Here is a 288,358-nt window from a genome sequence, read left to right as displayed (position 1 = left end):
TCATGGTTTGGGTGTTAAATCACTATGTTGTAAGTGTGTTGGTGTTTTTGATGTTCTTAAGAACGTGTTTGCTAGTCAAAATGGGTGTTGACTTTGATTTAGTGTCAAACTAAGAATTGAGTCAAGTTTTGGTGAATCAAGCATGTAAATACTTGGTTTAGGTGTTAATTGGTGTTTTGGAAATATAATCACTAGCCGTTAGTGATTATGGGCGTTTTTGTGACTTGGGTCAAAATGGGTAAATTTAATTGGTCAAAGTTGATGATGACACTAGTTTTGGTCAAATGGATGTTTAAACACTTGTGTTAAGCGTTAAATGACGATTTTGGATGTAATTACTCATGAGAAGTAATTTTGGGCTAAAATGATACTTTAACATAAGTCAAATGTAGTCAAACGCAAGATGGGTCAATATTGCACATGTTGTGGTTTTTGTGTAAATGGCGGTTTGAAATGATCACTATCTAAGTAGTAATCTAGTGTCGGGACCTAGGTTGGTCAATTTGAGGTCGAGTACAATTTGGGTTAACTTGTACTTATTAGTGTGGGTTTGAATTACCACCCGAAGTGGTAATTGGGTTGAGCTCATTAAGAGATAAATGGGCAGGTTTGACGAGCAAGGTGAGATCCCTCGGTTAAGGGATGTGGGTGTCAGATTCTCTTTTAGAGAACTTTTATTTATGTGTATATTGTGCCTATGTGTGATATATGTGGTTTCTTGCCCGATCGAGATGGCGGTGATTGCGCATACTTGTGGTTTGTGTGCGGGCAATTCCAAAGTGAGTGGATTAATTATACGTGTATGTATATAGTGTATTTATTTGTGTGTTATGGTATGACCAAAGAGCCGGTAGTACTATAGCATGTGCAAAGGGTGCTATGATTTGAACCAAAGAGCAGGTAGCATCATGGAATGTGTGTTGTAGTGTGAACCAAAGAGTCGGTAGCACTATAACATGAGTTGTTAGGGTGTGAACCAAAGATCTGGTAGCACTTTAGCATGAGTATGACTCAATATTATGATGTGAACCAAAGAGCCGGTAGCATCATCACCAATGGGTAGTGACGTGAACCAAAGAGCCGGTAGCGCCATAGCATGTGATGTATGGAGTGAACCAAAAGCCGGTAGCACCATAGCATGGGTATGATTAACCATATTGTGTGTGTGTGTGTTGTTTATTTAGCATTTTATATTGTGATGAATATATGCTATTGGTGATGCTAGCTTGTTGTAAATTGTGAGTATTTAGCATTATACATTGTGATTGTATGCTAATTGGATTGCTAGCTCGTATGCGGTATTTGTGTAAGTGTTTGCAAGTAAGTAGATTATATATGTATATGTATAATTATTGCATTCACTAAGCTTTATGCTTACCCGTCTTGTTGTTTACCTTATTACAGGTATTATGATTGTGAAGCTAGCTAGTTGTTAGACTAGATGCGTAGGAGTGCTTGTGCTTGATGGGGGTAGCTTTTGGATATTTGAACGCGGATTGGGGATTTGGTAGTCCCCGGGATTATGGTCTTGGTATCGGGTTGGGTTATTGAGTATTAACCCGTATTTTTTGTGATTGAGTCATTATTACAAATGCTTTTGTAATGTGTCATTTGTGTACCAAGGGACATTATAAATTGTTAAACGTATCGTTATGATATTATGTTTTTGGTTAAAACAGAGTTGGAAATATTATGTATTTAGAACGCTTTAATGGACCTAGCTTATATATAAAAAAATATAGTGCTTCGTTTTTGGTAAAAGGATTCGGGTTATTTCAAGTGGTATCAGAGCATGGTCTAAAGGATCTAGGTAACTTTGTGATAGATGCCTAGACTTAGAATTGACGGTGTGGAATTGTATGCGGACTTGTAGAAATACGGGTCGGGATGGTAATAATTAGTGTCTTAGCGTAGGTACATTAACTAGGACATGTGGATATGTGGGGCCTTAATTGGTGTTTGCGCTTGTACCTTAGATAGATAGTCGCCTAAAGTAGTATGTTGACTAGGAGGTTGTTTTGACGGTAAATTCTTAAGTAGTGGGATGACTTTGCGGTGTCTAGAGACGAATCTATTGGAGAGATTCGGATGTTTGGTGGTTTTGAGTGATCAAGTTCACCGTAAGGACTTTGGTCATTCGGGTACTAGGATTTATCGTGTGTTATTTTGTGTGAATGTTGCGCTAGTCCGGGTAAAGTACTTTAAGTGACCATGTGGAAATGGTACGGTACGTAATTGTAATAGTGACTGATCACCATTATTACGAAAGTGTATCTTGACACCAAGCATGACATGACGAGTACCGAACGGAGGAAACGTGGCATGCTTGGGGTAGATTCGGGATGAATTAGGAATCTTTTATTGGTTCTTAGGATATAGTTGTCTCGGGTGATGTGATTGTTGTCACATCGGGTTCATTGTGAGTCGGGAAGTGTTACGGTTAATTTCAGTTAGCTAAGGTGAGTGAGTAAACTCACGAGTTTGGTACGTGCTTAGTCACCCTAAGTAGTGGGTGCAGTATGAAAATTGTTGTTGGTTGTAGTGCTTAACTTATCTTTCTACTTTTAAATTTATAAAACCTTTATTAACACCCTGACGAGCAACAAAACCCGATCAAATGTAGTATTTTAGGTTATCGTCCCAAGAGAGCGTAGATACGGATAATAGTTATTTTATTTAAATAGTTTAATTCTTATTAAAGAATTAAAGATATATTTTTAAGTTTTTTATAGGATAGATTCTTATCTCTTAGGAAAGAGATGCTTTAAAGATAATCAAGCAATAAAATAAAACAAGAAATTGAAGATTTAAAATAAACAGATAAAAATAAAAGCAATTACATGAACGAATAACTCATATGGAAATCATATTAGGCAAGTTTCATAACTTATATTAACACAAAGCAGAATAATAATCATAGACCAACTATTATCCCTAGGCAGGTTAAGCTAAGTGTTGCATATCATTCAACAAGTAGGACTTAAAGCATATGCTAGATATGTGATGTGCATAACTAACATCTTAATTCTTCATATTTAATTCAATTACATGATACATATCAATCTTATGTTGAGGTTTAACATGCAAATAGACTGACAAATTATATAAGCTATTAAACACCAAGTAGATCAACTCAAGTTACTAGTTGAAACTCAATCACTACTAAGTTCTCATGCAATCATTAATTAAACAAATCCAAACGAAGGTTCTTTGATTAAGCGTAACAATATCAAACTCTATTATATAAGCGTAATTCCAATTAAACAGGTTTATCACTATTAAGCTTTATAACCTAGTTGCATGCAATTCAATTTGACAAGTTTGATGGACTAGATCTAAACAAGTAGCATGAATCGAATAATAGATCTTTGGATCAAGTATTAATGAATCCTAGAATCATGTTATGCAATCATTAAGCATGGTAAACAAGTATATTTAAACAAAACATATTCAAAATAGTTCAAATATCATTACAGAAACTCGACCATATAGATCTGGAAAAGAACCAGAACTGTACGGATAAAGCACATGAAGCCGGCGTCTTTGTTCCAGTCAAGCCAGCTTCATCTAATTCCCAGATGAAGTTCAGTTTTCGTTCATGCAACCACTATGAACGTTTAGTTCATAGCAGAAGACGAACTGAAACGATTAAAGTAAATAAAATAGACTAAACGATAAAGTAAAGATAGAATCATACCTTAAAAAGGTAGACGAAAAGAACTTGAATAATTAACTTGAATGATTCTTGATTACAATGAAAAGTAAATCTAATCTAAGGGTTTTAGAGAAAACCCTAAAAGAAAAATGAAACCAAACTAAATTGTATTGAGTTGTACTGAATTGCACACCTAAAACTGAGACTGGAGCCCTCTATTTATAATATTCAGAAACGGTGGCCAAGCCGGCGGCTTCATTGGGAAGCCGGTGGCTTACCTTGGGTCGGTGACCCCTTCTGCAAGTTTAACTTGATCCGTAAGAAAAAAATGCGTAATCTTCATAATTAAGCCGGCGGCTTGGTAGCAGGCCGACAGCTTCAGTGATTTGGCAAATCTTTCTGACTTTGTTTCCATTTTTACTTGAACTTGGTCGACAAGTCGAGAAGCCATGTAAACTAGGCAGCGGCTTTAGGATGAAGCCGGTGGCTTCATCTGCTTTTTGCTTGGTCAACAAGTTCATCCAATTCTACAGTAATTCTAGAACATTCTGACGTATTCAACCCAAGCCGGCGGCTTCCTTGAACCCTTGCCGGCGGCTTCATAGCCTTTTCTATAGTTTTTCCCGTTTTTGATCCTGTTTGATACATAACTTTGATAAAATAATTAGAAATACCTTTTTTCCATTTTACCCATTTTAGTATTTTTTTAGGATTAAAATGTCTTAAAAATACTAAGATAACTCCTCAAAATGTTATCAAAAAACTGTATAATTTAGGAGTTATCAAATTCTCCACACTTAAACCTTTACTTATCCTCAAGTAAACCTTATAAATCATATTACTTTAAATGGGTATACAGTTAAAGTAAATTTGCAAAGTCAAAAATATGTCTTAATAAGAAGTTAGTTTTTTTATTATTCATAAGAACTATTCTGAACCAGACCAAGGATTACAAGTAGTTCTAATATTTATTAAGTCAAATATATACAAGTTGGTCATCATTGGACTCTTTTGTTTTCCAATTAGAGCTTTTAAAAATGTATGGTTCTCATTGGAACTCTTTTCTTTAATTGGCCTTCATTTGACTCTTTTAAATTTTCATTTCTTTTGCTTCCATGTTCAGCATTTAGCTTTACGCTTGGCAATTTTTCTAAATTGGCCCTTATTTGGACTCTTTTACTGCCTAAATGGTCCATGCTTATTATACCATATAGTAGTGGCTATAAGTTTGCAATCGTTTCACAGTTTTTAGCCTTTAAATTCTTATCTTAAACAAGTAATCCGATCTTGAAATTAAGAGTAGTTCTATTATTACTTTTAAGATTAAGTTAGTAAAAAGACATAAGTTTGACTAAGAATTTATACTTTCTAAAAAAAATTATTTGTACCCATTTTTCAACTTTTTCGGGAAAATTACAGCATCTTTTAATCTTTTTAAGTGAGTAATCACTTCCCTCCCCACACTTAGATTATGCAATGTCCTCATTGCATTTATAATAATAAAATATAGAAATAAATGAAAGACATAATTGTAATATAAGGGAAAGAGTGATGTTACTTTATTTTAGGATCATAGAATAATTGTGGATCACTTTTGCGGACTTCTTTTGAATTGAATATAAATAACTTGACAAGATATTAAATAATGTAAAGTATAACATAAACATAATATTTTATTAATAACTTTCATCACTTAAACAATTTAACTTTTAGGAGCTATATTGCTCTTACATTCGTAAGTAACCAAATAATAAAACACTTGGAAAAAAAGCATAATCTTAATAAACATATATAGGGATAGGTAGTTTTGATTATAGAGTCGGTTGTGCGACTCATTCTTTCGACTGGATCACTCCATAGGCTTATTTTCCCCACACTTATTCTTCTCATACTCATTATGTTTCCTTTTCAAACTCGATCTTGAAACTATAGGTAAGGTTTCACTATGGTTTCCCTGATGAATAATAATGGTATTATTGAAATAATTGATGATGGCTTTGGACGTAGACAAAAATGGTGTTCCTAAAAGAATAGGTGTAATCTTATTTTCCACCATGTCCATGACAAGAAAATGAACGAGGAATTTAGTTATCCCTACTTTGATTTTAACATTTTTCACAATACCCATCGGACGACTCATATTGTTATTAGCATAACAAACAATTCCATCTATAGGTTCTAGCATGGTTAATTTCAATCGATCAAACATACTAAAAGGCATGCTATTCACATTAGACCCACTATCAGCTAACGCACGAATAAACATGGAATCATTGATCTCACAAGGGATATGAAATTTGAAATGACCCGTTCATATACATTATAAACGATTCACAATAGTTGATTTTATTGCGAGGTACTTGACCTCTATATGATACATTTTACAAACATTGCATCCGTTTTTAAAAGATAAACTTTCATTTACATCGAAAGTTGACGGCATGCATACCCTTTCATAATATATCCATCTATAATTGACTTAATAATAATCTTAATGAACTCGATGACTCGAATGCAACGTCTTTTGAAATATATCATGAATGACTCCAAGTAATGTCTCTAATATGAGCTAATGTACAGCGGAAGATTTCTTTCATACCTGAGAATAAACATGCTTTCAAGTGTCAACCAAAAGGTTGGTGAGTTCATAAGTTTACTATAAAACAATAAAATTCAACATTTTGATAGACCACAAGATTTAAATGCTGCATGGTACAAATGAGCCCGAATCCTATACCCATCTGTAATGTACATGTGATATCTTTTAAATACAGTACACTTTTCTCGTGTACGAAATCATCTTTCATAAATCTTAGTAACCGTACACATATCTCGTGCACAAAAATAACATACACATAACCTGTGTATAAAATCATTCTCTCGATACATAACATTCACTTTTCATTGCTTTCATAACTTGGCTTGGTAACCGACCTTAACATATAATGCGCATAAATAATATCCCCAAAACAGAACATCTCGTCTGTATAATAATCATATAAACTTCAAAGTACTAAACACCACGCCCACTAGCCCTTCCGTCTAGTGAACATTCTGGGTGGGGGTGTTAAACCCGGTAGCTACCTTTAGGATTCGCGTCAATTAGGCGTGCACTAATTCTCAAAATTAGCGATGTTCCCTAATTCTTAGGTTACCAAGCAATAATAATCAGGGGAAAAATATTCATATCAATTGTGGTAATTATCACGTCCACATAATTCAATGGTGGCAATTATCACGTCTACATAATTCATTCGAGGAATGTTTTGCTTGTGTCTATCTCGTCAAACATTTATAAGAGCATTTCATGTATTCGCAGTTCAAAATGTATTTCAAAAGCATTTGATAAAACAGTTGTAAAAGTAGCGCATGTATTCTCAGTCCCAAAAATGTAAAGAGTAAAAGGGAATCAAATGAACTCACCTAATGTATTTTGTAGTAAAAATACATATGACTATATTGAACAATGCAGGGTTGGCCTCGGATTCACGAACCTATATCATTCATATGTATATTAATACATATAATCATAATCGAATAAATTTATATGTTATATCCTAAATTATATATCTTATATATTAAATTTGTATATATTTAACATAGTTAATGTTTATATAGTTTTATATATACATATGATTAATAGCATATCAAAAATCAATAATTTGTTATATGTAACTATTATATAAATAATCTTAATATATATAATTAGATGTATTGAGGTAGTTGTACATAATATACTCTTATATAGAAAATATTTATTTGTTATAATAATATTGTTAATATGAAAGTAATAATGATAACAATAATAATAATATAGTTGTACAAATAATAATTTTTTAATAATAACAATACTAATAATGATAATAATAATGTTATTAATAATAATAATACTTATATTAATAATAATAATAATAATAGTGATAATAAAGATAATAATACTTATGTTAATATTAACAGTTCTATTATTTACCAAAAAGATACTAATATTAATATTTACGAAGATGATAAAAATTTGTATTATTTTTATAATGATAATAATAATAACTCTTTTCATCATAATGTTAGTATTATTAAAGTTATAAGAATTAATCGTAATATCATGAGTAATACTAATAATAATAATAATAATAATAGATATAATACTTGTAATTATGATAATAATAATAATAATAACAATTTTGATACTTATAATAATATTTAAGATGGTAATTTGTATTGTGTTCACAATAATGATAATAATAATAATAATAATGATCATAATTATAATAACAATAATACATATGTTAATATCAATAATATTGAGTAATGATATTAGTATTAGTAAAAATAACAAATTTAACAACAATAATTAACACTAGCAATAATAATAATAATAATAATAATAATAATAATAATAATAATAATAATAATAATAATAATAATAATAATAATAATAATAATAATAATAATAATAATAATATTAATAATAATAATAATAATAATAATGATGATGATGATGATGATGATAATAATAATAATAATAATAATAATAATAATAATAATAATAATAATAATAATAATAATAATAATAATAATAATAATAATAATAATAATAATAATAATAATAATAATAATAATAATAATAATAATAATAATAATAATAATAATAATAATAATAATAATAATAATAGAAAACTACTTCAAGTGAAATGGGTTCCAAAAATATTAACATGACAGCCCCTGGACTTGAACCCGTGACCATACGCTAACCCAACACCTTCCTAAACCGTTCGGCTACGCTTGCTTTTCTGTTTTAATACACTGAACATAAATATATGTATCTATCTGTTTCAGTCTTATTTGATCATCTTCTTCTTCGTGAATTAATTTGACAAAAATCGATTTCATGTATCAATGATTTTTTAATTAAGTTTTATAATTCCAAGTGTAAACAAAATCATTTAGTGATCGACTGGAATTAATCACAACGAAAGAAATAAAAAAATTCTGGAACTGATTCTTTATGAACACGATTAACTAAAAATCCAAATTCAAATTCCAGGTCATTTTAGAACAAAATCATAACATGAACAAGGTAGTAAAACATTATTAGAAACTTTCTAAATACTCAATTTGACTGGAAACGTAAAAACAAGTTCGAATTTTTACTATGAACATAAGATTTGACTTTTTGAAAACTTACTTTGACTCTTAAATTTGCAATGACAAAGAGAAATTGAAGGCTAATAATTTACAGACAGTTTAAACAAAATAATCCTATCAAGACCTCATTAATACATTTTGTAATTTATTACGAAATTGTTATGGTTGAATTATGAAGTTAAAACAGAGATGATACCTGTGTTCTTCATTAATTCTGTTTTCAATTCGATTGATTAAAGGCTGCTAAGGTCAATTGAAATTGGTATGTGGTTGTGTAAGGTCGTAATACATTATTTACCAACTGAGTTTGATCAATTATATGGAGTATGTGGTTCGATAATTATCAATCATGAATAGAATCAAGAACAGAAGAATACAAGGAAGTAGAGTCGACTGCTAACAGATTTTTAGATTGTGTTTGAGATTTCATTTGATTTGTAACCAGATAGCAGACCAAAAACAAATTGATTACAGTTTGATTATGACATGAACTGAATACGTAATTTCTTGTATTTATGTATATATATACGATATTTATACTTTTATATAAGTCTGTATTTTGTAGATATATATAGTCTGCATATATTCCGTATTTATATCTATATACAGTTTATCTAGAAGTTTTATATATCAATCTATCTTTATTTTACATATTAGGAAACATAATATTATAACTAATACAAACATTAATACTTTACATTAATATTTATATTAATAATAATAATAACAAAACTAGTAATGATAATAATTAATTAGAGAAAAATAATGATATTAATGATATTAAAAATAATAATACTGTTGGTGAATATATTAATAATAATAAATAATCATCATAATAATCAAAATTGTAATAATAATGATATTAATAATCATAATAATAATTATTATTATTAGTGATGCTAATAATAATACTAATAATACTGATATTATTATAATGATAACAATAATAACAATATAACAACTTATACATCTTGAATTTCATATCTATATATTATACATTAATAATACAAATAATAATATTAATTTCAATATTAACAATAAGTGTAAAAATAATAATAATAATAATGTTGATATAATTCTATATTTAAAATTGGATTTATACTTAATATATTACTTTTACAAATGTCATTTTTAATATGTATATATATATAATAACTTTTTCTAAATATTTAATATTTATTCATTTTGTATATATTTTCACATAATTATGTACACACAATAGTTCGTGAATCGTCGGGAGGAGTCAAAGGGTATTTGAATATATGAACACAGTTCTAAAATTTTCGAGACTCATCATTACAGACTTTGCTTATCGTATCAAAATCATATAAAGATTAAGTTTAAATTTGGCCAGAAATTCCCGGGTTGTCACAAAATTCCCCTGGATCAGCACGAATTATGGGAAAGTCAGAAATTGGAATTTTTATTGCATCTAATGGTATTTTACTAACATCTTTCTCCCCAATAAACACCTTATCATCTTGAGTTCTATCATTGCGAGGAGGAATATACTCCCAATGCTTATCTCCTTTTAGTGACTCAACAAACTTTACAACTTCCTCAGTTTCATCATTATATTTTTTAACTTTACGAGTTATTTCTTCAACTATATCTTCTCAATACTCATCTAGTTCAGTATCCTCCTTCTTAATGAAGTTAGAATCAGTATCAATATCCGTTTTATCTGAATCAGGGTATCCACCATTCATCTCTTCTATCTCTTTGCACAATTCTTCCTCAGTTAGTTCATACTGCCACATTATATCAGCTCCTCTAGACGCTACATATTCACGAATTGCTTCTTTTCCTAGATGTTCTCTTTTAGCTATACCCTTAATAGTTTCTCTAAACTCATTATATTATGGGTCATTCTCTCTAGGTCCTTTATCAAAATCATATTCAGACTCATCAGAACCATCACTGTCATCTTCAGGATCATAACTAAGAGATCTTATCGAATGAGAAATGTCTAAGTCTTGATGCCATTCATGGGAATGAGCATCTAACTTATTGATTAATGTTTCAGCTTCTTCGACAGTTTTACTCATGATGTTTCCTTCATCAGATGTATCAATCTCTCTTCTTGTAGCAATATCGCAACCTTTATAGAAAGTAGTTACCCTTTAAACTTATCTAAACCTTGTTGTGGACAACCTCTAAGCATTTGACCAAATCGTACCCAAGCAAAGTATTGTGTCTCATTAGTTTTCTGACGAAAATTTGCAATTTCATTTTGAAGGGTGACAGTTTTTGATGCGGAAAAGAATTGAGTTAGAAATTTTTCAACCATAGTATCCCAACTAGTAATATTTTCCTTCAGGTAACGAATTTAACCATCCTTTAGCTTCATTTCTTAGTGACCATTGGAAGAGACGAAGATAGATGACATTACTTTCCACATTATTAATGTTAAACAGATTACAAATATCTTTAAAATTTTGAATGTGAGCATTAGCATCTTCCTTTTCAGTTCCCCTAAATTGGTTATCCTTAAGCAAATGAAATATAGGACCTTTAATATCAAAGATTTCTTTTATAACAGGCTGAGTAATAGCGTGACCTAATCCTTCCCGACCCTCTTTCAATAACGCTTCCATTGAATCATTAATCATTTCAATTTCTGAACCAAAAAGAGTTCCCAAATTAGAATCAGGACTATACGGTGGACTAGATAATGAATCATCATTAGAAGTAGTTCCTTCATTGAAATTTAATTTCTTAAGAATATTCGAATCCATAGAAGGTTTATATAATATATCAGGATTTGGTAACATGTCTTGTAAGACGGGTTTCTTGGATCGAGTATTCATGTGATCTAAAATCATAAAAAGAAATATTTTAGGAGAAAATGTTTTAGACTTAAAAGGATATATATAATTCAATTTTAAATTTATTCTAATATTTAGGAAGTATGTTAGTATATTAATAAATTTTAAATTGATAAATATAATAATAATGATTAATGACATAATTAATAATATAAATATTAAATAACAAATTTTATCGCATAACAACGAATAATCAAACATACACGGCCTATTGAATCTTTCAATACTTAAGTGACCCGTCAGCGTCTAGGTTCGAGCAGAAGCCTTTAAATCGGAACCCCAGCAACCCTCCCCTAAAGGAAGACAGTCATCACCTGTTTTCAAGAAATATCAATAACCAAAGTATATCCAATTTCTGTATCTACTGCGCTCCCCGGCAGCGGCGCCAAAAAGTTGATGTGTCAAAAATGTGTGCAGTAGTTCTTAACTTATCTTTCAACTTTTAAATTTATAAAACCTTTATTATTACACATTAAAACGAGCAACAAAACCGGATCAGATGTAGTATTTTAGGTTATCGTCTCAAGAGAGCGTAGATGGGGATAAGAGTTGTTTTATTTAAATAGTTTAATTCTTATTAAAGAAGTAAAGATATATTTTTAAGTTTTTTATAGGATAGATTCTTATCTCTTAGGAAAAAGATACTTTAAAGATAAACAAGCAATAAAATAAAATAAGGAATTGAAGATTTAAAATAAACAGATAAAAATAAAAGCAATTACATGAATGAATAACTCATACGGGAATCATATTAGGAAAGTTTCATAACTTATATTAACACAAAGCAGAATAATAATCATAGACCAACTATTATCCCTAAGCAGGTTAAGCTAAGTGTTGCATATCATTCAACAAGTAAGACTTAAAGCATATGCTAGATATGTGATGTGCATAACTAATATCTTAATTCTTTATATTTAATTCAATTACATGATACATATCAATCTTGTGATGAGGATTAACATGCAAATTGACTAAAAAATTATATAAGCTATTAAACACCATGATCAAGCATATTTTCAAGGGGTCAAGGTGAACCAATGCTTGAGTGCATAAAGGGGTTTAAGGACTAACAACATTCGGACCTCCGACGCGTAGTCGTGGATAACCCATATCAGTATCGTTTCGATTCCGACAGGGTGGCCGATTTGAGAGTTCACCAACAACCTAGCATACGAGGTTGAGTAGCCCTACGAAAAGAAGGTTTTATAGTTCAAGACATACCTGAAAGTCTTTAAGATCGTAAGAAGCTTTATTCGTACGATGGAGATTTGTATGCTGTGATTTACGTATAAGTAAACGAATGAATGTCCCTGTATTAGGGTTTATGAGCTATGTATTTATAGGCTCACGAATTAGGGTTTCGGTAGAATCTCTTCCCTAATTAAATGTGATCTTGTCCCAACTAACTTTCGTTATTTAAGGAAAAGAATCCGAATTAATTATACCGTACATTCTTCTAGAATGTACTGGACCCTTATGCAAGTATACAAAACTCGCATCAGATGGTATAGGCGCACAAGATGCGACTATACCCGTGACATATGCCTTTGTGTGCGGTTTTAGGGTTTTGGATGCGCATCCGCACAATCTTGCGGATATGCGTATCATTAAGTCCCCCCAGTTCGATGTTATATACAATGAAATATAGTGTATGATGTCGAACTAGTAAGAAAAAATGTATACACAATGAACCTTAACGACCACTTTAAATCAAATTAGCATGCTCAATAGTGCTAATATAAATCCTAGTTGGATATAAAATATAGCCGGACAGATTGTGAGGTTATTTAAATATATATGCGTAACCGGATACTGTGTTTGCATTAAATGCAATGTATGCGTGCAGTCACCAAACTGCCTTTTCGGCTGCAGTTCCTGCACCCGAGGTGACAACTGTCACTGTTTACCGAAAAGGTAATGATTGTAATTATGCAACCGCCTGTTAATGCTAACGTGCACCGGACCTCTTAACAAGGTACTTAACTTGAGATTGATACACGTGTACGGCTATCATTATACCCGCGTTAATTTTTGACTCCCGTATTTTCTTTATAAATAGCCTTTTGGCTTTTTCATATCTCACAATCTTTTTCCTTTTTAAATCACTCTACCCTTTTCATCTTCTCTAAAAAAAGTTTAAAAAAGGTATATCTCATACTCTTACGCTCTGGATGATGTAACCCTAGTTACAAATTTTATTTTTCACTAATTTGTTGTTTTGATTATTATCTTTGCAGATGAAGTTGGAATCTTACACACCGAATTCGACCATCGATTCTGGTAACCAGACAAGTTCACCAACTAGTCGTTCAGATTCACTACCTTCATTATACCAGACTCCCAGTTTAATAAGGTTAGGTAACCAAAAAAGGTTACCCGGCGAAGGTATGAATTTCATCCGACAACCTTTCAGTTGAATTTTGATGTTAAGATATTTATACACCATGCTTATTGCCTTTGCAGGTCCAAGCGGTGCAGCTCATCCTTCAAAGCGCGTGTGTCCAAACCCATAAGATTTGTCTCTACTAATTCCAAATATAGATGAACTCCTGAAGGTTTCTCTACCAGCATTTTTCCAACAGTTTTCTTTCCTACAATCATGCGCCCCCCAGCAATTGATACAGAAGCTTTCTACACTTTCTCCTACCGAGGAACTGTAACATCCCATCTTTTTCCATTTACTTTCCATTATACTATTTTAAAGTCCGTTATATGATTATAACATCTCTCGTTAATACGCGTTTTAAAATATTTTGTTTAGGTAATTCACGCACCCTAATCAAACTTGAGGGACTAAAGTTGCCAAGAGGGCAAAGAGATGACTAGGTCAACTAGTCAACTCCATCCTCCTCCATTCATTCATCTTTCACTTTCTCTCTTACTTTCAACTTCTCTCTCAAACAACCAACTCAAGGATTCATCATCTATTTTCGATCGAGCAAGCATCAACTAAAACAAATTACATATTCGAAATCCTTGAATATTCTTCTTCAAATCCATACCAACTTTATTGCATTTGGGTAACTTTCTAAAAACACTAGATTTTGTGTTCTTGATGTTTTTTAACTTATAGAAGTGTTAATTAGTGTCTATGGCTCAAGTCTAACATGATTATGTGATTTATATGCTCGATCTCGTTAGTTTTGTGTAACTAGCATGAACTTGAAAAGTGTGTGTTTGATCTTGAGTTTTGGATGATTAAATGTTGTTGATATACTAAAGTGAAAGTATTAATTGTGTTACTAGCATCACTAGCTTCATTTTGATGTGTAGGTTGATTAAGAAAGCTTCACTAACATGATTATTGATTTTGAGTTTTGGTTAGGGTTTGATAGACTTGAATATGAACTTTTGGTGCATTAAATGCTTGACAATGTTGTTTGTAGGTGTTTAGATGCGATGTATGTTTAATTACCTTCGAAACGGCATATCATACATGTAAATTGGTTGCCCGAATCATGAAACGGATTTAATGGACTTGAATGTAATAAATGGTGAGCATTTAATGCGATTTTGGTTGTTGTAAATTTTAGATTGATTAATGAAATGTGCTTAGTTGCGTTCCTCGTCAAATTTCCTTTCCAACGGTATAAGATACACGTTTTGATTGTTTGCGGATCATAAATTGTGTTTGTTTAAGTTTTGGTTCGTGCACTTGTGTAATTTCAGCAATCAGATCTGTGCACTAATCTGGACGCCTTCCAGATTCTTGGACACCGTCCAGGCCTTCACATCTGGATGCCGTCCAGCAAATCTGGACGCCATCCAGATGAACTGCCAGGTTCTGATTTGGTTGGTCATTTTTCGTTTAATTCTAACTATGCTACGCACCTCCGATTCACATGTAACTTGTACTAACATGATTATATATGATTAAAAACCTCAAAAAAATAGTTCGGGACCCGACCCGAATGTGTTGACTTTTTTGTTGACTTTGACCCGACCAAAGTTGACTTTTGATCAAACTTAACCAATTACTTATGCAACCATTCTAACTTGCTCTTATACTTGTATCTTGCATGAAACTTGGCAAATTTGATTCACATGCTAATTAATCCAGTCATAACGAGCCATAGGACTAATTGAACACTTTGACCGACCGTGTTTACCGATATTGATACAACCTACTTGTTTAGGTCAAGACTAGAATTTTTTCTTGCACACGTTACTTTGTGAAGTACCTTAGTTACTCGTGTACTCAAGGTGAGATCATAGTCCTACCTTTTCAACAACTTTTACTCTTTAAACTGTGGGATGAGAAACATATACGTATAATATACTTTTATGCTTTGAACACAAGTACGGAAACAAACATTCCACGTGGAGTTAGAACAAAAAGGCCTCAATTCAATTATCATTAGTTACACTTGTAGGGTGTAAACGTGAACTTATGTTGTGTGATCACATGGGCTTGACAAGCCCTCATTCGGACGGCTCACTACCGTTAGCGGATGAAATATATTTTCGAGTATATAGTGTAGGTTCTAACACTATGATAACGGGGTTCGTGAACAGTTAAATCTTGATAATTGGGTGCTCCACAAACATATAACAACTTTGGAATGAAAACGATTTTGATAATCAACGTTATGGCAATACAAAATCTTGTAGTTCAAAAAAAACGTTTACTACTACACCTATGATTTCACCAACGTTTTTCGTGGACAGTTTTCTATATGTTTTCTTAGGTCCTTGAACGCTAGATGATACATGCTTCTGCACTCTACTTTTTGATACTTGCTTGGATGTCGAGTATACATGCATACGGAGCGTCTTTTGACTTTACTTAAATTTGTGTCGCATAGGTTTCATTCGTACTTAAAACGTTGTAATGTAACTAGCCTTTGAACTACTTTGTAACACTTGAAACATCTTTACTTATGAAATGAATTCGACATACTTTTGGGCAAACGTTGTTTAAAGACTTATGACCATGTAACGGGACCTAAGTAGACGGCGCCGTCAATGACGATTTTTGTCGGGTCGCTACAGATGGTATCAGAGCATTGGTTGTAGGGATTTAGAGTTCATTGGTGTCAACCCCGAGTCATAGGGTATATTGTTGAGTCTAGACTACAACCGGCATATAGACTTGAAGTAGGAATTACTTGACTACTTGTGCATTTATACTTAAACTCTTCTACTCGTATCTAACTCTTATTACATCTTAATCTCACGTTGTTTAATTTGATTGACACGCCATCTTGACCTTATGTGGTAATGTCGAATGCACATATGAATTAGGGTAATATAATTGCCGGGATTATATTACAGTGACTCATATGGACGTTCCGACGTTATGACATAAAGAATTTAGGGCGAGTCAAGGAAAATTTTCTCTCTATCTTTATTCCATATCACGATTAGTATTATTGAGAATACTAATCAACGATATTCTTGTGTCTTGAAGGAACAATGCCTCATTGCCGTGCTCCACGCAATGAGACTCTCGAATAAGCTCTTGAACGAATGATCGCCACCGCCGTAGATGCAGCCATGGCCGGTCACTCATCCAACACCAACAACCCCAACAACAACAATGGAGCCGGAAATTCAAACGAGGGATGCTCTTACAAAGCTTTTATGGGGTGCAAACCTCATACTTTCGATGGAACCGGGGGACCGGTTACTCTCACCCGATGGTTCGAACAAACGGAAGCCCTTTTTAGCATAAGCGGTTGCCGAGACCAAGACAAGGTCAAATATTCCACCCACACTTTTGCCGGTATCGCTCTCACGTGGTGGAACACGTATGTACAATCGGTGGGTACCGATGAAGCCCATGCTCTCTCTTGGTACGACTTAAAGGGGAATATGATCACCGAATACTTCCTACGTGAAGAGACTCGCAAGCTCGAGCAAGAGCTAAGAACTCTAAAAGCGGTCGGAAACGACCTCAAAGCTTATAATCAACGATTTTCCAAACTAGCCTTAATGTGTCTGGCTCTCGTGACTCCAGAATCCCTCCGAGTCAAACTTTACATGGATGGCCTCCCTAAGAGCATCAAACACGGGGTAATGTCATCCAAACCCACTAATCACCAAGAAGCTTTGAATATGGCCCGCAAATTAATAGAAACGGTGGACGAAATCGTAGTACTGGCACCTAAGGTCGAGGATAAATCGGGTGGCAACAAGAGAAAATGGGAAGCCACCCCATCAAACAACTATAGCAACAACACCTTCACCGAAAAGCCTTTCACTTCCAACGGCAATAAAAGTTATGCCGGAACTCAACATTTTTGCAACAAATGCCACAAGCATCATTATGGAGAATGTGACAATCCGTTTTGCCACAGGTGTCAAAGGAGTGGCCATGTGGCCAATGATTGTAGAAGTGACGCCCCCTTCGCTCAAAAGGGGCCCAATGCACCAAAGACGGGTGTTTGTTTTGAATGTGGTCTACCGGGTTATTTTCAGAATGCATGCCCAAAGAAGAAATCCAACCCCAACGCACGTGGCCGAGCTTTCAACATTAACGCTGCGGAGGCTCTAGATGACAATGAACTAGTCACGGGTACGTTTCTTCTCAACAACACTTATGTTACTTGTTTATTCGATTCGGGTGCCGATAAGAGTTTTGTATCCAAGACTTTGACTGATGCTTTTCGCGCTCCACCACTCCCCCTAGATACTACTCATACTATTGAAGTGGCCAATGGGAAACTATTGAGTGCCGACAAATATTATCAGGGGTGTACGTTAAAATTATTGGGTAAGGAATTTGAAATTGACTTGATACCTATGAAACTAGGGAGCTTCGATGTAATAATTGGTATGAATTGGTTAGCAAAAACAAAATCTAACATCCTTTGTGATCTTAACGCAATCCGAATTTCTATCGAGAATGGAGAACCGTTGATCGTTTATAGCGATAAGAGTTGCACCGGACTCAACCTCTTCTCGTGCCTTAAAGTTAGAAAACTACTCCGTAAGGGTTGTTTTGCGATCCTTGTCCACGTTAAGAAAGTCGAGTTCGATGAGAAGCATATCAATGATGTGCCAATTGTTAGTGACTTTTCTGATGTATTTCTCGATGAATTGCCGGGTCTTCCACCTCATCGACCAGTAGAATACCAAATCGATCTTATTCCGGGAGCTGCACCCGTAGCACGTGCACCGTATAGACTTGCTCCATCCGAAATTCAAGAATTGCAAAGTCAAATCCAAGAACTATTTGACCGTGGTTTTATCCAACCTAGCCATTCACCATGGGGCGCTCCGATTTTATTCGTTAAGAAGAAAGATGGATCCCTACGAATGTGTATCGACTATCGTGAACTAAACAAATTGACGGTTAAAAACCGATATCCTCTTCCACGCATCGATGACCTCTTTGATCAATTACAAGGATCTCGTGTATATTCGAAAATCGATTTCCGCTCGGGTTATCATCAATTAAGGGTTAAGGGGGAAGATGTTTCCAAAACCGCTTTCCGGACTCGTTATGTTAGTTATGAATTTCTTGTTATGCCATTTGGTCTCACTAACGCACTGGCAGTGTTCATGAACCTTATGAACCACGTGTGCAAACCGTATCTCGATAAATTCGTTATTGTGTTCATCAATGACATCTTGGTCTATTCTAAAAGCGAAGAAGAACACGAACAACACCTTCGACTAGTGCTCGAACTCTTGAGACAAGAACGACTCTATGCCAAATTCTCCAAGTGTGAATTTTGGTTGAAGGAAGTTCAATTCCTCGGTCATATCATGAGCGACCAAGGTATGAAGGTCGATCCCGCAAAGATCGAAGCCATTAGCAAATGGGAGACTCCTACTACTCCTACTCATATTCGTCAATTCTTGGGTCTCGCCGGGTACTATCGTAGATTCATCAAAAACTTCTCTTTGGTTACACGTCCTCTAACCGCGTTAACTCACAAGGGAAAGAAATTCATTTGGGCAACTGAACATGAATCCGGGTTTCAAGTCTTGAAGACGAAGCTAACCACCACACCTATCTTGTCACTTCCCGAAGGTAATGATGATTTTGTTGTATATTGCGATGCCTCTAAACGTGGTTTTGGGTGTGTATTGATGCAACGAAAGAAAGTCATTGCTTATGCCTTTCGACAACTAAAAATTCATGAACGGAACTACACGACACATGATCTCAAACTCGGAGCCGTTGTCTTTGCACTTAAAATGTGGAGACACTACCTTTATGGGACCAAAAGTACCATCTTCACCGATCACAAAAGCCTCCAACACATCTTCGATCAAAAGCAACTAAACATGAGACAACAACGGTGGATTGAAACCTTAAACGACTACGATTGCGAGCTTCGTTACCATCCCAGGAAGGCAAATGTAGTAGCCGATGCCTTAAGTCGAAAAGAAAGATCGGTGCCTCTTCGTGTCTGAGCTTTAAACATCATTATTCACACCAATCTCAATAACCAAATTAGTGTAGCCCAAGATGAGGCTCTCAAGGATGAGAACATCTCCCTCGAATGCTTAAACATCCTCGCCTCTCGATTAGAAGTTAAGGAGACCGCACTCCGATTTTTCACCGGAAGAATTTGGGTACCTAGTTATGGGGACTTATGAAGCCTTACTTTAGATGAAGCCCATAAGTCAAGATATTCGATTCACCCCAGTGCCAATAAGATGTACCACGACCTCAAGGAACAATATTGGTGGCCGAACATTAAGAGGGACGTTGTTACTTATGTTGGAAAGTGCCTAACTTGCTCCAAAGTCAAAGCCGAACATCAAAGACCATCCGGACTACTTCAACAACCCGAGATCCCGCAATTGAAGTGAGAAAGGATAACGATGGATTTTATCACCGAACTACCAAAGACGGTGGGTGGTTATGATACTATTTTGGTTATTGTTGACCGTCTTACCAAATCCGCGCATTTCATCGCCATGAAGGAGACCGACAACATGGAAAAACTTGCACAACTTTACATTAAAGAGATCATGGCCCGTCAAGGTGTACCTTTATCGATAATTTCTGACCGAGATGGCCATTTTGTTTCTAGATTTTAGCGTACTTTAAAAGAAGTGTTCGGAACGAGTTTAGACATGAGCACCGCATATCATCCACAACCCGATGGACAAAGCGAATGCACAATTCAAACTTTGGAAGATATGCTACGAGCTTGCGTTATCGATTTCGGAAAAGCTTGGGACAAGCACTTGCCTCTTGCCGAATTCTCCTACAACAATAGTTACCACGCGAGTATCAACGCCGCACCTTTCGAAGCGTTATATGGCAGAAAATGTCGTTCACCTCTTTGTTGGGCCGAAGTAGGCGACATACAAATCACCAGACCCGAACTCATTCAAGAAACAACCGAAAAGATCGTTCAAATCCGAGATAGGCTTAGGACGGCCCGTAGTCGTCAAAAGAGCTATACCGACACTAGATGCAACGACCTCGAATTCGAAGTCGGTGATCGCGTAATGTTAAAAGTCGCACCTACAGGAAACGCGGGAAACTAAATCCACGATATATTGGTCCTTTCGAAATCTTGGAGCATGTTGGAACCGTTGCTTATCGTTTAGATCTTCTGCCTCAATTGAGCTCCGTGCATCCTACTTTCTATGTCTCTAATTTGAAGAAGTGTCTTGCCGAACCCGAACTCGTCATCCCTCATGAGGAGCTTACTATTGATGACAAACTTCATTTTGTGGAGGAACCGGTTGAAATTGTGGACCACTCCGTCAAAACGCTAAAACAAAGCCGAATTCCAATTATCAAGGTCAGTTGGAACGCCAAAAGGGGACCCGAGTTTACTTGGGAGAGACTAGATCAAATGCAAAGGAAATACCCTCATCTATTCGTGAATTCAGAAATGCAAGATCCCGAGGAAGAAACAACGACTACTACGCCTACTTAAATTTCGGGATGAAATTTCTTTTAAGGAGTAGGTAATGTAACATCCCGTATTTTTCCGTTTACTTTCCGTTATACTATTTTAAAGTCCGTTATATAATTATAACATCTCCCGTTAATACGCGTTTTAAAATATTTCGTTTACGTAATTCACGCACCCGAATTAAACTTGAGGGACTAAACTTGCCAAGAGGGCAAAGAGATGACTAGGTCAACTAGTCAACTCCATCATCCTCCATTCATTCATCTTTCACTTTCTCTCTTACTTTCAACTTCTCTCTCAAATAACCAACTCAAGGATTCATCATCTATTTTCGATCTAAAAAGCATCAACTAAAACAAATTACATATTCGGAATCCTTGCATCTTCCTCTTTGAATCCATACCAACTTTATTGCATTTGGGTAACTTTCTAAAAACACTAGATTTTGTGTTCTGGATGTTTTTAACTTATAGAAGTGTTAATTAGTGTCTATGGCTCAAGTCTAACATGATTATGTGATTTATATGCTCGATCTCGTTATTTTAGTGTAACTAGCATGAACTTGAAAAGTGTGTGTTTGATCTTGAGTTTTGGATGATTAAATGTTGTTGTTATGCTAAAGTGCAAGTATTAATTGTGTTACTAGCATCACTAGTTTCATTTTGATGTGTAGGTTGATTAAGAAAGCTTCACTAACATGATTATTGATTTTGAGATTTTGGTTAGGGGTTGATAGACTTGAATATGAACTTTTGGTGCATTAAATGCTTTACAATGTTGTTTGTAGGTGTTTAGATGCGATGTATGTTTAATTACCTTCGAAACAGCATATCATACAAGTAAATTGGTTGCCCGAATCATGAAACGCATTTAATGGACTTGAATGTAATAAATGGTGAGCATTTAATGCGATTTTGGTTGTTGTAAATGTTAGATTGATTGATTAAATGTTCTTAGTTGTGTTCCTCGTCAAATTTCCTTTCCAACGGTATAAGATACCTATTTTGATTATTTGCGGATCATAAATTGTGTTTGTTTAAGTTTTGGTTCGTGCAATTGTGTAATTTCAGCAATCAGATCTGTGCACTAATCTGGACGCTGTCTAGATTCTAGGATGCCGTCCAGGCCTTCACATCTGGATGTCGTCCAGCAAATCTGGACGCTGTCCAGATGAACTGCCAGGTTCTGATTTGGTTGGTCATTTTTCGTTTAATTCTAACTATTCTACGCACCTCCGATTCACATGTAACTTGTTCTAACATGCTTATATATGATTAAAAACCTCAAAAAAATAGTTCGGGACCCGACCCGAACGTGTTGACTCTTTCGTTGACTTTGACCCGACCAAAGTTGACAAGTTGACTTTTGATCAAACTTAACCAATTACTTATGCAACCATTCTAACTTGCTTTTATACTTGTATCTTGAATGAAACTTGGCAAATTTGATTCACATGCTAATTAATCGAGTCGTAACGAGCCATATGACTAATTGAACACTTTGACCGATCGTGTTTACCGATATTGATACAACCTACTTGTTTAGGTCAATACTAGCATTCGTTCTTGCACACGTTACTTTGTAAAGTACCTTATTTACTCGTGCACTCAAGGTGAGATCATAGTCCCACCTTTTCAACAACTTTTACTCTTTAAACTATGGGATGAGAAACATATACGTATAATATACTTTTATGCTTTGAACACAAGTACGGAAACAAACATTCCACGTGGAGTTAGAAAAAAAAGGCCTCAATTCAATTATCATTAGTTACACTTGCAGGGTGTAAATGTAAACTTATGTTGTGTGATCACATGGTCTTGACAAGCCTTCATTCAGATGGTTCGCTACCGTTAGCGGATGAAATATATTTTCGAGTATATAGTGTAGGCTCTAACACTATGATAATGGGGTTCGTGAATAGTTAAGTCTTGATAATTGGGTGCTCCACAAACGTATAACAACTTTGGAATGAAAACAATTTTGATAATCAACGTTATGGCAATACAATATCTTGTGGTTCAAAAACAACATTTACTACTACACCTATGATTTCACCAACCTTTTTCGTTGACAGTTTTCTATATGTTTTCTCAGGTCCATGAACGCTAAATGATACATGCTTCCGCACTCTACTTTTTGATACTTGCTTGGATGTCGAGTATACATGCATACGGAGCGTCTTTTGACTTTACTTAAATTTGTGTCGTATAGGTTTCATTCGTACATAAAACATTGTAACGTAACTAGCCTTTGAACTACTTTGTAACACTTGAAACATCTTTACTTATGAAATGATTGCGACATACTTTTGGTCAAACGTTGTTTAAAGACTTATGACCACGTAACGGGACCTAAGTAGACGGCGCCGTCAATGATAATTTTTGTCGGGTCGCTACAGGAACTGTATATGGACACATAATCTACATTGTTCAACTTTGCTAAGGACCTCAACCGTTTGCAGCTTAAATCTAATGTGCTTGCTCATCCACCACCGCCGTCATCCACAAAGACTTCCTTGCAGCAAGAAAACGCAAAACTAACTGCTCAGCTTGCGGTTACAGTAACCGCGCACAAGCATTCAGAAGAGCGAATTAATGTTATGATGTATAAAAGGCAACAGGTGGAGGATTGGCATATTGCTGAGAAGTGGTTTATGGAGTCGGAGATTACAGCGCTGTCTGCAAAGTTCAAAGAGTCAGAGAACCACGTCCTCTTTTTAAACGAATGCTTTAGTGACTGGATTGCATCACAGGAGTCATGGGTCGCGAAACATGACACTTTAAAGGCGGAGTATGACATTCTCCGCAAGGGTTTACGTAACCTTGTCCAGCATGCTCTCGACTGCAAAGCCATCGAGCAGCAATTTGGTGCAGCCATGGTTACTGCATGTGCGTATGAGCGAACCCTGTTCTGGAATGTTATTCGCCAAGAACTGTATGTTCCCCCCGTGATTCCCCCCAATATTGCTGAGTTGCTCGTTGATGAAGCCAAGGAAAAATGTGAGGAAGCTTGTTCCCAACTTCAACAAATCTCGATCCCCCGTCTTCAATTTCTCATTAACGATCCTACTATCTCAGCGCAGGAGATAATTACTGACAAACTCAATTGAGTTTGTTAATCTACCTTGGGTGGATAATTTCAACCATCCTTGGTGGCTTTTTTTTGCCAGCGAGGGATGGGCCTTGCAGCCTCGGAGGTTTCGCATCCCTATATTATATTTTTCTTTTTTCGTTTACGGTGGAGTATGCGTCTGATCGCTGCGGGCAAGGATGGCATACTCTCCTTAGTGTAGGGCAAATGTTCCAGCCAATGCCACCCCCTTTTTTATTTTTAGCTTATATTGGCATATATTAGGTCAAATTTTTGTATATGCCCCGCTTTTATGCTAAACGCTTGACTTTATATTCTCCAACCGCAATATGTTAGCTTTTGATTGAATATAATTTCGACAACTTTTTTGGTTAAGTCGCATTTATTGTGTTTTTACGAAATCACTATGGCGGTCATAATGATTTGTTACAATATTATGCATTCAATAACTCTTATGTAGAATAAATTCCATGACTTCATGACGGGAGCGACCCTTCAATCGTTTCATGATCTTTTTATTCTTGCGCCAACAATCCAATGTTGTATGCAAAAGTAAGCAAACCAATGCTCATAAGTTTATACTCAAGACTTTTATAAAATTTTTTATAAGTATGTACGCGTATACAATCCAATGCAAATTACCCGTACTATAGACAAACCAATGTCTATACTCAAGAGTCTTCCGGCCACGCCAATGTCGGGGTTATTTAAACAAGTAAACCAAACTTGTATTTTATACTGTGCAAGTCTCCGTCTTGCGCAGTGTACAAGCGTTTGAAACAAACCAATGTTTTACTACTGTCACCATTAAAAATAGTATTAGTAAAAAAACTAAACTATGACACTTGAGACTCGAAGTGTGTCCCTGTGCAGCTTAAGGGGCATGCAATCAACAAATGTAAAAATGCACAAGTTATTGGCTTAAATTGAATAATTCAATTTATTTCAAACATATCTTTTGACCATCACTTAGCTGTCATGTTTACAATGGAAGATAAAAATTAACATGATAAAAACTTTAAACAGTTGTTTGGGGTGATCAGTCCCTCTGCAGTTTTTCATATGTAGCACCGTTTCAGTGTTTGCGCATGCCAGGTGCGCTTTATTGCTCTTCCATCCAAACTTGCCAGATGATACGCCCCTGTATTGCTTACGCCAATTACCTTGTAAGGTCCTTCCTATTTAGGTCCAAGTTTACCCGTGTCCTCTGCTCTGCTTGCTTCATTTTTTCGCCATACCAAGTCCTCCAATTGGAAAGATAATGGTTGTACATGCTTATTATAGTAGCTTGCGATTCTTTGTTTGTTGATTGCTTCTTTTATAGCCGCCATTTATCTGCGTTCTTCAACTAAGTTTAGGTTTTCACGCAGTTCTTCGCTATTGCTACTTTCATCGAAGGAAGCTATGCGCATGGTTGGCACATTTATTTCGGTAGGTATTACAGCCTCGGACCCGTACACCAAACTAAAAGGTGTTTCATTAGTTGCGCCCTTTGAAGTTGTGTGGTGTGCCCACAAAACGTTAGGCAGATCGTCTATCCAACCCCTTCGACACAATCCCAATCTTGCTTTGATTCCTAAAATGATATCCCTATTCGTAACCTAACACTGACCATTCACCTGAGGGTGTGTGACTGATGTAAATATTTGTTTTATATTAAATTCTTGGCACCAGTCACTAAATGGATTACCTTCGAACTGTGTACCATTGTCGCTTACTATTTCATTTGGTATTCCAAACCGACAGACGATGTTTTCCCACCCAAAATTTCGAATTTGTTTACCGGAAATTGTTTTTAGTGGTTTTGCCTCTACCCATTTCGTGAAATAATCAATGGCCAGTACCAGAAATTTTACACCCCCTGGTCCTGCGGGGAATGGCCCCACTATGTCAATTGCCCATTTGCAGAACGACCATGGAGACGCGACTGGTATCATAGGATGTCACGGAGCCTTGCTAACTGGTGCATGAAGTTGACACGATTGACACTTGCGTATTACCTCTGCTGCATCTCTGTACAGTGACGGCCAATAATATCCGAGCCGCATTATTTTGGACGCAACTATTTTATGTCCCGAATGCAGAGCGCACATTCCCTCGTGTACTTCCCGTATGATTGACTCCGCTTGAGTTGGATTAAGGCACCGCAAATGAGGTCCTAGAAAAGACTTTCTATATAGAATTCCATTGTCTAACAGATATATTGGTGCTTTCATCTTAATATTTCTTGCTTCATTTGAATCTATCGGCAATGTACCTTTAGTTAGAAATTCTATTATTAGTGTCATCCAACTCTGCTCCTCTTCTTCAACTGCAGCCGAAACATTGTCTTCTTCAATAGATTTTATTTTAACTTCCTCAACCCAAATTTCTTTCTTAAAATGACTGAATGTTAATGCGGCTAACTTACTTAGCGCATCTGCCTTTTTATTCAGCGTCCTCGAAACTTGAGTTATCTGGAATAAATCGAAGTCAACTTCTAGCTCTTGCACAAGCTTTAAGTATTTTTGCATTGATTCATCGTGTGCTTCGAATATTCCGTTAAATTGGTTTGCAACTAACTGTGAATCAACATATACTGACAGTTCTTTAACCTCCAGATATTTTGCTACCCGCATCCCAGATAACAATGCTTCATATTCAGCTTCATTATTTGTAACAGGGAAGCTGAATCGCAGTGCGAAGGTATATTTGTGACAACTCGGAAATTTCCAACCAAATTTAAACTTTAATCTTTATATGTTTCCGACACGATAAGCAATATTTGTTAAGTTAAATTGCAAGAATTTTAAACTATGTTCATACATTCATTCAACCTCGACCATGTTCCAACGATTCACGAACCATTAAACGAATATGATTATATATGTATATGTGTATATATATTATAACTTGAAACGTAAACAAAATATTAGATTAAATACTTTATATGATTGTATCTGTTTCAAAATATTTATCAATGGAATTAGAAGATAAGATCAAATGATTGAATTATCAGATATATTGAATTATGATTACAAGTCTCTGTTGAAAGGCCCACGTTGATTTGAGAAATCTTTCCGTTTTAACAATATTCGGAAAATGGTAAAGTGATTTATAAATAAGAACAAATTGTCAATTATTGAGAACTAGACAAAGGATAGTGGAAGATTGAATCTCATAAAGACTCGATTGATCTATTTAGTTTCAAATGTACAAAAACATTTTCAGTTTAAAAAGAACTTTATTATTAAAACGTATATAACTTTTATAAATATCTTGAACCACTTTTAACAACTCATTACTTAACTAGTATGATAAAGATAACGATATTTATATTTTATTTTATTAAATATATATAACGATTTAAATTAATATTATATATATTTATACGCGTATTATACGTACATAGTTTTATACTTTTACTATACTTAAACTTTACCTTTACTTTATTTTTACTTTACTTTAACTTTAATAATTCACTTTAATAATTCATACTTTAATAATTCACTTTAATAATTCATACTTTAATAATTCACTTTAATAATTCATACTTTAATAATTCATTTTAATAATTCATACTTTAATAATTCACTTTAATAATTCATACTTTAATAATTCACTTTAATAATTCAAAAATCTATTATAAATAGAATTCAATATGTTTCATTATTTCATAAAAACTTGAAAATATTTTTCTCTAAACTCTCTCAATCGATTTACATATATATATTTACTCCGTATTATTTCAAGATATTATTAGTGTACATAAAATATTACGACGGAGTGCTGTCCGAGTGATTTCGAAATTGTTTTTTGAGTAGGATAGGATTAAGGAAATTATGGGTTATAGCTATGGAGGTGATTGAGTATGGTTCATGGGTATGCTCGTGAGGTCAATATAGTGTTTATCATTTCCGTTGCTTCTACGTACCTTTCCTGCAATATTGAATCTCAATATTGATACGTGAGTACTCATAATTTAACTTTTACATACTAATAGTGTATCCCTGACTAGTGCTCGAGTATTTAGGATTATGCATGCTTGTACTTTTGATATTGCCCTTAGACAGGTTAGGTTGAATATTGAATTAGTTACACTTGCGGTTGAGATAAGGTATAAGATATACATGTCCTTGGAAAGCTAGCGAAAAATTAAGGACTTTTCCTTTAGATATCGAATGGTTTCGATGAACGGATTAGAAGTTATAATCAATTGAATTTTCTATATTTTTATTAACAATGATTATTATTATCGTCGTTTTTATCGTCGTTCTAGTTTTATCTTATTATTATCATTATTATTATCTTTATCAATAAAAGGGATTTATCATTAAAAATTGTTATTTTTTTTTATTATTACTATCGTTATTATCGTTAAAGTTATAATTAGTATTATTATTATTATTATCCAATTATTATTATTATTATTATTAGTATTATTATTATTATTATCATTATTAATATATATATCATTATTTAAAAATGGATATTGTCATTGTTATTATTATTATTACTATTACTATTACTATATTATCATTAAGATAATTATTAGTATTATCGTTAAAAATGTTATAGTAACTATCATTATTAATATTAGTGTAATTAAAACAAATATTTGTAACACCTAATTATTTTGATTACTATTATTATCATTATTATGAACACGATATAAAAGACGATTAAAAGCTATTAAACGAAACGATTAGGAAATAATGAGTAAGAGTATCATGATGAAATTAAAATATTATAAGATATTGATTTAGATAAAATTATCGTTCTTATTATTTTTATCATTACTATTATTATTAAAAATATCGTTAGTATTAAAACTATCATTTTAACAAAAATTATCATTTTAATAGAAATGTCATTGTTACTATAAAATATCATTATTATTATTATTTTAAATAGAATTATTATTTTAAAGATAATATAAAAAATTATCGTAAATATTAAAGTTATCATAATTAGAATTATCGTTTTATCATAATGTCATCTTAGTAATTATAAATATTGATATTTTTATAATAATAATAATTATTACAAAATAATACAACTTTTACTTACTATCATTATAGATATTATTTTATCAAATAAATATGTGATACAAACATATTTTACTACGTGTAATAACTTACTTTAATAATACCTATCATATTATCTTTATTATATTAAATGAACTCTATAAATTTTATTACTTAATATATATAAAAGTATATTATATTATATAAATTTAATATAAAATTTTATTTATTAATAAATAAATTATATTATTTACTCTAATAAATCTTTTAAAAATATTTAAAAATATAAAACGACGATATTTAAACTATATATTAATCATGTATAGATTTTTGGAAATTATTTTGAGTCAAATTTACTTTTGTTGACTTTTGCATATTAGTCTCGAGCATTAGGATTGTGGTACACTATGACTTGGCCTAATTTGTTAGACAAATATTGACCAACACATAATTATATATAATTAATTTAGGTTCGTGAATCCGAGGCCAACCTTGCACTTGTTCAATGACGTTATATGTATTTTTACTACGAAATACAGTATGGTGAGTTTCATTTGCCTTTTTACCCTTTATATTTTTGGGCTGAGAATACATGCGCAATTTTTATAAATGTTTTACGAAATAGACACAAGTAATCGAAACTACATTATATGGTTGAATTATCGAAATCGAATATGCCCCTTTTTATTAAGTCTGGTAATCTAAGAATTAGGGAACAGACACCCTAATTGACGCGAATCCTAAAGATAGATCTATTGGGCCTAACAAACCCCATCCAAAGTACCGGATGCTTTAGTACTTCGAAATTTATATCATGTCCGAAGGAGGATCCCGGAATGATAGGGGATATTCTTATATGTATCTTGTTAATGTCGGTTACCAGGTGTTCACCATATGAATGATTATTTTTGTCTCTATGCATGGGACGTATATTTGTGAGAACTGGAAATGAAATTCTTGTGGTCTATTAAAATGATGGAAATAAATGATTATGATAAACTAATGAACTCACCAACCTTTTGGTTGACACTTTAAAGCATGTTTATTCTCAGGTGTTAAAGAAATCTTCCGCTGTACATTAGCTCATTTTAAAGATATTACTTGGAGTCTTTCATAGCATATTTCGAAGAACGTTGCATTCGAGTCATTGAGTTCATCAAAGATTATTATTAAATCAATTTATAGTTGAATAGTGGATATTATGAAATGGTATGCATGCCTGTCAATTTTCAATGTAAAGAAAGTTTATCTTTTAAAAATGAATGCAATGTTTGTAAAATGTATCATATAGAGGTCAAATACCTCACAATGTAATCAACTATTGTGAATCATTTATAATGTATATGAACGAGTCCTTTCAGTTGGTATCAGAGCGGTAGTCTTAGCGAACCATGTCTGCATTAGTGTGTCTAACTGATAAGTCATTAGGATGCATTAGTGAGTCTGGACTTCGACCGTGTCTGCATGTCAAAAGTTTTGCTTATCAGTTTTAGTCTGAAATTATCTGCTTATCATTCTTAGGAAATTACCTGCTTATCATTACTAGTCTAGAAACGTCTTGCTATATTAATTGCATGAGTAGTGTATAGACAAAATTCATATCTTAGCGTATCTGGTAAATCATATCTTATCGTATCTGTTACTTTAAACTTTACCTGACATATCCCGCAAATTCCTCCGTAATCTACGAAATCTTTTGTTCTATATCTATGGATATTCTATGTAATTAGAATTCCACCCGATAACCGAAAATCATTTCATATCGAAAAATCCTTATTCAATCGTACGAAATTAAATTCATCATTAATTCAAGTTCCTCGGATTCTGAAATGGAATCCCACTCCTGCTCTGAAAGCAGTGTGACCGGAATGGATCAACCAATCAGCCATCATCTATTCTGGATTAATTGGGGATGGGTTCGTAGCCTGCTCAATCATTGGAGACAAGAAGAAGGTGATCCCTTCCATCCACCACATTGCCCTCTTGACGAAGAACCTGAAGCACTTACCGGCGAACCTGTCCGAAACACCATTTTCTCGCTCATTTCCAGAGTATCTCATCACGATTATATATTACATCAAATTTAAGATTTTATTTATCCGCTCGTCCGAACCGACAATCACCCCGGTGTAATAGAAGAAGTCAACGAGCTTCGCGCTCGGGTAGTGGCTTTGGAGAATATGGTGCAGAGATTACAAACACCAGCAGCAGCATCAGCAGCATAACCAGTACCACCATCATAAACGCCAACAGTACCATTACCACCTCCAACCACAACCGCGTCGTAAACCTCAACTTCATAATCTGTCCCACGAGCATCAACATCATACGCACCATAGATACCAAGGAGTACCAACAACAATAACTGACGAAGTATTAAATCATAACTTCATTGGAGAAACATTCCGCGGCGATTATGTAATCTCTAAAGTCTTAGAGATTATCTAATCTTGCCCTAACCATAAATCAGTTAAGCAAACCAAAATGATAGAAGAAAGAGTAGAAACCCTGACAAAAATGGTGTGCGATTAACAAGCTAAACTTTCTTTACCAACAGCATCAACTGTACCGTCAGCGTTACCAGCATCGTCAGTACAGTCAACATCCGAATCAACAACACCGATAACATCACAAACTCCGTCAGTTCAAGAATCACTGTGGACATCATTACGAATCAATAACGTGTATATTGTATCAACGAGTTATGAAGAATTAACTCATTCCCTCTGAAGAAATTATATGTATATTATATATATATATATATATATATATATATATATATATATATTTTGAAATAAATCTTTCCGTGCTAAGCTATTGTGTGTGAATCTTAACTACTCGGTTAATTCATATTACAAATATGCAATAATGTACGTCCTTCGGCCGCAACTTAACCAGCGTTAACTACAATCTCTGTCGCAATTCAACAAATTCCAATTCATAATAAATCAAGTATATATTTGATTTTACACTTTCATCATCGATGTACCCGAAACTTTTCAGATAACATCATTCGTACTTTGCGAAATTCACAAGAATTCCATGAACCGAACATCATACATCAACAAATAACGAAGTATTGATTCATAATTTCAATGTCATTAAAGGAATACTGCGTAAAAGTTATGTACTTTTTAAAGCCTTTAGGGATTATTCAATTCTAGTTTCAACCGTAAATTAAATGAGTTTAATTTAACATTAACTCATTAAATCTATGTTACATCTGAAGAAAATATACATATATATATTTTCATAAAGACTGTAATAAAATTCTTTTGTACAAAATATTAATTGTGAATTTTTTTTTTAACGGGTAGGTAATACCCGAGAGATATATAAATTCACAATTAATATGTTACATTCTTCGAATCTGATTCAGCAAATCATCCATTATACTCCCTACTTTCACAACAATATACATTTTTTTTATAGAAATCAAAACAACCATACTCATTCAAAATTTAATTACATATTCTGATTTTGAAATCTCAAAATTCAACTTGAGATATGACCAAAATCATCACTCTTAGATCCTTACATCTTTCACAAGCTATATTTTGACTTTAAAACTGTGTTAGAATATCAAATGTATGTTAACGATTACAATCTGTGTTCAAACCCTTCGAAAATTTCTGAAGACACTTCGAATGATGAGCAATCGAGATGATGATCCAACCACATGTTACCCACAGTTATGTACCCGAAAAACTCTTGAAACCAAAGTAAAAGTTTAAACAACGTATCCGCGTCAGATTCTTTGGCATTTATTAGCAAAAATAACTTTGCGACTCCTATTCAAAGTAGCCAGTTTTGTCACAGCTCCAGCAAGTCAACTTCAACTTTTCAGTCAGACTAACCTTATTATAACCTTGAGATATACACCTTCATTACCAGGGAACCTTTTACATTCCACCACATTATTAGCAGATGTACCAACAACTTCATTACCCTTTGACTTTAGCCTCTCCAAAAAGTCATTATAATTATTCATTGAAACCCCATCATTTACTCATTCGCATCTTGTAATGAGAATTCCCATATGAATCATTGGGAATTAGCAATCAGTATTTTGAAATCTCGCAGGATGTCTACGCCAACAGTTATATGTGTATATATAACGTCTATCTTCTGGACTTAATTTGAATGTGAAGTTTCTGAAAAACACTCCGAACTACGAATTGGTTCTCCAAAAATGGAAGAAAAAAAAAATGCTGATGAAGCAGCAAAAACTATAAACGACTTTAAACGGTAAAAGCTGGATGATAATGATGAAGTGTGTTGGCAAAGCGCAGAAAAAGAGAAGTTTTGGAACTGGAAAATGGATTGAGCAAAGTAGAAAGGAGGCTGTGGACAAATTACAAAGACTGAACCTGACTTCAAAGGATCCAAATGATTCAGTACCTGCTGAAGTCATTAACGAATACCTTGCTCCTGACTCTAAACCCCTGCGGACAATATTCTTCATCATCCTCTGATATTAGAAATTCTAAAATATCATCATATCTTTCATTATAAATATCCTCCATATTTCTGAAGATATTTTCTTAATTTTTCTTATTTGAAATCATTTACCTCTTCGCGCTATTTGTATTACATCATAAAAGAAACTATTTTAGTTTCAAAATTCTGAAACATTCAAGTTTAAAATAGAAATATTTTGAAGTAATGTTGGAAACTGAAGCATGAATTAGTATAAAATAATGACACTTGATCAATGTGATTATATTACAGTAAGTCATGCTGAGTTTCTAAATGGAACGTGATGATTCACAGATCATAACATCATCATGTGCCATGTTATACGACTCTTGTATTCTATTTAACCTCTAAAATATCAAGAAAATATTTCTTGATGATTCGGCCTTTTCCAAGGTATTCTAGTAATTTGACAAGTCAAGATCGTGCCATCACAATTTCCTTCCTAGAACATTAACAATGTTCATTCCGAAATTCATATCTGTGAATTCTGGACCATTACAAGCGGTGCTTAATCGCAAGAAGAAGAAACGAAAGGACAAAACTCCGAAATAGAAATTGGGGTATAAATTGCAGCAAATAAAAGAGAGCATTAACTGTGAATGATAATGATTATAGAAGATAGAAGCAGATACTTTGAAATATAAGGGAACATATAAATCCCAACGACAAACCAGAATTTATAAACCATATATATCGATGCATATAGCAATATTAAGACACGGGAGAACTAGAAACACTATAAACCCAAGAGTATAGTAGAAGTAAATAGATTCTTCCGGCGGTAGATGAAAAAGAAGAATGACCGATATGAAAGTTAGAAGTATATCGAGAATCAGAACTGGATGGAGCATATTGATGAATACTTTAAAATATGAGTTGAGGGGGAAAGAATAGAAGGTGATGAAACATGACTAGGAACTTAGAAATCAATAGATTTAACTCACACAATGGCGGAATAAGTGAATCAAACCCTCTAGTGAATAGGTTAAGTTTTTTTTGATTACTTTAGTCAAACCACAACTAAATCAAGTGTGATTAGATCAACACCTAGAGCTATTATTCACCACCTGGGTGATTTGGACTGAGAGAGAATCAGAGGAGCTCACTAGATCTGAGTGTGTGTAACAAATGAGAGACTTAACCTAAAATGAAGAACATAAGACTTTATATACCCCTGCTGTTGACTCACCTATACGATTCATTCATCACACGTACGAGTTGGCTCCATCAGTCGTACGGGTGATCACTCACTCGTGTCTTCTCATTTAGGTTGTAATTGTGACTTAGCTCAGCATCAACCGTGCGTATGAGCCTGTCAGCTGTACTAGTGAGGCTTCACTCGTACGTCTGACTAAGTCTAACATAGTTAAACATCTAAATCTCGTTCCTGCAGTTCCTGTAACCACATACAAACACGGATAGGATAATAACGAGCAATCATGGTGGCCTGTAAACTGTTGTACCTGCAATGGACGCGGGTAGATATCTAGGAACTTGCATAAAATGCATCAACAGAAGGTGTGAGTTGTAAGGAAACGAAGGAGGTGAATTTATAAGAAAATCTCCGACAGAACAATTAAAATGGACGATCGCATTTAAAGCGGATCCTAATTCCCTTGATTACCGGAGAGTCAAATCTTATTAAGAAGATTTTCTTCAAATCCCTTGAAATCTGGGAATCAATCATATCTACGTCAAATGATAAGATGAATCTACACTTACTCATTTCACTCTTCTATGTTAGCTTCATTCGTACTCTTCATATAAATGGATTGTTTATCCAAATTATTCGCTGAAGATAAAACTCTAATTTTCAGCCCGTATGCATCATGAAAACATACTTATTATCATTCACGACCTTTCCACTCAAATTTCGGGACGAAATTTCTTTAACGGGTATGTACTGTGACAACCCGGAAACTTTAATCTTTATATGTTTCCGACACGATAAGCAATATTTGTTAAGTTAAATTGCAAGAATTTTAAACTATGTTCATACATTCATTCAACCTCGACCATGTTCCAACGATTCACGAACCATTAAACGAATATGATTATATATGTATATGTGTATATATATTATAACTTGAAACGTAAACAAAATATTAGATTAAATACTTTATATGATTGTATCTGTTTCAAAATATTTATCAATGGAATTAGAAGATAAGATCAAATGATTGAATTATCAGATATATTGAATTATGATTACAAGTCTCTGTTGAAAGGCCCACGTTGATTTGAGAAATCTTTCCGTTTTAACAATATTCGGAAAATGGTAAAGTGATTTATAAATAAGAACAATTTGTCAATCATTGAGAACTAGACAAAGGATAGTGGAAGATTGAATCTCATAAAGACTCGACTAATCTATTTAGTTTCAAACGTACAAAAATGTTTTCAGTTTAAAAAGTACTTTATTATTAAAACGTATATAACTTTTATAAATATCTAGAACCACTTTTGACAACTCATTACTTAACTAGTATGATAAAGATAACGATATTTATATTTTATTTTATTAAATATATATAACGATTTAAATTAATATTATATATATTTATACGCGTATTATACGTACATAGTTTTATACTTTTACTATACTTAAACTTTACCTTTACTTTATTTTTACTTTACTTTAACTTTAATAATTCTCTTTAATAATTCATACTTTAATAATTCACTTTAATAATTCATACTTTAATAATTCACTTTAATAATTCATACTTTAATAATTCACTTTAATAATTCATACTTTAATAATTCACTTTAATAATTCATACTTTAATAATTCACTTTAATAATTCAAAAATCTATTATAAATAGAATTCAATAGGTTTCATTATTTCATAGAAACTTGAAAATATTTTTCTCTAAACTCTCTCAATCGATTTACATATATATATTTACTCCGTATTATTTCAAGATATTATTAGTATACATAAAATATTACAACGGAGTGCTGTCCGAGTGATTTCGAAATTGTTTTTCGAGTAGGATAGGATTAAGGAAATTATGGGTTATAGCTATGGAGGTGATTGAGTATGGTTCATGGGTATGCTCGTGAGGTCAATATAGTGTTTATCATTTCCGTTGCGTCTACGTACCTTTCCTGCAATATTGAATCTCAATATTGATACGTGAGTACTCATAATTTAACTTTTACATACTAATAGTGTATCCCTGACTAGTGCTCGAGTATTTAGGATTATGCATGCTTGTACTTTTGATATTGCCCTTAGACAGGTTAGGTTAAATATTGAATTAGTTACACTTGCGGTTGAGATAAGGTATAAGATACGCATGTCCTTGGAAAGCTAGCGAAAAATTAAGGACTTTTCCTTTAGATATCGAATGGTTTCGATGAACGGATTAGAAGTTATAATCAATTGAATTTTCTATATTTTTATTAAAAATGATTATTATTATCGTCGTTTTTATCGTCGTTCTAGTTTTATCTTATTATTATCATTATTATTATCTTTATCAATAAAAGGGATTTATCATTAAAAATTGTTATTTTTTTTTTATTATTACTATCGTTATTATCGTTAAAGTTATAATTAGTATTATTATTATTATTATCCAATTATTATTATTAGTATTATTAGTATTATTATTATTATTATCATTATTAATATATATATATCATTATTTAAAAATGGATATTGTCATTGTTATTATTATTATTACTATATTATCATTAAGATAATTATTAGTATTATCGTTAAAAATGTTATAGTAACTATCATTATTAATATTAGTGTAATTAAAACAAATATTTGTAACACCTAATTATTTTGATTACTATTATTATCATTATTATGAACACGATATAAAAGACGATTAAAAGCTTTTAAAAGAAACGATTAGGAAATAATGAGTAAGAGTATCATGATGAAATTAAAATATTATAAGATATTGATTTAGATAAAATTATCGTTCTTATTATTTTTATCATTACTATTATTATTAAAAATATCGTTAGTATTAAAACTATCATTTTAACAAAAATTATCATTTTAATAGAAATGTCATTGTTACTATAAAATATCATTATTATTATTATTTTAAATAGAATTATTATTTTAAAGATAATATTAAAAATTATCGTAAATATTAAAGTTATCATAATTAGAATTATCGTTTTATCATAATGTCATCTTAGTAATTATAAATATTGATATTTTTATAATAATAATTATTATTACAAAATAATACAACTTTTACTTACTATCATTATAGATATTATTTTATCAAATAAATATGTGATACAAACATATTTTACTACGTGTAATAACTTACTTTAATAATACCTATCATATTATTTTTATGATATTAAATGAACCCTATAAATTTTATTACTTAATATATATAAAAGTATATTATATTATATAAATTTAATATAAAATTTTATTTATTAATAAATAAATTATATTATTTACTCTAATAAATCTTTTAAAAATATTTAAAAATATAAAACGACGATATTTAAACTATATATTAATCATGTATAGATTTTTGGAATTTATTTTGAGTCAAATTTACTTTTGTTGACTTTTGCATATTAGTCTCGAGCATTAGGATTGTGGTACACTATGACTTGGCCTAATTTGTTAGACAAATATTGACCAACACATAATTATATATAATTAATTTAGGTTCGTGAATCCGAGGCCAACCTTGCACTTGTTCAATGACGTTATATGTATTTTTACTACGAAATACAGTATGGTGAGTTTCATTTGCCTTTTTACCCTTTATATATTTGGGCTGAGAATACATGCGCAATTTTTATAAATGTTTTACGAAATAGACACAAGTAATCGAAACTACATTATATGGTTGAATTATCGAAATCGAATATGCCCCTTTTTATTAAGTCTGGTAATCTAAGAATTGGGGAACAGACACCATAATTGACGCGAATCCTAAAGATAGATCTATTGGGCCTAACAAACCCCATCCAAAGTACCGGATTCTTTAGTACTTCGAAATTTATATCATGTCTGAAGGAGGATCCCGGAATGATAGGGGATATTCTTATATGTATCTAGTTAATGTTGGTTACCAGGTGTTCACCATATGAATGATTATTTTTGTCTCTATGCATGGGACGTATATTTGTGAGAACTGGAAATGAAATTCTTGTGGTCTATTAAAATGATGGAAATAAATGATTATGATAAACTAATGAACTCACCAACCTTTTGGTGGACACTTTAAAGCATGTTTATTCTCAGGTGTTAAAGAAATCTTCCGCTGTGCATTTGCTCATTTTAAAGATATTACTTGGAGTCTTTCATAGCATATTTCGAAGAACGTTGCATTCGATTCATTGAGTTCATCAAAGATTATTATTAAATCAATTTATAGTTGGATAGTGGATATTATGAAATGGTATGCATGCCTGTCAATTTTCAATGTAAAGAAAGTTTGTCTTTTAAAAACGAATGCAATGTTTGTAAAATGTATCATATAGAGGTCAAATACCTCGCAATGTAATCAACTATTGTGAATCGTTTATAATGTATATGAACGGGTCCTTTCAATATTCCTCTCCTTCTAGACTTTATAGGACTATTCCTGCCCCTGCGCCTTCTGGGCCACAAGCCCCGTCTGTGTGCATTTCCCACAGCTGTTCGGGCGGAGGTGGTATTTATTTTGATTCATACGAGACTTCGATATATCCGGCTATTTCAGCCAGATAATCTGCTAGGACTTGCCCTTTTACCGCACTTCGTGGTGAAAAGCTTATTTCATGCTCTCCCAATTCAATAGCCCATTTGGCCATGCGACCAGAATTTTCTGGTTTGTATAGCACCTGCTCAACAAGTGTCAGCGAATGTAAATTTGCTAGGATTTATCAAGCAATTTTATATTTGTTTGACGACAAATTGTTGTTTGTCATACCTGCTTTATCGGCTGATCTGTTAGGACCCTTATTGGGTGCGAATGGAAATACCTTCGTAAGCGTCTAGCCGTATGCACGAGTGCATAAACCAGTTTTTCGATTGCAGGATAGTTTAATTCGCTTCCTGGCAAAGCTTTGCTAGCAAAATATACAGGCATTTGTACCTGTTCGCACAACATAATTACATAACTTTGAATGCCTATTGATTGAAAATTAGTTTTTTTTTATTTTATAGTGCGTACCTGTCCTCTGTCTGCTATTAATACCGAACTTATTGCTTCATTCGATGCTGCTAAGTATAGTATCAACGTTTCTCCCGCAATCGGCGCAGTCATTATCGGCAGCTCTTTCAGCAACTTTTTCATTTCTTGAAACGCCACTTCTGCTTCCTCCGTCCACTTGAAATCCGTTTTCTTTAAGCAATTCTTCAATGTCCCGAAAAAGGGGAGTGATCGCTCTGCGAATTTTGATAAGAACCTCGTTAATGCTGCCAACTTACCCGTTAAACTTTGTACTTCTTTTTTAATTCTTGGTTATGGCATATTCTCGATTGCCTCTATTTTCTTTGGGTTTGCACGTATCCCGCGCTCAGTTATTATATGACCGAGAAACTTTCCTTCTTCCTCTCCAAAACTGCACTTCGACGGGTTGAGCTTCATATTAATCTTTCTTAACGACGCGAACATTTCTAATATGTCTTCCAACAGACCTTGTTCTGTTGTGCTTTTTATAACTAGGTCGTCAACATACGCTTCCAAATTTCTCCCAATCTGACCTTTGAAAGCCTCGTCGATTACCCGTTGGTATGTTGCTCCAGCATTTTTTAAACCAAATGGCATTTTGGTATAGCAGTGTATGCCCTGGCTTGTGTGAAAAGCAGTCTTATCCTCGTTTGTACGCATCCAAAAAACATTTGTATCGGAAGCCAGCCAACGATTCAACTTTCCAGTCTATTTCTGTTAGAGGATAATTGTCCTTGGGGCAAGCTTTATTGATATCCGTAAAGTCAACACACATGCGCCAAGACCCATCGGGCTTTTTTACCAGCACTGGGTTTGCTACCCACGTTTGGTACCTTACTTCTCGCAAGATGTTTGCTTTGACCAACTTATCGACTTCTGCCTTCAACCATTCGCTTCTTTCAGGAGCCATGCCACGTTTCTTTTGTCGCACTGGCGTCAGACTAGGATTTGCGTTAAGCTTGTGCTCAGCAATTTCCCTTGGTACGCCCGTCATGTCCGCTTCTTTCCATGCAAAAACGTCCGTATTAGAAGCTAATATATTACGAAGCTTAAACTTTGTCTCATCAGACAATCCTCCCCCAATTTTAATTTTCTGTTCTGGATGTCGCGGGTTTGCGATTATTATGCAGCTTCGAATTTTCTCTGACTCACTCGGCTGTTGTTCTGCTTGTTCCACGGCCGCAATGCTTGCATCTTTCTTTTCTGACCTTATTGTTGCAATTCCTAACGGTGTTGGGAACTTGATAAGGCTGTATACCATGGAAGGGACGGCTGCCAATTTTTGCAAAGTCGTGCACCCTAAAAGCGCATTGTATTTTGAGTAAGACCTTACGACGGCAAATTCTACTATCGTGCTTCTCACTAACTCCTTATTATCATCGTCCACCAGCTCCAGCTCTAATTCGATGATCCCGATTGGCCATGCGGACTCCCCAGAAAATCCTGATAACGCTGTGCTAGGAGCCACTAGCTTGGCTCGCACAGCCCCTGGCAGCAAGCCATTTTTGTGAGGTCTTTTATTAACGCAACATTTTTAGTGTGGCTGCTTTTGAACCTCTAACTTCCTCCCCCTTTATTGTTTTTGAATTTGCGATACTTATCATTATGATAGTTACCACTCCTAGGTTGGCCATTACCACCATAACGTTTGCCAGACTCTGACCCTCTTCCCTGCACTTGATAATAATCATCGTCGATGTCCATATTTGAAGAGGTACTTCTGTGATTCTGCTTTATATCTTCTTGTGCCCGCATGTAATCATGCGTTTCTTTTACGGCTTCCGCGAAAGTTTCTGGCACTCTTCTCCGTAACCGTTGCCATAAAGACAGGTGTCTGTCGGTATCTATACAATGTATAAAGCCGGATATCTTCTGAGTTTCTGGAAAGTCTTGTATTTTAGCCACCTCCTTGGTATATCTGTTTATTATTTCTCCCAAGCTCTCTTTGGATTTCTGCTTAATGTCGTGACATTCGACATGTGTTCTTTTGCGTGCGCGCAAATTGTGAAATTTTAATAAAAATCTTGAACGCAAATCCGCAAAACCTGTAATGCTTTAGGCTGGAAAATTATTGAACCATTCCCTTGCTGCTCCTTACAGCACTATTAGTAGCATATGGCATGCTACTGCATCACCCCCGCTGTGTGTTCTTGCAGTTCCTTCAAATTTTTGTAAAAAGTCATCCTGATCTGATAACCCATCATAACTTCCGAGTGTTAGAGGCAACACTGGTGCGACTGTGAAGGGATGATTAGCGATGTGTGGCACAAACTTTTCCGTTATGGGAGCTAACTCAAGGCGTTGCTTAGCTTTTTGCCCTTGCATCACCGCGAATCAATTGCTCATAAATTCTTGTACCCGCGCTGGCTCATTGAAAGCGGGTGCCAAGTGTGATGGCGTGACTTGCTGTAATTGAGATATGAAGCTATTTGACTGGGCTGCGGCATAGTGCACCCCGCTATATTGATTTCTTGCAACAGTACTGACTGGTTGCGAAGAGGCATACGCCGTTTACCCTTGTTGTGGTGTTAGCATGATGTATGAACCATCTGCATTTCTCAGACACATCTGCCTGATTCTTTCCTGAGCTTTCTCGGTAGTGACCCTTTCAATTGGTGTTTCGGGTTCAACCGAGGTAATAATTGGTATTGTACCCACAAAGGTAGTTTTAACTTTAAAGCCTGGTGGAACCGTTTCACTTGAAGAACCGAAGTTAATAATTTTTGGTGACAGATCCTCGAATGGTTTAAAGCTAGTTCCTGTTTCCAGTAAACTTCCTTCGGGAGTATGCCACCATCCTTTAGATGATTCATTCAGGACAGTTCCTAATGTAACCAGCCCTGTTTCAATACTTGGTGTCGATGGAGGCTTTGATGTCCCCTTGGTTGGTGCTGGTGGCGTCGACGGTGTGTTCGTAACAATCGTCGTAGGTGTTTGAAACCCTGGACTTACTGGAGAGTCCGATCGCCCTTGGTTCTTTGCACTCTTACTTCCTCCACCCATTCTTGCTAACAATTAAAAACCTGAAAGTGACCGATTAGTTAAACAAAAAAGTTTTATGGAAAAAAGATACGTACAATAAATCATATACAACATGAATTCCAATATTCTTTGTTTCATATAACCGGTCCCACGGATGGCGCCAAATGATCAAGCATATTTTCACGGGGTCAAGGTGAACCTACGCTTGAGTGCATAAAGGGGTTTAAGGACTAACAACATTTGGACCTCCGACGCGTAGTCATGGATAACCCATATAGGTATCGTTTCGATTCCGACAGGGTGGCCGATTTGAGAGTCCACCAACAACCTAGCATACGAGGTTGAGTGGCCCTAAGACATGAAGGTTTTATAGTTCAAGACATACCTGAAAGTCTTTAAGATCGTAAGAAGCTTTAGTCGTACGATGGAGATTTGTATGTTGTGGTTTACGTATAAGTAAATGAATGAATGTCCATGTATTAGGGTTTATGAGCTATGTATTTATAGGCTCACGAATTAGGGTTTCAGTAGAATCTCTTCCCTAATTAAATGTGATCTTGTCCCAACTAACTTTCGTTATTTAAGGAAAAGAATCCGAATTAATTATAACGTACATTCTTCTAGAATGTACTGGACCCTTATGCAAGTATACAAAACTCATATCAGATGGTATAGGCGCACAAGGTGCGGCTATACCTGTGACATATGCCTTTGTGTGAGGTTTTAGGGTTTTGGATGCGCATCCGCACAATCTTGCAGATATGCGTATCATTACACCAAGTATATCAACTCAAGTTACTAGCTGAAAGTCAATTACTACTAAGTTCTCATGCAATCATTAATTAAAAAAATTTCAAATGAAGGTTCTTCGATTAAGCCTAACAATATCGAACTCTATTATATAAGCATAATTCGAATTAAACAAGTTTATCACTATTAAGCTTTTTAACCTAGTTGCATGCAATTCAATTTGACAAGTTTGATGGACTAGATCTAAACAAGTAGCATGAATCGAATAATAGATCTTCAGATCAAGTACTAATCAATCCTAGAATCATGTTATTTAATCATTAAGCATGGCAAACAAGTATATTTAAACAAAACAGATTCAAAACAGTTCAAGTATCATTACAGAAAATCGACCATACAAATCTGGAAAAGTACCAGAAACTGTACGGATAAAGCACACGAAGCCGGCGACTTTGTTCAAGTCAAGCCGGCGGCTTGGATTGGTGAAGTCGGAGGCTTCATCTAATTCCCAGATGAAGTTCAGTTTTCGTCCATGTAACAACTATGAACGTTTAGTTCATAGCAGAAGACGAACAAAAACGATTAAAGTAAATAAAATAGACTAAACAATAAAGTAAAGATAGAATCTGAAGCATCCCGTTCATATCGAATATAAACGTCACGTACTCATTGGTGTCATTGCGAGGTATTGACCTCTATATGTGACATTTTTAAAAATCTGCATACGTTTTTATGATACAAACCATAATCTTTATTATAACCAAAGGCTTAAACAACATAATAATAATTATCGTTTAGCGATAAACTTAGTCTTACAAACTTTACATTTGATAATAACAATACGATTTCCAACATATTTCACATTACAAATCTTCCGATATGCAGTTTTATTTTTGACACAAATATGCACACTTCAAATCCTGCTTAAATTTGGCATAATGCAGCGGAAGCTTTTATTTATCACCTGAGAATAAACATGTTTAAAACGTCAACATAAAGTTGGTGAGATATAGGTTTAATGCTAGCAGCGTTATAAATATAGACTACAAGATTTCATATACATAAACGTTTTAATAAAAATATTCTAAGTGGTTGAGCACTTGATAGACATACTTAACATTTAATCAACGTCGCATATTCCCTTTATTATGAAATCTCACTACACCGTACCAAGTGTAGTCACCGAAACGAAGTACTATGCAACCGTTGAATACTGGTCGTCCAGTTCGGTTGGGGTTGTCAGGCCCAATAGATCTATCAATAGGATTCGCGTTTACAATACCGCATGTAAATAGTAGTTACCAAGTTGCAGGGAAGTATGCCAGTGGTACAACTCAACGTAGAATATATATTTTTAATCACTTGTGTCCATAACGTAAATCAAAAAATGCTTGTATTCTCATCCCGAAATATTTAGAGTTTAAAAATGGGACTATATGCTCACTTTTGCCTTGAAGATACTTAACACGACTTGGTCTCTGATAGATATCACGAACCTAACCATATATATAATATATCAACATATTTTCTTTTCAAATAATCGTTACATATATACTTATAATACTTTTAATATCTATTAGTCCGTAGTTAGCAGTCCGATGTTAGTGGTCCACAATTGGTTGCTCAATAAAATAAATAAAGACCCCATCGTATTCGTATTGATCGGAATTAATCTCGACCCATGGTACCGTATTGTCAAATGACGTGTTGAGTACATAGAGTACCGTGTTGTCAAATGACGTGTTGCGTACAATCATGAGGTCTTATAATTAATCTTCTCGTGTTCTTTACGGGTGGTCCTGAAATATGTATATAATGTTAATTAGCCAAGATAAGATTAGTTTGGTTTTAGTCAAAATATTTTCGTAGCTAAACTAGCTTCGGATACCCGATTTTGTTTTAGTCGTAGTTTCTTCAATACAACTCCGTTTTTGTTGATTCAACTTGCCACTTTCATGGATCGAGTCATTATTTATGAATATGAACTGTAAATACCTTGGTTTACATTCAAAATCACAGGTTATAGGTCAAACTTGGGTGAATCTTATGAAAGTGATCATTTCCATCATAAAAACAACATCTAAATGATCATTTTTTAAAAATACTTACACTTTGAGTTAAACCATGAGATTTTTATATGTTAACATATTCATAAGAAATATCATTTTCCAGAATATAAACTTCCAATTCAAAGTTTAAGATGGTTTTTAATTATCCAACCCAAAACAGCCCCCGGTTGCACTCCGACGACGTAGATTCAGTTTTAAGGTGTTCTTTGTAAAATCAAGTTGTATCTTGTTAAGTTAGCATATCATTATGATATATTACAGGTCTTGAAGTGTTTTAAAAGTCAAGTTAGAAGGATATATTTAGTTTGCGAACAAGTTTGAAATCATTCAAACTATGTTCTTGTTGTTATAATTTATAACTCAAAATAAGGTAGCTATATAAATATGAATCGAATAAGATTAGGAATAAGGTTACTACCTCAAATTACTTGGATAAAGCTATTGGAAAGGGAGTATAACTCTTGATCCTAAAGAGTGGTGAAGTTGGATTGAAAGATTGGAAGTAAACTTAGAATATAGACTTGAAATGAAAGTAGTATCTTGTAGTGTTCTTGTTTGATCTTAATATGATGGTTATTAAGGTGATTCATGAGAGAGTTTTTTCTGGATTTTTTAGAGGTGAATGAAGCTTATAAGTAGGTGTTTTTAGCTAGAGAAAATGTGTAGTAAAAATGAAAATGGAATGGAGTATAAATGGTGGTGAAATGATGTATAAGTTTGTAATATTGTGTAAAAGTCTTGTAATATGCCAAATTGATTAATCATGCATGCTAAGATCCAAAATTTGCTGACTCATGGCTGCTAATAAAGTGATTGTGATGTGTATATACTAATAGTAAATACGTATAGAAGCTGGGTATGATACGGGTACATATACCCTAGATATACTTGTAGAAATCTTGAGGAAACGGAACGAGGATTCAAATATAGCTATCTTTTGTAAATATACTTATATTTATTTATGTATATAAGCCCTTTAAGAGTGATTAAATACATATTTATACGATACTTGTATAAGCATTATAAGTTATAGGTATATATGTCAAAGAACGTTAAATATAGTTATCGTTTTGAAAACTTAAGTTAGTAGTCTCAAAGTATACTTATAACTTATTGTTATTAGTACACAATGATATGTTAAACCATCCTTAGATCATGTTAAATATGTATAAATAAGTATATGTACACAATTGTATAATTATCGTATGTTATATAGTTCATGATATCATCGTTCAAATTGGACGGTCAAACGTTGTGTAAAACTCTTTTCAAAAACACAAGACTCGACAATTTGGATTGCTTATCATGTTGGTAATGTTTAATTTATGTAAATATTAATCTCATATGTATAAAACGATTGGAAAAATCCGGGTCGTTACAGTACCTACCCGTTAAATAAATTTCGTCCCGAAATTTTAAAGTTGTACCTATTTTGTGTTCTCGGGAAACAAATGTGGGTACTTTTGTTTCATCTGATCCTCTCATTCCCAAGTAAACTCGGGAACCCTTCAAGCATTCCAACGAACCTTAACGATTGATATGTTGCTCTGCTTGAGCTGTTTAACTTCACGGTCCATGATTTCGACTGGTTCTTCTATGAATTGTAGTTTCTCGTCGACTTGGATTTCTTCAAGAGGAATGCTGAGGTCTTCCTTTACAAGACACTTCTTAAGATTTGAAACGTGAAATGTATTATGTACTCTGGCGAGTTGTTGTGGTAACTCAAGTCGATAAGCTACCGGTCCAATGCGTTCGATGATCTTGAACGGGCCTACATACCTTGGGTTCAGTTTACCCCTTTTGCCGAAACGTATTACACCTTTCCAAGGTGACACCTTTAGCATAACCATGTCACCGATCTGAAACTCTAATGGTTTCCTTCGGACATCGGCGTAGCTCTTTTGGCAACTACGGGCTGTTTTCAATCTCTCCTTGATTTGTACTATCTTCTCAGTAGTTTCATGTATGATCTCGGGACCAGTTAATCGTCGATCTCCTACTTCATTCCAACAGATAGGGGATCTACACTTCCTTCCATACAGTGCTTTGAATGGTGCAGCTTTAATGCTCGTATGATAACTACTATGATACGAGAATTCTGCTAATGGTAGATATTTATCCCATCCATTTCCAAAATCGATCACACATGCCCTGAGCATGTCTTCAAGAGTCTGAATTGTTCTTTCACTCTGCCCGTCAGTTTACGGATGATATGCGGTGCTCATATCCAAACGATTTCCCAAGTCCTCCTGTAGTGATTGCCAGAACTTTGATGTAAATCTACTATCACGATCGGATATAATGGAAATAGGTATTCCATGCCTTGAAACAATTTCCTTTATGTATAATCGTAATAGTTTCTCCATTCTATCCGTTTCTTTTATAGGCAAGAAATGTGCAGATTTGGTGAGACGATCAACTATTACCCAAATGGTGTCATAACCCCATGCAGTCTTGGGTAACTTCGTGATAAAATCCATGGTAATACCGTCCCACTTCCATTCTGGGATTTCTGGTTGTTAAAGTAACCCTGACGGCTTCTGGTGTTCTGCTTTGACTTTGGAACAAGTTAAACATTCCCCGACATATGTTGCAATGTCTGTCTTTAAATTAGGCCACCAATAATGCGTCTTAAGAACTTGATACATCTTTCCAACTCCAGGATGTATCGAGTATCTTGTCTTATGTGTCTCTTTCAATATCAACTTCCTTAATCCACCCAACTTTGGTACCCAAATACGTTTTGCAAAATATCGAATTCCGTCTTCCCGTATAACGAGTTTCTTCTCATACTTCTTCATTATTTCATTTCCTATGTTTTCCTTAGTAAGAGCTTCTCGTTGAGCCTCTTTGATTTGTGAGTTAAGATTCATGCGAATTTTTATGTTCATCGCTCGTACTTGAATTGGCTCTCGTTCCTTTCTGCATAGAGCGTCGGCCACTACATTCGCTTTCCCGGGATGATAGCGAATCTCACAATCATAGTCGTTTATCAGCTTGACCCACCTACGTTGCCTCATGTTCAACTGTTTTTGATCGAAAATATGTTGAAGGCTTTTATGATCGGTAAACACAGTGCATTTAACCCCATATAAGTAGTGTCTCCATATCTTCAATGCAAACACTACTGCTTCTAGTTCTAGATCATTCGTCGTGTAATTTTGCTCGTGAATCTTCAATTGTTGAGATGCATACGCAATAACTTTCTTTCGTTGCATAAGGACGCAACCAAAACCTTGTCGCGAAGCGTCAAAATATACCTCAAAATCATCGTTCCCTTCAGGTAACGATAAAATAGGCGCCGTAGTCAACTTCTTCTTCACTAATTGAAATGCACTCTCCTACTCAGAAGTCCATTCGTACTTCTTCCCTTTTTTGCGTTAACACTGTCAATGGTTAGCTATTCGAGAAAAATCTTGAATAAACCTTCTATAATAACTGGCTAAGCCTAAAAATTGACGTATTTGTGTTGGTGTCTTAGGAGTCTCCCATTTTTCAATGGCCTCAATTTTAGCTGGATCAACCTGAATTCCTTTGCTACTAACAACGTGACCAAGAAATTGCACTTCTTTCAACCAAAACGCACACTTAGAAAATTTGGCGTATAACTGTTCTTTTCTTAACAATTCTAATACCAACCTTAAATGCTGCTCATGCTCTTGCTCATTTTGGAATAGATGAGAATATCGTCAATGAAAACGATAACAAACTTATCTAAATACGGACTACAAACTCGATTCATGAGGTCCATGAATACAGCTGGCGCATTCGTCAATCCAAACGGCATGACCAAAAATTCGTAATGACCGTAGCATGTCCGGAAAGCAGTTTTCGGAATATCTTCTTCTTTGACGCGTAGTTGATGATAGCCCGATCTTAGGTTGATTTTCGAATAAACACATAATCCTTGCAGTTGATCAAATAAGTCGTCAATTCTCGGTAGTGGATACCGATTTTTGATAGTTAACTTATTTAATTCACGATAATCTATACACATTCGGAAGGATCCATCTTTCTTCTTGACGAATAAAATCGGAGCTCCCCACGGTGAAGTGCTCGGTCGAATGAAACCACGGTCCAGTAAGTAACTGGCTTTGTAACTCTTTCATCTCAGATAGTGAAAGTCTGTATAGAGCACGAGCCACTGGTGCAGCTCCTGGTACTAGCTCTATTTGAAATTCTACAGATCTAAATGGAGGTAATCCCGGCAACTCTTCTGGAAAGACTTCAGGAAAATCTCTTGCCACAGGCACGTCGTTGATGTACTTCTCTTTTTCTTTCGTTTCGACTTTATTAACATGTGCTAAGATAGTATAGCACCCTTTCTTCAAGCAATTTTGGGCTTTCAAATAGCTAATGAGTTTTAGCTTTGAGTTACCCTTCTCTCCATAAATCATTACTGGCATTTTATTCTTACGAGGAATGCGAATTGCCTTCTTGGCACACACAACTTCAGCTCCTATTTTGGACATCCAGTCCATGCCGACTATTACATCAAAACTTCCTAATTCTACAGGTATCAAATCAATTTTAAACGTTTCTCCGGCTAAATTTATTTTACAATCACGGCAAACTTTATCGGCTTTAATTAGTTTACCATTAGCTAACTCAATCATGTACTTAGCATCTAAGGGTAATGATGAACAATTCAATTTAGCGTAAAAATCTCTACACACGTAACTTCTATCGGCACCAGTATCAAATATAATAGATACTGATAAGTTATTAATGGTAAACGTACCCGTAACAAGCTCCGGGTCTTCACACGCCTCTCTAGCATTAATAATAAATGCTCTTCCACGTGCAGGTCCGTTATTCTTCTCTGGATTCGGGCACTGGCTCTTAAAATGACCCTGTTTCCCAAACCCATAACAAGTAACAGTGGCCAAGGCAGTTCTATTTGCATTGGTGGCAGGAGTCTTGGTGCCATTTGTATTTGTAACGGGAATCTTACAATCTTCTACAAGATGACCCCTTCGATTACAATTGTTGCACACCACATTACAATAACCAGAGTGATGTTTGTGGCATCTGTTACATAAAGGATTTTTTCCTTTGTAACCTGAGCTTGAACCACTACCCGCACCTTGCGTGGTTTCTTGTTTCTTGTTGGATTGTTGATGATTACCTTCCCACTTTCTTTTGTTTTCCGATGTCTTGACATCGGTGTTCTTATCCAGAATAATCTGGTCCATCAACTCGTTTGCCATGGTGATGGCTTCATTAATAGTCTTGGGTTTCGATGCTGTAACATTTGCCTTGACATTTTTAGGCAAACCATCTTTGTACAGTTCTATCTTCTGTTCTTCGGTTGGTACCAATTCGGGACATAGCAAAGCTAATTCCATGAATCGCTGATTGTAGTTGGTGAGTTCAGTACCAAAAACTTTCAGGCTTCGTAATTCAACTTCCAACTTCCTAACCTCATTTCTTGGACAATACTCATTGATTAGCATTGTTTTGAATTATTCCCATGGAGTATCATAAGCTACATCTCCTCCTACGGCCTTCACATACTTTTTCCACCACGTGAGTGCACTATCTTGTAAGGTGCACGATGCATACTTGTTCATGTCCTTCTCAATACAACCACTAATTTTAAACATAGACTCAATCTTTTCGATCCACCGGGTTAAACCGACCGGTCCTTCTGTTCCACTGAATGTGTAACAACCCAAACCAACCCGCGATTAAACCATGTAAAATTACAAACAAACAAAAAAAAAATTTTTGCTGAACTGCCACCTGGCGCGGCGCGCCATATAGGCCGCGCGGCGCGCCAAACCTGACTGTCCGGAAAGTCTTTAAATGCGAAAATGTTTGACTAGTTCCCGACGTATTTAGACAAAACGCTTTTAACCGCATGTTCAATATATAAAAACTAGCGCGTTCCATTAATAATATTTAGTTTACGAAGCGGGGCCCACATTGACCCAAATTACCCCTTAAGTACCAAAATACAATTTTCGACCATACGACTTTTAATACAAAGCAAAGCCGAGCATGGCGATTGGGGATAAGATACCCAATCCTAATAAATCTAAAAGCAAGCCTTCTACGCAAACTATGCAAGTCCTCTAATCCTCGCGCTTACCCGAGCCACCATCCGCATGCAATCTATAAAAAGAGTCAACAACGAGAGGGTAAGCTAACGCTTAGTGAATGATAATATACTACATACATATATATGTATAAAATGGACACGCCACAAAATAACAAATACCGCATACCGAGGCATCCATATAAGGCACTACACTAAGCATACCGTACGATCTCTAAGCAACGAGCTAAAGATACAATAACAATATAAGTTCACCAACGACGATGTGAACAACGCCAAATAGCTACACCCGGAGGGTTAGCTACAACACAACAATACATTAATAGATAACAATATAAACGAACAAGGTTAACACCTTAACCCAATACCGAGAACCAAATACCACAATGAAGATTGGCCGAACTACACGAGCCTTAGTAATCCGAAACCACACGAGATTACTATCTTCACAACATCGAGGTTGGCCGAACTACACGAGCCTTAGTAATCCGAAACCACACGAGATTACTACCTCAATAAGATGACCGAACTACACGAGTCACCATGAATCCGAACTACACGAGATTCATTTCCACAATACAATAAGATGACCGAAACCACACGCGTCATCGTGAATCCGAATACACACGCGATTCACTTCTCAATATTATACCCTTCGCCATTGGGGTTATATCAACCACATCACAACCACGTGTGATAATGTACACGCGAACGCGTACTTCGCCAAAGATGGTCAACCAAAATGCACAACCGTGCCAATTGGACTCATACAAAAGTCCATCAAATCCATCTATATGTGAAGTGAGCTCTATAGCCGAGAATCACTTCACCCGACCCGCACCCATCCTACACATACATATGCACATAGGATATTATCACTCACCTTGAAGTCTTGAAGAAAGCTTCCAAGTAAACCGCAACTCGCCAATGGAAAATACCTATTCCATTATCACAATTACAACAATACACTTAGAGTGGATTTACAAATCAACCCAATTCGTCACTTAGTGCAATTGCGACCCAAATGCACTTCCAAGCACAAACCGTGCCCAAAACTAACCAATAATCACTAACATAAGTGAGAATGGTCCTAATACGCCAATTAAACCCGAACTCAAGTGTTAAACACGTATCATACCCATTTTGACACTTAAACCCTAATTTTGACCCATAAGGTCAAAATCTCACCATTTACAAGTTTTGACACCAAAACACATTTAACTTGGTTTTATACTTCAACTTAATCCATTTCAAGTTTATAAACCTCATTAAATTGCCAAATGGGTCATAATCACCACCAAACCCTAATTTGACCCAAAGTCACAATTAGTCAACCAAATAACCTCAAATGGGTTTCAATACTTCCATAATCACTAACTTAAGTGATTAAACTCAATTTCAAGTCCTAAACATGGCTAATTAGTTCACCAACCCAAAATCCACCAACAATTAACAATAAACCCAATTACTAGCATCACTAAACCCATTTCATCATCTAAAAGGGTTTTTCATCAAACTAACTCAAACCCTAACTTGAATATCAAATCAAATAGATGAAATTCGGAGTTTGAGCTTACCAATACTATCACCACGTAACCAAGAACGAGAGGAACAACTTTAGAACTCGAGCTTTGATGAGAATCCGCCTCCTTCTTCTCTAAATCCACCTCTCTCTCTCTCTAAAACTCTTACTCTCTCACTAGATAAGGTTGGGAGTGTTTGATGAGTAAAAATGTGGTCCAAACTGATCAAAGGATCAGTTTTGATGACCCCAAACCGACCCCAAGTGAAAAGACCAAAGTACCCTTCATTTAGACCTTTTAAAAAGGCTGAAAATTGCATCAGACGGGTTCGGCGCGCTGCGCCGAAAGGTGGAGCGCCGCTCCAACCTTCAGGTCAGTTTTCAGTTTCTTGTTTTGGCCATAACTTTTTGACCGTAGCTCCGTTTTCGATGAATCAAATATCGTTGGAAACGTGATAAGATTTCCTTTCCAATGGTAAGGCTTTGGAACATCAACACAAATTTTATTTGGGGTTGAAAGGATACGTACACACCTTGTCACTTCAGACAACGTCCAGTTTCCTTCGGCCTTCGAGCAAGCAACACGTACACTTCATACACGCCTCATACACCATAAATACATTATGTACAATCAATATTTGGGTCTTACAACTCTCCCCCACTTAAACTCGATCACGTCCTCGTGATCTTCTCCACTTAACCAATTCGGAACTACTCAACGGTCCTCAATTATAAGTCCCAATCCGACTTTTCTAAGCAATTCTTCCCAATGAATCGCCTTTAACAACTAAAATCGTCACCCGCAATTTTATCGAAACTAAAATCCGAGCACTAAAACCTGCTCAATCCCCCATTCATCAGGAAAACTCAACCGATCTCGTACCGAGTTATCAACCCTATAGTGTACCCTTTCCAAGTACAATGCTAAAAACAACCAAATATCGACCTAAGGTCAACAACCCGAAACGATGAAGACCGAACCAAACAAACCCTTACGGATTACACCAATCACTAAACATCCCTTGTAGTGCGCCATACGACCAATACACAACTACTGTAACATCATAATCCAACGGCTAGAACCGATAGCGCCCAAAACGACTATGGAAACGCAAAACCCAAGGTGTACGAAATCAACCATCGTCACACCCGTAACAAACATGTGAGCGAAACACGGCTATCGCCTCACTAATCCCACAACATGGCCCTCACGACCCCACCATCGACGTATAAAATGACCATTAGTTCCCGCAACATGGTCCTTACGACCCTACCATTGGTGTATCAAACAACCAATAGATCACACGACATGAAGGCTGGCCGAAAACACACGCGCCCTAGTGAATCCGAACTACACGCGACTCACTACCTTCACCACAACAACAATCGGGAATGGCCGAACTACACGCGCCATAGTGAATCCGAACTACACGAGAGTCACTATCCCGGAGGAATGACCGAACTACACGAGTCATTTGTGAATCCGAACTACACGAGACTCGCTCCTCAATACAATGACCGAAACCACACGAGTCATTTGTGAATCCGAACTACACGAGATTCACTTCCACAACATCGAGGTTGGCTGAACTACACGAGCCTTAGTAATCCGAAACCACACGAGATTACTACCTCAATAAGATGACCGAACTACACGAGTCACCATGAATCCGAACTACACGAGATTCATTTAGTTAAGATGACCGAAACCACACGAGTCATTTGTGAATCCGAACTACACGAGATTCACTTCCACAACATCGAGGTTGGCTGAACTACACGAGCCTTAGTAATCCGAAACCACACGAGATTACTACCTCAATAAGATGACCGAACTACACGAGTCACCATGAATTCGAACTACACGAGATTCATTTAGTTAAGATGACCGAAACCACACATGTCATCGTGAATCCGAAACTACACGCGATTCACAATCTCAACATAGGAATGGTACTCGCATTTCCCACCGGTACTCGCATTTCCCGATAGTGTTACACCATACTGACATAACACTACTCCCTTGATGAAGTCAGTGGACCCCGAAGGTCATGCTCCACCAATCACAACACCGGATGAAGTCAGCGGACCCGAAGATCATGCTTCACCGATATAACACCACGCTCATGATGAAGTCAGCGGACCCCGAAGGTCATGCTCCACTAATCACGTATTCCCATGATGAAGTCAGCGGACCCTAAAGATCATGCTTCATCAAACAACCATACCATAATCGAGCAAGAACCACCTATACCAAACATAGGTACCATACAATAATTCTCCACAAGAGAACCCGACACACACCTCCCTTAACCGGAGGATTTCACCTTGCTCGCCAAACACGTCCATTATCTCTCAACGAGATTTACCACGTTACCACCTCGGTGATGATTCAAATCCAAACCATAAGTACAATTTATCCGAGATTGTACTCTACCACAAATCGACCCAACTAGGTCTCGACAACATTTTTCGGATCTACCAATAGCATCATCCGAAATCTCACACTAAAACTTCCTCGTGCGGGAGTGTAACTCCCCCACTTAGAACCACGTTCCATATCCACAACTCGTACAACCGCACAATGCTACCACAGGTAGACTTTACCAACAATTGGGCTCACACGACCCATTACCACATCTTGCTCCAACCTTGAGCACACGAAGGATTTTAACCAGCCCTTAAACACTTTGTACGAAAAGTGTATCGCAACACAATCGGAGTCGAACACCACGCTAGTAGGTATAAAAGAGGCACCTAATGTTGCGTCATAAAGACTCCATTACCAACACACATCGAGATTTAAAACACTCGATCTCAAGGGTTCCAACCAACCGACTAACCTCATGATTCGTCACTTCGACATAAAAGCGAACACGCGCTTAACAACCAAACACCAAAACCATTTCCGTGGCTTGGTAGAAACGTTTCCCAAATACTAAGGAATGCTTGGTTGCACCAAGTCTTACGCCCTTCGCCCGTCAATCAAACATCAACATAGGGTACTTCCATTAGGAACGTCACACATCAAACGGCATTTAATAAATAATCAAAAGACATATTTATTAAAATGAAACGTACCTTAACGTCTCCTTGCCGCACCCGTCCCCGCTAACTTGGGACATTCCGACTTACGATGTCCTTCTTTTTGGCAATTGAAGCACACCATACCATCACCCTTTGGTACCGAACATTCCCAAGACTTGTGACCCCTCACGCCACAATTGTAACATCTAGCCGCACTAGAATCCGACATACCCGTTTGCGTACCACCCGTGCTCACACTCGGACCCTTAGCCCTCTTACTCGGAGCACCATAAGAAACGTCCCTTCGCTCACTTGAAGGTTCACCCTTTTTCGATCGTGAATACGACTCGAAACCTCTAGCCAAGTCGAATAATTCCAAAAACGATTTCGCTTGACCCCGGCTAATTTTACTTTTCAAGTCATCATTCAAGGTCCGATAGAAATCTCCCATCAACAAACGATCATTCCCCAAATACTCCGGACAAAAACGAGCCTTCGCCATAAAGGTCGTCTTGAGAGTACTCAAATCCATAGGTCCATGTCGCAAATTTCGCAACTCATTACGCAATTCCCACAAATCGGCCGAAGTCCGGAACTCCTCGAAGAATTCCTCCTTAAAGTCGTCCCACGATAAAGCCATAAACGTCTCGCCACCGACAAGATCAATCTTACCATCCAACCAATCCCTTGCCCTACCCCGCAACAAACTCGTAGCGAGTCTCGTCTTTCTCTCGGGAGGGCAATCAATAGTACGGAAACACCCTTCGACGTCCGAAATCCAAGTTGTGCTTACCAAAGGATCCGGCTTTCTGTCATACATCTGGGGTTTAGTCCTCATGAAGCTCTTAAGATAACGCTCCATTTCACCACTACTTTGAAGTTCGGAATACCTCCTTTCCATTCTTTCTTCTAACGCACCCATTTGCTCCGCAACGGCGGCCGCAACCCTAGTATTAAACTTCGCGTCATTCGCCTCGGTCTCGTTTCGCGTCGTCATTCTAAAGAATGCAAAACGATTAGTCCACGAACGTGTAAAACCGTACGCACGACACAGCCCCATCTTGCTAAACACTCATCGTACATCACTTGTTAGACACGATTTGCACCCGTAATAAGGTTTGCAAGTTCTTATTACGCACACATGCCGCATCGACTCGTTAGTACAACGACCGTCTCGCTCGATGATATACACAAACACAACCAAAATTCTACGCGGTACAAACACACGCGAGAATTATTATCACAACACAACAACATATTAATAATATCCGCATTACTAATATAAACGTTAGTCAACCTATAGCCAAGGCACTAACCAAACCCATTCCGACCCGTAATCCTACAAGTCCCGCAACAATTTAAGCACACAAAAGTCTAAGTCTAGGCACCAATCTCAAGTCACCTAAATCCCTTAGACCATGCTCTGATACCACTTGTAACAACCCAAACCAACCCGCGATTAAACCGTGTAAAATTACAAACAAAAAAAAAAATTGCTGAACTGCCACCTGGCGCGGCGCGCCATATAGGCCGCGCGGCGCGCCAAACCTGACTGTCCGGAAAGTCTTTAAATGCGAAAATGTTTGACTAGTTCCCGACGTATTTAGACAAAACGCTTTTAACCGCATGTTCAATATATAAAAACTAGCGCGTTCCATTAATAATATTTAGTTTACGAAGCGGGGCCCACATTGACCCAAATTACCCCTTAAGTACCAAAATACAATTTTCGACCATACGACTTTTAATACAAAGCAAAGCCGAGCATGGCGATTGGGGATACGCTACCCAATCCTAATAAATCTAAAAGCAAGCCTTCTACGCAAACTATGCAAGTCCTCTAATCCTCGCGCTTACCCGAGCCACCATCCGCATGCAATCTATAAAAAGAGTCAACAACGAGAGGGTAAGCTAACGCTTAGTGAATGATAATATACTACATACATATATTTGTATAAAATGGACACGCCACAAAATAACAAATACCGCATACCGAGGCATCCATATAAGGCACTACACTAAGCATATCGTACGATCTCTAAGCAACGAGCTAAAGATACAATAACAATATAAGTTCACCAACGACGATGTGAACAACGCCAAATAGCTACACCCGGAGGGTTAGCTACAACACAACAATACATTAATATATAACAATATAAACGAACAAGGTTAACACCTTAACCCAATACCGAGAACCAAATACCACAATGAAGATTGGCCGAACTACACGAGCCTTAGTAATCCGAAACCACACGAGATTACTATCTTCACAACATCGAGGTTGGCCGAACTACACGAGCCTTAGTAATTCGAAACCACGCGAGATTACTACCTCAATAAGATGACCGAACTACACGAGTCACCATGAATCCGAACTACACGAGATTCATTTCCACAATACAATAAGATGACCGAAACCACACGCGTCATCGTGAATCCGAATACACACGCGATTCACTTCTCAATATTATACCCTTCGCCATTGGGGTTATATCAACCACATCACAACCACGTGTGATAATGTACACGCGAACGCGTACTTCGCCAAAGATGGTCAACCAAAACGCACAACCGTGCCAATTGGACTCATACAAAAGTCCATCAAATCCATCTATATGTGAAGTGAGCTCTATAGCCGAGAATCACTTCACCCGACCCGCACCCATCCTACACATACATATGCACATAGGATATTATCACTCACCTTGAAGTCTTGAAGAAAGCTTCCAAGTAAACCGCAACTCGCCAATGGAAAATACCTATTCCATTATCACAATTACAACAATACACTTAGAGTGGATTTACAAATCAACCCAATTCGTCACTTAGTGCAATTGCGACCCAAATGCACTTCCAAGCACAAAACGTGCCCAAAACTAACCAATAATCACTAACACAAGTGAGAATGGTCCTAATACGCCAATTAAACCCGAACTCAAGTGTTAAACACGTGTCATACCCATTTTGACACTTAAACCCTAATTTTGACCCATAAGGTCAAAATCTCACCATTTACAAGTTTTGACACCAAAACACATTTAACTTGGTTTTATACTTCAACTTAATCCATTTCAAGTTTATAAACCTCATTAAATCACCAAATGGGTCATAATCACCACCAAACCCTAATTTGACCCAAAGTCACAATTAGTCAACCAAATAACCTCAAATGGGTTTCAATACTTCCATAATCACTAACTTAAGTGATTAAACTCAATTTCAAGTCCTAAACATGGCCAATTAGTTCACCAACCCAAAATCCACCAACAATTAACAATAAACCCAATTACTAGCATCACTAAACCCATTTCATCATCTAAAAGGGTTTTTCATCAAACTAACTCAAACCCTAACTTGAATATCAAATCAAATAGATGAAATTCGGAGTTTGAGCTTACCAATACTATCACCGCGTAGCCAAGAACTAGAGGAACAACTTTAGAACTCGAGCTTTGATGAGAATCCGCCTCCTTCTTCTCTAAATCCACCTCTCTCTCTCTAAAACTCTTACTCTCTCACTAGATAAGGTTGGGAGTGTTTGATGAGTGAAAATGTGGTCCAAACTGATCAAAGGATCAGTTTTGATGACCCCAAACCGACCCCAAGTGAAAAGGCCAAAGTACCCTTCATTTAGACCTTTTAAAAAGGCTAAAAATTGCATCAGACGGGTTCGGCGCGCCGCTCCGAAAGGTGGAGCGCCGCTCCAACCTTCAGGTCAGTTTTCAGTTTCTTGTTTTGGCCATAACTTTTTGACCGTAGCTCCGTTTTCGATGAATCAAATATCGTTGGAAACGTGATAAGATTTCCTTTCCAATGGTAAGGCTTTGGAACATCAACACAAACTTTATTTGGGGTTGAAAGGATACGTACACACCTTGTCACTTCAGACAACGTCCAGTTTCCTTCGACCTTCGAGCAAGCAACACGTACACTTCATACACGCCTCATACACCATAAATACATTATGTACAATCAATATTTGGGTCTTACAGAATGATGAGGGCTTGCAACCTTGAAAAGTTTTGTAGGTGCATCTCACGAGAGGATTTGGTTTAACTGCAGCACCTCTTACAGCCTCGACCCATAACATTCTGTCGTTCACTCGCTGATTGATGAGTTCCTCGATTTCTTGTTCCGTCATTCGGTTCAATCGTGCCATATTCTTCAATAAGAATGAAAAAAAAATAATTATTCACATGGAATATTATAGATGTAGTGTGTATTTACAGTACATCGTAGCTTATTAATAATATGAACCAGTTATTATTATAAAAGCCTTTTCTTCTTATTAGCGTTTTATAATTATATCTAGGGTAGTACCTACCCGTTAAAGTTCATACTTAATAGCTTAGTACGGAAATGAATTACTACCACCCAAATAATACTCAACCATGGAAAATTATTGCATTTCACACTTCACTCTTTTACATATGCTTATCTTACATCAAACATCAAGCAAACCACACTATTAATATTATATAAAACGTTATATGATCCCATGGTTTAAAACAACAGCGCATCATTTAGCCTATATCCCAAAATGTTTGTGTTCAGGGAATCGCTTAACGCTAATCCTAGCTGTCTCCCTACATTTTGGCTGAGGGGCCGAAGAACTGGATGCCGGGATATAACTAATAGGAATAGCGGGAATAGGGGTGGAAGTGTCTGGTGGAGTTGGTGCCACAACATCCTCACTAAACTCGGGATTTGGATTTTCCAATTCAATAGACTTTCGTTTCTTTCCTTGTTCAAACTTGTCTTTCTTAATTTCCTGTATTTCTTCCTCCTTAGGATCACTTTCCAGTTCCTCTTCAATTGATTCATCCAGAAATTGCGAGTCTTCCCCAAAGGTGTTGTTTTCATCATCGGATAAGTTAATGACTGGAACACTATCTGAGGATTCTGGTTCGGAGTCGCTGAAAGTGATAACAAGTTCTAAGCCAGACATCTATCACACAATAACTAGCACGTTAGTACCACATAATATTTACATATTAATTTGTAACCAACAAGGATAAGCAATAGTTTTCGAAATCAAACACGGTCAAAGTCCAGACTCACTAATGCATCCTAACAAACTCGATAAGACACACTAATGCAAATTTTCTAGTTCTCTAAGACCAACGCTCTGATACCACTTGAAGCATCCCGTTCATATCGAATATAAACGTCACGTACTCATTGGTGTCATTGTGAGGTATTGACCTCTATATGTGACATTTTTAAAAATTTGCATACGTTTTTATGATACAAACCATAATCTTTATTATAACCAAAGGCTTAAACAACATAATAATGATTATCGTTTAGCGATAATCTTAGTCTTACAAACTTTACATTTGATAATAACAATACGATTTCCAACATATTTCACATTACAAATCTTCCGATATGCAATTTTATTTTTGACACAAATATGCATGCTCCAAATCCTGCTTAAATTTGGCATAATGCAGCGGAAGCTTTTGTTTATCACCTGAGAATAAACATGCTTAAAACGTCAACATAAAGTTGGTGAGATATAGGTTTAATGCTAGCAGCGTTATAAATATAGACCACAAGATTTCCTATACATAAACGTTTTAATAAAAATATTCTAAGTGGTTGAACACTTGATAACCATACTTAACATTTAATCAACGTCGTATATTCCCTTTATTATGAAATCTCACTACACAGTACCAAGTGTAGTCACCGAAACAAAGTACTGTGTAACCGTTGAATACTGGTCGTCCAGTCCGGTTGGGGTTGTCAGGCCCGATAGATCTATCAACAGGATTCGCGTTTACAATACCGCATGTAAATAGTAGTTACCAAGTTACAGGGAAGTATGCCAGTGGTACAACTCAACGTAGAATATATATTTTTAATCACTTGTGTCCATAACGTAAATCATAAAATGCATGTATTCTCATCCCGAAATATTTAAAGTTTAAAAATGGGACTATATACTCACTTTTGCCTTGAAGAAATTTAACACGACTTGGTCTCCGATAGATATCATGAACCTAACCATATATATAATATATCAACATATATTCTTTTCAAATAATCATTACATATAATATATACTTATAATACTTTTAATATCTATTAGTCCGTAGTTAGCAGTCCGATGTTAGTGGTCCACAATTAGCTGCTCAATAAAATAAATAAAGACCCCATCGTATTCGTATTGATCGGAATTAATCTCGACCCATGGTACCGTGTTGTCAAATGACGTGTTGCGTACATAAAGTACCGTGTTGTCAAATGACGTGTTGCGTACAATCATGAGGTTTTATAATTAATCTTCTCGTGTTGTTTACGGGTGGTCCTGAAATATGTAAAATCAAATCATGAGTAAATATATATAAAATATCATGTTAATTAGCCAAGATATGATTAGTTTTGTTTTAGTCAAAATATTTTCGTAGCTAAACTAGCTTCGGATACCCGATTTTGTTTTAGTCGTAGTTTCTTCAATACAACTCCGTTTTTGTTGATTCAACTTGCCACTTTCTTGGATCGAGTCATTATTTATGAATATGAACTGTAAATACCTTGGTTTACATTTGAAATCACAGGTTATAGGTCAAACTTGGGTGAATCTTATGAAAGTGATCATTTCCATCATAAAAACAACATCTAAATGATCATTTTTAAAAAATACTTACACTTTGAGTTAAACCATGAGATTTTTATATGTTAACATATTCATAAGAAATATCATTTTTCTAGAATATAAACTTCCAATTCAAAGTTTAAGATAGTTTTTAATTATCCAACCCAAAACAGCCCCCGGTTGCACTCCGACAACGTAGATTCGGTTTTAAGGTGTTCTTTGTAAAATCAAGTTGTATCTTGTTAAGTTAGCATATCATTATGATATATTATAGGTCTTGAAGTGTTTTAAAAGTCAAGTTAGAAGGATCTATTTAGTTTGCGAACAAGTTTGAAATCATTCAAACTATGTTCTTGTTGTTATAATTTATAACTCAAAATAAGGTAGCTATATAAATATGAATCGAATAAGATTATGAATAAGGTTACTACCTCAAATTACTTGGATAAAGCTACTGGAAAGGAAGTATAACTCTTGATCCTAAAGAGTGGTGAAGTTGGATTGAAAGATTGGAAGTAAACTTAGAATATAGACTTGAAATGAAAGTAGTATCTTGTAATGTTCTTGTTTGATCTTAATATGATGGTTATTAAGGTGATTCTTGAGAGAGTTTTTTCTGGATTTCTTAGAGGTGAATGAAGCTTACAAGTAGGTGTTTTTAGCTAGAGAAAATGTGTAGTAAAAATGAAAATGGAATGGAGTATAAATGGTGGTGAAATGATGTATAAGTTTGTAATATTGTGTAAAAGTCTTGTAATATGCCAAATTGATTAATCATGCATGCTAAGATCCAAAATTTACTGACTCATGGTTGCTAATAAAGTGATTGTGATGTGTATATATCAATAGTAAATACGTATAGAAGCTGGGTATGATACGGGTACATATACCCTAGATATACTTGTAGAAATCTTGAGAAAATGGAACGAGGATTCAAATATAGCTATCTTTTGTAAATATACTTATATTGTTTTATGTATATAAGCCTTTTAAAAGTGATTAAATACATATTTATACGATACTTGTATAAGCATTATAAGTTATAGGTATATATGTCAAAGAACGTTACATATAGTTATCGTTTTGAAAACTTAAGTTAGTAGTCTCAAAGTATACTTATAACTCATTGTTATTAGTACACAATGATATGTTAAACCATCCTTAGATCATGTTAAATATGTATAAATACATATATATACACAATTGTATAATTATCGTATGTTATATAGTTCGTGATATCATCGGTTAAATTGGACGGTCAAACATTGTGTAAAACTCTTTTCAAAAACACAAGACTCAACAATTTGGATTGCTTATCATGTTGGTAATATTTAATTTATGTAAATATTAATCTCATATATATAAAACGATCGGAAAAATCCGAGTCGTTACAGAATCATAACTTAAAAAGGTAGATGAAAAGAACTTGAATAATTAACTTGAATGATTCTTGATTACAATGAAAAGTAAATCTAATCTAAGGGTTTTAGAGAAAACCCTAAAAGAAAAACGAAATCAAACTAAATTTTATTTAGTTGTACTGAATTGCACACCTAAAACTGAGACTGGATCCCTCTATTTATAATATTCAGAAACGGAGGCCAAGCCGGCTGCTTCATATAACAACCCTCATTTATCCTTCATGAAATGACAGAAATGCCCTTAGGGTTCAACGTTTGTTTGTACATTATAACTAGGGTTGTTATCCGGTGATAGTAAATGGTGTAATAAATACTAAAACCCTAAACCTAACCCTATACATTAAATACTAAACCCTAATACCATTTAATATTAAACATTAAACCCTAACCCTAAAATATAAACTATATGTATTAATATAATTGTGACAATATTTATATATATAAACTAATTAGAACCAAATCAACAACTAATAAAAGTTAGGGTCTAATATTTAAATAAAATGTAACCCTAATATTAAGTAATATTAATAATAATAAAAAAAAATATAAAATACTTAATAAATAATAAATGCCATAAAAAAATATAATGCACATGTACATGTATATCGGCTGTGGAAAAAAAAAGAGAAATATTAACTTGATCCCTAATTTACTAATCCTAGTCTAACACTAATTATCATCCTTGATCACCAAGGAAATCTCTTGAGTCATAGTGTAATTAGGAAACCTACAACCCTATAAAATCCCTCAGTCCTTCCATAAACTCACCACAAATAAACTGCAAAATAGTCGACTAGTTTCTCCTGCCTTCCCTCTATTTTCTGTGTCGACTAAAAAGGCCATTCTGCAGCCACTTTTGTCGATCAACAAACCCATAAAAACCCTCCTGCAAATCGACAAGAACCATCACCATTCAACCTACTGTTAGTCGACTTTAAACCCTCCATCTACAGCCTGTTTCAGTCAACAAAACCACCACTTCAGCCCCTCCATTCGACCATTGTTGCAGCTAGTTTTTCTGCTGTTGTGTTGTTGTTTCTACGATCCAAAACAAGATCCAAGAAGCTCCTTGATTGATCGAATTTTTGCTGCTGCTGTGTGCTATTTATGTCGAGCTATCCATACCCAAAAAGACCTCAGTTGGATCGTCCTTACTGCTGCTACTGTTTTCTGTTTCTGCGTTGCATCATCATCATCAAATCTTAGTCTCCAATCTTGATAAGGTAGTCACAAAACCCTAGTTCAATCATGCTAATTTATTTACTTTAAGTCATTGATATAAGTAGTAGGGTTAAGTAATGATAAAGATTATGATCAAGTGTTATGATTAATTATTAATAAGAAGATGATGAAGTATTATGTGTTAGTAATAAGGTTAAAGATAAAAGATGTATGATTATGAATAATAAGATACTAGGTTATGAATGATATTAGTTAATGATAAATAAAAGATTATGAATTAATGAATAAGATTAAAAGTATGTCTATGATTTAAGGATTAATAAGTTAGTGTTTATTATGGTTTAGTAATTAATTTGATCATGTAAGAACAATAATAAGACTAGTTAATAATAATAGTAGAAGATGAAGATTTGGATCGTGATTATTGATTAATAAGCTAGGCTACTTGATTAAGTATCTTGGAAATTATAATGATAAAAAGTTATGAATAAGATTAAAGGATATAATGAAGGATTATGATTAATGATTAATAAGTGAGTTAAATAAATGAAGTATTATAATTATAAGATAAAAGTTGTTAGGTATTGATCATGAACTAGTTATGAAAGTTAATAAGTTAATAGGTCATGATTATGATTAATGGGATTCGTTGTAAAATATGAAAGTGTATTAGTAAATAATAATGAAGATGATATACATGCATGCATGAGTATGTATGTGCAAGTCTACCTTGTGAGTATATGTGTGTGTATATGTAAATATATACATACGTGTATATGTATGTGTATATATGTATATGTACGTGTGTATGTATGTATGAATAGGTATTATGAAAGTATTATATAAGGTTAGTAAATATTATATATGGTTAGTAAATAATAAGAAAAGTAATAAAGTATATATATATATGTACCATTCTTACATTAATGTATATATAACACTTACATATATTACACATATATATCACCTAGTTATAAATATATATGTATGTATCATATAGGCATATTTATATATATATATATATATATATATATATATATATACATATATATATATATATATATATGTAACATATAATGATAAGTATACATAATAGTTGATTAATTAAATAATAATACTATTATTAGTATAACTTATACACTTAACTATATGGTAACACTTAATAACACTAACTATACTATCACTTATATATATATATATATATATATATATATATATATATATATATATATATATATATATATATATATATATATATATATATATATATATATAATTAATAAGTATCTTAATAACTTGTTATGTGTACACACTTATAACGTGAAGGTTATAATTAAAGATAGCGTACAAAGACTACAAACATCACCGCTACTTGTGGCCTAAGGTGATCCTTGGTACCGTTATGGGACGCTTATGGATCTCGAATGCCATGACTTAGATTCTGGTTGAGAGATCCTGGGCCGCTCGGTAACAATAGATCATTCGAGTGACTTGCATGTTTGCAACGAAGTTTGGGCGAGATTGTACAACATTTTTGTTAAGAATTATAGCCCGAACATTCTTAAACTAGAAGCTTACTATAAGTGGAAGCTTTCCATAAATAGTAGGTTTCCAAATATAGAAACTTTTGAAAAACAGTAACTTTTCTCGAAAACTGTCATTGTTAATATAGGTTACTATATTAACAAACAAACTTTATGTCTATTAGACATTAACTAATTAAACATTATATCTCTAGGTTGTGATCTCCGATTACATACCCCGTTCATACAACTTGCGTGGAAATTCTTACTTTTTATTAAGGTGAACTTCGTAGCCCCTCTTTCTACTATTTCTTAACTGTTTTATAAACTTTGGGGTGAGACACATGCTTGCTTTTAAATGATTTACAATTTAAAACCCTAAACCTAACCCTATACATTAAATACTAAACCCTAATACCATTTAATATTAAACATTAAACCCTAACCCTAAAATATAAACTATATGTATTAATATAATTGTGACAATATTTATATATATAAACTAATTAGAACCAAATCAACAACTAATAAAAGTTAGGGTCTAATATTTAAATAAAATGTAACCTTAATATTAAGTAATAAAAAAATATATAAAATGCTTAATAAATAATAAATGCCGTAAAAAATATAATGCACATGTACATGTATATCGGCTGTGGAAAAAAAAGAGAAATATTAACTTGATCCCTAATTTACTAATCCTAGTCTAACACTAATTATCATCCTTGATCCCCAAGGAAATCTCTTGAGTCATAGTGTAATTAGGAAACCTACAACCCTATAAAAATACCTCAAGTCCTTCCATAAACTCACCACAAATAAACTGCAAAATAGTCGACTAGTTTCTCCTGCCTTCCCTCTATTTATCTGTGTCGACTAAAAAGGCCATTCTGCAGCCACTTTTGTCAATCAACAAACCCATAAAAACCCTCCTGCAAATCGACAAGAACCATCACCATTCAACCTACTGTTAGTCGACTTTAAACCCTCCATCTACAGCCTGTTTCAGTCGACAAAACCACCACTTCAGCCCCTCCATTTGACCATTGTTGCAACTAGTTTTTCTGCTGTTGTGTTGTTGTTTCTACGATCCAAAACAAGATCCAAGAAGCTCCTTGATTGATCAAATTTTTGCTGCTGTTTTGTGCTATTTCTATCGAGCTATCCATACCCAAAAAGACCTCAGTTGGGTCGTCCTTGCTGCTGCTGCTGTTTTCTGTTTCTGCGTTGCATCATCATCATCAAATCTTAGTCTCCAATCTTGATAAGGTAGTCACAAAACCCTAGTTCAATCATGCTAATTTATTTACTTTAAGTCATTGATATAAGTAGTAGGGTTAAGTAATGATAAAGATTATGATCAAGTGTTATGATTAATTATTAATAAGAAGATGATGAAGTATTATGTGTTAGTAATAAGGTTAAAGATAAAAGATGTATGATTATGAATAATAAGATACTAGGTTATGAATGATATTAGTTAATGATAAATAAAAGATTATGAATTAATGAATAAGATTAAAAGTATGTCTATGATTTAAGGATTAATAAGTTAGTGTTGATTATGGTTTAGTAATTAATTTGGTCATGTAAGAACAATAATAAGACTAGTTAATAATAATAGTAGAAGATGAAGATTTGGATCGTGATTATTGATTAATAAGCTAGGCTACTTGATTAAGTATCTTGGAAATTATAATGATAAAAAGTTATGAATAAGATTAAAGGATATAATGAAGGATTATGATTAATGATTAATAAGTGAGTTAAATAAATGAAGTATTATAATTATAAGATTAAAGTTGTTAGGTATTGATCATGAACTAGTTATGAAAGTTAATAAGTTAATAGGTCATGATTATGATTAATGGGATTAGTTGTAAAATATGAAAGTGTATTAGTAAATAATAATGAAGATGATATACATGCATGCATGCATGCGTATGTATGTGCATGTCTACCTTGTAGGTATATGTGTGTGTATATGTAAATATACACATGGGTGTATATGTATGTGTATATATGTATATGTACGTGTGTATGTATGTATGAATAGGTATTATGAAAGTATTATATAAGGTTAGTAAATAATAAGAAAAGTAATAAAGTATATATATATATATATATATATATATATATATATATATATATATATATATATATATATATATATATGTACCATTCTTACATTAATGTATATATAACACTTACATATATTACACATATATATCACCTAGTTATAAATATATATGTATGTATCATACAGGCGTATTTATTTATATATATATATATATATATATATATATATATATATATATATATATATATATATATATATATATATATATATATATATATATATATATATATATATATATAACATATAATGATAAGTATACATAATAGTTGATTAATTAAATAATAATACTATTATTAGTATAACTTATACACTTAACTATATGGTAACACTTAATAAGACTAACTATCTTAATAACTTGTTATGTGTACACACTTATAACGTGAAGGTTATAATTAAAGATAGTGTACAAAGACTACAAACATCACCGCTACTTGTGGCCTAGGGTGATCCTTGGTACCATTATGGGACGCTTGTGGATCTCGAATGCCATGACTTAGATTCTGGTCGAGAGATCCTGGGCCGCTCAGTAACAATAGATCATTCGAGTGACTTGCATGTTAGCAATGAAGTTTGGGTGAGATTGTACAACATTTTTGTTAAGAATTATAGCCCGAACATTCTTAAACTAGAAGCTTACTATAAGTGGAAGCTTTCCATAAATAGTAGGTTTCCAAATATAGAAACTTTTGAGAAATAGTAACTTTTCTCAAAAACTGTCATTGTTAATATAGGTTACTATATTAATAAACAAACTTTATGTCTATTAGACATTAACTAATTAAACATTATATCTCTATGTTGTGATCTCCGATTACATACTCCGTTCATACAACTTGCGTGGAAATTCTTACTTGCTATTAAGGTGAACTTCATAGCCCTACTTTCTACTATTTCTTAACTATTTTATAAACTTTGGGGTGAGACACATGCTTGCTTTTAAATGATTTACAATTTAAGACACAAGTACCTAAACTATTTGATATGCAATTTCGTGAGACTTTTGTTAAACATGTATTTATTGTTACATGCGAATCCCCGCCATAATATCGTTAATTGCTGGAATTGAAATTTGCAAGCTTAATTATTATAAGTAGGCCTATTGAGAGTGACGTCTCTACCCATTGGCGTGATCGTCAAGGGGGTACATAATAATGATTGCCGACACCCGTACAGTGTCAGGGGTTAATGTTTAGTTAGATATTATAACTCATGGCATATTGAATATTTTGATGTTTTGAATTAAATCTTGTGGTCTAAAACTTATTATAATTGTTAAACCTATGATGTTCACTCAACCTTTGTGTTGACATTTTAAGCATGCTTGTCTTAGCTGAAGATTAGCTTGTATACTGCCCTATGATGCTTACTTAGCTGTTGCATTGGAGTCCACATATTAGACTTATCATTTGAATTTCATTATGTAAAACATTTTTATGTTTCCGCTGCAAATCAAATTTTGTTTTATTAAAAACGTCTCATTTAGAGTCGTTCTCGTTTATACATAATTGTGTTGTGATATTGTGAAGTCATATTTTCCCTGCCCTATTTGGGGGTATGACACTTCATTGGGAAGCCGGCGGCTTGCCTTGGGTCGGTGACTCCTTCTGCAAGTTTAACTTGATTCGCAAGCACAAAACGCGTAATCGTCATAATTAAGCCGGCGGCTTGGTAGCAGGCTGGCGGCTTCAGTGATTGGGCAAATCTTTCTGATTTTGTTTTCATTTTTACTTGAACTTGGTCGAAAAGTCGAGAAATGGTGTAAACTAGGCCGGTGGCTTTAGGATGAAGCCGGCAGCTTCATCTGCTTTTTGCTTGGTCAACAAGTTCATCCAATTCTACAGCAATTCTAGAACATTCTGGCGTATTCAACCCCAAGTCGGCGGCTTCCTTGAACCCTTGCCAGCGGCTTCATAGCATTTTCTGCAGTTTTTCCTGTTTTTGATCCTGTTTGATACATAACTTTAATAAAATCATTAGAAATACCTTTTTTCCATTTTACCCATTTTAGTGTGTTTTAAGATTAAAATGTCTTAAAAATACTAAGATAACTCCTCAAAATGTTATCAAAAAACTGTATAATTGAGGAGTTATCAATGACCGATTTATGTGTGCGTGTGTGTGCGGCGAGGGCTTGAATTCCGTAATGGAATGCACAAGTCTAATGATTGTAGTATTGGGTTACACTCGGTAGAGTGTGTGGCTAGAGAATCGTGTAAGGATTCTAGTTATGAGTCGCCTTGGAATTGGTGTGTCGAGGAGTTTTCGAGTTGTTAAACGCATGGAAGTGGGACTCGTATGCCGTTGATTGCATTAGTGTGTTAGTGTGTTGTGGATTATAGGGTAATATTCTTGACGAAATATCCCTTGTAATAGCGGTTGGATTGATGTGTGGAAGGGAGTAAGACTTGGTGTTCCCAAGCATCTCCTTAGTGTTAAATGAAGGGCTTTGTTAGGCTATATAGTTTGGCCTTGTGAAAATTGCGAGTAGCGTGTGATCGCTAGAAACTTACGATAAGACAATAGAACGTGAGGTTTGTCGGGTAGGTATGACTTCGGGTCATTATTGTGGAGAGATGGGTGACATCGGGTGTATGGAACCCAAAGATGGAGTTTCTAAATCTCGGTAGATTATGTTGGGAGTCTACATGACATTACGTCAGGTGCCCCCTTATACCTGCTAGTGTGATGTTCAACTCTGGTAATGGTGTGATCACTTTGTGCTTAGGGTGCCCGTGAGATACCCTTGGACGCAGCGAAGATTACAATAGTGATTGACGGGTGATAGTAATTCGACGGTTGTGAAAGTCAAAGTTTAAGAGCATTGCAGTAAATACTTCTTATGAAGTGACGGATGAGCAAATCTTGTTGCTCTTAAGTGATAGACGGATAAAGATGATCGGTGAGCCGGTGATGGACTTAGTGGTCGGTTAGGCACGGGGGTATGATGAAGTATTGATATTGCGGTCGACGCAATTATTATGACAGATTGGTCACTTTTCTCCATGAGAGTGAACAATTGTTGATAAAGGTTGTTGAGTGGAAGGTCGGACTGAGAAGCACGACTAATTAAGCAGAGTGGCATATGTCTAGGCTTAGAGGCGTATGTAGGACTTTGGTGGAGTTCTTTTATGAACGTTGAAGGGCGGTTAATTGTGATTATGGTATGAAGGTGCGATGTTGTTGCGTGTATGACATCTCAAGTGATTGCGTATGTTGGCTCTGAGGGACTGAACTGAATTCACGGTGATTTGATGTATATGAACAACGATGAGAATGGTCATGTGTTTCGTGGAATGACAATTCCGCGGGATGTTATCATCTCGACAGTGAGAATGTGGAGCTGGTTCCTAAGTGGGGGAGTTTTTACTGCCGCCTGAGGAAGCTCCGGTGGTTTTATGTATAGCGAAGTTTCGGAGTGTACCGTGCTAGGTCTCAATAGGGATTCGGGATTCCTAACGAGGAAGAGTGATGGGTTATTGATGTCGACTCGAGATCGTGCGTTACGATTGTGAGTTACGATTCTGGAATGTTATGTGTAGAGTTTGTGATGATGGGATCGAATGAAGTGTAAGTCTTCTTATGTAAGGTGGTCATGTAGTACCAAATTGTGGTATGAGACCAAATGTGAAACTTGAGATCCCGGAGTGAGAGAATGAAACTGTCATTGTAGGTGCTCTCATAATGTAATTCCGGGTTGCTGTGAAACTCGTATAGTACTATTGAGTGGGTACGAGTTTGAAATTGTGGTGAATACTGTATTTTTCCCTGTCAGGAAACGTAATCGTGGAGATCGCCAGTGAATTATTCCACTTTATGGGTGAATGTGAGGCGTGGAGTGTCGGTTCCGATTGTCTCACATAGAGATACGCGGATGTTGTTTGATTGCGAGGGCGTGTTCCCTAGTGTTATGATCCGTTGATTGCGTTGAAATGTCGAGGCCATCCTTAACAGACGGTTGAGGCAAAAGGATTCACCCGGAGTTGGTGGATATTATTGTGGGTCGTGTGGTGAATTACGGATTGTTGTGATGATAATTCGCTGTTAACGGGATTCTAGTACACGAATAGTTTCCACGCTAGTATTAGGAAGTCGTCTTGTGTGGTTGTGTTGTAGGGTTTAGAGGAGAAACCTTGTGTCAAGTGCTGATGTATTGACTAGAACGTGGTGTATTATTGTCGTCCTGGATTAATCCAGAGACAGATGGTCGTTTGTAGACCGATTTATGGGAATGTTAGCATTCCTAGAGTGATATTGAAATTTCTTCGTTGAAGGAATAACCCGGTTGTGCTGACGGGTAAAGTTGGTTCTTGAATCAAAGAACCTTCATGATTGATTGGTTGAGTGGTGCGTTTATGAATCGATGAAGTATGGAGTTTTAACGCGGTATGAATCCTTCTCGATTTGGATTAATACAAGACTTGGTTCACGGCGTAATGGACCTAGTAGTTATGGGCGTAGCAGGTTGTAGCCCGAGAGAACTTGTAGGGATACACGGTGTCTTTCGTAATTCCTAAGTGGGCATTTTGGGCGTTGAGTATATGAGATACCGCTTGTTACAGTGATGCACGCTAGTGATTATTAGCGTGTGGTGAGATCTTCGAATTAACAGAAGATATTATGGATGTCGGGCTTGGTTGTGTTTCGTAGGATCGTAGGATGTGGTTCCTATTGTATGTAAGGGTGAAGGCATGGAAGCACTTACCTCTTGGTAAATGATGAGGATCACGGGGATGGGATCCAGACTAAGTGGGGGAGAGTTGTAACACCCCATTTTCAGTTACAAGTTATTTTGTGTAGTGACCCGAACTTTTCCTTGTTTATATATATTAAATGAAATTGTTATTTACATGATTAAGTGTTTCCAACATGTTAAGCAATCAAACTTGTTAAGACTTGATTAATTGAAATAGGTTTCATATAGACAATTGACCACCCAAGTTGACCGGCGTTTCACGAACGTTAAAACTTGTAAAAACTATATGATGACATATATATGGATATATATATAGTTAACATGATATTATGATAAGTAAGTATCTCATTAGGTATTTTAACAATGAGTTATATACATAAAAATGAGTCTATTGAATTAAGAAACTCGAAAACGATATATGTATATAACGATTATCGTTATAACAACGTCTTACTAAGTACATATGAATCATATTAAGATATTGATACACTTGGTTAAATATGGTAAATGATAGGTAAATATATCATTAAGTGTATTAATAATGAACTACATATGTAAAAACAAGACTACTAACTTAAGGATTTCGAAACGAAACATATATGTAATGATTATCGTTGTAACGACATTTAACTGTATATATATCATACTAAGATATATTAATATATCATAATATCATGATAATATAATAATTTAACATCTCTTTAGATATAATAAACAATGAATTAACAACATTTAATAATATCGTTAACCTAAAGGTTTCAAAACAACATTTACATGTAACGACTAACGATGACTTAACGACTCAGTTAAAATGTATTTACATGTAGTGTTTTAATATGTATCCATACACTTTTGAAAGACTTCAAGACACTTATCAAAATGCTTCTACTTAACAAAAATGTTTACAATTACATCCTCTTTCAGTTTCATCAACAATTCTACTCGTATGCACCTGTATTCGTACTCGTACAATACATAGCTTTTAGATGTATGTAGTATTGGTATATACACTCTAATGATCAGCTCTTAACAGCCCATGTGAGTCACCTAACACATGTGGGAACCATCATTTGGCAACTAGCATGAAATATCTCATAAAATTACAAAAATATTAGTAATCATTCATGACTTATTTACATGTAAACAAAATTACACATCCTTTATATCTAATCCATATACCAATGACCAAAAATACCTACAAACACTTTCATTCTTCAACTTTCTTCATCTAATTGATCTCTCTCAATTTCTATCTTCAAGTTCTAAGTGTTCTTCATAAATTCTATAAGTTCTAGTTTCATAAAATCAAGAATACTTCCAAGTTTGCTAGCTTACTTCCAATCTTGTAAAGTGATCATCCAACCTCAAGAAATCTTTATTATTTACAGTAAGATATCTTTCTAATACAAGGTAATACTCATATTCAAACTTTGATTCAATTTCTATAACTTTAACAATCTTATTTCGAGTGGAAATCTTACTTGAACTTGTTTTCGTGTCATGATTTTGCTTCAAGAACTTTCAAGCCATCCAAGGATCCTTTGAAGCTAGATCTATTTTTCTCATTTCCAGTAGTTTTATCCACAAAACCTGAGGTAGTAATGATGTTCATAACATCATTCTATTCATATATATAAAACTACCTTATTCGAAGGTTTAAACTTGTAATCACTAGAACATAGTTTAGTTAATTCTAAACTTGTTCGCAAATAAAAGTTAATCCTTCTAACTTTACTTTTAAAATCAACTAGACACATTTTCTATATCTATATGATATGCTAACTTAATGATTTAAAACCTGAAAACACGAAAAACACCGTAAATCGGATATACGCCGTCGTAGTAACACCGCGGGCTGTTTTGGGTTAGTTAATTAAAAACTATGTTAAACTTTGATTTAAAAGTTGTTCTTCTAGGAAAATGATTTTTCTTATGAACATGAAACTATATCCAAAAATCATGGTTAAACTCAAAGTGGAAGTATGTTTTTCAAAATGGTCATCTAGACGTCGTTCTTTCGACTAAAATGACTACCTTTACAAAAACAACTTCTAACCTGTATTTCCGACTATAAACTTATACTTTTTCTGTTTATATTCATAAACTTAATTTCAATATGAAACCATAGCAACTTGAAACACTCAAAACGGATTTAAAACGAAGAAGTTATGGGTAAAACAAGATTGGATAAATTTTCTTGTTGTAGCTACGTGAAAATTGGTAACAAATCTATATTAATCATATCCTAGCTAACTCATATTGTATTATACATGTATTCTAATATATTATGTAATCTTGGGATACCAAAGACACGTATGCAAATGTTTTGACATATCATATTGACCCATCTATATATATTATTTGGAACAACCATAGACACTCTATATGCAGTAATGTTGGAGTTACCTATACAAGGTTGAGGTTGATTCCAAAAATATATATACTTTGAGTTGTGATCTAGCCTGAGACGTGTATACAATGGTTCGTGGATTGGGTCAAGATAATATATATCAATTTATTTCTGTACATCTAACTATGGACAACTAGTTGTATGTTAATAACTAGGACAGCTGACTTAATAAACTTAAAAACATTAAAACGTATTAAAAATGTTGTAAAAATATTTTGAACATACTTTGATATATATGTACATATTTGTTATAGGTTCGTGAATCGACCAGTGGCCAAGTCTTACTTCCTGACGATGTAAAAATATCTGAAAGTGAGTTATAGTCCCACTTTTAAAATCTAATATTTTTGGGATGAGAATACATGCAGCTTTATAAATGTTTTACAAAATAGACATAAGTACATGAAACTACTTTCTATGGTTGAACGATCGAAGCCGAATATGCCCCTTTTACTTGGTAACCTAAGAATTAGTAAACCAGTCTACTAATTGACACGAATCCTAAAGATAGATCTATTGGGCCCAACATGAAATGTCCCGTTCTTATTTATTAAAAACGTTCCATATTAATTGATTTTGTTGCGAGGTTTTGACCTCTATATGAGACGTTTTTCAAAGACTGCATTCATTTTAAAACAAACCATAACCTTTATTTCATCAATAAAGGTTTAAAAAGCTTTATGTAGATTATCAAATAATGATAATCTAAAATATCCTGTTTACACACGACCATTACATAATGGTTTACAATACAAATATGTTACAACAAAATAAGTTTCTTGAATGCAGTTTTTACACAATATCATACAAGCATGGACTCCAAATCTCGTCCTTATTTAAGTATGCGACAGCGGAAGCTCTTAATAATCACCTGAGAATAAACATGCTTAAAACGTCAACAAAAATGTTGGTGAGTTATAGGTTTAACCTATATATATCAAATCATAATAATAGACCACAAGATTTCATATTTCAATACACATCCCATACATAGAGATAAAAAGCATTCATATGGTGAACAACTGGTAACCGACATTAACAAGATGCATATATAAGAATATCCCCATCATTCCGGGACACCCTTCGGATATGATATAAATTTCGAAGTACTAAAGCATCCGGTACTTTGGATGGGGTTTGTTAGGCCCAATAGATCTATCTTTAGGATTCGCGTCAATTAGGGTGTCTGTTCCCTAATTCTTAGATTACCAGACTTAATAAAAAGGGGCATATTCGATTTCGATAATTCAACCATAGAATGTAGTTTCACGTACTTGTGTCTATTTTGTAAATCATTTATAAAACCTGCATGTATTCTCATCCCAAAAATATTAGATTTTAAAAGTGGGACTATAACTCACTTTCACAGATTTTTACTTCGTCGGGAAGTAAGACTTGGCCACTGGTTGATTCACGAAGCTATAACAATATATACATATATATCAAAGTATGTTCAAAATATATTTACAACACTTTTAATATATTTTGATATTTTAAGTTTATTAAGTCAGCTGTCCTCGTTAGTAACCTACAACTAGTTGTCCACAGTTAGATATACAGAAATAAATCGATAAATATTATCTTGAATCAATCCACGACCCAGTGTATACGTATCTCAGTATTGATCACAACTCAAACTATATATATTTTGGAATCAACCTCAACCCTGTATAGCTAACTCCAACATTCACATATAGAGTGTCTATGGTTGTTCCGAAATATATATAGATGTGTCGACATGATAGGTTGAAACATTTTATACGTGTCTATGATATCTCAAGATTACATAATATACAATACAAGTTGATTAAGTTATGGTTGGAATAGATTTGTTACCAATTTTCACGTAGCTAAAATGAGAAAAATTATCCAATCTTGTTTTACCCATAACTTCTTCATTTTAAATCCGTTTTGAGTGAATCAAATTGCTATGGTTTCATATTGAACTCTATTTTATGAATCTAAACAGAAAAGTATTGGTTTATAGTCGGAAAAATAAGTTACAAGTCGTTTTTGTAAAGGTAGTCATTTCAGTCGAAAGAATGACGTCTAGATGACCATTTTAGAAAACATACTTCCACTTTGAGTTCAACCATAATTTTTGGATATAGTTTCATGTTCATAATAAAAATTATTTTCTCAGAATAAAAACTTTTAAATCAAAGTTTATCATAGTTTTTAATTAACTAACCCAAAACAGCCCGCGGTGTTACTACGACGGCGTAAATCCGGTTTTACGGTGTTTTTCGTGTTTCCAGGTTTTAAATCATTAAGTTAGCATATCATATAGATATAGAACATGTGTTTAGTTAATTTTAAAAGTCAAGTTAGAAGGATTAACTTTTGTTTGCGAACAAGTTTAGAATTAACTAAACTATGTTCTAGTGATTACGAGTTTAAACCTTCGAATAAGATAGTTTTATATGTATGAATCGAATGATGTTATGAAAACCATTACTACCTTAAGTTCCTTGGATAAACCTACTGGAAAAGAGAAAAATGGATCTAGCTTCAACGGATCCTTGGATGGCTCGAAGTTCTTGAAGCAGAATCATGACACGAAAACAAGTTCAAGTAAGATCATCACTTGAAATAAGATTGTTATAGTTATAGAAATTGAACCAAAGTTTGAATATGATTATTACGTTGTATTAGAATGATAACCTACTGTAAGAAACAAAGATTTCTTGAGGTTGAATGATCACCTTACAAGATTGGAAGTGAGCTAGCAAACTTGAAAGTATTCTTGATTTTATGTAACTAGAACTTGTAGAATATATGAAGAACACTTAGAACTTGAAGATAGAACTTGAGAGAGATCAATTAGATGAAGAAAATTGAAGAATGGAAGTGTTTGTAGGTGTTTTTGGTCGTTGGTGTATGGATTAGATATAAAGGATATGTAATTTTGTTTTCATGTAAATAAGTCATGAATGATTACTCATATTTTTGTAATTTTATGAGATATTTCATGCTAGTTGCCAAATGAAGGTTCCCACATGTGTTAGGTGACTCACATGGGCTACTAAGAGCGGATCATTGGAGTGTATATACCAATAGTACCTACATCTAAAAGCTGTGTATTGTACGAGTACAAATACGGGTGCATACGAGTAGAATTGTTGATGAAACTGAAAGAGGATCTAATTGTAAGCATTTTTGTTAAGTAGAAGTATTTTGATAAGTGTATTGAAGTCTTTCAAAAGTGTATAAATACATATTAAAACACTACATGTATATACATTTTAACTGAGTCGTTAAGTCATCGTTAGTCGTTACATGTAAGTGTTGTTTTGAAACCTTTAGGTTAACGATCTTGTTAAATGTTGTTAACCCAATGTTTATAATATCAAATTAGATTTTAAATTATTATATTATCATGATATTATCATGTATGAATATCTCTTAATATGATATATATATACCTTAAATGTCTTTACAACGATAATCGTTACATATATGTCTCGTTTAAAAATCATTAAGTTAGTAGTCTTGTTTTTACATATGTAGTTCATTGTTAATATACTTAATGATATGTTTACTTATCATAGTATCATGTTAACTATATATATATATATATATATATATATATATATATATATATATATATATATATATATATCCATATATATGTCATCATATAGTTTTTACAAGTTTTAACGTTCGTGAATTACCGGTCAACTTGGGTGGTCAATTGTCTATATGAAACATATTTCAATTAATCAAGTCTTAACAAGTTTGATTGCTTAACATGTTGGAAACATTTAATCATGTAAATATCAATCTCAATTAATATATATAAACATGGAAAAGTTCGGGTCACTACAGTACCTACCCGTTAAATAAATTTCGTCCCGAAATTTTAAGCTGTTGAAGGTGTTGACGAATCTTCTGGAAATAGATGCGGGTATTTCTTCTTCATCTGATCTTCATGCTCCCAGGTGAACTCGGGTCCTCTACGAGCATTCCATCGAACCTTAACAATTGGTATCTTGTTTTGCTTAAGTCTTTTAACCTCACGATCCATTATTTTGACGGGTTCTTCGATGAATTGAAGTTTTTCGTTGATTTGGATTTCATCTAACGGAATAATGAGATCTTCTTTAGCAAAACATTTCTTCAAATTCGAGACGTGGAAAGTGTTATGTACAGCCACGAGTTGTTGAGGTAACTCAAGTCGGTAAGCTACTGGTCCGACACGATCAATAATCTTGAATGGTCCAATATACCTTGGATTTAATTTCCCTCGTTTACCAAATCGAACAACGCCTTTCCAAGGTGCAACTTTAAGCATGACCATCTCTCCATCTCTCCAAGGTGCAACTTTGGGCGGTTTTCAACCGTTGTTGAATTTGGATGATCTTCTCGGTAGTTTCTTGTATAATCTCCGGACCCGTAATCTGTCTATCCCCCACTTCACTCCAACAAATTGGAGACCTGCACTTTCTACCATAAAGTGCTTCAAACGGCGCCATCTCAATGCTTGAATGGTAGCTGTTGTTGTAGGAGAATTCTGCTAACGGTAGATGTCGATCCCAACTGTTTCCGAAATCAATAACACATGCTCGTAGCATGTCTTCAAGCGTTTGTATCGTCCTTTCGCTCTGCCCATCAGTTTGTGGATGATAGGCAGTACTCATGTCTAGACGAGTTCCTAATGCTTGCTGTAATGTCTGCCAGAATCTTGAAATAAATCTGCCATCCCTATCAGAGATAATAGAGATTGGTATTCCATGTCTGAAGACGACTTCCTTCAAATACAGTCGTGCTAACTTCTCCATCTTGTCATCTTCTCTTATTGGCAGGAAGTGTGTAGATTTGGCGAGACGATCAACTATTACCCAAATAGTATCAAAACCACTTGCAGTCCTTGGCAATTTAGTGATGAAATCCATGGTAATGTTTTCCCATTTCCATTCCGGGATTTCGGGTTGTTGAAGTAGACCTGATGGTTTCTGATGCTCAGCTTTGACCTTGGAACACGTCAAACATTCTCCTACGTATTTAGCAACATCGTCTTTCATACCCGGCCACCAAAAATGTTTCTTGAGATCCTTGTACATCTTTCCCGTTCCAGGATGTATTGAGTATCTGGTTTTATGAGCTTCTCTAAGTACCATTTCTCTCATATCTCCAAATTTTGGTACCCAAATCCTTTCAGCCCTATACCGGGTTCCGTCTTCCCGAATATTAAGATGCTTCTCCGATCCTTTGGGTATTTCATCCTTTAAATTTCCCTCTTTTAAAACTCCTTGTTGCGCCTCCTTTATTTGAGTAGTAAGGTTATTATGAATCATTATATTCATAGATTTTACTCGAATGGGTTCTCTGTCCTTCCTGCTCAAGGCATCGGCTACCACATTTGCCTTCCCCGGGTGGTAACGAATCTCAAAGTCGTAATCATTCAATAATTCAATCCACCTACGCTGCCTCATATTCAGTTGTTTCTGATTAAATATGTGTTGAAGACTTTTGTGGTCGGTATATATAATACTTTTGACCCCATATAAGTAGTGCCTCCAAGTCTTTAATGCAAAAACAACCGCGCCTAATTCCAAATCATGCGTCGTATAATATTGTACATGAATCTTCAATTGTCTAGACGCATAAGCAATCACCTTCGTTCATTGCATTACAATAAGTCACAAAATCATCATTCCCTTCAGGCAATGACAATATAGGTGTCGTAGTTAGCTTTTTCTTCAATAACTGAAACGCTTTCTCTTGTTCATCATTCCATTCAAATTTCTTCCCTTTATGCGTTAATGCAGTCAAGGGTTTTGCTATTCTGGAAAAGTCTTGGATGAACCTTCTGTAGTAACCAGCTAGTCCTAAAAACTGGCGTATGTGTTTCGGAGTTTTCGGGGTTTCCCACTTTTCAATAGTTTTTATCTTTGCCGGATCCACCTTAATACCTTCTTTGTTCACTATGTGACCGAGGAATTGAACTTCTTCCAACCAAAATGCACACTTTGAAAACTTAGCGTACAATTCTTCCTTCCTCAATACTTCTAACACCTTTCTCAAATGTTCACCGTGTTCTTGGTCATTCTTTGAGTAAATAAGTATGTCATCAATGAAAACAATGACAAACTTGTCAAGGTATGGTCCACACACTCGGTTCATAAGGTCCATGAACACAGCTGGTGCATTAGTTAAACCAAATGGCATGACCATAAACTCGTAATGACCGTAACGTGTTCTGAAAGCAGTCTTTGGAATATCATCTTCTTTCACCCGCATTTGATGATACCCGGAACGTAAGTCAATCTTTGAATAAACAGACGAGCCTTGTAGTTGATCAAATAAGTTGTCGATTCTCGGTAGTGGGTAGCGGTTCTTGATGGTAAGTTTGTTCAACTCTCGATAGTCGATACACAACCTGAATGTACCATCTTTCTTCTTGACAAACAAAACAGGAGCTCCCCACGGTGATGTGCTTGGTTGAATGAAACCACGCTCTAAACGTTCATGTAATTGGCTTTGCAGTTCTTTCATCTCGCTTGGTGCGAGTCTGTAAGGAGCACGAGCTATTGGTGCAGCTCCTGGTACAAGATCTATTTGAAATTCAACGGATCGATGTGGGGGTAATCCCGGTAATTCTTTCGGAAATACATCGGGAAATTCTTTTGCAATGGGAACATCATTGATGCTCTTTTCTTCAGTTTGTACTTTCTCGACGTGTGCTAGAACAGCATAGCAACCTTTTCTTATTAGTTTTTGTGCCTTCAAATTACTAATAAGATGTAGCTTCGTGTTGCCCTTTTCTCCGTACACCATTAAGGGTTTTCCTTTTTCTCGTATAATGCGAATTGCATTTTTGTAACAAACGATCTCTGCTTTCACTTCTTTCATCCAGTCCATACCGATTATCACATCAAAACTCCCTAACTCTACTGGTATCAAATCAATCTTAAATGTTTCGCTAACCAGTTTAATTTCTCGATTCCGACATATATTATCTGCTGAAATTAATTTACCATTTGCTAATTCGAGTAAAAATTTACTATCCAAAGGCGTCAATGGACAACTTAATTTAGCACAAAAATCTCTACTCATATAGCTTCTATCCGCACCCTAATCAAATAAAACGTAAGCAGATTTATTGTCAATAAGAAACGTACCCGTAACAAGCTCCGGGTCTTCCTGTGCCTCTGCCGCATTAATATTGAAAACTCTTCTGCGGCCTTGTCCATTCGTGTTCTCCTGGTTCGCGCAATTTCTAATAATGTGGCCCGGTTTTCCACATTTATAACAAACTACATTGGCATAACTTGCTCCGACACTACTTGCTACGCCATTACTCGTTCTGACACCATTTGTTCCTTTCGTTCTATTAACCCCTGGTCCGTAGACCTCACACTTCGCCGCGCTATGACCATTTCTTTTACACTTGTTGCAAAATTTGGTGCAGAACCCCGAGTGATACTTTTCACACCTTTGGCATAGCTGCTTCTGATTGTTGTTGTTGTTACGGTTATTATTGTTGTTGGGATGATTGTTGTAGTTGCTGTTGTTGTTGTTGTTGTTGTTGTTGTTGTTGTTGTTGTTGTTGTTGTTGTTGGGCTGTTTGTTGTAGTTGCGATTGATGTTGCAATTGTTGGGATAATTGTTGCGATTATTGTTGTAATTGCTGTTGTTGTTATATTGGTGATTCTTATCACCGTTTTCCTCCCACTTTCTTTTGACTTGCTTCACATTGGCCTCTTCAGCAGTATGTTCTTTAATTCTTTCTTCAATCTGGTTCACTAGTTTGTGAGCCATTCTACATGCCTGTTGTATGGAGGCGGGCTCATGTGAACTTATATCTTCTTGGATTCTTTCCGGTAATCCTTCTACAAACGCGTCGATCTTCTCTTCCTCATCTTCGAATGCTCCCGGACACAATAGGCACAATTCTGTGAATCGTCTTTCGTACGTGGTAATATCAAATCCTTGGGTTCGTAACCCTCTAAGTTCTGTCTTGAGCTTATTCACCTCGGTTCTGGGATGGTACTTCTCGTTCATCAAGTGCTTGAATGCTGACCACGGTAGTGCGTACGCATCGTCTTGTCCCACTTGCTCTAGATAGGTATTCCACCATGTTAACGCAGAACCTGTGAAGGTATGCGTAGCGTACTTCACTTTGTCCTCTTCAGTACACTTACTTATGGCAAACACCGATTCAACCTTCTCGGTCCACCGTTTCAATCCGATCGGTCCTTCGGTTCCATCAAATTCCAAAGGTTTGCAGGCAGTGAATTCTTTGTAGGTGCATCCTACACGATTTCTTGTACTGCTAGATCCAAGGTTATTGTTGGTATGTAGCGCAGCCTGTACTGCGGCTATGTTTGAAGCTAGAAAAGTACGGAATTCCTCTTCATTCATATTCACGGTGTGTCGAGTAGTCGGGGCCATTTCCTTCAAAATAGTCAAATGGAACAAGTTAATCATACAGAATATTAAGAGTAGTTAATAGTATTTCGTAGCATAATATGAACTCATTTATAAAAGCTTTTTCTTCATATTAGCGTTTTATAAGTTTAAATTCGGGTAGTACCTACCCGTTAAGTTCATACTTAGTAGCTAATATACAATTCAACTACTACAATTCTATATTAAAAACTGATTATAATAATATTTCGCGTTCAAACTTTTACACAATATTTTACAAACTTACAATACCGCTTATTTTACATATAGCATGAAATATAGCACACAATAAATTTGATACAAGATGGTTGTGAAGATAATTCTAGCTAGTACACAAGTCGTTCAGCAAAGGCAATAAAGACACGTAATTCATACGTCCAGAAACAAGTCATGCATTTTGGTGTTACTAGGATTACTTCCCATCCTTGGTCTTGTGGAACATAAACGTTATGGCCGTTGATAAGATAGCGTGTTGTAACATCGTCAAAGGGACGAGGGTTACGTAATGTCCAACAGTCCCGTAACAATCTAAAAATCTCATTTCTTACCCCAATTACCGACTCCGTCACTTGTGGGAATGTTTTGTTTAATAGTTGTAGCCCGATGTTCTTGTTCTCACTTTGTTGAGAAGCAAACATTACTAATCCGTAAGCATAACATGCTTCTTTATGTTGCATGTTAGTCGCTTTTTCTAAATCACGAAGTCCAATATTCGGATATATTGAGTCAAAATAATTTCTTAACCCATTGCGTAAAATAGCATTTGGGTTCCCCGCAATATATGCGTCAAAGTAAACACATCGTAACTTATGGATTTCCCAATGTGATATCCCCCATCTTTCGAACGAAAGCCTTTTATAAACCAAGGCATTCTTGGAACGTTCTTCGAATGTCTTACAAACTGATCTCGCCTTAAATAGTTGTGCCGAGGAATTCTGACCGACTCTAGACAAGATTTCATCAATCATGTCTCCGGGTAGGTCTCTTAAAATATTGGGTTGTCTATCCATTTTGTGTTTTTATACTGTAAAATAGACAAGAGTTAGATTCATAAAAAAAAATACTTATTAATACAAGCAATTTTTACATATATCATAAAGCATAAGCACACTATATTACATATATTACACCACACGAATCCAACTATCTTATTCCGACTCGCTTGTTTCTTCTTCTTCGGTTTTGGTTCGTTTTGCCAAGTTTCTAAGAATATATGATGTTCCCCTAATACGATCCGTCGTTTTCCACATTGGTTTAGAAAAACCTGGTGGTTTAGAGGTTCCCGGGTCATTGTTACAACTTAAGGACTTCGGGGGTTGACGATACATATAAAGTTCATCGGGGTTGGAATTAGATTTCTCTAATTTTATGCCCTTTCCCTTATTATTTTCTTTTGCCTTTTTAAATTCAGTTGGGGTAATTTCTATAACATCATCGGAATTCTCGTCGGAATCCGATTCATCGGTGAATTGGTAATCCTCCCAATATTTTGCTTCCTTGGCGGAAACACCATTGACCATAATTAACCTTAGTCGGTTGGTTGAGGATTTTCTTTTACTTAACCGTTTTATTATTTCCCCCACCGGTTCTATTTCTTCATCCGATTCCGATTCTTCTTCCGGTTCCGACTCTTCTTCCGGTTCCTCTTCGGGAACTTGTGAATCAGTCCACGAATCATTCCAATTTACATTTGACTCTTCATTATTATTAGGTGAGTCAATGGGACTTGTTCTAGAGGTAGACATCTATCACATAATATCAAACGCGTTAAGAGATTAATATATCACATAATATTCACATGTTAAAAATATATAGTTTCCAACAAAATTTGTTAAGCAATCATTTTTCAAGTAAACACGGTCGAAGTCCAGACTCACTAATGCATCCTAACAAACTCGATAAGACACACTAATGCAAAATTCTGGTTCTCTAAGACCAACGCTCGGATACCAACTGAAATGTCCCGTTCTTATTGATTAAAAACGTTCCATATTAATTGATTTCGTTGCGAGGTTTTGACCTCTATATGAGACGTTTTTCAAAGACTGCATTCATTTTAAAACAAACCATAACCTTTATTTCATCAATAAAGGTTTAAAAAGCTTTATGTAGATTATCAAATAATGATAATCTAAAATATCCTGTTTACACACGACCATTACATAATGGTTTACAATACAAATATGTTACAACAAAATAAGTTTCTTGAATGCAGTTTTTACACAATATCATACAAGCATGGACTCCAAATCTCGTCCTTATTTAAGTATGCGACAGTGGAAGCTCTTAATAATCACCTGAGAATAAACATGCTTAAAACGTCAACAAAAATGTTTGTGAGTTATAGGTTTAACCTATATATATCAAATCATAATAATAGACCACAAGATTTCATATTTCAATACACATCCCATACATAGAGATAAAAATCATTCATATGGTGAACACCTGGTAACCGACATTAACAAGATGCATATATAAGAATATCCCCATCATTCCGGGACACCCTTCGGATATGATATAAATTTCGAAGTACTAAAGCATCCGGTACTTTGGATGGGGTTTGTTAGGCCCAATAGATCTATCTTTAGGATTCGCGTCAATTAGGGTGTCTGTTCCCTAATTCTTAGATTACCAGACTTAATAAAAAGGGGCATATTCGATTTCGATAATTCAACCATAGAATGTAGTTTCACGTACTTGTGTCTATTTTGTAAATCATTTATAAAACCTGCATGTATTCTCATCCCAAAAATATTAGATTTTAAAAGTGGGACTATAACTCACTTTCACAGATTTTTACTTCGTCGGGAAGTAAGACTTGGCCACTGGTTGATTCACGAACCTATAACAATATATACATATATATCAAAGTATGTTCAAAATATATTTACAACACTTTTAATATATTTTGATATTTTAAGTTTATTAAGTCAGCTGTCCTCGTTAGTAACCTACAACTAGTTGTCCACAGTTAGATATACAAAAATAAATCGATAAATATTATCTTGAATCAATCCACGACCCAGTGTATACGTATCTCAGTATTGATCACAACCCAAACTATATATATTTTGGAATCAACCTCAACCCTGTATAGCTAACTCCAACATTCACATATAGAGTGTCTATGGTTGTTCCAAAATATATATAGATGTGTCGACATGATAGGTCGAAACATTGTATACGTGTCTATGGTATCTCAAGATTACATAATATACAATACAAGTTGATTAAGTTATGGTTGGAATAGATTTGTTACCAATTTTCACGTAGCTAAAATGAGAAAAATTATCCAATCTTGTTTTACCCATAACTTCTTCATTTTAAATCCGTTTTGAGTGAATCAAATTGCTATGGTTTCATATTGAACTCTATTTTATGAATCTAAACAGAAAAAGTATAGGTTTATAGTCGGAAAAATAAGTTACAAGTCGTTTTTGTAAAGGTAGTCATTTCAGTCGAAAGAATGACGTCTAGATGACCATTTTAGAAAACATACTTCCACTTTGAGTTCAACCATAATTTTTGGATATAGTTTCATGTTCATAATAAAAATTATTTTCTCAGAATAACAACTTTTAAATCAAAGTTTATCATAGTTTTTAATTAACTAACCCAAAACAGCCCGCGGTGTTACTACGACGGCGTAAATCCGGTTTTACGGTGTTTTTCGTGTTTCCGGGTTTTAAATCATTAAGTTAGCATATCATATAGATATAGAAAATGTGTTTAGTTAATTTTAAAAGTCAAGTTAGAAGGATTAACTTTTGTTTGCGAACAAGTTTAGAATTAACTAAACTATGTTCTAGTGATTACGAGTTTAAACCTTCGAATAAGATAGTTTTATATGTATGAATCGAATGATGTTATGAACACCATTACTACCTTAAGTTCCTTGGATAAACCTAATGGAAAAGAGAAAAATAGATCTAGCTTCAACGGATCCTTGGATGGCTCGAAGTTCTTGAAGCAGAATCATGACACGAAAACAAGTTCAAGTAAGATCATCACTTGAAATAAGATTGTTATAGTTATAGAAATTGAACCAAAGTTTTAATATGATTATTACCTTGTATTAGAATGATAACCTACTGTAAGAAACAAATATTTCTTGAGGTTGGATGATCACCTTACAAGATTGGAAGTGAGCTAGCAAACTTGAAAGTATTCTTGATTTTATGTAACTAGAACTTGTAGAATATATGAAGAACACTTAGAACTTGAAGATAGAACTTGAGAGAGATCAATTAGATGAAGAAAATTGAAGAATGAAAGTGTTTGTAGGTGTTTTTGGTCGTTGGTGTATGGATTAGATATAAAGGATATGTAATTTTGTTTTCATGTAAATAAGTCATGAATGATTACTCATATTTTTGTAATTTTATGAGATATTTCATGCTAGTTGCCAAATGATGGTTCCCACATGTGTTAGGTGACTCACATGGGCTGCTAAGAGCTGATCATTGGAGTGTATATACCAATAGTACCTACATCTAAAAGCTGTGTATTGTACGAGTACGAATACGGGTGCATACGAGTAGAATTGTTGATGAAACTGAACGAGGATGTAATTGTAACCATTTTTGTTAAGTAGAAGTATTTTGATAAGTGTATTGAAGTCTTTCAAAAGTGTATAAATACATATTAAAACACTACATGTATATACATTTTAACTGAGTCGTTAAGTCATCGTTAGTCGTTACATGTAAGTGTTGTTTTGAAACCTTTAGGTTAACGATCTTGTTAAATGTTGTTAACCCAATATTTATAATATCAAATTAGATTTTAAATTATTATATTATCATGATATTATCATGTATGAATATCTCTTAATATGATATATATACCTTAAATGTCTTTACAACGATAATCGTTACATATATGTCTCGTTTAAAAATCATTAAGTTAGTAGTCTTGTTTTTACATATGTAGTTCATTGTTAATATACTTAATGATATGTTTACTTATCATAGTATCATGTTAACTATATATATATATATATATATATATATATATATATATATATATATATATATATATATATATATATATATATATATATATATATATATATATATATATATATATATATATATATCCATATATATGTCATCATATAGTTTTTACAAGTTTTAACGTTCGTGAATTACCGGTCAACTTGGGTGGTCAATTGTCTATATGAAACATATTTCAATTAATCAACTCTTAACAAGTTTGATTGCTTAACATGTTGGAAACATTTAATCATGTAAATATCAATCTCAATTAATATATATAAACATGGAAAAGTTCGGGTCACTACACAACAAACCCCATCCGTTGTAGCGGATGCTTTAGTACTTCGATGTTGTTTTTTCATGTCCGATGGATGTCTCGGAATGATAGGGGATATTCTTATATGCATCTTGTTAATGTCGGTTACCAGGTGTTCACCATATGAATGATTTTTATCTCTATGTATGGGATGTATATTGAAATATGAAATCTCGTGGTCTATTATCATGATTTGATAAATATATAGGTTAAACCTATAACTCACCAACATTTTTGTTGACGTTTAAAGCATGTTTATTCTCAGGTGATTATTAAGAGCTTCCGCTGTTGCATGCTAATATATGGACAAGATTTGGAGTCAGCATGCTTGTATAATATTGTTTAAAAATGCATTCGAAATTTACTTTGTTGTAACATATTAATATTGTAAACCAATATGTATTGGTAGTGTGTAAGTGTGATATTTTTAGATTATCATTTCTGATAATCTAGGTGGTGTCCTTTTAACCTTGTCGATAAAATAAAGGTTATGGTTTATTATAAAAACGAATGCAGTCTTTGAAAAATGTCTCATATAGAGGTCAAAACCTCGCAACGAAATCAATTAATATGGAACGTTTATAATCAATATGAACGGGACATTTCATTTTGGACGTCATGTGGGTTACAAGGCATGTAATCATATATTTTGACTCCAAATAAAGTTTGAGTTAATGTTTTAGAACCTTACCATTGGAAAATAAACCTTATTACGTTTCCAACGATATTTGATTCATGAAAAATGGAGTTACGGTCTGAAAGTTACGACCAAAACAAGTTTCACTAAAAATGCTGAATTAAGGACATTGCGGGCGCGAGATTTACATCGCGTTCGTGAAATACAAGTCTGGTGCAGCATTTTAAGTCGTTTTTGGGGTTTCAAATGGGTAAAGTAGTCTTTTCACTTATGAACGTCTATATAGGTTAGGATCAGATCCAAAACTCAATCTTATCTTCATTCTCACCCAACAAACATCTTAGAGAGAGAGAGGAGAGTTCTAGTGAGATAAAGCTCCAAATAGTGAAAAAGATGGTGATTTTTGTCCAAATTGAAGTTCATCTTGGTGTGTCTAGCCTCTAGGCTTCGTATTGATGCTTGAGGTAAACCCTAATCCGAATTTCATTGGTTAATATGAAGTATGTTTGGCTTTGTGCTAGTTTGGGTTTGTGCTAATTTGGGTTATAAACCCCATTTCTTGTGAAATTTGGGGGTTTTGAGTATTGTTAGTGTATGTAAACCCGATTATTGTGGGTTTAGGGTTTGATGATGAATTTGGAAGTATTTGTCATGGTTTGGGTGTTAAATCAGTAGGTTGTAAGTGTGTTGTGTTTTTGATGTTCTTTAAGAACATGTTTGCTAGTCAAAATGGGTGTTGAGTTTGATTTAGTGTCAACTAAGATTTGAGTCAAGTTTTGGTGAATCAAGTATGTAAATACTTAGTTTAGGTGTTAATTGGTGTTTTGGAAATATAATCACTAACCGTTAGTGATTATGGGTGTTTTTGTGACTTGGGTCAAAATGGGTAAATTGAATTGGGTCAAAGTTGATGATGACACTAGTTTTGGTCAAATAGATTTTTAAACACTTGTGCTAAGCATTAAATGACGATTTTGGATGTAATTACTTGTGAGAAGTAATTTTGGGCTAAATGATACTTTAACATAAGTCAAACGTGGTCAAACGCAATATGGGTCAATATTGCACGTGTTGTGGTTTTTATGTAAATGGCAGTTTGAAATGATAACTATCTAAGTAGTAACATAATGTCGGGACCTAGGTTGGTCAATTTGAGGTCGGGTACAAATTGGGTTAACTTGTACTTATTAGTGTGGGTTTGAATTACTACCCGAAGTGGTAATTGGGTTGAGCTCATTAAGAGATAAATGGGCGGGTTTGACGAGCAAGGTGAGATCCCTCGGTAAGGGATGTGGGTGTCGGATTCTCTTTTAGAGAACTGTTATTTATGTGTATATTGTGCCTACATGTGATATAGATGGTTTCTTGCTCGATCGAGATGGCGGTGATTGCGCATACTTGTGTTTCGAGTGCGGGAAATTTCAAGTTGAGTGGAATAATTATACGTGTATGTATATAGTGTATTTATTTGTGTGTTATGGTATGAACCAAAGAGCCGGTAGTACCATAGCATGTGCGAAGGGTGCTATGATGTGAACCAAAGAGCCAGTAGCATCATGGCATGTGTGTTGTAGTGTGAACCAAAGAGCCGGTAGCACTATAGCATGAGTTGTTAGGGTGTGAACCAAAGAGCCGGTAGCACCTTAGCGTGAGTATGACTCAGTTTTATGATGTGAACCAAAGGGCCGGTAGCATCATGACCAATGCATAGTGGCATAAACCAAAGAGATGGTAGCACCATAGCATGTGACGTATGGTGTGAACCAAAGAGCCGGTTGCACCATAGAGTGGGTATGGTTAACCATATTGTGTGTGTGTTGTTTATTTAGCATTGCATATTGTGATGAATATATGCTATTGGTGATGCTAGCTTGTTGTAAATTGTGAGTATTCAGCATTATACATTGTGATTGTATGCTAATTGGATTACTAGCTCGTATGCAGTATTTGTGTAAGTGTTTGCAAGTAAGTAGATTATATATGTATATGTATAATTATTGCATTCACTAAACTTTATGCTTACCCCTCTCGTTGTTTACTTTTTTTTACAGGTATTGTGATTGTGAAGCTAGCTAGTTGTTAGACTAGATGCGTAGGAGCGCTTGGGCTCGATGTGGTAGCTTTTGAATATTTGGACGCAGATTGGGGATTTGGTAGTCCCCGGGATTATGGTCTTGGTATCGGGTTGGGTTATTGAGTATTAAGCCGTATTTTGTGTGATTGGGTCATTATTACAAATTTTTTTGTAATGTGTCATTTGCGTACTAAGGGTCATTATAAATTGTTAAACATATCGTTATGATATTATATTTTTGGTTAAAACAGAGTTGGAAATGTTTTGTATTATGAACGCTTTAATGTGACCTAACTTTTATATATATATATATATATATATATATATATATATATATATATATATATATATATATATATATATATATATATATATATATATGTTTCGTTTTTGGTAAACGGATTCGAGTTGTTTCAATATATATATATTGTTGTGATGTAGCTAATCTTACGGATTGACATTGTGGTACGTTATGTATAGCTTTGCTTATACAAGGATGCGGTACGTGTTTATTACTTGTATTGGTGATACGTATTCATTTTATGCATATATATGTATATAATATGTTTATCCTCACTAAGCTTTATAGCATACCCTCTCGTTGTTTACATTTTTATAGATACGTAAGGAAGAGGTGGCAAGGGTAAGCGCGGGGATCAGTGGATTTATTGCGGGTTGTTTAGAAGACTTCGCTTTTGGATTCGATTTAGGATTGGGTAGTGTTTTCCCAATCACCATGCTCGGTCTTATGTTTGAGTTAAACGCTTAGGGTCGAAAGTTTCTTTTGATTGTGTTAAACGGGTCGTGGGTTATTATGCTAATTTTGACACCTAAACTTGTGTAATGTATAATTTAACGTTGTTTAACTTGTTGAGTATTAGAAATGTTTGGTAATCAAAATTATGGTGTCGTTGTTATCGATATTAATGCGTTCAATAAAAGAATTTTTTTTTCCGGATCGGTATAATAACGGGTTGGGGTTGTTTCACCCGAGAATAACGAACATATGCAAGCATGATAATTGGCAGTTACATGTGCCGTTAATATTCTACGATCATATTATGAACATAATGAAAATTAAGTAAATATCCAATTCGTAAAAATCATCATTCACGAATTCTTCCGTATTCTCAGGCAAGTGCTAATGATCAGACTTGAATATGATTTACTTAAAAAATGGAGTTTCGTTAATTTTTTGACGAAGTTCCAACTTAAAAATAAGGGTTAAAGCCACAAATTGGCTATATACTTTCCCAAATATCCCGATGTCGCCCATATACTCATTTGTATCCCACTGTCGTCTACAAACTTTCAAAAAATGTACCAATGTCAACATTTCGTTACCGGTTACCTGCTGAACTGGTAAAGTTAATTATTCAATTTTTTTTCATTTTATATGTCCCGATGTCGCCCATATACTTTCAGTTGTGTTCCGATGTCGCCCATATACTTTCAGCTTCTGTTCCGATATATCACCGACATGTCATGACTACTTAGAAGCTACGTCATCAATTGTTTTCGTTACAGGTAAAAAAAGTATAGTGGACGACATCGGTACATTTTTTGAAAGTTTGTAGACGATAGTGGGACGTAAATGGGTATATGAGTGATATCGGGACATTTGAGAAAGTATATAGTCAATTTGTAGCTTTAACCCTAAAAATAACGATATTTCTTTTTTTGATTAATATTTGATAAAATAATCTTTTAAACGTCAAAATAAATATAGATTACTTAAAATAGAAAATTGAGGTAAAAAAGTTACATTTTAATTTAAAAAAATTTGCCATAAATTAATGCATAGGTAAGATATTGCTATGGTTTTATGTTGGTCATAGTTTTAGAATGATTTTTCAATCTTTCCACATATTGAAAAATAAAAACTTAATACAATTATCTTTACACTTGATGATTAGGGTTGAAATCATTCCATTTCTATAACTTTCGGTACTTCATCCTCCTGTATTCCACCAAATAACTAGAGATTGTTACGGCTTTATTTGGTTCATAATGGGCTTCTTTAGGATTAAAATTAGTTGATTTTGGGCCACACATACATGTCCAAAATGCACTTACCATCGGAAGTTAATCATAATACTCAGTTATACTAAAAACTCTCGTAATCTTGTTAGAATCGAACACGGACCAACTGATATTGAACCAGGCTAAGCCCGAATAGAAATTCTCATTAGTGACACCTCTAGAATCTACATTAGTATGTAGCTTAGTTGCTAGTTTTCTACTACTACTTTAATACTTGGTATTTTTATATCATTAGCTTGTTTATTACACGTCTTATTAGAGGTGTTCATTAAATGGTTTTAACCAAATAACCGACAAAACCGAATGTTTTTAGGTGAAACGGATTTGGCTAATTCGGATATGGTTCGGTTTTTTGGTGAAACCCGAATTACAAAATTGTTTGTGGAATTAGAAATAAAAACATGGATATTAACCGAATACCCGATTAAATTTGAAAACATACGTTTTATATTTTTTGTAACTAGTATATTTATTTAAAGTATGAACAATATACAGAAACCATCTTGTTTAGAACTTGGTGTGTTTATTGGTTACGATATTATTTTAATATTTGTCTCTAAGTTTTCTAGTAACAGCTTATACAATGAATATATTTTTTGCTTTATAACTAATAGCTTAATTGTTGGTCCAAATTCACATTGTTAGCTGAGTGTGTTTTTAGATTCTTGATTTGTGTATCAACTATTATCCCTAAATATTTTTAAATTGGTTTAATTGGATAACCGATCCAAATAACCGATTTTGAACTTGGTTGGATTGGTTTGGTTTTGATAGATTTGGTTTGGTTATTGGTTTTCATAAATTATTTTGAAAAACCGATTAAACCAAAACGTTTAAACCATCTAAACCCAAAACCGACCGAACGAACACCCCTACGTCTTATACATTTTATGACAGTCATCGAGCAGCTGGGTGCTCTTTTCTTGACAACAGCCGCAACAGCAGCTCCCGTGGATTGCATGGTTCAAAGCTTCGTTTTTTTTTTTTTTTTTGTTAAAAAACAAATTTATACATATATTCAAATGTAAAAACTGAAAATCAGTGTTAAGTTATATTAAAATGATCCGAGTATCAATTGAGTTAAATGTGAAACAGACCCGACTTAGTCTGTGCTGAGTAATTGAACTTGAAACCAAAGGAGCTAATTAAAAAAAGTCTATTGAACTGATCCTGTTAACATTGCAACCAAACAAGACCAACAAAACACAAACCAAACGAACAACAACGCTTTCGTCTTCTAGCAATACGAACCGAAAGTTTCAACGAACAATCGCCGCAAATCAAATGAAGGCGAGCACAAGTGAAACTGATGAACTTTCGAAAACACCCTCGACATGTAATTTGTGTCATGGGATAGGGAGATGTCATGAGTTCGATCCTTAGGGATGACATGATTTTCTTTAAACCAATTGAACACCAATATCCAACTTTATAATGACCCTTAGTACGCAAATGACACATTTCAATAAGACGTGTCTTTTCAACCGGATATGGTCCAGCACATAGATGAACGGCTATAATTTCAAAAATCAAAAGGCAACGGTTGAAAAGACCAGCGTCTTGGTGGCTACCCTGAAAATCGACGGTGAGGACGACGGCGGGCCGGTGTCGACCGACGGTCGCTACCAGCGTCAATTTTGGACGACGGCGATGAAGGACGGCGGACACCACATGCTCTTATAGTTCTCGAATCTATTGCACATTACTTTATAGTTCTTACTTTACTTTTCTCTGCTTTTTATTCCTTATGTATAAAAATCATACAGCACTAATTTTCAAAAAGAGTGATGACACATCACTCTTTGACAAGAACTAGTTTTCAGGTGCAACAGTAGTAGTAGTACAAATTCATTATCAAAAAATCATTACAAATTGCAGTACATTTTAGGTCAGATTTTGTAGTTTGAAGAGGTAGTTTGATTCCTAATAGAGGGGGGGATTTGACAATTGGTTCAATGTGCTTTTGGAGCACATATTGGACTTGTTTTGTTGCAAAATACGTAGTACTATCTCCGTCTCATTCCAATAGTGTACAGACAAAAAACACGCAGTTTTAGAAAATCCTACTAACTTCATTTCCCCACCAATGAAATATCTTCTCTCTCCAAATCCACCAATGAAATATCATCTTTCCTTTCTATTTATAGAAGTGGACTATCAGAATGGGACAACCCAAAATAGAATATTAGCCTATTGGAATGAGACGGAGGTAGTAACTTTTTTTCCTATGATCCACAATAGAAAATTATACAATTTGCTAATGGGTAAAGTACGTGCAACATAACCTTTATTAAAGCCTTTTGATTTGGGTGTAACTTTTTGAGGCATAATGGTCTGTGTTTTATCTCCACTAGTGTATTACCAATATCTAGGCTTTGTTGTACATCTTTTATTCAACCTTTGTTTTTTATTTTCTTGTTTTTCTAGAGGGAAAATTCACACGAATGCTAAGGCTAACAAATTAAATTTACGTTAAATTAATATTTCCAGTAAACTAACACATTTTTTGAAACGATTTGACGAAAAATATAAAAAAAAATCTTACATTTGCTCGATGTTTGTAAGAAAGAGCTAATTGTATTTTTCAGTTAACGAATTAGAATAATTTTCGATTTATATATGATCGAGCCTAAATTCCACTATACTAATTGAATTTAGTCCGAGTGCAATAAGATTGGAGATTGAAGCTTTTTTAAAGTTTAAGAGACCTTATGCGGATTTTGTGCTATCTTTAATTATTTACGCACTGACCAAATAGTGCGATTTACATTAGGTTATTATTTTAATTTTAATATAAAATATAACGCGATGAACTCTAAAAAATAAAAGAAATAATGTATAGGAATTGACGCGTAACGGCAACCTGTTCAAATGGCTGATTGACTAGGCACGTCCCATCGCTTGTCAGCGTAACGATATATGGATAGGTTTTTACGCGTTTTTCGAGGAAAAATTATAACCGACTCCCCAATTACTCGCTATAAATATCCCATGAGACTTCTCCTTTTAATTTACGCGCTCAACTTTACTCAATCACTATCTCAATCTTAACATACAATCATCATCCTTTTCATCGCCTCGTATATTTTAAAAGAGTCAAAATCAAACTAGGAATAGTTTGCTTTTTTACTTCCGCTACTCTTATTACATAATTATAATCAATATGCGTGCCTCTGCCTCTCCTTCTTCTTCAATTATTAGTGATAATCTTGTTGATCATGTAAGATCACATATTACCGATGCAAAAATTGCAAAACTTCCTGAGTTTTATCCAACACTATCAGATTTTGCCCCTTCGGCACCAACACCATCTCAACGAGCCAATAAACCACCTCCTTGTAAAATTGATGTTTACGAGGCAGCAATGTTTTTTAGTAATTTAAGATTTCCCGTTAGCGAATTTTTTCTTAGCGTCCTCCAAGCATATTCGATAGGCTTTGGGCAACTACATCGATACGCAGTTGCCAGAATTATTGTCTTAGAAATGTTTTGTCACACAAACAATCAACAACCTTTACTTAGCGTTTCCCAATTCTTCAATGTTATCCAACACAGCAATATTGGCTGGTTTACTTTTAAATCACGTCTAGGTGTTATCAAAACACCCAAAGCGTCCATTGGTCCGTGGAAAAAATCCTTCTTTTTGATTGATGAGTCTGGCGTGAAGGGCATGAATGAAACGCTTATCTGGAAATCTGAGTTGGCAATAGATGTCAATACTCTCCCTTCTCTTGATAATGACGCCAAAAGTTTATTAAATGTTGGTAAAAATGTCAATTTAGTCATCCACCCTTATGGCAACATTCCGCTATACCTTGGCGAATTTTCATCATACTGGCCATGGTCCAATTCTCGTGCAGTTATCCTGGATCATTAAAAACAGGGTACACCCCGTATCTGCTATTTTCTATGCTTGTTCTGCATTATGTACCATCTGTTTACATTAATTAATTAATTTTTATTTTCGCAGAGATGTTGCTCAAGGACATTGGGAAGATGGAAGACGTGAGTCATATTCTTGCGGCACACGTATCTGCAACGAACCCTAAGGGTATAGCGTACGAGCCAATTGTAAATCGTGACGTTTTATCAGTAGTCAAAGAAAAACACAAAGCTACTGATGCTAACCCTAGCGCGCGCAAGAGAAAGAAAATCGTCTTGACAGATGAAGAATCTGAGGCCTCTCACCACGAATCTAACCCGCAATCTCATCATGACGAAACTGATGAGCAAGAAATCAGTTTAAAAAACCTTCAAGATAGTACGTTTTTATTAGCCCTTTTTCTTTACGCGCAATTATTTCTATTTTTATATTATGTTTATGTGCGTAATATTTACTTGCGCAACCCATGTTGTTGATCTCACAGAAGAAGAAGATGATGAGATGGAGTTCAACCAGGACAAACTTGGTTCCCAATACTTGCATCCCAGCTTGGACACCAATTTATCTGCATTGTTCGACACTCCACCCAATCCCATCAAGTCAATCAGCATTGATCATTTTGCTGAGCACCTTGATGTTACCGTACCTGTAGCCTCTAAACAATTCGAGAAGCTTTCTGCTGTCATGCCTGATGATGTGCGCCATGAGTTTGGAAAACTCACTATGGGTAGCTCACGCAGTGTGCTTACCCAACATGGTTATATGTTCATGTGCTCTATGCTCAACAACTTGTCATTTGAGCAGAGTTACGAGAAAATGTTTCAATCTTAACGCGTGAAACTTGAGGTTGAAAGATCATTGGTGGCTGATTTGAAAAAGGCCAATTTCGACATTTCTGCTGAATCCCAGGCTGCCAAAGAAGCAGCGAAAGAATTGAAGAAAAAACTTGCTGCAGAAACTGCTGAAAAAGTAACTTCCGCACTTGAGATTGCAGAAAGCAAACTTGTGAAAATTGGTGAATAGCACGCCAACGCGTTAGAAGAGAAAACAGCCGTAGAGGCTAAGTTTGTGAAGTTACAAGATCATTTCCCAGAACTCAACAACAAAATTCTTGACTCGAAAATTGTCACTGAAAAATTTGAAACGTATGTGACCTGCACCAAAATCCTTATTACTTGTCAATGTTTCGAAAAATTGAAGGCCGCAGTTCCAATTCCAGACGTGCTACCACAGGACATTGCAAAGTTGGTGTGCCCCTGGAACAAGCTCAAGCCACATATGAGATTGTGAGTGATGATATTGCAAAAATTGATATCCCAGAGCTTGTGGAGATCAGCAAAAAGTAGCATGTGACAGTTGAAGAAATCATTTCGTTGAAACTATGATAGTGTTTTGTTTATGGCGAATTTATGTAACTTTCTTTGTTTATGTTTGGATTATATAAAGTCTTTTGCAACTTATCTTTATGTATTTCTATTTTTGCATTATCATAACTGCGTTTAACCAAATTGTTATTGTGCACATAACAAAAATGTATACGCACTAATTATTCCTTGCGCAATCCACTACGCTTAAAAGTTAAATCATCTAACCAGGCTTTAAATCTATACTTAGGAAAAAATGATCATTGAAAATTTATTCCACAATGATTCTTTAGTGATGTAAAAAGGCGAAAATATTGAAACACACATCTGCGTTCAACCTCTTAACTTTTACATTGCACCATAATCTTTTATTTCCATATTTTGACAGAATTATAAGTAAAAAATGAAACTTTTTCCCAAAGCTTGTAAAACTTTGATGAAAATTACAATGCATTCTATGCTTAGAATATTTTCATAATAGACCATACTTGTCTTATCATGCGTAATAGCGTTTTACCAATGTTGCGAGTCATGCATTTGGAAGATGCCTTCCATTGACATCCGCTAACTTGTATGATCCTACGCCATTGACAGCGACAACTTGATATGATCCTTCCCAATTAGGGCCTAATTTCCATGTGTTTTCTGCGCGACTTGCCTCCTTATGTAACATCCCGCGTTTTTCCGTTAAATTTATTTTTAACACCGTCTTTTTTTTTTAAATAATATCTTTCGCTATTTAAATTCTCAATTTCCGTTGACTAACGTTTATAATATTCTCGTTATTTAATTATAACATCACTCGTCTACTCGAGCGTTTTTAAAATATTTCGTTTGTTAATTCCCGCACCCGCTTTGAAACTCGAGGGACCGGAGTTGCCAAATGGGCAAACTAGTTGACTAGGTCAACTAGTCAACCCATTTTCTCCACCATTCAATCCCTCCATCTCTCTCTCTTTCTTTCTTTTTTTCTCTCAAGAACACAAACATAATTCATCATCTAAATTCGGATCGGGAAGCAAACTTCAAAACAAATTACATATTCGTGATCCTCTCATCATCCTCTTCGATTTGGTACCAATTTCATCCATTTTGGGTAACATTTCTAAAACTCTAGATTTCTCTAAATTCGTGTTCTTGATTTGAAATGGTGTTAGTTAGTGTCAATGGCTCGTGTCTAGCATGAATATATGTTTGGTTTGCTCGATTTGTTGTTTTTGGAGTAACTAGCATGAACTTGAAATGGGTGTGCTTAATCCTTGATTTTGGATGAGTTAATGTTGTTAGATTGTTAAAGTGCATGTTTTAATTGTGTTACTAGTATCACTAGCTTCGTTTTGATGCGTAGGTTGATTAAGAAAACTTCAAAAACATGAATATTGATTTTGTGATGTTTGACTAGGGTTTGATAGTTCTTGACATGAACTTTTGATGCTTGAATGCCATGGAATGTTAATTGTTAGTGATTAGTTGTAATGTATGCTTAATTACCTTCGAAACGGCATATCGTATGTGTAAATTGGATTCCCGAAACTTAAAATGCAATTGATGAACTTGAAACTTTGAAAATGGACTTTTAAACGATCACTTGACGAGAAATCGGTTATGGAAAATGTTGTTTTTGTTTGATGATAAGTTCTTAGTTGTGTTCCTTGTCAAAAGAGCTTTCCAACGGTATAAGATACGTCTTCTAGTTGTTTACGGTTTGCGTTTTATGGTTGTTTGAAGTTTTGACCAAGACTTGAACATTTGAAACTGACCTGGTACCAGGCCACGACCATTGTCGCGCCGCGGAGCAATTTGTCGCGCCGTGGCCCAAAGGGTGATTTTAGAACATGTTTTTCAGGCTTTCTGACCTTCAAAATAGGCATTTGTCGCGCCGCGGAGCAATTTGTCGCGCCGCGACAATTGCCTGTTTCATCCGAACTTCAGCAAACTTGTTTTGGCCATAACTTTTTGACCGTAACTCCGTTTTCGATGAATCAAATATCGTTGGAAACGTAATAAGATTTCCTTTCTAATGGTAAGGTTTTGAAATGTCAACTCAAACTTTATTACAATCGTTCTAACATGTTTTTATACTTGATTCTTGCATGAAACTTGACAACGTGATTCACATGCTATACTATTCGAGTCGTAACGAGCCATAGGACTAATTGAACACATTTCACCCAACCATGTGTCGTAACCGGTTAATTGATACAACTTACTTGTTTAGGTCAAGGCTAAGCAACTTTCATGCACACGTTTACTTGTTGAAGTACCTTTATACTCGTGCACTCGAGGTGAGATCATAGTCCCACCTTTGCAAATACTTTTATACTTTTAAATCGTGGGCTGAGAAACATATACTTTATATACATTTATACGGATTATACTTTCATACTTTGGATACAAATGCGAATACAAGAGCAAAGATACAGACGAGTTAGAACAAAAGTCCTCAATCCAATTATCATTAGTTCCACTTGCAGGGTGTAAGTGTAAGCGAGTGATTATGTTGTGTGGCCATACGGGTTTAACGAACCCTCATTCAGACGGTTCGCTACCGTTAGTGGATGAAATATAATTTCAACGTGCATAGTGTATGTTCTAACACTATATTCAAAATTCAGAGGGAAGATTCAGTTAAGCTTTGGTAATTGGGTGCTCGTAATACAAACTACATTCTTCGGAATAAATACGATTTGGATAATCATCTATACAAACTATTGTGGTTCAAAGTATACTTTTACAAATACATTTATGATCTCACCAACGTTTTTCGTTGACAGTTTTCTATATGTTTTCTCAGGTTCATACTTGGCTATTTGATACATGCTTCCGCGTACACTCATACTTGCTTGGGGTCAAGCATACATGCATACACTCTGATTTCTTGCTTGGAGTCAACCATGCATGCATACGCTAGGGATAGCACTTTTGGATTCAAACTTTTGTTTACATACTTACGCTATTTATAGCAACTGTGTTTTTAAACTAATTATGTCGCAAGTTATTTCATTCATACTTTATAACTTTATACCTTTCAAATGAACGCGACATAATTTTGGTCAAACGAGTCTCATATAGGGACTACGACCACGCAACGGGACCTAAGTTAACGACGCCGTCAATAACGGTTTTGGTCGGGTCGCTACAGATGGTATCAGAGCGTTGGTTGTAGGGAACTAGGACGTGCATTAGTGTGTCTAACAGAGTCGTTAGGACGCATTAGTGAGTCTAGACTACAACCGGATAGTTAGCATTTGCATTCTGACATACATTTGCTATAGATAGCACTTACTTGACTACTTGTGCATTATACTTGAATCATTCTTAGGCAAACTTTTTAATGGTACCCAACCTTCATCCTACGAACTCGTATTCCGCCACTTTTTGGTAACACACGTGAATTCAAGATTCATACGCGTACGGATGACCGCGACTTCGTTAGCTACTCTAGCTCGGGAACTCAAATTCTTTGGTTGTTATCCACCCCGTCTTAGCTTACTATCCATGAGTATTGTAAAGTCACTGTCACTACTCTAGGTGAGTATCGTCATCACTATTTATCGCTACGGTTGCGTACTACTCGCTATCATGACTCGTTACTCTTTTCATACCTAACTACTTTATTGTCTGATTCGAACCGCATTGACGTGAACAATCACTTATACACTTCCCTCGGGGAACGCATCTTTAGAGTTGCACTAATTCTTTCGATTCAATACGAATCATGTTTGAGACGTCGTTACATTTTGTTCATTTTAGATTTTCACGATGACACGAACTTGAACTCATGGAGTGATGTGGGAATGGAAGTATGATTTGGCGTAATATAACGACACTCGATCAACGTGGTTATATTACGGTAAGACATACCAAAGTTCTAGTGACGCGTGATGGTGGTTAGACTCGATCAACCTAAACACCACTATGTGCCATGTACATGACTTCATCCTTTCATGTTTGGACATCTGAAAACTCCGAGAATATTGATAACAACCATACCGGGGACACACCTTCGACTTTTGTCAAAATGTATTTATGCTTCCGAATGAATTACTGATTCCTATCGGCTTCAACCGTATGTTACACGTGTATACTAGCTCGTCCTCGCACAGTCTTATTGACTAATTACAATTTACTCGTTATGCTCGCACTGAGGCAGAAACTTCTCTCTCACCACACTCGTAATTCCGGTTCAGGAAATCTTTATTTTAAACTTTCAATGGAGGGAGGGACTCTCCACGTAATACTAGTATTCACCTCGAGGGTGAATAGTTCCGACGAACGTTTTTGGAAACTGATAAATCTTTCGCGACGCGAATTTTCTTGAGAAACTTGTCCTAACAAACTTGTTCAAATATACCTTACGGAATGTACTCCGTTTCGGACCGGGATCCTCGTTTCACTTCTAGATTTTGGAGTGCCTCACAAAAAGCCTCGGGACCGCGTTTAGACATGAGTACCGCGTACCATCCACAACCCGACGGACCGAACAAACATACGATTTAAGTCTTGAAAACCATAATACGAATTTGTATTACCAACTTCAAATTTACTTGAGAAAAGTATTTTCCTTAACCGAATCCTCATACTACAATGATTTTCATTCGAGTTTTAACATCACACCTTTTGAAACCACATGTGACCGGAAACGTCATTCTCCTTTGTCGAACCAAGTCAACGATGATCCATTCACCGGGGCCGAGCTTATTCATGAACAACCGAGAAAATTTATTCATATTCAGGTAAAACCCTACGCGACTCGTACTCACCAAGAGCTACGCCGATGTTAGACGTAAACATTTCAAATTCCGCGTGGGAAACCGCGTCACGTTAAGAGTCGCACCTTGGAAAGGTACAATCCGTTTCGGGAAACGTAGGAAGCTAAATCCGCGATATTTTGATCCTTAAATTCTTGGGGTGTTTTGGACCCGTCGCTAGCCGTTTAGACTTTTCCGACCCATTTTGAGTCTCCGTTTATCCTACATTCGATGTATCAACTCAAAGACGTGTTTTGCGAAACGAGAACTTGTTATCTTCTTTGATGAACTCACTATCGACGATAAACTTCATTCCTAGGAGGGCCAGTCGAAACCATGAATCGTGAACCCAAACTCTAAGACGACGTGAAATGCTCAAGGACGTACCTTCACTTATTCGTAGAATTTACAACGCAAGATCTCGAGTAAGATTCAACAACTACTACTTCCAACTAAATTTCGGGACGAAATTTCTTTTGAGGTGTGGATAATGTAACATCCCGCGTTTTTCCGTTAAATTTATTTTTAACACCGTCTTTTTTTTTAAATAATATCTTTCGCTATTTAAATTCTCAATTTCCGTTGACTAACGTTTATAATATTCTCGTTATTTAATTATAACATCACTCGTCTACTCGAGCGTTTTTAAAATATTTCGTTTGTTAATTCCCGCACCCGCTTTGAAACTCGAGGGACCGGAGTTGCCAAATGGGCAAACTAGTTGACTAGGTCAACTAGTCAACCCATTTTCTCCACCATTCAATCCCTCCATCTCTCTCTCTTTCTTTCTTTTTTTCTCTCAAGAACACAAACATAATTCATCATCTAAATTCGGATCGGGAAGCAAACTTCAAAACAAATTACATATTCGTGATCCTCTCATCATCCTCTTCGATTTGGTACCAATTTCATCCATTTTGGGTAACATTTCTAAAACTCTAGATTTCTCTAAATTCGTGTTCTTGATTTGAAATGGTGTTAGTTAGTGTCAATGGCTCGTGTCTAGCATGAATATATGTTTGGTTTGCTCGATTTGTTGTTTTTGGAGTAACTAGCATGAACTTGAAATGGGTGTGCTTAATCCTTGATTTTGGATGAGTTAATGTTGTTAGATTGTTAAAGTGCATGTTTTAATTGTGTTACTAGTATCACTAGCTTCGTTTTGATGCGTAGGTTGATTAAGAAAACTTCAAAAACATGAATATTGATTTTGTGATGTTTGACTAGGGTTTGATAGTTCTTGACATGAACTTTTGATGCTTGAATGCCATGGAATGTTAATTGTTAGTGATTAGTTGTAATGTATGCTTAATTACCTTCGAAACGGCATATCGTATGTGTAAATTGGATTCCCGAAACTTAAAATGCAATTGATGAACTTGAAACTTTGAAAATGGACTTTTAAACGATCACTTGACGAGAAATCGGTTATGGAAAATGTTGTTTTTGTTTGATGATAAGTTCTTAGTTGTGTTCCTTGTCAAAAGAGCTTTCCAACGGTATAAGATACGTCTTCTAGTTGTTTACGGTTTGCGTTTTATGGTTGTTTGAAGTTTTGACCAAGACTTGAACATTTGAAACTGACCTGGTACCAGGCCACGACCATTGTCGCGCCGCGGAGCAATTTGTCGCGCCGTGGCCCAAAGGGTGATTTTAGAACATGTTTTTCAGGCTTTCTGACCTTCAAAATAGGCATTTGTCGCGCCGCGGAGCAATTTGTCGCGCCGCGACAATTGCCTGTTTCATCCGAACTTCAGCAAACTTGTTTTGGCCATAACTTTTTGACCGTAACTCCGTTTTCGATGAATCAAATATCGTTGGAAACGTAATAAGATTTCCTTTCTAATGGTAAGGTTTTGAAATGTCAACTCAAACTTTATTACAATCGTTCTAACATGTTTTTATACTTGATTCTTGCATGAAACTTGACAACGTGATTCACATGCTATACTATTCGAGTCGTAACGAGCCATAGGACTAATTGAACACATTTCACCCAACCATGTGTCATAACCGGTTAATTGATACAACTTACTTGTTTAGGTCAAGGCTAAGCAACTTTCATGCACACGTTTACTTGTTGAAGTACCTTTATACTCGTGCACTCGAGGTGAGATCATAGTCCCACCTTTGCAAATACTTTTATACTTTCAAATCGTGGGCTGAGAAACATATACTTTATATACATTTATACGGATTATACTTTCATACTTTGGATACAAATGCGAATACAAGAGCAAAGATACAGACGAGTTAGAACAAAAGTCCTCAATCCAATTATCATTAGTTCCACTTGCAGGGTGTAAGTGTAAGCGAGTGATTATGTTGTGTGGCCATACGGGTTTAACGAACCCTCATTCAGACGGTTCGCTACCGTTAGTGGATGAAATATAATTTCAACGTGCATAGTGTATGTTCTAACACTATATTCAAAATTCAGAGGGAAGATTCAGTTAAGCTTTGGTAATTGGGTGCTCGTAATACAAACTACATTCTTCGGAATAAATACGATTTGGATAATCATCTATACAAACTATTGTGGTTCAAAGTATACTTTTACAAATACATTTATGATCTCACCAACGTTTTTCGTTGACAGTTTTCTATATGTTTTCTCAGGTTCATACTTGGCTATTTGATACATGCTTCCGCGTACACTCATACTTGCTTGGGGTCAAGCATACATGCATACACTCTGATTTCTTGCTTGGAGTCAACCATGCATGCATACGCTAGGGATAGCACTTTTGGATTCAAACTTTTGTTTACATACTTACGCTATTTATAGCAACTGTGTTTTTAAACTAATTATGTCGCAAGTTATTTCATTCATACTTTATAACTTTATACCTTTCAAATGAACGCGACATAATTTTGGTCAAACGAGTCTCATATAGGGACTACGACCACGCAACGGGACCTAAGTTAACGACGCCGTCAATAACGGTTTTGGTCGGGTCGCTACACCTTATTGCACAATACCCATTCTCCCATGCTGAAAGTTAAAGAATGCACACGCCTAGTGTAATCTTTGCAATTTGCTGCTTATTATTTGCTTCACAGATTGCTGCAATTAGCCTTCGTTCTTCAATTAAATTGAGATTTTCACGCAATTGATCCTCATTAGTTTCTTCACGAAAACTTTCAATTCGATGCATTAGTATGCTGATTTTAGCAGGTATTATTGCCTCTGAGCCATAAACGAGGCTAAACGGAGTTTTGCCAGTGCTTTTCTTAAAAGTCGTGCGATGCGCCCAAAGGACATTAGATAGCTCATTGACCCATCCTGCATTATCAGTCCCCAAACTCTTTTTTATTCCATTAACAATATCTCTATTCGAAACCTCGCATAAACCATTAGCTTGCGTGAGCAACAGAAGTGAACCGCTATATTATTCTTAATTCTTCGCACCAACTTTCAAACGGATCATTTGAAAACTGTGCACCATTGTCAATAACGATTTCGGGCGGAATGCCAAATCTATAAACAATGTACTCCCATAAAAAATTACGCACATGTACGCTAGTAATTTCCCTTAGGGCTTTTGCTTCTACCCACTTCGTGAAATAATCAACAGCGACCATCAAAAATTTAACATTGCCCACACTAGCTTTAAATGGTCCAACGATATCAATTACCCATTTGTAAAATGGCCAAGGAGAATTAATAGGAATCATATCATTCCTTGGCAGCCTGTTATTTGGCGCATGAACCTGACAATTTTTGCAACTATTTACCACTTTAGCAACATCTCGATACATTGATGGCCAAAAATAACCAAGACACATTATTTTTGTCACTACTGTTTTGTATCTAGAATGTAACGCACAAGAACCATCATGTACCTCATGTATCACATTATCTTCTTGCGCAGGGCCACCACATCGCATTAATGGTCCAAGATAGGATTTGCAATATAAGATTACATTCTTAACCCTGTACAATGGCGACCTGATACGCATCAATCTTGCTTCTTTATTTTCTGTGGGTAAGACTTCATGCTGCAGATATTTTATAATTTGAGTCATCCAGATTGGTTCAACCTCTTCAACCATAGCCATAAGCTGCCCATCTGTAATGGCCTTTGCATGCAATTCTTCAACCCACACTTGCTTTTGGAGATGTGAAAATGTTAGCGCGTCTAACTTACTCAAAACGTCAACTTTTTTATTTTGACTTCGCGGTATTTGTGTTAGCTCAAAATGTTCGAACTATTTCACACCCTTTTAAAGCAACGCTAAGTACTTTTTCATTAAAGAATCATGTGCATTAAATGAACCATTAAACTGATTCGCAACTAATTGCGAGTCAACATAAGCGTTTAACTTTTTAATGTTCAATTTTTGAGCTATGTTCATTCCCGCGATTAACGCCTCATATTTGGCTTCATTGTTTGTTACTTCAAAGTTAAAACATCGTAAGTTTGTTCTTCACCATTGGGGCTTTGGAAAACAATAACAGCATGATATCGGCTAAAAAGTCACGTTTTTACCCCGGTATTAAGGCCCAAAAACAAGAAAGATTCGAACTTTATCGGCAAAATACCCACTTCATCGGTTAGAAATGAAGAACAAGTAATTACGAAGACAGTGCAAAAAGAATCAAGAGAATCAGAGCTAAAACGAAGATTCTAGAGCGAAAACGGTAAAAGACAAGAAATCAAGTTACGATCCAGAGAATCAGCAAGCCAAACGTCTTGTCAAACGGGCTGCCAAACGGCCTGCCAGTGTGGTAAACGGCCTGCCAAATGGCCAAAACAAACGGCCTCGTTAAACGGCTTGCCTCAGCAAACGGGCCCTGCAAACGGCTTGCCAAACGGCCTGGCAAACGGCCTGCCAGGTGTTTGCAGGCAAATTTTGTGCTTATTTAAAGGGTCTTTGTCATTCATTCCAACACACACTTCAATTCACTTCTTTCTCTCTCTTGTACAATATTAGTCATACTCTCAAGGCGTTCGACTCCGTACGGGAAACCCAGTACCCGGAGAAGAACACTGAAGATTGTATTAGGAGCGGTTTGGAGTCTTGAAGTTGTCACTTTTGTATTCGGAACTCGTTTAATCTACTAGTACTTCTATCCCTTATCTTTATATAATGTCTTCTATCATTATGTTCTGTGATATTGTTGCCATGATTAGCGAGTAGTTATCTTTAGTGTATGCTATGTTGTAAGCAGTTATAATGCCGAAATAATGTTATGGTTTGTGTATGCTGTTGAAATGCTTTCCGATTATGCTTTAAACTCAATCGATATTCCAACTAATAGAACGTAGTTATTAGCTCTGTTATTGGGAAGTCGCGAACCCCGATTCAGAGTACACTATCTGTGTCACCCCTTGGTAAGAGAAGTCTATCGGATACAACGTAAGATCGATTGAGGCACACCGGTTGTAGTAAGTCTATCGAGCTTTGGATTCCGACTGAGGACTCTTTCGTAGTGAAACATCTGACTATACCCTTAGTACATTGTCGGTACTAGACCATGCTAGTGTAGTCACCAAGCATATAAACTTCGTACGTGCACGCTGAAGCACAACAGTTGTTGTAAGCTGTACCTCTGCTAAGTAAGGCCATGGAACCCGGTCAGTGTTGATTAGTACACTACACCATAACGCGGTCTCAAGCATTGCACCTCGCTTGAGGGATTCTTAGTTAATTAAGGAATTGTTTGTTTAGACACATAAAGGATTGGACCGTTAGAATAACTGAACGTGTTCATGGAAGTCAGCTTGACTTGGCCATGGTGTTCTTTATGGTTGAACTCTTTTTAAAGGGCCTAACTATCTTTTAAACCATGTATTCTATTATGCTTAAGAAAGTTTAGACCATTGTGGAATGTTAATACGTCACCCAACCGAGTCACTCAATTGGATGAGCCATCTAAACGTGTATGCCTGTAGTCAGACTGCACGGGCGTCGGGGGTAAGGGACGTTGCTGTCTATTCAGAATCTTCAAGCCTAACGCAGTACCCAGTGACATGTCTTATGACAGGGGCGTTTAGGACCAGTGTAATGAATACAAGGCCTCTACCTATTCATGAGCCAGCATTCCATAATCTCGGCAGAATAACTGATGAAGTCATAATATGCACTCACTTTAACCTTATCCGAATTACGAATTTTATCGCATTTACTTTATCTGTCTTATAAATTAGACAATCCTAAAATTAAGTAACCACTACTCCTTCCTAACTATCTTAGGCTTAAATATAGGTTCAATTCTACTGATATCTCAAAAATACGACTCTATGTCATACTTCCCTTACTCATACTAAGGAGTAGTACGATTTAGGCCCCGCTAAATATAAATTTAAAACAATACCCACCCCCTTGGTGGTTGATTCTGACGTGCTGCGGCCCGACGACACCGCACAAACAAAACCGTCCGTTTCAGCTATATCAAGGGGGAGTATAGTTTTTGGCGCCGCTGCTGTAGTGACCCGAACTTTTCCATGTTTATATATATTAATTGAGATTGATATTTACATGATTAAATGTTTCCAACATGTTAAGCAATCAAACTTGTTAAGACTTGATTAATTGAAATATGTTTCATATAGACAATTGACCACCCAAGTTGATCGGTGATTCACGAACGTTAAAACTTGTAAAAACTATATGATGACATATATATGGATATATATATATAGTTAACATGATACTATGATAAGAAAACATATCATAAAGTATATTAACAATGAACTACATATGTAAAAACAAGACTACTAACTTAATGATTTTTAAACGAGACATATATGTAACGATTATCGTTGTAAAGACATTTAATGTATATATATCATATTAAGAGATATTCATACATGATAATATCATGATAATATAATAATTTAAAATCTCATTTGATATTATAAACATTGGGTTAACAACATTTAACAAGATCGTTAACCTAAAGGTTTCAAAACAACACTTACATGTAACGACTAACGATGACTTAACGACTCAGTTAAAATGTATATACATGTAGTGTTTTAATATGTATTTATACACTTTTGAAAGACTTCAATACACTTATCAAAATACTTCTACTTAACAAAAATGCTTACAATTACATCCTCGTTCAGTTTCATCAACAATTCTACTCGTATGCACCCGTATTCGTACTCGTACAATACACAGCTTTTAGATGTATGTACTATTGGTATATACACTCCAATGATCAGCTCTTAGCAGCCCATGTGAGTCACCTAACACATGTGGGAACCATCATTTGGCAACTAGCATGAAATATCTCATAAAATTACAAAAATATGAGTAATCATTCATGACTTATTTACATGAAAACAAAATTACATATCCTTTATATCTAATCCATACACCAACGACCAAAAACACCTACAAACACTTTCATTCTTCAATTTTCTTCATCTAATTGATCTCTCTCAAGTTCTATCTTCAAGTTCTAAGTGTTCTTCATTAATTCCAAAAGTTCGAGTTTCATAAAATCAAGAATACTTTCAAGTTTGCTAGCTCACTTCCAATCTTGTAAGGTGATCATCCAACCTCAAGAAATCTTTGTTTCTTACAGTAGGTTATCATTCTAATACAAGGTAATAATCATATTCAAACTTTGGTTCAATTTCTATAACTATAACAATCTTATTTCAAGTGATGATCTTACTTGAACTTGTTTTCGTGTCATGATTCTGCTTCAAGAACTTCGAGCCATCCAAGGATCCATTGAAGCTAGATCCATTTTTCTCTTTTCCAGTAGGTTTATCCAAGGAAATTAAGGTAGTAATGATGTTCATAACATCATTCGATTCATACATATAAAGCTATCTTATTCGAAGGTTTAAACTTGTAATCACTAGAACATAGTTTAGTTAATTCTAAACTTGTTCGCAAACAAAAGTTAATCCTTCTAACTTGACTTTTAAAATCAACTAAACACATGTTCTATATCTATATGATATGCTAACTTAATGATTTAAAACCTGGAAACACGAAAAACACCGTAAAACCGGATTTACGCCGTCGTAGTAACACCGCGGGCTGTTTTGGGTTAGTTAATTAAAAACAATGATAAACTTTGATTTAAAAGTTGTTATTCTGAGAAAATGATTTTTATTATGAACATGAAACTATATCCAAAAATTATGGTTAAACTCAAAGTGGAAGTATGTTTTCTAAAATGGTCATCTAGACGTCGTTCTTTCGACTGAAATGACTACCTTTACAAAAACGACTTGTAACTTATTTTTCTGACTATAAACCTATACTTTTTCTATTTAGATTCATAAAATAGAGTTCAATATGAAATCATAGCAATTTGATTCACTCAAAACGGATTTAAAATGAAGAAGTTATGGGTAAAACAAGATTGGATAATTTTTCTCATTTTAGCTACGTGAAAATTGGTAACAAATCTATTCCAACCATAACTTAATCAACTTGTATTGTATATTATGTAATCTTGAGATACCATAAACACGTATACAATGTTTCGACCTATCATGTCGACACATCTATATATATTTCGGAACAACCATAGACAATCTATATGTGAATGTTGGAGTTAGCTATACAGGGTTGAGGTTGATTCCAAAATATATATAGTTTGAGTTGTGATCAATACTGAGATACGTATACACTGGGTCGTGGATTGATTCAAGATAATATTTATCGATTTATTTCTGTACATCTAACTGTGGACAACTAGTTATAGGTTACTAACGAGGACAGCTGACTTAATAAACTTAAAACATCAAAATATATTAAAAGTGTTGTAAATATATTTTGAACATACTTTAATATATATGTATATATTGTTATAGGTTCGTGAATCAACAGTGGCCAAGTCTTACTTCCCGACGAAGTAAAAATCTGTGAAAGTGAGTTATAGTCCCACTTTTAAAATCTAATATTTTTGGGATGAGAATACATGCAGGTTTTATAAATGATTTACAAAATAGACACAAGTACGTGAAACTACATTCTATGGTTGAATTATCGAAATCGAATATGCCCCTTTTTATTAAGTCTGGTAATCTAAGAATTAGGGAACAGACACCCTAATTAACGCGAATCCTAAAGATAGATCTATTGGGCCTAACAAACCCCATCCAAAGTACCGGATGCTTTAGTACTTCGAAATTTATATCATATCCGAAGGGTGTCCCGGAATGATGGGGATATTCTTATATATGCATCTTGTTATTGTCGGTTACCAGGTGTTCACCATATGAATGATTTTTATCTCTATGTATGGGATGTGTATTGAAATATGAAATCTTGTGGTCTATTGTTACGATTTGATATATATAGGTTAAACCTATAACTCACCAACATTTTTGTTGACGTTTAAAGCATGTTTATTCTCAGGTGAATATTAAGAGCTTCCGCTGTTGCATACTAAAATAAGGACAAGATTTGGAGTCCATGTTTGTATGATATTGTGTAAAAACTGCATTCAAGAAACTGATTTCAATGTAACATATTTGTATTGTAAACCATTATGTAATGGTCGTGTGTAAACAGAATATTTTAGATTATCATTATTTGATAATCTACGTAAAGCTTTTTAAACCTTTATTTATGAAATAAAGGTTATGGTTTGTTTTAAAAATGAATGCAGTCTTTGAAAAACGTCTCATATAGAGGTCAAAACCTCGCAACGAAATCAATTAATATGGAACGTTTTTAATCAATAAGAACGGGACATTTCAGTTGGTATCCGAGCGTTGGTCTTAGAGAACCAGAAAATTTGCATTAGTGTGTCTTATCGAGTTTGTTAGGATGCATTAGTGAGTCTGGACTTCGACCGTGTTTTCTTTAAAAATGATTGCTTAACATTTTTGTTGGAAACTATATATTTTTAACATATGAATATTATGTGATATATTAATCTCTTAACGTGTTTGATATTATGTGATAGATGTCTACCTCTAGAACAAGTCCCATTGACTCACCTAATAATAATGAAGAGTCAAATGTAAATTGGAATGATTTGTGGACTGATTCACAAGTTCCCGAAGAGGAACCGGAAGAAGAGTCGGAACCGGAAGAAGAATCGGAACCAGAAGAAGAATCGGAACCGGATGAAGAAATAGAACCGGTGGGGGAAATAATAAAACGGTTAAGTAAAAGAAAATCCTCAACCAACCGACCAAAGTTAATTATGGTCAATGGTGTTTCCGCCAAGGAAGCAAAATATTGGGAGGATTACCAATTCTCCGATGAATCGGATTCCGACGAGAATTTCGATGATGTTATAGAAATTACCCCAACTGAATTTAAAAAGGCAAAAGAAAATAATAAGGGAAAGGGCATAAAAATAGAGAAATCTAATTCCAACCCCGATGAACTTTATATGTATCGTCAACCCCCGAAGTCCTTAAGTTGTAACAATGACCCGGGAACCTCTAAACCACCAGGTTTTTCTAAACCAATGTGGAAAATTACGGCTCGTATTAGGGGAACATCATATATCCCTAGAAACTTGGCAAAACGAACCAAAACCGAAGAAGAAGAAACGAGCGAGTCGGAATAAGATAGTTGTATTCGTGTGGTGTAATATATGTAATATAGTGTGCTTATGCTTTATGATATATGTAAAAATTGCTTGTATTAATAAGTATTTTTTTATGAATCTAACTCTTGTCTATTTTACAGTTTAAAAACACAAAATGGATAGGCAACCCAATATTTTAAGAGACCTACCCGGAGACATGATTGATGAAATCTTGTCTAGAGTCGGCCAGAATTCTTCGGCACAACTATTTAAGGCGAGATCAGTTTGTAAGACATTCGAAGAACGTTCCAAGAATGTCTTGGTTTATAAGAGACTTTTGTTTGAAAGATGGGGGATATCACATTGGGAAACCCATAAGTTACGATGTGTTTACTTTGACGCATATATTGCGGGGAACCCAAATGCTATTTTACGCAACGGGTTAAGAAATTATTTTGACTCAATATATCCGAATATTGGACTTCGTGATTTAGAAAAAGCGGCTAACATGCAACATAAAGAAGCATGTTATGCTTACGGATTAGTAATGTTCGCTTCTCACCAAAGTGAGAACAAGAACATCGGGCTACAACTATTAAACAAAACGTTTCCACAAGTGGCGGAGTCGGTAATTGGGGTAAGAAATGAGGTTTTTAGATTATTACGGGACTGTTGGACATTACGTAACCCTCGTCCCTTTGATGACGTTACAACACGCTGTCTTATCAACGGCCATAACGGTTATGTTGCACAAGACCAAGGATGGGAAGTGGTCCTAGTAAAACCAGAATGCATGACTTGTTTCTGGACGTATGAATTACGTGTCTTTATTGCCTTTGCCGAACGACTTGTGTACTAGCTAGAATTGTCTTCACAACTATCTTGTATCAAAGTTATTGTGTGCTATATTTCATGCTTTATGTAAAATAAGTGGTATTGTAAGTTTGTAAAATATTGTATAAAAGTTTGAACGCGAAATATTATTACAATCAGTTTTTCATATAGAATTGTAGTAGTTGAATTGTATATTAGCTACTAAGTATGAACTTAACGGGTAGGTACTACCCGAATTTAAACTTATAAAACGCTAATATGAAGAAAAAGCTTTTATAAATGAGTTCATATTATGCTACGAAATACTATTAACTACTCTTAATATTCTGTATGATTAACTTGTTCCATTTAACTATTTTGAAGGAAATGGCACCGACTACTCGACACACCGTGAATATGAATGAAGAGGAATTCCGTACTTTTCTAGCTTCAAACATAGCCGCAGTACAGGCTGCGCTACATACCAACAATAACCTTGGATCTAGCAGTACAGGAAATCGTGTAGGATGCACCTACAAAGAATTCACTGCCTGCAAACCTTTGGAATTTGATGGAACCGAAGGACCGATCGGATTGAAACGGTGGACCGAGAAGGTTGAATCGGTGTTTGCCATAAGTAAGTGTACTGAAGAGGACAAAGTGAAGTACGCTACGCATACCTTCACAGGTTCTGCGTTAACATGGTGGAATACCTATCTAGAGCAAGTGGGACAAGATGATGCGTACGCACTACCGTGGTCAGCATTCAAGCACTTGATGAACGAGAAGTACCGTCCCAGAACCGAGGTCAATAAGCTCAAGACAGAACTTAGAGGGTTACGAACCCAAGGATTTGATATTACCACGTACGAAAGACGATTCACAGAATTGTGCCTATTGTGTCCGGGAGCATTCGAAGATGAGGAAGAGAAGATCGACGCGTTTGTGAAAGGATTACCGGAAAGAATCCAAGAAGATATAAGTTCACACGAGCCCGCCTCCATACAACATGCATGTAGAATGGCTCACAAACTAGTGAACCAGATTGAAGAAAGAATTAAAGAACAGACTGCTGAAGAGGCCAATGTGAAGCAAGTCAAAAGAAAGTGGGAGGAAAACGGTGATAAGAATCACCAATACAACAACAACAGCAATTACAACAATAATCGCAACAATTATCCCAACAATCGCAACATCAATCGCAACTACAACAAACGGCCCAACAACAACAACAACAGCAACTACAACAATCAACCCAACAACAATAATAACCGCAACAATAACAACAATCAGAAGCAGCTATGCCAAAGGTGTGAAAAGAATCACTCGGGGTTCTGCACCAAATTTTGCAACAAGTGTAAAAGAAATGGTCATAGCGCGGCGAAGTGTGAGGTCTACGGACCAGGGGTTAATAGAACGAAAGGAACAAATGGTGTCGGAACGAGTAATGGCGGAGCAAGTAGTGTCGGAGCAAGTTATGCCAATGTAGTTTGTTATAAATGTGGAAAACCAGGCCACATTATTAGAAATTGCCCGAACCAGGAGAACACGAATGGACAAGGCCGTGGAAGAGTTTTCAATATTAATGCGGTAGAGGCACAGGAAGACCCGGAGCTTGTTACGGGTACATTTCTTATTGACAATAAATCTACTTACGTTTTATTTGATTCGGGTGCGGATAGAAGCTATATGAGTAGAGATTTTTGTGCTAAATTAAGTTGTCCATTGACGCCTTTGGATAGTAAATTTTTACTCGAATTAGCAAATGGTAAATTAATTTCAGCAGATAATATATGTCGGAATCGAGAAATTAAACTGGTTAGCGAAACATTTAAGATTGATTTGATACCAGTAGAGTTAGGGAGTTTTGATGTGATAATCGGTATGGACTGGTTGAAAGAAGTGAAAGCGGAGATCGTTTGTTACAAAAATGCAATTCGCATTATACGAGAAAAAGGAAAACCCTTAATGGTGTACGGAGAAAAGGGCAACACGAAGCTACATCTTATTAGTAATTTGAAGGCACAAAAACTAATAAGAAAAGGTTGTTATGCTGTTCTAGCACACGTCGAGAAAGTACAAACTGAAGAAAAGAGCATCAATGATGTTCCCATTGCAAAAGAATTTTCCGATGTATTTCCGAATGAATTACCGGGATTACCCCCACATCGATCCGTTGAATTTCAAATAGATCTTGTACCAGGAGCTGCACCAATAGCTCGTGCTCCTTACAGACTCGCACCCAGCGAGATGAAAGAACTGCAAAACCAATTACAAGAACTTTTAGAGCGTGGTTTCATTCGACCAAGCACATCACCGTGGGGAGCTCCTGTTTTGTTTGTCAAGAAGAAAGATGGTACATTCAGGTTGTGTATCGACTACCGAGAGTTGAACAAACTTACCATCAAGAACCGCTACCCACTACCGAGAATCGACGACTTATTTGATCAACTACAAGGCTCGTCTGTTTATTCAAAGATTGACTTACGTTCCGGGTATCATCAAATGCGGGTGAAAGAAGATGATATTCCAAAGACTGCTTTCAGAACACGTTACGGTCATTACGAGTTTATGGTCATGCCGTTTGGTTTAACTAATGCACCAGCTGTGTTCATGGACCTTATGAACCGAGTGTGTGGACCATACCTTGACAAGTTTGTCATTGTTTTCATTGATGACATACTTATTTACTCAAAGAATGACCAAGAACACGGTGAACATTTGAGAAAGGTGTTAGAAGTATTGAGGAAGGAAGAATTGTACGCTAAGTTTTCAAAGTGTGCATTTTGGTTGGAAGAAGTTCAATTCCTCGGTCACATAGTGAACAAAGAAGGTATTAAGGTGGATCCGGCAAAGATAGAAACTGTTGAAAAGTGGGAAACCCCGAAAACTCCGAAACACATACGCCAGTTTTTAGGACTAGCTGGTTACTACAGAAGGTTCATCCAAGACTTTTCCAGAATAGCAAAACCCTTGACTGCATTAACGCATAAAGGGAAGAAATTTGAATGGAATGATGAACAAGAGAAAGCGTTTCAGCTATTGAAGAAAAAGCTAACTACGGCACCTATATTGTCATTGCCTGAAGGGAATGATGATTTTGTGATTTATTGTGATGCATCAAAGCAAGGTCTCGGTTGTGTATTAATGCAACGAACGAAGGTGATTGCTTATGCGTCTAGACAATTGAAGATTCACGAACAAAATTATACAACGCATGATTTGGAATTAGGTGCGGTTGTTTTTGCATTAAAGACTTGGAGGCACTACTTATATGGGGTCAAAAGTATTATATATACCGACCACAAAAGTCTTCAACACATATTTAATCAGAAACAACTGAATAAGAGGCAGCGTAGGTGGATTGAATTATTGAATGATTACGACTTTGAGATTCGTTACCACCCGGGGAAGGCAAATGTGGTAGCCGATGCCTTGAGCAGGAAGGACAGAGAACCCATTCGAGTAAAATCTATGAATATAATGATTCATAATAACATTACTACTCAAATAAAGGAGGCGCAACAAGGAGTTTTAAAAGAGGGAAATTTAAAGGATGAAATACCCAAAGGATCGGAGAAGCATCTTAATATTTGGGAAGACGGAACCCGGTATAGGGCTGAAAGGATTTGGGTACCAAAATTTGGAGATATGAGAGAAATGGTACTTAGAGAAGCTCATAAAACCAGATACTCAATACATCCTGGAACGGGGAAGATGTACAAGGATCTCAAGAAACATTTTTGGTGGCCGGGTATGAAAGCTGATGTTGCTAAATACGTAGGAGAATGTTTGACGTGTTCTAAGGTCAAAGCTGAGCATCAGAAACCATCAGGTCTACTTCAACAACCCAAAATCCCGGAATGGAAATGGGAAAACATTACCATGGATTTCATCACTAAATTGCCAAGGACTGCAAGTGGTTTTGATACTATTTGGGTAATAGTTGATCGTCTCACCAAATCAGCACACTTCCTACCAATAAGAGAAGATGACAAGATGGAGAAGTTAACACGATTGTATTTGAAGGAAGTCGTCTCCAGACATGGAATACCAATCTCTATTATCTCTGATAGGGATGGCAGATTTATTTCAAGATTCTGGCAGACATTACAGCAAGCATTAGGAACTCGTCTAGACATGAGTACTGCCTATCATCCACAAACTGATGGGCAGAGCGAAAGGACAATACAAACGCTTGAAGACATGCTACGAGCATGTGTTATTGATTTCGGAAACAGTTGGGATCGACATCTACCGTTAGCAGAATTTTCTTACAACAACAGCTACCATTCAAGCATTGAGATGGCGCCGTTTGAAGCACTTTATGGTAGAAAGTGCAGGTCTCCGATTTGTTGGAGTGAAGTGGGGGATAGACAGATTACGGGTCCGGAGATTATACAAGAAACTACCGAGAAGATCATCCAAATTCAACAACAGTTGAAAACCGCCCAAAGTCGACAAAAGAGCTACGCTGACATTAAAAGAAAAGATATAGAATTTGAAATTGGAGAGATGGTCATGCTTAAAGTTGCACCTTGGAAAGGCGTTGTTCGATTTGGTAAACGAGGGAAATTAAATCCAAGGTATATTGGACCATTCAAGATTATTGATCGTGTCGGACCAGTAGCTTACCGACTAGAGTTACCTCAACAACTCGCGGCTGTACATAACACTTTCCACGTCTCGAATTTAAAGAAATGTTTTGCTAAAGAAGATCTCACTATTCCGTTAGATGAAATCCAAATCAACGAAAAACTTCAATTCATCGAAGAACCCGTCGAAATAATGGATCGTGAGGTTAAAAGACTTAAGCAAAACAAGATACCAATTGTTAAGGTTCGATGGAATGCTCATAGAGGACCCGAGTTCACCTGGGAGCGTGAAGATCAGATGAAGAAGAAATACCCGCATCTATTTCCAGAAGATTCGTCAACACCTTCAACAGCTTAAAATTTCGGGACGAAATTTATTTAACGGGTAGGTACTGTAGTGACCCGAAATTTTCCATGTTTATATATATTAATTGAGATTGATATTTACATGATTAAATGTTTCCAACATGTTAAGCAATCAAACTTGTTAAGACTTGATTAATTGAAATATGTTTCATATAGACAATTGACCACCCAAGTTGATCGGTGATTCACGAACGTTAAAAATTGTAAAAACTATATGATGACATATATATGGATATATATATATATATAGTTAACATGATACTATGATAAGAAAACATATCATAAAGTATATTAACAATGAACTACATATGTAAAAACAAGACTACTAACTTAATGATTTTTAAACGAGACATATATGTAACGATTATCGTTGTAAAGACATTTAATGTATATATATCATATTAAGAGATATTCATACATGATAATATCATGATAATATAATAATTTAAAATCTCATTTGATATTATAAACATTGGGTTAACAACATTTAACAAGATCGTTAACCTAAAGGTTTCAAAACAACACTTACATGTAACGACTAACGATGACTTAACGACTCAGTTAAAATGTATATACATGTAGTGTTTTAATATGTATTTATACACTTTTGAAATACTTCAATACACTTATCAAAATACTTCTACTTAACAAAAATTCTTACAATTACATCCTCGTTCAGTTTCATCAACAATTCTACTCGTATGTACCCGTATTCGTACTCGTACAATACACAGCTTTTAGATGTATGTACTATTGGTATATACACTCCAATGATCAGCTCTTAGCAGCCCATGTGAGTCACCTAACACATGTGGTAACCATCATTTGGCAACTAGCATGAAATATCTCATAAAATTACAAAAATATGAGTAATCATTCATGACTTATTTACATGAAAACAAAATTACATATCCTTTATATCTAATCCATACACCAACGACCAAAAACACCTACAAACACTTTCATTCTTCAATTTTCTTCATCTAATTGATCTCTCTCAAGTTCTATCTTCAAGTTCTAAGTGTTCTTCATAAATTCCAAAAGTTCTAGTTTCATAAAATCAAGAATACTTTCAAGTTTGCTAGCTCACTTCCAATCTTGTAAGGTGATCATCCAACCTCAAGAAATCTTTGTTTCTTACAGTAGGTTATCATTCTAATACAAGGTAATAATCATATTCAAACTTTGGTTCAATTTCTATAACTATAACAATCTTATTTCAAGTGATGATCTTACTTGAACTTGTTTTCGTGTCATGATTCTGCTTCAAGAACTTCGAGCCATCCAAGGATCCATTGAAGCTAGATCCATTTTTCTCTTTTCCAGTAGGTTTATCCAAGGAAATTAAGGTAGTAATGATGTTCATAACATCATTCGATTCATACATATAAAGCTATCTTATTCGAAGGTTTAAACTTGTAATCACTAGAACATAGTTTAGTTAATTCTAAACTTGTTCGCAAACAAAAGTTAATCCTTCTAACTTGACTTTTAAAATCAACTAAACACATGTTCTATATCTATATTATATGCTAACTTAATGATTTAAAACCTGGAAACACGAAAAACACCGTAAAACCGGATTTACGCCGTCGTAGTAACACCGCGGGCTGTTTTGGGTTAGTTAATTAAAAACAATGATAAACTTTGATTTAAAAGTTGTTATTCTGAGAAAATGATTTTTATTATGAACATGAAACTATATCCAAAAATTATGGTTAAACTCAAAGTGGAAGTATGTTTTCTAAAATGGTCATCTAGACGTCGTTCTTTCGACTGAAATGACTACCTTTACAAAAACGACTTGTAACTTATTTTTCCGACTATAAACCTATACTTTTTCTATTTAGATTCATAAAATAGAGTTCAATATGAAATCATAGCAATTTGATTCACTCAAAACGGATTTAAAATGAAGAAGTTATGGGTAAAACAAGATTGGATAATTTTTCTCATTTTAGCTACGTGAAAATTGGTAACAAATCTATTCCAACCATAACTTAATCAACTTGTATTGTATATTATGTAATCTTGAGATACCATAGACACGTATACAATGTTTCGACCTATCATGTCGACACATCTATATATATTTCGGAACAACCATAGACACTCTATATGTGAATGTTGGAGTTAGCTATACAGGGTTGAGGTTGATTCCAAAATATATATAGTTTGAGTTGTGATCAATACTGAGATACGTATACACTGGGTCGTGGATTGATTCAAGATAATATTTATCGATTTATTTCTGTACATCTAACTGTGGACAACTAGTTATAGGTTACTAACGAGGACAGCTGACTTAATAAACTTAAAACATCAAAATATATTAAAAGTGTTGTAAATATATTTTGAACATACTTTAATATATATGTATATATTGTTATAGGTTCGTGAATCAACAGTGGCCAAGTCTTACTTCCTGACGAAGTAAAAATCTGTGAAAGTGAGTTATAGTCCCACTTTTAAAATCTAATATTTTTGGGATGAGAATACATGCAGGTTTTATAAATGATTTACAAAATAGACACAAGTACGTGAAACTACATTCTATGGTTGAATTATCGAAATCGAATATGCCCCTTTTTATTAAGTCTGGTAATCTAAGAATTAGGGAACAGACACCCTAATTGACACGAATCCTAAAGATAGATCTATTGGGCCTAACAAACCCCATCCAAAGTACCGGATGCTTTAGTACTTCGAAATTTATATCATATCCGAAGGGTGTCCCGGAATGATGGGGATATTCTTATATATGCATCTTGTTATTGTCGGTTACCAGGTGTTCACCATATGAATGATTTTTATCTCTATGTATGGGATGTGTATTGAAATATGAAATCTTGTGGTCTATTGTTACGATTTGATATATATAGGTTAAACCTATAACTCACCAACATTTTTGTTGACGTTTAAAGCATGTTTATTCTCAGGTGAATATTAAGAGCTTCCGCTGTTGCATACTAAAATAAGGACAAGATTTGGAGTCCATGTTTGTATGATATTGTGTAAAAACTGCATTCAAGAAACTGATTTCGATGTAACATATTTGTATTGTAAACCATTATGTAATGGTCGTGTGTAAACAGAATATTTTAGATTATCATTATTTGATAATCTACGTAAAGCTTTTTAAACCTTTATTTATGAAATAAAGGTTATGGTTTGTTTTAAAAATGAATGCAGTCTTTGAAAAACGTCTCATATAGAGGTCAAAACCTCGCAACGAAATCAATTAATATGGAACGTTTTTAATCAATAAGAACGGGACATTTCAGCTGCCGGGGAACTAGTATCAGGCAATACTGCTCTTTATCAAACTTATTCACAAGCATTTAGTGGTGTCTAAGAATGACAATTATACACGGACTTGGTTGTTGGATTTTCCGAACAGTCGCCAATTATATTGGGACCAAAAGGATCCTGCCTCTCTGTAGTCGGCCTGGCCACTTGGTTTGTTGAATAGTTCGTGCGAAGCTCTGTTATCGAAATACCAGGGAATCAGTAACCAGAACCAAAACATATTCAACCATAGGATAGTTAGTTAATTAAATTAGATTACATTAAATTAGATTACCTTAAATTAGATTACCTTAAATTAGATTGTTCTAGAGTAGACTACCTTAGACTAATTTAGATTACCTTAGATTACTTTAGAAATTAGTTTATTTGCTAACAATTAAAAATCAAAAGCCATACCCAGTGTATGACCCAAACCCGATCTACACCAGTGCCGTTGTTATTCGTACCTGATCCAGACGCAATAATCTCTAAAGCACACAAGGAAGCACGAATCAAAAATCGAATGGCGTTACGCGTCACTTTAGCAGAAAATACCAAACCCTCGATTGAAGGTCGAGGAGGACTGATCAGATTTCCAGAGATTCAAGGACACTCGTTCGAGTTAAAACATCACATCATCCAGCTCATCTAGAATAGCTGTCAGTTTCATGGATTACCGAATGACGATTCTAATTCTCACCTTGATAAATTCATATCTCTTTCGAACTCCTACAAACAGCCAGGGATAGTACAAGATATAGTCCGGCTATACTTGTTTCCCTATTCTCTCACTCATCATGCTCAAACATGGTTCGAAGGACTGGAAAAAGATTCCATCACGTCATGGACGGAGATGGCTACTAAATTCCTAACCAAATATTTCCCTCCTTCTAAACAAACTAAGCTTAAGAATGACATCATTAACTTCAAACAAAGTTATGATGAATCTCTTTACACTGTATGGGAGCGATTCAAAACCCTGCTGAAGAAATGCCCTAATCACCAGCTAGAACGGTCAGCCCAAATCTGTACCTTCTACAATGGTCTTACGGTAAATCATATGACGACGATCGATGTAGCAGCTCAAGGGAATCTGATGAACCAAACCACAGACGAAGCATGGGAATTGCTCGAGAACATGACAATGCATCATCATGACTGGAACAGTGATGAAACAACTTCATCATCTGCCCCACTCTCTGCACTTAACAATCAAACAGAGGCCATCAAATCCCTCACGGATAAGATGGAATCTCTTGCTAAACAACTCAGAGAATTGAAGGCGCAGCCGCAGCAGGTCAACCAAGCTCAGGCTTGTGTTAATTGTACCAAACCGCAATTTACTGAAGAATATCAAGTTGAGTACGAAAACCCTGACGGTTCAGTCTGTTACGTTCAATACCCAGCTCGTCCACCAAATCCCGGATTCAATCAACAACCTAGGGTTAATCAATTTCAACGAAGCAATCAACCTTTTTGCTATCGCTACCCACCTTATCCAGCCCAACAATCTCAATTGACCTACGATCAACCACTTCCACTCACTGGTCCGCCAGTTGAGGAAAATTCCCCTACCACCCAGATTACAAAAGCCACTAACCCAACTCTCGGAGCTGATGATCAGTTGACTCAGTTCATTCAAGGACAACAACAGCTAAATCAGAGAACTGCATCCAGGTAAGATCAGATGGAGATACTAATGAGAAATCAATTGGCTCTGCTCAAAAGTCTAGAGACGCAGCTCGGACAGTTATCACAACGCCTTGAAACCCGATCGCAGGGTAGGTTACCAAGTAATCCAAAATCCCCACATAAAAGAAGCAAAGCAAATGGATTCCGTAATCCCAGAGGAAGAACCACGGAGAAGGTCAGCTAAGCTCAAGAACAAATCGACATATACTCAGAAGTTGACCCCTGAAACTCCAGTTCACGTACCCTATCCTGGAAGGCTACAAGAGGAACCATCCAAGCTTGATTCCTTCAAATTTGATGGAAGATTCCTGGATACTATATCCAAAGTTCCCAACCAGAAGAGATACATCCGAAGGCTTCTCTCTACAAAGGAAAGGATACATGATTCTAACAAAATTCCACTGAGTGAAGACTGCTCTGCATTACTCAGGAACTCTCTACCACAGAAGCTAGGAGATACGGGCCGATTCGTTTTCCCGTGTTGAATCTACCAATCTGGAACCATTCATGAACTAGCAGATTTAGGAGCAAGTATCAACCTAATCCTCTACACTCTCTACAAGAGATTAGAGTTAGGAGACTTGTCACCAACTAACATGACAATCCAACTCACCGATCAAACAATTCGATATCATAAGGGCATAGTTGAGAACGTCTTGGTAAAAGTCGACAAATTCTTGTATCATACGGATTTCATACTAATGGATATTAAGGAAGACCTACACACCAGTAATGTTAGGAAGACCTTTCATGAATACGGCTAGGGCCGTCATTGGTGTGTACAATCAAACCTTGATCTTACGATCACATGGGGATAGCGTTACCTTCAAAATTGACCGACCAACCGATCTTTCTGGACAGGCAGAGATGTTTGCTATTTCCACCAGACGGATCACTACCGATGACGAGTCTTCACCACCAGCCGATGATATCGAGATGGGTGTCGAATCACAGTCTGTAGACGACCCAGAAATGTTGGAAGAAGAGGATCCCAGCGAAGAAATAGAGGAAGAAGAGGAATCTAAAGAGGAAGAGGAAATGGAAGACGTAAAAGAAACTGCGACAATACCCGCTCTAAGCACTAAGCGTCATGAAGAATTAATGAGGCTTGATACAGAAGATCACAGTTTAATCATTCGCTTCAAGAAGAAGACCGACAAGGCTGAGGTTAAGGATATAGAAATTGATCCTGTAAGTATCAAAGTGGAGAATCAGAATACTGAAGAAACCCGTTCATCAGACGCATCCTCAGACGAACAATATATCGATGATGACGAGGAAGAGCAACATGAAGACATTCTGAATAACTCACACTCTCCAACCGAACTAGATCAAGGGGAGCCGGACTCTTCTTCAGATCGAATTCCGGTCATATCCACATAAGCAAACATGATAACATTGATCAATGATACTGATGAATTTGAAGATATTCTCGAAGCCATCCGTAAATCAACAATCGATTTACGCTACGCTTAACTGAACGAATTATGGTTATTCGAGAAGAACACAACCTCTATCTTCAAATAAAAGACAATGATGTTGAAATCCTAGAAGAACGCATTCAAGACTTTATCAATTCTCTTCACGATCATATCTACCAAGAAGAAAGGCAACGAGAGCACAATTCAGTGGTTCGCACTATTCTTGAGACAAGATTCTGTCGAGATCAGAAGGTCATTTACTCCAAGGTTTATAATGCCTTAGCCGGATCTGCACTTCAGTTCTCAGCAAACCAACGAGTACTACTGACTCTCATCCGGAAGCACATGGATCTTTCCACCGGATGCCCGACTTATTACTCTGATGTGCAAATGATCGAGGATATTCACAGCTTGTTCGGTCTCTTGAAAAGAGATAATTTCGAAAGCACACCAGACAGACTAGTGATTTACGTAACAATTGATCACCATGCTGATCTAATTATCAAAGAGTTACGAGACGCTGTTACAGAGGAAGTAAGGCGAAACAATCTGTTCTCTCATCTTGAACTAGATCGAGTCAACATTGCCACCTATGTTACGAAGCAGATATCACGTATCTTCCACGAATCCACAGATCCTAGTTTTACATTTAAAGCTGGATGTCGGGAGATATACTCAAAGACGGTGACATTAATGCTCATATCAGGATTGCTGTTCACTTCTCTTCAGCTTTATCTTTTAACAAATCTGTGCAAAGCTACATACTCTTACTGTGGAGATCACCATTCTGAAGACTTCGAAATTCTAAAGATACAGTTTCTAACATTGTTTGAAGACCTCCGAAATGAGCATCCCATCAGAGAAACAATCACCACCAGCACTGCTTCTATGATTGACATTCATGGGTCAACTAGCAGGGCAGTGGATCACATTCTCATCGGACTTCAAAACTTATCAAGAGCCGAAACTGCACACTACTTATCTTTCAGAAGATCTTCAAGGGAAGTACCGAATCTTCTACCACTATTGGTCTGACACTTTCTCAGGATTTACCCACCAAGACCCACATTCCCTCGAGAAGACCAAGATTTCAACCATCAGCGAGGAATGTTTGCTTTTTAAAGCGTCACTACGGTCGAGCTAATGACCTTAAACAAATGCGCTTCTCGGGAGGCAACCCGTGCAATAAAGTAGAGTAGAAGAATAAAGGATGACAAATGAGCTGATCAATAAAAGATGCAAGAATTGGAAGCCAGTTGCATCTGCTAGGGGTATTTCTTTCTTTTCGCTACTAGCTCAAGATTCGAACTATGCCACATCCTAGCTTATCACTAAGTGTGGGATAACTGTGATGACCCGAGAATTTCTGACTAAATTTAAACTTAATCTTTATTTGATTTTGACACGATAAGCAGAGTCTGTAATGTTGAAATCCTAAAAACTTTGAACTGTGTTTAATATATTCATTTGACCTTTGACTGTTCCCGACGATTCACGAACAATTGTGTGTAAATAAATATGTAAATATATATATATGAATTCTATACATAAATAATATTATATAAGTAATAGATATTAAAGATTCAATATATTATAATTAGTAAATATGATAAAAATTTATAAATTGTATTATATTAAATTAACTACAAATTTGATTATAATTATTATATTAACATATTTAACATTATCTCCATTATAAATATTAATATTAATATTTGTATTACTAAAAGTTTTTATTAATATAAAATATACATATAAATTGTAATATTAATGTATTAGCAGTAATTTCAAGTTGAGATATAATCATTAATAGTATTATTATTAATTTCATATTGATTAAAAATAAATAATAATATTAAAATCAGTATTATTAATACTATTAAATAATATATAGATATAAAGCTTGATACATTAAATTTATTATATTAATATTACCAATATTATTGTTATCATTACTAATATCATATTTATTATTACAATTAATAGTAAAATTTTAATTAGTATTATGAATATTACTTTATAATTATCATTATTATCATAAATAATACAAATAGTATTATTATCATGAATAAGATTATTATTATCATTTTATAATTAATATCATCCTTATTACATATTAAAATTATAAATGTTATAAAAAAATATTGTTATTATTATTGTTATTATAATTAATAATATTAGTGTTATCAACATCAATAAAATTATTATTATTGTGATTTAATATAAAAGTTATTCTTATTCCTATTATTATTATTATTATTATTATTAGTTCCATCTTTATATTTAAAATTAATATTGACTATTAATGATGTATAAGTATTATTACAAATTTATACAATCTATGATTATTATCAGTAATAATATAATTACTATAATTATTAATATCATTATAATTTATTATTATTATAATTATTATTATTAATTATTAATAATAGATTTATTAATTTATTTATAGTTAAAACTATAAAAGGATCAAATAATCTGTACGATTTGTTATATGTATCATTCAAACTGTTGTTGATTGTTAAATCTGTCTCTAACTCAGTACCAATCATAAATAATAAAATCCAAAACCAGTTAAGAGTTGTAATCTACTTTATTTTTTTTTTTGTTATTTTGCTTCCTGTCGTGTAATATATCTGCCTATTATAATTTTCTTGAAAAACTCGACCAATTCACCTGGTATTGCATCCATTCGAATTTCCTTTCATTATCACAAGCAACTACAACCAACCATCGCTGCTACCTCATTTTATTTAATTAAAATTCTTTTTTTTAAAGTCGATGCCCTGTTCTTCAAGTTTTGGGCCAACTCATGATTTTACATCGCATTTAAAAATCTGTAAATGAAGGATTGTTAGAAATCCTTCGTTCAATCTATCTGAAAAATTTCAAACTGGAATTTATTGTATCGAGTTCTAATTTTAAGGTCAAAGTTAGTTTCGAAAAAGGCCAAATGAATGTTCAAGAATTAAATTGAAGCTGTATCTGTTTCTGTTATTGAAATTGATAAATCATAAGGTTTGTATGAACCAATTGCAACATAATTCATGTTGTAATATTTACTTAAAATCGTTTGTAAATTAAAATCAAGGTTTAAGTTTGCTTCGATAATAACAGACCTGCTGTTCTTGTTTTATTTTAGTTTTTCTTTCGTTCTTTTTATTTAAATCACAACACATCTGTAAAGATGGTTCTTTGAAATTCGTAAATCCAAAATAAAAATGTAATTGAAGTTATAAGTATCGTTCCTGGTTGATTAATCAGCTGAAGAAGATGAAGGACAGTATTATACGGGTTATATATTCACATATGTATATCAAATCAGAAACAAACAGACGGATGGTTGGTTTCTGGGGTGTTTGAGTTAGCGAGTGGTCTTGGGTTCAATTCTCGTATGGGACATTTTTTTTGGGAAAGAACACTCTATTAAAAGGGTATATATTTTTACTCCCATTTCAATTATTATTATTACTATTATTATTATTATTATTATTATTATTATTATTATTATTATTATTATTATTATTATTATTATAATTATTATTATTATAAGTAATATTGTTAGTGTTGTTATTATTATTAATTTTACTAGTATTATTATTATTAAGTAATAGTTATTATTTATTAATATTATTATGATTATGATTAGGATTATTATTGTTATTGTATTATATAAATAATACAAGTTATTATTATTTTCATTAATATTAGTATTAATAACATTTTTTTTATATAATTATTAGTATTACTAGTGTTATTATTAACATAAGCACCATTTTTTTTACAATATCATTACTATTATTAGTATTATTATTATTAATAAAGTCATTATTATTAGTAACTCACTAATATCAAAACTATCAATTTTAACAAATAAATAATTTTGTATATAAAATATATTCAGTACATATACTATAACTATATTACTATTTCATATAACCATATATATTAACATTAGCTAGATAAATAGTTAAATGTAACAAGCTGTTGATTTTCAAACATAATAGTAATAATGTATATATATACACACATGGATATATATGAACACATATACTAATATAACTAAACGAATAGATATTAATTATTGTAAAAGATTATAACTAATAAATATATATATATATATACGTGTTCGAATACAATTATGTGTATTAATAAATATACAAATGATATAGGTTCGTGAATCCGAGGCCAACTCTATACCTATTCAAATGTCGTCTTATGTATTTTTACTACAAAATACAATAGGTGAGTTTCATTTACCTTTTTACCCTTTATATTTTTGGGCTGAGAATACATGCGCAATTTTTATAAATGTTTTTACGAAATAGACACAAGTAATCAAAACTACATTATATGGTTGAATGATCGAAATCGAATATGCCCCTTTTTATTAAGTCTGGTAATCTAAGAATTAGGGAACAGACACCCTAATTGACGTGAATCCTAAAGATAGATCTATCGGGCCCAACAAGCCCCATCCAAAGTACCGGATGCTTTAGTACTTCGAAATTTATATCATGTCCGAAGGAGGATCCCGGAATGATGGGGATATTCTTATATGCATATTGTTAATGTCGGTTACTAGGTGTTCAATCCATATGAATGATATTTTTGTCTCTATGCATGGGACGTATGTTTATAAGAAATGGAAATATGAAATCTTGTGGTCTATTAAAATTATGAAATGATTATTTATGTTAAACTAATGAACTCACCAACCTTTTGGTTGACACTTGAAAGCATGTTTATTCTCAGGTATGAAAGAAGTCTTCCGCTGTGCAATTGCTCATTTTAAAGATATTAATTGGAGTCATTCATGATATATTTCAAAAGACGTTGCATTCGAGTCATCGAGTTCATCAAGATTATTATTAAGTCAATTATAGTTAGATATATTATAAAATGGTATGCACGCCGTTAACTTTCGATGTAATGAAAGATTGTATTTTCAAAAACGAATGCAATGTTTGTAAAATGTATCATATAGAGGTCAAGTGCCTCGCGATGTAATCAACTGTTGTGAATCGTTTATAATCGATATGGACTTTGTCCGGATGGATTAGGACGGGTCCTTTCAATAACAACCCAATTAAAACACTAGACAAATAATCTCAAATCTTCAACTAAAACTCCTAAGTGTGGGATACACTAGGAACATTGAGGACAATGTTCGTCTAAGTATGGGATGTTGGTATAATCTTTTTATGCTGTATTAAAATAACCCATTAAGAAGATTCGAAGTCCTTAAGCCAAATTTCAATTTTTTTTTGCAAAAGAAAGCGTTTTCAAAAAAGTATTTTTGAAAACCTAAAACGGTTGCCAATAAAAATAAAGCTTAAGTAGGGTGAAAATCTTATTAGGTTGAACCAAATCTCTAATAAAGAGCATTGCATGACTAAGGCATAATCGACCTAAATTGATTATGGTGAGGCACCCCAAATAAGACCAGCATTCATCTTTAATACTTTAATATTTTCCATTGAGAGTGCCGATGTCTGTGCTCAGAATCAGAACTTGCTTTAGATCTAGATTTCCAAGCAGCGAAACGTGATTCGATTATAATCAGAAGAGCTAGCCATTTGTCAAAAATAATCCTTCCGCACCTCCACTACTTCTACTCCACCACCACATCCACATCATCTTTACTATTACTCGAAAAATTCGGAAACTGAGATTCCTTCCAAAAACCTGATGTTATAAACCTCTCAAGTATCATGACAAAGGTCTTGAAAAAGTTTACCGGCAAAAAGTTTCTCGAGATGAATCTCCAAAAAAAAAAAAATTCTAAGAAAAGGAGCAGAACGTAATAAGAGAAATGCCAAAGAAAACTTGACCGATGATTATCAAATGAAGAAAAGTTCAAAAGTACTTCTCAAACATTCCAACACTCCTATCTACCCGAATAAAAGTCTGTATAAAGACTACGTTACCCTTTAAAAACAACTTCACTACCACTCCAAAATTCCTTTTCCATCATTGACAAATGACCTAGAAGCTAAGATTAATACCGTTCTCACGTTAGTAACAAGGATTTGAGTCTTTATCAAGCCTATGACGATTGGTGCAGCATGACTGGCTATGAGTGAATTTATTTCTTAGATCTATAGGGAACCCTAAACACTTGTGTGATTTTAGTGACCCGTGAAAGCTAGCCTATATCATGTAACCTCCTCGCATGCTTGCAGAGATAGTTTCAATCATAACATAGATGACTCACCTTATCTTTTTGCACTTATAATAAAAGCAAACCACTTAGGCTATTAGAAAAGAAACTCTGAAAAGATTCTTAAGGAAATGAGAGTTTGCTTGAGGACAAGCAAAGTCTAAGCGTGGGATATTTGATATCGGCTAAAAAATCATGTTTTCACCCTGGTATTAAGGCCCAAAAACAAGAAAGATTCGAAGTTTATTGGAAAAATACCCACTTCGTCGGTTAGAATTGAAGAACAAGTAATTATGAAGACGGTGCAAAAAGAATCAAGAGAATCGGAGCTAAAACGAAGATTCTAGAGTGAAAACGATGAAAGAAAAGAATTCAAGTTACGATCCAGGGAATCAGCAAGCCAAACAGCTTGCCAAATGGGCTGCTAAACGGCCTGCCAGTGTGGCAAACGGCCTGCCAAATGGCCATAACAAATGGCCTCATTAAACGGCTTGCCTCAGCAAACGGGCCCTGCAAACGGCTTGCCAAACGGCCTTCCAGCCGTTTGCAGGCAAATTTTGTGCTTATTTAAAGGGTCTTTGTCATTCATTCCAACACACTCTTCAATTCACTTCTTTCTCTCTCTTGTACAATATTAGTCATACACTCAAGGCCTTCGACTCCGTGCGTGAAATCTAGTACCCGGAGAAGAACGCTGAAGATTGTATTAGGAGCGGTCTGGAGTCTTGAAGTTGTCACTTTTGTATTCAGAACCCGTTTAATCTACTGGTACTTCTATCCCTTATCTTTATATAATGTCTTCTATCATTATGTTCTGTGATATTGTTGCCAAGATTAGCGAGTAGTTATCTTTAGTGTATGCTATGATGTAAGCAGTTATAATGCCGAAATAATGTTATGGTTTGTGTATGCTGTTGAAATGCTTTCCGATTATGATTTAAACTCAATCGCTTTTCCAACTACTAGAACGTAGTTATTGGCTCTGTTATTGGGAAGTCATGAACCCCGATTCAGAGTACACTATCTGTGTCACCCCTTGGTAAGAGAAGTCTATCAGATACAACGTAAGATCGATTGAGGCACACCGGTTGTAGTAAGTCTATCGAGCTTTGGATTCCGACTGAGGACTCTTTCGTAGTGAAACATCTGACTAGACCCTTAGTACATTGTCGGTCCCAGACCTTGCTAGTGTAGTCACTAAGCATATAAACTTCGTACGTGTACGCTGAAGCACATCGGTTGTTGTAAGCTGTACCTCTGCTAAGTAAGGCCATGGAACCCGGTCAGTGTTGATTAGTACACTGCACCATAACGCGGTCTCAAGCATTGCACCCCGCTTGAGGGATTCTTAGTTAATTAAGGAACTGTTTGTTTAGACACATAAAGGATTGGACCATTAGGATAACCGAACGTGTTCATGGAAGTTAGTTTGACTTGGCCATGGTGTTCTTTATGGTTGAACTCTTTTTAAAGGGCATAACTATCTTTTAAAACCAATCATTAACGAAAGCATTGAAACACATCACGTCGCTCGGATATGGTAAACCATGTATTCTATTATGCTTAAGAAAGTTTAGACCATTGTGGAATGTTAATACGTCACCCAACCGATTCGCTCAATTGGATGAATCGTCTAAACGTGTATGCCTGTAGTCAGACTGCACGGGCGTCGGGGGTAAGGGACGTTGCTGTATATTCAGAATCTTCAAGCCTAACGCAGTACCCAGTGACATGTCTTATGACAGGGGCGTTTAGGACCAGTGTAATGAATACAAGGCCTCTGCGTATTCATGAGCCATTATTCCATAATCTCGACAGAATAACTGATGAAGTCATAGTATGCACTCACTTTAACCTTATCTGAATTACGAACTTTATCGCATTTACTTTATCTGTCTTATAAATTAGAAAATCCTAAAATTAAGTAACCACTACTCCTTCCTAACTATCTTAGGCTTATATATAGGTTTGATTCTACTGATATCTCAAAAATACGACTCTAGGTCATACTTCCCTTACTCATACTAAGGAGTAGTACAATTTAGGCACCGCTAAATATAAATTTAAAACAGTACCCACCCCCTTGGTGGTTAATTCTGACGTGCTGCGGCCCGACGACACCGCACAAACAAAATCGTCCATTTCGGCTATATCACAGCACCCGCACCATCTATACATGATGCACTATCAGTAAATAATTCCCAAACTTCATCATTTTGTGGTTGCAAATGAGTTCGCTCATACTGGACTTCTAATTCACCAGTCATTTCTGCTAAATAATTCGCAAGAATTTGTCCTTTCGCCGTCGTTCACGGTATAGCTGATTTCATGGACACCAAGCTCAACTGCCCATTTTGCTAATCGCCTCGAAATTTCTGGTTTACTTAACACCTGGCGCACGAATTGTTGCAAACTATTTAATTTCAAAATCATAGCGTATTATCAACAATTGAATCTATGAGTGTTATGATGATACCTTCTTAATTGGTACGTCTGTAAGGACATGAATGGGATGTGCTTGAAAATATTTGCGTAACCTTCTTGCAGTTAACACCAATGCATGCACGAATTTTTCAATTGGTGCGTAATTTATTTCACTCCGAGTTAATGCTTTACTAACAAAGTATATTGCCTTTTGCGCCTTATTTCACTCTGCAATCAGCACATATCCAAATGACTCGTTTGTAATTGCTAGATACAAGTACAAAGTTTCTCCCGCAATTGGTGCAGTTAGCGTTGGGAGTTCTGCTAAGAGTTGCTTCATTTCCTTGAAAGCCTTGTTAGCTTACGCAGTCTATTGAAATTTTTTTAACTTTAAACATCCTTTTAATGTTTGGAAAAAGGAAAGTTGCCTTTCTGCTGCTGTGGACAAAAAACGCGTTAACTCGGCCAACTTTCCAGTTAAACTCTGCACTTCTTTCACAATTTTATGCGCTGACATATTTTAAATGGCCATTATCTTTTTTGGATTGGCCTTGATTCCCTGTTTAGTTACAACATAGCCTAAGAATTTTCCTTCTTCTTCACCAAAGCTACACTTAAGTGGATTTAGCTTCATGTTTATTTTACGCAATGATTGAAAAGTTTCTTAACATCCGCCAAAAGTGCTCCTTATGTTGCGCTTTTAATAACCAAATCATCCACATAAGCTTCAAGATTACGCTCAATTTGATGATTAAATGCGCTATCAATTATAGGCACTGATATGTTGCGCCAACATTTTTTAGACCAAATGGCATTTTTTATAACAATAAATGCCTTTACCCGTGTGGAACGCTATCTTGTCTTCATCTTCAGCGGCCATCAAGATTTGGTGGTGTCCTTTGTATGCATCCAAAAAACATTTAAAGCGAAAACCACAAAGCGATTCAACCTTCCAATCAATCTCTGGTAGCGGATAATTGTATTTTAGGCATGCTTTATTGATATCCTTGAAATCAATGCACATATGCCAAGATCCATCTTGCTTTTTGACCAACACCGGATTAGCAACCCATGTTTGATATTGGACTTCGTGTAATATACCAACTTTCACTAATCGCTCTACTTCTTCAGTTAACCATTTACTACGCTCTGGATCCATTCCTCTGCGTTTTGAATTATTGGTTTGAGCGCACTATTTGCGTTTAGCTTGTGTTCCACGATATGTCTTAGAACTCCCATCATGTCGTTTTCTGTCCACGCAAAGATATCAAAATTCGTCATTAATATCTGCCGCAGTTTACTCGTCGTTTCCACAGATAAAGTTTCTCCCACCTTGATTGGCTTATCCGGGTGTGCTGCAATGATAATAACTGCGCTTTATCATTATCAACTTGATTATTGACCTCAACATTTTGAGCCGTTACTAACGCGCACATTGGCTCTGAATCATAAGAAACAATTGTGGCAATTCCTTGATAAGTTGGGAATTTTAACAACCCGTGAATTGTTGATGGAATTCCACCTAGATTTTACAAAGCTGTTCTCCCTAATATCATGTTTCATCTTGACGCAGACCGCACCATAAAAGCAAAGATGGAGTTTTCACATTAAAGTAACAGTTTCTCCATCCGCCAACTCTATTTGGGTTGAAATTGTCCCAAAGGCCATGCTGATTCCCCAGAGAATCCCGACAATGAAGTGACGCATGGTTTAAATGTTGCTTGAACACTTTCAGGCAGATTTAGATAACATTTTTCAAACATTATATCTGCACTACTTCCCGTATCAACATGAACACGCATGATTTTAATTCGTTTATTTGCTATCTTGCAGGATATCACAATTGGCTTTTCAAGCCAATTTTTGGTTGATGGAGGCGGAAATGCTATTGGCGCTAATTGCCAATCATGAAGTTCGTTTGTTGCGTTGCGCATACGCTTGCTCCTATTTTCTTGCACCATGTTGAAAACAAGCACTTCATTTAAATTCTCTTGCCTCGTAGGATTTTTTCCACCATTATTCTTGTCCCTTCCTTTCCACTTTGCACCTTTGGAGTTTTTGCAAAGTTTCCTGTTGCATTAACACTGGAAACATTCTATTCAACCCTGCTATGAACCACTAAATGATCCAACTTGTCCGCTCTGACTACATCCACAATCAACTCCATCAAATCACGGCAATGATTAGTATCATGTCCGCAATTATCATGAAATATGCAAAACTTACATTTATCATGGCGATTATTTTATGAAATCGGTGGGGGATTTGGGAAGTTTACGCCCACCCGCTCTTGAGTAAGTATCTCTTTTGGAGTCTTAGAAAGAGTTTGTATAATTGCATAAGAATCATAACTCCATTTCGTTGAATGATATGTTTCGCAATTACGATAGTTGTTGCCGTTGTTATTGTAATTACGCTGGCGATTGTTCCGTATTGATCCAGTTGAATTATGCTTGCGTGTATTTCCAGATGATCGATATCCATCGCGGTGTAAATCATGGTCATCTCGCCATCCTCATCCTTCCCTTAACTACAAGTTACTGGGATATTGTAATCTTCACCAAAACGTATATAATCATAAACCTCTTGCATTACCTTCGCAAAAGATTTTGGAACATCCTTGCGTAACCTTCTTACCAAGGTTCGATGTAGTTGCGGGTTAAGTGCGTAAGGTGTGGAATTTTTTACAAAATTTCTTACAAAACTAGAAATTTTCCGATCCTCATTAAGGTGTGGAATTTTTTGAATTTCATAATTGTATCGTTTGAGCAAATCATTTAACGACTCTCTGTTGCCTTGATGAATATCATGATATTCAATATGTGTCTTCTTTTGCGGCAATAAATTTTGAAATTGCAAAAAAAAATTGTCACGCAGATCCACAAAACCTGTAACACTTCGCGCAGCCAGGTTATGGAACCATTCTCGCGCTAACCCTTGCAAGGCCATGGGGAATAACCGACCTGCAACTGGCTCTTCCAAGTTATATGTGCTTACTACCCCTTTAAATCACTGTAGAAAATCTAGAGGGTCAGTTAGTCCCGCATATATTCCTATGACGCTGGTACAATAGGTGGCGAGTGATAGGATAATTTGAAATATGGACCACGAATTTTTCTGTTACCGAAGTAAATTCAACCGCTTTTTAGGGCGCTTTTCTGCAATGTATGCACAATAAGCTTCCAGCATTTGCTGTACTGATCCTAGTTTATTGAAAACATGCGCCATTTTCTATAGAACCATTTGTTTAAAAATTTCCGCTAAAAATTTTTGCGCTTTTACTTTTTCAGTGCGCGCAGAAGTTTCATCTTCCTCAAAGGTTGGCTCAATTGAAGCTTCTGGTTCTTTACGTTTTGTGCTTATAATTTTAGTTACTTCAGGTTCATTTATTGTCTTTGAGTGTTTTAACGCTAATTCTTTTACGGGTCTTATCTGCGTTACAGTCGATCCAAATGCCTCACGTGCTTCACGCGTATTTTCATCCGCATATATCTCTTCGATATGCGGTGAATCAGCTTTTTGTTTGTCTGATTCATCTTCTATATTAGTGAAACGACTCGAAACCGTTAACAAAAAAAAGACACCTTTTTTTAAGCAGACCCATTGTGTCACTTGTAATTTGAAAGTCGAGAGTTATCACAAGTTAAGACCACCTGTTTCAGTACATAGTCGCGTCGCGAGGAGGAAGGATCACGACGCGACATTGAGCTGATTTAGTTTTCTGTTTTCGACAAGTTTAATCACAAGTTTAACCCATATTCCAAATTTTCAAAACATAGAACTAACTCGGCAACAACCTGTTCAAAAATCATAATAATGCAAAATGAACCAAGTTACAAATTTACACAACCGGGTACTCAAGATCCATAATTTAACAAGTGTACATTATGACCCAAAGTACACAACGCCTCGATTTTTGACTCCACAACCCAACCCAAAATCACTAACATGATCTCGGGGATTTTACCAATCCCTCACCCAAGTCTGAAGGCTACAAGCTAAGCACTCCTAAGCATCTAGTCTAGCAACTAGATAGCTTCAAGCTAAATCAACCGGTACCTATAAAAAGGTAAACAATGAAAGGGTAAGCAATGCTTAGTGAGGAGAATAAATATACACACATGCATACAACTTACCGACCCGCAACCACAACACAATTATATCATACGTGCCACCACAACAAGCATCACAACTAGCATGGCATAAACGCAATAACATGCTAACAACAATAATATAACAATAGTATGCTATAAAAAACATTACACAAAAACTTCATGGTTAACCATTAGAACAAGGGAGTGGTTCTTACAAGGACCAACAATTGTTCATAACAATCGTTAGTGGCACGAACGCACGATACACACTAACCCGATGGTGACCTGAACGCATGATATCATCGTATAACCCATGGTGGCACGAACACACGATACACAACTAAAGTCTCGTGGTGGCACGAACACACGATATGTAAAGACCCGTCCTAATCCATAAGAATGAATACAATAACATATTTGACCCCTATATGATACATTTTACAAACATTGCATTCGTTTTAAAAGACAAACTTTCATTACATCGAAAGTTGACAGGCATGCATGCCCTTTCATAATATATCTAAACTATAAATGACTTAATAGTAATCTTGATGAACTCGACAACTCGAATGCAACATCTTTTTGAAATATGTCATGAATGACTCCAAGTAATATCTCTAATATGAGCAAATGCACAGCGGAAGATTTCTTTCATACCTAAGAATAAACATGCTTTCAAGTGTCAACCAAAAGGTTGGTGAGTTCATAAGTTTATCGTAAACAATAAAATTCATAATTTTGATAGACCACAAGATTTAAATACAGTACACCCATCTCGTGTACAAAACCATTTTCATAAATCTTAGTAACCGTACACATATCTCGTGTACAAAAATATCATACACATAACCTGTGTATAAAATCATTCTCTCAATACATAACATTCACTTTTCATTCATTGCTTGGCTTGGTAACCGACCTTAACATATAATGCGCATCAATAATATCCCTAAAATAGAACATCTTGTCTGTATAATAATCATATAAACTTCGAAGTACTAAACACCACGCCCACTAACTCTTCCGTCTAGTGAACATTCTGGGTGGGGGTGTTAAACCCGGTAGCTACCTTTAGGATTCGCGTGAATTAGGGCCATACCAGATTCTAATTCTTAGGTTACCAAGCAATAATAATCAGGGGAAAATAATCACAACAATTAGTGGCAATTATCACGTCCAACTAATTCAATAATAATCCACAGAATTTCTGTCTGCATAATAATTCATTCGAGGAATGTTTTGCTTGTGTCTATCTCGTCAAACATTTATAAAAGCATTTCATGTATTCGCAGTTCAAAAATATATTTCAAAAGCATTTAATAAAGCAGTTGTAAAAACAGCGCATGTATTCTCATGCCCAAAAATATAAAGAATAAAAGGGAGCAAATGAACTCACAGTACGATATTTTGTAGTAAAAATATTCATACGACGAAACTGAACAAATGCAGGGTTGGCCTCAGTTTCACGAACCTATATCAGTTATATATATTAAAACAAATAATTATCATGTAATAATAATCAAACCAGTTTATATATATTATTTACTTAATTTAGTAATATATTATTTATTTTAAAGTTTATATATATTTATTTTGTATATTAATATTTATATATATATAGTTATATTAATATATTTATAGATTGATAACATTATATTGTAAATCAATAATTTGTTATATAAAAATAATAATAATTATGATAAAATTCAAGATGATTCTAATAACAATAATAATGTTAATAAAAAATGAAAATGCTTTTAATATTAATAATAATGATAATACTACTAAAAATAAATAAAAATGTTATATGTTAATAATATTACTAATATTTGTGATAATAATAATGTTAATGATATTAATAATAATAATAGTACTTTTACTAAAAATAATACTAATAATGAAAATAATAATAATAATAATGATAATAATAATGAGTAATAAGTAAACTACCTCAAAGAAGTATTCCTAAAAAAAATTGCACAAGTCCGGGTTTGAACCCGCGACGTCCCGCTAACCCGTAAACTCCCTAACCATCTGATCTGTCACGCTTTTCTAATAAATTTCATATCCGAATTTTTATTTAACCCATTTTCTTACTTCTTATTCTTCTTCATTATAAAGACAAACAAAATCATCTAAAATTTTCCATTGTCATCATCTATATCAGTTTCATTATCTTCATCATTTTAAATAATCAATATCATTATCTTTTCCTAATCCTAAATCATCATCGTGATCCATCATCACATCATATCCAACATCACACCCATTATCATGTATCATATCATTTAATCATAATCATACTCCATAATTATAATTGACTTAATCATCATCTTTACTATCGATGCCCATTAAAAAACCCAAAGAAATATAGCCCATCTAATTAACAAAAAACCCTACACGTTTAACATCATCATCATTATACACTTTTATCATTATCATCATCAATAAATCACGTAATCATCATCATCGTTCGTTGTAATCTTTTATCTAACCTAAAATCACAATATAATCATCATGATCATAACCAAACCATAATCCTTTAACATCATCTCATTTATCATTAGCGTATTATCATTATTCTTTTATCGTTACTATAATAAACCTACTTTCATCATCATCATCTTATATCACCATCAACTTCTTCTTTTGATCTCACCATATATCAACATCACAGTCGCCTTATAATCCTCATTCATATATCATTATTGATAATAGAACTAGGAATAGAATTTTAAAGCAGGAACGCAAAGCCTTATTATTCCTAATCGTTTCAACAGAGAACTAGTTCGGTCTTGGCCCAACAGGAAATGCAAGTCACGGCCCAATAAACAAATTTGAAAACTCTCGGCCTAATAAGCCCAACAACAAGCATACGACCCAAGTGGATGAAATTACAAGATCCGTTTCATTTTGATGCCATAACAGCGACCAAAACAAAAAAATAAATATAAGATATGGTGAACTGGAACCCCACATGTATTCTAGGATACCCAATTTGTTCCCCATGATAGGTTGGTTGTGGCTTAAAGTTGACAAAGAATATAATAAGAAACAGGAACGGAATCATTTAAAAATTATATTGTTTTATAATTTTTTTTTTTGTTTGGCTCGACAGAATAACACAATCAATGATTTTGTTTGGTTGCAATTTAGATACGATTAAGCAGGAGTAGAAGGTTTGATTAAAAGCAGAAAAGAGAAAAATTTAAGACACGAAGGTAGGTTTACGGTGGAGGAGGAGAGGTGATTTATGAGGTCCTCTGGTTAAGGTTTGGGTTCGTTAGATTAGCCACAGAATACAAGAATCATGATAGTAGTCTTCAAAGGATTTAAATGTGGAGATTATCATCCGAAAAGGTGAGAGGGAGATAGATAGATAGAGATGGTGAGGTGGTTGTTTTGTTATTCACGATGGTGTTAGGGTGATGGTGATCGAGAGTGATGGGTTTTTGGAGGTCGTGAAAGGAAGATCTTGGAAGTGGCGGGTGATAGAAACAGATTTATAGTTCAATTTTTATTTTAAATCTTCATAAACTAGCAAAATGTCAACCGAGTATTACAATCATTCACTACTTATGCTCGAAATCATTTATTTATTTATTTTTTTTATATATTTTCTTTCTATATAGAAACAGATTTAAATAGCAAATTTATCTACTAAAATGAATATATTATGTATTCTTAAACAAATAGATTTTATATAATTTATATTTATTTACAAGTAATATTTATACACATATATCTATATATTTTTAGTAATAGTTTTTATTACATCACCTATTATTTTACATTTTTTATTTTCAACAAATAAATCATATATCATTTCAAATAATATTTCAATTTATTATATGTATATATATTTATGTATATATATATATATATATATATATATATATATATATATATATATATATATACATTTAAATATACATATATCTATTTACAATTTGTTGTTCGTGAATCATCGGAAATGGTCGAAGTCAAATGAATGCACAAAAATAGTTCAAAAAATTTGAGACGCAACATAATAGACTTTGCTTATCGTGTCGGAAACATATATAGATTAAGTTTAAATTTGGTCGAAAATCTCCGGGTCGTCACAGTACCTACCCGTTAAAGAAATTTCGTCCCGAAATTTGAGTGAAGTCGTCGTGGCTAACAATAAAAATGTTTTCATGACGAATATGAGCTGATAAAATAGAGTTTTATCATTATTAAGTACTACAGATAAAACGATTCGATTATGTGAAGCGTACGAGTGAAGCTATCACAAAAGATTGAGATAGAGATTTAACTTTTGACTTAGTCATGGTTGATTTCCGGAATTCAAGGGATTTAGAGATAATCTTCAAAATCTATAAAGGATTTAATTCTTCAGTAATCAAGGAAATTAGGATTTACTTTGGTTAACTGCAATAATCTGTTTCGATTGTTCTGTTGAATATTTTACTATAAATCCATTCCCTTCGTTTCCTTTATATTTTGGAGTCCCATCCTTTTGTTTTCTCTTCCCGACTTTAAGTCAAATGAATAATGGTCCAGAATTCGTAGGTATGAAGTTTCGAATGAACATGATTAATGTTCTAAGAGAGAAATTGTAATAGTATGATTCTGATCGGTTAATTACCAGAATTTAAGAGAAAAGATAGAGTTATCAGGACGATATGTTATCGATATGTTTAGAGATTAGATAGAATGCAAGAGTCGTGTAAATAGCACATGATGACGGTAGGGTATGTGAATCATCACGTTCCATTAGGAACTCAGCATGACTTACTGTAATATAATCACGTTGATCAAGTATCATTATATTATACTAACTCATGCTTCAGTTCCCAACATTACTTCAAAAACATTCATATTTTAAATTCGAAGGTTCACAGAATATAGAAACTAAAACAGTTTCCTTTTATGATAAATACAGATAGTGCGGAGAGATAATTAATATCGGACGAGAATATTTATGAAGATATCTTCAGAAATATTGAGGATATTAATAAGGAAAGATACAATGATATCTTTAAATTTCTAATATCGATGGATGATAAAGAAAATTTGTCCACAAGAGTTTAAAGTCAGAAGCAAGGTATTCGTTAATGACTTCAGCAGGTACTGAATCATTTGGATTCTTTGAGAGCAGGTTTAATCTTTGTGATCTGTCCACAGCCTCCTTCATGGTTGGCTTATTCCGTTTTCCAGTTCCAACTTTTCTGAGCTTCGAAAACACACTTATTCTTTATCTTTATACCTTCGACTGTTAAAGTCGTGTACAACATTTTTTTTTTTTTGCTGCTGTATTCAGCTTTTTCAGAATTTGAAGTATTGGTTTGTAGTCTGGGTGCTTTTCAGAATTTCAGAACGGAAGATCATAATTCTAAGAGATAAGGATTATATGTATACTTATAACTGTTGATGTAGACATGCTGCGAGATTTCAAAATACTAATTGTTAATTCCCGATAATTGGTATGGTAGTTCTCGTTAAAGATGTGGATGAGTATATGAATATGTTTTAACGAACAAATATAATATTTCTTCAGAGAGCCTTAAGCCAATGAGTAGTGGAGTTGCTGGTAAGTTTACTGCTAATGTGTTGAAATATAAACGATTCTCCGGTAACGATGATGAAGAGGTAATCTTTATAATAAGGTTTATTCGAATGAAAAATTGAAGCTGATTTGTTGGAGCTGTGATAAAATTTGCTATTTTGAAAGGGATTACCAAGTTATTTTGAGTAATAATAACACTAAAGGAATTGGCACTGCTATGGTTTAAATGTTTACTCAGTTTTCGAGAGTTTTTTTTTTCCAGGTGCATAACTATGTGCATAAATATTTCCTTCCGTAGATGAAGTGCGGTTGGTTCATCCTCTCGATTGAGGTGTTTTCAAGAATCATGAAAGGGTTTGAACGCGGATTGTAATCGTCAAGATACAAATGAGGTTTAAGATGAAATCAAATGGCAAACTTGAAGAATTGTTTAGTTTCATATGTTATAATCAATATTTTAATTCATTTTAATTGTCCAATGTTGGTAGTCCACGGTCGATAGTCCACAGTGTACAGTCCAATAATTCATATATAGTTTAATATATAATATTCGAATTGATTAATACGTATCGTGACCCGTGTACATGTCTCAGACTCGATCACAACTCAAAGTATATATATATTATTTGAGAATTAACCTCAACCCTGTATAGCTAACTCTATCATTACTACATATAGAGTATCTATGGTTATTTCAAATAATATATATAGATGCGTCGATATGATATGTCAAAACATTGTATACGTGTCCCGATATTTAAAATGCGTAAATAACAGTATTTAAATGACAATAAATAAAGTGCGTAAAATAAATAACAGAAATTAAATGACGATAAATAAAATTATGAGAATTAATATTGCGATAATTAAATTGCAGTAAATAAAATGTAATCAGTTAGCTAGGAACAGTTAGCTAGGATTTTGTTAGCGTGGATTCTTAATAGAATTTCTCATAGTTAATTCGTTTGTTTCTAACAAATTTTATTTTCTCCAATGTTTTCTTCATTATGCCACTTGTTGTATTCTGATAGATCAAAATCTAAATATGAAATTGAATGAAAATGGTTATTCTGCGGTGAACGGATACGTATTCCGGTGGTTGTAAACAGGATAGTAAATGACTGTTGAATTAGATTTGAAAGAATGTACAGTGTACTTATTAATGTGAAATCTAATTATTCCTCGGGTATTACCTACCCGTTAAAATATTTTCACCATTAACAGTTTGTACGAAAGAATTTTTAATTACAATCTTTATGAAAACATATATACATATATATTTTCTTCAGATGTAACCATGGATTTAATGAGTCAATATGATATTAAACTCATTTGATTTACCGTTAGAATAAGAATATATAATCTCTAAATCATTAGAGATTACATAATCGCTATGTCGAACGAAGATAAATGATGTAGAGCGATACATAGAACGATGATTATACTCGAGGTACAGAATGAGATGTTGAGGCATGGATTGTTGATGGTACTGGTGCTGTTATTAATGGTACTGGTGGTGCCGGTGATGTTGCTGAAGCTGGTAAATTTTGCATCATATTCTCCAAATTGATTACTCGAGTGCGAAGTTTGTTGACTTCTTCTATTATTCCGGGATGATTGTCGGTCGGAACGAGCGGATGAATAAGATCTAGAATTCGAGATAGTATATAATCATGATGAGGTACTCTGGAAATGAGAGAGAAAATGGTATTATGAGCAGGTTCGCCGGTAAGTGCTTCAGGTTCTTCGTCAAGAGGGAAATTTGGTTGGTGGAAAGTATCGCCTTCTTCTCGTCTCCATTGATTGAGTCGACTACGAACCCATCAAATGAATTGGTTGATTCATTCTAGTGACACTGCTTTCGGAGCTTAGGTGAAACTCCATATTGAAATAGCTGTCGGAATCCGAGGAATTCGAACTGGTTGAGGGATTCATCTCGTACGATCAGATGAAGGATTTTTGATAAGAAATAAATTATAGGATGTAGATTAGTAACCTGCAATACATAATTTACATATGCATATAATACTAAAATTCCATAAGTTACGGAGGAATATATGGAAGCTGTCAGGTAAAGGTAACAATAGCAGATACGCTAAGATATGAATTTATCTATACACTGTCTATGCAATAAAGGCAGTAAGACGTGTCTAGACTTTAAGGATGATAAGCAAATAAATTTCGACACTAAATGATAAGTAAAACTTTTGATATGCAGACACGGTCGAAGTCTAGACTCACTAATGTATCCTAACGACTATCAGTTAGACACACTAATGCAGACCTGGTTCGCTAAGATCACCGCTCTGATACCACATGTAAAGACCCGTCCTAATCCATAAGAACGAATACAATAACATATGATTACATTGCGAGGTATTTGACTTCTATATGATACATTTTACAAACATTGCATTCGTTTTAAAAGACAAACTTTCATTACATCGAAAGTTGACAGGCATGCGTACCCTTTCATAATATATCTAAACTATAAATGACTTAATAGTAATCTTGATGAACTCGACAACTCGAATGCAACGTCTTTTTGAAATATGTCATGAATGACTCCAAGTAATATCTCTAATATGAGCAAATGCACGGCGGAAGATTTCTTTCATACCTGAGAATAAACATGCTTTCAAGTGTCAACCAAAAGGTTGGTGAGTTCATAAGTTTATCGTAAACAATAAAATTCATCATTTTGATAGACCACAAGATTTAAATACAGTACACCCATCTCGTGTACAAAACCATTTTCATAAATCTTAGTAACCGTACACATGTCTCGTGTATAAAAATATCATACACATAACCTGTGTATAAAATCATTCTCTTGATACATAACATTCACTTTTCATTCATTGCTTGGCTTGGTAACCGACCTTAACATATAATGCACATCAATAATATTCCCAAAACAGAACATCTTGTCTGTATAATAATCATATAAACTTTGAAGTACTAAACACCACGCCCACTAGCTCTTCCGTCTAGTGAACATTCTGGGTGGGGGTGTTAAACCCGGTAGCTACCTTTAGGATTCGCGTGAATTAGGGCCATACCCGATTCTAATTCTTAGGTTACCAAGCAATAATAATCAGGGGAAAATACTCACAACAATTAGTGGCAATTATCACGTTCAACTAATTCAATAATAATCCACAGAACTTCTGTCTGCATAATAATTCATTTGAGGAATGTTTTGCTTGTGTCTATCTCGTCAAACATTTATAAAAGCATTTCATGTATTCGCAGTTCAAAAATATATTTCAAAAGCATTTAATAAAGTAGTTGTAAAAACAGCGCATGTATTCTCAGTCCTAAAAATATAAAGAATAAAAGGGAGCAAATGAATGTAGTGACCCGAACTTTTCCATGTTTATATATATTAATTGAGATTGATATTTACATTATTAAATGTTTCCAACATGTTAAGCAATCAAACTTGTTAAGACTTGATTAATTGAAATATGTTTCATATAGACAATTGACCACCCAAGTTGACCGGTGATTCACGAACGTTAAAACTTGTAAAAACTATATGATGACATATATATGGATATATATATAGTTAACATGATACTATGATAAGTAAACATATCATTAAGTATATTAACAATGAACTACATATGTAAAAACAAGACTACTAACTTAATGATTTTTAAACGAGACATATATGTAACGATTATCGTTGTAAAGACATTTAATGTATATATATCATATTAAGAGATATTCATACATGATAATATCATGATAATATAATAATTTAAAATCTCATTTGATATTATAAACATTGGGTTAACAACATTTAACAAGATCGTTAACCTAAAGGTTTCAAAACAACACTTACATGTAACGACTAACGATGACTTAACGACTCAGTTAAAATGTATATACATGTAGTGTTTTAATATGTATTTATACACTTTTGAAAGACTTCAATACACTTATCAAAGTACTTCTACTTAACAAAAATGCTTACAATTACATCCTCGTTCAGTTTCATCAACAATTCTACTCGTATGCACCCGTATTCGTACTCGTACAATACACAGCTTTTAGATGTATGTACTATTGGTATATACACTCCAATGATCAGCTCTTAGCAGCCCATGTGAGTCACCTAACACATGTGGGAACCATCATTTGGCAACTAGCATGAAATATCTCATAAAATTACAAAAATATGAGTAATCATTCATGACTTATTTACATGAAAACAAAATTACATATCCTTTATATCTAATCCATACACCAACGACCAAAAACACCTACAAACACTTTCATTCTTCAATTTTCTTCATCTAATTGATCTATCTCAAGTTCTATCTTCAAGTTCTAAGTGTTCTTCATAAATTCCAAAAGTTCTAGTTTCATAAAATCAAGAATACTTTCAAGTTTGCTAGCTCACTTCCAATCTTGTAAGGTGATCATCCAACCTCAAGAAATCTTTGTTTCTTACAGTAGGTTATCATTCTAATACAAGGTAATAATCATATTCAAACTTTGGTTCAATTTCTATAACAATAACAATCTTATTTCAAGTGATGATCTTACTTGAACTTGTTTTCGTGTCATGATTCTGCTTCAAGAACTTCAAGCCATCCAAGGATCCATTGAAGCTAGATCCATTTTTCTCTTTTCCAGTAGGTTTATCCAAGGAACTTAAGGTAGTAATGATGTTCATAACATCATTCGATTCATACATATAAAGCTATCTTATTCGAAGGTTTAAACTTGTAATCACTAGAACATAGTTTAGTTAATTCTAAACTTGTTCGCAAATAAAAGTTAATCCTTCTAAATTGACTTTTAAAATCAACTAAACACATGTTCTATATCTATATGATATGCTAACTTAATGATTTAAAACCTGGAAACACGAAAAACACCGTAAAACCGGATTTACGCCGTCGTAGTAACACCGCGGGCTGTTTTGGGTTAGTTAATTAAAAACTATGATAAACTTTGATTTTAAAGTTGTTATTCTGAGAAAATGATTTTTATTATGAACATGAAACTATATCCAAAAATTATGATTAAACTCAAAGTGGAAGTATGTTTTCTAAAATGGTCATCTAGACGTCGTTCTTTCGACTGAAATGACTACCTTTACAAAAACGACTTGTAACTTATTTTTCCGACTATAAACCTATACTTTTCTGTTTATATTCATAAAATAGAGTTCAATATGAAACCATAGCAATTTGATTCACTCAAAACGGATTTAAAATGAAGAAGTTATGGGTAAAACAAGATTGGATAATTTTTCTCATTTTAGCTACGTGAAAATTGGTAACAAATCTATTCCAACCATAACTTAATCAACTTGTATTGTATATTATGTAATATTGAGATACCATAGACACGTATACAATGTTTCGACCTATCATGTCGACACATCTATATATATTTCGGAACAACCATAGACACTCTATATGTGAATGTTGGAGTTAGCTATACAGGGTTGAGGTTGATTCCAAAATATATATAGTTTGAGTTGTGATCAATACTGAGATATGTATACACTGGGTCGTGGATTGATTCAAGATAATATTTATCGATTTATTTCTGTACATCTAACTGTGGACAACTAGTTGTAGGTTACTAACGAGGACAGCTGACTTAATAAACTTAAAACATCAAAATATATTAAAAGTGTTGTAAATATATTTTGAACATACTTTGATATATATGTATATATTGTTATAGGTTCGTGAATCAACCAGTGGCCAAGTCTTACTTCCCGACGAAGTAAAAATCTGTGAAAGTGAGTTATGGTCCCACTTTTAAAATCTAATATTTTTGGGATGAGAATACATGCAGGTTTTATAAATGATTTACAAAATAGACACAAGTACGTGAAACTACATTCTATGGTTGAATTATCGAAATCGAATATGCCCTTTTTTATTAAGTCTGGTAATCTAAGAATTAGGGAACAGACACCCTAATTGACGCGAACTCTAAAGATAGATCTATTGGGCCTAACAAACCCCATCCAAAGTACCGGATGCTTTAGTACTTCGAAATTTATATCATATCCGAAGGGTGTCCCGGAATGATGGGGATATTCTTATATATGCATCTTGTTAATGTCGGTTACCAGGTGTTCACCATATGAATGATTTTTATCTCTATGTATGGGATGTGTATTGAAATATGAAATCTTGTGGTCTATTGTTACGATTTGATATATATAGGTTAAACCTATAACTCACCAACATTTTTGTTGACGTTTAAAGCATGTTTATTCTCAGGTGAATATTAAGAGCTTCCGCTGTTGCATACTAAAATAAGGACAAGATTTGGAGTCCATGTTTGTATGATATTGTGTAAAAACTGCATTCAAGAAACTGATTTCGATGTAACATATTTGTATTGTAAACCATTATGTAATGGTCGTGTGTAAACAGGATATTTTAGATTATCATTATTTGATAATCTACGTAAAGCTTTTTAAACCTTTATTTATGAAATAAAGGTTATGGTTTGTTTTAAAAATGAATGCAGTCTTTGAAAAACGTCTCATATAGAGGTCAAAACCTCGCAACGAAATCAATTAATATGGAACGTTTTTAATCAATAAGAACGGGACATTTCAATGAACTCACAGTACGATATTTTGTAGTAAAAATATTCATACGACGAAACTGAACAAATGTAGGGTTGGCCTTGGTTTCACGAAACTATATCAGTTATATATATTAAAACAAATAATTATCATGTAATAATAATCAAACCAGTTTATATATATTATTTATTTAATTTAGTAATATATTTTTTATTTTAAAGTTTATATATATTTATTTTATATATTAATATTTATATATATATATATATATATATATATATATATATATATATATATATATATATATATATATATATATATATATATATATATATATATATATATATATATATATATATATATATATATTAATATATTCAAGATTGATAACATTATATTGTAAATCAATAATTTGTTATATAAAAATAATACTAATTATGATAAAATTCATGATGATTCTAATAACAATAATAATGTTAATAAAAAATGAAAATGCTTTTAATATTAATAATAATGATAATACTACTAAAAATAAATAAAAATGTTATATGTTAATAATATTACTAATATTTGTGATAATAATAATGTTAATGATATTAATAATAATAATAATAATAATAATAGTACTTTTACTAACAATAATACTAATAATGAAAATAATAATAATAATAATGATAATAATAATGAGTAGTAAGTAAACTACCTCAAAGAAGTATTCCTAAAAAAAATTGCACAAGTCCGGGTTTGAACCCGCGACGTCCCGCTAACCCGTAAACTGCCTAACCATCTGATCTGTCATGCTTTTCTAATAAATTTCATATCTGAATTTTTATTTAACCCGTTTTCTTACTTCTTCTTCTTCTTCATTATGAAGACAAACAAAATCATCTAAAATTTTCCATTGTCATCATCTATATCAGTTTCATTATCTTCATCATTTTAAATAATCAATATCATTATCTTTTCCTAATCCTAAATCATCTTCATGATCCATCATCACATCATATCCAACATCACACCCATTATCATGTATCATATCATTTAATCATAATCATACTCCATAATTATAATCGACTTAATCATCATCTTTACTATCGATGCCCATTAAAAAACCCAAAGAAATATAGCCCATCTAATTAACAAAAAACCCTACACGTTTAACATCATCATCATTATACACTTTTATCATTATCATCATCAATAAATCACGTAATCATCATCATCGTTCGTTGTAATCTTTTATTTAACCTAAAATCACAATATAATCATCATGATCATAACCAAACCATAATCCTTTAACATCATCTCATTTATCATTAGCGTATTATCATTATTCTTTTATCGTTACTATAATAAACCTACTATCATCATCATGATCTTATATCACCATCAACTTCTTCATTTGATCTCACCATATATCATCATCACAGTCGCCTTATAATCCTCATTCATATATCATTATTGATAATAGAACTAGGAATAGAATTTTAAAGCAGGAACGCAAAGCCTTATTATTCCTAATCGTTTCAACAGAGAACTAGTTCGGTCTTGGCCCAACAGGAAATGCAAGTCACGACCCAACAAACAAATTTGAAAACTCTCGGCCTAATAAGCCCAACAACAAGCATACGGCCCAAGTGGATGAAATTACAAGATCCGTTTCAATTTGATGCCATAACAGCAACCAAAACAAAAAAATAAATAGAAGATATGGTGAACTGAAACCCCACATGTATTCTAGGATACCCCATTTGTTCCCCACGATAGGTTGGTTGTGGCTTAAAGTTGACAAAGAATATAATAGGAAACAGGAACGGAATCATTTAAAAATCATATTGTTTTATATTTTTTTTGTTTGGCTCGACAGAATAGCACAATCAATGATTTTTTTTGGTTGCAATTTTGATACGATTAAGCAGGAGTAGAAGGTTTGATTAAAAGAAGAAAAGAGAAAAATTTAAGACACGAAGGTAGGTTTACGGTGGAGGAGGAGAGGTGATTTATGAGGTCCTCCGGTTATGGTTTGGGTTTGTTAGATTAGCCACAGAATACAGGAATCATGATAGTAGTCTTCAAAGGATTTAAATGTGGAGATTATCATCCAAAAAGTTGAGAGGGAGATAGATAGATAGAGATGGTAAGGTGGTTGTTTTATTATTCACGATGGTGTTAGGGTGATGGTGATCGAGAGTGATGGGTTTTTGGAGGTCGTGAAAGGAAGATCTTGGAAGTGGCGGGTGATAGAAATTGTGATGATTGTTCAAAAGGTGATATTCGTGGGTTTGCAGTGATCAAAATGGAGGTGTTGATGACGGGTGTTATGGTAGTTGTTGGTGATAGGATGGTGGTTTCTTGGCTTGATTCAATCCGAAACCGAAACATTAGTAGTTGTAATAATTGAATGGTTCTTGAACAAAATAAGAAACAGAGAAAAAAATATAATAACGATGGTGATATTTAACCGTATGAGAAGAGGAGAGGTAGAGGTGATGCTTACTGATAATGCTAAAAACGAACATATATTTCATAGCATTATCCCTCAAGAAAGACAAGCTTTTAGTTGCAATTGTTCTATTTACAAGTGATATTCGTTTAAATAATAAAAGGTGAAGACAAAAGACAGATTCGACGAATTGAAGAAACAAACGACCAAAAAGCTCAAAAGTACAAAGTACAATCAAAGTGGTTCAAATTATTGATGGGAAACGTCTAAAAATTACAAGAGTACAAGACGCGAAACGCAAAATACAAGATATTAAATTGTATGCAAGGACGTTCGAAAATCCGGAACCGGGACCAAAGTCAACTCTCAACGCTCGACGCGACGGACCTAAAATTATGAGTCAACTATGCACAAGAATATAATATAATATTTAAATAATTATATAAATTATTTATATATTATATATATTTAAAAATAACGTCGACAAGCTAGAAAACAACCAAAGTTGAGCTGTCCCAGCTGGCCATGCGATCGCATGGCCAGGAATAGGGATTTTCATGCGGTCGCATGACCCAAAAAGTCAGGCCACATGCCTATAAATTTCGCGGTTTTGAGCAAGTTTTATATATCTTTTCCGTCTATCTCTCACTCAACGTATATATATATATATATATATATATATATATATATATATATATATATATATATATATATATATATATATATATATATATATATATTATATTTTAATTTTAAATTCTAATAATAAGGGTATGTTAGCGAATGTTGTAAGGGTGTAAGTCAAAATTCTATCCGTGTAACGCTACGCTATTTTTAATCATTGTAAGTTATGTTCAACCTTTTTAAATTAATGTCTCGTAGCTAAGTTATTATTATGCTTAATTAATGCCGAAGTAATCGTGATGTTGGGCTAAATACTAAAATTGGGTAATTGGGCTTTGGACCATAATTTGGGTTTGGATAAAAGAACGACACTTGCGGAAATTAGACTATGGGCTATTAATGGGCTTTATATTAACTAAATGATACCTCGTTAATTTAATATATTGACTTATAATTTGACGTATTTATATATAACCACATACGCTTGACTAGGCACGGTGGGCGGGATATCTATAAATACCAATAATTGTTCATTTTACCGAACACGGAACTGGATTAATAGTAAATAGACTTGTTAAAACAGGGGTGGATTACATTCAAGGGTAATTGGTGTAATTATTAACAAAGTAGTAAAACCTTGGTCTACACGCAGTCGATAACCTGGTGTATTCATTAAACAAAGTATTAAGACCTTGTTACAATTCGAATCCCCAATTAGTTGGAATATTTGACTTCGGGAATAAGAATAATTTGACGAAGACTCCCGCACTTTATGATTATGACTGATGGACTATTATGGACAAATCCGTATGGACATATCAAATAATCCAGGACAAAGGACAATTAACCCATTGGAATAAACTAAAAACAACACGTCGAACATCATGATTACGGAAGTTTAAATAAGCATAATTTCTTTATTTCATATTTAATTGCACTTTTAATTATCGCACTTTTATTTACTGTCATTGTATTTAATTGCACTTTTAATTATCGTAATCTTTAATTATCGTCATTTTTATTTATCGTATTTTTATTTATCGCAATTTCATTATCGTTATTTACTTTACGCTTAAAATTAAGTTATATTTATTTTTAATATTTTACATTAGGTTTTAACTGCGACTAAAGTTTTTAAATCGACAAACCGGTCATTAAACGGTAAAAACCCCCTTTTATAATAATAATACTACTTATATATATTTTTGTATTTTTACAATTATAAGTAAAAAAAAATATAGCGTTAAACTTGGCTAGAGTTCCCTGTGGACGAACCGGACTTACTAAAAACTACACTACTGTACGATTAGGTACACTGCCTATAAGTGTTGTAGCAAGGTTTAGGTATATCCACTCTATAAATAAATAAATAACTTGTGTAAAATTGTATTGTATTTAATAGTATTTTGTTGTAAAAATATAACTATTTTATACACCACCTCGCACACATCAAGTATTTTTGGCGCCGCTGCCGGGGAACAGTTAAACGCCGGAAGCGAAACGCTATATAAAAAAAAATCTATATATTTGTTGTTAAGAGTTGTTAAAAATTTATAAAAGTATTTTTATTTTAGTTTTTAAAATTAAATTTTTATTTAAGTTATTTATATTTTATTTAATCTAAAACAGAAAACAGAAAAAAAAATATAAAAAGTACTCGGCCCGATCACTGTTGCAGCCAGCATTTGGCCCGAAACCCTACTTCATGCGATCGCATGAACCCGAAGGCAAAATTTCATGCGACCGCATGAAGTGATCTTGAAATGTCCCGTTCTTATTGATTAAAAACGTTCCATATTAATTGATTTCGTTGCGAGGTTTTGACCTCTATATGAGACGTTTTTCAAAGACTGCATTCATTTTAAAACAAACCATAACCTTTATTTCATCAATAAAGGTTTAAAAAACTTTACGTAGATTATCAAATAATGATAATCTAAAATATTCTGTTTACACGCGACCATTACATAATGGTTTACAATACAAATATATTACAACGAAATAAGTTTCTTGAATGCAGTTTTTACACAATATCATACAAGCATGGACTCCAAATCTCGTACTTATTTAAGTATGCGACAGCGGAAGCTCTTAATAATCACCTGAGAATAAACATGCTTAAAACGTCAACAAAAATGTTGGTGAGTTATAGGTTTAACCTATATATTATCAAATCATAATAATAGACCACAAGATTTCATATTTCAATACACATCCCATACATAGAGATAAAAATCATTCATATGGTGAACACCTGGTAACCGACATTAACAAGATGCATATTTAAGAATATCCCGATCATTCCGGGACACCCTTCGGATATGATATAAATTTCGAAGTACTAAAGCATCCGGTACTTTGGATGGGGTTTGTTAGGCCCAATAGATCTATCTTTAGGATTCGCATCAATTAGGGTGTCTGTTCCCTAATTCTTAGATTACCAGACTTAATAAAAAGGGGCATATTCGATTTCGATAATTCAACCATAGAATGTAGTTTCACGTACTTGTGTCTATTTTGTAAATAATTTATAAAACCTCCATGTATTCTCATCCTAAAAATATTAGATTTTAAAAGTGGGACTATAACTCACTTTCACAGATTTTTTTACTTCGTCGGGAAGTAAGACTTGGCCACTGGTCGATTCACGAACCTATAAAAAATATGTACATATATATCAAAGTATGTTCAAAATATATTTACAACACTTTTAATACATTTTGATGTTTTAAGTTCATTAAGTCAGCTGTCCTCGTTAGTAACCTACAACTAGTTGTCCATAGTTAGATGTACAGAAATAAATCGATATATATTATCTTGAATCAATCCACGACCCAGTGTATACATATCTCAGTATTGATCACAACTCAAACTATATATATTTTGGAATCAACCTCAACCCTGTATAGCTAACTCCAACATTCACATATAGAGTGTCTATGGTTGTTCCGAAATATATATAGATGTGTCGACATGATAGGTCGAAATATTGTATACGTGTCTATGGTATCTCAAGATTACATAATATACAATACAAGTTGATTAATCTATGGTTGGAATAGATTTGTTACCAATTTTCACGTAGCTAAAATGAGTAGTTTTTACCAAATTTTGTTTTGCTCGCCATTTCTTCGTTTCTAATCCGTTTTGAGTGATTTAAGAGGCCACGGTTTCGTATTGAACTTGAATTTATGAAACTAAACATAAAAGGTATAGGTTTATAGTTGGAAATACATGTTACAAGTCGTTTTTGAAAGAGGTAGTCATTTCCGTCGAAAGAACGACATCTTGATAACTGTTTTGAAAAACATACTTTCACTTTGAGTTTTACCATGATTTTTGGATATGGTTTCATGTTCATAAGAAAAATTATTTTCCCAGAAGTATAGCTTTTAAATCAAAGTTTTTCATAGTTTTTAATTATCCAAACCAAAACAGCCCACGGTTGTAACTACGACGGCGTAAATCCGGTTTTATGGTGTTTATCGTGTTTCCGGATTTTAAATCATTAAGTTAGCATATCATATAGATAAAGATCATGTGTATAGTTGATTTTAAAAGTGTAGTTAGAAGGATATGTATGGATTAGATATAAAGGATATGTAATTTTGTTTTCATGTAAATAAGTCATGAATGATTACTCATATTTTTGTAATTTTATGAGATATTTCATGCTAGTTGCCAAATGATGGTTCCCGCATGTGTTAGGTGACTCACATGGGCTGTTAATAGCTGATCATTGGAGTGTATATACCAATAGTACATACATCTAAAAGCTGTGTATTGTACGAGTACGAATACGGGTGCATACGAGTAGAATTGTTGATGAAACTGAACGAGGATGTAATTGTAAGCATATTTGTTAAGTAGAAGTATTTTGATAAGTTTCTTGAAGTCTTTCAAAAGTGTATGAATACATATTAAAAAACTATATGTATATACATTTTAACTGAGTCGTTAAGTCATCGTTAGTCGTTACATGTAAGTGTTGTTTTGAGACCTTTAGGTTAACGATCTTGTTAAATGTTGTTAACCCAAAGTTTATAATATCAAATGAGATTTTAAATTATTATATTATCATGATATTATGATATATTAATATATCTTAATATGATATATACATTTAAATGTCGTTACAACGATAATCGTTACATATATGTCTCGTTTCGAAATCCTTAATTTAGTAGTCTTGTTTTTACTTATGTAGTTCATTGTTAATACACTTAATGATATATTTAATTATCATATTATCATGTTATATATAATATAACAATGTATTAATATGCTTCATATATATTTAGTAAGACGTGGTTATAACGATAATCGTTATATGTATCGTTTCGAGTTTCATACGTCAATAGTCTCCTTTTTAAGTATATAACTTATTGTTACTATTTTTAATGAGATAATTGATGATCATTATATCATGTTAAACATATATATTTATTCATTTATGTATCATCATGTCATATACAACATATAGCGTTCGTGAATCATTGGTCAAACTGGGTAATCAGACGTTTACAAAATTTCCATTTCAATTAACCAAGTCTTAATAAGTTTGATTGCTTAACATGTTGGAAACATTTAATCATGTAAATATAGTTTTCATTAAACATATAATCATAGAAAGGTTCGGAAAAGTTCGGGTCACTACAGATCTGACACGTCCCATGTGACCTGGTACTGCATTAATTACGGGATAATTATTATTATTATAATTTAATTAAAACCCTAATTAGGGTTAATGTTTTTAATTATTTATTTAATTTGTATTTTTAGTTTAATTAGTTTTAATAAATATATAAAATTAATAGTTTTATAAAATAAATAATATAAAAATAATATTTTTATAAAAATTGTACTTTTTACAACTTTAAGTTTATTTTTATATTTTATATTTTGTATCTTTTTATTCGTTTTAGCGTAATATTTGTATTTTTAGCTCGTATTTAGTTTTAAGACATAGTTTTTGCCGTAGTTATTTTTATTTCTAGATTTTTAGGCTTTGCCATAAAATCCCTTAAGTGCTTTTTCTTTAGACTAAGATTTAAGTGCTTTAGAATTTTGCGATGCCGTTTTTAATATTTTAGTACCTTTTTAAGTTATTGCCGTTTTAGATATAGAATTTCTTGTAAGCTTTAATATTTTTAGACGCAACTTTTAATTCTTAGTTTTTTGTTCCTTTTTAAGTTTCGACGCGCTACTTTCTTATTTTTATTTTTCGACGCCTATTATTTTTCGACGTTTTTCGACGCGCTCTTTTTCTTTCTTATTTTTCGCCACTCTAGTTTTTTTAGGACATAAAATTTTCTATTTCTTCTTAAATTTTTTTTTTAAAATTCAACGAAAAATTATTTTAAGTGGTTAAATTGATAGACATTCAAAATTTTCTGGTTCGTAGTAATAGTTGGATTTGTTAGTGGCAAGTTGTGGGCTTCCGATTTAAAGGGTCCTGGTTACCTGCTGCATCTATTGGCTATTCGAAACGTGGGCAAAATTAGAAAAAAGTCTATTAATTTGATAACTTATATAATTTTTATCTTTTATAACTAATAGGATATTCAGTGAATGCACCGAGCAAAATGTTCACCACCTTTTGTACGTTCACCACCTTTTGTACGTTCACCACCTGTAACTCGATCAAGACATCTAGCAAATATTGTCGCCGTTGATTTTCCTTTAGAATCGTCATCCAGTCGACCAAGTACTCCAATTCAAATTTCCGATAATCCATTTTTTGAACCCGACCTCACAATTGAGAATCCGGAGGATATTCAGGGACAATTCAGAGATCCTGAACGACTAATCTTTCCTCTGGAACCACAAATCATTTAAACAGAGATTGTTGAGGAACCTACCATTAAATCAGAATCCTCTAGTGATTCAGATTCAACAAATTCAATCATGGAGAATCTGGAACCTCTAAGTATGGAAGACCGGATGCGAGCTAAACACACTGGCCAAGGTCACGCAATTACTCACCCAGACATTAATGCGCCAGACTATGAAATCAAAGGACAAATCCTACACATGGTAACTAATCAATGCCAATTTAGTGGTGCGCCGAAGGAAGATCTAAACGAACATCTTCGTACTTTTAATAGGATTTGTACTATATTTAAAATAAGTGAAGTGGAGGATGAACAGATATATCTCATGTTATTTCCCTGGACTTTAAAGGGGCGATTGATACATGGGACGTTTTAGTTGAAAAGTTTCTTAAACAATTCTTTCCCGCATCTAAAGCTGTCAGACTTCAAAGAGAAATTGTTACGTTCACGCAAAAGCTAAATGAAATTCTATATGAGGCGTGGACCAGATTTGGAAAGTTATTGAGAGGATGTCCGCAATATGGTTTAGACACTTGTCAAATAGTACAAATATTCTACCAAGGATGCGAAATCACTACAAGAAAAGACATCGATATAGCAGCTGGTGGTTCCATTATGAAGAAAACTGCAACTGACGCTTACAAAATTATTGATAACACTGCTTCCCACTCACATGAGTGGCACCAAGAAAAAGATATCGTTAGATCATCTAAAGCAGCTAGAGCCGATTCTAGCCATGACTTTGATTCCATTTCCGCAAAGATAGATGCTGTCGAGAGACAAATGGAAAAGATGACTAAAGATATCCACTCAATACGAATTAGTTGTGAGCAGTGTGGAGGACCACATTTGACAAAAGATTGTCTCAGTATTGAACTAACAATGGAACAAAGAGAGAATGTTTCATACATAAACCAAAGGCCTGAAAATAATTATCAGAATAATTATCAACCTCCAAGACCAATCTACAATTAAAACCAGAACTATAACCGAAATGTTCCATACAACAACCAACAAGGTCCTAGCAATCAACAAGTATCCAACAATACTTACAATCAGCAAAGACCTATTTTTCAAAATAAACCACCACAAACCGATGATAAAAAGCCAAATTTAGAAGATATGATGTCGAATCTAGTTGAATCTCAAACGTAGTTTTTCACATCTCAGAAACAAACCAATGAACAAAATGCTCAAGCATTTAGAAATTAACAAGCTTCTATTCAAAATTTGGAACAAGAAGTAAGCAACCTAGCAAGGTTAATAGGTGAAAGAAAACCAGGAAGTCTACCTAGCGATACAAATGCTAACCCCAGGAATGAAACAGCTAAAGCCATTACCACAAGAAGTGGTATTACACTTAAACCACCTGAAATGCCTGTAATTTCCGATGAAGCTATTCCTACTCCACAAGAACCACAATCTGAGCAAGATAAGGAAAAAGAACCGGTAGTTGAAAAGGTTAATGAAGATAACACAGTTAAGGCAAAATCTTATGTTAAACCATACCAACCACCACTTCCTTACCCGAATAAAATGAGAAAAGAAAGACTTGAAGCCGAGCAATCCAAATTCTTAGATATGTTTAAACAAATAAATGTAAATCTTCCTTTCATTGATGTGATATCAGGAATGCCTAGATATGCTAAATTTCTGAAAGATCTAATCACAAATAGAAAGAAAATGGAAGAACTCTCGGCTGTTACAATGAATGCTAATTGTTCTGCAGTACTGTTGAATAAGATACCAGAAAAATTATCAGATCCAGGAAGTTTCACAATTCCATATTTTCTGGGTAGTCTTAGTTCAATAGAAGCATTGGTAGATTTAGGTGCTAGTATAAATCTAATGTCGTATTCACTATACGCTAAACTAGACCTTGGAGAATTGAAACCAACACGAATAAGCATACAACTAGCAGATCGATCAGTAAAATATCCTAGAGGGATAATGGAGAACATGCTAGTTAAAGTTGGTACTTTAGTATTTCCAGTAGATTTTGTTATTCTGGACATGGAAGAAGATTCTCGAGTTCCTCTCATATTAGGAAGACCATTCTTAAACACGGCTAAAGCAATAATAGACGTGTTCGGTAAGAAACTGACCCTAAGTATAGAGGACGAGAGTGTTACCTTTTCTGTTGATAGAGCCATGCAACAATCGCAATCTGCAGATGATACATGTTATTATATTCAAACTATAGATTCACATGCAGAATTATTAGAAGAATTTCCAGAATTACAAGGAACGGGAGAATGTTCTTTAGGAGAAGGTACTGAACCAATTGATGAAGCTGAAATGTTAGCTACACTTATGGCTAATGGATATGAACCAACAACAGAAGAAATTAAAATGCTAAAAGAAGAAGACAGATATCGATATAAATCATCGATAGAAGAACGGCCGACATTAGAATTAAAGCCACTTCCAAACCATTTGGAATATGCTTATTTACATGGTGAATCTGAATTACCTGTAATAATATCGTCTTCTCTTACTGAAAATGAAAAATCTCAACTCATTTCTGTGTTAAAAGCTCATAAACCAGCTATTGCATGGAAGATTCATGATATTAAAGGAATAAGTCCTTCGTATTGCACACATAAAATCCTTATGGAAGAAGGTTATAAAACGTATGTGCAACGCCAACGAAGACTAAATCCTAATATGCAAGATGTTGTTAAGAAAAAAATTATTAAACTGCTAGATGCATGTTTAATTTATCCAATCTCTGATAGTCCATGGGTAAGCCTAGTTCAATGCGTACCTAAGAAGGGTGGCATGACTGTCATCATAAATGAGAAAAATGAGCTTATTCCTACTAGGACTGTAACAGGATGGCGTGTTTGTATTGATTATAGAAAATTAAATGACGCCACCAGAAAAGATCACTTTCCCTTACCTTTCATTGATCAAATATTGGAAAGATTAGCCGGAAATAGTTACTATTGTTTTCTTGATGGTTTTTCCGGATATTTTTAAATTCCAATAGCACCCGAGGATCAAGAGAAAACCACGTTCACATGCCCTTATGGTACTTTTGCTTACAAACGCATGCCATTTGGACTTTGCAACGCCCCTGCAATCTTTCAAAGGTGCATGATGGAGATTTTTCACGACATGATAAAAGAATGCATGGAAGTTTTCATGGATGACTTTTCAGTTTTCGGTGATACATTTGAATCATGTCTAGTTAATCTTGAACGAATGCTTATTAGATGCGAGCAATCAAATCTAGTACTTAATTGGGAGAAATGCCATTTCATGGTTAAAGAAGGCATCGTTCTTGGTCATAAAATTTCAAAGGAAGGAATTGAAGTGGATAGAGCTAAAGTAGATGTAATTGCTAAACTTTCACATCCCACTAATGTTAGAGAAATTAGGAGTTTTCTAGGGCATGCCGGTTTTTACCGACGTTTCATAAAAGATTTTTCTAAAATTGCCACTCCTATGAATAAACTCCTAGAAAAGGATGCTCCATTCATCTTTTTAGATGAATGCATCAAATCTTTTAATATTCTTAAAGAAAAACTCACTAATGCGCCGATCATGATAACTCCAAATTAGAATCTACCGTTTGAACTAATGTGCGATGCAAGTGATTTTGCAATGGGAGCCGTTTTAGGACAATTGATTGAAAAACGATTTTAACCTATATATTATGCTAGTAAGACGTTACAAGGAGCACAAACGAATTATACAACTACTGAAAAAGAACTCCTTGCTATTGTCTTTGCTTTTGACAAATTCCTTTCATATCTCGTTCTAGCTAAAATGGTGGTCTATACCGACCATTCTGCTCTTAGATACCTATTTCCGAAACAAGATGCTAAACCAAGATTAATCCGTTGGATCTTACTCTTACAAGAGTTCGATATTGAAATCCGAGATAAAAAGGGAGCAGAAAATCTCGCCGCTGATCATCTTTCTCGTCTTGAAAATCCTGAATTAGAAGTTCTGAATGAATCGGCCATACAAGATAACTTTCCTAATGAATATCTATTGAAGATAGATTACAATGAAATTCCATGGTTTGTAGACTATGCAAACTACTTAGTATGTAGATTCCTTGAAAAAGGGTTATCATACCAAAAACGAAAGAAATTCTTTAGAGATTTAAAACACTATTTCTGGGAAGATCCACATTTGTTTAAAAGTTGTCCCGATGGAATAATACGCCGATGTGTATTCGGGGATGAAGCTAGTCAAATCTTAAACCATTGTCACACAGGACCAACAGGAGGGCATTATGGGCCTCAACTCACAGCAAGAAAAGTTTACGATGCTGGATTCTATTGGCCTACAATTTTCAAAGACGCACACCTTCTTTGCAAATCCTGTGATGCTTGTCAAAGGGCCGGAAAAATAAGTCAACGTGATGAAATATCACAAAATGTCATTCAAGTATGTGAAGTATTTGACATTTGGGGTATTGACTTTATGGGTCCATTTCCAAAATCTCATAATAATCTCTACATTCTCGTTGCCATTGATTATGTATCTAAATGGGCGGAAGCATAAGCTCTCCCAACTAACGATGCACTAGTTGTAGTCAACTTTTTAAAACGTCTTTTTGCTAGGTTTGGAACACCGAAAGCTTTAATAAGTGATCGGGGTACTCATTTTTGTAACAATCAACTTGAGAAAGTTCTAAAAGATATGGAGTAACTCATAAAATCTCAACCGCTTATCATCCACAAACAAGTGGACAAGTTGAAAATACCAACCGAGCTTTAAAATGTATTCTAGAGAAAACTGTAGGATCAAATTCGAAGGAATGGTCCATGAAATTGGAGGATGCACTCTGGGCTTTTAGAACAGCCTACAAAACTCCAATTGGAACCGCACCTTTTAGACTCATTTACGGAAAAGCATGTCATCTTCCAGTAGAAATTGAACACAAAGCATTTTGGGCTTTGAAGACATGTAATCTTGATTTACATGAATCCGGACGTCTACGATTAAGTCAACTAAACTAATTAGAAGAATTAAGACATGAAGCATACGAAAATTCGTTAATCTATAAAGAAAGAACGAAGAAATGGCATGATAAAAGAATCAGAAGTTCAAAAGAATTTAAAGAATGAGACATAGTTCTTCTTTTCAATTCACGATTCAAGCTATTTCCTGGAAAATTGAAATCAAGATGGTCTGGACCATTTATAGTCAAAATAGTTTTCCCATACGGAACAATAGAGTTAATAAATTCAAATGGAATTGAATTTAAAGTTAATGGTCGTAGAGTTAAACATTACATACATGGTCCGATGGAAGTTGACAACGAAGTTAATCATAATTTCGACTCCACAGCTAACTAAGTGTGGGAAAATTTGAATCTTTTTAGGGTAATATGTATTTCTGTTAGAGTTAGATATTCTGTTTTTGGATAGTTCTCGAGAATGGAATCTGAATGGTATTTCCCTAGCAGACCCTAAAGAACTAGTCTTCTCCCCCCATTCAGAATTTTTATTTTTTTAGGTTTTACGAGATGAAGAATTCCTTTGATCTAAACCATGGTCTAATGCTACACGCTTTGATCACTAAACGTAATAATGACACACTCTCGAGTGGCCTGGTATCAGTAATAAGAGCCAAATTGGACGGAGTAAGAAAAGAATCCAGGAACGAAAATAATAAGTTACATTTTGGTAAAGGAAAATCAAAATCCGCAGCGAAAAGAAGAGCAGGACACCTTGAAAGATGTCACAAATGCGGAAAATGGTCACACGAAGGAAAATGCGCGACGAATCAAACATATTCAAATACCGAATTTGTTACTTTATGCAGAGAAGGACCATTCATATGTTTCGAAGAAAAATTGTTGAATGCTCGAGGTTACGCCTATGTAGCTATGAAAAACTAATTAGTCCGACTATCTTATGAGTGGGCTAAAGCAGGCCACTGAGAATTCTATCTAACAGGTAAGTATGTACAGTTTTTATTTTTATTTTTATTATTTTTAACCTTTTGATAATAAACGCTAAATCGTTCGCTATAATGTTTTAAATTGGTATTCAATAAAATTAGGTTTTGCGACCGAAATTATTGATATCATACAAAAATTTATTACATCACTGCGAAATTTACCGTTTATTCTTAAGGTATAAATATCTTTAATCAATCAACCCAAAATATTTCAAAAATTCGTCAGGAGTAAAACTAGGTAATATAGCCGAAATTACTTTACCGAAAAGAGGGGCGTATATTTTTGATAATATTTGATTGATTAAAGTGGGATAAAAGACCAAAAAGATTTTTAATTTTATTTTTACTTTGTTTTTTTAAAATTAATATTAAATTATTATTGTAAACTTTTAAAATCAATATATTTAAGTTTGTAAATATTTGAAAATTTTATGTTTTTAATATAAGTTTGTATGTATAAAAACAAAATTATAATATAAATTTGGTGTGAATTTTTAAAAATTTTAATAATATGAATTTTTAATTTTATGCATTTTAAATTTAAGTTTGGTGTGATGTTAAAAACACAAATTTACTTTATTTCACTAAGTTAAAAATTTGATTTTTAAAATTCGTTGTGAGTTGAAAACTACGCCGTTGAACCGAAATTGCTCTACCCAAGGGAGGGACGAGAACTTTTATTATCATTATTTTTAATCTTATTGAATTAAAGTATGCCAAAAACATTTAAAAAACCCAAAAATCTTTGCTTTTAAAACTGCGCTTAAAAAATGACAAATTTAAAAATTTTGTCGAGGAACGGACTAGGACAACGATCCGAAACGCCCTCATTCTAAAAACAAAATTTTAATTTTTAATTAATTATATGTTTTATTAGTAAAGGTTTCATAAAAAAAAAAAAAAGGGACCTCATGCGATCGCATGAGATTTACCCTGTAACCTCATGCGATCGCATGAGGCTGGAAATCAGGCCAGAAACAAAAAGGACAACGAGCTACTCTCTGTCTCACTTCTCCAACACACATATACACGAACACATACACATATTATCACCAAAAAACACCATTTTTCACCCAAATTCAACCAAATTTCTCACAAAACTTCGCTCTAATCATGCCTAGGTTCGGATTTTTCAACAAAAAGGTAAAAATTACATCTCTAAACTCTTAAATTTTCTAGTTTTTGTGATATTTATCAATATTTTACCTAATTCAATTTTGTTAATTTCTAGTGTAATTAGAGTTAAATTGTTAGTATTTTATGCATGTATAACCTAGATTGATGCTATTTAACATGATTTGAAGCCAAAAACTTCAAAATTTTTAGAAATATAGGGTTTGTGTTCTTGAGCAATTTGGGGCTTTTTGATATAAACAGGTTATGGCCGATTTTTGTCATGAATTGTTGCTAAATTAAGTAGTGTAACATGTTTAGGTAGCTAAATGATCCAAACTTTGATCCTAAACATGATTTTTGAGAATTAAAGTGGACTTTTTAAGTCTAAAATTCATGAACTTGATTAAATTGATGTAAATGCCATTTGAGACTTGTTTAATTGCTAGTAATGACTATTTTGACATGTTATTTAAGTTAAATGCTTATGAACTTTGTATACATTTTCATATATGCTTATTTGAAAAAGTGTAGAATTGATAAAATTGTGAAAATGAGCATAAGTTTAATTTTGATTAAACATGTCATTGTGATTGTTTTAAGTTGTTATTTTGCTAACACTAATGCATATTTGGATGCACAAATTTGGTGTTTAATGTATTTTGCAGAAATATACTGAAACTGGAGGTGCATCATCATCATCTAGACAACCACAACCAGAACCTGAACCAGAATATAAGCCGCAATACGAGCCAGAACCCGAACAAGAACCACAATAGGAACAACAACATCCACCTGATCAACACGTACCTTATTATGATCCACTACAATTTGTTGATGACTTCATAGTATTTCCGATGCATCTGCCTGTAGAATACCCAACGATTCCTGAACACACGTTGCATCCTAATCTGAGATTCGATAGAAGCTGGAGAGATTACCCAACATATCAAAGTAACAAATTCAAACTGATACCGAAAAATGTAGAAGTGCCAAGGGTAATCGATTGGGAGCCTTTAGAAATGGTCCAACTTGCTAACTCAGTTAGACAGCATTTGATCCAAAGGTATGGCAGCTCTTCTTTTCAAGATTGGGAACGTTTATTCACCATTCTTAGACCTGTATATAAGGAATGGTGCATTGAGCTTATGAGTACTATAGTGTTAAATGCGGATGTAGATAGGTTAGATGATAAAAATTTTCTTAGATTTATACTTGGCCGTAGGATGTACAGGATGTCCATGCTGGACATGGCCAAGGCTTTACAGATATATACTCCTGGTGAATTACTACTACCCGATTGTATGAATTTGATTTATCGTGGTGAAAGGGTAGATAGGAATTTTGACGCGAACGCCGTCTGGAGGCGTATGTCAAATTATAATATTTTTACACTAGGAGGAAAACACTCCTACTTACATATTAACAAAGCCGAGCTTCGTATAATTCATAGATTTTTGGCTAACTCGATTACACAGAGAGGTCACAATAAGGAGAAAATGACCTTACATGATTTATTTTACCTAAAGTGTATTCGAGACCCAAGAGGCTTTGTTAATATCCCTTACTGTGTTGGTTTTTATTTGTCTAAGATGGTGGAAGGAATACATGAAGGGGGGATAATAGGAGGAGGTATTTTTGTTACTCTCATTGGAGAGTATTTAGGTGTAGATAGGGACCAAGGGGGTCCACTTTTGATATGTAGGGAACAAGTTAAGCCTTTAGGATTAAAGGTCTATCAGGGTGCTAAGGTATTAAAGAGCAGATGCAACCAGGCAGTTGCCTATGAAGGTAATCATCCTCAGGTAGAGAGAGTTTCAGAAGAGGAAATGGAGGAAGCAGATGACATTAGGGAGGCTATGACTGACGTCTACCAGCGTGTAGATGAGTTAGATATGACAAACGCGGAGAGATTTAGTCGGATGGAGCAGTGGCAAGCCCGGAATGATTACGAGCATTCCAGCCAACGATAGAATGATAGATGGGACTATCATCAGTGTCAGATTATGAGCCGGATGTCACCTCAGGATCACTACGTTCTGACCCGACCCGCTTACTATCCTCCACACTAGCCCGAGATGAGACCACCATTTACTCTCTACGACCCTAACCAGGCATACCAGTACACCTATCACCAACCATGGAACCCGAACGACGACATGAACTGGAACCCCTATCCAGATTGATATAGTTCCTGTTGGTAATTTTTATGAATTTTATCTTTTTATTATTTCTGTTGATTTATGTTTAAACACATTATATTTTGATACTTTTATGTATTGTTTAATATTTTAGTTATTTTGTACTAATATTTCATATTTGATTTGAAAGTGGGATTTTAAGTCCCATTTCAAATTACCATGCATGTTTATATTTGTATTGTATGTATTTTATTTCATGTACACAACAGGGTAAAACAGCGCATTTTCAAAGACTGACATTAAGTTCAGCAAAAGCTAGCACTTTTGACGACAAAACGAAAAACAAATGTGATGTAATAACAAGACAGAATGAACAAATGATGTGCACCATTTATCATTCAGCAAACAAACGCCAATATGTTTGGAAACTTTGGTAAAATTTAATCATTTTTCTACGCTAATCACCCTCAATAATTTAAATTGTTACTGATTTCTTGTAAATGAGGGCATTGCAAAATCTTAAGTGTGGGAAGGGATTAAATTCTTTCGGATTTTTAAAATTTTAAATTTAAACACTTGGTTACCATTAGAAATACTAGCAACGCAGTAGCTGTATTAGAATCTAGTGCTCTCTGATAATAAAGAACAGCCCTAGTCTTATATACTGACTACCCAATTCTAGTAAAATTTTTCAAAATTTTCAATTAAATGAATTCAAAATCATGTTTATACATATTTATGAACGATAAAACTAGGTGTTAACACCGAAATTATTGTTACCTCGGAAAGGACATAAATTGAGAAACAACTCAAAATATTAGAATTCATTTAAAATGGAATAGAAGACAATAAAAAGGCAAAGAAAGGAAAATAAAAGCCAAGTGTGGGAAAAATTTACCAAGTTATTTAAAACATATATCACATATTTCTCTAACAAATAATTAAAGATACTTTTGCTTTAGACTAAACTAATCAGTTTTACCAAATTTACTGTAATATATTTGAAAGAAAGATGGATCTACACGATGAATCAATTCCATCATTAAAAGGAAGTAAAGTGTTCCGAAAAAGACACGCGTTTCTTGATTTAGGTCAAGAAGTTGTCGTCCAGACCAGCTGTAGGTTGACGAAAAATCTAGAAAAGTCATCTCTAAAATCAGCAGGAAATCCACGGACCTCAGCATCAAACAGGGTCGCCAAGTGGTCAGATTTATCCTAACCATGAGAGGATCTGTCTCGTAAAATGGAGAGGACGCCGTGCAAATTAGCTTGATAAGACTAATGAATCAGACCCCCAGAAAGGATAATCTCCTTAAAGATTAAAAATTAGCTTTTAAGCCTGATATTACTCAATCCTTGAGATTGACTTTAAAGATTGAGAATTACAAACTCATGGAATTCAATGATATCTAAACTCGAGCTTGAACGAGAAAATATTTTGATCAAAATTACAAACTGATTTGTTTTCTGAAAACCCATTTTCAATGCGTTCATTACCATTGAACGTAAAATCCTAGGAATTCACCTGAAATTCATTAGGTCACCTGAACCAAATCGGGTGTCAACCATAAGAACGGTGGTTGCATAGCATGGTCAAAGACAGGACCTTGTGCCAGACCGAAAAACTATAGGGTGAGCTTTACTATTGCTCCTACAAAGGTTAGTAATTGCATCCGACATGTTATAAACCATAATTAAAAGCATGTCAGGGGACATTGCCTTAACAGTTGCTTGTTCAACGCTTTCCTTTACAACCGGACGGTAGTTTACCGAAAGGTAATATACGGAGCAAGTATACTGGATGTGTTGCTTTCCCAATACAAGGTTAGCAAGTGGGTGACACAAAACCGCAAGTTTTGAGCTAAAATTTTCAAATATGAAACCCACCAAACCCACAAAAATAATTTGCAAAACACCGGTGAAGGGTTATTTCGGAAAACTTATCTAGGGTAAAAGCTAGATAGTATTTTCAAAAGATCAAATGTTTTCATAAAGATCCAATTTCCTTAAGGATCTAAATTTTTATAGTCATGTGGGACTGTAAACCACATCGTTACTATCATTGCTCATACCGCTGTATAGAAATCAATGATGTACAAAGTGTGAAGAATAAAGAAGTGATTCTAGTATTTTTATTTCAAGACTATATTGTTTGAGGACAAGCAACGCTCAAGTGTGGGAATATTTGATAATGCTAAAAATGAACATATATTTCATAGCATTATCCCTCAAGAAAGACAAGCTTTTAGTTGCAATTGTTCTATTTACAAGTGATATTCGTTTAAATAATAAAAGGTGAAGACAAAAGACAGATTCGATGAATTGAAGACGTAAACGACCAAAAAGCTCAAAAGTATAAAGTACAATCAAAGTGGTTCAAATTATTGATGGGAAACGTCTAAAAATTACAAGATTACAAGACGCGAAACGCAAAATACAAGATATTAAATTGTACGCAAGGACGTTCGAAAATCCGGAACCGGGACCAAAGTTAACTCTCAACTCTCGACGCGACGGACCTAAAATTATGAGTCAACTATGCACAAGAATATAATATAATATTTAAATAATTATATAAATTATTTATATATTATATATATTTAAAAATAACGTCGACAAGCTAGAAAACAACCAAAGTTGAGCTGTCCCAGCTGGCCATGCGATCGCATGGCCAGGAAGAGGGATTTTCATGCAGTCGCATGACCCAAAAAGTCATGCGAATGTTGGCGAATGTTGTAAGGGTGTAAGTCGAAATTTTGTCCGTGTAATGCTACGCTATTTTTAATCATTGTAAGTTATGTTCAACCTTTTTAAATTAATGTCTCGTAGCTAAGTTATTATTATGCTTATTTAATGCCGAAGTAATCGTAATGTTGGGCTATATACTAAAATTGGATAATTGGGCTTTGGACCATAATTTGTGTTTGGATAAAAGAACGACACTTGTGGAAATTAGACTATGGGCTATTAACGGGCTTTCTATTAACTAAATGATACCTCGTTAATTTAATATATAGACTTATAATTTGACGTATTTATATATAACCACATACGCTTGACTGGGCACGGTGGGCGGGATATCTATAAATACCAATAATTGTTCATTTTACCGGACACGGAACTGGATTAATAGTAAATAGACTTGTTAAAACAGGGGTGGGTTACATTTAAGGGTAATTGGTGTAATTGTTAACAAAGTAGTAAAACCTACCTTGGTCTACACGCAGTCGATAACCTGGTGTATTCATTAAACAAAGTATTAAGACCTTGTTACAATTCGAATCCCCAAGTAGTTGGAATATTTGACTTCAGGAATAAGAATAATTTGACGAAGACTCTCGCACTTTATGATTATGACTGATGGACTATTATGGACAAATCCATATGGACATATCGAATAATCCAGGAAAAGGACAATTAACCCATGGGAATAAACTAAAAACAACACGTCGAACATCATGATTACGGAAGTTTAAATAAGCATAATTTCTTTATTTCATATTTAATTGCACTTTTAATTATCGCACTTTTATTTACTATCATTGTATTTAATTGCACTTTTAATTATCGTACTCTTTAATTATCGCCATTTTTATTTATCGCATTTTTATTTATCGCAATTTCATTATCGTTATTTACTTTACGCTTAAAATTAAGTTATATTTATTTTTAATATTTTACATTAGGTTTTAACTGCGACTAAAGTTTTTAAATCGATAAACCAGTCATTAAACGGTAAAAACCCCCTTTTATAATAATAATACTACTTATATATATTTTTGTATTTTTACAATTATAAGTAAAAAAAAATATAGCGTTAAACTTGGCTAGAGTTCCCTGTGGACGAACCGGACTTACTAAAAACTACACTACTGTACGCTTAGGTACACTGCCTATAAGTGTTGTAGCAAGGTTTAGGTATATCCACTCTATAAATAAATAAATAACTTGTGTAAAATTGTATCGTATTTAATAGTATTTTGTTGTAAAAATATAGCTATTTTATACACCACCTCGCACACATCACTTACCGTTTGAGAAGAAGAAGTGTGAAGGTGTTCAAGTAATTGTATCTCCATATGTGTATTTATTCTTCATATATAATAATATTTGAGATTGATATGGTGGAAGAAGAGACAATAAAAGAAACAGTATTACATATGATAATTAATTCTCATGTATCACCCGTGTCATGTTGTTGAAAGAAATATCCTATCGACACTTTCAACTGGATATAATATCGTGTCTATTGCTAAACAGTTAACGTATAAAAATCTTCCTAAAAATCCCAAATTTTCAATTTAAGTCCATTTATTTATTCTGGTCATTACTTGTTTGAAACCTGATAAAAAAGGTTCGTTAATTATTTATTTTATGTTCCAAATGACATGTACGGAGTACTAAAATTTGATCTAGAAAGGTAAAAATATTTTTATCAAATCTAAAATCTTCGTAATCGATTTATAGTTCAATTTTTATTTTAAATCTTCATAAACTCGTATTAGATCTAGATGAACACTAGCAAAATGTCAACCGAGTATTACAATCGTTCACTATTTATGCTTGAAATCATTTATTTATTTATTTATTTATATATTTTCTTACTATATAGAAACAGATTTAAATAGCAAATTTATCTACTAAAATGAATATATTATGTATTCTTAAACAAATAGATTTTATATAATTTATATTTATTTACAAGTAATATTTATACACATATATCTATATATTTATAGTAATAGTTTTTATTACATCACCTATTATTTTACATGTTTTATTTTCAACAAATAAATCATATATCATTTCAAATAATATTTCAATTTATTATATCTATATATATATATATATATATATATATATATATATATATATATATATATATATATATATATACATTTAAATATACATATATCTATTTATAATTTGTTGTTCGTGAATCATCAGAAATGGTCGAAGTCAAATGAATGCACAAAAATGGTTCAAAAATTTTGAGACGCAACATAATAGACATTGCTTATCGTGTCAGAAACATATATAGATTAAGTTTAAATTTGGTCAGAAATCTCCGGGTCGTCACACGATACACACCGAATAACCCATGGTGGCACTGATATTGCTCCATTTATATATGTTTTATTTCGCGATATCTACCTCACTTTGCTCGGTTTATGATTATCTTGGAGCCTATTTTATGTGCTATTAAGCTAAATGGTAAACTAAGGGCTAAGGAGTTAATTTGGTGTAAAATTTACCAAATCTTGGGCAAACATTGGCTAAGGAAATGGAAAGTGCAGAATCAGCATCAAAAGCGTCGCTCCTCATCCAAGAGCGCCGCTCCTGTTAGCCAAAAGCGCCGCACCAACTGCAAAATGACGTTCTCATGCACATTTCAGCTCCATTTTCCTCAAGTGAGCAAAAGCGTCGTTCCTACAGTGAAAAGCGCCGCTCCTATTCAGCTAAAAGTGTTGCTCCTCAACAAAAGCGTCGTCCCTGTTTAGAGCTAAAGGCGGCGTTCCTTATCAAAAGCGCCGCTCCTCATTAAAACCAAAAGCGCCGCTCCTGAGCCAGAAGCGGCGCTGCTGTTGCTGCTTCAGCCCAGATTTTCAGCACTATAAAAGGAACGAGATTAGGTAATTTTTCATATGCATCTTAGAGAGCAGCTTCTTAGGGTCTGAATTCACATACAAAACCCTAATTTCATCATCCATTGGTGTTTAAGGGTGGATTCAAGGAAGTTAGCACAAGATCCATCATTGTTTAGCATAGATCTTCATCTTTTTTACATTGTGGGTTGTAATCTTCACTTTGCTTTATCTATTTTGCACTAATTAGTTGTAATCATCATTTTACTTTACATACTTTGCATTGATTACTTGTAATAACTTAAAGATGATGATGATTTACATTTCTATGCTTATTATTAGTTTAATTTTAGCTATGATTGGCTAAATCTCTTATGTTTGCTTATCTATGAATCTCTAATGCTAGTGTTTTTCCCAAATCAATTGATTATTGTTGCTTGAATGAATTACATGATCATGTGTTATTGAGTTAGCTAAAGATCCATTGCTATGAGTTTGTTTTAGGCTTGACTTTGATTACATATGTTGTGTAGCACTCTTAGTGATCTGAGAAGTGAATCAATGTGTGCTTCAACACCTTAGGTAATCTAGACAACTAGCTTAGGAATTGCAAGTGATTGTGTTCTTGATCTAGGTTAGTTTTCAATTGGCCTCTAGTCAACATAGTAATGCCGATTATCTTAAGTGATTTCGATAGTTGGGTGTTTTAAGTAATTTTAACCCAAGCTCAATCTCAATGACCAAATCATGCTTAACTCGATCTTAGGATATAAAGCTTATGTGAATTTGCGGAGTATCATTTGATTTGAGGTTTAGTAGTGATGTTAAACATTTAATAGTTCAACAACTAATGAGATAGCAAAATAGGCAAAACGGGACAAGCCAAGCATAATGAGGATTAGATAAGTGAAAACGTCTTAGTTAATTTGTTTTAAGTCTTAATACTGAAATGTCCCGTTCATATTGATTATAAACGTTCCATATTAATTGATTTCGTCGCGAGGTTTTGACCTATATATGAGACGTTTTTCAAAGACTGCATTCATTTTTAAAACAACCATAACCTTTATTTTATCGATAAAGGTTTAAAAAGCATTACGTAGATTATCAAATAATGATAATCTAAAATATACCGTTTACACACGACCATTACATAATGGTTTACAATAAGAATATATTACATCAAAAATAAGTTTCTTGAATGCAGTTTTTACATAATATCATACAAGCATGGACTCCAAATCTTGTCCTTATTTTAGTATGCAACATCGGGAGCTCTTAATAATCACCTGAGAATAAACTTGCTTAAAACGTCAACAAAAATGTTGGTGAGTTATAGGTTTAACCTATATATTATCAAATCATAATAATAGACCACAAGATTTCATATTTCAATACACATCCCATACATAGAGATAAAATTCATTCATATGGTGAACACCTGGTAACCGACATTAACAAGATGCATATAAGAATATCCCCTATCATTCGGGGAAATCCTTCGGACATGATAAAAACGAATTCGAAGTACTAAAGCATCCGGTACTTTGGATGTGGTTCGTTAGGCCCAATAGATCCATCTTTAGGATTCGCGTCAATTAGTAGATCGGTTTACTAATTCTTAGGTTACCAAGCAAAAGGGGCATATTCGGCTTCGATCATTCACCCATATAATGTAGTTTCAATTACTTGTGTCTATTTCGTAAAACATTTATAAAACTGCATGTATTCTCATCCCAAAATATTAGATTTTAAAAGTGGGACTATAACTCACCTTCACAGATTTTTACTTCGTCGGGAATTAAGACTTGGCCACTGGTCGATTCATGAACCTATAACAAATATGTACATATATATCAAAGTATGTTCAAAATATATTTACAACACTTTTAATACATTTTGATATTTTAAGTTTATTAAGTCAGATGTCCTCGTTAGTAACCTACAACTAGTTGTCCACAGTTAGATGTACAGAAATAAATCGATATATATATTATCTTGAATCAATCCACGACCCAGTGTATACATGTCTCAGGCTAGATCACAACTCAAAGTATATATATTTTTGAAATCAACCTCAACCCTGTATAGCTAACTCCAACATTACTGCATATAGAGTGTCTATGGTTGTTCCAAATAATATATATACATGGGTCGATATGATATGTCAAAACATTTGTATACATGTCTATGGTATCTCAAGATTACATAATATATTAGAATACATGTATAATACAATATAAGTTAGCTAAGATATGATTTGTATAGAATTGTTAATATTTCCCGTAGCTACAAAAATAAAAAAAATATCCAATCTTGTTTTACCCATAACTTCTTCATTTTAAATCCATTTTGAGTGAATCAAATTGCTATGGTTTCATATTGAACTCTATTTTATGAATCTAAACAGAAAAAGTATAGGTTTATAGTCGGAAATATAAGTTACAAGTCATTTTTGTAAGAGGTAGTTATTTCAGTCGAAAGAACGACGTCTTGATGACCATTTTGAAAAACATACTTCCACTTTGAGTTTAACCATGATTTTTGAATATAGTTTCATGTACATAAGAAAAATAATTTTACCAGAAGAACAACTTTTAAATCAAAGTTTATCATAGTTTTTAATTATCAAACCCAAAACAGCCCGCGGTGATACTACGACGGCGTATGTCCGGTTTTACGGTGTTTTTCGTGTTTCCAGGTTTTAAATCATTAAGTTAGCATATCATATAGATATAGAACATGTGTTTAGTTGATTTTAAAAGTCAAGTTAGAAGCATTAACTTTTGTTTGCGAACAAGTTTAGAATTAACTAAACTATGTTCTAGTGATTTCAAGTTTAAACCTTCGAATAAGATAGCTTTATATGTATGAATCGAATGATGTTATGAACATCATTACTACCTCAAGTTTTGTGGATAAACCTACTGGAAAAGATACAAATGGATCTAGCTTCAAAGGATCTTGGATGGCTTGAAAGTTCTTGAAGTAGAATCATGACACGAAAACAAGTTCAAGTAAGATTTCCACTCGAAATAAGATTGTTATAGTTATAGAAATTGAATCAAAGTTTGAATATGAGTATTACTTTGTATTAGAAAGATATATTACTGTAAATAAGAAAGATTTCTTGAGGTTGGATGATCACTCTACAAGATTGGAAGTAAGCTAGCAAACTTGGAAGTATTCTTGATTTTATGAAACTAGAACTTGTAGAATTTATGAAGAATACTTAGAACTTGAAGATAGAACTTGAGAGAGATCAATTAGATGAAGAAAATTGAAGAATGAAAGTGTTTGTAGGTGTTATTGGTCGTTGGTATATGGATTAGATATAAAGGATGTGTAATTTTGTTTACATGTAAATAAGTCATGAATGATTACTCATATTTTTGTAATTTTATGAGATATTTCATGCTAGTTGCCAAATTATGGTTCCCACATGTGTTAGGTAACTCACATGGGGTGCTAAGATCTAATCATTGGAGTGTATATACCAATAGTACATACATCTAAAAGCTGTGTATTGTACGAGTACGAATACAGGTGCATACGAGTAGAATTGTTGATGAAACTGAACGAGGATGTAATTGTAAGCATTTTTATTAAGTAGAAGTATTTTGATAGGTGTCTTGAAGTCTTTCAAAAGTGTATTAATACATATTAAAACACTACATGTATATACATTTTAACTGAGTCGTTAAGTCATCATTAGTCGTTACATGTAAATGTTGATTTGAAACCTTTAAGTTAACGATCTTGTTAAATGTTGTTAACCCAATGTTTATTATATCTAATGAGAGGTTAAATTATTATATTATCATGATATTATGATATATTAATATATTTTAATATGATATATATACATTTAAATGTCGATACAACGATAATCGTTACATATATGTCTCGTTTCGAAATCATTAAGTTAGTAGTCTTGTTTTTACATATGTAGTTCATTGTTAATACACTTAATGACATGTTTACTTATCATTTATCATGATTAAACATAGTGTATCAATATCTTAATATGATTCATATGTATTTAGTAAGAAGTTGTTATAACGATAATCGTTATATATATCGTTTCGAGTTTCTTAATTCAATAAACTCAATTTTATCTATATAACTCATTGTTAAAATACCTAATGAGATACTTACTTATCATAATATCATGTTAACTATATATATAATCATATATATGTCATCATATAGTTTTTACAAGTTTTAACGTTCGTGAATCACCGGTCAACTTGGGTGGTCACATGTCTATATGAAACCTATTTCAATTAATCAAGTCTTAACAAGTTTGATTGCTTAACATGTTGGAAACACTTAATCATGTAAATAACAATTTCATTTAATATATATATATATATATATATATATATATATATATATATATATATATATATATATATATATATATATATATATATATATATATAAACATGGAAAAGTTCGGGTCACTACAAATACTTCACTACTTGTTTCTTGCTACTAGCTTAATTGTTAAATTCAGGTTTGTTTAATTGCACAAATTTTAGTTGTTAGTTTATATCAATCGAAACCCCCCCCCCCCCAATCAAACAAACCTGTAATGACCCTACCCGTCGATTTTCGGCCCATAAAAATTTTTCCCTTATAATATACGTTAAATAACACTTTAGGTCCCATTACGCAATTCCCAAAATGTATTTGTTATCATAGTAAGTTCAACGAAGTTAAAAACATACAATAATAATTTAAACTCCTTAATACAATAATACGTTAGTTAAATCATAAACCGGTTTATACTCGTGACTTGACTAAACCGATCTACGTCACATGACCCGACTAGTTACTTTTACACAAAATCGAGCATGGTGATTGGGACTACGCTACCCAATCCTAAATCGAGTCCAAAAGCAAGATCTTCTAAAGCAACCTAGCCAAGATCTCTAATCCCCACGCTTACCCGAGCCTCCATCACGCGAACCCATAAAAATATCAGCAACGAGAAGGTAAGCTAATGCTTAGTGAATGTAAAGGTACTATACACATACATATGCATAAAATGACTACGCATCACCAAGCACAAAGTAAACACATACCACCTCTGCATAGTAAGCAAGCTAAAAAGAGCACATACACAAAGTAGCCACGCGCTACGTAATCACAAAGCTAACGCCACAAGATTAGCTAGAACACAACAATAAGTATATACGCATATACAATAAATACAATCAACAACATCAATAAGGTTAACCCCTTAACCTAAACCACATGAAGGTTGGCCGAACTTCACACGCCTTAGTGAATCCGAACCTCACGCGACTCACTAACTTCAAACAACATGACTATTAAGGATGACCGAACTTCACGCGCCTTTATGAATCCGAACATCACGTGACTCATACCTTAGTCAAACATCACAATAGGGTTGGCCGAACTTCACGCGCCTGAGTGAATCCGAACATCACGAGATTCACTACCCGAATCATCTCCACGACAAATGCTAGCAAAACTCATCGCCAAAGGGTTTATCCAATACGCTAGTCAATCACAACATCAAGGGTAGTAACCCAAAACGCATAAGCGTATCACATGGACCCGAAACACAAGAGAGGTACATTCTCCCACACGACCATAGAGTAAACCCGAGCAAGGGTCACTCTACGCACACACACCCATTTTACACATACATATGCGTATAGTAAATTTACACTCACCTTAAACGCCTCGATGAAGTGCAATCCAATTTCGCAAATCGCCGATGGAACGTACCTATTCCATTTATCACATAATCATCAATACAAACTCATTTGGACTCTCGACCCGCCCAAATGAACAACAAGTGAAAATTACACCCTTTTGCACTTTTAACGCTACTCGAAGGTCCGAAACCAATAAGACCAATTCCCGCGTACCCGAAATACAAAATCATTTTAACTCGAGTTTCGCTCGAAAACCCATTTTGACCCTTAGAAAGTCAACATCTCACCATTTGCTAGTTTTGACTTCAAAATGCCATTAACTCAAGTTTATACTTCAACTTAACTCATTTTAAGTTTATAAATCTTACACAAACGATAATCGAACCGAAATCACCAACAAACCCTAATTTTGACTCTATTCAAAATTAGTCAAACAAATGAGCACAAAAGGCTTCCATTACTTCAATAATCGTTAATACTAGTGATTACTCACTCTTTGCAAGTCTTACATGTTTAACCTTGCTTACCAACCCAAAACCCGCCTTCAACACTTACAACCCGAATCTTGGTGTTAATCTTCCATTAACAACTAATGGGGTTACACATATGAACATACACTTTTAGAACATGTATAACAACCCTCGGTCAACTCTCGTACTCTTTATACATGCATGCATATATATATATATATATATATATATATATATATATATATATATATATATATATATATATGAAGGTATTTCATATGCCCGAGAGACATATTAAATTAATGTGACTAATAGGTTATGATCCAAGTCGGGTCATACCCAATAACAAACTTACCGACACCTTATTCGTATTTGATCTTAGCGATTGGTTCGTTGATTAAATACGCGACACTTGAATTTTAGAAAATGGTTTCTAAATTATTAACACTTGATATGTATATATAAATTATGGAATAATTTATATAAGGATTTAATTATTTATAGGTTAAATAATTAATTAAGTTATGTTACATTTTATAAATTGGTTTTATAAAATATACATAACAAATATGCAAGCTTATAAAATGAGTTTTATAAAATTAAGTTTTATAAAAACTGATTTCACAAATCAGTCTTTTAACAACTACTTTATATAATAACATGGTAATGTGAGTGACATGGGAGTTGTAATAAGCATGCAATTGTTTATTAGTGACCACCCATGCTTAACCAAGACCAAGACATAGTGTTCAACACACACACATGCATTCAAACACATCAATAAGCTTGCAAACTGCTCAGTTTTTCCAGCCCCATGTGGCTGTCCAAAAACGTGGTTAAGGGCTGAAACAAAGGGTTGTTCAAGCTCATTAACAAGTGAAATTCAAGTGTAATAAATCCTAACCAATAGCTAGGGTGTTGGTGCATAGTTTGGGGTATAATCTCTTGAGGTTTCATGCTTTTGAAACTTGCATTCAACATCATCTCTTGAAGAGTTTGCTGTCCAGATTTTTGAGTTCAAAGGAAGTGGGTTTCAAGCTAGATTAACAAGGGTGTTAAGGTTATAAAGTCTAGCTAACTTAAGGGTGGTGTTGGAGGATCAAAGGCTTGAAGTTCTACACATTTGTTCATCATCTTACTACCATTTTGGACAGCCCTTAAACTTGTTTTAAGGAGGTATAAAACTCTTTCCTTTCTTGTTAATTTGTAAGCATAATTTCATAACTTGATCCTTGTGGGATTTAGCTTTAATTGGTTTAAAGATTAAACAAGTAAATTGGTAATTACACGCTTCCGTTTTCTTATAATCTTAAATGGTTTTAAGATATATGAACTTGTTAAATCCCAACAATGGTATCTAGAGCCGAAGTTGTTGAAATATGCTTCAAATTGTAGTCTTTAAACCCACTAAATTTGCATTCTAAGTACATGCATGAATATGAAATGCAAAAATTTTCGAGTTTGGGAGGGTTGGTATAGTTGGCCGATTTTAGGAAGAGTTCCAAATGGGTTTGGAACTTGCAAATTGGTCAATTTTGTTGTATGTTTAAGTTCACAATCAATGCCTTGACCTTATGATGTTTGCATGTGTGTTTGAATGGATATTTGCTTGGTTGATTTATTATTTTGATATGGTTGTAATATTCATTCAATTTGGTTTGTAAAATTAATTATTCATTTGGTATGTAATATTAATTTTGGTTATGTAATTTATTTTATATTTGGCATGTAAAATAGATTAGGTTGTATTTTCATTTTCTAGACAAAATGTATTAGGATATATTTTGTAACAAGATGAAGATGCATGAAGATCACAAGGAAGAACACAAGAAGCATGTGGATGCAAGGTTAAGTGGGAGGTTAAAACCTCTTACTTTGTGTTTTACCCATTGACCGGTGGCATTTTGTTTTCGGCTAAACAAAATGTCTACCAAAAGGCTTGATTGTGAACATTTGTTTTGCATGCGTGGTTGTTTTAATTTCTTGTATGATTGTGGATTGTATGTTTGTATGCTACAAGTTAATCACACAAGTTAACAACAAACAAAACTAAAATTTAATTGGTTAAATTAGACGTATTAATGACATGCAAAACGACAATTTAATTGGTTAAATTAAAAGCAACTAAAGACCTTAATAAATGGTTATTAAGAACAAGAAAGGATTACACATATAAAATGGTTTATATCAAAGTAATAAAATTGGATTTATTACATGACATGAAAAATGGATTTTCAAATGTACCATACACTAAATGCATGTTGGTGTATGGCATAAAAGTTTTCTCAAACTAGAATTAATGAAAACTTAAAATCCCTTTTACAAACAAAGAAAACAAGTTTAACGCCATCCTTTTGTGTGACACTTAAGCATGTTAGGGAACTCATGATGGGATAAAGGTCACCTAACCGTCATGAACAAACTAATGTGGTTAAGGTGAATTTGACATGCTTGTGGGATAAAGGTCACCTAACCACCTGTACGTTAAGTTTACACGTTTATACAAGTAGGACAACTTGATTTGGGAATCATGAACTTAGGGTCACCGAAGCATGAGGAACAAATAGGCGTTGATGGGATAAATATGCCATGCAAAAGGATTGCATGATCCCATACCTTAGAAGTTGCAAAAGGATTGCAATTGTCATGGAATGACTACCTAGCTAAATCAAATAACGGGATAAAGGTCACCTAACCGAAATTTGGTTTACCGTTGGATTCTAAAATTTAACATGGATCAATTAAACTAAAAGGGTATTGATTGTTAAATTATAAATCAATTCTTAAACAAACTTTGTCAAATTTTGTAGATGGCCGCCAATAACAAACAACAACATTCCAAATGCACCAATCAATTTTAATAACCTATCATTGAGGTCCATCCTCGGAAAAGAAAATAACTCCCAATCCATTTCATCTTATGTACTAAAGATGAAAAGCCTTATTGATTGATTGTACCGTCTCAACAGTCCCGTGTCAAATGAATTAACCACGGACCTTATCCTCAACTCTTTGTCAAAAAGGTTTGACACATGCGTGTTGAATTACAGCATGAATGATTGGGATAAGAGCATTGGCGAATTACATGTCATGCTAAGGACGGATGAATCAAGCATGGGTAAAAGGCTTCACCCATGCTCATGATCAAAGAAGGTGGATCCAAGGATGAATCCTCTTCTAAGCCAAAGGTGGATAAGAAGAAAGGACCCACCTACAAGGGCAAAGGAAAAGGTAAGATGGTTTCCCCAACCAACAACACTAAATGGCAAAAGGTTGCCAGACAAGCAAACCCCAAGGAAGATCCGTGCTATGGTTGCAGTGTGATAGGTCACTGGAAACGCAACTGCCCGGTCTACCTAAAGGAGTTGAATGCAAAGAGGGATGCAGGGCAAACCTCAGGTAATGTATACAAGATATACGTTGAGCTTAGTATTACTTCTTCTAATACATGGGTATTAGACACAGGATGTGGAACTCATATTTGCAATTCATTGCAAGGGTTCATAAGAAGTAAACTAAATGCGGGAACAACAAGTCTCTACATGGGAAATGGTGCAAAGGTGCACGTAAAAGCTCAAGGAGACTTTGTTTTAAAGCTACCAAGTGGTTTGGAGCTTATATTGAAAAATGTTTTGTATGCACCTGATTTAACACGAAACATTATTTCTGTTTCCCGTTTGAAACAATATGGTTTTAATCTTCATTTCATTAATGATGATATCCATGTTTCTTTGGATAATGTATTCTATTTTAAGGCTACGCCTTCAAATGGAATTTATGAATTGGTTCATGATGACACATTATCTAGTAGCTCAATATACCATACAAGCACCAAGAAACTCAAAAGGGATTTGAGTGATTCCTACTTATGGCATTGTCGCCTTAGTCACATAAACAAGAATCGAATACATACACTTCAAAAGAATGGACTTTTGAAATCAAATGAACTTGACTCATTTGATGTATGTGAATCTTGTTTACAAGGCAAAATGACTAAAGCACCTTTCAAAGGGACCTATGAAAGGGCTAAGGACTTATTGGAATTAATACATTCGGATGTATGTGGACCCTTTAAGCCCATAGCTAGGAATGGTGAAAGATACTTCGTTACTTTCATTGATGACTTCAGTCATTTCGGATATGTCTACTTATTAAGACACAAGGACGAAACTTTTGAAGTATTCAAGGAATATCAAAACGAAGTACAAAATCAACTCAATAAGACAATCAAGGTACTTCGTACCGATAGAGGAGGTGAATACCTAAGCGATGCCTCCCAAGATCATCTTAGGAGTTGTGGGATTATCTCACAACTTACTCCACCAGGAACACCCCAACTTAATGGAGTGTCCGAAAGGAGGAACCGAACCCTAATGGATATGGTTCGATCTATGATGGCAAGAAGCTCGTTACCTTTATCATTTTGGGGTTATTGTCTAAGCTCCGCGGCTCGTATTTTAAATATAGCCCCAACCAAGAAAGTGGAACGAACTCCTCATGAGATGTGGTTTGGAAAACCTCCATCTCTATCATACTTAAAGGTATGGGGATGTGAAACTTATCCTAAGCGTTACGTCCCTAATAAGTTGAATACTCGATCCACGAAGTGTATCTTCATAGGATATCCCAAGGATGATATGGGATACTATTTCTATGATCCATCCGAGCAGAATGTATTTGTTGCTCGGAAGGCGGAATTCCTTGAAACTAAGTTCCTAATGGAAGGAAATAGTGAAAGGAAAATAGATCTTTAAGAGGTTCAAGATCAAGTAGATGATACAAAATTGGTTAACACTAGCACACCACATGAAAATGTTGATAGTGATCAAATGGATGATCAAAATACACAAGACATTCGTAGATCTGGTAGGATTAGCAATCCTCCTGAGAGATATGGGTTTCTCATAGATGGTTGCTATACGGTTGATTTGGATGAACCAACAAACTACCAAGATGCTTTATCAAGGATTGATAAAGATAAATGGCAGGAAGCCATGAAATCTGAGATGCAATCCATGTATGACAACCAAGTTTGGGAACTTGTTACGCAACCTCCTGGCTCTAGGCTAGTTGATTATAAATGGCTTTTCAAGGAGAAAACCAACATACATGGAAACTTGGATACATACAAGGCTAGACTTATAGCAAGAGGTTTCACTCAAACTCAAGGAATTGACTATGATGAAACCTTTTAAACCCGTGGTGATGCTAAAGTCTATTAGGATATTATTTGCCATTGCTTCTCATTATGATTTTATGATATGGAAAATAGATGTCAAAACTGCTTTACTAAATGGATATCTTAAGGAAGATGTCTATATGGTTCAGCCTAAAGGTTTTGTTGATCTGAAATATCCGAATAAAGTATACAAGTTAAAGAAATCAATCTACGGATTGAAACAAGCATCGATAATGTGGAATCATCGTTTTAATGAGGAAGTCAAGAAATTTGGCTTCATTAATAACGGTGATGACGCTTGTGTATACAAGAAAGCTAGTGGGAGTACTGTCATGTTCCTTGTACTATATGTGGATGATATATTATTATTTGGAAATGATATTCCGCAAATGCGAGGAGTTAAGACTTGGCTAAGTAGCTGCTTCTCCATTAAGGATACTGGAGAAGCACAATACATTTTGGGATTAGGATCTACAGGGATAGATCCAAGAAATTGATAGGTTTGAATCAAAGTGCATACATTAAAAAGGCTTGAAAAGGTTCAAGAAGGAAAACTCTAAGAAAGGTTTGGTACTTTTTCAAAGAGGGGCGTTTCTCAGTTCATCTCAGTGCCCCACCACGAAAGATGAACAAGAAAGCATAAGAATGTCCCATATGCGTCTGCTATTGGGTCAATCATGTATGCGATGATATGCACTAGAACAGATGTGTCATGCGCTCTTAGCATGACAAGTAGATACCAGAATAACCCGGGAATTAGTCATGGGACTGCGGTTAAAAGTATATTGAAATACCTTAGAAGGACTAAGGATATGTTTCATATATACGGGTCTGGTGAGGAGGAACTCGCTGTAAAAGGTTACGTGGACGCGAGCTTCCAAACTGAAGGTGCGGTCCCTTGGAAGAGTTAAAAATAGAATGTTGTTGCTTTATTCACTACAGAATCAGAATACATCGCCGTCTCATTGGCAACTGAGGAAGCTGCATGGATGAAGAAATTCATCGACGACTTAGGAGTGGTCCCTTCCATTCAGGACCCTCTTGAGATCTTTTGTGATAACGAGGGTGTGATTGCTCAAATCAAGGAACCTCGTGCTCACCAAAAGACCCGTCACATTGAGCGGAGATTCAACTACATAAGGGATGAAGTTGAAAAAGGAAAGATATGTATTCGCAAGGTTCACACAGATCTTAATATAGCGGATCCACTCACGAAGCTCTTACATGGAGAAAAACATGAAGGGCATGTTAGTGCATTAGGGCTTCGATATTCTAGTGATTGGTCATGATCTGTTTTAAGTATTGTAACGGAACGAATTGGTTCAAACTCATTAATATAATTATTGGTTAGTTTATTTTGAGTTATGTTCCCATTTTGCATATTTTATCCATGAATAAGACATTATTCTAAATTCCGTAGTCGATCACATTTATGGGAATGAGTGTGAGGTTTAGACTATTATGAACTTGGATTGGTATACATTCACGGAATGAATGTAGGGCTAGGTTGCTACCAAGGTTCATAGATATTTGTGGGATACAAATATTGGAAGACCCGCTCTCAAGACTTACTATATGGAGCCTTTGTGGTTGATCACATGTAATCTTGAGTAAAGGCAAATATCATAGTATCCTCTGACCTGAGATACATATTGGGTCCTAATATTCACCGAGTATTATACCTTGATTCTTTCCTTCGCTATTCTGAAATATGGTAGTACATAAGGAAGAGCTCAGGTATAATGCAAAGTGTGTATCTAGGACGTATGTAGTCAAGATGGAATTTGTCCCTCTTATTCGTTGAGAGTCAGATGTCTAAGGCCTGATAAAGTTAAATCTAAAAGAGAGTGGTCACTCTGTATCTCTTGGATTTGACATGACATCTAGGATTAAAGGATATAATGAAAAGATTCACCTATATATCAATTCGAGTTGGGTACTCAAAAAGGATGATGTTATTGAATGGCACAAAGTCATAACATATTGGGGGTGGTGGACGGTGTGTTAGGCTGTATCCATCACTTGCATTAATTTCTTATGTTTCTCGTGCAAGTGGGAGATTGAAGGTATTTCATATGCCCGAGAGACATATTAAATTAATGTGACTAATAGGTTATGATCCAAGTCGGGTCATACCCAATAACAAACTTACCGACACCTTATTCGTATTTGATCTTAGCGATTGGTTCGTTGATTAAATACGCGACACTTGAATTTTAGAAAATGGTTTCTAAATTATTAACACTTGATATGTATATATAAATTATGGAATAATTTATATAAGGATTTAATTATTTATAGGTTAAATAATTAATTAAGTTATGTTACATTTTATAAATTGGTTTTGTAAAATATACATAACAAATATGCAAGCTTATAAAATGAGTTTTATAAAATTAAGTTTTATAAAAACTGATTTCACAAATCAGTCTTTTAACAACTACTTTATATAATAACATGGTAATGTGAGTGACATGGGAGTTGTAATAAGCATGCAATTGTTTATTAGTGACCACCCATGCTTAACCAAGACCAAGACATAGTGTTCAACACACACACATGCATTCAAACACATCAATAAGCTTGCAAACTGCTCAGTTTTTCCAGCCCCATGTGGCTGTCCAAAAACGTGGTTAAGGGCTGAAACAAAGGGTTGTTCAAGCTCATTAACAAGTGAAATTCAAGTGTAATAAATCCTAACCAATAGCTAGGGTGTTGGTGCATAGTTTGGGGTATAATCTCTTGAGGTTTCATGCTTTTGAAACTTGCATTCAACATCATCTCTTGAAGAGTTTGCTGTCCAGATTTTTGAGTTCAAAGGAAGTGGGTTTCAAGCTAGATTAACAAGGGTGTTAAGGTTATAAAGTCTAGCTAACTTAAGGGTGGTGTTGGAGGATCAAAGGCTTGAAGTTCTACACATTTGTTCATCATCTTACTACCATTTTGGACAGCCCTTAAACTTGTTTTAAGGAGGTATAAAACTCTTTCCTTTCTTGTTAATTTGTAAGCATAATTTCATAACTTGATCCTTGTGGGATTTAGCTTTAATTGGTTTAAAGATTAAACAAGTAAATTGGTAATTACACGCTTCCGTTTTCTTATAATCTTAAATGGTTTTAAGATATATGAACTTGTTAAATCCCAACAATATATATATATATATATATATATATATATATATATATATATATATATATATGTATGTATATATATATATATATATGTATATGTATATGTATATATATATGTGTGTATATATATATATACTTATTCGATACACGTATATATATATTCTTTACTTATATATATATACACACACACACGTACATATTCTCATGCACTCTTATACATGTATATATTCTCATACATGCATTCACGTACTTCATAAATTCACGTCACAACTCGAATAATATCTCGTTAAGTCCATCGTATGCCTTTTATATATATATATATATATATATATTCATTATACATTGTGCGTGCTCTATATATGTGCATCGTGCAAATAAATGGGTCTTACAACTCTCCCCCACTTATTTCGATCACGTCCTCGTTGTGCCACACCCACACTTAGAAGTTAGCCATCAACCGCGACCGCTTGCCTCGACGCCGAGCATCCGGTCCTTCACTACCCATCACATAATCGTCTAAAGATGGCATAACTTGTCGACGATTCTCACCAATATAACTTTCACCAACTGCTTCAAGGTCTAACTAGGGACTTTTCCGAAGACTTTCAAGTCTTTATTCTCAATTTAAGCAACACTTGCTCGCTCAATCACACAAATATCGACTCTTCAATCAAACACGTTGCCATTATTCTCACACATGGCATTCACAAAATGAAACTCAATAGTCGATTCAACACTTCACACTTCGTGATCATTCTCCATCGGGCCGACTTTCGCTAGCCCGCACGATCACGTTCACTATATAGGGATTGTACCGTAACCTCCGGTAGCTAACTCCCCCACTTAGGATCTTTAGTCCCGTACAATCACTGCCAAGATCATCGCATCTCATGGAATTTAACCTTCCGGATTACAAATGACCGGTCACAACGTTGGTCATTTTCATCATCTCTTCACAAACAACTCTTGAGGCATTCAAACCTCAACTTCTCAACTAAGTCTAATCTTTGGCGTCCGCTAAACGCCATCACCACGCGTCATCGTACTTTTGGGTTTCCCATCGGCACCCGAGTACAAAGTAATCACACTATCGGAGTCAGCAATACGCTAGTAGGTATAAGGAAGGCACCTATCGGAGTGTTATGCAACTCCCATCAATGACATCAAAATTTCAAAACTCCACCCTTTCAGGATTCACACTTGATGCAACACTTCAACTAACGCCTCGAAATCAACAAACCAAACGAACTTCCTGGTTCAATGCTCGCATCACACTAGCCTCGACCACTAGTCTCAACTATTTAGGACGCCTAGCGAACCTAACATCCTTTCACTTATCGTCACGGAGATGCTTGGAATTACCAAGTCTTATAGTCTAACTCGCACTTATCTTAACCGTTGACACGGTTATCAACAAACTTCAAAACTAGTCAACACTCGTGACTTTACTATACCTGTACGTGGTCGACGAAAGCGCCTACCGAACAACACTACCACACATACACACGGGAAAAATGGTTAACAAGGAGTGTACAACACTCACCATATAACTCGCACGCAAAAGTGGCCGACGAAGAGTGAACAACACTCGCCACACACACCTTAAATCTTAATCGTAGTCAACGAAGAGTGAAATCTCACGGGATCACTCACCACACTACATCAAGTGGCTAATGAAGAGCGAATCCTTACGCCAGGACATCACTCGCCACCACACTCCCAACGAACATCAAAACACAACACTCTAGATAAGACGATCACACGTCACGTACCCTCACAATGTGATAGAACACCTGGTACACATTAACCCAACAATACGCGCACACAAGAAAACGGTACTCGCACAATGACCGTCGATATTCTCAACAACCATTAGCGTACTTACCACCGTGTATCACTAACACCCGGGTAGTGTCTTAACACAGCGACTAACCCACCCTTCGCAACAATGTGGTGTCTTAACATCGCGACTAACCCACATGTCATTAATTCCGGAGTGGTGTCTTAACACTGCAACTAACCCACTCGTCATGTAAAATGTGATGTCTTAACACCGTGACTAGCCCATATTTTACACCACACAAATAAATACATTATATACATACACGTATAATTATTCCGCTCACTAGGATACTATCGCCTCCAATGTCCTACAGGTCTCACTCAATGAGCGTAACGACCCGAACGCCAGAACACAAAATGTTTAAGCAACAAAGACTCACGCAAAAGTCAAGGCATCAACCAAGTAACACACTCTACCGAGTGCAATTAAAATTCACGATAGTAGGCCGACCACCCGCTACTATTATCTCCAACGGAGAATAAAATTTAGCTAAGGCCTACACTCACACTACAATTAACATAAAAGTACGTTATACAAAAACAACAATAATGTACCTCATCGTCTCCTCATGACGTTTGTCGTCCCTAGCGCGGGACACTCCTCTTTGCGATGCCCTTTTCCACGACAATTAAAACATAAAACATCACCATCACCCGATGCTGGGCACTCCCAAAACTTGTGACCTCTTTTGCCACATTTGAAACATCTAAACACACTAGAATTCAATGTTTCTTTCCCCACATTACTCGTACCTCCATTTGTGCTCTTAGTCTTCTTACTTGGAATGCCATAAGAATCGACCCTTCTCTTACTCTAACCATCGACCGCGAATGCGATTCGAAACCCGTAGCCACGGCGAATAACTCTGCAAACGATTTTACTTGCCTAATGCTAATTTTTTTCCGCATGTCATCATTCAACGTTCGATAGATATCTCCCATTAACATACGATCATTCCCGATATACTCTGGGCAAAGACGAGCCTTTGTCATGAAAGTCGTCTTGAGAGAATTCCTTCTTAAAATCGTCCCACGATAACCTCATGAACGGTTCTTCATCAATGATATCAATCTTACCATCCAACCTATTCTTCGCATTACCCTGCAATAAACTAGTAGCGAGTCTCGTTTTCTTATCCGGAGGACATTCACTTGTACGAAAACACCCTTCGACATCTGAGATCCAACCGGTACTGATAATGCTAAAAACGAACATATATTTCATAGCATTATTCCTCAAGAAAGACAAGCTTTTAGTTGCAACTGTTCTATTTACAAGTGATATTCATTTAAATAATAAAAGGTGAAGACAAAAGACAGATTCGACGAATTGAAGATGCAAATGACCAAAAAGCTCAAAAGTACAAAGTACAATTAAAGTGGTTCTAATTATTGATAAGAAACGTCTCAAAATTACAAGAGTACAAGATGCGAAATGCAAAGTACAAGATATTAAATTATACGCAAGGACGTTCGAAAATCCGGAACCGGGACCAAAGTCAACTCTCAACGCTCGACGCAACGGACCTAAAATTACAAGTTAACTATACACATAAATATAATATAATATTTAAATAATTCTTAAAATTATTTATATATTATATTTATATTTAAAATCCGTCGGCAGAATGCAAACAAAGACATGTGAGCTGGAATCCCAGGCCATGCGATCGCATGGCCTGCATGAGATAATCTCATGTGATCGCATGAGCTAAAAAGTCAGGCCACATGCTATAAATTTCGCAGTTTTGAGCGATCTTTTACACATCCATATATCTTTCTCTCTATCTCACTCGTATAATATATATATATATATATATATATATATATATATATATATATATATATATATATATATATATATATATATTATAATTTTAATTTTAATTTTAATTTTAAATTCTAATAATAAGGGTATGTTAGCGAATATTGTAAGGGTGTAAGTCGAAATTCTGTCCGTGTAACGCTACGCTATTTTTAATCATTGTAAGTTATGTTCAACCTTTTTAAATTAATGTCTCGTAGCTAAGTTATTATTATGCTTATTTAATACCGAAGTAATCGTGATGTTGGGCTAAATATTAAAATTGGGTAATTGGGCTTTGTACCATAATTGGGGTTTGGATAAAAGAACGACACTTGTAGAAATTAGACTATGGGCTATTAATGGGTTTTTTATTAACTAAATGATACCTCGTTGATTTGATATATAGACTTATAATTTGACGTATTTATGTATAATCACATACGCTTGACTGGGCACGGTGGGCGGGATATCTATAAATACCAATAATTGTTCATTTTACCGGATACGGAACTGGATTAATAGTTAATAGACTTGTTGAAACAGGGGTGGATTACATTCAAGGGTAATTGGTGTAATTGTTAACAAAGTAGTATAACCTTGGACTACACGCAGTCGATAACCTGGTGTATTCATTAAACAAAGTATTAAGACCTTGTTACAATTCGAATCCCCAATTAGTTGGAATATTTGACTTAGGGAATAAGAATAATTTGACGAAGACTTTCGCACTTTATGATTATGACTGATGGACTGTTATTGAAGCGACCCGTCCTAATCCATCCGGACGAAGTCCATATCGATTATAAACGATTCACAACAGTTGATTACATCGCGAGGTATTTGACCTCTTTATGATATATTTTACAAACATTGCATTCGTTTTTGAAAAGACAATCTTTCATTACATCGAAAGTTGACAACATGCATACCATTTCGTAATATATCTTACTATAATAGACTTAATAATAATCTTGATGAACTCAACGACTCGAATGCAACGTCTTTTGAAATATGTCATGAATGACTCCAAGTAATATCTCTAAGATGAGCAAATGCACAGCGGAAGATTTCTTTCGTACCTGAGAATAAACATGCTTTAAAGTGTCAACCAAAAGGTTGGTGAGTTCATTAGTCTAACATAAATAATCATTTCATAATTTTAATAGACCACAAGATTTCATACTTCCATTTCTCATAATCATACGTCCCATGCATAGAGACAAAAATATCATTCATATGGATTGAACACCTGGTAACCGACATTCGCAATATATATATAAGAATATTCCCATCATTCCGGGATTCTCCTTCGAACATGATATAAATTTCGAAGTACTAAAGCATCCGGTACTTTGGATGGGGCTTGTTGAGCCCGATAGATCTATCTTTAGAGTTCGCGTCAATTAGGGTGTCTGTTCCCTAATTCTTAGATTACCAGACTTAATAAAAAGGGGCATATTCGATTTCGATAATTCAACCATATAATGTAGTTTCGATTACTTGTGTCTATTTCGTAAAACATTTATAAAAATTGCGCATGTATTCTCAGCCCAAAAATATAAAGAGTAAAAGGGAGCAAATGAAACTCACAATAATGTATTTTGTCGTAAAAATACATATGACGACATTGACCAATGTAAGGTTGACCTCGGATTCACGAACCTATATCATTCATATATCTATTAAGACACATACTTGTAATCGAACAAATATATTTATTTATATTATTATTAGTGATGTAATTTATATATATAGTAGACTAATAGGTTCATTATATATATTTTCATTATATATATATATATATATATATATATATATATATATATATATATATATATATATATATATATATATATATATATATATATATATATATATTGAAATGTCCCGTTCTTATTGATTAAAAACGTTCCATATTAATTGATTTCGTTGCGAGGTTTTGACCTCTATATGAGACGTTTTTCAAAGACTGCATTCATTTTTAAAACAAACCATAACTTTTATTTCATAAATAAAGGTTTAAAAAGCTTTACGTAGATTATCAAATAATGATAATCTAAAATATCATGTTTACACACGACCATTACATAATGGTTTACAATACAAATATGTTACATCGAAATCAGTTTCTTGAATGCAGTTTTTACACAATATCATACAAACATGGACTCCAAATCTTGTCCTTATTTTAGTATGCAACAGCGGAAGCTCTTAGTATTCACCTGAGAATAAACATGCTTTAAACGTCAACAAAAATGTTGGTGAGTTATAGGTTTAACCTATATATATCAAATCGTAACAATAGACCACAAGATTTCATATTTCAATACACATCCCATACATAGAGATAAAAATCATTCATATGGTGAACACCTGGTAACCGACATTAACAAGATGCATAAGAATATCCCCATCATTCCGGGACACCCTTCGGATATGATATAAATTTCGAAGTACTAAAGCATCCGGTACTTTGGATGGGGTTTGTTAGGCCCAATAGATCTATCTTTAGGATTCGTGTCAATTAGGGTGTCTGTTCCCTAATTCTTAGATTACCAGACTTAATAAAAAGGGGCATATTCGATTTCGATAATTCAACCATAGAATGTAGTTTCACGTACTTGTGTCTATTTTGTAAATCATTTATAAAACCTGCATGTATTCTCATCCCAAAAATATTAGATTTTAAAAGTGGGACTATAACTCACTTTCACAGATTTTTACTTCGTCGGGAAGTAAGACTTGGCCACTGGTTGATTCACGAACCTATAACAATATATACATATATATCAAAGTATGTTTAAAATATATTTACAACACTTTTAATATATTTTGATGTTTTAAGTTTATTAAGTCAGCTGTCCTCGTTAGTAACCTACAACTAGTTGTCCACAGTTAGATGTACAGAAATAAATCGATAAATATTATCTTGAATCAATCCACGACCCAGTGTATACGTATCTCAGTATTGATCACAACTCAAACTATATATATTTTGGAATCAACCTCAACCCTGTATAGCTAACTCCAACATTCACATATAGAGTGTCTATGGTTGTTCCAAAATATATATAGATGTGTCGACATGATAGGTCGAAACATTGTATACGTGTCTATGGTATCTCAAGATTACATAATATACAATACAAGTTGATTAAGTTATGGTTGGAATAGATTTGTTACCAATTTTCACGTAGCTAAAATGAGAAAAATTATCCAATCTTGTTTTACCCATAACTTCTTCATTTTAAATCCGTTTTGAGTGAATCAAATTGCTATGGTTTCATATTGAACTCTATTTTATGAATCTAAAAAGAATAAGTATAGGTATATAGTCGGAAAAATAAGTTACAAGTCATTTTTGTAAAGGTAGTCATTTCAGTCGAAAGAACGACGTCTAGATGACCATTTTAGAAAACATACTTCCACTTTGAGTTTAACCATAATTTTTGGATATAGTTTCATGTTCATAATAAAAATCATTTTCTCAGAATAACAACTTTTAAATCAAAGTTTATCATAGTTTTTAATTAACTAACCCAAAACAGCCCGCGGTGTTACTACGACGGCGTAAATCCGGTTTTACGGTGTTTTTCGTGTTTCCAGGTTTTAAATCATTAAGTTAGCATATCATATAGATATAGAACATGTGTTTAGTTGATTTTAAAATTCAAGTTAGAAGGATTAACTTTTGTTTGCGAACAAGTTTAGAATTAACTAAACTATGTTCTAGTGATTACAAGTTTAAACCTTCGAATAAGATAGCTTTATATGAATTGAATGATGTTATGAACATCATTACTACCTTAAGTTCCTTGGATAAACCTACTGGAAAAGAGAAAAATGGATCTAGCTTCAACGGATCCTTGGATGGCTCGAAGTTCTTGAAGCAGAATCATGACACGAAAACAAGTTCAAGTAAGATCATCACTTGAAATAAGATTGTTATAGTTATAGAAATTGAACCAAAGTTTGAATATGATTATTACCTTGTATTAGAATGATAACCTACTGTAAGAAACAAAGATTTCTTGAGGTTGGATGATCACCTTACAAGATTGGAAGTGAGCTAGCAAACTTGAAAGTATTCTTGATTTTATGTAACTAGAACTTGTAAAATATATGAAGAACACTTAGAACTTGAAGATAGAACTTGAGAGAGATCAATTAGATGAAGAAAATTGAAGAATGAAAGTGTTTGTAGGTGTTTTTGGTCGTTGGTGTATGGATTAGATATAAAGGATATGTAATTTTGTTTTCATGTAAATAAGTCATGAATGATTACTCATATTTTTGTAATTTTATGAGATATTTCATGCTAGTTGCCAAATGATGGTTCCCACATGTGTTAGGTGACTCACATGGGCTACTAAAAGCTGATCATTGAAGTGTATATACCAATAGTACATACATCTAAAAACTATGTATTGTACGAGTACGAATACGGGTGCATACGAGTAGAATTGTTGATGAAACTGAACGAGGATGTAATTGTAAGCATTTTTGTTAAGTAAAAGTATTTTGATAAGTGTCTTGAAGTCTTTCAAAAGTGTATGAATACATATTAAAACACTACATGTATATACATTTTAACTTAGTCGTTAAGTCATCGTTAGTCGTTACATGTAAATGTTGTTTTGAAACCTTTAGGTTAACGATCTTGTTGAATGTTGTTAACCCATTGTTTATTATAACAAATGAGATGTTAAATTGTTATATTATCATGATATTATGATATACAATATATCTTAGTATGATGTATATACAGTTAAATATCGTTACAACGATAATCGTTACATATATGTCTTGTTTCGAAATCATTAAGTTAGTAGTCTTATTTTTACATATGTATTTCATTGTTAATACACTTAATAACATATTTACTTATCATTTAACATAATTAACCAAGTGTATCAATATCTTAATATGATTCATATGTACCTAGTAAGACGTTGTTATAACGATAATCGTTATATATATCGTTTTCGAGTTTCTTAAATTAATAGTCTCATTTTTATGTATATAACTCATTGTTAAAATACCTAAAGAGATACATACTTATAATAAAAACATGTTAACTATATATATAACCATATATATGTCATCGTATAGTTTTTACAAGTTTTAACGTTCGTGAATCACCGGTCAACTTGGGTGGTCAATTGTCTATATGAAACATATTTCAATTAATCAAGTCTTAACAAGTTTGATTGCTTAACATGTTGGAAATATTTAATCATGTAAATATCAATCTCAATTAATATATATAAACAAGGAAAAGTTCGGGTCACTACATATATAGATATATTAGTATAGTTAAGTTATGTGTATTAAATATATATTTATATATAAAATCTTTATTTTTATGTTTATAATTTTAATAACGTCTTTAAAACTTTTATTTTTCATAATCGTAATTATTTTAATAATAATGACATAGATAATACTGATATTAATAATAATGATAGTGTTAGTAAAAAATAATACTAATAATAATAATGGTAATTTTTAATAGTTTTAATAGAAATTTTCAGTAATTATACAATATCACTAATATTAATGCTTAAATGATAAGTCTATTAATGATACTTTGTAATATTAATAATAATGATGATAATACTAATAATAATACCTATGTAGATGATAATAATAACACTAACAATTATAAAATGTTACAAGTACTAATATTAATGAAAATAATAATAATTTGTATCATTCTCATAATAATAATAATAATCATAATCATAATTATAATAATAAATTATAGTCTTTATAATAATACTTGTATTAGTAATAATAAGTGTTCTAAAAATAACCATAATAATAATAATCACAATACTAATAATAATAATAATTTTGGTAATGAAATCTACCTTCCAAAGCCTTTCTAAAAAAAATATGCCCTGAACCGGGTTTGAACTAGAGACCTCCTGTTCACCCGCAAACACACTTAACCATTCCCTCTGTCTTGTTTATCTAATTTATAAGGCAACCCAAACTATATATCTAGTATTTCATTTAGCCATGTTCATCATCTTCTTCACCAATTTTAAAATCAAACGGGGGCAAAAACTCAACAACAATCGAACGGGTTTTCATTTATGACTTGTAAACAACAGGAAACAAAAAAAAATGTGTTCATGATATAAAAAAATGAGAAAAAAAAAAATCCTACTGCTTATCCGTAGCCAAGAAAAAAAAAATTTTATTTTCAATTTTGAGTTCGTTTTGGACAATCTTTACAACATGAAACACGTTTCAAATCATTCCTAAAATCCATCTAAATCATCAATTGAACTTAAAACATCAAAACAAGCTCTAATTTCTCCAAGAACAAAACAGTTGACTTTTGACAATTTAACTTTGACTCGCAAATTCGAATTCGTTATTAAGAATTGGAACTTGAGATTTTGCAGGAAGTTTAAGTAAATGATTCCTAACAACTCTGCATTTTTAGTTTTTGAAATTTGTTTCGAATTTACGTTAGTGTATATTACTGTGAAGAACTCAAGAACTCAAAAATTGATTTTTAGATTAAGAGTGTTATAGGTTATGATTACAACATGAATTGTGTTGCAAATCATTCCTATAATCTTTATGGATCATCAAAATAACTGGAGATATCAAAACAAACTCGAATTTGATTCTAGAACACTTAGTTGACTTTTAAAACCCAAAACTTTGACTCTCAAATTAGAGATTAATAGAAAGAATTGAGGATTAAAAACTTACAGATAGTTTGATTAGATCATTCCTAACGACACTGCATTATTAGATTTTGAGAATTCACTTGAAATCAAGCATTTGTTAAATTGAACCAAGAACAGAGCACGACTTGTTTTTCTAAATTTATTTGTTTTAGTTCTCTCTCAATTGTGGATGTATAGATATACTGAATGATTATTGTGATTGAAATAGACTTGTAGCAACATCTGACAGGAAACAAAATCAGATACAGTCTCGATGGCTATGTGTAACAAACTGGTATCTTTTTTTTTTCTATTTTTTTTATAAATTATATAATAATTACAAGATATATTAGTAATAATAAATAATAATACTGATTAATAATAATAGAAGTACTAGGACTACCAATATAGTTAATAATATTATTAATAATAATAATAATATTATTGTTAATAGACAAGTATAATAAATGATAAATAATAATATAAAAATTTTAATGATAAAAATAATTAATAATTCTAATAATAATAATAATAGTTCTTAATGATAATATTAATAATAAAATCTAATAACAATACTAATAAATATAATAATGATAATAAAAATAATAATAATAATAATGATAATAATATCAATAATAATAATAATTGTATTGATAATAATTATTAGTAGTAATATTAAGAATCATAAAATTTATAACTTTAATAAGTTTACTAATAATAATCAAAATAAAACAATAATAATAATAATAGGTTTATTTATACTAATAATAATACTACTTATCATAATATTGTTGATAATAATAATATTAATAATTTTGATAATATAATAACTTATGTCAAATTTCATATATACTTTATATAATAATATTATTGATACCAATATTGATACTAATAGTGAAATTAATGGTAATGATATTAATATTACAAATATAGTACTATCAATTATATAAAATATTGAATCTTTAATATTTATAAATTACAATATATATCATATTAATTATGTATATATCTAACAACCAATATCCCAACTTACGTTATATAAACAAAGACATTTTAATAAACAAGTTTTATTAAATCGAAAAATGTTTTCGCACGTTTGAAAATAGATCAATCAAGTATTATGAAATTCAATTCTCCATTAACTTCTGTCTGACACTAGATAAGTGATTCTTTGTTCTCATTTGAAAATCACTTTACCATTTATTCCGAATACCGTTAAAGAGAAACGATTTCTCAAATTAACGTGGGCCTCGTAACAGAGACTCGTAATCATAATTCAATGTATCTGATAATTCAATCATATGATATTATCTTTTAATTCCGTCAATAACTATATTGAACAAATATTGAAACAAACACGTTTATGTAAAGTATTATACATCTAATATCTTAACGTTTTCAATTAATAAGTATATATTATATATACATATCTATATACACATAAATGTTCGTGAATCGTCAGGCATGGTCAAAGGGTAATTGATTACATGAATATAGATTTCAAAACTTTCGAGACTCAACATTACAGATTTTTCTTATCGTGTCGGAAACATATAAAGATTAAAGTTTAAATTTGATCGAAAATTTACGGGTCATCACAGTACCTACCCGTTAAAGAAATTTCGTCCCGAAATTTGATCGAGGTCGTCATGGATAACTATAAAAATGTTTTCATGACGAATATGAGTCGATGGATCGAGTTTTATCATCATTGAGTAATATGGATAAAAATAATTCGATTATTCGAAAAGTACGAATGAAGTTATCACCAAAGAGTGAGATAGGAAAGTAAAGATTCATCTTAACTTTTGACAGAGTCAGGGTGGAATTTAGAAAATAAGGTTCGTCTTAACTTTGGACGTTGTTTTGGTTGAATTCCAAAATTCAAGGAATTTAAAGAAAATCTCCGAAATCTAAAAGATTTGATTCTTCGGCGAATAAGAAAATTAAGATCTCTATAATTAGATACGGTGATCTGCCTTGATTACTCTGTCTGATATGTCCACTATAATTTAAGCTCTTCCGTTCCATTATTCTCACCATTCCTATACTTTCTTTCTTAGTTCATACATCCAAAAGATTGTAAAAATGCTTAATCCAGTTCTAATCCTTATCCTCACCCTTACTATCGTAACAATCATTCTCCTTTTCCAACTTCCACAGGATGTATCTATTTATTTCTACTATGCTCTAGGGATTATTGTATTTATAATCCTCCCGTGTCTTTATATTGCTATACACACTGATATCCACGGTTTGAAATTTCGGTGTTGTTGTTGGGCTTTATATTCTTCCTTATATTTCAAAGTCCCTGATTCTGTCTTCAATAATCATTGTTATCCACAGTTAATACTCTCTCCTATTTGCTACGATTTATACCCCTCATTTCTATTTCGGAGATTCATTCTTTTGTTTTTCTTTTCCCCGACTTTAAACCAAGCGAATAATGGTCCAGAATTCGTAGATATGAATTTCGGAATGAATATAGTTAATGTTCTAAGAAAGAAATGGTAATAGCACGATCTTGATTCGTCAAATTGCCAGAATATCTGAGAAAGATAGAACTATCAAGAATATATTTTCTTGATATGTTTAGAAGTTAAGCAGAATGAAAGAGTTATGTAACATGGCACATGATGACGTTATGATCTGTGAATCATCATGTTCCATTAGAAACTCAGTATGACTTACTGTAATACAATCACGTTGATCAAGTGTCATTATATTATACTAACTCATGCATCAGTTTCCAACATTACTTCAATAACATTCGTATTTTAAGCTCGAAAGTTTACAGAATATAGAAACTAACAGTTTCTATATAATGTACACTGATAGCACGAAGATATTAATGATTTCAGATAAGAATAGTTATGAAAATATCTTCAGAAATATGGAGGATATTTATAGTGAAAGATACGATGATATCTTGGAGTTTCTAATATCGAAGGATGGTGAAGAAAATTTGTCCGCAAGAGTTTGGAGTCAGAAGCAAGGTATTCGCTAAAGATTTCATCAGAAACAGAATCATCAGGATTCTTATTATACAAGTTTAGTCCTTGTGATTCGTTCAGAGACACCTTCGTGATTTGCTCAATCCGTTTTTCAGTACCAAATTTTCTATCGAGCGTTCCTAACACTCCCTTCTTTATCATCAAACTTTTTGCCGTTTAGACCATCTATAATTTTTCCGTTTCTTCCGAATTTAATGCTAACATATCTGAGTCATTGATTATCAATCCGAGGTGGTTTCAAGAGAATTGTGTTTTTAAATGATTAAACGCTGAGGATAATATGGTGGAATATAAAAGGTTCTCCGGTAACAATAAAAGAGCACGCATATAAATCAAGGTTATAATAAGGTTGTTTCGAATGAAAAGTCAAAGTTGACTTGCTGGAGTTTTGACAAAATTGGCTAATTTGAAAGGAATTACCAAGTTATTTTGGGTAAATATAACACTAAATGAATTAGCACAACTATGTGTTAAACGTTTACTCAGTTTCTGAGAGTTTTCAGGTGCATAACTGTATGCATCAATCTTTTTTTCCGTAGATGAAGTGCGGTTGGTTCATCCTCTCGATTGAGGTGTTTTCAAGAATCATGAAAGGTTTGAACGCAGACTGTAATCGTCAAGATACAAATGAGGTTTAAGATGAGACCAAGTGGCAAACTTGAAGAAATGTTTAGTTTCATATGTTATAATCAATATTTTAATTCATTTTAATTGTCCAATGTTATTAGTCCATAGTCGATAGTCCACAGTTAACAGTCCAATAATTCATATATAGTTTAATATATAATATTCGAATTAATTAATACGTGTCATGACCCGTATACGTCTCAGACTCGATCACAACTCAAACTATATATATTATTGTAGAATCAACCTCAACCCTGTATAGCTAACTCCCGCATTACTGCATATAGAGTGTCTATGGTTATTCCAAATAATATATATTGATGGGTCGATATGATATGTCAAAACCTTGTATACGTGTCCCGATATTTAAAGTGCGTAAAATAAATAATAGAAATTAAATAACGATAAATAAAGTGCGTAAAGTAAATAACAGAAATTAAATAATGATAAATAAAATTGCGAGAATGTAAATTACGATAATTAAATTGCGATAAATAAAATGTAATCAGTTAGCTAGGAACAATTAGCTAGGAACAGTTAGCGTGGATTCTTAACAAAATTTCTCATAGTTAATTTGTTTGTTTCTAACAAATTTTATTTTGTCAAATGTTTTCTTCATTATGCCACTTGTTGGATTCTGATAAATCAAAATACAAATATGAAATTGGATGAATATGGTTATTCTGTGGTGAACGGATACGTATATCTGTGGATGTAAGTAGGATAGTAAATTACTGTTGAATCAGATTTGAAAGAATGTACAGTGTAACTTATTAATGTGAAATCTAAATATTCCTCGGGTATTACCTACCCGTTAAAATATTTTCACCATTAACAGTTTGTACGAAAGAAATTTTTATTTTTTTTAATTACAATCTTTATGAAAATATACTTGCATATATATTTTCTTCAGATGCAATCATGGATTTAATGAGTTAATATAATATTAAACTCATTTGATTTACGTTAGAACAAGAATATATAATCTCTAAAACATTAGAGATTACATATTCGTCATGTTGAACGAAGATAAATGATGCAGAACGTCATGTAGAACGATGATTATGCTCGGGGTACCAATTGTGATGTTGAGGCGTGTGTTGTTGTGGTTTGTGTTGTTGCTGGTGGTACAGTTGATGCCGTTTATGTTGTTGAAGCTGGTACATTTTGCACCATATTTTCCAAGGCTACAACTTGGGCGCGAAACTCATTGACTTTATTACTCCGGGATGATTGTTGGTATGAACGAGCGAATGAATAAGGTTTTGAATATGGCTTGTGATATAGTCGTGGCGAGATACTCTGGAAATGAGAGAGAAAATGGTGCTACGAACAGGTTCGCCGGTAAGTACTTCGGGTTCTTCGCCAAGAGGGCAATTCGGTTGGTGGAAAGGATCGCCATTTTCGCGTCTCTATTGATTAAGTCGACTACGAACCCATCAGATGAATTGGGGATGACTGATTGGTTGATACATTTTAGTGACACTGCTTTTGGAGCTTAGGTGTATATCCATGTCGAAATAGCTGTCGGAATAACTATCGGAATAGCTATCGAAATCTGAGGGACTTGAACTGGTTGAGGGACTCATCTCGTACGATCAGATGAAGGATTTTCGATAAGGAATAGAATAGGATGTAGATTAGTACCCAGCAATATATAATTTACATATGCCTATATAATACTAAAATCCCATAAGTTACGGAGGAATCTACGGAAGCTGTCAGGCAAAGGTAGCAATAACAGATACGCTAAGATATGAATTTATCTATACATTGTCTATACAATAGAGGAAGTAAGACGTGTCTACACTTTAAGGATGATAAGCAAATAATTTTCGACACTGATGATAAGCAAAACTTTTGACATGCAGACACGGTCGAAGTCCAGACACATTAATGCATCCTAACGACTTATCAATTATACACACTAATGCAGACCTGGTTCGCTAAGACCGCCGCTCTGATACCAACTGAAGCGACCCGTCCTAATCCATCCAGACGAAGTCCATATTGATTATAAATGATTCACAACAGTTGATTACATCGCGAGGTATTTGACCTCTATATGATATATTTTACAAACATTGCATTCGTTTTTGATAAGACAATCTTTCATTACATCGAAAGTTGACAACATGCATACCATTTCGTAATATATCTTACTATAATAGACTTAATAATAATCTTGATGAACTCAATGACTCGAATGCAACGTCTTTTGAAATATGTCATGAATGACTCCAAGTAATATCTCTAAGATGAGCAAATGCACAGCGGAAGATTTCTTTCGTGCCTAAGAATAAACATGCTTTAAAGTGTCAACCAAAAGGTTGGTGAGTTCATTAGTTTAACATAAATAATCATTTCATAATTTTAATAGACCACAAGATTTCATACTTCCATTTCTCATAATCATACGTCCCATGCATAGATACAAAAATATCATTCATATGGATTGAACACCTGGTAACCGACATTCACAATATGTATATAAGAATATCCCCATCATTCCGGGATCCTCCTTCGGACATGATATAAATTTCGAAGTACTAAAGCATCCGGTACTTTGGATGGGGCTTGTTGAGCCCGATAGATCTATCTTTAGAGTTCGCGTCAATTAGGGTGTCTGTTCCCTAATTCTTAGATTACCAGACTTAATAAAAAGGGGCATATTCGATTTCGATAATTCAACCATATAATGTAGTTTCGATTACTTGTGTCTATTTCGTAAAACATTTATAAAAATTGCGCATGTATTCTCAGCCCAAAAATATAAAGAGTAAAAGGGAGCAAATGAAACTCACAATAATGTATTTTGTAGTAAAAATACATATGACGACATTGAACAATGTAGGGTTGGCTTCGGATTAACGAACCTATATCATTCATATATCTATTAAGACACATACTTGTAATCGAACAAATATATTTATTTATATTATTATTAGTGATGTAATTTATATATATAGTAGACTAATAGGTTCATTATATATATTTTCATTATATATATAGATATATTAGTATAGTTAAGTTATGTGTATTAAATATATATTTATATATAAAATCTTTATTTTTATGTGTATAATTTTAATAACGTCTTTAAAACTTTTATTTTTCATAATCGTAATTATTTTAATAATAATGACATAGATAATACTGATATCAATAATAATGATAGTTTTAGTAAAAAATAATACTAATAATAATAATGGTAATTTTTAATATTTTTAATAGAAATTTTCAGTAATTATACAATATCACTAATATTAATGTTTAAATGATAAGTCTATTAATGATACTTTGTAATATTAATAATAATGATGATAATACTAATAATAATACCTATGTGGATGATAATAATAACACTAACAATTATAAAATGTTACAAGTACTAATATTAATGAAAATAATAATAATTTGTATCATTCTCATAATAATAATAATAATCATAATCATAATTATAATAATAAATTATAGTCTTTATAATAATACTTGTATTAGTAATAATAAGTGTTCTAAAAATAACCATAATAATAATAATCACAATACTAGTAATAATAATAATAATTTTGGTAATGAAATCTACCTTCCAAAGCCTTTCTAAAAAAAATATGCCCTGAACCGGGTTTGAACTAGAGATTCCAAAGCCTTTCTAAAAAAAATATGCCCTGAACCGGGTTTGAACTAGAGACCTCCTGCTCACCCGCAAACACACTTAACAATTCCCTCTGTCTTGTTTATCTGATTTATAAGGCAACCCAAACTATATATCTAGTATTTCATTTAGCCATGTTCATCATCTTCTTCACCAAGTTTAAAATCAAACGGGGGCAAAAACTCAACAACAATCGAACGAGTTTTCATTTATGACTTGTAAACAACATGAAACAAAAAAAAAATTTGTTCATGATATAAAAAAAAATGAGAAAAAAAAAACAAAAAAAATCCTACTGCTTGCACATAGCCAAGAAAAAAAAAATTTGTTTTCAATTTTGAGTTCGTTTTGGACAATCTTTACAACATGAAACATGTTTCAAATCATTCCTAAAATCTATCTAAATCATCAATTGAACTTAAAACATTAAAACAAGCTCTAATTTTTCCAAGAACAAAACAGTTGACTTTTGACAATTTAACTTTGACTCGCAAATTCGAATTCGTTATTAAGAATTGGAACTTGAGATTTTGCAGGAAGTTTAAGTAAATGATTCCTAACAACTCTGCATTTTTAGTTTTTGAAATTTGTTTCGAATTTACGTTAGTGTATATTACTGTGAAGAACTCAAGAACTCAAAAATTGATTTTTAGATTAAGAGTGTTATAGGTTATGATTACAACATAAATTGTGTTGCAAATCATTCCTATAATCTTTATGGATCATCAAAATAACTAGAGATATCAAAACAAACTCGAATTTGATTCAAGAACACTTAGTTGACTTTTAAAACCCAAAACTTTGACTCTCAAATTAGAGATTAATAGAAAGAATTGAGGATTGAAAACTTACAGATAGTTTGATTAGATCATTCCTAACGACACTGCATTATTAGATTTTGAGAATTAACTTGAAATCGAGCTTTTGTTAAATTGAACCAAGAACAGAGCACGACTTGTTTTTCTAAATTTATTTGTTTTAGTTCTCTCTCAATTGTGGATGTATAGATATACTGAATGATTATTGTGATTGAAATAGACTTGTAACAATATCCGACAGGAAACAAAATCAGATACAATCTCGATGGCTATGTGTAACAAACTGGTATCTTTTTTTTTCTATTTTTTTTTATAAATTATATAATAATTACAAGATATATTACTAATAATAAATAATAATACTGATTAATAATAATAGAAGTACTAGAAATACCAATATAGTTAATAATATTACTAATAATAATAATAATATTATTGTTAATAGACAAGTATAATAAATGATAAATAATAATATAAAAATTTTAATGATAAAAATAATTAATAATTCTAATAATAATAATAGTTCTTAATGATAATATTAATAATAAAATCTAATAACAATACTAATAAATATAATAATGATAATAAAAATAATAATAATGATAATAATATCAATAATAATAATAATTGTATTGATAATAATTATTAGTAGTAATATTAAGAATCATAAAATTTATAACTTTAATAAGTTTACTAATAATAATCAAAATAAAACGATAATAATAATAGGTTTATTTATACTAATAATAATACTACTTATCATAATATTGTTGATAATAATAATATTAATAATTTTGATAATATAATAACTTATGTCAAATTTCATATATACTTTATATAATAATATTATTGATACCAATATTGATACTAATAGTGAAATTAATGGTAATGATATTAATATTACAAATATAGTACTATCAATTATATAACTTATTGAATCTTTAATATTTATAAATTACAATATATATCATATTAATTATGTATATATCTAACAACCAATATCTCAACTTACGTTATATAAACAAAGACATTTTAATAAACAAGTTTTATTATATCGAAAAATGTTTTCGCACATTTAAAAATAGATCAATCATGTATTATGAAATTCAATTCTCCATTTACTTCTGTCTGACACTAGATAAGTGATTCTTTGTTCTCATTTGAAAATCACTTTACCATTTATTCCGAATACCGTTAAAAAGAAACAATTTCTCAAATTAACGTGGGCCTCGTAACAGAGACTCGTAATCATAATTCAATGTATCTGATAATTCAATCATATGATATTATCTTTTAATTCCGTCAATAACTATATTGAACAAATATTGAAACAAACACGTTTATGTAAAGTATTATACATCTAATATCTTAACGTTTTTAATTAATAAGTATATATTATATATACATATCTATATACACATAAATGTTCGTGAATCGTCAGGCATGGTCAAAGGGTAATTGATTACATGAATATAGATTTCAAAACTTTCGAGACTCAACATTACAGATTTTGCTTATCGTGTCGGAAACATATAAAGATTAAAGTTTAAATTTGATCAAAAATTTCCGGGTCATCACAGTTATGGACAAATCCGTATTGACATATCGAATAATCCAGGACAAAGGACAATTAACCCATGGGAATAAAATAAAATCAACACGTCAAACATCATGATTACGGAAGTTTAAATAAGCATAATTTATATATTTCATATTTAATTGCACTTTTAATTATCGCACTTTTATTTATTGTCATTTTATTTAATTGCTTTTTTAATTATCGTACTCTTTAATTATCGCAATTTTATTTTATCGCACTTTTATTTATCGCAATTCAATTATCGTTATTTACTTTACGCTTTAAATTAAGTTATATTTATTTTTAATATTTTACATTAGGTTTTAACTGCGACTAAAGTTTTAAAATCGACAAACCGGTCATTAAATGGTAAAAACCCCCTTTTATAATAATAATACTACTTATATATATTTTTTGTATTTTTACAATTATAAGTTAAAAATATAGCGTTAAGCTTGGATAAGTCTCCCTGTGGAACGAACCGGACTTACTAAAAACTACATTACTGTACGATTAGGTACACTGCCTATAAGTGTTGTAGCAAGGTTTAGGTATATCCACTCTATAAATAAATAAATATCTTGTGTAAAATTGTATCGTATTTAATAGTATTTCCTTGTAAAATTTAATACTATTTCATATACCCCTCGCATAACATCAAGTATTTTTGGCGCCGCTGCCGGGAAAAGCTAAAACGTCAAAAGCGCAACGCTAAATATATAAAAAAAAAGATTTTTATTTTTAAAAAAAATATATATATAATATATTCAAAAATATATAAAGAAAAACAAAATTTAAGTATTTTTAAGAGTTTGTTAAACATATAAGTTTTATAAAGTTTCTTTATTTTTATTTTAGTTTGTAAAAATATAAGTTTTATTTAAATATTTTGTATAAATATAAAACAGAAAAAAAAAATAAAAACACTCGAGGCCCGGTACTGTAGCAGCCCAACTTTTGGCCCGAAACCCTAGTTCATGCGACCCCATGAGCCCGAAGGCAAAAATTCATGTGATCGCATGAAGTGAACTGACACGCCACAGTTGACCTGGTACTGCATTAATTACGGAGTAATAATAATAATAATAATTATTATTATTAAACCCTAATTAGGGTATTATTATTATATTATTTAGTTTTAATTTTATTATTCTATATTATTTAGTTTTAATTTAGTTTTAATAATATATAAAATTAATACTTTTATAAATAAATAATATAAAAATAATAATTTTATAAAAATTGTACTTTTTACAACTTTAAGTATATTTTTATATTTTGTATCTTTTTATTCGTTTTAGCGTAATATTTGTATTTTTCGCTCGTATTTAGTTTTAAGACATAGTTTTTGCCATAGTTATTTTTATTTCTAGATTTTTAGGCTTTGCCGTAAAATCCCTTAAGTGCTTTTTCTTTAGACTAAGATTTAGGTACTTTAGAATTTTGCGATGTCATTTTTATATTTTAGTATTTTTTTTAAGTTATTGCCATTTTGGATATAGAATTTATTTTAAGCTTTAATATTTTTAGACGCAACTTTTAATTTTTAGTTTTTAGACTTTTAAGTTTCAATGCGCTACGTTCTTTTTATTTTTTTTTTGACCTTTTATTTTTTGACGTGTTTTCGACGCGCTCTTTTTCTTTCTTATTTCGCGACACTCTAGTTTTTAGAACTTAGAATATTTTCTATTTCTTTTCTAGAATTTCTTTAAATTTCAACGAAAAATTATTTTAAGTGGTTAAATTGATAGACATCCAAAATTTTCTGTTTCGTAGTAATAGTTGGATTTGTTAGTGGCTCAGTTGTGAGCTTCTGTTTTAAAGGGTTCTGGCTCCCTGCTACATCTATTGGCTATTCGAAACGTGGGCAAAAGTAAAAAATCTATTAATTTGATAACTTATATAATTTTTATATTTTATAACTAATAGGATATTCAGTGAATGCACCGAGCAAAACGTTCACCACCTTTTGTACGTTCACCACCTGTAACTCGATCAAGACATCTAGCCAATATTATCGCCGTTGATTTTACTTTAGAATCGTCATCCAGTCGACCAAGTACTCCAATTCAAATTTTCGATAATCCATTTTTTGAACCCAACCTCACAATTGAGAATCCGGAGGATAATCAGGGATAATTCAGAGATCCTGAACCATTAATCTTTCCTCCGGAACCACCAATCATTCAAACAGAAATTGTCGAGGAACAACCCATTAAATCAGAATCCTCTAGTGATTCAGATTCAATAAATTCAATCATGGAGAATCTGGAACCTCTAAGTATGGAAGGCCGAATGAGAGCTAAACGAACTGGCCAAGGTCACGCAATTACTCAACCAGATATTAATGTGCCAGATTATGAAATCAAAGGACAAATCCTAAACATGGTAACTAATCAATGCCAATTTAGTGGTGCGCCGAAGCAAGATCCAAATGAACATCTTCGTACCTTTAATAGGATCTGTACTCTATTTAAAATAAGAGAAGTGGAGGATGAACAGATATATCTCATGTTATTTCCCTGGACTTTAAAGGGAGAAGCCAAAGATTGGTTAGAATCGTTACCTAAAGGGGCGATTGATACATGGGATGTTTTAGTTGAAAAATTTCTTAAACAATTCTTTCCGGCATTTAAAGCCGTGAGACTTCAAGGAGAAATTGTTACGTTCACGCAAAAGCCAAATGAAACTCTATATGAGGCGTGGAAAAGATTTGGAAAGTTATTAAGAGGATGTCCGCAACATGGTTTAGACACTTGTCAAATAGTACAAATATTCTACCAAGGATGCGACATCACTACAAGAAAAGACATCGATATAGCAGCTGGTGGTTCCATTATGAAGAAAACCGCAACTGACGCTTACAAAATTATTGATAACACTGCTTCCCACTCACATGAGTGGCATCAAGAAAAAGATATCGTTAGATCATCTAAAGCAGCTAGAGCCGATTCTAGCCATGACTTAGATTCCATTTCTGCAAAGATAGATGCTGTCGAGAGAGGAATGGAAAAGATGACTAAGGATATACACTCAATAAGAATTAGTTGTGAGCAGTGTGGAGGACCACATTTGACAAAAGATTGTCTCAGTATTGAACTAACAATGGAACAAAGAGAGAATGTTTCATACATAAACCAAAGGCCTGGAAATAATTATCAGAATAATTATCAACCGCCAAGACCAATCTAGAATCAAAACCAGAATTATAACCGAAATGTTCCATACAACAACCAACAAGGTCCAAGCAATCAACAAGTATCCAACAATACTTACAACCAGCAAAGACCTATTTTTCAAAACAAACCACCACAAACCGATGATAAAAAGCCAAATTTAGAAGACATAATGTCAAAGCTAGTTGATTCTCAAACACAGTTTTTCACATCTCAGAAACAAACCAATGAACAAAATGCTCAAGCATTTAGAAATCAACAAGCTTCTATTCAAAATCTGGAACAAGAAGTGACCAACCTAGCAAGGTTGATAGGTGAAAGAAAATCGGGAAGTTTACCTAGTGATACAAATGCTAACCCCCGGAATAAAACAGCTAAAGCTATTACCACAAGAAGTGGTATTACACTTAAACCACCTGAAATGCCTGTAATTTCTGATGAAGCTATTCCTACTCTACAAGAACCACAATCTAAGCAAGATAAAGAAAAAGAACCGGTAGTTGAAAAGGTTAATGAAGATAACATAGTTAAGGCTAAACCTTATGTTAAACCATACCAACCACCACTTCCTTACCCGAGTAAAATGAGAAAATAGAGACTTGAAGCCGAGCAATCCAAATTTTTGGATATGTTTAAACAAATAAATGTAAATCTTCCTTTCATTGATGTAATTTCAGGAATGCCTAGATATGCTAAATTTCTAAAAGATCTAATCACAAATAGAAAGAAAATGGAAGAACTCTCGGCTGTTACTATGAATGCTAATTGTTCTGCAGTGCTGTTAAATAAGATACCAAAAAAACTCTCTGATCCAGGAAGTTTCACAATTCCATATTTTTTGGGAAGTCTTAGTTCAATAGAAGCATTGGCAGACTTAGGTGCTAGTATAAATTTGATGCCGTATTCACTATAAGCTAAACTAGACCTTGGAGAATTAAAACCAACACGAATAAGCATACAACTAGCCGATCGATCAGTAAAATATCCTAGAGGGATAATGGAGAACATGCTAGTTAAAGTTGGTACTTTAGTATTTCTAGTTGATTTTGTTATTCTGGATATGGAAGAAGATTTTCGAGTTCCTCTCATATTAGGAAGACCATTCTTAAACACGGCTAAAGCAATAATAGATGTGTTTGGTAAGAAACTGACCCTAAGTATAGAGGACGAGAGTGTTACCTCTTCTGTTGATAGAGCCATGCAACAACCACAATCTACAGATGATACATGTTATTATATTTAAACTATAGAATCACATGTAGAATTGTTAGAAGAATTTTGAGAATTACAAGGAACAGGAGAATGTTCTTTAGGAGAAGGAACTGAACCAATCGATGATACTGAAATGTTAGCTACACTTATGGCTAATGGATATGAACCAACAACAGATGAAATTCAAATGCTAAAAGAGGAAGATAGATATCGATATAAATCATCGATAGAAGAACCACCGACATTAGAGTTAAAGCCACTTCCAAACCATTTGGAATATGTTTATTTACATGGTGAATCCAAATTACCTGTAATAATATCGTCTTCTCTTACTGAAAATGAAAAATCTCAACTCATTTCTGTGCTAAAAGCTCATAAACCCGCTATTGCATGGAAAATTCATGATATTAAAGGAATAAGTCCTTCGTATTGCACACATAAAATCCTTATGGAAGAAGGTCATAAAACATATGTGCAACGCCAACGAAGACTAAATCCAAATATGCAAGATGTTGTTAAGAAAGAAATAATTAAACTGCTAGATGTAGGTTTAATTTATTCAATTTCTGATAGTCCATGGGTAAGCCCAGTTCAATGCGTACCTAAGAAGGGTGGCATGACTGTCATCACAAATGAGAAAAATGAGCTTATTCCTACTAGGACTGTAACAGGATGGCGTGTTTGTATTGATTATAGAAAATTAAATGACGCCACCAGAAAAGATCACTTTCCCTTACCTTTCATTGATCAAATGTTGGAAAGATTAGCCGGAAATAGTTACTATTGTTTTCTTGATGGGTTTTCCAGATATTTTCAAATTCCAATAGCACTCGAGGACCAAGAGAAAACCACATTCACGTGCCCTTATGGTACTTTTGCTTATAAACGCATGCCATTTGGACTTTGCAACGCCCCTGCAACCTTTCAAAGGTGCATGATGGCGATTTTTCACGACATGATAGAAGAATGCATGGAAGTTTTCATGGATGACTTTTCAGTCTTCGGTGATACATTTGAATCATGTCTAGTTAATCTTGAACGAATGCTTATTAGATGCGAACAATCAAATCTAGTACTTAATTGGGAGAAATGCCATTTCATGGTTAAAGAAGGCATCGTTCTTGGTCATAAAATTTCAAAGGAAGGAATTGAAGTGGATAAAGCTAAAGTAGATGTAATTGCTAAACTTCCACATCCCACCAATGTTAGAGGAGTTAGGAGTTTTCTAGGGCATGACGGTTTTTACCGACGTTTCATAAAAGATTTTTCTAAAATTGCCACTCCTATGAATAAACTCCTAGAAAAGGATGCTCCATTTATCTTTTCAGATGAATGCATCAAATCTTTTAATATTCTTAAATAAAAACTCACTAATGCGCCGATCATGATAACTCCAAATTGGAATCTACCATTTGAACTAATGTGCGATGCAAGTGATTTTGCAATGGGAGCCGTTTTAGGACAAAGGATTGAAAAACAATTTTAACCTATTTATTATGCTAGTAAGACGTTACAAGGAGCACAAACGAATTACACAACTATTGAAAAAGAACTCCTTGCTATTGTCTTTGCTTTTGACAAAATTCGTTCATATCTCCTTCTAGCTAAAACGGTGGTCTATACCGACCATTCTGCTCTTAGATACCTATTTTTGAAACAAGATGCCAAACCAAGATTAATCCGTTGGATCTTACTCTTACAAGAGTTCGATATTGAAATCCGAGATAAAAAGGGAGCAGAAAATCTCGCTGCTGATCATCTTTCTCGTCTTAAAAATCCTGAATTAGAAGTTCTAAATGAATCGGCAATACAAAACAATTTTCCTGATGAATATCTATTGAAGATAGATTATAATGAAATTCTATGGTTTGCAGACTATGCAAACTACTTAGTATGTGGATTCCTTGAAAAAGGATTATCGTACCAAAAACGAAAGAAATTCTTTAGTGATATAAAACACTATTTCTGGGAAGATCCACATTTGTTTAAAAGTTGTCCCGATAGAATAATACGCCGATGTGTATTCGAAAATGAAGCTAGTCAAATCTTAAACCATTGTCACACAGGACCAACAGGAGGGCATTATGGGCCTCAGCTCACAGCAAGAAAAGTTTACGATGCTGGATTCTATTGGCCTACAATTTTCAAAGACGCACACCTTCTTTGCAAATCCTGTGATGCTTGTCAAAGGGCCGGAAAAATAAGTCAACGTGATGAAATGCCACAAAATGTCATTCAAGTATGTGAAGTATTTGACATTTGGGGTATTGACTATATGGGTCCATTTCCAAAATCTCATAATAATCTCTACATTCTCGTTGCCATTGATTATGTATCTAAATGGGCGGAAGCACAAGCTCTCCCAACTAACGATGCACGAGTTGTAGTCAACTTTTTAAAACGTCTTTTTGCAAGGTTTGGAACACCGAAAGCTTTAATAAGTGATCGGGGTACTCATTTTTGTAATAATCAACTTGAGAAAGTTCTTAAAAGATATGGAGTAACTCATAAAATCTCCACTGCTTATCATCCACAAACAAGTGGACAAGTTGAAAATACTAACCGAGCTTTAAAACGTATTCTAGAGAAAACCGAAGGATCAAATCCGAAGGAATGATCCATGAAATTGGAGGATGCACTCTGGGCTTTTAGAACAGCCTACAAAACTCCAATTGGAACCACACCTTTTAAACTCGTTTACGAAAAAGCATGTCATCTTCCAGTAGAAATTGAACACAAAGCATTTTGGGCTTTGAAGGCATGTAATCTTGATTTACATGAAGCTGGACGTCTACGATTAAGTCAACTAAACGAATTAGAAGAATTAAGACATGAAGCATACGAAAATTCGTTAATCTATAAAGAAAGAACGAAGAAATGGCATGATAAAAGAATCAGAAGTTCAAAAGAATTTAAAGAAGGAGACAGAGTTCTTTTTTTCAATTCACGATTCAAGCTATTTCCTAAAAAATTGAAATCAAGATGGTCTGGACCATTTATAGTCAAAAGAGTTTTCCCGTACGGAACAGTAGAATTAATAAATTCAAATGAGATTGAATTTAAAGTTAATGGTCACAGAGTTAAACATTACATACATGGTCCGATGGAAGTTGACAATGAAGTCAATCACAATTTTACCACCCAAGAAAACCTTCAAAATGAAAACATAAATATGTTATCAACAACATATGAAAAATCAAAATTGGAAAATAGGGAGGATTCAAATTGGAGTGATGAAGAAGAATTCTTATACAAACCTCCCATTCCAAGAAACGAAGAAAAATGTGAACAAGAAGTTCAAATAGAAGTGAAAGAACCAAGAAAAGAACACCCGAAAAAGGTTTACAAACCAACTCGACTTACTAAAGTAGGAGACCCGGGCGAATTTATCATTTCTTGCTTGCTTAATGATGGTGCTGTATATATTGGACTCGCAGATTTAGGAGCAAGTGCAAATATTATGCCTCTTTCCTTATACAAAAGATTAGGTATGGGTAAATTAAAACAAACCAAAATAGGTGTTCAATCATTTGACCTAACCATTAAACACCCGGTTGGAATAGCAAATAATTTACTTGTTAACGTGGAAAGTTTGACCTTTGTTGCAAACTTCATAGTGATTAATATGGAGGAAAACCTTGATATTCCTCTAATTTTAGGTCGCCCATTTTTAGCAACCACCGAGGCATTCATTGAAGTAAGAGAAGGTAGAATGATACTTAGGGATGTTGATAAATCGATCACCTTTGTGAACCAAAAGTTTAGATCTCCACCAACTAAAATTGTTAAACCAATAAAAACGCATAAGTGTGGGGAAGATGAAGAAACACTTAATGATGATCCGATCACAAAGAACCCCGTTGATGATACGAAATTAGATGAACCCGTTTTTAACAGTTCAACGAAGAAACTTTATAAACGGATTCACGATGCTAGGATTAAGGGAAACTTTAAGTTATGTAACCGATTAGTATCCAATTTATCGCCAAAAGAAAAGGCAATGTTAGTTGAAATTGTGAAAGTTACGGAGGAAATCAACAAATGGATTGAAGCAAAAGTCAGAGATATACAAGTTGTTGATGATCCAATTGAAAATAACGTTAATCACATCTAACTAAGTGTGGGGAGGTTCGAATCTTTTTAGGGTAATATGTATTTCTGTTAGAGTTAGATTTTCTGTTTTTGTGTAGTTCTCGAGAATGGAATCCGAATGGTCTTTCCCTAGCAGACCCTAAAGAACTAGTCTTCTCCCCCATTCTGAATTTTTATTTTTTTTAGGTTTTACGAGATGAAAACTTCCTGTGAACTAAACCATGGTCTAATGCTACACGCTTTGATCACTAAACGTAATAATGACACCCTTCCAGGTGAATTGGTATCATTAATCATAGGTAAATTAGACGGAGTAAGAAAAGAATCCAGGAACGAAAATAATAAGTTACATTTTGGTAAAGGAAAATCAAAATCCGCAGCGAAAAGAAGAGCACGACACCTTGAAAGATGTCACAAATGCGAAAAATGGTCACACGAAGGAAAATGCTCGACGAATCAGACATATTCAAATACCGAATTCGTTACTTAATGCAGAGAAGGACCGTTCATATGTCTCGAAGAAAAATCGTTGAATGCTCGAGGTTATGCCTATGTAGCTATGGAAAACCAATTAGTCTGACTATCTTATGAGTGGGCTAAAGCAGGTCACTGAGAATTCTATCTTACAGGTAAGTATGTACAATTTTTATTTTTATTTTATTGCTTTTAACCTTTTGATATTAAACGCTAAATTGTTCGCTATAAAGTATTAAATTGGTATTCAATAAAATTAGGTTTTGAGACCGAAATTATTGATATCATGCAAAAATTTATTTCATCACTGCGAAATTTACCCTTTATTCTTAAGGTATAAATATCTTTAATCAATCAACCCAAAATATTTCAGAAATTCTTCAGGAGTAAAACTAGGTAATATAGCCGAAATTACTTTACCGAAAAGAGGGGCGTATATTTTTGATAATATTTGATTGATTAAAATGGGATAAAAAACCAAAAAGATTTTAAATTTTATTTTTACTTTGTTTTTAAAATTAATATTAAATTATTAATGTAACTTTTTAAAATCAATATATTTAAGTTTGTAAATATTTAAAAAAATTAATATTTTTAACATAAGTTTGTATGTATAAAAAACAAAAATATAATATAAATTTGGTGTGAATTTTTAAAATTTTAACAATATGAATTTTTAATATTATGCATTTTAAATTTAAGTTTGGTGTGAATTTAAAAACAAAAATGTACTTTATTTCGCTAAATTAAAAATTGATTTCTAAAAATTCGTCGTGAGTTGAAAACTAGGTCGTTGAACCGAAATTGCTCTACCCAAGGGAGGGACGAGAACTTTTATTATCATTATTTTTAATCTTATTGAATTAAAGTATTCCAAAAACATTAAAAAACCCAAAAATCTTTATTTTTAAAACCGCGTTTAAAAATGACAAAATTTTAAAATTTTGTCGAGGGACGGACTAGGACAACGATCCGAAACGCCCTCATCCTAAAAACAAAATTTTAATTTTTAATTAATTATATGTTTCATTAGTATAACCTTTAAAAAAAAAGCAAAAGTTACTGTACCCGAACCCCATGCGATCGCATGGAATTTGGCCTTCCAATCCATGCGATAGCATGGAGCTGGAAATCAGGCCAGAAACAAAAGGCAGTCGAGTTCTGCTTCTGTCTCCCACAAAACACACACATACATACGAGCACTCTCCAAAAACCTCTCAAATTTCATCATTTTTCCACCAAAATTCACCAAATTTCTTGCTACAATCCGCTCTAAACATGAAATTGTTCAGAAGTTTATCAAGAAAGGTAACAATTTCAACCCTAAACCTCTTTAAATTTGATTTTAAGTGTTCTTGAGCTGTATTTTTCCTAATTTGATTTTGTTAATTTCTAGTGTAATTAGAGTTAAATTGTTAGTATTTTATGCATGTATAACCTAAATTGATGCTATTAAAATGATTTGAAGCCAAAAACTTCAAAAATTTTAGGAATCTAGGGTTTGTGTTCTTGAGCAATTTGGGGCTTTTTGAGATAAACAGGTTATGGCCGAATTTTTTCATGAATTATTGCTAAATTAAGTAGTGTAACATGTTTAGGTAGCTAAATGATTTAAACTTTGATCCTAAACATGATTTTTGAGAATTAAAGTGGACTTTTTAGGTCCAAAATTCATGAACTTGATTAATTTGATATAATTGCCATTTGAGACTTGTTTAATTGTTAGTAATGGATGTTTTAACATGTTATTTGAGTTGAATGCTTATGAACTTTGTATACATTTTCATATATGCTTATTTAAAAAAGTGTAGAATTGTAAAAATTGTGAAAATGTGTACAAGTCTAATTTTGATTTAACATGTTATTATAATTGTTTTAAGTTGTTATTTTGCAAACACTAATGCATATTTGGATGCACAAATTTTTTGTTTAATGTGTTTTGCAGAGATTTACAGATACTGATGGTGCTTCATCATCATCTAGACGACCTGCTCCGGAACCTGAACCAGAAATGCAATACGAGCCTGAACCGGAACAACAACAGGAACTACAACAACAGCCTGATCAATACGTACCTTATTATGATCTGCTACAATTTGTTGATGCCTTCACAGTATTTCCGATGCATCCACCAGTAGAATACCCAACAATTCCTGAACACACGTTGCATCCTAATCTGAGATTCGATAGAAGCTGGAGGGATTACCCATCATATCAAAGTAATAAATTCAAACTAATACCGAAAAATGTAGAAGTGCCAAGAGTAATCGATTGGGATCCTTTGGAAAGGGTCCAACTAGCTAACTCAGTTAGGGAGCATCTGATCCAAAGGTATGGCAGTTCTTCTTTTCACGATTGGGAACGTTTATTCACCATCCGTAGACCTATATATAAGGAATGGTGTATAGAGCTTATGAGTACTATAGCATTAAATGCAGATGTAGATAGGTTAGATGATAGAATTTTTCTTAGGTTTATTCTTGGCCTTAGGATGTACAGGATGTCCATGCTGGACATGGCCAGGGCATTACAGATTTACACTCCTAGTGAATTGCTACTACCCGATTGTATGAATTTGATTTATTGTGGTGAAAGGGTAGATAGGAATTTTGACGCGAACGCCGTCTGGAGGCGTATGTCATACTATAATTTTTTTACGCTGGGAGGAAAACACTCCTACTTACATATTAACAAAGCCGAACTTCGTATAATTCATAGATTTCTGGCTAACTCGATTACACGTCACAATAAAGAGAAAATGACCTTACATGATTTATTTTACCTAAAGTGTATTCGAGACCCAAGAAGCTTTGTTAATATCCCCTACTGTGTTGGTTTTTATTTGTCTAAGATGGTGGAAGGAATACAGGAAGGGGGGATTATAGGAGGAGGTATTTTTGTTACTCTCATTGGAGAGTATTTAGGTGTAGATAGGAACCAAGGGGGTCCACTTTTGGAATGTAGGAAACAGGTTGAGCCTTTAGGATTGAAGGTCTATCAGGGTGCTAAGGTATTAAAGAGCAGACGCAACTAGCCAGTACCCTATGAAGGTAGTCATCCTCAGGTAGAGAGAGTTTTAGATGAGGAAATGGAGGAAGCGGATGACATTAGGGATGTCATTAGGGAGGATATGACTGACGTCTACCAGCGTGTAGACGAGGTAGATAAGACAAACGGGGAGAGATTTAGTCGGATGGAGCAGTGGCAAGTCCAAAATAATTACGAGCATTCCAGGCAACGATAGCATGATAGATGGGACTATCATCAGTGACAGATTATGAGCCGGTTGTCACCTCAGGATCACTAAGTTCTGACCCGACCCGCTTACTATCCTCCACACCAGCCCGAGATGAGACCACCATATACTCTCTACGACCCTAACTAGACCTACCAGTACACCTATCACCAACCATGGAACCCGGACGACGACAAGAACTTGAACCCCTATCCAGATTGATATAGTTCCGTTGGTGATTTCTATGATTTTTATCTTTTTATGATTTTTATTTATGTTTAAACATATGATATTGTGATACATTAATGTATTGTTTAATATTTTTATTATTTTGTACTAATATTTCATATTTGATTTGAAAGTGGGATTTTAAGTCCCATTTCAAATTACCATGCATGTTTATATTTGTATGTATATATATTGTCAATTGTACACAACAGGGTAAAACATCGTATTTTCAAAGACTGGCATTAAGTTCAGCAAAAGCTAGTACTTTTAACGACAAAACGAAAAACAAATGTGATGTAACAACAAGACGGAATGAACAAATGATGTGCACCATTTATCATTCAACAAACAAACAACAATATGTTTGGAAACTTTGGTAAAATTTAATCGTTTTTCTACGCTAATCACCCTCAATAATTTAAATTGTTACCGATTTCTTGCAAATGAGGGCATTGCAAGATCTTAAGTGTGGGAAGAGGTTAAATTCTTTCGGAATTTTAAAAAAATTTTAATTTAAACACTTGGTTACCATTAAAAATACTAGTAACGCAGTAGTTGTATTAGAATCTAGAGCTCTCTGATAATAAAGAACAGCCCTAGTCTTATATACTGACTACCCAATTCTAGTAAAATTTTCAAAATTTTCAATTAAATGAATTCAAAATCATGTTTCTACATATTTATGAATGATAAAACTAGGTGTTAACACCGAAATTATTGTTACCTCGGAAAGGACATAAATTGAGAAACAACCTAAAATGTTAGAATTCATTTAAAATGGAATAGAGGACAATAAAAAGGCAAAGAAAGGAAAATAAAAGCCAAGTGTGGGAAAAATTACCAAGTTTTTTAAAAACATATATCACATATTTTGTACAAAGATACTTTTATTTTGGACAAAATTAACCATTTTACCCGATTTATTGTAATACTTTTGAAAGAAAGATGGGTCTACATGATGAAAATCGATTCCATCATTAAAAGGAAGTAAAGTCTTCCGAAAAAGACACGCGCTTCTTGATTTAGGTCATGAAGTTGTCGTCCAGACCAGCTGTAGGTTGATGAAAAATCTAGAAAAGTCATCACTAAAATCAGCAGGAAATCCACGGACCTCAGCATCAAACAGGGTCGCCAAGTGGTCAGACTTATCCTAACCATGAGAGGATCTGTCTCGTAAAATGGGGAGGACGCCGTGCAAATTAGCTTAATAAGACTAATGAATCAGACCCCCAGAAAAGGATAATCTCCTTAAAGATTAAAAATCAGCTTTTAAGCCTGATATTACTCAATCCTAGAGATTGACCTTAAAGATTGAGAATTACAAACTCATGGAATTCGATGATATCTAAACTCGAGCTTGAACGAGAAAATATTTTGATCAAAATTACAAACCGATTTGTTTTCTGAAAAACCCATTTTTAATGCGTTCATTACCATTGAACTTAAAATCCTAGGAATTCACCTGGAATTCATTAGGTCACCTGAACCAAATCGGGTGTCAACCGTAAGAACAGTGGTTACATAGCATGGTCGAAGACAGGACCTTATGCCAGACCGAAAAATTATAGGGTGAGCTTTACTATTGCTCCTACAAAGGATAGTAATTGCATCCAACACGTTATAAACCATAATTAAAAGTATGTCAGGGGACATTGCCTTAACAGTTGCTTGTTCAACGCTTTCCTTTACAACCGGACGGTAGTTTACCGAAAGGTAATATACAGAGCAAGTATACTGGACGTGTTGCTTTCCCAATACAAGGTTAGCAAGTGGGTGACACAAAACCGCAAGTTTTAAAATTTTCAAATCTGAAACCCACCTTACCCACAAAAATAATTTGCAAACACCGGTGAAGGGTTATTCCGGAAAACTTATCTAGGGTAAAAACTAGATTTAATTTTCAAAAGATCAAATGTTTTCATAAAGATCCAATTTCCTTAAGGATCTAAATTTTTATAGTCATGTTTGACTGTAAATCACATCGTTACTACCATTGTTCATACCGCCATATAGAAATCACTGATGTACAAATTGTGAAGAATAAAGAAGTGATTCTAGTATTTTATTTCAAAACTATATTGCTTGAGGACAAGCAACGCTCAAGTGTGGGAATATTTAATATTGCTAAAAATGAACATATATTTCATAGCATTATTCCTCAAGAAAGACAAGCTTTTAGTTGCAACTGTTCTATTTACAAGTGATATTCGTTTAAATAATAAAAGGTGAAAACAAAAGACAGATTCGATGAATTAAAGGCGCAAATGACCAAAAAGCTCAAAAGTACAAAGTACAATCAAAGTGGTTCTAATTATTGATAAGAAACGTCTCAAAATTACAAGAGTACAAGATGCGAAATGCAAAGTACAAGATATTAAATTATACGCAAGGACGTTCGAAAATCCGGAACCGGGACCAAATTCAAATCTCAACGCTCGACGCAACGGCCCTAAAATTACAAGTCAACTATGCACATAAATATAATATAATATTTAAATAATTCTTAAAATTATTTATATATTATATTTATATTTAAAATCCGTCGGCAGAATGCAAACAAAGACATGTGAGCTGGAATCCTAGGCCATGCGATCGCATGGCTTGCATGAGATAATCTCATGCGATCGCATGAACCAAAAAGTCAGGCCACATGCTATAAATTTCGCAGTTTTGAGCGATCTTTTACACATCCATATATCTTTCTCTCTATCTCACTCGTAATATATATATATATATATATATATATATATATATATATATATATATATATATATATATATATATATATATATATATTACAATTTTAATTTTAAATTCTAATAATAAGGGTATGTTAGCGAATGTTGTAAGGGTGTAAGTCGAAATTCTGTCCGTGTAACGCTACGCTATTTTTAATCATTGTAAGTTATGTTCAACCTTTTTAAATTAATGTCTTGTAGCTAAGTTATTATTATGCTTATTTAATACCGAAGTAATCGTGATGTTGGGCTAAATATTAAAATTGGGTAATTGGGCTTTGTACCATAATTGGGGTTTGGATAAAAGAACGACACTTGTAGAAATTAGACTATGGGCTATTAATGGGTTTTATATTAACTAAATGATACCTCGTTGATTTGATATATAGACTTATAATTTGATGTATTTATGTATAATCACATACGCTTGACTGGGCACGGTGGGCGGGATATCTATAAATACCAATAATTGTTCATTTTACCGGATACGGAACTGGATTAATAGTTAATAGACTTGTTGAAACAGGGGTGGATTACATTCAAGGGTAATTGGTGTAATTGTTAACAAAGTAGTAAAACCTTGGACTACACGCAGTCGATAACCTGGTGTATTTATTAAACAAAGTATTAAAACCTTGTTACAATTCGAATCCCCAATTAGTTGGAATATTTGACTTTAGAAATAAGAATAATTTGACGAAGACTTTCGCACTTTATGATTATGACTGATGGACTGTTATGGACAAATCCGTATGGACATATCGAATAATCCAGGACAAAGGACAATTAACCCATGGGAATAAACTAAAATCAACACGTCAAACATCATGATTACGGAAGTTTAAATAAGCATAATTTATATATTTCATATTTAATTGCACTTTTAATTATCGCACTTTTATTTATTGTCATTTTATTTTATTGCATTTTTAATTATCGTACTCTTTAATTATCGCAATTTTATTTTATCGCACTTTTATTTATCGCAATTTCAGTATCGTTATTTACTTTACGCTTTAAATTAAGTTATATTTATTTTTAATATTTTACATTAGGTTTTAACTGCGACTAAAGTTTTAAAATCGACAAACCGGTCATTAAACGGTAAAAATCCCCTTTTATAATAATAATACTACTTATATATATTTTTGTATTTTTACAATTATAAGTTAAAAATATAGCGTTAAGTTTGGCTAAGTCTCCTTGTAGAACGAACCGGACTTACTAAAAACTACACTACTGTACGATTAGGTACACTGCCTATAAGTGTTGTAGCAAGGTTTAGGTATATCCACTCTATAAATAAATAAATATCTTGTGTAAAATTATATCGTATTTAATAGTATTTCCTTGTAAAATTTAATACTATTTCATATACCCCTTGCATAACATCAGGTACTCACTAATGGATCGGGATCTCCGTAGTACATAGGAGGTTTAGTTGTTTGAAACTCCTTGTAACTAAACTCGTTCTTACTAATACCCTGAGGCTCGATAAGCCTTATTTTGAACTCTTCTCGAATCGTTTTCACTTGCTTTGCAACCTCGGCTTCAACCCTAGCTGCAAATTCATCGTTGTTATTTCATTCCTCACTCGATGCACCTCTTCCCGTCGCCATTCTAAAGAATGCAAGAAACCGATTAAACACGAACGAAAATCAACCATACGTACCAAACCGCCCCATCTTGCTCGACACTCATCGTACATCACTTGTAGACATGATCTGCACCCGTAATAAGGTTTGCAAGTCCTTATTACGCACTCCGCACTTCTTACCAACTCATTAGTACAACGACGATCTTGCTCAATGACAAACACAACGCAATAATAAGTGCATGTAAAAATAAGTGCAACACAAACACCATCCTAGTTAGTTAACCTACACACTAAGGCACTAACTATAGTCCCGTCTGACCTGTACTCCTATAAGTCTCACAACAACAAGCAAACACAAAAAGTCTAAGTCTAGGCACCTATCTCAAGTTGCCTAAATCCCTTAGACCATGCTCTGATACCACTTGTAACGACCCAACCCGTCGATTTTTGACCCATAAATTTTTTCCCTTATAATATACTTAAATAACACTTTAGGTCCTATTACGCAATTCCCAAAACGTATTTGTTATCATAGTAAGTTCAACGAACTTAAAAAATACAATAATAATTTAAACTCCTTAATACAATAATACGTTAGTTAAATCATAAACCGGTTTATACTCGTGACTTGACTAAACTGATATACGTCACATGACCCGACTAGTTACTTTTACACAAAACCGAGCATGGTGATTGGGACTACGCTACCCAATCCTAAATCGAGTTCAAAAGCAAGATCTTCTAAAGCAACCTACCCAAGATCTCTAATCCCCACGCTAACCCGAGCCTCCATCAATAGGGATGGCAAAAATACCCGTACCCGATGGGGAAACCCGAAATCTGACATTGTTGGGCCGGGTTTGGTCCGGGTCTGCGGATCTTGGGCCGGGTATGGTGATGATTTTGAATATTTTTTCTGGTTCGGGTCCGGGGACGGGTTTAGGTGAAACCCCGTTTACCCGCCCCGAATACCCGGCCCGATGGAGATTTTACTAGTAATAAAATTCAATATTATATTATTTACATTATACTAATAATTTGAAAATATGATACCTGCACAATTTAGGTACAATAGAATTTTGTTGCTTACATCAAATCTAGACGTCAAGATTAGGTACAATAAAATTGTTAGACAAATTGTTTAAGAAATATTAGCTACAGTAAGTTAAGCTCATCAAATGAGAAGATGAACACTACCTATTTTGTTTATTTACAATACTTAATATGTTTATTAACCAAAGGGAATATGTTTACTACCTATAGAAACTTTGTATAAATTGATAAGAAGTGTTTTGTAATTGTTTTTCAGGATGTCAAAATAACACGTGATTCTTCAAGTGTAAATGGTAACTCAAAACCCGATAGTTAGTTAATAAATGGAGACCCGGCGGGTAGTGGGCCGGGTTTGGGACATGATTTCTTAATCGGGTCCGGGTACGGGATTACCTATACCCGGCCCATACCCGGCCCGATGTCATCCCTATCCATCATGCGAACCTATAAAAATATCAACATCGGGAGGGTAAGAAAATGCTTAGTGAATGTAAAGGTACTATACACATACATATGCATAAAATGACTACACATCACCAAGCACAAAGTAAACACATACCACCTCCGCATAGTAAGCAAGCTAAAAAGAGCACATACATAAAGTAGCTACGCGCTACGTAATCACCAAGCTAACGCCACAAGTGTAGCGACCCGACCAAATCATGTTTGACGGCGCCGTCTACTTAGGTCCCGTTACGTGGTCATAAGTCTTTAAGACAAAGTTTGACCAAAATATGTCGCCTTCATTTCAAAATAAAGATTGTTCCCAAAGTTTACAAGAATTGTTCAACCAATAGTTAAGTTACAACGTTATAATACGAATGAAATCTAGGCGACACGGTTCAAAGTAAAGTCAAAAGACGCTCCATGAAATGCACGTATACTCGACATCCAATGCAAGTATCAAATAATGAGCGGAAGCATGTATCATGTATCGTTCAAGGACCTGAGAAAAACATAGAAATCTGTCAACGAAAACGTTGGTGAAATCATAGGTTTAAGTAAGTAAGTACAAGTGAACCACAAGATTTGCATCAATGAAATAATAGTAATACATTCCAAAAGTTTGTTTCACGAGCACCCAATTATCAAAGCTTAACATTCCTTCCATTGTATACCCCATCACTTAGTGCTAGAACAAACACTGATTCTCGAAAATATATTTCATCCGTAGACGGTAGCGAACCGTCAAGGATGAGGGCTGTCAAACCCATATGGCCATATAACATAAGTTCTCGCTTACACCCGGCAAGTGTAACTAATGATAATCGAATTGAGGATTTTTGTTCTAAACTCGTATGCAGAATGTTTGTTTTCCCGTTCTTGTGTTCACTTAGTTCAAAAGAATCGTTTATGTTTTCTCATCCCAATATAAGTTCAAAAAGAGTGAAAGTGGGACTATGATCTCACCTTGAGTGCACGAGTAGTAAAGTACTTCAACAAGTAAACGTGTGCAAAGAACAATGCTAGCCTTGACCTAAACAATAGGTTGTATCAATAACGGTAAACACGATAGGTCAAAGATGTTCAATTAGTCCTATGGCTCGTTAAGACTCGATTATGTAGCATGTGAATCAAATTGTCAAGTTTCATGCAAGATACAAGTACAGAAACGAGTTAGGAAGGTTGCATAATCATTTGGTTAAGTTTGACAAAAAGTCAAACTTTGGTCGGTCAAAGTCAACGAAAGTCAACACGTTCGGGTCGGGTCCCGAACTATTTTTCTGAGGTTTTTAATCATATATGAGCATGTTAGAACAAGTTTCATGTGAATCGGAGGTCTAGAACGTGCCAAACATTTTTCATAAAATGGACACCGGAGACAGAAGCTGGGCACGGCTTATGCCGCGCCGCGGCACTCTTCTGTCGCGCCGCGACAATACGCGGATGCTGGTGCCTGGTCTGTTTCACTTGTCCAACTTGATCCAAACTTCAAATAAGCATAAAACGCAAACCACAAACACTTAGGACTCGCACCTTATATCGTTGGAAAGCTCTTTTGACATAGAATGCAACTAAACACAATTTAACAATCAAAAACCTCATTTGTAACAACCGAGTTTTCCAACCAAGTGATCATTCAATGCCCACATTAATGCTTCAAACTCACCAATGCACATTTAATGATTTGGGCATTCAATGCATACATATGACATGCCATTTTGTAGGTAATTGAGCATACAATACAACTAACAACTTACTAACAACAATTCATGGCAATCAATGCATCAAATAATCACTTCAAGTTCTTCAAACCCTAACTCAATTCCACCAAAAATCACTAATCAAGTTTATGGAGTTTTCTCAAGCAACCTACACATCAAATTGAAGCTAGTGATACTAGGAACACAATTAGAACATGAACTTTTAACATCTAACAACATATGATCATCCAAAATTCAAGAACAATACACCAAAATTCAAGTTCATGCTAGTTACACTAAAACAACGAGATCGAGCATATAAATCATATATTCATGTTAGACTTGAGCCATAGACACTAATTAACACTTTTATAAGTTAAAAACATCAAGAACACAAAATCTAGTGATTTTAGAAAGTTACCCAAATGAGATGAAGTTGGTACCAAAATGAAGAGGATGAAGAGAGGATCACGAATATGTAATTTATTTGGTTGCTAGCTCCCTAATCCGGATTTAGATGATGAATGAATGAGAAAGGAAATTGGGTGTGTTCTTGCTAGAGAGAAAGAGAGAGAGAGAGAGAGAGGGAGATGGTAATGAATGGGTGAAAGGGGTTGACCCTTTGACCTAGTCAAGGGTTTGATCCCTTGTCAAGTTTAGTCCCTCAACTTTCGTTCGGGTGCGGGAATTACCTAAACGAGATAATTTAAAACGCGTATCAACGGGAGATGTTATAAACATATAACGGACTTTATATTAGTATAACGGAAAAGTAAAATGGAAAAAGGCGGGATGTTACATTACCTACTCCTTAAAAGAAATTTCGTCCCGAAATTTAAGTAGGCGTAGTAGTCGTTGTTTCTTCCTCGAGATCTTGCGTTTCTGAATTCACGAATAGATGAGGATACTTCCTTTGCATTTGATCTTGTCTTTCCCAAGTAAACTCGGGTCCCCTTTTGGCGTTCCAACGGACTTTAACAATCGGGATTCGGCTTTGTTTCAATGTCTTGACGGAGGTGTCCACAATTTCAACCGGTTCCTCCACAAAATGAAGCTTGTCATCAATAGTAAGTTCTTCGAGAGGGATGACGATATCGGGTTCGGCAAGACACTTTTTCAAGTTAGATACATGGAAGGTAGGATGAACGGAGTTCAATTGAGGCGGAAGATCTAAACGATAAGCAACGGTTCCAATACGCTCCAAGATTTCGAAAGGACCAATATACCGCGGATTTAGCTTCCCGCGTTTCCCAAAACGGATTACACCCTTCCAAGGTGCGACTTTTAACATTACTCGGTCACCGACTTGAAATTCAAGATCGTTGCGTCGTTTGTCGGTATAGCTCTTTTGACGACTTCGGGCCGTCCTAAGCCTATCTCGGATTTGAACGATTTTCTCGGTAGTTTCGTGAATGAGTTCGGGTCCGGTGATTTGCACGTCGCCTACCTCGGCCCAACAAAGAGGTGAACGACATTTGCGGCCATATAGCGCTTCAAAAGGTGCGGCTTTAATACTCGCGTGATAACTATTATTGTAAGAGAACTCGGCGAGAGGTAAGTGCTTGTCCCAAGCTTTTCCGAAATCAACCACGCAAGCTCGTAACATGTCCTCTAAGGTTTGAATTGTACGTTCGCTTTGTCCATCGGTTTGAGGATGATATGCGGTGCTCATGTCTAAACGCGTTCCCAACGCTTCTTGCAATGTACGCCAAAATCTAGAAACGAAACGGCCATCTCGGTCGGAGATAATCGATAAAGGTACACCGTGTCGGGCTACGATCTCCTTAATGTAAAGTTGTGCAAGTTTCTCCATTTTGTCCGTTTCTTTCATGGCAAGGAAGTGTGCGGATTTGGTGAGACGGTCAACAATAACCCAAATGGTATCATAACCGCCCGTCGTTTTTGGTAGTTTGGTGATAAAATCCATCGTTATTCTTTCCCACTTCCATTGCGGGATCTCGGGTTGTTGAAGTAGTCCGGACGGTCTTTGGTGTTCGGCTTTGACTTTGGAACATGTCAAACACTTGGAAACATAAGTAGCTACGTCCCTTTTGATGTTCGGCCACCAATATAGTTGTTTAAGGTCGTGGTACATCTTATTGGCACCGGGGTGAATCGAGTATCGTGACTTATGGGCTTCATCTAAAATAAGGCTTCGTAGATCCCCATAACTAGGCACCCAAATTCTTCCGGCGAAATATCGGAGTCCGGTTTCTTTAACTTCGAATCGAGAGGTGAGGACGTTCAAGTGTTCGAGAGAGATGTTTTCATCCTTGAGAGCCTCATCTTGGGCTACCCGAATTTGGCTATTAAGGTTGGTGTGAATGGTGATGTTTAAAGCTCGGACACGGAGAGGCACCGCTCTTTCTTTTCGACTTAAGGCATCGGCTACTACATTTGCCTTCCCGGGATGGTAACGAAGCTCGCAATCGTAATCGTTTAAGGTTTCAATCCACCTTCGTTGTCTCATGTTTAGTTGTTTTTGATCGAAAATGTGTTGAAGGCTTTTGTGATCGGTGAAGATAGTACTCTTGGTTCCATAAAGATAGTGTCTCCACATTTTAAGTGCAAAGACAACGGCTCCGAGTTCGAGATCATGTGTCGTATAGTTTCGTTCATGAATTTTGAGTTGTCGAGAAGCATAAGCAATGACTTTCGTTCATTGCATCAATACACACCCAAAACCATGTTTTGAGGCATCGCAATATACAACAAAGTCATCATTGCCTTCGGGAAGTGACAAGATAGGAGCGGTGGTTAGCTTCGTTTTCAAGATTTGGAATGCGGATTCATGTTCGGTCGCCCAAATGAATTTCTTTCCCTTGTGAGTCAATGCGGTTAGAGGACGTGCAACCAAAGAGAAATTTTCGATGAATCTACGATAGTACCCGGCGAGACCCAAAAATTGACGAATGTGAGTAGGAGTAGTAGGAGTCTCCCATTTGCTAATGGCTTCGATTTTCGTGGGATCGACTTTAATGCCTTGATCACTTACAACATGACCAAGAAATTGAACTTCCTTCAACCAAAATTCGCACTTGGAGAATTTGGCATAAAATCGTTCTTGTCTCAAGAGTTCAAGCACAAGTCGGAGATGTTGTTCGTGCTCTTCTTCATTTTTAGAATAGATCAATATGTCATCGATGAACACAATAACGAATTTATCGAGATACGGTGTGCACACGCGGTTCATAAGATCCATGAACACCGCCGGTGCGTTAGTGAGACCAAATGGCATGACAAGGAATTCATAACTACCATAACGAGTTCGGAAAGCGGTTTTGGAGACATCTTCCCCCTTAACCCTCAATTGATGATAACCCGAGCGGAGATCGATTTTCGAATATACACAAGACCCTTGTAGTTGATCAAAGAGGTCATCGATGCGAGGAAGGGGATATCGGTTCTTAACCGTCAATTTATTTAGTTCACGATAATCAATGCACATTCGTAGGGATCCGTCTTTCTTTTTAACAAACAAAATCGGAGCGCCCCAAGGTGAATGGCTAGGTTGGATAAAACCACGATCAAGTAGTTCCTGGATTTGACTTTGCAATTCTTGCATTTCAGATGGAGCGAGTCTATATGGTGCACGTGCTACGGGTGCGGCTCCCGGAATAAGATCGATTTGGAATTCAACCGGTCGATGAGGCGGAAGACCCGGCAATTCATCGGGAAATACATCGGAATAGTCACTAACAATTGGCACATCATCGATATGCTTATCATCGGACTCGACTTTCTTAACGTGGGCAAGGATCGCAAAACAACCCTTACGGAGCAGTTTTCTAACTTTAAGGCACGAAACGAGGTTGAGTCTGGTGCAACTCTTATCGCCATAAACAATCAAAGGTTCACCATTCTCGATAGGAATTCGGATTGCGTTAAGATCACAAAGAATGTGAGATTTCGTTTTGACTAACCAATTCATACCGATTATTACATCAAAGCTTCCTAGTTCCATGGGTATCAAATCAATTTCAAATTCCTTACCCAAAATGTTTATCGTACACCCCTGGTAATACGTGTCGGCACTTAATAGTTTCCCGTTAGCCACTTCAATGGTATAAGTGGTATCTAATGGAAGAGGTGGAGTGCTAAAAGAATGAGTCAAAGTCTTGGATACAAAGCATTTATCGGCACCTGAATCGAATAAGCAAGAGACATAAGAATTGTTGAGAAGGAACGTACCCGTGACTAGTTCAGTGTCATCCCGGGCTTCCTCGGTGTTGATGTTGAAAGCTCGACCCCGCGTGTGGGGGTTATCTTTCTTCTTTGGGCATGCATTTCTATAATGACCCGTTTGACCACATTCGTAACAAGTGCCAGTCTTTGGTACATTGGGCCACTTTCGAGCAACGGGAGTGGCACTTTTACAATCGTTGGCCTTATGACCAACTCCTTGGCACCGGTGGCAAATTAACTTGCCACATTCACCAAAGTGATGTTTGTTGCATTTGTTGCAAAGAGGTAGGTTCCCGGCATAACCCTTCTTGCCGTCGAAAGTGAAAGATTTCTTGGCAAAGTTGTTGTTGCTTGATTGGGAGGGTTCCCACTTTCTTTTGTTGCCGCCCGATTTATCCTCGGCCTTAGATGCCGGAACTACGATTTCGTCAACTGTTTCAATTAGTTGGCGAGCCATGTTCATAGCGGCTTGATGAGTAGTGGGTTTGGATGACATCACCCCTTGTTTGATGCTTTTTGGAAGACCGAGCATGTAGAGCTCAATCCTTTGAGATTCGGGGTTAACAAGATTAGGACACATCAAGGATAGTTCGGCGAAGCGTTGATTATAAGCTTTAAGATCGTTTCCGACCGCTTTCAAAGCTCTTAGTTCTTCCTCAAGCTTTCGGGTTTCTTCGCGCGGAAAATATTCAACAATCATCTTTTCCTTTAGATCGGCCCAAGAGAGGGCATGAGCTTCATCGGTACCCACCGATTGTACATAAGTATTCCACCATGTAAGAGTGACACCGGCGAAGGTGTGAGTGGAGTATTTGACCTTGTCTTGGTCCCGACAACCGCTTATGCTAAAGACGGCTTCCGTTTGCTCAAACCATCGGGTGAGCACGACCGGTCCCCCGGTTCCATCAAAAGTGTGAGGTTTGCACCCCATGAAAGCTTTATAGGAGCATCCCTCGTTTGAGTTTCCGGCTCCATTGTTGTTGTTGTTGTGGTTGTTATTATTATTGTTGTTGGATGAGTGACCGGCCATGGCCGCATCTATGGCGGTAGCTATCATCCGTTCGAGAGCTTGTTCGGGAGTTTCATTGCGGCGTACACGACGAGGAGCCATTGTTCCTTCAAGACACAAGAATATCATTGATTAGTATTCTCAATAATACTAACCGTGATATAGAATAAAGATAAAGAGAAGTTTTTCCTCGACTCGCCTTAAATTCTTTATGTCATAATGTCGGAACGTTCATATGAGTCACCGTAATATAATCCCGGAAATTATATTACCCTGATTCATATGTGCATTCGACATCATTTCATATAGTCAAGGTGGCGCGTCAATCAAATTAAACAATGTGAGATTAAGATGAACCAAGAGTAGATATGAGTAGAAGCGTTCGAGTATAAATGCACAAGTAGTCAAGTAATTCCTACTTCAAGTCTATATGCCGGTTGTAGTCTAGACTCACCAATGTACCCTATGACTCGGGGTTGACACTAATGAACTCTAAATCCCTACAACCAATGCTCTGATACCATCTGTAGCGACCCGACCAAATCATGTTTGACGGCGCCGTCTACTTAGGTCCCGTTACGTGGTCATAAGTCTTTAAGACAAAGTTTGACCAAAATATGTCGCCTTCATTTCAAAATAAAGATTGTTCCCAAAGTTTACAAGAATTGTTCAACTAATAGTTAAGTTACAACGTTATAATACGAATGAAATCTAGGCGACACGGTTCAAAGTAAAGTCAAAAGACGCTCCATGAAATGCACGTATACTCGACATCCAATGCAAGTATCAAATAATGAGCGGAAGCATGTATCATGTATCGTTCAAGGACCTGAGAAAAACATAGAAATCTGTCAACGAAAACGTTGGTGAAATCATAGGTTTAAGTAAGTAAGTACAAGTGAACCACAAGATTTGCATCAATGAAATAATAGTAATACATTCCAAAAGTTTGTTTCACGAGCACCCAATTATCAAAGCTTAACATTCCTTCCATTGTATACCCCATCACTTAGTGCTAGAACAAACACTGATTCTCGAAAATATATTTCATCCGTAGACGGTAGCGAACCGTCAAGGATGAGGGCTGTCAAACCCATATGGCCATATAACATAAGTTCTCGCTTACACCCGGCAAGTGTAACTAATGATAATCGAATTGAGGATTTTTGTTCTAAACTCGTATGTAGAATGTTTGTTTTCCCGTTCTTGTGTTCACTTAGTTCAAAAGAATCGTTTATGTTTTCTCATCCCAATATAAGTTCAAAAAGAGTGAAAGTGGGACTATGATCTCACCTTGAGTGCACGAGTAGTAAAGTACTTCAACAAGTAAACGTGTGCAAAGAACAATGCTAGCCTTGACCTAAATAATAGGTTGTATCAATAACGGTAAACACGATAGGTCAAAGATGTTCAATTAGTCCTATGGCTCGTTAAGACTCGATTATGTAGCATGTGAATCAAATTGTCAAGTTTCATGCAAGATACAAGTACAGAAACGAGTTAGGAAGGTTGCATAATCATTTGGTTAAGTTTGACAAAAAGTCAAACTTTGGTCGGTCAAAGTCAACGAAAGTCAACACGTTCGGGTCGGGTCCCGAACTATTTTTCTGAGGTTTTTAATCATATATGAGCATGTTAGAACAAGTTTCATGTGAATCGGAGGTCTAGAACGTGCCAAACATTTTTCATAAAATGGACACCGGAGACAGAAGCTGGGCACGGCTTATGCCGCGCCGCGGCACTCTTCTGTCGCGCCGCGACAATACGCGGATGCTGGTGCCTGGTCTGTTTCACTTGTCCAACTTGATCCAAACTTCAAATAAGCATAAAACGCAAACCACAAACACTTAGGACTCGCACCTTATATCGTTGGAAAGCTCTTTTGACATAGAATGCAACTAAACACAATTTAACAATCAAAAACCTCATTTGTAACAACCGAGTTTTCCAACCAAGTGATCATTCAATGCCCACATTAATGTTTCAAACTCACCAATGCACATTTAATGATTTGGGCATTCAATGCATACATATGACATGCCATTTTGTAGGTAATTGAGCATACAATACAACTAACAACTTACTAACAACAATTCATGGCAATCAATGCATCAAATAATCACTTCAAGTTCTTCAAACCCTAACTCAATTCCACCAAAAATCACTAATCAAGTTTATGGAGTTTTCTCAAGCAACCTACACATCAAATTGAAGCTAGTGATACTAGGAACACAATTAGAACATGAACTTTTAACATCTAACAACATATGATCATCCAAAATTCAAGAACAATACACCAAAATTCAAGTTCATGCTAGTTACACTAAAACAACGAGATCGAGCATATAAATCATATATTCATGTTAGACTTGAGCCATAGACACTAATTAACACTTTTATAAGTTAAAAACATCAAGAACACAAAATCTAGTGATTTTAGAAAGTTACCCAAATGAGATGAAGTTGGTACCAAAATGAAGAGGATGAAGAGAGGATCACGAATATGTAATTTATTTGGTTGCTAGCTCCCTAATCCGGATTTAGATGATGAATGAATGAGAAAGGAAATTGGGTGTGTTCTTGCTAGAGAGAAAGAGAGAGAGAGAGAGAGGGAGATGGTAATGAATGGGTGAAAGGGGTTGACCCTTTGACCTAGTCAAGGGTTTGATCCCTTGTCAAGTTTAGTCCCTCAACTTTCGTTCGGGTGCGGGAATTACCTAAACGAGATAATTTAAAACGCGTATCAACGGGAGATGTTATAAACATATAACGGACTTTATATTAGTATAACGGAAAAGTAAAATGGAAAAAGGCGGGATGTTACAACAAGATTAGCTAGAACACAACAATAAGTATATACGCATATACAATACATACAATCAACAACATCGATAAGATTAACCCCTTAACCTAAACCACATGAAGGTTGGCCGAACTTCACGCGCCTTAGTGAATCCGAACCTCACGCGACTCACTACCTTCCAACCACATGACTATTAAGGATGGTTGAACTTCACGCGCCTTTATGAATCCGAACATCACGCGACTCATACCTTAGTCAAACATCACAATAGGGTTGGCCGAACTTCACGCGCCTTAGTGAATCCGAACATCACTGAAATGTCCCGTTCATATTGATTATAAACGTTCCATATTAATTGATTTCGTTGCGAGGTTTTGACCTATATATGAGACGTTTTTCAAAGACTGCATTCATTTTTAAAACAACCATAACCTTTATTTTATCGATAAAGGTTTAAAAAGCATTACGTAGATTATCAAATAATGATAATCTAAAATATACCGTTTACACACGACCATTACATAACGGTTTATAATAAGAATATATTACATCAAAAATAAGTTTCTTGAATGTAGTTTTTACATAATATCATACAAGCAAGGACTCCAAATCTTGTCCTTATTTTAGTATGCAACAGCGGAAGCTCTTAATAATCACCTGAGAATAAACATGCTTAAAACGTTAACAAAAATGTTGGTGAGTTATAGGTTTAACTTATATATTATCAAATCATAATAATAGACCACAAGATTTCATATTTCAATATACATCCCATACATAGAGATAAAATTCATTCATATGGTGAACACCTGGTAACCGACATTAACAAGATGCATATAAGAATATCCCCTATCATTCCGGGAAATCCTTCGGACATGATAAAACTGAATTCGAAGTACTAAAGCATCCGGTACTTTGGATGGGTTCGTTAGGCCCAATAGATCTATCTTTAGGATTCGCGTCAATTAGTAGATCGGTTTACTAATTCTTAGGTTACTAAGCAAAAGGGGCATATTCGGCTTCGATCATTCACCCATATAATATAGTTTCATTTACTTGTGTCTATTTCGTAAAACATTTATAAAACTGCATGTATTCTCATCCCAAAATATTAGATTTTAAAAGTGGGACTATAACTCACCTTCACATATTTTTACTTCGTCGGGAAGTAAAACTTGGCCACTGGTCGATTCACGAACCTTATAATGCTAAAAACGAACATATATTTCATAGCATTATCCCTCAAGAAAGACAAGCTTTTAGTTGCAATTGTTTTAATTTCAAGTAATTATCATTTAAATAATAAAAGGTGAAGACAAAAGACAGATTCGACGAATTGAAGACGCAAACGACCAAAAAGCTAAAAAGTACAAAGTACAATCAAAGTGGTTCAAATTATTGATGAGAAACGTCTCGAAATTACAAGAGTACAACACGCAAAAATGCAAAGTACAAGATATTAAATTGTACGCAAGGACGTTCGAAAATCCGGAACCGGGACCAGAGTCAACTCTCAACGCTCGACGCAACGGACTAAAAATTACGAGTCAACTATGCACATAAATATAATATAATATTTAAATAATTCTAAAAATTATTTATACATTATATATATATATTTATAAACCGTCGGCAAGATGCAAACAAAGACATGTGAGCTCTCCTAGCTGGCCATGCGACCGCATGGCCTGGAAGAGTAAAAACCATGCGATCGCATGGCCCCAAGTATCAGGCCACGTCTATAAATTTCGCATGTTTTGGCCAGTTAAACACATCTTTTTCTTCTCCTCAATCTCAACGTATATATATATATATATTAATTTTAATTTTAATTTTAATTTTAATTTTAATAATAAGGGTATGCTAGCGAATGTTGTAAGGGTGTAAGTCGAAATTCTGTCCGTGTAACGCTACGCTATTTTTAATCATTGTAAGTTATGTTCAACCTTTTTAAATTAATGTCTCGTAGCTAAGTTATTATTATGCTTATTTAAGCCGAAGTAATCGTGATGTTGGGCTAAATATTAAAATTGGGTAATTGGGCTTTGGACCATAATTGGGGTTTGGATAAAAGAACGACACTTGTGGAAATTAGACTATGGGCTAGTAATGGGCTTTATATTTACTAAACGATACCTCGTTAATTTAATATATAGACTTATAATTTGACGTATTTATATATAACTACATACGCTTGACTGGGTACGGTGGGCGGGATATCTATAAATACCAATAATTATTCATTTGACCGGACACGGAACTGGATTAATAGTTAATAAACTTGTTGAAACAGGGGTGGATTACATTCAAGGGTAATTGGTGTAATTGTTAACAAAGTAATAAAACCTTGGAATACACGCAGTCGATAACCTGGTGTATTCATTAAACAAAGTATTAAGACCTTGTTACAATTTGAATCCCCAATTAGTTGGAATATTTGACTTCGGGTATAAGGATAATTTGACAAAGACTCTCGCACTTTATATTTATGACTGATGTACTATTATGGACAAAACCGTATGGACATATCAAATAATCCAGGACAAAGAACAATTAACCCATGGGAATAAACTAAAATCAACACGTCAAACATTATGATTACGGAAGTTTAAATAAGCATAATTCATTTATTTCATATTTAATTTCCTTTATTTCATATTTAATTGCACTTTTAATTATCACACTTTTATTTACTGTCATTTTATTTAATTGCACTTTTAATTTATCGTACTTTTTAATTATCGCAATTTTATTTTCGTTATTTACTTTACGCTTTAAATTAAGTTATATTTATTTTTAATATTTTACATTAGGTTTTAACTACGACTAAAGTTTTAAAATCGACAAACCGGTCATTAAACGGTAAAAACCCCCTTTTATAATAATACTACTTATATATATTTTTGTATTTTTACAATTATGAGTTAAAAAAATATAGCATTAAACTTGGCGAGTTCCCTGTGAACGAACCGGACTTACTAAAAACTACACTACTGTACGATTAGGTACACTGCCTATAAGTGTTGTAGCAAGGTTTAGGTATATCCACTCTATAAATAAATAAATAACTTGTGTAAAATTGTATTGTATTCGTATTTAACAGTATTTCCTAGTAAAAATATAACTATTTTGTATACACCTCTACGCACATCAAGTATTTTTGGCACCGCTGCCGGGGAAAGTTAAACGCCGAAAGCGCAACGCTATATAAAAAAAGTATTTTTAGTAAGTTTTAGTTTATTTGTTATAAAAATATACGTTTTAAATTTTAAAAATACAAAAATTTTAAAAAATATAAAAAGAAAAATATCTATATATTTATTTTTAAGAGTTTATTTAAAATATATAAAGTTAAAAAGTATTTTTATTTCTATTTTTGTTTTTAAATATAAGTATTTTATTATTTTATATAAATATTTATTTATATTAAAAACAGAAAAACAGAAAAATTATATAAAATAAAAGTAAATTGATAGACATCCAAAATTTTCTGGTTCGTAGTAATAGTTGGATTTGTTAGTGGCGAGTTGTGGGCTTCCGATTAAAAGGGTCCAGGCTACCTGCTGCATCTATTGGCTATTCGAAACGTGGGCAAAATCAGAAAAGTCTATTAATTTGATAACTTATATAATTTTTATCTTTTATAACTAATAGGATATTCAGTAAATGCACCGAACAAAACGTTCACCACCTTTTGTATGTTCACCACCTGTAACTCGATCAAGACATCTAGCCAATATTGTCGCCGTTGATTTTTCTTTAGAATCGTCATCAAGTAGACCAAGTACTCCAATTCAAATTTCCGATAATCCATTTTTTTAACCCGACCTCACAATTGAGAATCCGGAGGATATTCAGGGACAATTCAGAGATCCTGAACCACTAATCTTTCCTCCGGAACCACCAATCATTCAAACAGAAATTGTTGAGGAACAACCCATTAAATCAGAATCCTCTAGTGATTCAGATTCAACAAATTCAATCATGGAGAATCTAGAACCTTTAAGTATGGAAGACCGAATGCGAGCTAAATGCACTGGCCAAGGTCACGCAATTACTCAACCTGACATTAATGCACCAGATTATGAAATCAAAGGACAAATCGTACACATGGTAACAAATCAATGCCAATTTAGTGGTGTGCCGAAGTAAGATTAAAACGAACATCTTCGTACCTTTAATAGGATCTGTACTTTATTCAAAATCTGAGAAGTTGAGGATGAATAGATATATCTCATGTTATTTCCCTGGACTTTAAAGGGAGAAGCAAAAGATTGGTTAGAATCGTTACCTGAAGGGGCGATTGATACATGGGATGTTTTAGTTGAAAAATTTCTTAAACAATTCTTTTCGGCATCTAAAGCCGTGAGACTTCAAGGAGAAATTGTTATGTTCACACAAAAGCCAAACGAAACTCTATATGAAGCGTGGACAAGATTTGGAAAGTTATTAAGAGGATGTCCGCAACATGGTTTAGACACTTGTCAAATAGTACAAATATTCTACCAAGGATGCGACATCACTACAAGAAAAGACATAGATATAGTAGCTGGTGGTTCCATTATGAAGAAAACAGCAACTGACGCTTACAAAATTATTGATAACACTGCTTCCCACTCACATGAGTGGCACCAAGAAAAAGATATCGTTAGATCATCTAAAGCAGCTAGAGCCGATTCTAGCCATGACTTAGATTCCATTTCCGCAAAGATACATGCTGTCGAGAGACGAATGGAAAAGATGACTAAAGATATCCACTCAATACGAATTAGTTGTGAGCAGTGTGGAGGACCACATTTGACAAAAGATTGTCCCAGTATTGAACTAACAATGGAACAAAGAGAGAATGTTTCATACATAAACCAAAGGCCTGGAAATAATTATCAGAATAATTATCAACCGCCAAGACCAATCTACAATCAAAATCAGAACTATAACCGAAATGTTTCATACAACAACCAACTAGGTCCTAGTAATCAACAAGTATCCAATAATTCTTACAATCAGCAAATACCTAATTTTCAAAACAAACCACCATAAACCGATGATAAAAAGCCAAATTTAGAAGATATGATGTCGAAGCTAGTTGAATCTCGCAGTTTTTCACATCTCATAAACAAACTAATGAACAAAATGCTCAAGCATTTAGAAATTAACAAGCTTCTATTCAAAATTTGGAACAAGAAGTAAGCAACCTAGCAAGGTTGATAGGTGAAAGAAAACCGGGAAGTCTACCTAGTGATACAAATGCTAACCCCCGGAATGAAACAGCTAAAGCCATTACCACGAGAAGTGGTATTACACTTAAACCACCTGAAATACCTGTAATTTCTGATGAACCTATTCCTACTCCACAAGAACCACAATCTGAGCAAGATAAGGAAACAGAATCGGTAGTTGAAAAGGTTAATGAAGATAACACAGTTAAGGCTAAACCTTATGTTAAACCATACCAACCACCACTTCCTTACCCGAGTAAAATGAGAAAAGAGAAACTTGAAGCCGAGCAATCCAAATTCTTGGATATGTTTAAACAAATAAATGTTAATCTTCCTTTTATTGATGTGATTTCAAGAATGCTGAGATATACTAAATTCCTGAAAGATCTAATCACAAATAGGAAGAAAATGGAAGAACTCTCGGCTGTTACTATGAATGCCAATTGTTCTGCAGTGCTGTTGAATAAGATACCAGAAAAATTATCTGATCCAGGAAGTTTCACGATTCCATGTTTTCTGGGTAGTCTTAGTTCAATAGAAGCATTGGCAGACTTAGGTGCTAGTATAAATTTAATGCCGTATTCATTATACGCTAAACTAGACCTTGGAGAATTGAAACCATCACGAATAAGCATACAACTAGCAGATCGATCAGTAAAATATCCTAGAGGGATAATGGAGAACATGCTAGTTAAAGTTGGTACTTTAGTATTTCCAGTAGATTTTGTTATTCTGGACATGGAAGAAGATTCTCGAGTTCCTCTAGTATTAGGAAGACCATTCTTAAATACGGCCGAAGCAATAATAGATGTGTTTGGTAAGAAACTGACCATAAGTATAGAGGATGAGAGTGTTACCTTTTCAGTTGATAGAGCAATGCAACAACCGCAATCTGCAGATGATACATGTTATTATATTCAAACTATAGATTCACATGCAGAATTGTTAGAAGAATTTCCAGAATTACAAGGAACAGGAGAATGTTCTTTAGGAGAAGGAACTGAACCAATTGATGAAACTGAAATGTTAGCTACACTTATGGCTAATGGATATGAACCAACAACAAAAGAAATTCAAATGCAAAAAGAGGAAGACAGATATCGATATAAATCATCGATAGAAGAACTACCGACATTAGAATTAAAGCCACTTCCAAACCATTTGGAATACGCTTATTTACATGGTGAATCTGAATTACATGTAATAATATCGTCTTCTCTTACTAAAAATAAAAAATTCAACTCATTACTGTGCTAAAAGCTCATAAACCAGCTATTGCATGGAAGATTCAAGACATTAAAATAATAAGTCCTTCGTATTGCACACATAAAATCCTTATGGAAGAAGGTCATAAAACGTATGTGTAATGACCCTGGATTTTCCAACATTTAATTATTAATAATTATTATTATTAACACGTGTGATTAAACGAATGTATGTTATTACATTTACATGTTGCCATGATTGCCCGAACTTGACTTTAATTGCCCGAAACGTCTTTGTGACACCCGGAACTTCGAGAATAATATTTTTAGAGTATTATTTACATTCATGATTAGTTTTATTAATTATTTTAATTAACTAAAGTTATTAGTTAATTACTTGGGCTTTAATTGGATTTATTTGTTAATTAATTGAACTTGAGCTTTATTAGTGTAATGGACTCATGATATTGGGCTTCCAAGCCCACCCTACCTTTTAAATGGATTTAGTTTGCCCACTCTTTCATGTGTGATTACCAAATGTGAACTAGTTAGTTAGAATACTTGGAATCTTGTTAACTCTTAATCCCCATGCACATACATCTAATATCCAACTTTTGTAAGGCTTTACTTGCAAGTATCTTGTGGTTTAATCCCTCCCCCCTTGGAAAAAGCAAACCGTCAGCCTAAGGGGAATACAAGGGGAGTTTTGTGTTCAAATTTCATTACCTTATTCACTAGAACTCTCTCATTTCACACACACACACAATTACTTGCATTTTTTTCTCTCTCAAACATTTCTCCCATATTCTCTCTAAACTTGTAAGCAACTTGGACTTCTTTTCTTCTCTTTTTCTTTGACAAAACTGAAACCATAAGGCATCCATCATCATCATCATTTGTTATTTGTTGTTGTTTGATTTCTTGTTGCTTATTGTTACTTACTTACTTGTTGTTAGTTATTTACTTACTTGGTTTCAAGAATCTAACTTACTAGTTTTATTCTCCTTTCATCTTGTAATAACAAGAACAACAAGAACATAAACTTTCTATATATGTTCTACATTTGTTATTTTTAAAAGATTAATGTTCATGTGTTGATTAAAAACATACTTGTAGTTCTTGAAGTAAACTTAAAGTTTACTTTACTTAAAGATCAAACTTTGGTTGAATCTTTAAAAGCATGAACAACCATGAACCTTTTACTTATTTACTTAGTTTACTTCTTCATTTTATACACTTTAATTTCATGTTTGTAGTTGTTGTTGTTCAAGTACTACAAGTTAGTCTTGATCTCATATCTCTTGGAACTAAAAGTTAACTTAAAAGTTCAAGAACATGTAAATAAGTTTTCTTTAAATATAACTTTGTATACTTATGTTATATCTAGACTTTTAAGTCTTGGATCTTCAAGATCAAACTAAGAACTATGTTCTACATCTTAAGATCTTGATTAGTTAGTTTACTTTCAAGTTTGTAACTTGTTATTAGCTTTAAAGTTCATGTATGTGCTAAATCTAAGACTTTGATGAAACTTTGGTTCATCAAAACACTTGCAACACTTAGGTGAGTTGTGATTCATGTCTTAGACTTGCACTTGGGTTATGATGGTCAAAACTTGGTAAAGATGATGTAAACACAATCAATGAGTTGTACACTTGAAGTTATATGCATCAAGGATGAGAACCATGATGAACATCAAGCACCAAAACCTACCGGAACCCATTTCTCTTTCTGTTTCTGTTTACAGCCTACTGTTCTGCTGTTTCTGTAACATACCAATAAATCTGGGCTGCTGTAACCTTGATTTTCAAATATATCTTTTCGATTAGATAACTTTTTGTATAGGACTCGACTTAATCCGAGTTACGGTTTAGGATTTATGGCCCTCCGATCGTCACTATGTCCTTTAACGTTGTGCAGAAATTTCTGACCTACTCGCACTTAGACCGTCGCCACGGTCAAACAAAGACGAGTTTGCTTCTGTAAGTTTTACCACACTTAAAGGACTCATATATGGAGACATGGCCACTGCTCTCACCTTAATTCAGTAAGGTTAGAGGCCGTGGTGACTGATCGAAGTCAGCCTTTGTTTTAAACTACTTTCATAAACGAAACCTACTTTACGCCTTTTGTTTGATGATGAATGATGATGACCCTTAAGACTTTATTTACATACTTTTAAACCTATTAAGACGATTTACTGACTTAGTACTATTTGACTTAGGTTGAGGACCTTCGGACCGATTACTTGCACACCTTTCCGAACCGACTTTACGATTACATTATCATTGTGAGTTATAGCATTCCCTTTTTACTTTAACTTATTTTGGGAACTAAGAATACATGCGGATTTTATGTTTTACATACTAGCCACGAGTACTTAAACTTTATATATGTGTGGGTTATACAACGGCATAAACATTCCCTTTAGCTCGGTAATGTTTAATCATTGGTTTTTGAACCGTGAACGCGAATCTTAGATATGGATCCATAGGGCTTGACATCCCCACTCGGGCTAGTCGCGCTAGCATTTAACGAGTGTTTAATACTTCGTAGACATACGCACTTGCCAAGTGTACTTTCATGGGGTATAAACGTTAAGTTAGTTACCAAGTGCCCACGGTTAACATATACTTTATCATACTGTTTTGAAAAGCTCTTTGTAGCACTGAAATCTCGTGGCCTACCTTACTTACTGTTATACTTAAACTATAGCTCACCAACCTTTGTGTTGACATTTTAAAGCATGTTTTTCTTAGGTGCTTGAGGTTAGCTTCCGCTGTGTACTAGTCGTGCTGTAGACACCCGCTGCTTAGAGTTGTTATCGCATGAACTACTTTATTTGCATTCAAACATTAGTACTTTTGAACTATGACTTGTAACGACCGTTGTGGTCACATACACTTATTATTTGCTTCTACTTAGTGAAGTAAGCTTTTGGATTGTAAAACATTCGATGTTGGTTTAGACATCACTTTATTAATGAATGCAAACTCTTTTCGAAAACGCATATAGTACTTAACCTTGTAATGATCCTGTTGTTGATGATTCGTACACGATGGTTTTGTACGGGGCATCACATTTGGTATCAGAGCATTGGTTGTAGGGAATTAGGTTGCATTAGTGAGTCTAATACCGACCCGATTATGATTCACTAATAGGACTAATCTACAACTTGCTAGTTTACTTGTTTCCGCTGAACTTACTGCATGCTGCTGCTTACTTTTACTGCTATATGCCATATGCTACTACATGATTTCACTACCGTATGATATTACTTGTTTTCGATTACATGCTACTTCCGTACGATTCGTTATTATTGCCATGCTACTTATTGTTATACATGATTTAAACTGTTGGCCTAATACATGCTTGCTTTATGACTTTGAAATGTCCCGTTCTTATTGATTAAAAACGTTCCATATTAATTGATTTCGTTGCGAGGTTTTGACCTCTATATGAGACGTTTTTCAAAGACTGCATTCATTTTTAAAACAAACCATAACCTTTATTTCATAAATAAAGGTTTAAAAAGCTTTACGTAGATTATCAAATAATGATAATCTAAAATATCCTGTTTACACACGACCATTACATAATGGTTTACAATACAAATATGTTACATCGAAATCAGTTTCTTGAATGCAGTTTTTACACAATATCATACAAACATGGACTCCAAATCTTGTCCTTATTTTAGTATGCAACAGCGGAAGCTCTTAGTATTCACCTGAGAATAAACATGCTTTAAACGTCAACAAAAATGTTGGTGAGTTATAGGTTTAACCTATATATATCAAATCGTAACAATAGACCACAAGATTTCATATTTCAATACACATCCCATACATAGAGATAAAAATCATTCATATGGTGAACACCTGGTAACCGACAATAACAAGATGCATATATAAGAATATCCCCATCATTCCGGGACACCCTTCGGATATGATATAAATTTCGAAGTACTAAAGCATCCGGTACTTTGGATGGGGTTTGTTAGGCCCAATAGATCTATCTTTAGGATTCGCGTCAATTAGGGTGTCTGTTCCCTAATTCTTAGATTACCAGACTTAATAAAAAGGGGCATATTCGATTTCGATAATTCAACCATAGAATGTAGTTTCACGTACTTGTGTCTATTTTGTAAATTATTTATAAAACCTGCATGTATTCTCATCCCAAACATATTAGATTTTAAAAGTGGGACTATAACTCACTTTCACAGATTTTTACTTCGTCGGGAAGTAAGACTTGGCCACTGGTTGATTTACGAACCTATAACAATATATACATATATATCAAAGTATGTTCAAAATATATTTACAACACTTTTAATATATTTTGATGTTTTAAGTTTATTAAGTCAGCTGTCCTCGTTAGTAACCTACAACTAGTTGTCCACAGTTAGATGTACAGAAATAAATCGATAAATATTATCTTGAATCAATCCACGACCCAGTGTATACGTATCTCAGTATTGATCACAACTCAAACTATATATATTTTGGAATCAACCTCAACCCTGTGTAGCTAACTCCAACATTCACATATAGAGTGTCTATGGTTGTTCCGAAATATATATAGATGTGTCGACATGATAGGTCGAAACATTGTATACGTGTCTATGGTATCTCAAGATTACATAATATACAATACAAGTTGATTAAGTTATGGTTGGAATAGATTTGTTACCAATTTTCACGTAGCTAAAATGAGAAAAATTATCCAATCTTGTTTTACCCATAACTTCTTCATTTTAAATCCGTTTTGAGTGAATCAAATTGCTATGGTTTCATATTGAACTCTATTTTATGAATCTAAACAGAAAAAGTATAGGTTTATTGTCGGAAAAATAAGTTACAAGTCATTTTTGTAAAGGTAGTCATTTCAGTCGAAAGAACGACGTCTAGATGACCATTTTAGAAAACATACTTCCACTTTGAGTTTAACCATAATTTTTGGATATAGTTTCATGTTCATAATAAAAATAATTTTCTCAGAATAACAACTTTTAAATCAAAGTTTATCATAGTTTTTAATTAACTAACCCAAAACAGCCCGCGGTGTTACTACGACGGCGTAAATCCGGTTTTACAGTGTTTTTCGTGTTTCCAGGTTTTAAATCATTAAGTTAGCATATCATATAGATATAGAACATGTGTTTAGTTGATTTTAAAAGTCAAGTTATAAGGATTAACTTTTGTTTGCGAACAAGTTTAGAATTAACTAAACTATGTTCTAGTGATTACAAGTTTAAACCTTCGAATAAGATAGCTTTATATGTATGAATCGAATGATGTTATGAACATCATTACTACCTTAAGTTCCTTGGATAAACCTACTGGAAAAGAGAAAAATGGATTTAGCTTCAACGGATCCTTGGATGGCTCGAAGTTCTTGAAGCAGAATCATGACACGAAAACAAGTTCAAGTAAGATCATCACTTGAAATAAGATTGTTATAGTTATAGAAATTGAACCAAAGTTTGAATATGATTATTACCTTGTATTAGAATGATAACCTACTGTAAGAAACAAAGATTTCTTGAGGTTGGATGATCACCTTACAAGATTGAAAGTGAGCTAGCGAACTTGAAAGTATTCTTGATTTTATGAAACTAGAACTTTTGGAATTTATGAAGAACACTTAGAACTTGAAGATAGAACTTGAGAGAGATCAATTAGATGAAGAAAATTGAAGAATGAAAGTGTTTTTAGGTGTTTTTGGTCGTTGGTGTATGGATTAGATATAAAGGATATGTAATTTTGTTTTCATGTAAATAAGTCATGAATGATTACTCATATTTTTGTAATTTTATGAGATATTTCATGCTAGTTGCCAAATGATGGTTCCCACATGTGTTAGGTGACTCACATGGGCTTCTAAGAGCTGATCATTGGAGTGTATATACCAATAGTACATACATCTAAAAGCTGTGTATTGTACGAGTACGAATACGGGTGCATACGAGTAGAATTGTTGATGAAACTGAACGAGGATGTAATTGTAAGCATTTTTGTTAAGTAGAAGTATTTTGATAAGTGTATTGAAGTCTTTCAAAAGTGTATAAATACATATTAAAACACTACATGTATATACATTTTAACTTAGTCGTTAAGTCATCGTTAGTCGTTACATGTAAATGTTGTTTTGAAACCTTTAGGTTAACGATCTTGTTAAATGTTGTTAACCCAATGTTTATAATATCAAAAGAGATTTTAAATTATTATATTATCATGATATTATGATGTACGAATATCTCTTAATATGATATATATACATTAAATGTCGTTACAACGATAATCGTTACATATATGTCTCGTTTCAAAATTATTAAGTTAGTAGTCTTGTTTTTACATATGTAGTTCATTATTAATATACTTAATGATATGTTTAATTATCATAATATAATGTTAACTATATATATAACCATATATATGTCATCATATAGTTTTTACAAGTTTTAACGTTCGTGAATCACCGGTCAACTTGGGTGGTCAATTGTCTATATGAAACCTATTTCAATTAATCAAGTCTTAACAAGTTTGATTTCTTAACATGTTGGAAACATTTAATCATGTAAATATCAATCTCAATTAATATATATAAACATGGAAAAGTTCGGGTCACTACAGTACCTACCCGTTAAATAAATTTCGTCCCGAAATTTTAAGATGTTGAAGGTGTTGACGAATCTTCTGGAAATAGATGCGGGTATTTCTTCTTCATCTGATCTTCACGCTCTCAGGTGAACTCGGGTCCTCTACAAGCATTCCATCGAACCTTAACAATTGGTATCTTGTTTTGCTTAAGTCTTTTAACCTCACGATCCATTATTTTGACGGGTTCTTCGATGAATTGAAGTTTTTCGTTGATTTGGATTTCATCTAACGGAATAGTGAGATCTTCTTTAGCAAAACATTTCTTCAAATTCAAGACGTGGAAAGTGTTATGTACAGCCGCGAGTTGTTGAGGTAACTCAAGTCGGTAAGCTACTGGTCCGACATGATCAATAATCTTGAATGGTCCAATATACCTTGGATTTAATTTCCCTCGTTTACCAAATCGAACAACGCCTTTCCAAGGTGCAACTTTAAGCATGACCATCTCTCCAATTTCAAATTCTATATCTTTTCTTTTAATGTCAGCGTAGCTCTTTTGTCGACTTTGGGCGGTTTTCAACCGTTGTTGAATTTGGATGATCTTCTCGGTAGTTTCTTGTATAATCTCCGGACCCGTAATCTGTCTATCCCCCACTTCACTTCAACAAATTGGAGACCTGCACTTTCTACCATAAAGTGCTTCAAACGGCGCCATCTCAATGCTTGAATGGTAGCTGTTGTTGTAGGAAAATTCTGCTAACGGTAGATGTCGATCCCAACTGTTTCCGAAATCAATAACACATGCTCGTAGCATATCTTTAAGCGTTTGTATCATCCTTTCACTCTGCCCATCAGTTTGTGGATGATAGGCAGTACTCATGTCTAGACGAGTTCCTAATGCTTGCTGTAATGTCTGCCAGAATCTTGAAATAAATCTGCCATCCCTATCAGAGATAATAGAGATTGGTATTCCATGTCTGGAGACGACTTCCTTCAAATACAGTCGTGCTAACTTCTCCATCTTGTCATCTTCTCTTATTGGCAGGAAGTGTGCTGATTTGGTGAGACGATCAACTATTACCCAAATAGTATCAAAACCACTTGCAGTCCTTGGCAATTTAGTGATGAAATCCATGGTAATGTTTTCCCATTTCCATTCCGGGATTTCGGGTTGTTGAAGTAGACCTGATGGTTTCTGATGCGCAGCTTTGACCTTAGAACACGTCAAACATTCTCCCACGTATTTAGCAACATCGGCTTTCATACCCCGGCCACCAAAAATGTTTCTGGAGATCCTTGTACATCTTCCCCGTTCCAGGATGTATTGAGTATCTGGTTTTATGAGCTTCTCTAAGTACCATTTCTCTCATATCTCCAAATTTTGGTATCCAAATCCTTTCAGCCCTATACCGGGTTCCGTCTTCCCGAATATTAAGATGCTTCTCCGATCCTTTGGGTATTTCATCCTTTAAATTTCCCTCTTTTAAAACTCCTTGTTGCGCCTCCTTTATTTGAGTAGTAAGGTTATTATGAATCATTATATTCATAGATTTTACTCGAATGGGTTCTCTGTCCTTCCTGCTCAAGGCATCTGCTACCACATTTACCTTCCCCGGGTGGTAACGAATCTCAAAGTCGTAATCATTCAATAATTCAATCCACCTACGCTGCCAATACATTTGTGGTCGGTATATATAATACTTTTGACCCCATATAAGTAGTGCCTCCAAGTCTTTAATGCAAAAACAACCGCGCCTAATTTCAAATCATGCATCGTATAATTTTGTTCGTGAATCTTCAATTGTCTAGACGCATAAGCAATCACCTTCGTTCGTTGCAATAATACACAACCGAGACCTTGCTTTGATGCGTCACAATAAATCACAAAATCATCATTCCCTTCAGGCAATGACAATATAGGTGCCGTAGTTAGCTTTTTCTTCAATAACTGAAACGCTTTCTCTTGTTCATCATTCCATTCAAATTTCTTCTCTTTATGCGTTAATGCAGTCAAGGGTTTTGCTATTCTGGAAAAGTCTTGGATGAACCTTCTGTAGTAACCAGCTAGTCCTAAAAACTGGCGTATGTGTTTCGGAGTTTTTGGGGTTTCCCACTTTTCAACAGTTTCTATCTTTGCCGAATCCACCTTAATACCTTCTTTATTCACTATGTGACCGAGGAATTGAACTTCTTCCAACCAAAATGCACACTTTGAAAACTTAGCGTACAATTCTTCCTTCCTCAATACTTCTAACACCTTTCTCAAATGTTCACCGTGTTCTTGGTCATTCTTTGAGTAAATAAGTATGTCATCAATGAAAACAATGACAAACTTGTCAAGGTATGGTCCACACACTCGGTTCATAAGGTCCATGAACACAGCTGGTGTATTAGTTAGACCAAACGGCATGACCATAAACTCGTAATGACCGTAACGTGTTCTGAAAGCAGTCTTTGGAATATCATCTTCTTTCACCCGCATTTGATGATACCCGGAACGTAAGTCAATCTTTGAATAAACAGACGAGCCTTGTAGTTGATCAAATAAGTCGTCGATTCTCGGTAGTGGGTAGCGGTTCTTGATGGTAAGTTTGTTCAACTCTCGGTAGTCGATACACAACCTGAATGTACCATCTTTCTTCTTGACAAACAAAACAGGAGCTCCCCACGGTGATGTGCTTGGTCGAATGAAACCACGCTCTAAAAGTTCTTGTAATTGGCTTTGCAGTTCTTTCATCTCGCTGGGTGCGAGTCTGTAAGGAGCACGAGCTATTGGTGCAGCTCCTGGTACAAGATCTATTTGAAATTCAACGGATCGATGTGGGGGTAATCCCGGTAATTCTTTCGGAAATACATCGGGAAATTCTTTTGCAATGGGAACATCATTGATGCTCTTTTCTTTAGTTTGTACTTTCTCGACGTGTGCTAGAACAGCATAGCAACCTTTTCTTATTAGTTTTTGTGCCTTCAAATTACTAATAAGATGTAGCTTCGTGTTGCCCTTTTCTCCGTACACCATTAAGGATTTTCCTTTTTCTCGTATAATGCGAATTGTATTTTTGTAACAAACGATCTCTGCTTTCACTTCTTTCAACCAGTCCATTCCGATTATCACATCAAAACTCCCTAACTCTACTGGTATCAAATTAATCTTAAATGTTTTGCTAACCAGTTTAATTTCTCGATTCCGACATATATTATCTGCTGAAATTAATTTACCATTTGCTAATTCGAGTAAAAATTTACTATCCAAAGGCGTCAATGGACAACTTAATTTAGCACAAAAATCTCTACTCATATAGCTTCTATCCGCACCCGAATCAAATAAAACGTAAGAAGATTTATTGTCAATAAGAAACGTACCCGTAACAAGCTCCGGGTCTTCCTGTGCCTCTGCCGCATTAATATTGAAAACTCTTCCGCGGCCTTGTCCATTCGTGTTCTCCTGGTTCTGGCAATTTCTAATAATGTGGCCCGGTTTTCCACATTTATAACAAACTACATTGGCATAACTTGCTCCGACACTACTTGCTCCGCCATTACTCGTTCCGACACCATTTGTTCCTTTCGTTCTATTAACCCCTGGTCCGTAGACCTCACACTTCGCCGCGCTATGACCATTTCTTTTACACTTGTTGCAAAATTTGGTGCAGAACCCCGAGTGATACTTTTCACACCTTTGGCATAGCTGCTTCTGATTGTTGTTGTTGTTGCGGTTATTATTGTTGTTGGGATGATTGTTGTAGTTGCTGTTGTTGTTGTTGTTGTTGTTGTTGTTGGGCCGTTTGTTGTAGTTGCGATTGATGTTGCGATTGTTGGGATAATTGTTGCGATTATTGTTGTAATTGCTGTTGTTGTTGTATTGGTGATTCTTATCACTGTTTTCCTCCCACTTTCTTTTGACTTGCTTCACATTGGCCTCTTCAGCAGTCTGTTCTTTAATTCTTTCTTCAATCTGGTTCACTAGTTTGTGAGCCATTCTACATGCCTGTTGTATGGAGGCGGGCTCGTGTGAACTTATATCTTCTTGGATTCTTTCCGGTAATCCTTTCACAAACGCGTCGATCTTCTCTTCCTCATCTTCGAATGCTCCCGGACACAATAGGCACAATTCTGTGAATCGTCTTTCGTACGTGGTAATATCAAATCCTTGGGTTCGTAACCCTCTAAGTTCTGTCTTGAGCTTATTGACCTCGGTTCTGGGACGGTACTTCTCGTTCATCAAGTGCTTGAATGCTGACCACAGTAGTGCGTACGCATCATCTTGTCCCACTTGCTCTAGATAGGTATTCCACCATGTTAACGCAGAACCTGTGAAGGTATGCGTAGCGTACTTCACTTTGTCCTCTTCAGTACACTTACTTATGGCAAACACCGATTCGACCTTCTCGGTCCACCATTTCAATCCGATCGGTCCTTCGGTTCCATCAAATTCCAAAGGTTTGCAGGCAGTGAATTCTTTGTAGGTGCATCCTACACGATTTCCTGTACTGCCAGATCCAAGGTTATTGTTGGTATGTAGCGCAGCCTGCACCGCGGCTATGTTTGAAGCTAGAAAAGTACGGAATTCCTCTTCATTCATATTCACGGTGTGTCGAGTAGTCGGTGCCATTTCCTTCAAAATAGTCAAATGGAACAAGTTAATCATACAGAATATTAAGAGTAGTTAATAGTATTTCGTAGCATAATATGAACTCATTTATAAAAGCTTTTTCTTCATATTAGCATTTTATAAGTTTAAATTCGGGTAGTACCTACCCGTTAAGTTCATACTTAGTAGCTAATATACAATTTAACTACTACAATTCTATATGAAAAACTGATTGTAATAATATTTCACGTTCAAACTTTTATACAATATTTTACAAACTTACAATACCGCTTATTTTACATAAAGCATGAAATATAGCACACAATAACTTTGATACAAGATAGTTGTGAAGATAATTCTAGCTAGTACACAAGTCGTTCAGCAAAGGCAATAAAGACACGTAATTCATACGTCCAGAAACAAGTCATGCATTCTGGTTTTACTAGGACTACTTCCCATCCTTGGTCTTGTGGAACATAACCGTTATGGCCGTTGATAAGACAACGTGTTGTAACGTCGTCAAAGGGACGAGGGTTACGTAATGACCAACAGTCTCGTAATAACCTAAAAACCTCATTTCTTATCCCAATTACCGACTCCGTTACTTGTGGGAACATTTTGTTTAATAGTTGTAGCCCGATGTTCTTGTTCTCACTTTGGTGAGAAGCGAACATTACTAACCCGTAAGCATAACATGCTTCTTTATGTTGCATGTTAGCCGCTTTTTCTAAATCACGAAGTCCTATATTCGGATATACTGAGTCAAAATAATTTCTTAACCCGTTGCGTAAAATAGCATTTGGGTTCCCCACAATATATGCGTCAAAGTAAACACATCGTAACTTATGGATTTCCCAATGTGATATCCCCCATCTTTCGAACGAAAGCCTTTTATAAACCAAGGCATTCTTGGAACGTTCTTCGAATGTCTTACAAACTGATCTCGCCTTAAATAGTTGTGCCGAGGAATTCTGACCGACTCTAGACAAGATTTCATCAATCATGTCTCCGGGTAGGTCTCTTAAAATATTGGGTTGTCTATCCATTTTGTGTTTTTATACTGTAAAATAGACAAGAGTTAGATTCATAAAAAAAATACTTATTAATACAAGCAATTTTTACATATATCATAAAGCATAAGCACACTATATTACATATATTACACCACACGAATATAACTATCTTATTCCGACTCGCTCGTTTCTTCTTGTTCGGTTTTGGTTCATTTTGCCAAGTTTCTAGGGATATATGATGTTCTCCTAATACGAGCCGTCGTTGTCCACATTGGTTTAGAAAAACCTGGTGGTTTAGAGGTTCCCGGGTCATTGTTACAACTTAAGGACTTCGGGGGTTGACGATACATATAAAGTTCATCGGGGTTGGAATTAGATTTCTCTATTTTTATGCCATTTCCCTTATTATTTTCTTTTGCCTTTTTAAATTCAGTTGGGGTAATTTCTATAACATCATCGGAATTCTCGTCGGAATCCGATTTATCGGAGAATTGGTAATCCTCCCAATATTTTGCTTCCTTGGTGGAAACACCATTGACCATAATTAACCTTGGTCGGTTGGTTGAGGATTCTCTTTTACTTAACTGTTTTATTATTTCCCCCACCGGTTCTATTTCTTCTTCCGGTTCTGATTCTTCTTCCGGTTCTGATTCTTCTTCCGGTTCCGACTCTTCTTCCGGTTCCTCTTCGGGAACTTGTGAATCAGTCCACGAATCATTCCAATTTACATTTGACTCTTCATTATTATTAGGTGAGTCAATGGGACTTGTTCTAGAGGTAGACATCTATCACATAATATCAAACACGTTAAGAGATTAATATATCACATAATATTCATATGTTAAAAATATATAGTTTCCAACAAAAATGTTAAACAATCATTTTTAAAGAAAACACGGTCGAAGTCCAGACTCACTAATGCATCCTAACAAACTCGATAAGACACACTAATGCAAATTTTCTGGTTCTCTAAGACCAACGCTCGGATACCAAGTGAAATGTCCCGTTCTTATTGATTAAAAACGTTCCATATTAATTGATTTCGTTGCGAGGTTTTGACCTCTATATGAGACGTTTTTCAAAGACTGCATTCATTTTTAAAACAAACCATAACCTTTATTTCATAAATAAAGGTTTAAAAAGCTTTACGTAGATTATCAAATAATGATAATCTAAAATATCCTGTTTACACACGACCATTACATAATGGTTTACAATACAAATATGTTACATCGAAATCAGTTTCTTGAATGCAGTTTTTACACAATATCATACAAACATGGACTCCAAATCTTGTCCTTATTTTAGTATGCAACAGCGGAAGCTCTTAGTATTCACCTGAGAATAAACATGCTTTAAACGTCAACAAAAATGTTGGTGAGTTATAGGTTTAACCTATATATATCAAATCGTAACAATAGACCACAAGATTTCATATTTCAATACACGTCCCATACATAGAGATAAAAATCATTCATATGGTGAACACTTGGTAACCGACAATAACAAGATGCATATATAAGAATATCCCCATCATTCCGGGACACCCTTCGGATATGATATAAATTTCGAAGTACTAAAGCATCCGGTACTTTGGATGGGGTTTGTTAGGCCCAATAGATCTATCTTTAGGATTCGCGTCAATTAGGGTGTCTGTTCCCTAATTCTTAGATTACCAGACTTAATAAAAAGGGGCATATTCGATTTCGATAATTCAACCATAGAATGTAGTTTCACGTACTTGTGTCTATTTTGTAAATCATTTATAAAACCTGCATGTATTCTCATCCCAAAAATATTAGATTTTAAAAGTGGGACTATAACTCACTTTCACAGATTTTTACTTCATCGGGAAGTAAGACTTGGCCACTGGTTGATTCACGAACCTATAACAATATATACATATATATCAAAGTATGTTCAAAATATATTTACAACACTTTTAATATATTTTGATGTTTTAAGTTTATTAAGTCAGCTGTCCTCGTTAGTAACCTACAACTAGTTGTCCACAGTTAGATGTACAGAAATAAATCGATAAATATTATCTTGAATCAATCCACGACCCAGTGTATACGTATCTCAGTATTGATCACAACTCAAACTATATATATTTTGGAATCAACCTCAACCCTGTATAGCTAACTCCAACATTCACATATAGAGTGTCTATGGTTGTTCCGAAATATATATAGATGTGTCGACATGATAGGTCGAAATATTGTATACGTGTCTATGGTATCTCAAGATTACATAATATACAATACAAGTTGATTAAGTTATGGTTGGAATAGATTTGTTACCAATTTTCACGTAGCTAAAATGAGAAAAATTATCCAATCTTGTTTTACCCATAACTTCTTCATTTTAAATCCGTTTTGAGTGAATCAAATTGCTATGGTTTCATATTGAACTCTATTTTATGAATCTAAACAGAAAAAGTATAGGTTTATTGTCGGAAAAATAAGTTACAAGTCATTTTTGTAAAGGTAGTCATTTCAGTCGAAAGAACGACGTCTAGATGACCATTTTAGAAAACATACTTCCACTTTGAGTTTAACCATAATTTTTGGATATATTTTCATGTTCATAATAAAAATCATTTTCTCAGAATAACAACTTTTAAATAAAAGTTTATCATAGTTTTTAATTAACTAACCCAAAACAGCCCGCGGTGTTACTACGACGGCGTAAATCCGGTTTTACGGTGTTTTTCGTGTTTCCAGGTTTTAAATCATTAAGTTAGCATATCATATAGATATAGAACATGTGTTTAGTTGATTTTAAAAGTCAATTTAGAAGGATTAACTTTTGTTTGCGAACAAGTTTAGAATTAACTAAACTATGTTCTAGTGATTACAAGTTTAAACCTTCAAATAAGATAGCTTTATATGTATGAATCGAATGATGTTATGAACATCATTACTACCTTAAGTTCCTTGGATAAACCTACTGGAAAATAGAAAAATGGATTTAGCTTCAACGGATCCTTGGATGGCTCGAAGTTCTTGAAGCAGAATCATGACACGAAAACAAGTTCAAGTAAGATCATCACTTGAAATAAGATTGTTATAGTTATAGAAATTGAACCAAAGTTTGAATATGATTATTACCTTGTATTAGAATGATAACCTACTGTAAGAAACAAAGATTTCTTGAGGTTGGATGATCACCTTACAAGATTGGAAGTGAGCTAGCGAACTTGAAAGTATTCTTGATTTTATGAAACTAGAACTTTTGGAATTTATGAAGAACACTTAGAACTTGAAGATAGAACTTGAGAGAGATCAATTAGATGAAGAAAATTGAAGAATGAAAGTGTTTGTAGGTGTTTTTGGTCATTGGTGTATGGATTAGATATAAAGGATATGTAATTTTGTTTTCATGTAAATAAGTCATGAATGATTACTCATATTTTTGTAATTTTATGAGATATTTCATGCTAGTTGCCAAATGATGGTTCCCACATGTGTTAGGTGACTCACATGGGCTGCTAAGAGCTGATCATTGGAGTGTATATACCAATAGTACATACATCTAAAAGCTGTGTATTGTACGAGTACGAATACGGGTGCATACGAGTAGAATTGTTGATGAAACTGAACGAGGATGTAATTGTAAGCATTTTTGTTAAGTAGAAGTATTTTGATAAGTGTATTGAAGTCTTTCAAAAGTGTATAAATACATATTAAAACACTACATGTATATACATTTTAACTTAGTCGTTAAGTCATCGTTAGTCGTTACATGTAAATGTTGTTTTGAAATCTTTAGGTTAACGATCTTGTTAAATGTTGTTAACCCAATGTTTATAATATCAAAAGATATTTTAAATTATTATATTATCATGATATTATGATGTACGAATATCTCTTAATATGATATATATACATTAAATGTCGTTACAACGATAATCGTTACATATATGTCTCGTTTCAAAATTATTAAGTTAGTAGTCTTGTTTTTACATATGTAGTTCATTGTTAATATACTTAATGATATGTTAATTATCATAATATAATGTTAACTATATATATAACCATATATATGTCATCATATAGTTTTTACAAGTTTTAACGTTCGTGAATCACCGGTCAACTTGGGTGGTCAATTGTCTATATGAAACCTATTTCAATTAATCAAGTCTTAACAAGTTTGATTTCTTAACATGTTGGAAACATTTAATCATGTAAATATCAATCTCAATTAATATATATAAACATGGAAACGTTCGGGTCACTACAGACTTACTGACATGGAAAATTTATTTTTCCTTGTTCAGATGTCGGATGTACCACCTGCTATCGTTTTGGGCAGTTTACGCTCTTCAGCTACCCCACCTACCACCGTTGCTGATCCACCGATCCCGATACGCACGAGTGACCCCGGCGCTTCATCTTCCGGGACTAGCAGCCAGCCGCCTGCACCAGTGGCTACTATTGACGGACACGTGGACCCTGCGGAGGTTCCAGCTCCGTCTGCTCCCGGATCCTCGGAGTCACAGCCCCGCATTGGTGGTGTTGTGATCCCCGCAGAGTTCGGGGAAGGGCCATTCCGTAACCATATGCGCATGCCGTGCCGACGCGCTTCAGATGGACGTTTAGTGCCAATTCCGCCATTCAGACACGGAGAGATGTTGGCCGCCTTCGGACTGCCAGTTCAGCCACCCGTGTCACCACCACATGATTCGGATGACTCATCATCCACCGATTCTTCATCAGATGATTCTTCATCAGACTCCAGTAACGACGAGGACCCTGCTGATATACCTATTCAGGCACCCTCCACCCCGCCGAAGAAGCGGAACCGTCCTGATGGCACCGTCATTCCAGGGGTGAATGGAGGGTTACTGCTCGTAAACGGCTTGTGCCGTACCCTGCCGACCCACAGATACGTAAGGTTACCCGTTACGTACTGACTATTTCTAGAGCCGGGACATCTGCACCTCGCTTCGTGCGGTCTGCACCACCCGCTCCACCAGCATCACCTGCTCCACCTGCACCATCCACTCCACCGGCCCCACCTGCACCACCAGCACCGCCTGCCCCACCATCTCCCACTGTCGAGGAATTGACAAGGGAGGTGGGAATCCTCCGAGCTCGGGTTACTGAGCTCGAGGAGCAGTTGGCTCAGGTTTTAGACACCCTACACCCACCTTCACCGTAGGACCTTTTGTATTAGATTTCATGATGTAATCTAGTTGTAGTTTCATATTTCACTTATGTATTGTACGAATCTATCATGATGTATGAAACTTATTATTAATGAATGGAAACTTTGTGATGTTACTTTTTGCACAAGTGTTCTATTTACGTTACTGTATGGTGTTTTACGGTACTTGTATCAACTTGCGATACTTAATTAACATGTGTTGTACTGTTTACATGTTGGTTGTTATATACTATATTATTATATATTGAACGCTGGATTTTGACTTGAGTCAAAATGTTTGTATAGAACACCATGGCTAACAGTCGATCCACACCTACTGCTGCTCAAATTGAAGAGATGATCCAAGAACATGTAGCCGTAGCCCTAGCAGAAAGAAACCTCCAAGCTCCACCGCCACCACCACCGGTTATCCCACCCATTCGAAATGGGTGTACTTACAAGGAATTCCAGAGCTGCAAACCACATAACTTTAGTGGAACCGAGGGACCGGTTGGTCTCACCAGATGGTTCGAGAAACTTGAATCAGTATTCCGAGTTAGCAACTATTCGGAGGAAAATAAGACCAAATTTGCTTCTTGCACGCTATCTGATGGCGCGCTCACGTGGTGGAACACAATGGCACAGGCACAAGGCATTGATGAGGCGTATGCTACGCCATTGGAAGCATTTAAATGTGCTATGATTGAGGAGTATTGTCCAAGAACCGAAATCCAAAAGATGGAGATGAAATTCATGCAGTTAAAGGCCGTTGGGAACGACCTTGATAGTTACAACAGGAGATTTTTAGAGTTAGCCCTGATGTGTTCGACAATGGTTACCCCAGAATTCAAGAGAATGGAGAGATACTTCTAGGGACTCCCTAAGAGCATTAAGGGAAACGTCACCTCATCCAAACCCCCAAATGTTCCCGAAGCAATGCGCATGGCGCATACTTTGATGAATCAGATAACCATTGATGAACCGGAGAAAACTAAATCTGAAGCAGGTACTAGTGAGAAGAGCAAATGGGATAACCACAACAACAACAATAACAGGGGAAGAAACTATGAACAGAACCCAGCAAAACGACATGAGGGTTTCAGAGGAAACAACAACGGTGGAAACCCCAACAACAACACCAACTCCAACCCGAACTACAAGGGAACCCTACCTCAATGCAAGCGGTGTTACAAACACCACACTGGGTATTGCAATGTTGTCTGCGAGAAGTGCCAACGGTCTGGGCATGTTGGAAAATACAGCAAGGTCAACACTTTAAATGGGAAGCCAAACCCCACAGGGCCGAGGAAGTGTTACGAATGCGGACAGACGGGCCATTTCAAAAATGCGTGTCCAAATAAGGAAAAAGATGGCGGACCACCCCGCGCTAGAGCTTTCAATGTTAATGCAAGGGACGCACGCGAAAACCCCGACTTGGTGACAGGTATATTCAAAATCAACAATCTTTTAGCTTCTGTCTTGTTTGATACTGGTGCGGATAGAAGTTATGTATGTAGACATTTTTGCGATAAGATTAATTGGTCATTAGTCCCGTTAAAAGAGAGTATGCTTGTCGAGGTCGCCAATGGAAAACTTGAAAAGGTTAACCATATTAGTCATGGAGCTATTATCAACATAGTTGGTGTAGATTTCAAGATTGATTTGATACCTATCAAACTGGGAAGCTTTGACGTGATCGTTGGTATGGATTGGTTGAGCAAGATAAAGGCCGATATTATCTGTGGAGATAAAGCACTTCGCATACCACAAGGAGATGGCAAACCACTGGTGATCTATGGAGAGAGATGTACCTCGAAGTTGAACCTCATTAGTTGCGTGAAAGCGCAAAAGATTATGAAGAAGGGACGTTTTGCTGTCCTAGCACATGTGAAAGTGGTAGAAACTAAGGAGAAGAGTGTGAACGACGTTCAAATTGTGAACGAATTTACCGATGTCTTCCCTGAGGAATTGCCTGGATTACCGTCGCCGAGAGCCGTAGAGTTTCAGATCGACTTAGTGCCAGGAGCTGCGCCTGTAGCTCGCACACCTTATAGACTCGCACCTTCCGAGATGCAAGAATTACAAAGCCAACTACAAGAACTACTTGATCGAGGATTTATCCAACCAAGTTTCTCGCCTTGGGGCGCACCTGTTCTGTTTGTGAAGAAGAAGGATGGATCCTTCCGTATGTGTATCGACTACCGTGAACTCAACAAATTGACAATCAAGAATCGGTATCCTCTTCCACGAATTGACGATCTTTTTGATCAACTACAAGGATCGAGCGTCTACTCAAAGATCGATTTGCGATCCGGTTATCACCAGTTAAGGGTGAAAGAAAGCGATGTAATGAAGACTGCATTCAGGACCCATTATGGTCATTATGAGTTTCTCGTGATGCCATTCGGTTTGACAAATGCACCTGCCGTGTTCATGGACCTTATGAATCGTGTCTGCAACCCGTACTTAGATAAGTTTGTTATCGTCTTCATAGATGATATCCTCATCTACTCTAAGAGCGAAGAAGATCATGAGCAACACCTCCGACTGGTACTTGAACTCTTGAGACAAGAGCAACTTTACGCCAAATTCTCCAAGTGTGAATTTTGGTTGAAGGAAGTTCAATTTCTGGGTCATGTTGTGAGCGACCAGGGTATCAAAGTTGATCCCGCCAAGATTGAAGCCATCAGCAAGTGGGAGACCCCCACTACTCCAACTCACATTCGCCAATTCCTAGGTCTCGCCGGTTACTACCGAAGGTTCATTGAAGGATTTTCTCTGATTGCGCGTCCTTTGACCGCACTGACTCACAAGGGCAAGAACTTCATTTGGGAACCCGCACACCAATCAGCATTTCAAACTTTGAAGAAGAAGTTAACCACCGCACCTATCTTATCGCTTCCCGAAGGCAGCGACGACTTTGTTGTTTATTGTGATGCATCGAAGAGTGGTTTTGGTTGTGTACTGATGCAACGATCGAAAGTTATTGCCTATGCCTCCCGCCAATTGAAGATTCACAAGCGGAACTACACTACACATGATCTTGAACTTGGAGCCGTTGTCTTTGCACTCAAATTGTGGAGACACTATTTGTATGGAACTAAGAGCACTATCTTCACCGATCACAAGAGTCTCCAGCACATCTTTGATCAGAAGCAACTGAATATGAGACAGCATCGATGGATCGAGACGCTCAATGACTACGATTGTGAACTCCGTTATCACCTTGGCAAGGCCAATGTTGTAGCAGACGCTTTAAGCCGAAAGGAGAGGATGGCACCTCTTCGTGTTAGGGCTCTGAACATCACCATCCATTCGAACCTCAATAGCCAGATCAGAGTAGCCCAAGATGAGGCTCTCAAGGAGGAGAACATATCTCACGAACATTTGAACATACTTGTTTCTCGATTTTTGGACTCCGATGTTATGCCGGAAGAATTTGGGTACCTCTTTATAGAGATCTACGGAACCTTATACTTGATGAAGCACACAAATCGAGATATTCAATTCATCCTGGAGCAGGCAAAATGTACCATGACCTTAAAGAACAGTATTGGTGGCCGAATCTTACGAAGGATGTTGCGACTTATGTTGGTAAGTGTTTGACTTGCTCGAAGGTTAAAGCCGAGCATCAGAGACCTTCTGGTTTACTTCAACAACCAGAAATCCCACAATGGAAGTGGGAACGGATAACGATGGATTTTATCACCAAGCTGCCGAAGAAGGTGGGCGGATACGATACTATTTGGGTTATTGTTGACCGCTTTACCAAATCTACACACTTTCTAGCGATGAAGGAAACTGATACAATGGAAAGTCTTGCTCAATTATACATCAAAGAGGTTGTATCTCGTCATGGTGTACCTTTATCGATCATCTCCGATCGCGATCCCCGTTTTGGTTCTAGATTTTGGTGTTCTTTGCAAGAAGCCATGGGAACTCGTCTTGACATGAGTACTGCTTATCACCCTCAGACTGACGGGCAAAGTGAATGAACGATTCAGACCTTGGAAGACATGTTACGTGCATGTGTCATTGATTTCGGAAAGGCCTGGGAAAGGCATTTACCACTCGCCGAATTCTCATACAACAACAGTTATCACTCTAGCATTAATGCCCCCTTTTGAAGCATTGTATGGCCGTAAGTGCCGATCTCCTATTTGTTGGGCCAAAGTAGGCGAAAAGCAAATCACCGGACCCGAGGTAGTCCACGAAACCACGGAGAAGATTGCTCAGATTCAAGCTAGACTTAAGACTGCCCGTGATCGTCAAAAGAGTTATGCTGATCTTAAACGTAAAGACTTTGAATTCAACGTGGGCGACCATGTAATGTTAAAGGTTGCACCTTGGAAAGGTGTGATCCGTTTTGGAAAACGTGGAAAGTTAAACCCACGATACATTGGCCCTTTTGAAATCTTGGAACGTGTTGGACCCGTTGCTTACTGTTTGGATCTACCAGCACAATTGAGCTCAGTTCATCCTACCTTCCATGTGTCAAACTTGAAGAAGTGTCTTGCTGCACCTGAACTTATCATACCACTTGAGGAACTTACAATTGATAACAAACTCCACTTTGTGGAAGAGCCTGTTGAAATTATGGATCGTGAGATCAAAACATTGAAACGAAACAAGATTCTGATCGTCGAAGTGCGATGGAATGCCAAACGAGGACCTGAGTTTACTTGGGAGTGAGAGGACCAAATGATGCGGAAGTATCCTCACCTTTTCCCAACTCCTCCATCTACCTCAGCTTAAAATTTCGGGACGAAATTTTCTTTAACAGGTGGGTAATGTAACGACCCTGGATTTTCCAACATTTAATTATTAATAATTATTATTATTAATACGTGTGATTAAACGAATGTATGTTATTACATTTACATGTTGCCATGATTGCCCGAACTTGACTTTAATTGCTCGAAACGTCTTTGTGACACCCGGAACTTCACGAATAATATTTTTAGAGTATTATTTACATTCATGATTAGTTTTATTAATCATTTTAATTAACTAAGGTTATTAGTTAATTACTTAGGCTTTAATTTGATTTATTTGTTAATTAATTGAACTTGGGCTTTATTAGTGTAATGGACTCATGATATTGGGCTTCCAAGCCCACCCTACCTTTTAAATGGACTTAGTTAGCCCACTCTTTCATGTGTAAGTACCAAATTAAATGTGAACTAGTTAGTTATAATACTTGGAATCTTGTTAACTCTTAACCCCCATGCACATACATCTAATATCCAACTTTTGTAAGGCTTTACTTGCAAGTATCTTATGGTTTAATCCCTCCCCCCTTGGAAGAAGCAAACCGTCGGCCTAAGGGGAATACAAGCTGAGTTTTGTGTTCAAATTTCATTACCTTATTCACTAGAACTCTCTCATTTCACACACACACATACAATTACTTGCATTTTTTTTCTCTGAAACATTTCTCCCATATTCTCTCTAAACTTGTAAGCAACTTGGACTTCTTTTCTTCTCTTTTTCTTTGACAAAACTGAAACCATAAGGAATCCATCATCATCATTTGTTATTTGTTGTTGTTTGATTTCTTGTTGGTTATTGTTACTTACTTACTTGTTGTTAGTTATTTACTTACTTGGTTTCAAGAATCTAACTTACTAGTTTTATTCTCCTTTCATCTTGTAATAACAAGAACAACAAGAACATAAACTTTCTATATATGTTCTACATTTGTTATTTTTAAAAGATTAATGTTCATGTGTTGATTAAAAACATACTTGTAGTTCTTGAAGTAAACTTAAAGTTTACTTTACTTAAAGATCAAACTTTGGTTGAATTTTTAAAAGCATGAACAACCATGAACCTTTTACTTATTTACTTAGTTTACTTCTTCATTTTATACACTTTAATTTCATGTTTGTAGTTGTTGTTGGTCAAGTACTACAAGTTAGTCTTGATCTCATATCTCTTGGAACTAAAAGTTAACTTAAAAGTTCAAGAACATGTAAATAAGTTTTCTTTAAATATAACTTTGTATACTTATGTTAGATCTAGACTTTTGAGTCTTAGATCTTCTAGATCAAACTAAGAACTATATTCTACATCTTAAGATCTTGATTAGTTAGTTTACTTTCAAGTTTGTAACTTGTTATTAGCTTTAAAGTTCATGTATGTGCTAAATCTAAGACTTTGATGAAACTTTGGTTCATCAAAACACTTGCAACACTTAAGTGAGTTGTGCTTCATGTCTTAGACTTGCACTTGGGTTATGATGGTCAAAACTTGGTAAATATGATGTAAACACAATCAATGAGTTGTAAACTTGAAGTTATATGCATCAAGGATGAGAACCATGATGAACATCAAGCACCAAAACCCACCGGAACCCATTTATCTTTCTGTTTCTGTTTACAGCCTACTGTTCTGCTGTTTCTGTAACATACCAGTAAACCTGGCTGCTTTAACCTTGATTTTCAAATATATCTTTTCGAGTAGATAACTTTTCATATAGGACTCGACTTAATCCGAGTTACGGTTTAGGATTTATGGCCCTCCGATCGTCACTATGTCCTTTAACGTTGTGCAGAAATTTCTGACCTACTCGCACTTAGACCGTCGCCACGGTCAAACGAAGATGAGTTTACTTATGTAAATTTTACCACACTTAAAGGACTCATATACGGAGATATGCCCACTGGTCTCACCTTAATTTAGTAAGGGTAGAGGCCGTGGTGACTGATCGAAGTCAGCCTTTGTTTTAAACTACTTTCATAAACGAAACCTACTTTATGCCTTTTGTTTGATGATGAATGATGATGACCCTTAAGACTTTATTTACATACTTTTAAACCTATTAATACGATTTACTGACTTAGTACTATTTGACTTAGGTTGAGGACCTTCGGACCGATTACTTGCACACATTTCCGAACCGACTTTACGACTACATTATCATTGTGAGTTATAGCATTCCCTTTTTACTTTAACTTATTTTGGGAACTAAGAATACATGCGGATTTTATGTTTTACATACTAGGAACGAGTACTTAAACTTTATATATGTGTGGGTTATACAACGGCATAAACATTTCCTTTAGCTCGGTAACGTTTAATCATTGGTTTTTGAACTGTGAACGCGAATCTTAGATATGGATCCATAGGGCTTGACATCCCCACTCGGGCTAGTCGCGCTAGCATTTAACAAGTGTTTAATACTTCGTAGACATACGCACTTGCCAAGTGTACTTTCAGGGGGTATAAACGTTAAGTTAGTTACCAAGTGCCCACGGTTAACATATACTTTATCATACTGTTTTGAAACGCTCTTTGTAGCACTGAAATCTCGTGGCCTACCTTACTTACTGTTATACTTAAACTATAGCTCACCAACCTTTGTGTTGACGTTTTAAAGCATGTTTTTCTCAGGTGCTTGAGGTTAGCTTCTGCTGTGTACTAGTCATGCTGTAGACACCCGCTGAACTACTTTATTTGCATTCAAACATTAGTACTTTTGAACTATGACTTGTAACGACCGTTGTGGTCACATACACTTATTATTTGCTTCTACTTAGTGAAGCAAGCTTTTGGATTGTAAAACATTCGATGTTAGTTTAGACATCACTTTATTAATGAATGCAAACTCTTTTCGAAAATGCATATAGTACTTAACCTTGTAATGATCCTGTTGTTGATGATTCGTACACGATGGTTTTGTACGGGGCATCACAGTATGTGCAACGCCAAAGAAGACTAAATCCTAATATGCAAGATGTTGTTAAGAAAGAAATTATTAAACTGCTAGATGCAGGTTTAATTTATCCAATCTCTGATAGTCCATGGGTAAGCCCAGTTCAATGCGTACCTAAGAAGGGTGGCATGACTGTCATCACAAATGAGAAAAATGAGCTTATTCCTACTAGGACTGTAACAGGATGGCGTGTTTGTATTGATTATAGAAAATTAAATGACGCCACCAGAAAAGATCACTTTCCCTTACCCTTTATTGATCAAATGTTGGAAAGATTAGCCGGAAACAGTTACTATTGTTTTCTTGACGGTTTCTCCGGATACTTTCAAATCCCAATAGCACCCGAGGATCAAGAGAAAACCACATTCACGTGCCCTTATGGTACTTTTGCTTACAAACGCATGCCATTTGGACTTTGCAACACCCCTGCAACCTTTCAAAGGTGCATGATGGCGATTTTTCACTACATGATAGAAGAATGCATGGAAGTTTTCATGGATGACTTTTCAGTCTTTGGTGATACATTTGAAACATATCTACTTAACCTTGAACGAATGCTTATTAGATGTGAACAATCAAATCTAGTATTTAATTGGGAGAAATGCCATTTCATGGTTAAAGAAGGCATCGTTCTTGGTCAAAAAATTTCAAAGGAAGGAATTGAAGTGGATAGAGTTAAAGTAGATGTAATTGCTAAACTTCCACATCCCACCAATGTTAGAGGAGTTAGGAGTTTTCTAGGGCATGCCGGTTTTTACCGATGTTTCATAAAAGATTTTTCTAAAATTGCCACTCCTATGAATAAACTCCTAGAAAAGGATGCTCCATTCATCTTTTCAGATGAATGCATCAAATCTTTTAATATTCTTAAAGAAAAACTCACTAATGCGCCGATCATGATAACTCCAAATTAGAATCTACCGTTTGAACTCATGTGCGATGCAAGTGATTTTGCAATGGGAGCCGTTTTAGGACAAAGGATTGAAAAACGATTTCAACTTATATATTATGCTAGTAAGACGTTACAAGGAGTACAAATAAATTACACAACTACTGAAAAAGAACTCCTTGCTATTGTTTTTGCTTTTGACAAATTTCGTTCATATCTCGTTCTAGCTAATACGGTGGTCTATACCGACCATTCTGCTCTTAGATACCTATTTTCGAAACAAGATGCCAAACCAAGATTAATCTGTTGGATCTTACTCTTACAAGAGTTTGATATTGAAATCCGAGACAAAAAGGGAGCAGAAAATCTCGCCGCTGATCATCTTTCCCGTCTTGAAAATCCCGAATTAGAAGTTCTAAATGAATCGACCATACAAGATAACTTTCCTGATGAATATCTATTGAAGATAGATTATAATGAAATTCCATGATTTGCAGACTATGCAAGCTACCTAGTATGTGGATTTCTTGAAAAAGGATTATCGTGCCAAAAATGAAAGAAATTCTTTAGTGATATAAAACACTATTTTGGAGAAGATCCACATTTATTTAAAAGTTGTCCCGATGGAATAATACGCCGATGTGTATTCGGAGATGAAGCCAGTCAAATCTTAAACCATTGTCACACAGGACCAACAGGAGGGCATTATGGGCCTCAGCTCACAGCAAGAAAAGTTTACGATGCTGGATTCTATTGGCCTACAATTTTCAAAGATGCACACCTTCTTTGCAAATCCTGTGATGCTTGTCAAAGGGCCGGAAAAATAAGTCAACGTGATGAAATACCACAAAATGTCATTCAAGTATGTGAAGTATTTGACATTTGGGGTATTGACTTTATGGGTCCATTTCCAAAATCTCATAATAATCTCTACATTCTCGTTGCCATTGATTATGTATCTAAATGGGCGGAAGCACAAGCTCTCCCGACTAGCGATGCACGAGTTGTAGTCAACTTTTTAAAACGTCTTTTTGCAAGGTTCGGAACACCGAAAGCTTTAATAAGTGATCGGGGTACTCATTTTTGTAACAATCAACTTGAGAAAGTTCTCAAAAGATATGGAGTAACTCGTAAAATCTCCACTACTTATCATCCACAGACAAGTGGACAAGTTGAAAATACCTACCGAGCTTTAAAACGTATTCTAGAGAAAACCGTAGGATCAAATCCGAAGGAATGGTCTATAAAATTGGAGGATGCACTCTGGGCTTTTAGAACAGCCTACAAAACTCCAATTGGAACCACACCTGATAGACTCGTTTACGGAAAAGCATGTCATCTTCCAGTAGAAATTGAACACAAAGCATTTTGGGCTTTGAAGACATGTAATCTTGATTTACATGAAGCCGGACGTCTACGATTAAGTCAACTAAATGAATTAGAAGAATTAAGACTTGAGGCATATGAAAATTCCTTAATCTATAAGGAAAGAATGAAGAAATGGCATGATAAAAGAATCAGAAGTTCAAAAGAATTTAAGGAAGGAGATAAAGTTCTTCTTTTTAATTCACGATTCAAGCTATTTCCTGGAAAATTGAAATCAAGATGGTCTGGACCATTTATAGTCAAAAGAGTTTTCCCATACGGAACAATAGAGTTAATAAATTTAAATGGGATTGAATTTAAAGTTAATGGTCGAAGAGTTAAACATTACATACATAGTCCGATGGAAGTTGACAATGAAGTCAATCATAATTTCACCACCCAAGAAAACCTTCAAAATGAAAACATAAATATGTTATCAACAACATATGAAAAATCAAAATTGGAAAATAGGGAGGATTCAAATTGGAGTGATGAAGAAGAATTCTTATACAAACCTCCCATTCCAAGAAACGAAGAAAAATGTGACCAAGAAGTTCAAATAGAAGTGAAAGAACCAAGAAAAGAACACCCGAAAAAGGTTTACAAACCAACTCGACTTACTAAAGTAGAAGACCCGGGCGAATTTAACATTTCTTGCTTGCTTAATGATGGTGCTATATATAATGGACTCGCAGATTTAGGAGCAAGTGCAAATATTATGCCTCTTTCCTTATACAAAAGATTAGGTATGGGTAAATTAAAACCAACCAAAATAGATGTTCAATCATTTGACCTAACCATTAAACACCCGGTTAGAATAGCAAATAATTTACTTGTTAACGTGGGAAGTTTGACCTTTGTTGCAAACTTCATAGTTATTAATATGGAGGAAAACCTTGATATTCCTCTAATTTTAGGTCGCCCATTTTTAGCAACCACCGAGGCGTTCATTGATGTAAGAGAAGGTAGAATGACACTTAGGGATGGTGATAAATCGATCACCTTTGTGAACCGAAAGTTTAGATCTCCACCAACCAAAACTGTTAAACCAATAAAAATGCATAAGTGTGGGGAAGATGAAGAAACACTTAATGATGATCCAATCACAAAGAACCCCGTTGATGATACGAAATTAGATGAACCCATTTTTAATAGTTCAACGAAGAAACTTTATAAACGGATTCACGATGCTAAGATTAAGGGAAACTTTAAGTTATGTAACCGATTAGTATCCAATTTATCACCAAAAGAAAAGGCAATGTTAGTTGAATTTGTGAAAGTTACGGAGGAAATCAACAAATGGATTGAAGCAAAAGTCAGAGATATACAAGTTGTTGATGATCCAATTGAAAATAACGTTAATCACAATTTCAACACCACATCTAACTAAGTGTGGGGAGGTTTGAATCTTTTTAGGGTAATATGTATTTCTGTTAGAGTTAGATATTCTATTTTCGTGTAGTTCTCGAGAATGCAATCCGAATGGTCTTTCCCTAGCAGACCCTAAAGAACTAGTCTTCTCCCCCCATTCTGAATTTTTATGTTTTTTAGGTTTTACGAGATGAAGAATTCCTTTGATCTGAACCATGGTCTAATGCTACACGCTTTGATTACTAAACGTAATAATGACACACTTCCGAGTGACCTGGTGTCAATAATAAGAAGCAGATGTGACGAAGTAAGGAAAGAACTCAGAAAAGATCATAATAAGTTACATTTTGGTAAAGGAAAATCAAAATCCGCAATGAAAAGAAGAGCACGACACCTTGAAAGATGTCATAAATGCCGAAAATGGTCACACGAAGGTAAATGTTCAAATAATCAAACATATTCAAATACCGAATTCGTTACTTTATGCAGAGAAGGACCGTTCATATGTTTCGAAGAAAAATCGTTGAATGCTCGAGGTTACGCCTATGTAGCTATGGAAAACCAATTAGTCCGACTATCTTATGAGTGGGCTAAAACAGGTCACTGAGAATTCTATCGTATAGATAAGTATGTATAGTTTCTATTTTTATTTTATTGCTTTTAACCTTTTGATAATAAACGCCAATTCGTTCGCTATAAAGTATTAAATTGGTATTCAATAAAATTAGGTTTTGCGACCGAAATTATTGATATCATACAAAAATTTATTACATCACTGCGAAATTTACCGTTTATACTTAAGGTATAAATATCTTTAATCAATCAACCCAAAATATTTCAGAAATTCGTTAGGAGTAAAACTAGGTAATATAGCCGAAATTACTTTACCGAAAAGAGGGGCGTATATTTTTGATAATATTTGATGGATTAAAGTGGGATAAAAGACCAAAAAGATTTTTAATTTTATTTTTACTTTGTTTTTAAAATTAATATTAAATTATTATTGTAAACTTTTTAAAATCAATATATTTAAGTTTGTAAATATTTAAAAAAATTAATATTTTTAATATAATTTTGTATGTATAAAAACAAAAACATAATATTAGTTTGGTGTGAATTTTTAAAATTTTAATAATATGAATTTTTAATTTTATGCATTTTAAATTTAAGTTTGGTGTGAATTTAAAAACAAAAATTTACTTTATTTCATTAAGTTAAAAATTTGATTTTTAAAATTCGTCGTGAGTTGAAAACTAGGTCGTTGAACTGAAATTGCTCTACCCAAAGGAGGGACGAGAACTTTTATTATCATTATTTTTAATCTTATTGAATTAAAGTATGCCAAAAACATTTAAAAACCCCAAAATTCTTTGCTTTTAAAACTGAGCTTTGAATTGACAAATTTTAAAATTTTGTCGAGGGACGGAATAGGACATCGTTCCGAAACTCCCTCATCCTAAAAAGAAACAAAATTTTAATTTTTAATTTAATTATATGTTTTAAAAAGTGTAAGGTTTTTATTTAAAAAAAAGTAAAAAGCAACTGTACCCGGACCCCATGTGATCGCATGGGATTTGGCCTTCAGAGCCATGCGATCGCATGGAGCTGAAAAATTGACCAGGATCAAAAAGGCAGTCGACTGGTCTGTCTTCACCACAACACACACATAAACACACGAAAATAACCCAAAAACCTCTCTAAAATTCACAAATTTTCACCGTAATTCGTCAAATTTCTTGCTCTAATCATGACTAGGTTCGGATTTTTAAACAAAAAGGTAAAAATTACACCCCTAAACTCTTAAAATTCATAGTTTTTGTGATATTTACCAATATTTTACCTAATTTGATTTTGTCAATTTCTAGTGTAATTAGAGTTAAATTGTTAGTATATTATGCATGTATAACCTAGATTGATGCTATTTAACATGATTTGAAGCCAAAAACTTCAAAAATTTTAGAAATCTAGGGTTCGTGTTCTTGAGCAATTTGGGGCTTTTTGATATAAACAGGTTATGGCCGATTTTTGTCATGAATTATTGCTAAATTAAGTAGTGTAACATGTTTAGGTAGCTAAATGATCCAAACTTTGATCCTAAACATGATTTTTGAGAATTAAAGTGGACTTTTTAGGTATAAAATTCATGAACTTGATTAAATTGGAGTAAATGCCATTTGAAACTTGTTTAATTGCTAGTAATGGTTGTTTTAACATGTTATTTGAGTTGAATGCTCATGAACTTTGTAAACATTTTCATATATGCTTATTTGAAAAAGTGTAGAATTGTAAAAATTGTGAAAATGCGTATAAGTTTAATTTTGATTTAACATGTTATTGTAATTGTGGTAATTTGTTATTTTGCTAAAACTAATGCATATTTGGATGCACAAATTTTGTGTTTAATGTGTTTTGCAGAGATTTACTAATACTGATGGTGCATCATCATCATCTAGACAACCACAACCGGAACCTGAGCCAAAATTGCAATACGAGCCAGAACCCGAACAAGAACCACAATAGGAACAACAACATCAACCTGATCAACACGTACCTTATTATGATCTGCTACAATTTGTTGATGCCTTTATAGTATTTCCGATGCATCCGCCAGTAGAATACCCAATGATTCCTGAACACACGTTGCATCCTAATCTGAGATTCGATAGAAGCTGGAGAGATTACCCGACTTATCAAAGTAACAAATTCAAACTGATACAGAAAAATGTAGAAGTGCCGAGGGTAATCGATTGGGAGCCTTTAGAAAGGGTCCAACTAGTTAACTCAGTTAGGGAGCATCTGATCCAAAGGTATGGCAGCTCTTCTTTTCACGATTGGGAACGTTTATTCACCATTCGTAGACCTGTATATAAGGAATGGTGCATTGGACTTATGAGTACTATAGCTTTAAATGCAGATGTAGATAGATTAGATGATAGAAGTTTTCTTATATTTATACTTGGCCGTAGGATGTACAGGATGTCCATGCTGGACATGACCAGGGCTTTGCAGATATATACTCCCGGTGAATTACTACTACCTGATTGTATGAATTTGATTTATCGTGGTGAAAGGGTAGATAGGAATTTTGACGCGAACGCCGTCTGGAGGCGTATGTCAGATTATAATGTTTTTACGCTGAGAGGAAAACACTCCTACTTACATATTAACAAAGCCGAGCTTCGTATAATTCATAGATTTTTGGCTAACTCGATTACACAGAGAGGTCACAACAAGGAGAAAATGACCTTACATGATTTATTTTACCTAAAGTGTATTCGAGACCCATGAGGTTTTGTTAATATCCCTTACTGTGTTGGTTTTTATTTGTCTAAGATGGTAGAAGGAATACAGGAAGGGGAAATAATAGGAGGAGGTATTTTTGTTACTCTCATTGGAGAGTATTTGGGTGTAGATAGGGATCAAGGGGGTCCACTTATGGTATGTAGGGAACAGGTTAAGCCTTTAGGATTGAGGGTCTATCAGGGTGCTAAGGTATTGAAATGTAGACGCAATGTTGGTAATCATCCTCAGGTAGAGAGAGGTTCAGATGAGGAAATGGAGGAAGCGGATGACATTAGGGATGTCATTAGGGAGGCTATGACTGACGTCTACCAGCATGTAAATGAGGTGGAAATGACAAACGGGGAGAGATTTAGTCGGATGGAGCAGTGGCAAGCCCAGAATGATTACGAGCATTCCAGGAAACGACAGCATGATAGATGGGACTATATTCAGCGTCAGATCATGAGCCGGCTGTCACCTCAGGATCACTACGTACCGACTCGACCCGCTTACTATCCTCCACACCAGCCCGATATGAGACCACCATATACTCTCTATGACCCTAACCAGGCCTACCAGTACACCTATCACCAACCATGGAACCCGAACGATGACATGAACTGGAACCCCTATCCAGATTGATATAGTTCCTGTTGGTGATTTCTATGATTTTTATTTTTATTTATTTTATTTATTTATTTATGTTTAAACATATAATATTGTGATACTTTTATTGTAATATTTAATATTTTTATTATGTTGTACTAATATTTCATATTTGATTTGAAAGTGGGATTTTAAGTCCCATTTCAAATTACCATGCATATTTATATTTGTATGTATGTATATTGTCAATTGTATGCAACATGGTAAAACAGCGCATTTTCAAAGACTGATATTAAGTTCAGCAAAAGCTACTAATTTTGACGACAAAACGAAAAACAAATGTGATGTAACAACAAGACGAAATGAACAAATGATGTGCACCATTTATCATTCAACAAATAAACGGCAATATGTTTGAAAACTTTGGTAAATTTAATCATTTTTCTACGCTAATCACCCTCAATAATTTAATATGTTACTGATTTCTTGCAAATGAGGGCATTGCAAGATCTTAAGTGTGGGAAGGGGTTAAATTCTTTCGAATTTTTAAAATTTTTAATTTAAACACTTGGTTACCATTAAAAATACTAGTAACGCAGTAGTTGTATTAGAATCTAGTGCTCTCTAATAATAAAGAACAGACCTAGTCTTATATACTGACTAACCAATTCTAGTAAAAATTTTCAAAATTTCCAATTAAATGAATTCAAAATCATATTTATACATATTTATGAACGATAAAACTAGGTGTTAACACCGAAATTATTGTTACCTCGGAAAGGACATAAATTGAGAAATAACCCCAAATGTTAGAATTCATTTAAAATGGAATAGAGGACAATAAAAAGGCAGAGAAACGAAAATAAAAGCCAAGTGTGGGAAAAATTTACCAAGTTATTTAAAACATATATCACATATTTTTGTACAAATAACTGAAGATACTTTTATTTTGGACAATTTTATCAGTTTTACCCAATTTCTTATAATATATTTGAAAGAAAGATGGATCTACACGATGAATCAATTCCATCATTAAAAGGAAGTAAAGTCTTCCGAAAAAGACACGCGCTTCTTGATTTAGGTCAGGAAGTTGTCGTCCAGACCAGTTGTAGAGTCTACGAAAAACCTTGAAAAGTTTTCTCGAAAATCGACTGGAAATCCACGGACCTCAGCATCAAACAGAGTCGCCAAGTGGTCAGACTTATCCTAACCATGAGAGGATCTGTCTCGTAAAATGGGGAGGGCACCGTGCAAATTAGCTTGAAAAGACTAATGAATCAGATCCCCAGAAAAGGATAATCTCCTTAAAAGATTAAAAATCGGCTTTTAAGCCTGATATTACTCAATCTTAGAGATTGACTTTTAAAGATTGAGAATTACAAACTCATGGAATTCAATGATATCTAAACTCGAGCTTGAACGAGAAAATATTTTGATCAAAATTACAAACCGATTTGTTTTCTGAAAAACCCATTTTTAATGCGTTCATTACCATTGAACGTAAAATCCTAGGAATTCACCTGGAATTCATTAGGTCACCTGAACCAAATCGGGTGTCAACCGTAAAAACGGTGGTTGCATAGCATGGTCAAAGACATGACCTTGTGCCAGACCGAAAAACTATAGGGTGATCTTTACTATTACTCCTACAAAGGATAGTAATTGCATCTAACACGTTATAAACCATATTTAAAAGCATGTCAGGGGACATTGCCTTAACAGTTGCTTGTTCAACGCTTTCCTTTACAACCGGATGGTAGTTTACCGGAAGGTAATATATGGAGCAAGTATACTGGACGTGTTGCTTTCCCAATACAAGGTTAGCAAGTGGGTGACACAAAACTATAAGTTTTGAGCTAAAATTTTCAAATCTGAAACCTACCAAACCCACAAAAACAATTTCGCAAACACCGGTGAAGGTTTATTCCAAAAAACTTATATAGGATAAAAGCTAGATTGAATTTTCAAAAGATCAATTGTTTTCATAAAGATCCAATTTCCTTAAGGATCTAAATTTTCATAGTCACGTGGGACTGTAAACCACAACGTTACTACCATTGATTATACCGCCGTATAAAAATCACTGATGTACAAAGTGTGAAGAATAAAGAAGTGATTTTAGTATTTTTATTTCAAGACTATATTGCTTGAGGACAAGCAATGCTTAAGTGTGGGAATATTTGATAATGCTAAAAACGAACATATGTTTCATAGCATTATCCCTCAAGAAAGACAAGCTTTTAGTTGCAATTATTTTAATTTCAAGTAATTATCGTTTAAATAATAAAAGGTGAAGACAAAAGACAGATTCGACGAATTGAAGACGCAAACGACCAAAAAGCTAAAAAGTACAAAGTACAATCAAAATGATTCAAATTATTGATGAGAAACGTCTCAAAATTACAAGAGTACAAAACGCAAAACGCAAAACGCAAAGTACAAGATATTAAATTGTACGCAAGGACGTTCAAAAATCCGGAACCGGGACCAGAGTCAACTCTCAACGCTCGACGCAATGGACTAAAAATTACGAGTCAACTATGCACATAAATATAATATATAATTTAAATAATTCTTAAAATTATTTATATATTATATATATATTTATAAACCGTCGGCAAGATGCAAACAAAGACATGTGAGCTCTCCTAGCTGGCCATGCGATCGCATGGCCTGGAAGAGTAAAAACTATGCGATCGCATGGCCCCAAGTATCAGGCCACATCTATAAATTTCGCGTGTTTTGGCCAGTTAAACACATCTTTTTCTTCTCCTCAATCTCAACGTATATATATATATATATATATATATATATATATATATATATATATATATATATATATATATATATATATTAATTATAATTATAATTATAATTATAATTTTAATTTTAATTTTAATAATAAGGGTGTAAGTCGAAATTCTGTCCGTGTAACGCTACGCTATTTTTAATCATTGTAAGTTATGTTCAACCTTTTTAAATTAATTTCTCGTAGCTAAGTTATTATTATACTTATTTAAGCCGAAGTAATCGTGATGTTGGGCTAAATATTAAAATTGGGTAATTGGGCTTTGGACCATAATTGGGGTTTGGATAAAAGAACGACACTTGTGGAAATTAGACTATGGGCTATTAATGGGCTTTATATTAACTAAACGATACCTCGTTAATTTAATATATAGACTTATAATTTGACGTATTTATATATAACCACATACGCTTGACTAGGTACGGTGGGCGGGATATTTATAAATACCAATAATTATTCATTTGACCGGACACGGAACTTGTCATACCCCGTCCTAATCCATCTGGACGAAGTCACCAACATCTGGTCCCATTGCGATGATCGACTCCAAATAATGTTTTTAAAATGAGCAAATGCACAGCAGAAGATTTCTTTCATACCTGAGAATAAACATGCTTTCAAGTGTCAACCAAAAGGTTGGTGAGTTCATAGGTTTATCATAAAATAATAAAATTCATCATTTTGATAGACCACAAGATTTAAATCCTGCATGGTACAAATGGGCCCGAATCCTATACCCACATGTAATGTACATGCGATATCTTTTAAATACAGTACACCTTTCTCGTGTAGGAAATCATCTTTCATAAATCTTAGTAACCGTACACATATCTTGTGCACAAAAATAACATACACATAACCTGTGTATAAAATCATTCTCTCGATACATAATATTCATATCAATTGGTGGCAATTATCATGTCCACATAATTCAATGGTGGCAATTATCATGTCCACATAATTCAAAGGTGGCAATTATCATGTCCACATAATTCAACGGTGGCAATTATCATGTCCACATAATTCAACGGTGGCAATTATCATGTTTACATAATTCAACGGTGGCAATTATCATGTCCACATAATTCAACAATAATTCGCAGAACTTCTGTCTGTATAATAATTCATTCGAGGAATGTTTTGCTTGTGTCTATCTCATCAAACATTTATAAAAGCATTTCATGTATTCGCAGTTCAAAATATATTTCAAAAGCATTTAATAAAGCAGTTGTAAAAACGGTGCATATATTCTCAGTCCCAAAAATGTAAAGAGTAAAAGGGAATCAAATGAACTCACGCATATAAATATTGTAAAACAGTTAATAAAGCATTTGCATGTATTCTCAGCCTAAAAACGTAAAGAGTAAAAGGGAGCAAATGAACTCACTATACTGTATTTTGTAGTAAAAATACATATGACGACATTAAACAAGTGTAGGGTTGGCCTCGGATTCACGAACCTATATTAATTGTATATTTATTAATACATGTAATCGTAATCGAACAAATTTGTATATTAAGAGTGATATAGTTGTTATATTTAATAATCTATAGGTTTGATTAATTAATTATGTACATTTATTTTATATAAACTTTGAATAAATAATTATTATTTATTTTAAACATTTTAATATATTTATGTTATATGTATTAATTATATTTTTATGTAACTAATATTTTATTTGGTAAAACTACTACTAATAATAAAAGGTTGTATTTTTTATAATATTAATAGAAATAATAATAACTATAATATCTATAATAATAATACTATACTAATAATAATAAAAATGATACTAATACTAAGGAAAATAATAATAATTTGTATTGTTTTCAAAATAATAATAATAATAATCGTAATCATAATAATAATTATATTACCTATGTTAATAATAATAATATTAATGATATTCCTAGTACTTAATGATAATATTTAGTAATAACAATAATGATAATAATATTTAATTGTGTTAATGATGGTAACGATAATAATTAACTTATTCCTAATAAAAATGATTAATAATAATAATAATAGTAATAATAATAATAATAATAATAATAATAATAATAATAATAATCCTAATAATGTCAATATTAATAATAATAATCATATTAATATAAGTAATAATAATAATAATAATATTAATAATAATAAAAAAAAATTAAAATGAATCTACCTCATAAGAGCTTAAAAAGAATAAACTGCTAGAGCCGGGACTCGAACCCGCGACCTCTCGCGACCACAATACCACACCATACGAGCAGAGCTAAACCATTTTTCTGATTAAATTACAAACCTAATACCATATAGCCCGTTACCCGTTCATTATTATCATACCCATCGTTCTAGTAGCCCAACAGGAATACATCGGCCCAACAGTAAGTAAATCGGCCCACATCAGTTTCTCTTATAATTAAAAAAATGTAGTGGCCTGGGTTCGAACTCAGGACCTCTTGGTCCCCACCAACACACATCAACCATTGAGCTATTAATTACTTTTCTGAAATACAGCCCACCTTTTATTGTTTTATCTTGTAGGTACTGGAAACCCAATTTAAAACCCACTTAAATCTGGTAACTAATCGACGGTAAAAAAATATATATTTAGATCGTAGGGCAGTAAGGAGATTTTTCGTTTATTATCATCATCATTTACCTCATTTACGTACCCACCATCATCGTCTTTAATCTCCTCATCGTACTTAGAATCATTACGTATCATCATCTATATTAACTGTTCATTGTCACCTTCGTTGTGTATCTTCACCATCATCGAATATATATATAAAGAACCGGTACTAGTAGCAAGTTAGCCACGGTCCATAACATCAATTCGACACTCATCATAATTGTTATCATCATCGTTGTATCATCGAGTCATCACCATCATCTTCATTCGTTATCATCAACATCAACTTCATCATATACCTCGTAGTCATAACAGTGAGCATAATCAATAAAATAGATGCAGCTGCAGTAGTGAGCAAAATGGGTTGGTGAGGGTGGTGATATCTCCGGTTGAATATGATGGTGTTACGGTGGGGTTTCCTCAGATAACAAAAAAAAAATACGGTTCTCGTGAGGTTTAATAGTTGTAGTGATGGTGGTTGTAGCCGTTGTGCAAAACAGAAACATGATCAAATGATTTAACGGTGGTGGTTTTGTGACTTCAACGAAGAAAGAGAGAGAGAGAGGAGAGAGGTGCAATAGGGTAGCGGTAGTGATGATAAAAAAAGTGAAAGTGGTGATGTAGGGAATGGTTGGTGACGGTTGGTGGTTCATGGTGTGGTTATGGTGGTTTGTGGTTTCATTGATCAAACCCAAGACACAACTAGTTTAGTAATGATGATGCTTGGTTGTTAACATAGAAACAAAAGAAGGAGTAGCATGGTTCTTTGTGGGTTGATGTGTTTTAGACAAAATGAGAAGTCAAAAGGTGATAAAAAAATATTTCTATATCTTATGTGTATGTACGTGACTTTATATATAAATATATAGATATGAATTAGGCTAGTGGGTATGTAAAGAACGAAAACAGTAAACTCATAAATCAATTAGGAACAGTAAATCAAACAGTTAGCAGCCTAAAGTTTAACTTATATGCCGATAGTTTATATGGATATTATTTCGTACTCCGTTGTTGATCAATGGTGGATAAAAAGGTCTCAGAAAAATCCCAAACTTTTAAATTAAATGTCTTTATTTATTTAGGTCATTATAGTATAAAATTTAGTCATTAATTTAATAAATAAAAAGTACATCAACTGTCCCTCTCATTTAAGAGTAAAATATAAAAAGTGTTAAAATTAAATAATTAGATCCTAAATATACTTTTAATAAGACTATAACTTATATAACCCATTTTCGGATCACCGTTTATTTTAAAATCATATAAGTTTGAATTAAACTTTCTTAATATCAATCGGGACATCAAACGAGTATTACAATCATTAAATATTTATTTTCAACATACTTTATTTATATATATAGATATATTTTAAATTATAATTATTATAATACCCTATTTTTATTTTATTAATTTTTAATAACAACAACATATAGCCTTTAAAAAAAAAAAAATAATAACAACAACATATAATACTTCAAATTATATTTCTAATTATTATTTATATATACATACACACATATCTATTTACAATTAATTGTTCGTGATTCGTCGAGAGCAGTCGAAGGTCAATTGAATATATGAACATCGTTCCAATGTTTTCTAGACTCAACATTATATACTTTGCTTATCGTATCGAAATCATATAAAGATTAAGTTTAAATTTGGTCAGAAATTCCCGGGTCATCACAGTACCTACCCGTTAAAGAAATTTCGTCCCGAAATTTGAGTGAGGTCGTCATGGCTAACAATAAATATGTTTTCTTGACGAATATGAGCTGATAAATAGAGTTTTATCATTATTGAGTAATACAGATAAAATAATTCGATTATTCGAAGAGCACGAATGAAGCTATCACAAAAGAGTGAAATGAATAAATGAAGTTTTGTTTAAACTTTTGACGTGGTCTTGGTTGAATTCACGAATTCAAGGGATATAAAGAAAATCTTCGAAATCTAAAAGATTTGATTCTTCGACAAATAAGGAAATTAAGATCTCTATAAATAAATACGCTGATCTGCCTCGATTACTCTGTCTGGCATTTTTATTATAAATTAAACTTTTTCCGTTCCATTATTCTCACCATTCCTATACTTTCTTTCTTAGTTCATACATCCAAAAGATTGTGAAAATGCTTAATCTATTTCTAATCCTTGACATTTTTCCTAATTATCATTTCTGTCATCCTTCTTTTCAACCTTCCACCAGAAAAATCTATTTACTTCTACTATTACCTTGGAGTGATACTATTTTTATTATACCATGTCTTTATATTGCTATTCGTATTAATATCCACAGTTTGTAACCTCCGTGATGTTATTGGGTTTTATATTTTCTCTTATATTTTGGAGCTCTTTGCCTTTTTATTATCTTCTCGACCTCTTAGTAAAGCGAGTAACGGTCCAGAATTCATAAGTATGGAGTTTCAAATGAACTTATTGTTCTAAACAAGAAAGAACGTAATAGCACGATTTTATTTGTCAAATTACCTGAGTCACTGAGAATAGAACTATCAAGAACATACTTTCTTGATATGTTCAGAAGTTAAGCAGAATAAAAGAGTTATGTAACATGGCACATGATGACGTTATGATCTGTGAATCATTACGTCCCATTAGAAACTCAGCATGACTTATTGTAATATAATCACGTTGATCAAGTGTCATTATATTATACTAACTCATGCATCAATTTCCAACACTACTCCAGAAGTCATTCATAATTTAAACTCGAATCTTAAAGAAACTTAGAAACTAAAATGGTTTCCTTTATGATGTAATACGGATAGTACGAAGAGATAACTAATTTCGGACAAGAATAGTTATGAAAATATCCTCAGAAATATCGAAGATATTTATGATGATATTTTGGGATTTCTAAGTTCGATGGTTGATGAAGAAAAATTTTACGCAAGATTTTAACATGAGTACGGAGTAATATATTCGTTAAAGGTTTCATCGGATCCAGAATTACCTAGATTCTTTGAATATATGGTATGGTCCTGGTATTTGGCCTTGGTCTTCTTCATGATTTGCTCAATATGTTTTTCTCTACCAAATTTTCTATCGAGCGTTCCCAACACTCTCTTCTTTATCATCAAACTTTTGACCGTTTAGACCATCTACAATTTTTCTGTTTCCTCTGCATTTAATGCTACCATATCTGAATCGTCGTTTATCAATCCGAGGTGGTTTCAAGAGAATTGTGTTTTTAGATGATTAAACGCTAATGGTAACATGGTGGAATATGAAAGGTTCCCCGGTAACAATAAAAGAGCATGCATATATATCAAGCTTATAGTAAGGCTAGTCCGACTGAAAAGTCGAAGTTGAGTTATTGGAGCTGTGACAAATTTGGCTAATTTGAAAGGAATTTTAAAGTTATTTTCGGTAATAACAACGTCAATGGAGCTATCACGGATACGAGTTAAATGTTTACTCAGGTTCTGAGTGTTTTCAGGTGCATAACTATATACATCAATCTTTCCTTCCGTAGATGAAGTACGGTTGGTTCATCCTCTCGATTGAGGTGTTTTCAAGAATCATGAAGGGTTTGAACGTAGATAGCAATCGTCAAGATATAAATGAGGTTTAAGTTGAAATCAAGTGCCAAACTTGAAGAATTGTTTAGTTTCATATGTTATAATTAATATTTTAATTCATTTTAATTGTCCAAAGTTGGTAGTCCTCAGTTGATAGTCCACAGTTAGCAATTCAATAATTCATATATAGTTTAATATATAATATTCGAATTAATTAATACGTATCGTGACCCGTATTTGTCTCAGACTCGATCACAACTCAAACTATATATATTATTATAGAATCAACCTCAACCCTGTATAGAGAACTCGATCATTACTGCATATAGAGTGTCTATGGTTATTCCAAATAATATATATAGATGCGTTGATATGATATGTCAAAACCTTGTATACGTGTCCCGATATTTAAAGTGCGTAAAATAAATAACAGAAATTAAATGATGATAAATAAAGTATGTAAAGTAAATAACAGAAATTAAATGACGATAAATAAAATTGCGAGAATAAAAATTGCGATAATTAAATTACGATAAATAAATTGCGATAATTAAAATGTAATACAGAATTAACAGTTAGCTAGGAACAGTTAGCTAGGATTTCGTTAGCGTGGATTCTTAACCAAATTTCTCATAGTTAATTTGTTTGTTTCTAACGAATTTTATTTTGTCCAACGTTTTCTTCATTATGCCACTTGTTGGATTCTGATAGGTCAAAATCCAAATATGAAATTGAATGAAAATGGTTACTCTGTGATGAGCGGATTCGTACTTCTGTGGTTGTAAGTAGGATAGTAAATGACTATTGAATCAGATTCAAAGAATGTAAAGTGTAACTTATTAATGTGAAATCTAAATATTCCTCGGGTATTACCTACCCGTTAAAATATTTTCACCATTAATAGTTTGTACTAAAGAATTTTTAATTACAATCCTTATGAAAATATACGTACATATATATTTTCTTCAAATGTAATCATAGATTTAATGAGTTAATATAATATTAATCTCATTTGATTTACCGTTAGAACTAGAATACATAATCTCTAAGACATTAGAGATTACATAATCGTCATGTCGAATGAAGATAATTGATGTAGAACGATACGTAGAACGATGATTATACTCGAGGTATAGAATGAGATGTTGAGGCATGGATTGTTGATGGTACTGTTGGTGCCGATGATGTTGCTGAAGCTGGTACGTTTTGCACCATATTTTCCAAGGCTATAACTCGGGTGCGAAGCTCGTGGACTTCTTCCATTATTCCGGGTTGATTGTCGGTCGGAACGAGTGGATGAATAAGGTTTAGAATTTTAGATAGAATACAATTGTGGTGAGATATTGGAGAAATGAGGGTGAAAATGGTGTTTCGGACTGGTTCGCCGGTAAGTGCTTCAGGTTCTTCGCCAAGAGGTGAAGTTGGTTGGTGGAAAGGAGCGCCTTCTTCTCGTCTCCATCGATTAAGTAGTCTATGAACTCATCCGATGAATTGAAGATGACTAATTGGTTGATCCATTTCATTTACACTGCTTTCGGAGCTTAGGTGAATATCCATGTCGGAATAGCTGTCGGAATAACTATCGAAATCTGAGGGACTCGAACTGGTTGAGGGATTCATTTTGTACGATCAGATGAAGGATTTTCGATAAGAAATAGATTATAGGATGTAGATTAGTACCCTGCAATACTTAATTTAAATATGCATATATAATACTAAAATCCCATAAGTTACGGA

Source organism: Rutidosis leptorrhynchoides, chromosome 5 (genome assembly GCF_046630445.1).
Source record: "Rutidosis leptorrhynchoides isolate AG116_Rl617_1_P2 chromosome 5, CSIRO_AGI_Rlap_v1, whole genome shotgun sequence".
NCBI classification, from domain to species: Eukaryota; Viridiplantae; Streptophyta; class Magnoliopsida; order Asterales; family Asteraceae; genus Rutidosis; species Rutidosis leptorrhynchoides.
The sequence above is the reverse complement of the archived record's forward strand: the minus strand, read 5'-3'. Positions refer to the sequence as shown.